Source organism: Sphaerodactylus townsendi, linkage group LG11 (assembly GCF_021028975.2).
Source record: "Sphaerodactylus townsendi isolate TG3544 linkage group LG11, MPM_Stown_v2.3, whole genome shotgun sequence".
In the NCBI taxonomy this organism is placed as follows: domain Eukaryota; kingdom Metazoa; phylum Chordata; class Lepidosauria; order Squamata; family Sphaerodactylidae; genus Sphaerodactylus; species Sphaerodactylus townsendi.
The window spans coordinates 71702776-71989094 of NC_059435.1; the positions used below are offsets into that span (position 1 = coordinate 71702776).

Here is a 286319-nt window from a genome sequence, read left to right on the forward strand (position 1 = left end):
ATGGCAGGGGATTGGACTTGATGGCCCTTGCTTGGGGCCTCTTCCAACCCTTTGATTCTATAAATCCTTTTACGGGGCCCAAAGCAGCTGCAGGGAGTGGCTTTTTTACAAGTACAGGTGAACCCAAATGGGCTTCAAATGCTGCCTCAGGGGGAGAAAAAGGGTTGCCAAACACCTTTTGCCAAAAAGGGTTGCCAAACACCTGTGGGTTGTGAACCACCTGGAGATTTCAGGGCCTGAGGAGGGCAGGTTTTGGGGAGGAGGGACTTCAGTGGGGTATAATTGCCATAGATCAGTGGTGGCGAACCTATGGCACGGGTGCCAGAGGTGGCACTCAGAGCCCTCTCTGTGAGCACGCGCAAACAGAGTTGCCCCTCCCCCCATCTAGGCTGGCCTGGGCCGGTGGGCTCAATTATTAGCATTAAATCTAAGACCTAGTTTTGGGGAAGCAGTATAGGTAACCTTGTTAAGCGCTGTTAAACTCCACTGATTTTCATGCGAAGAATGAAAGCACGATCCTTTACCTGGGAGTAAGCTCAGTTGCTGGCAATGGGGCTTGCTTCTGAGTAAACCCTCCTAGGGTCATGATTCACCTGTTTGAAGAGTTGCATGGTTGCTTCAAAGCGAAGCCACCGACTACCACTAAGCTTACTCCTGAGTAACGCAAGCCTCAGAGCCAACCATTTTTTCTAAACTAAAACCTCAGTATTCAGATTAAATTGCCGTGTTGGCACTTTGTGATAAATAAGTGGGTTTGGGGTGGCAATTTGGGCACTCGGTCTCAAAAAGGTTCGCCACCACTGCCATAGCTCTTACTGTAACATGCCTCTAAAGATGACAGCTGTAGATGCAGGCAAAACATTAGGGGCAAACCCTACCAGACCGCAGCCACACGGCCCAGAAAACCCACAACGCTCACGTAGATTGGCCTTAAGGGCCACCTTCCGTTCTATAGTCTCACCTGTAATCACAAGTGAAAAATTATTTGAGAGAGCAGAGGAATGCATTCTTCTGCCCTGAAGTCTTCAGACGAGCTCAGCAGGAAGAAGGCTGTGCTTTCGGACAGGAAGTCCAGACTAAGAGACAGCACGTAAGTCCTTCATGAAAACAATATGGATCAATACGTTTTTATGAAAGCCATACATTTAAACACAGACACTCACACAGAGTTAAAACAAAACCTGTGCAAAAGAAGGCTTTTGTTTGTCTTTGGCTTTCTTGATTCAAGCTAGATCCATCTTTGGGTCGCGATTTTTTCGTAGGACCCCAACTTCTTTTAAAAAATTTCCAGTCTATGTATACTTGTAATTCTTCAAAGTTCAGAACAACAGACACTTGCTTTAGAGCACAGCAGGAAATGGGACGTGTAAAGTCACAGTGAACCTATTTGGGTGTGACGGAAATCTTCAGTTCTTTAATGGCTTGAATGCACACTGAAATGATGTGGAGTAATTTCTCAACACTTGTGGAGACAAAAGGCAGCAGGGAGAGGCAGAGGGGTCCCTTGAACCGTGACAAGGCGATACGCCATATGCAGGAAAAGCCCTGTGAGTCAGGGAATACTTTTATAGAGATGGTAAGCTGGCGTCGTGTGCCAATAAAATCCTCAAGCAACCTCTCGAAAATCCCTTAACACATATGCAAGTTCAGCCACTGCTTCTGCTTAAAGCTTATTTCCTTATTTTAAATTTTTATCTTTTCTTCTCTTTTAAGTTATTGGAAAAAAACATACCCACAAGCCAGTCCAAAGTCCCATGGCAGGGTGCTAGACAGGCTGAGAGTTCTGGCACTTGCACAATGTACCAGTCTACCCCCTATGTCCCACATAGGCCGCTGCATTCAGCGGCGGCAGAACTGCTGGAGACCCCTGGCCCTGCGACGATGCGGCTCTGGCCCCTGCCTGGTGGAATGCTCTACCTCCAGCTGTCCGGGCCCTGCGGGACCTTGGGGAGTTCCGCAGAGCCTGTAAAACCGAGCTGTTCCACCGGGCTTTTGGGGGGGCTAGCTGCGGCTCTACCGCCCCCCATTGAGGCTGCCTGTTTTCCATCTTGGCTGGGCCTGTTTCCCATCTCGGGCCCTGCCTTTCCCCCTCTCTCTCTGGCCTTTGGATCGGGCGCTTGTTTTTAACAACTTTTGTTGTTTTAATTTCTGTTCATTTAAAGTAATTGCTGCTATTAGATTTTAATGGGGTTAAGTTATATTTTGTCTTTGTATTTATTTGCTGTCATTGTGAACAGCCATATTGTGAGCCGCCTTGAGCCCTTTGGGGGTGAGGCGACCTATAAATCGAATAAATAAATAAATAAACAGACAGACAGACAGACAGACAGACAGACAGACAGACAGACAGACAGACAGACAGACAGACAGACAGACAGACAGACAGACAGACAGACAGACAGACAGACAGACAGACAGACAGACAGATAGATAGATAGATAGATAGATAGATAGATAGATAGATAGATAGATAGATAGATAGATAGATAGATAGATAGTCATGACCCTCTAATGTATTAGCCCGGGTCCTGCCATATTTCTTTCTACAGGGAGCTTAATGCTGAAGCAGCCTTGAGAATTGTTTTGCTTTCTATGTCTCCCTGTACCAGTCTGCCCTTATGTAGTTCTGCAGCTGCAGTGGGTGGAGTTGGGAAACTCCAGAGGAAGACAATGGCAAACCACCTCTGCTGGTCCCTTGCCTGGAATATCCCATGGATGAAGTCCCCAGGAGTCGGTCACAACTTGATGCCACATTCTTCTTCTTTACAATGTTAAAATTAAATCTTTTCAAGACAAGCCATTTGAGATAAACAGTGGGCCTTACCCCACTCACCGTTTGCTGCGTGCTACTCTTGCCAAGTAGCGCGGGGTCCAGCGGCACTCCCCACTACAGGGGCGGTGACAACGCAGCCGCCCCGACTCTGCCGCTCTGGCGCCCCCTCAGTGTGTGTCATTTCTGGCGCTGCTGAAAATGGTGGCTTTTGATGACTCCACGCAGAGCGCGGGGCAGTGGGGAAGCCGGGGAACACAATCCCCACACTGAAAAGGTCCACGCCGGATGAAACCGACGTCATTTTTAAAAGTGGGGAAACAGCCAGTGAAAAAACTATGCATAAAACAGAAGCATTAAATATAAACATTTAATGTATGGGGGGGGGCATTTATTGCCAGTGCTGCTGCACTGAAAAAAGGGCCTCCCCTTTTTGTGGAATGGTTTGCCTGTTGTGAAAAGAGTGGTGTATAGTTTCAGTAATGTTTGGGGATCCCTAGGAACAGGGGCAAAAATGTCCCCCTGCTTTGAAGGGCCACCTGTGATTTGCAAGGAGGCCATGGCGGCTGTGCTGTGCGCTGTGTGATCTTCCCCAGAGTGCCTTGGCAGGTTGCCCCTGTTCCTCCCTTGGCAAGCGCTTGGCGGAGAGAAGGGGACGGTCTGATGATTTTGCAGTGGAAGGCAATTTCTCCCAAGGGAAGTAGAGCTTTCTAGAAGAAAGCTTCACCCTTACTTTGTCTCAAGTTGCTTTTTGCTGTGAAAAATAATCTCCCCAAACTCTAGACCATCCTGGGCACTTACAGCAAGAGGTGGGATCCAGCAGGTTCTCACCAGTTCCCGAGAGGGGGTTACTAATTGGGTCTGCTTTTCCGTTAGAAATCCCACTAGGTCCAAAAATCATAAAGTCCTGTTGTTTCCCATGTGGCTGGTTAGCGAAGGTAGAAAATGGGATAATTCTCCCTGTTGGGCTGTTTTAAAAACATGTTTTAGAAATATGGTACAGTTCCCTGTTTAAGGAAAGTATCCTTCTTTTGATTTCTAGAAACAAAATTAAGTATTTGAAAGTATGAAGTATTTGACAGGCAGTCAATTAGAGGAGAAGTCGTTGTTTCTGTTGGCAGTAGACGATAGGACTTGCTATAATGAGTTTAAATGATGGACAGAAAGATACCAGCTGGAAATTAGGAACTTTTTTTTACAGTAAGAGTTTTTTACAGTAAGTGAGAAATTATTAATGCCCCGCCCCCGGAATGCCCGGCCACGCCCCCATCATGCCCCGCCCAGCCCCATTGCGCTACGCCACTGTTTGAATCCCACCACCATGGGAACCTGTTACTAAAAATTTTGGATCTCACCACTGCTTACAGCCCAATGGATGAACAGAAGTCTTCAGCACTCTGGCTATTAGATGCCGTCTACAGCATGGGCTCCTGACAGGCTGGCCCCTTCCGCACACACAAAATAATGCCTTTTCAAACCACTTTCACAACTGTTTGCAAGTGGATTCTGCTATTCCGCACAGCTTCAAAGAGCACTGAAAGCAGTTTGAAAGGGCATTATTCGGCATGTGCGGAATGAGCCGCTGTCTCTTTGGCTTGTACAACTTCCAACACACATTCCTGGGAGTGTCTCACTGATATCAGGAGTGTTGGTTGTCCAAAGTCCTATGCCCTTAAAATGGCTACTGCAAAAGGTTTGTGATAGGAGACTCATCTGGTCGATGGCAGAATTTCTGCACTAAAAGCTACAATTTCAGTGGCCACCCAAGATATCTTTGTTCCGTTCGGCATACTTTCAATATTAGAAGGACAGTCTCCTTCCGTGTTTCCCAGGCACCAACTATGGTCATCAGGTTGACATTTTTTGTCCACACACTGGACCCATCTGGTTTTCCATCATGGCCCTGGCTCTGTGGAAAGCAGTGGCGTAGGAGGTTAAGAGCTCGTGTATCTAATCTAATCCCGATTTTTGGAAGGCTGCCGCACTGCCTTCTGAGGCGCTCCCCTTTTCCCGCCCTGTGACAGGGCGGGAAACAGGGGAGTGTCCCAGAAGGCAGTGCGGCAGCCTCCCGTGCATGTGGCCGCAGGAGCACACTGCCTTTTTGGGCGCTCCCCAGAAACAGGGGAGCGCCCCAGAAGGCAGATGAGCATTGCAGCCTCTCTTGCCGCACGTGCGGGCCACAGGAGGCGCTTACTGCCTTTGGGGCGCTCCCGGTTTCCTCGCTCCTGTCACGGAGGTGCACTCCTGTGGCGCAAGAGTGGCGTCCCAGCCCACCCTGGTCTCGGTTTAAAAAGGTGACAATCTGGTCACCTTAGCCTTGGGCCAGTCACAGTTCTCTCAGCCCATGCAGAGGCAGATAATGGCAAACCACCTCTGAATGTTTCTTGCCTCATAGAGTCACCATAAGTCAGCTATGACTTGATGGCACTTCCCTCCCCCGCAATAGTCCTCCTACCTGGTTTGGGTGTTAGGTGCGTTTATATGTTTTCCATTGGATTATTCTATTTGGACTTTATTTTAAATGTTGTTTCAATGTTGAATTTTTTTTGATGTTCATCACCTTGGGGAGCCTGTTCGGGTGGAACGGCAGCAGAGAAATGTTTTAAATAAATAATAGTAAATAGCTGCAGCAGCACATTTAGCTCTTGGTGATTCAGTTGGTCCCGTGGGGTGCAGGGAGTGGGGAGAATATTAGCTTCCAAGCCGGAACGAAAGGACTCAAGGCTAAACTAAACACAACAGTGAACTAGCGGGCACCATGAGTATGCCGTTGCCATTTCAAAGTGATTTTAAAATGCTGCGAGGACCAATCAGGAGCTCCCCTTTTTCCAGGTGCCGAAACAAGGTAGAAATAAGTAAAAAGAAAACAGAATGAAAGAATGAAACTGAAGGACTAAGTATGTAGCAGTAAATATCATTTTGAGCCAGCAAGGAACACTCAGAGGTGGTTTGTCATTGCCTGCCTCTGCGTGGACTGAGAGAACTTCCCGTTGTTTTATTTTAAGTGGAAGAACACAAGATGGAGGGGGGAGATTATTACTGGGCATGCCCCCCCCCCAATACGAAAAGAAGGGGCAGCAAGACAATAATAGGAGCAGTTCAAGTCCCCTGCTTGAGCAGATGGGAGAGGTAATACATAAAGAATACCCTCCATTCAGAGGTGGGATCCAGCAGGTTCTCACAGGTTCCTGAGAGTAGGTTACTAATTATTTGTGTGTGCCGAGAGGGGGTTACTAATAGGTGATTTTGCCACGTGATTTTTGCCTTAGTTACGCCCCTCCTCCGCTCCTCAGCAGTAGCGCGCAGAACTTGAAGCAGTCTAGCAGGAGGTGCGTGGCAGCCTGCGCCTTCGTGCATTTGTTTCCCACCCAAGGACCGGCGCAGCGGCTGCGTCCTTGCCACAGCCCTGCCCAGCAATGCCCTGCCCCCGGAATGCCTGGCCACGCCCCCATCGTGCCCCGCCCAGCCCCATTGGCGCTACGCTACTGTTTGAATCCCACCACCATGGGAACCTGTTACTAAAATTTTTGGATCCCACCACTGCCTCCATTGCTGTTGGAGAAAGGAAGTGCAAACTAGGACTTGACATGAGGGAATAGGATTTGGACTGGGGCCCAGGATGCTCTCTCCTAGACCCTCATTTGACATGTAGTACTGAGGTAGCGGCATGTTAGGTTAAACTGGAAAGTATACTCCCCCCAAAGAATACAAAACAAAATTCCATCCATAACAGTTGTCTTTAACTGCAGCAGGATAGCCTAATGCCTTAACAGTCCAGGTGCTCGGGAGCAACAGCCGCAGAAGGCCATTGCTTTCACATCCTGCATGTGAGCTCCCAAAGGCACCTGGTGGGCCACTGCGAGTAGCAGAGAGCTGGACTAGATGGACTCTGGTCTGATCCAGCTGGCTTGTTCTTATGTTCTTATGTTCTTAATTTGCTATGCATAATTGGTGTCCTAAACAGAACAGGAGGGATGGGATATTTTCCTGTTGCATTTTCTGAAATGTGTGTTGCAGGGGCGCATCTACAGAAAACTGCACCCAAGACAAGCTGCCAAATTGTGCCCCTCCCCCCCCTCTTCTCGCAGACACCCTCCAGACTCAGCCACGGCCCTAATGAGGAAGCCCTCATTTGGTAGACACCACACCCCATGTAGCTGGGCATTATGCAGCAGCTGCAGGGGTATGGCAAGGCCCTGCAGCAAGAGCACGCCACCTGCAAACATATGCAGGCCATGGCACCTGCCAGCCCTGCATTCTGTGGCAGGCGGCATTGGTGCATCACACATGAAAGGCGGAAAGGGGGCGGGTGGCCAAATGCGCTCCATGTGACCGGGGTGAATGGCACCAGGATGGTGAGACCCCCTGTTCCCCCCCCCCAAAGATACACCCATGGTGTGCTGTGAATGTCACTATTTCATAGAAGTCCAGGTACTTTTGACCTTGGGGGGAGCATTAGGCTACCTGCTACCTCCCTCTACACCGCACCCCCCCCGAAGACCAGGAAGGTGAGCCTGCTGCCACTGCTGGTCCACATGCAGAGAGGCAGGAAGTAAGAAGTTCTCCCCTTGCTGTCACCACTGTCAGAGCCTCTGGTGGCTTTCAAGCTTGAATACCTAACATTTCTTCACAGTTCCATTTCCCGGCTAGCCATTATCAAGGTTAAATGGCTGTTGAATATAAGATGCCCCCTCTTTTGCAAGATTCTTTCTCTCCCAGAGCATCTTTGAAGAGCTGAACTATTTACAGGGCATGTTCACTGCTGACACTGTTGATGTAGACAACGGAGCATCACAAACTAAGAGGATCCAAAGTTGCCTCGGTAGGATTTGTGAACAATTGGAACAGAGGCTAAACTGGGGACCCAGCAAGAACCTTAAAGCTTTTCTCAGTCCTAAGTCTCCCCATGTTTTCTACCTTTGGAGATAATGCAACGATTGGCTGGGAAGAGCCCAGAATGGCGAGTGGAATGATTTCTGGGGCAGGACTTTAGTTTCTGAGAGTTTCCAAATTTTCCTAGTGATATGTGTAGACTTCTATTATAATCAACAGTGGAGAGAAACTCCGCACAGGCTACGGCAGTAAATAAGGAATCTGATGCTTCATACATTCTGTAGGAGAGCATCACACCTAAAGAGCTGCGCAAATGTCTATGTAAGGCAGATGTGCAGGAGATGCTCTCACATATTTTATTATATCGAGACATGTGTGCAGAAGATAGGAGCCGTATAATTTTTCCCCTGTCACGTCGGTTCAGACCCTTCATGCAATCTGCTACTATCAAGATCTCTCTGGTTAAGTTTTTATTAGAATAAGCCGGCCATTTCATATGCCGTAGCAAAATTCTGTTTCATAGCTTGCAGTAGGCGGGATGCTTGGATGAATAAGGGCCCAGCCTCTTAAATGCAATCCAGGACATGAGCAAAGGGATATTTGCTATTTTTTGTCTTCGCACTGTCCGCATACCATGAGTTGTATGTTGGATGCTGAAATACTGTTTATACTTACAATGTTTTATTGTTCTTTTATGCTGGTCCATGATGGTAACAATAAACTGAACTGCAGGAGAACATGAAGAACATTACAAGCCCATAATGTTGCAAGAAGACACCACCACCTAAAGGTGCTTGACTTTTGCACACTTTCATCAGTGTTTACTTCCCCCCCACCCCCGCCCCCAATCTACTAATCAATTTTGAGATGCAGGAAAAAGAATATAGCCATACAAACTGGAGCAGCAGTGGCGTAGGAGGTTAAGAGCTCATGTTCTGGAGGAACCGGGTTTGATTCCCAGCTCTGCCGCCTGAGCTGTGGAGGCTTCTCTGGGGAATTCAGATTGGCCTGTGCACTCCCACACACGCCAGCTGGGTGACCTTGGGCTAGTCACAGCTTTTCGGAGCTCTCTCAGCCCCACCTACCTCATAGGGTGTTTGTTGTGAGGGGGGAAGGGCAAGGAGATTGTCAGCCCCTTTGAGTCTCCTGCAGGAGAGAAAGGGGGGATATAAATCCAAACTCTTTGGAGCTCTCTCAGCCCCACCCACCTCACAGGGTGTTTGTTGTGAGGGGGGAAGGGCAAGGAGATTGTAAGCCCCTTTGAGTCTCCTGGAGAGAAAAGGGTGATATAAATCCAAACTCCTCCTCCTCCTCCTCCTCCTCCTCTTCTTCTTCTTCTTTTTCTTCTTCTTCTTCTCCTCCTCCTCCTCCTCCTCCTCCTCCTCCTCCTCCTTCTCTTCTTCTTCTACCCATATTCAGGCGTATCAGGCAGCAACCAAACACATATAGATACATAAAGCCGCCCCATCTACCCCGATCCAAGTGCCAAACCACTGTGTGCCGTCGATGTTGGGCTCTAAGGATTGCCTGGGACTCTGCAAAGCAGAGAGACTATTCTTGCCAGTGGAGCTCAGTGTCTGAATGCATTTACTCCACCAGACTAGCTAAGGGAGGAGGATTAGAAACGGTAGAAATGAATGGGGGCATGATGCCACGGTGTGTGAGAGAGTGCCACTCAAGAAGTACCATATTCCACAGTTTCCACTGGTGGGTTCCTCTGTCAAACCAAAGCAAGGTAGATTTGAAGGTACCAATATGGATCTTTTGGCTTGGAGACCATAAAACCAATTGCTGTTATGTCATTTCCCCTCTTGCACCTCTTCTAGACGCAGTTTAAGAAGCAGTGCTTCAGTACCTTATGATTGGGCACAGACCTTATTGCAAAGTCCCCATCCCATTGAGAATATAATCACAACAACAACAATCTGAAAATCCAATTATTTTATTTAAGTGCTGAAGCTTGTGAACGACCATCCTTATACACGAAGCAGATATCTGTGTTTGCTTAGGTAAATATTGGTGCATGTGTACGATGTTGATCCAAGTAATCCCATTTCTTGTATTAAAACCATTAAGTGAATTCAGCAATCAGCCTCTTATAGGTAGATACAAGTGGTAATCTGCACGGACTTGTATGTGGGGGGGAATCTCATTTCCCCTTCACCCACTTTTTCCCTCCCCTCAAAGCCCTCTCAGGCTCTCCACATTTCCCGCTTCCTTCTCTCCTCCCCACCAAACAGCAGACCTAACTAGCTTCAGCTTTCTTTCTCCCCCAGGCAAACTGTATCTAGGAAAACTATGGCACAGTTGTGTTGTGCCAGCCATCTTGGCCAGGCCTCCTTGCATGGCAGGAAAACCCCAGGGAAAGTGATTGATGTATTGTCGAAAGCTTTCACGGCCAGAATCACAGGGGTGCTGTGTGGTTTCCGGGCTGCATGGCCGTGCTCTAGCAGCATTCTCTCCTGACGTTTCGCCTGCATCTGTGGCTGGCATCTTCAGAGGATCTGATGTTGGGAAACCAAGTGGAGTATATATACCTGTTGGAGTGTCCAGGGTGGGTGAAGAAACATTGTCTGTGAGTAACAAAGAAGACAGCCAGGCCAATAGGTGAGGGCATCTGAATAGAAGTATGAGTAACAATGAAGTCTATAGCATGGGAGTAACAATGGAGATAGCAAGGTCAATAGGTGGGAGCATCTGAATAGAAGTATCCTGGCCTTTGTTTCCTTTGTCTATAGTCATCCTATGTTCGTGTGGAGCTGGTTAGACACTGTCTTGACTCTAATATTTTTCAACACTGGCAGCCAAATTCTGTTCATTTTCATGGTTTCTTCCTTTCTGTTAAAATCGTCCATGTGCTTGTGGATTTCAATGGCTTCTCTGTGTAGTCTGACGTAGTGGTTGTCAGAGTGGTCCAGAATTTGATTGATATGGTCCAGAAAGTGATTGATGTGGTCCAGAAAGTGATTGATGCTGATGAGTCATCTCTCAGAGGCTGAAACAGCCCTGGAAAGAACCCTGCCCCCTCTCCCTACTCTTTACTCACTGATACCAAGCCTTGAAATGCTGCAGTTGCCTAGAAACTGCCACTGAGGGAATCTGTTTTTAAAGCTACAGGTGCTTCTTTTATCATTGTGGGGTTTGTTAAGCCCACAATGAAGAAAAAAATCAGATTTTTCTGCAAATGTGGGGAATTGTTCAGGTTTGTATAAAGATCTGTCCTGTTCATTCACAATCATAATGACGAGATTTGGCCGACTTCACTATTAGAATATAAGCTATTGTTTTACAGCAGTTATTTATGCCACACAGTATAAGTGGTGTGTTATATAAAGATCACTTGCACACATGGTTATTTTAAACATTCATACTCTGCAAGGGGCAGCCCTGATCCATATGCTACAAAACTGCATTTGAATTTAGAGGAAGGCATCTCTCCCCTTATCAGATTGGCCTCCCATGTCTTCCCTTGCTACTGACCTTCCTTATGCCAGAATTGGATCTCATACCACAACAAATCTTGAAACAGCGACCTGAGAGACTTCAGGCAATGATTCAATTCCCACCCCATTCGACCCTCAAGCTCTGCCCCAAGGAAGGAAGCCACCAGTGTTACTTTCTGGCCTTTATTTTTGTAAAAACCTCTTCCAAGTTAGGTTTGTTAGCAGGTCTGAGCTACTAGGAGAGCTACTTTTTTTTCACTACAGACCACCTTTGTCCTGCTATAAATTGTATAAAAGCTTCCAAATTCTTGTTCCAAGTGGAAGCCTCATGCCTCAAGGGTGAGGTGACCAGATTGTCACCTTTTTAAACCGGGACCAGGGTGGGCGCGCGTGTGCGCGTGCGTGCGGCCGCAGGAGCGCACTGCCTTTTGGGGCGCTCCCCGGTTTCCCACCCTGTGACACGGCGGGAAACGGGAGTGCCCCAGAAGGCAGTGCAGCAGCGCGGGAGGCTGCCGCACTGCCTTCTGGGGCGCTCCCCTGTTTCTTGCCCTGTGACAGGGCGGGAAAAGGGGAGCACCCCAGAAGGCAGTGCAGCAGCCTTCCAAAAACTGGGACAGTAAAAAAACCCGCGGGACGCGGGACAAATTGGTTTAAGGCGGGACTGTCCCGCCAAAAGCGGGACGTCTGGTCACCTTGCTCAAGGACAGGTTTTTTTGAGTGGCTTGTAGGTAGACATCCAGAAGATAGCTTTCAATAAATATGGGGTTACCTAAGGGTCACCTGGTAAGAAATGTAGGGTGATTCTGGGAAGCAATATGGACAAACCCAATTTTTCATCTTGCAACACCCTTCCAGCATTAATAAATACAAGCTGCCTTAACTAGTATGCTAAAAACTCTACCAGTCAATAGAGGAAAAACTATAAACCTTTTCCCTTCAAATGTTTTTGGAAACCCGTTATTTGCAATTTGTACTTCAGAGGTGATATCAGCAGAAAAGTTGTGCAGGAAAGGTGTCTAAATGACAGAAGTGTTATCACATTATTACATTCCCTGGGAAATTATATTGGGCCAAAAGAGACAGTGATGTGTAAATCACTTGTGATCACTGCTATCTGTGTCCTTCATCTGAGGAATGCCCTCAACGGTGCATGTGACATGACTGTAAGAGGGAGGAATAGACACAGAAGATGGGCTCTGACATGCATCTAACAGACTGCCTTCACTGGTGTCTGGCCTGAACACATAGACATCTTCCCCTGCAATGTCTTCCAAGGGGATACTCACACAAGACTCATTGTTGGCTTTCTGTAGCACATGCAGTCGATAGATCCGGAAAGCCCTCTGGATAATGACGGCACATTCCTCCTCCTTCCTCCTGGGAGTCGTTATGATGGGTTCGTAGCTTATCTTCTTCGGATTAGCTTTGATGTACTTGGCCTCTATTTGGGACTCCAGAGGGCCCATTTCCCCAGACTGCCCCAACACCCTTTTGGTAAAGCCAAGCAAAATATCCAGGCAGTGGATTTTATTTCCATTCACCATGGGAAGGTCCATAGCAAGCAGCTGTTGGTTGTTTGGTTTGGGGATGCGTAAAGGTTCTTCCAAAGAATCGGCGAAATCCGAAAGTGCCGAGTAAGTAATAAACTGAGTTGCGTTTGGATCAAATTTTGCCCAAGTCTCATAAAAAACCTCAAAATCGTAATCGCTGAGAGGCTCTGTGCTTTCCTCGGTGGCGACGTTAAAATTCTCTATGATGACAGCGACATACATGTTAACTACAATGAGAAATGATATAATGATGTAGCTTATAAAATATGTGATTGCCACAACTGAGTTTACACAGGTGGTATTGCGTATGTGTAAATTGGGAGCACAGGTGTTGTTCTCATCGTTCTCGAGCATCGGGGCGAGAAGGCTATCCCAGCCGGCAGATGTGGTAATTTGGAAGAGGCAAAGCATGCTACTGCCAAAGGTCTGGAAGTTGAAAGTGTCATCGATCCCATATTTCCAATTCGCACAGGCAAAGTTAGTCATCCCAAAAATAGCATAGATGAACATGACCAGGAAAAGGAGGAGCCCAATGTTGGCAAGAGCAGGAAGTGACATCAGTAGTGCAAAAAGGAGTGTTTGGAGCCCTCTGGCCCCTCTCACGAGTCTCAACAGTCTGCTGATCCGGATCAACCGAATGACTCTCAGGAGAGTAGGAGGGAACAATTCTGCCAGTGCCCGAGATGTGGCGGCTGAACCTGTTCCAAAGGAAAACATGTCATTTGAAAAAACCATCAACAATGACATTTAACTTCCAGTTTAGGCGAAAATGAAATTAAACATTTAACTCTGTCCTAAGGATCTGCTAAAATCATTGGTATTTTCAATGCCCGTCTACAGTCTCTGGCAAAATGCAAATATTGACTTAACCTTTGGAATTAGTATTCAGATTATGGTGCCTAACCAGGCAAAGGTGAGGGTTGTGAATGGAAATCGACACACCCTTGTTATGTGTAAGGTTTTTTTTTTTAAAAAAAAGTAGCGAGATGAATGCACATACATTTGCAGGTTGGGAAGGAACAGGGGTCAGATCCATTCTGCTATCACCCCCTTCTTTTGTACTTGCATTCTTCCCCCCCTCCCTTTAATTCCAAGAATAGTATGGTGTCTGCAACATCTGGTCCATAATCTTGAATGGCAGGGATATTGACAACGAACCCACATCACTATGTAGTGCTGTGCTAAGATCTGGGAGACCCAGGTTCTAATCTTCACTCTAGCATGAAAGCTCCACCTTGGGTTGGTCACTCTCGCTTAACCTAGCCTACTGAACAGGTTGGTTGAGGAGGTAAAATGGACTTGGGTGAGTGATGTTGCAAACTGATTTTGGTCCCCGTTCAAAGAAGGATGGAGTATAAGGTTCTAAATAAATAAATATTATTCAAATAGCAGATATAACCAAGATCCAAAAATTGCTAGTGACTTCAGTGTTCTTTATTGAACTATTTGGATATCGTTTCTCCCTTATTTCTATGCACAGCGAGATTGTGAATTTCTGGCTTGCAGGCTTTATTTTATTTTATTTATATCCAGTGGTGGGATCCAAAAATTTTATTAACAGGTTCCCATGGTGGTGGGATTCAAACTGTGGCGTAGTGCCAATGGGGCTGGGCGGGGCATGATGGGGGTGTGGCTGGGCATTCCGGGGGCGGGGCTGTGGCAAGGACGCAGCCACTGTGCCGGTCCTTGAGCGGGAAACAAATGCACGCAGGCGCAGGCTGCCACGCATGCTGGTGCACCTCCTGCTAGACTGCTTCAAGTTCTGCGCGCTACTGCTGAGAGGAGGGGCGTAACTAAGGCAAAAATCACGCGGCAAAATCACCAATTAGTAACCCCCTCTCGGCACACACAAATAATTAGTAACCTACTCTCGGGAACCTGTGAGAACCTGCTGGATCCCACCTCTGTTTATATCCCATCCTATCCATGAAGGGCTCTTCTATTAAAATTCCTCTCGCTGAACCCCTCATCCTAATCCCCAGCCTTGCGCTGATGTGAACACACAGCATCCCTTGGCCCTAAATACTGTACAAGATTTTCGATATCTAGGGTCAGGGAAGATCCCACATTCCCAAAAGCATAGAATCTCCAGGAGAGCCAGGCCCCTTCCGCACATGCCAAATAATGCACTTTCAATCCACTTTGCAGCTGGATTTTACTGTGCAGAAGAGCAAAATCCACTTGCAAACAATGGGGAAAGTGCATTGAAAGTGCATTACTCTGCAGGCGCGGAAAGGGCCTCAGTGAGGTGTAGTGGTTAAGAGCAGCAGGCTCTAATCTGAAGGAATGGGTTTGATTCCCCACTCCCCCACTTGAAGCCTATGGGTTGACATTGGGCTAGTCACAGTTCTGTCAGAACTCTCTCAGCCTATGTGGAGGCAGGCAATGGCAAACCACCTCTGAGCATCTCTTCCCTTGAAAACCCTAAGAGGTTGCCATAAGTCAGCTGTGGCTAAACAGCACACACACACACACACACACACACACACACACACACACACACACAGAGAGAGAGAGAAATCTCCTAGTCCCTTCCATGTGCTATGAAGGATAGGGAGCAAAAGTAGAAGGGAAGCATACAGGCCTGAGAATCCCTTCTGATCTTAACTTGTGTAAAGGTGAGGGGAACTATGAATCATCTAGGTAGCTAAAGGAGGAACAGGTGCATAACTTTATTCCAGAAACATTTTTATAACGGGACATACTTGTAACTTGTGTGTAAATTTACAATGATGCCCTGGTTTGATGGGTTATCCAAAAAAACTAGTCTTGCATCTGAATAAATACAGTCTCAGTTTTATATGAAACAGTAACTAAGGAGAGGGAGGTTTTTAACTTACTAGTTATTGAAAGAATCACAATGACAAAATCAAATATGTTCCAACTGTCTCTGAAGTAGTAGTGCCGCAAAGCAAACATTTTCATTAGACACTCTCCAGTAAAGATAGTAACAAAGACAACGTTTATTTTTGAAAGAAGTTTCTCGGTTTCCTCTCCTTGGCCTTCGTGTTCCACTGCCATGACTACCACATTTAAGAAAATGAGGCTTAAAATGAAAATATCAAATGCCTTCTTGCTTATGATATCAAAAAGAAGTCCTTGGCAGTAGTTCTGTAATGAATGAATGAACAAAACAAGCATGTCCGTTACTGGGGGGTGCCAAAGCAATACAAAAGTAACAATCCAGTTATATACCAGTGATGGCGAACCTTTTCGAGACCGAGTGCCCAAATTGCATCCCCAAATCCGCTCATTTATTGCAACGTGCCAACATGGCAATTTAACCTGAATACTGAGGTTTTAGTTTAGAAAAAACGGTTGGCTCCGAGGCGTGCGTTACTCAGGAGGAAGCTTGGTGGTAGTCGGTGGGGTTGCTTTGAAGCTACCATGCAACTCTTCCAACGGGTGAATCATGACCCAAGGAGGGTTTACTCAGGAGCAAGTTGCATTGCCAACAAATGAGCTTACTCCCAGGTAAAGGATTGCACTTTAGTTCTTCGCATGAAAATCAGTGGGGTTTAACAGCGCTTAACAGGGTTACCTATACTGCTTCCCCAAAACTACCGGTAGGTCTTAGGTTTAATGCTAATAATTGAGCCCAGTGGCCCAGGCCAGCCTAGATGTGGGGGGGGGGGGGCACTCTGTTTGCGTGTGCCCACAGAGAGGGTTCTGAGTGCCACCTCTGGCACCCGTGCCATAGGTTTGCCACCACTGTTACCTACTCTTTTAATTATTTTTCTCTGAGGCATCTGGGATTACCATAAATAACTGAGGCCCCTTCCACACAGCAGTGACCAGAGCCTGCAGACACAATGAGGGTTGCTGTCAAGCCTTTGCACAGAGGCGTGGTTTTTTAAATTTTCCTTTACCTCCTTCGCTGCGTTGCCTTGCAGGCATCTTCACTACTAATCTGGACATATTCACAAATTCCACATAATCTTAAACAAAAATCCTATTATAATAAACAACTTTGAATTTCCAAGGGAAGGACAAATCTATTTTACGTTAAGTAATTTGGCTTCAGAAAGGTCTCTTTGAGAAGTAATAAAGGAAATGCTATTTTGTTTGCGAAGGCCTTACTTGTGGCCGTGGAACAGGCTTCTGTAGTTTCTTGTTACCCAGTTTTTTCAACGCATTGTAATATTTCTTCTGATCCTCTGACAAAAAAATGAGTTCTCCGCCTAGGTATAAGGAAATAACACTTCTATAACATTTAGATGCACCTTTCTGCCTAAAGAAACCAAGATATGCTTTCAGATGCTGCAATATAAACAATGATTTGATTACATTCTGTATTAAGACTTTTGGGGGGAAATTCTCAAAATACGGGAACCGGTTTCAGATAGTCTCTCCAATTGGCCAAGCTTCCCCAGAGCTTTTCATGGGCAGACAGCAGTTTGCATGTACACACATCCCCCCTTCGCACATACCACCCCCCCCCAGCAGATTTTGCATGTCCCCTGTATCTTTGTACAAAGGAAAGACTGTTGTAACTCATATGCTACTTATCTTTTTCCTTTGTTGGTTAAAATTGTCAATAACAACTCCAATGAAGAGGTTCAGCATGAAGAAAGATCCAAATATGATAAAGGCCACAAAGAAGAGGTAGGCATACTTATTTCTTTCACAGCATGGCGGTTTCCCATCCTGAAATGAGGCAGAAAGGAAAGAACCAAGTGTTTAAATGGAAAGAGAGGGAAATACATAACTTCCGTCAGTTTGTAATAAATGTACAAGGAAATCATAAAAAACAACAATATAAAAATTAGGGATATTGAAAGCAAGTAATAAAAAACAAGCCAGTTGCCCAAGAACGCATAATAACATCCATCAGCCTAAATCATATCCATTGTGGCTGGAAGCAAACCACAAAAACAGCTTTGACAGGTAGAACCTCCTCAGTTAAAGGCCTTAGACATTTTGGCCTTGCATCTAAAGGTAAAGGTAAGGCAGGTGCCAGACAAACATCAAGGATCAGGACATTCCAAAAAAAGCCCTGTCTCTGATAAGCAAAAGAGAAATCTAGTTAAAGACTAACAACATTTATCCCATCATAAGCTGTCATGAGACAGAGTTCATTTCCTCAGATGGAATGAAAAGGAACATAAAACCCACCCCCCACATTTTACACAGGAAATTACATAAGGGGAGTCTTGGGATCATTTATGACCGAACAGCGTAACAGGTGTATTGTCGAAGGCTTTCATGGCCAGAATCAACAGGCTGTTGAGGCCATGGTCTGGTAGCTCTAGCTTTTGGCATCTCCAGAGGCATGTCACAATAAGATGTGTTTCTCCACACGATGCCAGGGAGAGAAACGCATCTTACCATGAGGTGCCTCTGAAGATGCCAGTCATAGATGCAGGCAAAACGCTAGGAGCTTCACCTTTGGCAAATGGGATGACAGCAGTGGTGGGATCCAAACATTTTAGTAACAGGTTCCCATGGTGGTGGGATTCAAACTGTGGCGTAGCGCCAATGGGGCTGGGCGGGGCATGACGGGGCGTGGCCGGGCATTCCTGGGGCGGGGCATTCCTGGGCAGTGCTGTGGCAAGGACGCAGCCGCTGCGCCGGTCCTTGGGCGGGAAACGAATGCACGCAGGCGCAGGCTGCCACGCACGCCGGTGCACCTCCTGCTAGACAGCTTCAAGTTCTGCCGCTACTGCTGAGAGGAGGGGCGTAACTAAGGCCAAAATCACATGGCAAAATCACCAATTAGTAACCCCCTCTCGGCACACGCAAATAATTAGTAACCTACTCTCGGGAACCTGTGAGAACCTGCTGGATCCCACCTCTGGATGGCAGGGCAGGAATCAGGAGCAGTTTTGCCTTTGCCCATCTACTGGTGACCCATGAGGTGGTGGGCTATAGCCTCTTCCATGAGGTGTGCCTCAAAAAACCTTGGAAGCTTTTTTGGGAGGTGGAATGCGATAGGGCGAGGGCTTTGAAGGACATCACATGATCTAAATCTTCAGATTTCCTAACTCTGTTCACTCTAAGGGTTTGTTTGTTTAGGAATGGGCAGGAGGCTGGAATGAGGGATCAAGAAAGAAGAAGAAACTATAACAGACGTTTGGGTGGGGATGGAGAATAAGGTAACAGAAAGAGGGTTGTTGGGGAATTGTTTCCCTATTTGGGTAATAAGCAGAGGAAAGACCAGGAGACTTTTGCTGTGATTATAAAAGAAACTTTACTTAACTAAATCAGGGTAGGGTATACATGGAATAAACACAATAAATCCTTACTAAATCCTCACCGCCCTGAGCCCTCCGGGGGAGGGCGGTATAAAAATGCAATAATAAAAAATAAAAAATATTCTAGTACAAACTTAGTTGCAGAACTTAGGCACATGTGAGCCCACATGTGGCCTAGGCATTCACCTATTAAGGTGAATCCATCTTACAGGTACAAAGAAAAACCTCGTGTGTGAGCATTGTGCTCAGTGTCTGGCCCTTTCCGCACGGGCCATATACGGCGCCCAGGGAGCTGTTCGCACAGGCGGCACTGCTAAAATGCAGCAGCGCAGACCTGGCTCCCCTTCACCACCACCAGGGCGGCGTCAGGCCGCCTTTAAAAACCTCCCTCCTGGAGGGAGGTTTTTGGAAAACAGCACATTCCCGCCGGCGCGGTGCGAACAGCACTGCCGGGAACACGCTGTTTTCCCCGTCCCTCTCCCACTCACCTCGTCGTCCTGCGTTGCTCTACTGGACTGCTGAGACCCTCCATCGCTGTCCTCCGACCCCTGGAGGTCGGAGGGCAGCGTGGGCGGGTCTTAGGAGTCCAGCAGGGCGACGAAGGCAACGAGGTGGGGGGGGACGGGGAAGAGGCGGCTCTGTGCGGAGCTGCCTCTCCCCCGCCGGCCTCTGCGGGGGCCGCTCGCACGCTCCCGTGTGAATGGCCCCCACCCCTCCACCGGCAGAATTCCTGCTGGTGCAGGGCGCCCTTTCTGCTCTGTGTGAGTCTGAGTCTGTGTGAGACAAAGAAACATAGTTAACTTTATAACCTCTGACCTATCTGCCTCACATAAGCAATGTCAAATTAACTGCCCAATGACTAATCAATGAACTGATAGCAAGACACTGACCTCACTATCTAATTAACATGCACACAGTTAACCCCTTGTTATCAGGATTGTGACAGACACTTGCAAATCCTAACAAGGGTGCTAGTCCATCAGGAAAGAAGGGAAAAAACCTAGTTGCAGAGCAGACAAGACAGGAACTGGGATGTCATCCTCTTGCTGGCTGATCAGCACAATCCTGCGTATGGAGCAAGTGGGAGGAGCAATCAAAAATAGCTTCCCTCCTCCACTGGCAGAAAAATACAATAATGTAATGCCTTACCTTAGATGCATCTACTGCAGCATACATAATGTCTGTCCAACCTTTGAATGTTGCCTACAAAAAACATTAACAAACCAAGTTATTATTTCCTTTATCTGGATATTTAAGAAAGTTAGAACATCAGTTGAGCCCTGCTGGATCAGCCCAGTGGTCCATCTAGTCCAGCATCCCGTCTCACACAGGGGCCAAACCAGCTCCTCTGGAGGTTCAACAACAGGGCAAAGAGGCTGAGGTCTTTTCTGATGCTGCTCCTGGCACTGGCCTTCAGAGGTTAACTGCCTCTGAATACGGAGGCTCCCTTAATCACTAAGAGAGAGTTTCGAAGAACTGTGACTAGCCCAGGGTCACCCAGCAGGAATGTAGGAGTGTGGAAACACATCTGGTTCACCAGATTAGCCTCCACCACTCAAATAGATCCATCAATTGCTACTAGCCATGGTGAGTAACGGGAACCTCCATATATAGAGGCAGCAAACCTCTGGATTGCAGACCGAGAAGGCAGCATCGGGGGAAGACCTTGGCCTCTGGCTCTGTGTCCTGTTTGTTTGGCCCTCTAGATCACGCAGATGAATTACAGAATTCAAACAGATTTACTTTAATCCTCATCAGGCTGGTCCTCTGCAGCTCTTTCAAACAGAACTTAGACAAGCATCTTCTAAATCTAGTTTATTTAGTTAAATTTGCATTCTGATTACATTTGTTCAGGATTCTTAATAATAGATGCTATTTAATTTACATGGGTAAAGAAATCAAGTGGAATTTGACAGTGTTGTTTTACATACACTGTTGCCTCAAAACTCACAAAAAAAGACTTAATAATTAGGCTTTTTAAAAAAGATACCTCAAAACTAAATCCTAAATATAACTTAAAAGCCAGCATGGTATAGTGGTTAAGAATGGCAGACTCTAATCTGGAGAACTGGGTTTGATTCCCCACTCCTCCACCTGAATGGCGGAGGCTTATCTGGTGAACCAGATGTGTTTCCGCACTCCTACATTCCTGCTGGGTGACCTTCAGCTAGCCACAGTTCTCTCCCAACTCTCTCTGCCCCACCTACTTCACAAGGTTTCTGTTGTGGGGAGAGGAAGGGAAAGGAGCTTGTAAGCCACCTTGAGTCTCCTTACAGGAGAGAAAAACGGGGTATAAATCCAAACTCATCTTCTTCCTAATCCAAACTCTTTTTCTTTCTTAGTAAAATATTCCTGTTATTGATAAGAATAGCCACTCTTGGCTGAACATACATGTAGGACATTTGTATGACTCAACATACCACCTGGAGGAGAGCCAGATATCCATTCCCAACATTGTTAAAGTTGACGGTGTTATTGACCCAGGTGTAGTTTTTGCTGTCGCAGTCTGGACCAGCTTTATCATGCACAGATTTCCCTCCATATAGAGTTACTCCTAGGATGTTAAACGGGAGCCAGAGAACAACACAGACAAGCAGCACGTTTCCAATGGAAGGGATAGCACCTATGAGGGCATTCACCACAACCTTCAAGGCAAATGAAAGATACAATCAGAAATTCAATGTACAGGATAGCTCTATTACAGCCAGTAACCATGAGAACTAACCATGTTTTAAGCAATCTCTTTCCGACTACAGATGTGTGGGGGGATAAATTGAAGGGGGGGAGGTTACCTTCATACCCTGTTTGTAAACTTCCCAAAGGCATGCAGCTGCTTGCAGCAGGGTTCCTTTATATCAGTGGTGGCGAACCTATGGCACGGGTGCCAGAGGTGGCACTCAGAGCCCTCTCTGTGGGCACTCGCGCACAGAGTTCATCATGTGGGAGAGGGGTGGAAAATCACCCCCCCATACACACACATCTAGGCTGGCCTGGGCATGATCTGGAAGTAAGCTCGGTTGCTGGCAATGGGTCTTGCTTCTGAGTAAACCCTCCTAGGATCGTGATTCACCTATTTGAAGCATTGCATGGTTGCTTCACTAAGCTTACTCCTGAGTAATGCATGCCTCGGAGCCAACTGTTTTTCTAAACTGAAACTTCAGTATTCAAGTTAAATTGCCGTGTTGGCACTTTGCGATAAATAAGTGGGTTTGGGGTTGCAGTTTGGGCACTCGGTCTCAAAAAGGTTCGCCATCACTGCTTTATATGCTTGGGTTTTTTTAAAAAAATCATGTATATATCCTCCTTCCTTTTGTGCATACTTCCTCAAAGTCTACTTCTTCTACACAATGTTTCTGGAATAGTATATACTGTGTTTTTCTGCAACATGTCTTCTGTCGCTTCTATCTGATACTCTATTCTCAGAGTTCCTTTACTGATATCTGTTCTCCTCCATCACCATACGTCTTAGGACAGCAGAGCATGTTACAGGTGCTGTGGGGAAGCTCCAAAACCTTTCTCATCCTGGTTGTTACAACTGTGAGTTGTCATGATGTGAATCACCCCATGGAACCGCTGTGATGGTGATGGGTCAGGCCAATCGCAAGGTGATGGAGTGACTCATAAGGATAGCATTTGCAAATGTTATGACCTGGAATCACTTACACCATAGAAATGCCTTATCAGAAGCCTCTAAGCCAACAGTGGTTGTGGCATCTATTCTAGCTCTTACACTCAAAGCATGATGCTAAATGTGTCTGTTCAAGGCTTTGAAAGCTGAAGATGATAGTCATATCAAATACTAGAGATGAGAAAGGAAAAAGAACAGAAGTACAGAAGCTGAAATAAGACGGTAGATTAATGGAAGCCTCATCAGATAAAGAACATAAGAAGGATCCTGCTGGACCAGAAGTCCAGTCAAATCCACCCTCCTGTCTCGTGCAGTGGCAAGCCAATTACTATGGAAGGGCAACAACCAGCTGACTAAAAAAGACACTAATTTATGGAGAAGTCAATTTCCTGGCTTCAATGCTACCTGGCCAAAGATCAATGGCCCTCACTGTTTGCTGCGCGCTACTCTCACCAAGTAGCGCAGGGTCCAACTGCCCTCCCCATTACAGGGGCGGCTACAACGCAGCTGCCCCGACTCTGCTGCTCTTGCGCCCCCTCAGCGCGGGTCATTCTGGCGCTGCTCAAAACAGCGCCTTTTGATGACCCGCACAGGGCGCGGGGCAGTGGGGAAGACGACCCTCGTGCTAAAAAGGTCCAGGACCAGATGAAACGGACGTCATTTTAAAAGTGGGGAAACGGCCAATAACATTTTAAAAACCCTAAATTCAGGTTTGTTTGTTTGTTTGTTTTGCTTATTCATATGAGAAACTCAGGGAGGCGACGGCAGAAATACCTTAATCCCTTTAAATCTGGATAACGCTCGAAGTGGTCTCAAGGCCCTCAGAGTTCTGAGGGATTTTATGGAGATCTGGTTGTCACACATATTCTCCCCAGTTGATTTAGCTTCTGCCAGAAGAGAGGCCAATGAAACCTGTAACCACGGAAGAAAAAGACAGCTAGTTTCCCAAACATTTCAACTTTAGATAATAATTTTTGTGCCAACATCAATGGTTTTCTTTGGCCCCTTCCGCACACGCAAAATAATGTGTTTTCAAACCACTTTCACAACTGCTTGCAAGTGGATTTTGCTATTCTGCACAGCTTCAAAGAGCACTGAAAGCAGTTTGAAAGTGCATTATTCGGCATGGGCGGAATGAGCCTTTGTTTAGTTGTAAGCTGCCTTAAGAAAGTTTCTGAAGGGTGGTGTGTATATGTTTGAAACAAATAAACAAAGATTTGCCCAGAAACCTCTCCCTGACTGCCCTTGACCCACTGAGAAATGACCAAGAATCTTGTCCTGCTCACCCTTCCCTTTCTCTCCCTCCCCTCTTTCAATTGCCCCTCAGCCCCACTTATCTCACTAGGTGTCTGTTGTGGGGAGGGGAAGGGAAAGCAGTTTGTAAACCACTTTGAGACTCCGTAAAGATTGAGAAAAGATGGATACAAAAACCAACTCTTCTTCTATGTCAGAGGTTAAACTGCAAGTTCTTCAAAGCTAAGAAATGCTTTCTGGTTGTACATTTATTATGATGCTTGATATTAGTAATAAAACAAGGGGATAAGTATTGTTATTAATTCTGGGGCATGTTCTAGGATGCACAGTAGGTTTGATATGGAGTGCTAGAAGACTTGTTGAGCATTGTTATTATTCTGCATAAACTGGAAAGGTATGGTAGAGAAAACATGATACGTGGTGGTGGAAAATGCCATCAAGTAACAGCTGATTATGGCAACCTGGTAGGGTTTCCAAGACAAGAGGCATTTGGTGGGCTCTGAGAGTTCTGAGAGAACTGTCATTGGCCCAAGGTCACCCAGTGGGTGTCAGATTAAGGAGAGGGTTTGAAAATGGTCTTCCCCAACATAAAATTCTTCCAAATTGAGAGCCAGCACACAAAGTAGGAGAGCATGATTGAAGAAGTGGTGTGAGCTACACTGAATCTATGTGGGAAACCCCACAATGTCTCTTATCCTGCAAGTGATTTGGGGCATTAGGGCCAGCTTCTCTGAGCTGAAAGATGGCAAGGCTTAGATTAGAGGTATTGACATGCTCCATGCATTTCCTCCGTTTCTGCATTCTGATATTGAGGCAGAAGTGCAATACGGAGCAGATCCCACAGAGATCTGACCATTGTGTGGTTGGAAGAGACTCCATGGGGCCATCAAGTCCAGCTCCTTGCAACACAGGAACACACAATGAAAGCACTCCTGACAGATGGCCATCCAGCCTCTCTTTAAAAACCTCCAAAGAAGGAGACTCCACCACTCTCCACTCCGAGGTAGTGCACTACTTGTTGTTGCTGCTGTCAATGAGAAATCGGATTGTCGCTCTTTTAGTGCCCAATGATTTTATTTCAAGCATCTTGACAATGGGCTGCATCCAGTGGTGGGATCCAAAAATTTTAGTAACAGGTTCCCATGGTGGTGGGATTCAAACAGTGGTGTAGCGCCAATGGGGCTGAGCCGGGCACGACGGGGGTGTGGCCAGGCATTCCAGGGGCAGGGCATTGATAATTTCTCTGTTACTGTAAAAAACTCTTACTGTAAAAAAAAAGTTCCTAATTTCCAGCTGGTATCTTTCTGTCCATAATTTAAACTCATTATAGCAAGTCCTATCGTCTACTGCCAACAGAAACAACTACTTCTTCTCTAATTGGCTGCCTGTCAAATACTTAATACTTTCAAATACATAATTTTGTTTCTAGAAATCAAAAAAGGATACTTTCCTTAAACAAGGAACTTTACCATATTTCTAAAACATGTTTTTAAAACAGCCCAACAGGGAGAATTATCCCGTTTTCTACCTTCGCCAACCAGCCACATAGGAAACAACAGGACTTTATAATTTTTGGACCTAATGGAATTTCTAACGGAAAAGCAGACCCAATTAGTAACCCCCTCTTGGCACACACAAATAATTAGTAACCCACTCTCGGGAACTGGTGAGAACCTGCTGGATCCCACCTCTGGCTGCATCCAAGTATCCATGGATATTTCCACTATTAATATGTTACAGCAATCACTGGAAACAGGATTTTGCAGTGCAGCCAAGCCAAATTAGTTGTAAATGTTCGCTATAGTGCAGAAGCAGTCTAGCCAATCTCTTTGCATTGGTGAAATACACAAAACGCAAAAGAACATGTGTGATACTTACACATACAATAAAAAAATCAAGCCAACACCAGGCATCAGTAAAATACTTCTTGAAACCATAGGCCACCCATTTCAGAAGCATCTCCAGAAAGAAGATGTAGAGGAAAAACATATCCGCACAGCCCAGTATGTTTTTAATGGTTTCTCTTTCCCGGAGGTAAATGTCTTCCAAAGTCTAGGATTTCAGAAATCAGATGTCATTTAGAATTCTGTAGCGGGATATGTTCAAAATTTTGCCAGATGATGTTCAAAATTTGCCAGATGAGAGTAGGCTGCAGCCTACTCTCATGGCATTCACTGACGACTTATTCCAGTTCTCTAAGTATACAATCTATACATTTAACCTAAGGTTCAATTTATTAATCCAGTCCCAGTTCTCAAAAAATATGTGTGGCTTAATGGATGGATTTTGCTATGTGTTCATCTACTAGTGGTCCCTGGCCCTTCGGCGATGTGGCTGGCCTCCACGCAGGCCAGGGCCTTTTCGGCCCTAGCCCCGGCCTGGTGGAACACTCTTCCTCCAACTGTCCATGCCCTGCGGGACCTTGGCGAGTTCTGCAGGGCTTGTAAGATGGAGCTGTTCCGCCGGGCCTTTGGAGGAACCGGCCGCTGATGGTGCCCCCCCACCTTTGGCCCCTGATATCTGGGCCATTTGTCACCCAATGAAACTCGCCATTCCTCCCTTTTGGGGGGAGGGAACTTTAAAAAATAGAATGCTGGACGCCGTCCTAATTATTAGAATTAGTTCTTATGGTTTTTATCGCTGCTTTTAAATGTTTTAGCTATCTTATATTGTTATTTCTATATGTTGTACACCGCCCGGAGCCCCCTGGGGATAGGGCGGTATAAAAGTCTAAATAAATAAATGAATCAAAGGATGAACACATAGCAAAATCCATCCATTAAACCACACATATTTTTCACAGGATTAATGAGATTTTATTGTATTTGGGAAAAAAAGAGAGTGTTGGAATTCAATATGAATGTTTTTTTCTTGTTGGTGAAAGTAAATAATCCAAATCATATTATTTAATTAATTAATTAATTAATTAATTAAATTTAATATACCGCCCTATCCCCGAAGGGCTCAGGGCGTTGAACAACAGAGAATTATATATAAAACATACAATTTAAAACAGTTACATTCTAAAACAGTAGCCCATAAACCTATATACACCCTCTCCAGATAGGAAATGGGTCCCCATGATGTTAGGGGACCTTATGAGTAGTGGGGGGGGGGGGCGGTGGCACTATCAGCGGCTGGACTCTCCAAAGGCCCGGTGGAACAGCTCGGTCTTACAGGCCCTGCGGAACTCTCCAAGGTCCTGCAGGGCCCGGACAGCTGGTGGTAGCGTGTTCCACCAGGCCGGAGCCAGAGCCGTAAAGGCCCTGGCCCGTGTGGAGGCCAGCCGCGTCATCGAGGGGCCAGGGATCTCCAGTAGATTTGCCTCTGCTGAGCGCAGAGGGCAGGCCAGGACATATGGGGTAATGCGGTCCCGAAGGTACGAGGGTCCCAGGCCGCGTAAGGCCTTAAAGGTCAACACCCACACCTTGAACATGATTCGGAATTCAACCGGTAACCAGTGCAGGCGGCACAACACAGGGTGAATATGTTCCCGAAAGGCGCCCCCTGTGAGCAGCCGGGCCGCCGCATGTTGGACCAGTTTCAGTTTCCGGATCAGGCGCATTACTACCTGCATTCACTCTTTAGGCAGGATTGTGCTAATTAGCCAAGTCTTTGCCAATGGGAGGAGCAATAGTGAACATGTAGAACTCAATGGGCCAAGAAACATTTGGCATCTCCCCAAAAGAAGGTCAAAGGCAACAGCTAAAAATAAATCCAAAACCAAAACCCATTTAATGTCTTTCATTAACATCAGACAAAATTATAAGCTAAAACAAGGAAACTGGGTATTTGCAGACAGGGATGGGAACAAGATAAACTGTGAAAACCCCTCAATAGAAGACAGACTGTGGTTAATCTTTAAGGATGGTGATATCCAATTACTCCACGTGGGGATTCTCTCCATCCACTGACAAGAACCCTCGATGTCAGTTTTCAGCGTTTGTTCTCTGTCAGAGGAGGAGGATACCCAGGCTGGGATGCTGAATCACTGTATGTACCTCTTGGGAGGGTCACTGAATCATTGTGACTTTGCACAAAACACACAGGCCTCTGCTTATGCACAGAGCACCCAGCTCTGATATCCTGTGCATGGGTGTGACTGTGGTCAGGAAAATAACCTTTATGGCCAGAATCTTAATGGAAATTCCCTGACAGGTTCAAATGGAGGTTGAGTCAGAACCACATTAAGGTAACAGGAGGGAAAAACACATTAAGGAGCCGCAGTGGCGTAGGAGGTTAAGAGCTCGTGTATCTAATCTGGAGGAACCGGGTTTGATTCCCAGCTCTGCCGCCTGAGCTGTGGAGGCTTATCTGGGGAATTCAGATTAGCCTGTGCACTCCCACACACGCCAGCTGGGTGACCTTGGGCTAGTCACAGCTTCTCGGAGCTCTCTCAGCCCCACCTACCTCACAGGGGGTTTGTTGTGAGAGGGGAAGGGCAAGGAGATTGTAACCCCCTTTGAGTCTCCTACAGGAGAGAAAGGGGGGATATAAATCCAAACTCTTCTTCTTCTTCTTAAGGTAACAGGAGGGAAAACGATGAATGACAGCGAAGGCACAACAGCAACCTGGATTGTTTCTGTGGGCACCCATTGCTGCCTGCGCAGGTGTGCGTTAATGCGAAAACAGGAACCTGCAAACTGTTAAAAATTTGCCGTGCAGAAGGGGCCTAAGTTAATAATGTATTCCGGATTTAAGTATCCAGGTTGAGAATTAGATATATTGACCATGTTGAGAATTAGATATACTGGTGATAATCTATCACACTTTTGGACACATTCCTGCAGAAAATCAGAGCTGACTATAAGCCATAAGAAAGTTATACTATTTTATTTTGGGAAGATATAATAAGGAACTTACCAGAGTGAAACTGCTCAGCAATATCATGAATATGATAAAATATTCAAACCAATTGTGTTTGACAATTCTGAAGCAAAATTTTCTAAACCTCCACCAAATGCTACCCGGAAAGGTATCAGATTTTACTACACAACCTGGGAAGATCTTTACACAACCTGGAGAAAATAAATAGACAAGGTATCACTGTTCTGAAATAGAAACAATGGAATATTTGTACCTGCCAGTGTCTTTTTTGGAGAAGGAACATACTTTTTCTTCTGTCCCCTAGATCAGTGATGGCGAACCTATGGCACGGGTGCCAGAGGTGGCACTCAGAGCCCTCTCTGTGGGCACGCGCAAACAGAGTCGCCTTCCCCCCCACATTAAGGCTGGCCTGGGCCGCTGAGCTCGATTATTAGCATTAAACCTTCGACCCAGTTTTGGGGAAGTAGTGTAGGTAACCCTGTTAAGTGCCGTTAAACCCCACTGATTTTCATGTGAAGAACTAAAGCATGATCCTTTACCTGGGAGTAAGCTCGGTTGCTGGCAATGTGGCTTGCTTCTGAGTAAACCCTCCTAGGGTTGTGATTCACCCGTTGGAAGATTCGCCCGTTGGAAGAGTTGCACGGTTGCTTCAAAGCAAAGTCATCAACTACCACCCAGCTTACTCCCGAGTAACGCACGCCTCGGAGCCAACCGTTTTTTCTAAACTAAAACCTCAGTATTTAGGTTGAATTGCCGTGTTGGCACTTTGCGATAAATAAGTGGGTTTTGGGTTGCAATTTGGGCACTCGGTCTCGAAAAGGTTCGCCATCACTGGGCTAGTTGATTCTGATGCTGTCCTTTGCAGGTACATAGCATGAACTTATGGGGGCAGAAGAGGAGTTGCTCATGATACCAGGCTGCTCAAGGTGTCACTCATGAGATGATCATGAGATGAATACTAAACCTTTTTGCATCAAGCAGATCTGCTGCCAACCATCACTGGGAGTTCTTTTTTAGGATTACCGTATATACTCATGTATAAGTCGAATTTTCCAGCACATTTTTAATGCTGAAAAAGCTCCCCTCGACTTATACGCGGGTCATTAAATTTTTGTGTGTGTTTTTACTTTGCCGGCCAGCAGGGGGCGCAGTTTTTATGCTAGAGGCACCAGAATTTCAGGGTACCCTCAGAAGACTCTCCTGATGATACCAGCCAAGTTTGGTAAAGTTTGGTTCAAGGGGTCCAAAGTTATGGACCCCCAAAGGAGGTGCCCCCATTCCCCATTGTTTTCAATGGGAGCTATTAGTAGATGGGGCTACCCTTTTGAGGGTCCATAACTTTGGACCCTCTGAACCAAACTTCACCAAACCTGGCTGATCTCATCAGGAGAGTCTCTTTATGATATCCACCAGGTTTGGTGAAGTTTGGGTCAGGGGATCCAAAGTTACTGACCCCCAAAGGGGATGCCTCATCCCCCATTGTTTAAAATGGAAGCTAATATTAGATTTTTCATTTCTGATAATATCCCTCTTAAAATCTAAGTTGGGTTACATTTGGACACACAGATGATGATGAGGAATCCACTTTTGAAGGATTTTAACTCTTGTGTTTTAGGTTGGTTGCTGGTTGAGCTAAGGTTTTTGTACTTTTAAAGTTATTGTTGATACCATATTGTTCTTGTTGACCCTCTTTTCCACTTACAGAGCCAGTTTACTGTTTTTCTTTGAAATAAATATTCAAAAACATTTAACCTACTGATGCCTCAATTGATGCTGCATTTCCCACCCTCGACTTATACGCGAGTCAATAATTTTTCCCAGTTTTTTGTGGTAAAATTAGGTGCCTCGACTTATATGCGGGTCGACTTATACACGAGTATATACGGGGTATGTTATCATTTCTAATACATTTGCCTCTTTTTTTTTTGGTAAGTCACATTCTACTATAACACTAGGCGCATTAACTTGCCCAGATGAGTTTACAAAAAATGTTGCTTTCACATATTTGCACATAATCACGATTTCCAGGGATAGAAGGGATTTCCAGGCACACAGTGTGATTTTCTCACCTTCCTGGGTGACAGAAAACCTTCCGGAACAGCATGAGTAGGGAATAAGAGGAGAGGATCGGCAAAATTGCCCCTCCTTTTATCTGCAGCAATCTTCTGGTAGATACAAGCCAGTTTCTTGTTAGTCTCCAAGTTACTTGTGCTGGTGTTCTTTGGAAAATTTCATTTTATTCTTTTCCTGTGTCCCCACATTGTTCCAGTACCGCTGCTTGTTCCTTTTCAGCACGCGCACACGCACGGGCACACACAACACACTGTATTGTTCAGTACACACACATATACATATACATACGCCACACCAGCCAGCGTGGTGTAGTGGTTAAGAGCAGGTGGATTCTAATCTGGAAAACTGGGTTTGATTCCCCACTCCTCCACCTGAGTGGCGGAGGCTTATCTGGTGAACCAGATTGTTTTGTTTGGCCTCTGGAAGCATTACCAGAAGTTTACACACCATGTCATTCACAAGAAAGAAAGAAAAATATTTTAAAAAATATTTCTTGTTTCAATATTATATCTCTTAGTTTTATATGTAACAGATTTGTGTGTGTGTGTGTGTGTGTGTGTGTGTGTGTGTGTGTAATATGCAATCACTGATCGATGGCATCAATTTTATTATGTACAAGAATGCCTCTAGCTTAAGGTGAAGAGATGGTCACCTTTGTGAACCGGGACGGGGTAGGCGGCCGCGCGCATGTGCAGCCGCAGGAGCACACTGCCTTCTGGGGTTTGCCGTTTCCCGCCCTGTGACAGGGCGGGAAACGGCAAGCCCCAGAAGGCAGTGCGCTCCTGCGGCCGTGCGCGGGGGAGGCTGTCGCACTGCCTTGCGCCCCAGAAGGCAGTGTGGCAGCCTCCCAAAAATCGGGACAAATTAAAGAACCCGTGGGACTCAGGACAAATCGTTTGAAGGCGGGACTGTCCCGCCAAAAGCGGGACGTCTGGTCAGCCTACTCTAGCTCCAGGAACATTCCCTGGTAATCAAAGAATGCCTCTCTAGCCCCAGGAACATTCCCTGGTGATCAAAATAGACCCCAAAGATGCTGCTGGTCATCTGTAGTTCATGCCATGACTGGCCAGCCTGCAAGACAGTAGCCACAAGTGGCACAGGCACCATGGGGCTGAAGCACTCCTGAACAGTGGGGCCTAGGTACATGGCACAGACCTTGGCACTCTTGTCTGCCTTGCTGGTATGTAATGGAGCGTGTACAAGAGTGGCGCTCTCTCTCTCATCCTTGCTAAAAAAAATTGAACACATCTGATAAACACGCAAATTCCGTGCCAAGAAAAGCCGGTCTTTTACCTTTTGGAAAGCAGTCTTCCGGCTCTTTCCGCTTTTCAAGTGGGAGGCAGACGACAGGGGTTTGCTCTACTGAGCTGACCTCAGAGCTGCTGCTGTCAAGATCAGACCTCTGGACATGAAAACAAAACAAGGAATAGCAGTATCCTCTTAAAGCAGCCGGTGACCAATTCAGTCCTAAAGAGTTACACCTTTAAAAGTCCATTGAAGTAAATGGGCTTAGAAGCATCTAATTCTCCTCAGGACTGCACTGTAACACAGTTACGGTCTCTTGCCACACAGAAGTGTATCTTCACTTTGGCCACCAAACTGCATCTCTTATTTTCAAGCATCCGCATCATCCTGTGTTGCGACTGGGCTCCAACTATCCTTTCCCCATTCCTGACACACGCTTTTCCAAATCAGCTTTCCTCTCATCTTTTTGGGAAAAGTGCAGCCTAGGCATGTTATCTGGTGGTTTGGATGGGAAGGTTTGCATTATCAGCAGCCCCAGTTACACATCATTTTTCTTCCTTCAGGCTCCCAAGCAGCTATTTTCTCCAACATGGATGTTTATGAGCTTTCAATCCCCCACCCCCAAACCCCGTACCCAGTAATTGTTAACTTGTAATAATGTATTGACATGATATACTAGCTCATGTGAATTCCTAGTTTTCTTTCTTTTTTAAAAAGTAAGACTCTGGCCCTTTTCATTGTGTAGATAACAATTTGTTCCTGAGTCACAAAAATTCAGGAATGCAAGGTTCAGTTATTCCTCCTTATAGTTAAAGGCAGACCAGGCTGCCTCAGTTTTGACTTGTTATGGAAACTACCAGTGGGGGGATCCAAAAATTTTAGTAACAGGTTCCCATGGTGGTGGGATTCAAACTGTGGCGTAGTGCCAATGGGGCTGGGCGGGGCACGACGGGGGTGTGGCCGGGCATTCCGGGGCAGGGCATTCCTGGGCGAGGCTGTGGCAAGGACGCAGCCGCTGCGCCGGTCCTTGGGCGGGAAACGAATGCACGCAGGCGCAGGCTGCCACGCACGCCGGTGCACCTCCTGCTAGACTGGTTCAAGTTCTGCATGCTACCGCTGAGAGGAGGGGCGTAACTAAGGCCAAAATCACGTGGCAAAATCACCCATTAGTCACCCCCTCTCGGCACACGCAAATAATTAGTAACCGACTCTTGGGAACCTGTGAGAACCTGCTGGATCCCACCTCTGGAAACTACAGTGCAAAAGGAAAACAGAGAGAGAGAGAGAGAGAGAGAGAGAGAGAGAGACCTCTACGTCATTAAAGTGGAATAGCGCACAGCAGAAGCACGAACTCATTTTTGAACAAATGATAAAGCTGATAAACCATTTTTGTTTACCTTGGGGATATCCAAAGACAAAGGACTAGTAACGTCAGAAATCTGAGAAGACTGTCTTCTTGACTTTCTGTACTGTTCTCTCCTATGTCGTAGCTGCCTCCCCCAGAAAAAAAATTCCAACAAATAATGAATTTTCTATGATGCAATATTTTGTTCCTAAACTTTGCACACAGACCATTCAATAGGCTAATAATTCTCAAACCTGCCATTTAGAAAAATAAACTGAATAGGAAAGGAAACTGAATCCCTTCATACAATAATTATAAAAAATAAAAACTAAAGCAATACATAGCATCCTGCAGTCAATATGGAGACATGTAAACAGGGAATTGGAATGTGCCTTGCTGACACCTGTTTTTCTTGCTGACACCTGTTTTTACTGTTGCAGTTTGTGTTATCTCTAAGGTGACCAGGCGGTCACCTTTGTGAACCGGACGGGCGGCCGCGTGTGCACATGCGTGCACAGCCGCAGGAGCGCACTGCCTTCTGGGGCGCTCCCGTGAAGGCCGTGCTCCTGCGGCCGTGCGCGGGAGGCTGCTGCACTGCCTTGCGCCCCAGAAGGCAGTGCGGCAGCCTTCCAAAAACCGGGACACTTGAGAAAACCCACGGGACGCGGGACAAGTTGTTTTAAGGCGGGACTGTCCCGTCAAAAGCAGGACGTCTGGTCAGCCTAGTTATCTCTTGCTTGGCGCTATTCCCAGACTGGTCTAGCCTTGTGTGAGAAAGTATCTTAAAAAGGTGGACCCAAAAGTTCTCTTCATGTCTTACTGTACTTTTGAAGTTTTGTTCTCTCAAGGATCATGTCTCCTCTAGCCACATTAAAGATCTTTCTGCTTTCATGAAGATTCTGTTGTGAGACAAGGTGCCACATTCTGAACCAACTATATTTTATAAGTTATTTTCTGTGACAGGCCTAAATAGAAAAAAATTGCAAAAAACTAATCTTGAGGTTACAGAGTATAGTCAAATCAGCAGAACCCAAGAAGAGGGAGATCTTTTTTGAAACAAATGAAGATGAAAAAGGCATTTCTATTCTTCTGCAAGTCCAAAAGAACAAGTATTGTCTCAACAGTTAGCCAATCACAAGCAAACTCCATCTAAAGAATAAAGGACAAGGCTTCCATCTAACCTCCAGTAGTAGTATTACCTTATCTGGATTTGGTTCAATTTCTGAGAGAGAGCCACATGGTTAGTGGTTAAGAGCAAGTGGATTCTAATCTGCAGAACTGGGTTTGATTCCCCTCTCCTGCACATGATTGGCAGAGGCTTATCTGGGGAACCAGATGTGTTTCCGCACTCCTACATTCTTGCTGGGTCACCTTGGGCTAGTCGCAGTTCTTTGGAGCCTGCTCTCTCAGCCCCACCTACCTCACAAGGTGTCTGTTGTGGGGAGAGAAAGGGAAATGAGCTTGTAAGCCACCTTGAGTATCCTTACAGGAGAGAAAGGTGGGGTATAAATCCAAACTCCTCCTCTTCTTTCTTCTGTCTCAACCTTGCCAATGGGTTCTAAGCATTGGCTGAAGGAGCAGCCTGGTGGGGCCAGGAAGAGGGGCGGCCCGAGACAGGCTCCTGTTGGCTAAGTTAAGTGTGGTGTGGGGCACAGGGAGTGGGGGGTGGAGAGGGCAGTGGGGGGCACCTGGAACAGGTGTTCCCCCGGGCGCCATTTCCCCTCCTATGTCTCTATATACCAGTGATGGCGAACCTATGGCACGGGTGCCAGAGGTGGCACTCGGAGCCCTCTCTGTGGGCACGCACATACGGAGTTTGTCATGTGGGGGGGCGGAAAATCACACACACCTAGGCTGGCCTGGGCCACTGAGCATGACGTGCGCACACTGTGGTGAGCAGGGAGGATTCGGCTGGTGGGCCTGGTGCCTGTGCTCCAGGTGGCTGCTGCCCGAGGGGGGGGGCGTAGAAGAGGCAGAGATGCTAGAGAGGCACAGAGCGATGCGTGCGGGACTTGCTGGAGGCTAGAGAAGGCTGGCCCCTGCTCGAGCGGGTGGGGCGGAGGAAGAGGGAGCCAACCGTTTTTTTCTAAACTAAAACCTCAGCATTCAGGTTAAATTGCCGTGTTGGCACTTGGCGATAAATAAGTGGGGTTTGGGTTGCAATTTGGGCACTCGGTCTCAAAAAGGTTCGCCATCACTGCTATATACAGACTAGTCCAGGGGTAGGGAACCTGCGGCTCTCCAGATGTTCAGGAACTACAAATCCCATCAGCCCCTACCAGCCCCTGACAGAGGCTGATGGGAATTGTAGTTCCTGAACATCTGGAGAGCCGCAGGTTCCCTACCCCTGGACTAGTCTTACTGTGCACAAATAATTGCTTGCTTGGTATACTAGCATTCCAGCAGATTTTCTTTAAAGCCTTGGTTTCCTACCTGGTTCCTGTAATCTATTTTCGTGATGGTGCTTTCTTCCCCATCACTTAGAAGCTCTTCTTCAGCAAGGGGGACACAGACACATTTATTAGAGCTTGGCATAAAATCCTCCTGTTTTCCATCGATGGCTGGCTTATCCCAATATCGGAAGATCTCGTCGTCCACGCCGTTTTCTTGAACCTCCTTCATCTCAATGACACACTTCTTCTGGCTGGCATTGTGGATAGCAATCGTCACCGTCTTCTGTTTCCTGGCTGCCTTCAGCTTTTGCATGGGTCCACTGCAACACCGATCCCACAGCCAGCGTTGGGCACGTTGCAATCCGCTGCGAATATGAGCAAAGGCCAACTGCAGGTGAGGGTCCTTTCCATATTCCTCAGCTTCTGCAGCACTGCTACTGAAGGAACTCAGCAGCAAAGCGATAAAGAGGTTGAGGACCTGAGTAAAAAGCAACGGTTTTGGAAACAAGGAAATAATTGCATTGGTAATGTCAATATGTTTAACATTGGATCACATTTTATACTATTGTCCAAAATACAACGCACAGAGAGAAGCCCTATTACCATTGTTAAGGGGTAAAAAACCGTCCAAAATATCAATGGTAAAATCACTAAATAGTAATGATCCTGAGATGCTTGGGAGATTAGCCAGCTACTTGTTAAAGATCATGTACCTAAGAGATGTGTAACTGTATGAATGCAACTTTTTGCTTTGAAATTCAAAATGATAATTTTTCAGCCAAAGATACTGAATGCAAAGTTGAATGAAATCAATATCATGCAAATATAAACTATATATAATTGAGTAATATTCTCCAGCCATGGCACCTCGGGTTATTATAAAATGCATATGTATAGGCTCAATGTTATTTATTTACTTATTTTAATATTAGGAAAATTTAATTGTCCTGTTGTTTTAATTAGTAATTCTCCAGAGCCTGAGGAGTGGATATTTAGCAATTCTCCAGAGCCTGAGGAGTGGATTTAGCAAATAGAACTAAATCGGGAAGTGCCAGATATTTCCTGGCGTTGGATCTTAAATATAGTCAAATGGTATCTGTTTTACAAATTTGTCTTTGCACTGAATGGCTAAACCCTTTTAATCCATTTTATATTTTTACTAATGAACTGTCAAGTTGGAAAGCAAAATCCATAGATGTAACATATGATTTTAAATCTAATAATTTAATAATAGTGTATAACCACTGTCTGATACCTGATGCCAATAAAGGTTATTGTGATTGTAATGTCAATATGTTTACACTGTCTTTCTTTGATAGGCAGGTTCCGCGCTAAGAAAGCATTTTCTTTACACACAACAGTGTGTGGCATTTATTTTTCGCTAATGAAATTAAATTAAAAGGTGATGAGGGAAAAATTCCACAAAATGACTATTCTCTGCCAAGTGACAATCAGATGAAAAACGAAGAAAAAATATTAATGATATGCCAGTAAGAACACTTGTTTGATTCTGAGTTACCGGTCTTTGAATAGCGAATGCAAGCGTCACAGTGTTATTAGCGGCTCTAAATATTTGTTTGGAAGAGCAAGGTATGCTGAAGGCTCTGGTTTCCTGTAAGGCAGTGGTGGCAAACCTTTGGCACTCCCGATGTTATGGACTACAATTCCTCCAGATGTTATGGACTACAATTGGACTACAGCCCAATTGGCCATGCTGGCAGGGGCTGATGGGAATTGTAGTCCATAACATCGGGAGTGCCAAAGGTTTGCCACCACGGTTGTAAGGAATTCTAGGCACAGCAGTTTGGGGTGATTTGGGGAATTCTGTGTTAACCGTAAAGCTGTGCTTTTGGGTCAAAGAAATATGGGCCATGGTTTGGTGATCAGCAAGGATCATGTTATGTTATCTCTTTATCTTTGCACTGTACCACTCCAGGCTGATAACAGTAATGATGTTAATGGTAACAGGCAGGGGAATGACAAGGACCCCAATCAGTCCGCAGTGGTGGACCAGCCCACCTGAAGGTCCTCATCCTTTAACATGGATGGGAGGATGAAGAATTAAAATAGATGACATTTAATTTTGGGGGGAAAAAACTAGGAAAGGAGGTTTCACTACCATATTAAGAATTAAGAAAAATGTTAATTGTTCCCAGTATGAGGGTCCAGGAAACAACGTTATGAATTATCCCAGGAACAATCCAGTAGGGGGATAACACAGCAGCATCCAGATCTGCTGCTATCAAAAGCTAGTTCCACTTTTTCCAGTTTTGGAACCAGACCAATCCTGTCCAGTTTGAGTGTAGACATAAATCACTACCGCAGGGAGCCTCCATGTCTCTCAGAACAGATTGCTGAAAGACCACTGAAAGGATTGCTGAAAGACCACTGCTTTTGTAGGAACTTTCCTAATTATTAAGATCTTCACTGGAGGATTTGTTATGCCCCCCCCCCCCAATAATAAAGTGGCCTGACTCAGTAGAAGGCAGATTTGTGTGCATGTTCATATGAGTATCCCGCTGCATAAAATGCTTCTGAAACAGGACCTCTACAGCCCCCAGAAGTATGAATTTTTTTGGAAACTCACCACTAGGTTTCCAACCACCAAGACTGTCATGAACAGAATGATACACCATCCTTCTTTTTGGGTGATTCTCATGCAGTCCCACATGGTATTAATCCACTCTCCGCACAGAATCCGGAATATAATAAGAAATGAATGAAAGAAGTCGTTCATGTGCCAACGCAGCGCGCACATTTCGCCCCCACTTGGACAGAGGGGACTGGGTGCCGGTCCACAGCACTTGTTCCCAGTCGTATTGTAATAGGTCCCAAAACCCTGCATGCCAACTAAAGCAAAAATAAAGACGGTGAAAATCAGCACAAGAGTGAGGTTGCCCAGCGGGCCCACCGATTTTAGCATAATCTTCATGAGTTTGTCCAAAGCGGGCCAAAATTTGGATAACTTGAAAATTCTCAGCTGTTAAAAAAAGAGAGAGAGAAATAGCAACAGAAAAGAGTTAGATGCAACCTTTCCAATATTGAGTTTATAAATTTAAAAACTGTGAGAAACTGGTCAGCAGATAAAACAGCTCTAGGGCAAAATTACAGCAGGGTGTGAATACATAGTAAGTTGAAAGATGGTGGCTGTTGGAAGTGAAGGACTTTACGCTGTTTCCTGCCTCAACCTACAGAGGGGGAGGGGTTTACTAGAGAGCTAGTGGCTAGATAGGGACCTAGGGATTTGACACCTTTACTCTATCATGCTGGTTCTATCCCTTTGATGTTAGATACTCTCAGGGACTTCCTTCCTTCCGGCTTCTTCCTCGACCCCTTCTCACCACTTCTTCCTACCATCCCTAGAGAGAGGATGGATGCTACTCGCATCCATCTCCATCCAGCTAGATTAGGATAGCATAGTGACTCTGTCTACCTACCTTTCTATCCAGAATGGAGTTCACTAATAAATACTCTTTTTATTAGATTAGAAACTACAACTGACTCCGACTTTCTTTTGTGTAAGCTTGCCGCACATTGGGATCCATCACGCACACGCACGCACACGAGGTAAGGCTTCTGCTGTGTTCTAGCCACCCGTGCCGCTCTGCTAACTACGATAAGGGATAATCTTCAACTACCAGGAGCACTTATCCCAACAGTGGCAAAGTTTGGAACTAACAATAATAACTGGTTGTGGGTTTTCCAGGCTGTGTGGCCATGGCCTGGTAGATCTTGTTCCTAATGTTTCGCCTGCATCTGTGGCTGGCATCTTCAGAGGTGTATCACTTCTCTCTGTGATACAGCAGTCATATACAAATTGAAGTACCAAATGTGTCAAGTAATTTGATGATCACCAATTCATTTTTGCCACAAACGCAAGGTTCACTCAAACAAAATTAACTCCAGGGAAAGTAGGTTCAAAAAATTTCTCACAGAATATTTATATTTAGTATAATAAAAGTACTCATTACCAGTCTGAAAAATGATAGGGGCATCCTGGCTAGCCAGCTTGCGATGCTTATGACAATGATTAAGAAGTCAAAAATGTTCCATGCCCTCTGAAAATAGTGGTATGGATCAAGGGCAATGATTTTGAGGATCATCTCTATGATAAAAATGCCCGTGAAAACCTATGTGAGAGAAACAAAGTTGGAACAGAACCAAGAATGTCGGAGACAGTAGAAGCAGAAGAAGAAGAGTTTGGATTTATATCCCCCCTTTCTCTCCTGCAGGAGACTCAAAGGGGCTTACAATCTCCTTGCCCTTCCCCCCTCACAACAAACACCCTGTGAGGTGGGTGGGGCTGAGAGAGCTCCAAGAAGCTGTGACTAGCCCAAGGTCACCCAGCTGGCATGTGTGGGAGTGCACAGGCTAATCTGAATTCCCCAGACAAGCCTCCACAACTCAAGCGGCAGAGCTGAGAATCAAACCCAGTTCCTCCAGATCAGAGTGCACCTGTTTTTAGCCACTGCTCTTAGCCACTACGCCACAGTGATCCATGCAACGGTCACCTCCAGGCTGGACTATTGTAACTCGCTGTACGTCGGCCTTCCCTTGCGTTTGATTCGGAAGTTAAAACTGGTCCAACATGCGGCAGCATGCCTGCTCACAGGAGGCGCCTTCAGAGAACACATCCAGCCTGTGTTGCGGCAGCTGCATTGGCTTCCGGTTGAATCTCGGAATCACGCTTCAAGGTGTGCGGTTTTGACAACTTTAAGGCTTCTTGTGACTGCCTGGGGCCCTCGTGATCTTCGGGACCGGCGATCACTACCCATATGTTCCAAATCGGCTCATGCTCTGCAGTAGAGTGCTTCGCCAATCTGCTGGTGGTCCCCGGCCCCTCTATGATGATCGGCTGGCCTTCCACGCTGGCCATTGCCAGGGCCTTTACGGCACTGGCCCCGGCCTGGTGGAACACCCTTCCTCCAGCTGTCCGGGCCCTGGCCGGGACCTGCGGTGAGTACGCAGGGCCTGTAAGACCGTGTTGTTCCACCGGGCCTTTGGAGTGTCCAGCTGCTAATATGGTGCCCCCTCACCGCTCTATGCCTGGGGCGGTTACATCAGGGTCTCCTCACATGAGGAGCTCCCACCCGGTAACCCTCAGGGGAGGTGTACCGGTTTTAAATTGGGCCAGGACAGCCTTCTATTTATTTATATTTTATTACTTATTATATGTATTCCGCTGTTTTATGAGTTTTAAGTCATTTTATGATGGGGCCTATGTATTTATAATTGTATGATTGCTCCTGTTGTTCACCGCCCGGAGCCCCCCGGGGATCGGGCGGTATATAAATTGAAAAAATAAATAAATAAATAAATAAAATAAAGAGCACTGATAAATGACTTCTATTATACCTTTCTAAAAAATTTATCGCAACATAAAAGTTGTATGGACATATTATTATCATTTTTTAAAATGTAATTAATCATTTGTCTGTTTTCATTTAAAACCCCTTCAGTCTAATATCTAATATATCATTGAAGTTAATGATAATTTAGACAGACAGACAGACCTTTAATTTTACTGGAGAAGAGAGTGAGTGAGTTTTGGATTTATATCCCCCCTTTCTCTCCTGCAGGAGACTCAAAGGGGCTTACAATCTCCTTGCCCCTCCCCCCTCACAACAAACACCCTGTGAAGTAGGTGGGGCTGAGAGAGCTCCAAGAAGCTGTGACTAGCCCAAGGTCACCCAGCTGGCATTTGTGGGAGTGTACAGGCTAATCTGAATTCCTCAGATAAGCCTCCACAACTCAAGCGGCAGAGCTGGGAATCAAACCCGGTTCCTCCAGATCAGAGTGCACCTGCTCTTAGCCACTGCTCTTAGTCACTACGCCACTGCTGCTCCCACCATTTTACCAAGTAAATGAGAAATCTGCCAGTAATGTCATGTGAATTAGAACCCTGGCCTTCTTGTCAATTTTCATTTGAAACTTTTCTTTTTTTTTAACCTGATAGTCACTTTGCTATGTGGATGTTTGATTTCAAGTAGGATTGTGGGTAAAATCTCTTGGTACAAAACACACTTTAAAAGCATTAAAATCATCCCAAATGGTAAACACAGTAAATTTGGGCATAATGTTAAGTACGATGATGACTTACAGAGTTTGCATAGCTAACTTGTTCTGGACATAAAACTGTACGCTCTAATGCCAATATGATGGTATTTATTATAATACACAGTGTGATAAACATTTCAGTGAATGTATTCATTATTATTTTCTTCACCATATCCTTCATTTGCAACCAGAGCGGGCAACATTGCCAAATTAGATACTTTTGGGCAGCACGCTTCAGTCCTGGAGGGAATTCAAGCTTTGATTCTTCCCATTCTAAACAACAACAACAGGAACACAATTATAGATATATTTGTTAGGTTAGGTAATAATTTAAACACTGGTATTTCTAATGCATATACGCACACGTGGCTTGAAAGTACCTGCCACAATTTCCCAGGGAAATTCTTCAACATATATTCCAAGTGTAGTCAGGAGTAAGTCTGTGTAGGTTTGCGGTTTCTTACCTGACACATAGAATTTTTCATAACAGAAAGCACAGTCATTTGAAAACAAATGGACTTAAGCATTCTTAACTCTGTGCTGAACTACTATTATTAGCTAACACCAAAAATGATTATGTGTTGAGTGTGCCTTGACAAAAGGAAGTTTCTTCTGACTCTGAAATCTGCATGAAAATATGATACAAACATATGCTGAAAACTCTGAAATAATGCAATAACAAAAAGCCACTTTAAAGGCCATATTCCGATTCCTTTGGCTAATGGTTGATTCCAGATAGTTTCTGCAGGTGCAACATCTTCCACTCAGGGAGTGTTTCCTTCCATCTCTCTTCTGCAGCCCCCCAAATGGGGAGAGATGATTCCCCACACCCCCAAAAAAGGATTGGGGGCATTTTGGGCTGCCATGAAAGGGGAAGGCAGAAAAATTATGTTTTGCAAGTAGAATTTCTTGCATCCATGAAAATGTTAGTCTGGACCCAATCCAAAGATTTTGGAGGGCCTAAATTGAGGCTTTCCAGATGTGCCAGTTATACTCATATACAACATCAATTTTTAAAAGAATGCCAATCTGGATAATTTCCCTTTTACAACCCAACTAAACAAATGGAGGCACTTACCCATACTTTTGCTGAGGACATTCGCTGCGCTTGTTAACTTTTGCCTTTGAAATGGATCGTTTACCATCTCAGCTGATATGTTATAAGACATTAATAGTTCCTTCTTTTTAGTAAAAAAAAAAACCAAGTTAAAAGTGAATGTTTGAAGTGACACTACAAAATCTCAATTTATTTACATAATCCCTATGAATGAATATCGGAACAGAGATAAAAGAAGCCCCCTATAGAGATCTAACAAGAAAATGGGTTAATGCCACAAACCATATTTTACAAATAACTAGCAGCAGCATTCAGGCCATTTCAGTGTATTTCAGATACAGCAGAACTACTAAGAGACAGAACATGGGTCCCAAGATCTGCTTGCAAGAAACTGCATTTACAAATGCTGGCCTTTATACAAATGCTACAATATCATTTAATCAACTATGTAATAAATCTTTAAACAAGTAATAGAAACAGACCAATGGAATTCTGGTAACATTTAGATGTAGAAGAAGAAGAAGAGTTTGGATTTATATCCCCCCTTTCTCTCCTGCAGGAGACTCAAAGGGACTTCCAGTCTCCTTGCTCTTTCCCCCTCACAACAAACACCCTGTAAGGTAGGTGGGACTGAGAGAGCTCCAAGAAGCTGTGACTAGCTCAAGGTCACCCAGCTGGTGTGTGTGGGAGTGTACAGGCTAATCTGAATTCCCCAGATAAGCCTCCACAGCTCAGGCGGCAGAGCTGGGAATCAAACCCGGTTCCTCCAGATTAGATACACGAGCTCTTAACCTCCTACGCCACTGCTGCTCCTAGAAAAATCTTTTTTGTGAAATTCTGATAACTTCTGAATTTTTAATTTTTGGACCTCTAAAAATAGAAATCCAGTACAATTGTAGCCTATTCAACATTTTCTATATACAGCTTGGCCATTAGATAATCTTTAGTGAACAATACTGATCAATTTTGCTCTTCCGTCTAAATGTTGCATTTAAAGCTGAGCGCCTCCTGAAACTTACCAGCTCCTTTTGGGTTTTATCAGGTGTTGAATAAAATGTAGTTTCATCTTCCCCAAATGTTTTGGGCTTCTTTTTTAATTTCTTCTTCCGCTTGCTTTTTCTTTCCTTTTTATTGGATTCTACGCGTGGCATTTCCATGTTTTCACCCAAGGATAACACATGCCTTCGGGCAGCTGATTCCTGAAACAAATACTCTATGTGTAAGGAGGATGAAGAAATCTTGTTCTCACCTTATGAATGCTTGTTCTCCACTATAAGAGTGCAGACAGAATTGAGAGAGACAGTTTTCGAGGCTCAGCCTACCAGTTTTGCCTGAATTACACGGCATATTTCCAGCCATTACAAACAATTGGCTATTATACATTTATATAAAAATGTGAATCTTACTAAGCAGCATTTCACTTTTTAAGCTACAGGGTACCCCAAAGAATCCCCAAAGCGCCTCTGGTTCCCTTTTGAAGTATATGAATCCTGATAGGATGGAGATGGTATTGGTTGACAAAGCTGCACTGACTACCACTTAAAGCCTTTTGTGCCTCAAACAAAATCTTATTTAAAGGACACACCATGGCCCTGATCTGGATAACCCAGGTTAGCCTGATCTCATAAGATTTCAGAAGCTCTCACTGCATGTGTGATATAAAATCCTCGTGCTGTTCCCCACCAAAACAAAGGTCTTGTAATGTGCAGATGAGCCCTACAGAGAACTGGGTCAGCTGACACTGGGCCAGTCCTTGGCCATCAAGCATCACAAGCCTTAGCACTGGCTCCCCAGTCTGTGAAACTGGTCCCTTGATGTTCTTCACTGCTCCCCTTATTGAGTGGCCTCTTGGTTCCTCTTGGTTCCTTGACCGCTTGTGTAACCCCCATGCCCAGAATGGGTTGGCCCAGAATGGGTTGACCCAGTAAGGGGGTGGAGACTCAGAGCAGCAGAAAGGCTGCAAGAGCTCTTCGCAGAAGACAAGGGTACCAGACTCGGACCTTGATTTCTATAAGCCCTTAACACCTTGTTAAGGGTTTCTTTTGTGGTTGTAATGGGTGAGAGTTCTCCTGGAGACCTTCATCATGTTGCAACCTGTTCATCAAGCCCTTGGAGTCTTCAGGAGCCAGCCAACTTGCAAAGAAGAATTGGACTTGGCAATATCAGTAGACTGTAAATAGAAGGACTTGAAATGCAACCTGAACAGAACCTTGAATTGTAAATGTTAAATGTTTTTAAAGTGTTATTTGTAAAGAGAAGTAAACTGTTTTGTTTAAATTTGCTTCTTTGCAAACTCATTCCAAGTACTGCCCCACAGAACCCACAAGCTGAGGTTACACTTGCTTTCTTGTGACTCTGACCTTGCTGGAGTGCCAGATAAGGCTCTTGGGGCTCTGACCTCTTAAGAGGCCTGATGCTAACCTCTCACTTCTATCAGAATCCTAACTTTAGAATATAGTTCTGAACGAAGATGAGAATTATCATTCATTTTTATGTGCTGCCTTTATTTTGTGCATTACTGAACATGGTACTTTGATATAAGAGCGTTTGCAGTTCATTGAATGACTGCCACCAAACTTTCAAATGGATGGAGGGAGCAGGGCTAGGTAGGTACTAGGACAGTGGTGGCGAACCTTTGGCACTCCAGATGTTATGGACTACAATTCCCATCAGCCCCTGCCAGCATGGCCAATTTGGAGTGCCAAAGGTTCGCCACCACGGTACTAGGACCCAGGCAGAGCATTCCACAACAAAGAAGGCCGGGCATGTCGGGTTCTATGATGAAGGAACATACAACCCTACTAACACCTTTTTCTGAGACAGACTACAGCATACGTAATAAGATTTTTACAAACCTGTTCTTTCCTTAGTATTTCTTTTGCTTCCTGGAGTAATAATTCCCTTGCTTTTGTATATGCAGCCGTTACTTTATTTTGTTCCTCATATGCCATGATCACAACAGCCAAGATTAAATTGAAGAGGTAAAAGGAGCACATAAAGATGACGATCACGAAAAAAAAGCTGAAGCTTTTCCCTGAAGACCGGATAACCTGTAGGAACAAACAACTGAGTTGCGCAGATTCTTGTAGGCTTAGTTTATTTATTGATCGATCTATATTTTGAACATTTTGAAATGGCATCCTCTCCTCTGTTCTCTCGGTTTACAATAAGACATTCCGCAATAAACACATATAAGCACGTAAGGCACCTCTAAACATAACAATAGCACTAATACCAATAAAAGACTCTTAAAACGTTAATGCGTATGCAGAGTAAAAGAGGCAATCGATCCATTGATGGGTGAAAGTGGAGAAATTCTGACAGAGGACTGAGAGAAAGCGGAAAGGCTCAATATCTATTTTGCCTCTGTTTTTCCCCTGAAGAAGAGACCAGGCTCATCAGGGGATGGAAGTAGGCAAGGCACATTGTCTGGGCTGCTGATTGACATGGGAAGGGCGGGGGATTGAGAAACACTTGGCTGCACTGGCTGAGTACAAAGCCCCCAGGCCAGATCATATGCACCCGAGAGTGCTAAAATAACTATTTAGAGAGCTTTCAGAGCCTTGGGTGGTTTCTGCATGGCAAAATTATACCTGTGTACCACCTTGGTTTTTTAACCCGGGTCTATTTTATCCCGGTTTCTCCCTCCGCACAGCTGCCCATTTCTTTCCAGGAGCCAAGTTAGGACGGGGAGGTAATACTCCAGTTTGTTCCACACGAGTCCGGGTCTTTTGTATTTACACCGCAAGTATATCCCTGCATGCACAAACCTCTTCGTTGGTCTACCCAGTGCAGCGAGGTAAGAAAAATAAACCAGTTCTGCTCCCGTGGTGTTTGAACGGCAGTAGGGTCACTCTGGGATATTTGAAAAGAATCAGCAGTGGAATCAGCTACATAGGGAGGTGGTGAGCTCCCCCTCACTGGCAGTCTTTAGCAGTGGTGGGGGACAAACATTTTTTCTGGGATGCTCTAGGCTGAAACTGCATTGAACAGGAGATTGGACTAGATGGCCTATAGGGATCTCTCAGAGTCCACTAGCACCACACTCCCAAGCTCTTTACAACAGCCAATGCTAGTCAGTTGTCAAGATAGAATCCATTTGATCACATATCTTTTGTGTATTATGGGAAAGAACCTTAAGATTATGTAGTCCTAAAGCAGCAGATTTGTTTTTCAAAGATGCCATATAACAGACTGTGGGTCCTTGGAATGGGGAATCAAAGGCCGTTTCCGCACGGCCAATTAACGACGGCCTGGGGGCGGTAAAAACGCCGCCCCCAGGCTGCCGTTCACACAGGCGCCGCTGCTGCAATGCAGCAGCGGCGACCTGAATGCGCTTCCCTCCCCCCAGGGCGGCGTCAAGCCACCCTAAACAACGACCCTTTAAAGGGTTGTTGTTGGGGAGGGAGCGTCTTCCCTGCGGCGCGGTGCAAACCGCGCCGCCGGGAAGACGCTGTTCCCCCTCCTCCCTCCCACTTACGGTGTCCTCCTCGTCGCCTGCGGGGTGTCGCAGCCCCGCCCACACTGTCCTCCGACCTCCAGGGGTCGGAGGGCAGCGTGGGCGGGGCTGCGATGCCCCGCAGGCGACGAGGAGGACACCGTAAGTGGGAGGGAGGAGGGGGAACAGGCGGCTCCGTGCGGAGCCGCCTGCCGTCTGCCGGCCTCCGCTTCTCCCGTTCGCATGCTTGCATGCGAACGGGCTTGCGCCCCCACGCCGCCCGCACTCTTGGCAGCGTGGGGGCGCAAGGAGGCCGTGCGGAAACGGCCAAAGGTTCTGCTTACAGGATGCAGAAGGTTGTGACCTTTGAGAGTCTGGCCCTTTCCGCACAGGCCATAAACAGCGCCGTCCCCAAAAACGCCGTCCCCAGGGAGCTGTTCGCACAGGGGGTGCAGCTGCTGTGCAGCTGCGCAGCCCTCACGCCTCCCGAGCAGCGCGAAGCCACCGTTTTTTGACCTCGCTTCCCCAGCGAGGTTTACGGAAAATGCCGGCTTTGAGCCGCTGCCATGCAAACGGCAGCAGCTCGGAGGTGCCATCCCTCCCCCCTCTGACTGATCGACCTACTGTCTTTGTGGCTGTCCGGCGCGTTGCCGAGGCCTGGGGACACGCCCCCCTGCCCTGTGACGCCGGAGTGGTCGCGCAGCGCAGGGGGGGCATGTCCCCAGGCCTCGGCAATGCGCCGGACGGCCGCAGAGATGGTAGGTCGACCGGGCGACGGCGCTCAGCGGCGCCGTCTTCCCGGTGGTTTCTGGGACCGTTCATGCGAATGGTCCCAGGGGGGTTGGGTCGGCATCGTGTACGCCGACCCAACCCCCATCGTGGCCGTGTGGAAACGGCCTCTGACTTTTTAGATAATGACTCCCTAATGATTGAAAAACGGAATTGTCAAACAGGAGTAATGAAGTAAATACTGAGATTTTACAGACTGCCAGACATATTAAATTATTGATGGTACAAAATGCATCACAGGATATTAAGGAAATATGAAACACATTTTCACTATCACAGCTTTAAAAAGTTGGCACCAAAGAGCAGAGGATTGCTGAGACAAAACAAAAATCTCATGTTTTACCTGGCGATACAGGACTTCCCAGCTATCTTGTGTCATCAGTCGGAACAAAGACAGAAAAGCCCATCCAAAATGATCGAAACTTGTGTATCCATAGTTTGGATTTTCTCCAGTTTTTTGGCAGAAGTAGGATTCTGGACACGTGCTTTTACTAACAATAAATCAGACAGTATTTCACTGATAGCTTTCAAGGAAAAGAGATTTCCGTGGCTGCTTACCTCACACCCAAATTATAGAGAATTTGAACATTCATAGCCCTCTGAAGCATATTTTAAACTGCTAAATTTTGTTCCTATTTGAACAGAAAAACATTCTTAATAAAATAGATTAATAAATAGATTAAAATACCACATCGAATACTGTCCACATCAAATATTACTCTGGCTTCTTTCATACTGAGCTGAATTGTCAGTACACTTAATAAGTCATCCTGAGCCCATTAAGGGAAAGGAAGGGCAGCCTAGAAATCAAATTATAAATAAAATATAAATTTTGAGTTATGTGGGTTTTAGCCTGTGAAAGGCTAAAAGGTCAGCATCAGCATCCTGAACTGAACTTGGAAAAAAAATCTCCAAAACTACAGGGCTACAAATGCTGCTACGAGAGTCTTCCGTTTAACGTACTTACAACTTTTATTGAACCAACTTTACTGATACAGATGTTTTTGATTGACACAGTATTCCACCAAGCATATTAGACTTCTATTTAACTGCACTTCACATTTTATCCTGTGAAGTAAATACCAGGCAGTTTGTGGCTGGGTAGAAATTTGAACCTAGGTTTCTACATCCAACAGTCTATCCAGGAAGTGGAAGGGGGGCGGCAATTCAGGGGTAAAATCCCCTTGAGGCTTCTTGTTATAAGATTGTAAGGTCCTTTATTCTGTGTCAATCTGTGTCAATACTGTGTCAATCAAAAACATCTGTGGCCCCTTCCGCACTTGCAGAATAATGCACTTTCAATCCACTTTCACAACTGTTTGAAAGTGGATTTTGCTATTCCGCACAGTAAAATCTAGCTTCAAAGTGCATTGAAAGTGGCTTGAAAGTGCATTATTCTGCATGTGCGGAAGGAGCCTGAATCAGTAAAGTTGGTTCAATAAAAGTTGTTAAGTACATTTAAAGGAAGTCTTTTATTCTTAAGTAACTCTATAGGAGGATAAAAAAGAAAGGAGGAGAGGCTAGGATGGAAAGAGATTGTACAGAGCACATCTTGCTTTCATGAAGTTTATACAGAGAAGCAGGAACAGAGGGAATGAGTTGGAAGGAAGTCCCTAAGAGAAGCCATTTGCGTAAACAAAGGAACAGACAGCAGCAGAGCAGACAAGAGGAAGGACGCACAAGAAATTGACTTAACTAGCTGGCTAGCTCTACTTGTCCCCCTGATGTATTGGGGTGCCCAGTACAAAGAGATATGAAGACAACCCAACTGCAAAGTAGACTGGGCTGGATCTGGTTCATTACTCTCCATGTTAGCTAGATAAAGACTCAGCTAATTAGCATAGTTCTTCCTGCAGATTAAGCGGGAGAAGTCATTTGACCTTGAATCCCTCCTCCACTGGCAGAAAGAGGAAACAGAGCAGTGTGCAGAACAAGAAATAACAACTGCTCACCAAGATCCTTACAATACTGCTGATCACACTTACTTATTTGGGAGGTTATAACACAACAGTGGTTCACAAGTGTAATTCATGCAGTAGTATGACAAGTTTTCTGGAAAAAAAATAAGAAAAAGTGAACTTCAAATAATTCAATAAGTCACAATTATTAACCAGACGCACCTTTAGGGGGAAGGGTCCAAAATTTACCTGCATCACAGTTGTCATTCTTTAGAACACAGTTGTTATCTTTCTGTTCAGTATTATTTAGGCGGACACATTTATTTTTTAAGTTGCCCATGAAGAGTTGGAGGCCAACCAAGGCAAAGATACTCAAGCAGAAAACTGTCAGGAGCATCACGTTTGCCAGTTTCTTGATAGACTGAAACAATGAATCTACAATAACTTTCAGCCCTACAAAGAGAAAAATAATTATGCAGAATGCTACTGGGAGAAAAATTCAACAGCCTGTTCTAATTACTTATCTCACTATCTTTGTAAAAATGTTCTGCACTGTTCAGAAGACAATCCAAAAACCTGACAACTGTAATTAGTTCTGAGGAGAGGGCTGCTTTTCCAGGGTGCAGCTGGGACAGAACACAATGGCTTGCTTTCTCACAGGCCAGATAAACAGCCTTCTTTTGGGTGGGCTGAGTGGTTTATTTCCCTAGGTTAGTCAAAACAGGCTTACAAATCATGGGCCCTTTCCGCACGGGCCAAATACAGCGCCCTGGGGACGGCAAAAACGCCGTCCCCAGGGAGCTGTTCGTATGAGGGTTGCATCTCCTTCGCAGCCACGCCGCCCTTGCTCCTCCCCAGCGGCACAAAGCCGCTGTTTCCCAACCTTGCTCCCCGAGCGAGGTTTTTGGGAAACAGCGGCTTCCAACTGCGCTGGAAGGCGCCATCCCTCCCCCCTTTCCCAATCGACTTACCTTCCCTGCGACTGTCCGGTGCGTCGCCAAGGCCTGGGGACACGCCCCCCCGCCCTGCGACTCCAGAGCGGTCGCGCAAGGCAGGGGGTGTGTCCCCTGGCCTCGGCGACGCGCCGGACAGTCGCAGGGAAGGTAAGTCGATCGAGTGACGGCGCCGTGCAGCGCCGTCTTCCTGGTAGTTTCCGGGACCATTCGTGCGAACGGTCCCAGGGGGGTTGGGTCGGCGTCATGTACACCGACCCAATCCCCAGCGTGGCCGTGCGGAAACTCTAATGGTGTTTGTAAATGAAGGGATTCAGATTTGAACAAAGGGAATAAAAAGATTTGATCTGAGAAGGAGTTCCAGATACTTGCTAGTGGCAACAAATAAGCAAAATAGACAGACAACAAGAAGCAGTTCCTCACCCGGCATTACAGAAACAGCTTTGAAAGTTCTCAGGACCTTAAAAACGCGAAGAGCTGAAATGCTACCGTGTGCCGTATCCCACAAAGTTACGTATCTGAAAATGAGGGGGAAAACAAGATTCAGCACAGAACTAGAATGCTAAAACATTTTAAGACTAATTACAGCTAATATTCCATTTGAGCACAGAAGCTATTGCCTGCTCTGGAAAATTCCTGCTTCCCAAAGAAAGTGAGAAGCTTAACTCAGATAATTTTGCCACGTGGATTTATTTCTGACAGACTGCTTATCTAACACCATTATGTAAAATTTTTGGTTTGTAAAATTTTTGGTTTGATTCATGGGGAGATAAACATGGACAGGGTATTTCCAAGCAGTTGAGAACGGCTGATAAAAACTAAAAAAATGTTGCAACATTAGGCTTCCTGAATTCTAGACAAGTCTGAGGCCCTTTCCACACGGGCGGAATACGGCGCCCTGGGGACGGCAAAAACGCCGTCCCCAGGGAGCCGTTCGCACAGGGGGCACAGCTGCTTCGTGACCTACCTGCCCTGCAGCCCTCCGGCGCGTCGCCGAGGCCTGGGGACACTCCCCCTCTGCCCTGTGACTCCGGAGCGGGCGCGCAGGGCAGGGGGGGGTGTCCCCTGGCCTCGGCTACGTGCCGGAGGGCCTCAGGACAGGTAGGTCGACCTGACGACGGCGCAGCTCTGCGCTGTCATCCCGGGAGGTTCTGGGACTGTTCATGCAAACGGTCCCAGAGGGGTCGGGCCGGCGTCATCTACGCCGACCCAACCCCTTCCGTCGCTATGCAGAAACGGCCTAAGATAGCCCAAATTTTACACCATTCTTCCAAAAGGCATGACATGAAGGGAGAAGTGTCCTCGGGATTTCAGCTAAAGTTTCTGTCATGGCAGCTAGTACTCTACAATAAGAGAAAGCCTTTTATGGAAGGTATGAGGCAACTTATTTATTAAATGCTCAACAGGTCAGATGTTCTCTGCGCTCTAGCCTACCTTTCTACTTCAAGGGTGACTCTAACATGCAATGAAAAAAACATTGAAACGTACGTCATGATTAAAACAAAAAGATCCAGGCAGTTCCACGGATCTCGAAGGAAGGTGAATTCATCCCAAACAAATCCTCTTGCTACCACTTTTATTGCAAATTCAACAGTGTAAGTGCCTGCAAAAATATACCTAAAAACAAAGTGTCAAGGGGAAAAGAAGCTATTAGGAAGGTATAAATAACAAACCTGCTTCCTTTTCAAACAAAAGCCAAGGAAAACCAAGGAGTCTTATGGGGTGAGATGGGAGAGAGGTATCTTTTATATTATTATTTATCTAATACTGAGTCAGATGTCAAGCCATGCCTGTGCAATTAGTGATCCAGCAAGCCAAATGCTACTTTGGCATATTGGACTTAACAAGCCCACCCCCACCCCCCAAGGTTTGCAAACCAGAGTAGACAGCACTTACAGAGTAGACAGCAACAGGTGAAAAGGCCATTCGAGAAAGTGAGTCACTGATTTTATGAAGATACCTTTTTGCTTTCAGTAGTTAAACAGGCAGCTTGTATCTATAGGGGCACTCAAATCAAACTTTAGGGAGAATATAAGTGGGGACGGGATGGAATTTCGTGAGTCCTGCACAGCCATTGGCTGGGGGTTTGTTGTTGGAATTCCATCCCTTACACAATTATGGAGAAGAAGAGTTTGGATTTATATCCCCCCTTTCTCTCCTGTAAGGAGACTCAAAGGGGCTTACAATCTTCTTTCCCTTCTCCCCTCCCCCCCCCCAACAAATGCCCTGTGAGGTGGGCAGGGCTGAGAGAGCTCCTAAGAACTGTGACTAGCCCAAGGTCACCCAGCTGGCATGTGTTGGAGTGCGCAACCTAATCTGGTTCACCAGATAAGCCTCCACAGCTCAGGTGGCAGAGCAGGGAATCAAACCTGGTTCTCCAGATTAGAATGTGAATGCTCTTAACCACGACGTCACGCTGTATAAGGATATACCATCCAGTTGCCACTGACTTATGGCAACCCCAGCAAGGGCCTTTCTAGGCAAGAGAGAAGTGGAGGCGGTTTACCTTTGCCTGCCTCTGCAGAGTCTTCCTTGGTGGTCTCCCATCCAAGTGCCAACCCTGCTTAGCTTTTAATATCTGATAAGATCGGGCCACTTCTCCATGCCAGCTTCCTTCACTGCACCAATTCAACCCACTACAGAGCCAAATAAACACCGTTATACCCTTCTACGTCCATTGACATTCGTGAACTTTAAAAAGTGTAACTCCGTTTAGGACTGCACTGTTCGATCAGCATGCTGCAGCTGGAGGAGAGTGTATAAAAAGTGCAGTGATACTTACTCAAACTGCTGAGCATTTTTTAAATCTTGCACTGCCATAAGCACTGAGTTGACAAGAACGACACACGTTATGAACCCAATGAACCAGGTGAATAATTAGTTAAGGAAATGGCACCCTATTGAGAAAAGAAAAAAAGAACTAACACGCACAACGTTTCTTGATTTATGCATTAAGCAACGAATAACCAATCATTAGCCTGATTAAAAAAATACAAGGAGTTTGATTTATACCTCACTTTTCTCTTCTGTAAGGAGTCTCAAAGCAGCTTTCAAGCTCCTTCCTTCCTTTCCCCACAACAGACACCTTGTGAGGTATGGGTGGCTGAGAGAGTTCTGAGAGAACTGTGACTAATCCAAGGTTACCCAACAGGCTCCACGTGGAGGAGCAGGAAAACTAACCTGGTTCTCCAGATGAGAGTCCACTGCTCCTAACCACTATACCACACTGGCTACTTAGTTCTCTGTTTTAAAGTTAAAAGACATTTCTAACAACTACACATGTCTAGTCAGCACCAAGGCCAGCAACTTCCAGATGTACTTTTATTTTCAGGCCTCTAAGTGGTTCTGAATAACCACACCCAGGCCTGGAAGCTAAACGAGCACCACTAGCCCATGAAAATTTGTGCTGGAATAAAATCGGTAGTCTTTAAAGGCACCAGCAGAGTGCTATTAATTTTAGAAAAGCAGTGACTGCCTCTGTAACTCATGCCCAAATATCGGCTAGATCTCTCAGCGCCTAATCCGATGTCCACACAAGATATTGTGTCCAGTGACAGAATACGACAAGGCTTTTATTAAAGGACAGGATTAGAATGCGATGAAGGGGAAAAGTTTCTCAACAAGACAAAAGTCGAGCAATTTCTATCCGATGACTGCATTCTTAGGAACTGTTTGGATCATTCCTCTCCACAAGTGACAGAATCGGCTTCCCTTTAATCATTTCCCTTACCCTTGCTAGGATCTTTTAGTAAAAACGTAACAGCTATTCCCAGTGGTGGGATCCAAACATTTTAATAACAGGTTCCCATGGTGGTGGGATTCAAACTGTGGCGTAGCACCAATGGGGCTGGGCAGGACACGACGGGGGCGTGGCCAGGCATTCCGGGGGCGGGGAATTCCTGGGCAGGGCTGTGGCAAGGACGCAGCCGCTGCGCCGGTCCTTGGGCGGGAAATGAATGCACGCAGGCGCAGGCTGCCACACACACCAGTGCACCTCCTGCTAGACTGCTTCAAGTTCTGCGCGCTACTGCTGAGAGGAGGGGCGTAACTAAGGCAAAAATCACGTGGCAAAATCACCAATTAGTAACCCCCTCTCAGCACATACAAATAATTAGTAACCAACTCTCGGGAACCTGTGAGAACCTGCTGGATCCCACCTCTGGTTCTTTCCCATAATACACAAAATATATTCCTAAGTAATTACAAGGTTTCTCCTGTAAGAAACAAACAGTGAAAGTAGTTTGATCCTCTGAGTCCATATCATAGGCATATACTACAGAATGCAAATGGTCTGTTTTGCAAAAATATCTGCTCCAGATCATTGTGACTCAGCCTGTCTGGCCCTGTCTGCATCCTGTCCCATGTCCTGTCCATCCCAAGCAATACATTTTCTCTTTATGAACTTCTGAAATTCTATGTTAAGAGTGGTTAAATTCATACCACAGACTCAAAGGCCTCACCCCTCACCTTAAGACATCGAGGATCCTTGTCCGTGAATCTACTCCCGTGAAGGTCACTCAGCATAATTCAAATTAGAAATGTGCCAGAAGCACAGGGCAAAAGAGAATAAAGTACACTGTGCCAAAGGTCGCTATTTCAAATTAATCAAATCTATGAATCATACCAAATATTGCAGAAAGAAGGGGAAATATTGTAGAGAGAAAAATGCATTTTCATTTTTAAACAGGGTATTCAGTATGGACTGAATATGAACACAAACAGTCACCAAATCTAGTCCCCAAGGATGTGTTTATACAGAGGCGTAGCTCCAAGGGGACGAGGCGTGTGCAATGCACCGGGAGCGCGCCCCTTTGGGGGTGTGGCAAGGGTGTTCTGGGGGCGTTCCAGGGTGGGATAGAGGCGTTCTGGGATGGGACGGGGGTGGAGAATGCACCGGTGCACCGGGCGCTTTCCCCCCTTGCTATGCCTCTGTTAGTATACATCTCTTCAGCTAATATCCTCTCTCTTGTTGTTGTTGTTGTTGTTGTTGTTATTAAAATTTAAATTTAATAGACCGCCCTACCCCCGAAGGGCTCTGGAATTCCTTGGTGCCTCGGTCATTTTTAGTAGGAAACTGGTTCAGTAACGACATATTATAAATACCAGTTTTCATGAATTCAGTATAAAGCAGACTGAGGGAGACCCACTAAAAGGATATGTGTGTGTTGAAATTCTAATGGCTAGCCTTCTTACTGGATTGAAAGGGCTAAATAAAAACAAGGCATCGTTGGCAGTAAACCGAAAGATTCTCCTCCTGGATGTTAGTACCATAAACGTCTGCAAAATACATATTAAAAGGTATTAAATATCATACACCAAACAGAAAGAAAATGTTAGAAATTAAGAATATACATGATTTCACTACTGTCTAAAGGTTCACCTTCAAAATAAATCAAATTTTAATAAACAGTATGCAAACTTTTGCAAATTTTATAGCATTTATCACTTTAGTGTATTTTACTGTTGTTTTGGAAAGCACTGGTCCTGATATTTTCCATTAAGTAAATAAATGAAATAACACATTAATATCTGATAAATTCACAAATTGGGAGGGCAGTAAAAACCAATCTACATCTTCCCATACTTCATAAGAGGAGTTGTCTTTGTTGTCATAATGGCAATAATTATGGGATCTCCATACAAGTCTTAGTGTGATTAAAAACATGTTTCAAGAAAGACGGTGTTAGAGATGTTCCATGAAAATAATTTCTATCAACTAATTGACAGAAGCTCTTGCACTGAAAACTATGTCTTGCCTGGTCAACCGGCAGCAATCGGGCTCAAATGGACTGGCTGTAGCTGCCACCAGCATTAATAGGATTTGGAAGTTTCATAACTGTGCATGTTTACAATCTTGGTAGCTTGAAAAAAAATCACATCGAAAATATCGGCCCTGGCCCTCAGATCTGCAAGATGTACCTACTGAACTGATGAACCAGAGTAACAGCTCAAGATATTTTCAGAAAGGGAGCCATGTTGGTCTGGAGCAAAACAGCTAGGTTTGAGTTCAGTAGCACCTTACAGACATCTTACAGTAGCACCTTACAGACACAAGACATCTGACAAGAGGAGAACTTTGACTCTCAAAAGCTTACACGGCCAAAATTTTGTTGGTTTCTACGGCGCTACTGGACTCAATTCTAGTTGCTGAAGGTAACTGTTTAGTATCGGTCAATACTACATTGTTTTCAAGTTGAAACCCACAAACTGATTAAGGATGTGAGCAAACTGATGTCTGATTGGTTAACCTTGGTATGAAGGACATGGTTCAGAGCCTGAAAGCGATGAAAATTCCGCTTTGGCTTCCACAATAAGATGCAGCCGCATTTCAGTTTCAGCCTCGCAGCATTATTCTACATCAAAAAAATCTAGTAATTTGTTCCCCAAAAGCAAAGTAATTAACCTCGTGAGTTTTGTAATAGGGGTCCAGATCCTCCAGCGGGTCCCCAATGAGCCATGGAGGAAGTTTCCCATAAAGAGCAGGCAACTTTTTGCAAACTTGTAGATCAAGCTGTGGTCGAATAATTTCCTCTTCAATCTGTTCACCAGATTCCTGTTTTTCTTTCTTCTCAGCAAGCCTCTTTCTAATACCATCTAAGGTTTCAGGGGTGAAACGGAGGAAATTACTAGCGGTTGAAAATGAAAATGGCATCTTTTCCACTATGTCTGCAAATAAGAACAACAACAACAACAAAGATTCTGTTTATAGCAAGGAAAAGGTGATAGTGAAAACTGTATAATTCTGATGCACCCAGGATGTTTGCCCATCAGCTAAACACATATTTGGCTAAGAGTATTTAATAGGTCCCTGAGAATACTGCAGATATGTACATTTCATAGAACATTGCATAACAACCTAAACTGGCCGAACTGGGCCGCTTCAGATGTTGGATGAAAAACACCAGAACTTAACATTTGTGAGATTTGTGACAGGTAACCTAGTTAAAGAGAAAGAGCTAAGTCCCCACCCTGCTTTTTTCAATTCCTTCTAGCTTTCAAGCTGAAAAAAAGAGGTCTTAAAACCAGCAGTAGGGCAATTCACACAACCTGAAGGGGCTACTTTTAGGACAGAATATGAAGAAACGGAATGGTTTCCCATTGGTGTTAGGCAAGGATGTATATTATCTCCCTGTCTCTTCAATCTGCATGCGGAATAAATCATAAGAGAAACTGGATTCGGTTTTGGTGAAGGTGGAGTGAAAACTGGGGGGAAGGAATATCAACAGTTCCCTTGGAGAAAAGGGCTGCTTCGGAGGGTAGAATCTATGGAGCTGCATGCTCCCTGAGCTCCCCCAACTCCCCAAAGTCTTCCCTCCCCAAGCTCTGCCCCCAAATCTCCAGGAATTTTGCAAGCCAGAGTTGGCAACCCTAGGTGCATACTGACAGCAAGGCAATGCTGATACAGTTGTTTTTCAAACCTAATGGCAGTGTGTTTTCTCAAAACAATTTCAAAAGAATTAAATCTGTCCAATTTTGTCTGAATTCTAATATCAAAATACTGACACTGCAATACGTAATACCACAATACGTAATCACAACGTGTTCAACAAACGGTTGTCCTTCTGCCCCAACAACCTATGGATCATTCTTGGAAGATACACAGTGAATCGGTAACTTCATATCAACTTAGAGTTCACAAATGGACTCACAAATGGACTCATTCGTACTGCCTTATTTGTACTGATCAGTGACATTATTGAACTTATATAATAATTGCACATATTATTTATTTATTACATTACATTTCATTTATACCCCGCCTTTTTCTGGAAAACTATTTGCAATCACCCGCATGCCAGCTTGAAAAGAAATGAACCCACATTTCCCCTATTTCAGTGGTGGCGAACCTTTGGCACTCCAGATGTTATGGACTACAATTCCCATCAGCCCCTGCCAGCACGGCCAATTGGCCGTGCTGGCAGGGGCTGATGGGAATTGTAGTCCATAACATCTGGAGTGCCAAAGGTTCGCCACCACGGCCCTATTTCCTACCACATAGTTTTCTACCACTCCGGAAAAACTTACATGATTCTCGGTGAAAGCCTCCAAATTCACATCATTTCAGCAGCATGTAGAGCATTTCCCCTCCCAATCAAGCTGTTCCAAGATGGCAAAAACAAGGGAAATCACTCCTTTGGCCAGAATTGCACATTTTTCTTAGGGGGTGCTGGCCTTCATCACTGCAGCCTGCTGTAGAAAATGCAACAGGATGGGAGGTGGAGAAGAGGGAGGGGTCCGTTCCTAGCTTTAAAGTAATCGTGAAGATTCCTGGAGGTATTACAGGAAACAAAACAATATGAGTAAATGGGGTTGGGTGATCGTTCCACATTATCAACTTTCAAATAGGGGCAAATTAGTTCATCGCTGCAAAAAACACTGAGGAGCTAATAACGCAAAAAGGTTTCTCTCATCGAAACCAAGGGAGAGGAACAATTAGATAATATTCTGTTTTGCAGACTTTTACATGTGCACTCAGAGAGCCAACTCTATTATATGGTGTTCATTTTCAGTGCCAGTACAACTAATTTGCTTCCTTTCTTTTTAGCACCTCTTTGGTGCTCACAAGATGATTTTGAGGTAATGTAACACGGTTTTAAAATATGGACAAGATCCATCCCCTCTTGAGAGCAGTACTGCATGTTTGTCAGGAGATCCCCATAGGAATCTGTAGAGCTCTTCTCACTGTGGGCTGGATGCAGTGAGCTTGACCATACCCAGGGCAAGAGATTTTTCCACACCTCACACAGATGTATTCCCCAAGCATTCTTTAGGTCCACAGCATGCAGTGAACTGCACATAAATCCTGATTTCAACTGGAAGGCTTGAAATCTTTTATTATCCTCACATGAAGGTCCGGATTCATGGAAGTGCCTTGAGCAGATCATACTCAACAAAATAATTTCCCATACACTATACTTAAACTGTAAGAACTGAGCGTACTGAACATAAACAACAGTAATTAATTACCATAGAACATTTCACAGCAAGTGAATGCACTGCTCTTTAATGTATAGATAACAAACCATCCTTTATGATTATTGGATAGCCTGTTGTCTATGGTAACAAAAACCAGAATTTTCTGTTTCTGTTTTGCTATGTATTTCCATTACTTGCTTCCTGTAACTGGTTACTCTTGATTCAAAGAATAATTGTTATTGCACAGATCAGCTGCCACCCGTTAGCAGCCCTTTCTGCTTGGCAAAAGCATAGTTATGTGACATATTTGGTAGCTATCCGTCAATCTATTTGTGAGAATTATATTGTTCTGTCAAGCTTAAACACAACTGGGAGAGGAAAAACACAGTAGTAAGCAGAAAAATGATGTAACAAAAGTAAAGAACAAGAAGAAGAAGAAGAAGGAGGAGGAGGAGGAGGAGTAGTTTGGATTTATATCCCCCCCTTTCTCTCTTGCAGGAGACTCAAAGGGGCTTACAATCTCCTTGCCCTTCCCCCCTCACAACAAACACCCTGGGAGGTAGGTGGGGCTGAGAGAGCTCCAAAGAACTGTGACTAGCCCAAGGTCACCCAGCTGGCGTGTGTGGGAGTGCACAGGCTAATCTGAATTCCCCAGACAAGCCTCCACAGCTCAGGCGGCAGAGCTGGGAATCAAACCCGGTTCCTCCAGATTAGATACACGAGCTCTTAACCTCCTACGCCACTGCTGCTCCAGGTGGGGAAGGGCTGCCAAAATAATGGCATAAAACCACTTAATAGTTCAAAGCAAACAAGTAGCACAATATTAATGAAATTACTTATGCCAGTTATATTCTTATAAAAAAACAACATTCTATAGGACTTTACTTATTTTAAAGAACAGATAAATTGGAACAGAAACTAAGATTTTATCTGACCTGAAAAATCTTCTTCTCTCTTCACAGAATGTTGGGAATTTGTCCTTTTTTCCCACAAGAGGGAGATTACAGCTACATTTGTTGTTCTGATTGCTTCCCCTTAGCCAATAAATTGATGGAGAAGCGGGGGCAGTGTAGCATGTTATGATGGCATTAATGGGAAGTTTTCACATTTTTGGTACAGCATGCTATTATTGCAGTAAATTGTCCTATTAGCTTCTTCCAGTCATGATTTCAAAATGAGTTTCAGTATGTCTTCTGCCTTGGACATACAGGAAATTATTTGCTATCAACAGGAAGATGAAGAATTAATCTTGAGAAACACATCTGGAATAAAGGCTGCTTCTTGTACACTGGGGATTCTTTTCCTGAACAGTTTTTTGCTGCAAAGTTGGGACCAAGAAAGTGACTAAGGATTTCCCAAGTACACGGAAGGTATTCTTCTGGCTTGATCTACATTTTTATCGGAAGAAGCAGTTATTTTTTCCTCCCTTTCAAAGTAGGTTCCTGTTTCCTTCCATTATATCATAGAACTACATAGACGTTGTCCTTTAAAACCTTTTTAACAGCTTTTAAGAGCAGAATACATTAAAACCATTCAGTGGAGTTGTGGGGGGGATGGGCTTAGGGAGCCAACTCCTGCAGGCTTAAGGAACAATTATGTCAACACAGGACCCCAACCCCAGTGGTGGGATTTAAATAATTTAACAACTGGTTGTTTACAAGCACCATTTTAACAACCGGTTCTGCCGAAGTGGCGCAAACCGGCTGAATCCCACCACTGCCCAACCCCACTGTGCCTGTCTTGGGAGCTGCCTGTTGGTGCAACTAAGATGCAGGCCCTTACACCAGAGTGGTTGTTGGCGGTTTGTGAGGTGTGACTGGCTCCCTAAGCCCTTTCAGCCTGGGAACATCCCCTGACAAAGAAGATCAGATTCTTTATTCAGTCATTTGACCAGCAGAGAGGTGCAAAACCACAGCATAGCCCTAAGGTGCCCATTGAACAGAAAAAGCAAGTGCTTCTCCACTGGCGGAGCCACCCCCATGAGCCACAAAGCAGCTAAGAACGCTGACTACAGGTGCAACCAATCGTCTTCATCCCCACTCCCCTCCCTGGCACCCAATCACACCCAACCCCAGCCATATAAAAATCCCAGCCAGAATGCTCCATAACTCATGAAGTAGGGCAAGTGACAGTTCACTGCCATGCGGACATAGACCAAACAGCGAGGCACCCCGGTGGCAGAAAACACACGAGAGGGCACTTAGCACTACCGGGTGATCACTTTGTGCCAACACCCACAGAGGAGAGCAAAGTTCACACTCTGAGGCTGACCTCTCCCAGTTCTGAACCCAAACAGGTACCCCAACAGATGAGGCAGACTCCAAAGGGGCAGCTGTGCACTTACTGGCAAGCAGGGGCAGTGGCGGGATTCAAATAATTTAACAACTGTTTGTTTACAAGCACCATTTTAACAACAGTGGCATAGGAGGTTAAGAGCTCGTGTATCTAATCTGGAGGAACTGGGTTTGATTCTCCGCTCTGCCACCTGAGCTGTGGAGGCTTATCTAGGGAATTCAGATTAGCCTGTGCACTCCCACAAACGCCAGCTGGGTGACCTTGGACTAGTCACAGCTTCTCGGAGCTCTCTCAGTCCCACCTACCTTACAGGGTGTTTGTTGTGAGGGGGGAAGGGCAAGAAAATTGTAAGCCCCTTTGAGTCTCCTGCAGGAGAGAAAAGGGGGACATAGATCCAAACTCTTCTTCTCTTCTTCTTCAAAGTGGTGCGAACCTGCTGAATCCCACTACTGAGCAGGGGCCTGTTAAATAAACCTCCTTCCCTGTTCCCACCGCTGCCACCATGGACCCTTGTGCCTGTCCTAGGATGCTGCCAGGGAAGGCGGCCCAGGTGTATGGTTTTGCTGTGGGGTCACTGCTCATTCAGTGGCCAGCTTCCCTCTTAGACAGGGCATTCAGGAGGTGGGGGGTGCCAGTGTGGTGTAATGGCTAAGAATAAGTGAACTATAATCTGGGCAGAACTGGTGTTGATGCTCCACCCCTTCACATTAGCGATGGTGGTGAACTGGATGTCATGGGCTCAGGTTTAGCCAGCTAGGGATCTTCAGACGAGGAGTACTGGCAGAATGACCCTGCCTCGCCAGAGCCCCAGTTGACTGAAGCTCAAGAGCACCCAGAAGCCTCACGGGAGAGAGATGGAGCTGACCCACAAGCCAAGAGCAGGAGGTCAGAATACTTGAAGAAGCAGCTCCAGCCACCGAGGCCAGAACTTATAGGGTGTTTCCCCGCGCTATCTGCTGGGCGCGCCGCTACCTCAGCTGCGGCGGCATTCCTGGCGCCACGCACGCACCCTCGCTACACTTCCGCGCGGGGTCATCGTAAAAGTCAGCCAAGCCGTGAGAGCCAGAGATGTCCGCTGGCGGCTGAGGGGGGGCTGAGCTGCAGCTGCCGGGTGGTTGTGTTGTCACCCCCTGTAGTGGGCTGACCCCGGCAGACTACTTGAGAGTAGCACGGGGCTTAAGGTAAGGGGGGGAAGGGCCATAGTCCACCCAGCTCACCTGACCCAGTGAGACAGCTCAGAATCTGTGCCTGCAAGAACTGCTCCCTAAAAGTGTGCAAAGTGGCACCAAGTCACAGCTGACTTATGGCAACCCCTCAAACGGCTTTCAATGCAACAGTTGTTCAGAGCTCATTGCCTGCCTCCATGTAGAAACTTTGGATTTCCTTGGTGATCTCCCATTCAAGTACTAACCAGGGCTGATCCTGCTTAAGAATCTGAGAAGATCTGGCCAGCCTAGGCCATCCAGGTCAAGGTACAAGAGGTGCAGAGGTGGCCTGCCATTGCATGCCTCTGCGTAGCAACCCTGAACTTCCTTGGTGGTTTCCTATCCAAGCACTAACCAAGATCAACATTGCTTAATTTCCACCAGCTGAGGAGATCAGGCTACCCTGATCAGGATACAGTTCAGAAACGTTAGAGATCATATCTTGCCAGTGTTGCGTCATCTGCATTGGCTCCCAGTTGAGTTCCGAATCGTCTTCAAGGTGTTGGTGCTAACCTTTAAGGCCTTACGAAGCCTGGGACCCTCGTATCTTCAGGACCGTCTGACCCTGCATGTCCCAGTTCAGCCTCTGCGCTCAGCGGAGGCCAATCTGCTGGTATTCCCTGGTCCTTCAATGATGCGGTTGGCCTCCACTCAGGCCAGGGCCTTTACAGCCCTGGCCCTTCAGGGAACGCTCTTCCTCCAACTGTCCGGGCCCTGCAGGACCTTGGAGAGTTCCACAGGGCCTGTAAGACCGAGCTGTTCCACCGGGCCTTAGAAGAAGCCGGCTGCTGATGGTGCCCCCTCCTTCCCTTTTTTATCATCTGCGGCCTTTTACATCGTGGGCCTTTCAGTTCCCCTCAGAGGGACTTTTAGACTGCCAGATGCGATGTTTTGTGTGCTGTTTTAAACGGTTTTAATGTGAGATTTAGAGCCCTAATTTTATTATATTGTATCTATTTATTGAATGTGCTCTTCCTGTTATTTTAGATTATATTAATTTTGTTGCACACCTGTACCTCCAGGTGTATGTATAAAAGTCGAAGAAATAAATAAAATAAATAAAAATGTGTCATGCCGTTTCCATTCTTTAAAATAATCTTTAAAATAAATGAAGAAGGAAAGGCTAAAGTGCCACATTTGGGGGTGGATTTCAGCATCACAGCAGCCACCCATGGGAGGGGGGCGCAAACCTCAGGTTTTGCACCAGGCTCCATTTTCCCTAGCTACCCCTCTACCTAGAGGGGAGGAAGAAGGGATTCCACCTGCCAGCTGGGAGCCCAGCTGGGAGCAGGGCGTGGCAGGGCAGGGGAGTCTCCCATCTCTGGCCTGGGAGAGCGGTTTTTATAAGCATTGAGGCCGGGGGCGGGGCTTGGGGAGGTGTGGCCACGCTCCCAGGGGCAGGTGGGGGCGTGGCCTTCCCCAACCCCCCCCCCATAAAAATCTATACCTACATCACTGTTAGTCACAGTTCTCTGAGAACTCTCTCAGCCCCACCTGCCTCACCAGGTGTCTGTTGTGGGGGGAGAAAGGGAAAGGAGCTTGTAAGTCACCTTGAGTCTCCTCGCAGGAGAGGAAGGTGAGATATAAATTCAAACTCTTCTTCTTAATATTAGTTCAACTTCTAGCAGAGGCTGTTATTTTAAATTGATAGTGCTCTTTAAGGCAGGGAAACATGGAGGCTCCTCATGCAGGCATCATGGCCCTCACAGCACATCTGGAGGAAATCTTATCTACTGTATTGTTTACTGGTCCCTCTGCTGGAGTCCCATCCAGTTTAAATACTCGATGTTATAGTGAAAAGAGGGACCTGTGCATGATGGACTAATTGCCTCAAGAAATATTTAAAATTATTTTTGTAGTTTACATCTTTTAACTTTGTATTTTAAATTGTAGGTATTAAATTATTTATAATGTATATTGTTTTAACGGAGAGTGGAGCCTGAAGCGCCTGAAAAGGGAAGGGCGCTATAGAAATCTCCTCAATCAATCCATAGAAGAGCGAGGGTGAGAAATCCTGGTGGAAGCGTCACAAACTAGGTGCGCATGCGCGAGCGCTCCTTTCTGCCGGTTGGAGCAGCGCGCGCAGTTTAGCTTCCAACCGCCGAAACGGTCACCTTTCCCCGTCTCTTTAGTTATCCCCGCCCTTTTCGCGCGTGTTCTCGCGAGAAAACCGGCCCTTTTCCCGCGTTATCGTTGTCGCGGCACCGCCTTGCGCAATAGTCGCGGCCATGGCAACCGTGCAAGCCACGCCTCCACTTGCTCTCAACCGGCCCGCCTCCCATCTCTACCCATACCGCGCTCGCCGGCTTGAGTTGGAAAGCGGGCGGGACTTCCGGGCCGGTTGAAGCCCTTTCCTCGGACATGACGACATAGTGTCAACATGCAAGATGGCGGCGCATCACCGACAGAACACGGCGGGGCGGCGGAAAGTGCAGGTGAGAGGCGTGTGAGGGGGCCGGCGGAAGAGGGCTGAGGGAAGGGGAGGGTGGGAGGGCGCTGACGCGTGGCTGGGGAGGCGCGGAAGGAAGAGGAAGCCCGAGGCGGACAGGAGAAGTGAACCATGAGAGTGAAGGCGGGGGCGCCTTGGGTAAGGAGGCGGACTGGAAGGGCAGCGGGGGGGCGCCGGGCGGGCTGGTCCGAGTGTTTCTAGGCGACAGGTAAATCTCCAAGGAAATGTTTGCCTTCCCTTTAAAATACCCCCCTCCCCGACGACTCTTGGGATTCCGGAAACCCCCATGAGAAGGAAGGGACGTTCCATGACAAGGAAGGTCGGGCTTGATCAGAGTAGCGGTTCATTTCGTCCAGGATCCTGTTCCACGCTATTGCAAGCGAAATGGTTCTGCGTGTGCAGGACACGAAGGGCAGGCCCGGATTGTTAATGGGTGATGGGGGGGGGGCCATCATGGCTGCGCCTCGAATGGAAGGCCCCCTTGTGACGTTCTTGTGGTTGTGGTCACAATTGAGTGACGTAGTGGTTAAGAGTGGTGGATTCTAATGTATTGAACCAGGTTCAATCCCCTGCTCCACCACATGAAGCCTGCTGGGTGACCTTGGATCAGTCACAGTTCTCTCAGAACTCTCTGTGCCCCACCGAACTCACAAGGTGCTTCTTATGGGGAAGGGAAGGAGTTTGTGAGCTGCCTCAAGACTTCTTGTGGTTGTGAAAAGCAGGGTATAAATCCAAACTGTTCGTGTTCCAGTGTGGAACGAGTGGTAACATTCTGTACAGCTGAAGCTTCATAGAGGTGCCTGTCTAGGTTCACATGCCTACCCTTCCATGAAGCTTGTTATGTGACCTTGAGTTAGCTCTATGTTTGTGCTGTTTTCCTCTCTCTCACTTCGCCTCTCCCACTTCATAGGATCACTGTAGAGTCCCTTGGAGGAAAGTTGTGATAATTGGGAAGGGAATGGTGGGAATTCTTGAATGTTTTTCTTTTGGTGGTATTATTATTATTTTATTATTATTATTATTATTTATTAAACTTGATATAATTTGGTCTACCGCCTCCTATCCCCCTCGGAGAGGGTCTCAGAGTGCTGCGAAACAACATAAAGTCATACAAAAAACATAAAAATCTTAAAACAGGTAAATAAATGAAAGGGAGCAACCGGATAATCTCTTCCTGGTCTGTAGAATAATGTGGCTCATCACATGAATTAAAAAAGTAATTTACGTAGGGAAGTGTTGAAATATATTTATCTTTTCTCTCTCTTCCACTTTGGAGCATTGCTGTCCAGAATTTTAGCCCTCTATACCTCCTCATTTTATGTAGTATATATAGGTGTCAGGAACCCAGGTATGTGTTTCATTTGTCATGTTCTGCCTGTTGGTTCTGCTGTCAACAGGCACAAAAAAGCTCTAAATAGAAACCTTATACAACAGTGAGAGAGAAGTCACTGCTGTCCTTCTCTATTTGACTCAACTAACTGGTTACTTAGTTATTCAGTAGAGAAGTTAAGAAAGAAAGCGATGAGTGTTATTCTTTTCTTTTACCCAAAATATTGAGGCATACTGAATGAGAGTGACTTCAGAATTAAGTCACTTTTGTGTATCTTTCTTTCCTCAAATTTACTATTCTTTGGCAAGAACAGGGGGGGAATGGTGGTTTTGATAAGACGTCTGGCAGCCAAGGAAAGAGTTATGCAGCACAGCAACTTTCCAAGATCAAGAGAGGGGGAGTTGCACAGTTATACATAGTTCCCTCGTAACACTTAACCTATTCACAGACATTCATGCATGCAAGGTTCCAGTAAGCATGCAAATCTTGCTACAGGTTGTAGAGTAAAAGAGAACACAATACAAGTTGTCCCTCCTGGTTAAGCATGGTGACTGTTGAGATGGTCAGTCACACTGCACAGTGGGATATCTGTTGTAAGTAAAATATTTGTATGTAGAGGTCTCCTGCTAGGTCCTTTTGTCAGCAAAGATTTCCAATGGCTTTTGTACCTGCTCTCATCCAGTCTTTCCTATAGAGCTGTGGCTCGGTGGCAGAGCCAGTAGGATTCAGTACAAGGAGTTTTGTTCCTATCTTGCTTCCAGAAATGCAATCCCAATAGCATCCAATTCTTAGTCCTCTGTTGGCAGTAAGCAGGTGTGCAATCACTTGAAATGGTCTTCTCTATTACATTGTCCTATCCTGTAGTAGCTACTTAATTTGATGGCTGTCAGGGCTATTTAGCTTTCACTGATCTGTTCAAAGGCAATGCTGTCTACTGATATAAGACTTGTTCATTTCACAATGCAGATTTTCTGTTTAAGAAATTCATATACACACAGTCTGTGCTGTACTTCTGTAGCTAACACACAGAACATTTGCAGATATTTTATAGATAACCAGATGTGACCAAGACAGTGGTTTGGTGGATTGTGACTTCATCAGTTTTTTGTACAATTCTTATTTGTATTTATATTTTCCTTTCAGGGAATTAGAAATTGTTGGTAGAATTGTGCATGAGAGTGCATTACTTTTCTCAGACAATTCCATAGTTGTAGGACTGAACCTTTGGCATATCTCCAGATAAGCTAGTGGGATCATACCTCTTATCAGTCTTCCTACCAGCATGGCCAATTGGCCATGCTGGCAGGGGCTGATGGGAATTGTAGTCCATAACATCTGGAGTGCCAAAGGTTCGCCACCACTGACTGGTTCTAATCAATGGCCAAGACCAATACATTTTGTGCTTGCCCAAAGAGTGGATGATTCACCTCCATTTTTCATGGGATGCTGTTGAAAAATGGAAAGAAGGCATCAATGCCAGTTCCCAGGTTAACAAATAATTGGAGGCTCTTCAAGAGGTGCTGGAAAACTTTCACTTATGTTTTCTTAAAAGTGAAGCAAAACCCATATTTGCTGGGCAACTGGTGGCCATTGAGTTTGAATGCGTGTAATCAAATCCTGAGGGCTTAAAATAATATGGAGTGCCTGCACTTGTACAAATGAATCACATTTTTTCCTGGCTCCTTTTTGATGTTTGCCACTTTGGGAGTTGGAAAACTCCTGTGGATGTTACAGAACACCATGCGTAGCAGAGCACTTTGGGTCCTGGCCAAAAATATAAATGCTTTGTGTTTACAAAGATGTTGGATATATTTGGAGTAAGAGAAGAAGAGTTTGGATTTATATCTCCCCCCTTTCTTTCCTGTAGGAGACTCAAAGGAGCTTACAATCTCCTTTCCCTTCCCCCCTCACAACAAGCACCCTGTGAGGTGGGTGGGTCTGAGGGAGCTGCGAAGAACTGTGACTAGCCCAAGGTCACGCAGCTGGTGTGTGTGGGAGCGCACAGGCTAATCCGAATCCCCCAGATAAGCCTCCACAGCTCAGGCGGCAGAGCGGGGAATCAAACCCAGTTCCTCCAGATTAGAATGCACCTGCTCTTAACCACTATGCCACTGCTGCTCTCTGTCAGTGATAATTCTTTTTCCAAGAACAAATCAAGGAAATCCGTTCTTGTGCTTTACTTCTGCTGCATTCATGAAACATCCTGAAGAGAAACTGAACAGGGTGATGTATAGCTTGTCTAAATTGATATTGACAGTGCAGTCCACCAGGGGAGAGCAGTTCCATGGAGCGGCCAGGCCACCTCTTTAGAGATTTCAGGTAGCAATGGGAGCTTTGAAAACTGAAGAACTTCCCAGCTGACCAGGAAACCCTTATTGCCGCCTAAGGGGTATGACACACTAAAATGTGGCATAGGTTACCAGGCAGTGTAGGGGATGTTCTCAGGCTGAAAATCCTGTGGAAGTCTACTAAAGTCAACACCACCCTTGGACTACTTCCATGGGTGCTGGCTCCTGAAGCCAAAGAGTGTTGCTGTGTGCACATGGTTTCCAGGCTTGGTTGCTTCATTTGTCTCTCGACCCGCAAAGTGGGAACCCGCATTTGCATTGCTTCGTGCCCCTCCCAAGATTCCATTTGGCTCCTCCCCTCATGGATTGTAGTGCTGGAGTTCTAGTCAACACTGCTTATAGTATTAGAGTGGTAAATGTTGACAGCTTTGCTGTATTCTAAAGGAGTAGTTTTGGATGAATACTTATTTCATGTAATACGCAGAATCTTTAGATCAACAGTCTATGCTCTTTTCAGACTCAGAAGTCTTCTTTACCCAATACTCCAACAAAAGCCCTCCCCTTAAGACCGTGGTGGCAAACCTTTGGCACTCCAGATGTTATGGACTATAATTCCCATCAGCCTTTACCAGCATGGCCAATTCACCATGCTGGCAGGGGCTGATGGGAATTGTAGTCCATAACATCTGGAGTGCCAAAGGTTCGCCACCACTGCCTTAAGATAAATGAGGTGTGCAGTTTTTCTCATGCTACCCCAGGCAACCCCTGTTAATCTTTTGCACGCTTCTTCTCCTATGTAAATGAAAATGATGACATTGCCACTGAACTTCACCTGAGCCAACAGTTAATGGCCAGTGTTTAGTTTGAATCAAAAGACTTTATTAGGCATTTCAGTGGTTTAGTTTAAAGATCAGCAACTGGAGATCCCTGTGGCTAATCTCGTTTCTCTCCCTGATGATGCTTATCCAGAGGCCAAAGAAGGGGATGGGAGCTACAGAAGGGGAATACTAACTGGTGCCCCCCCCCCCCACCCCACGCCTTCTGAATCGGGCCTTTCTAGCAGAAATAGTTCCTGTGTAGGACTTCTAGCAAGGAGCTACATGGCACAGAGTAGTAAGCTGCAGTATTGCAGTTCAACTTCTGCTCATGTCCTATCCCAGCGGAAGTCAGTTTCAGGCAGCTGGCTCAAGGTTGACTCTGCCTTCCAAGTACCCCTCTTGCTGGGGTAAAGTATAGGCGACTGGGGAAGGCAATGACAAACCACCCCATAAACCAATGATGGAGAACCTTTTCGAGACAGAATGCCCAAATTGCAACCCAAAGCCCATTTATTTATCGCAAAGTGCCAATGCAGCAATTTAACCTGAATAACACCCTCAAGCAGGGGCCAGCCTGCTGTAGCCTCCAGCAAGTCCCACATGCGCCACTATGTGCCTCTCTAGCATCTCTGCTGCCTCTTTCCTCCCCCCATAGGGCAGCAGCCACCTGGAGCACAGGCACCAGGCCTCCAGCTAAGTCCTGCCTGCTCACTGAGGTGCACGCACATCAAGTCCAGCGGCCCAGGCCAGCCTAGATGTGTGTGTGAGGGGGAGCAATTTACCCCCACTTGACGTACTCTGTGCGTGTGAGCCCACAGAGAGGGCTCTGAGTGCCACCTCTGGCACCCGTGCTATAGGTTCGTCACCACTGTCATAAACATAGTCTGCCTAGTAAATGTCATGATGTGACATCACCCCATGGGTCAGTAATGACCTGGTGTTTTGCCTTTTGTGACTTATAACTAATACAGGAATGTATTTTGGGCATTTGATACATTGCATCGTATAATGTTTCAAGTCTTCAAAATGTTTACACAGGTTATCTTGTAATCTTTACAGGTAGGCCAGTGTTGTTATTCAGTAAAGTGAGGCTGGGAGAGAAACTTGTCTGATGCTTACCTAGTGATTTTGTAGCAAGAGGTTTGAACCAGGGTCTTCCTAAACCGTAGCTCATTCTCTTCGCCAGTATGCCATGCCCACTGTACTAATAATGCCTAAATGAGCATGTGACGTTGGGTCTCTAGGGTCTTCTCACTAATAGGAAAATTGCAGATTGTGGTCATTAGCTGGCAATTGATTGCAGTTCTCAGACATTTATGGTGGAGTAAATGGGACTAATGGTCTCTCTGCCTATTATGCAATGCACTGTTGCCCTTGGAATTTTATCCGTCTAGTGAAATGACCAAACCCATCAGCAGATTTTACAGGGTTTAGGAAATCCTGTGAAACTTCCTTATCTGCATCCGCCATCTCAGACCTATGGGTGCCCTGGCGCCTGCTTGCTGCTCTGCTTGCTGTCCCCTTCCGTATCCCCTTTTCTTTGATCTTGTTTGCTGCTCTTTCCTCTGCCACATTCCACGGCCCTCCCTTCCCCCTTCTCAGATCCTTTCCTGAACCTCTTTAACCCTTAGCCAGTGATATGTAGTGCTTAGAGCACTATAACATAGCATGATGCTGGCAGGGGATGATGGGAACTTTAATCCATAACATCTGGAGGGCTGCAAGTTTGACACCTATGGCTTAGAGTGTTGAACTCGAATCATGCTAGGCGACCTTGGGCCAGTCACACACTGTTAGTGTGTGGCCCAGTCACACACCTCAAAAGAGTTAGACTCGACTCCAGGGATTGACAAGATTGTCAGAGTATGAGCTTTTTAATAGTCAAAGTTTCCTTCATCAGATACAAATAGGGGTGGAAATGGTTGTACCAGTAATATATATAAAAGCCCTTGTATTCCTGGTAAGGAAATCGGAGAGGTGTTGCGAAAAGGGACTCAGCAGGAGAAAAGGCCACTAACATTGATCGCTGCGTTTTAAATTGTTTTAATGTATTTAAGGGTTATTGTATATATGTGATTTATGTTGTTCACTGCCCAGAGCCCTTTGGGGGTAGGGCGGTATACAAAACCCAATAATAAATAAATAAATAAACAAACATTGCCATGGAAGCTGATCTACAAATATGTCTTGCAGCCGAAGGTCAAGATGTCCCAATAGATTTCAAGTGAAAAAAGCACTCTTCTTCTGTTCTTGGAGGAAGAAGAAGAGTTTGGATTTATACCCCGCTTTTCTCAACCATAAAGAATCTTAAAGTGGCTTACAGACCCCTTCCCTTCCTCTCCCCACAACAGGTGCCTGTGGGGTAGGTGAGGCTTGAGATAGTTCTGAGAGAACTATGACTGGCCCCAGGTCATCCAGCGTGCTTCAAGTACAGGAAGGGGGAAACAAACCCAGTTCCCCAGATAAGAGTTCGCCCCCACTTTTTTGGTGTCACCCCAAAAGAAGCCCTGTGCTATATTGCCACCCCATCACCCATCATAAATCACATGGCAAAGTACTACGAAGCCACACTTTTAGGGAGGATTCATTGAGTCATTTGCTGAAGCTGAAGGATGAGAGATTGAAAACAGACAAAGGGAAGTATTTCTTCACACAGTGCATAGGAAACTCCCTGCCCCAGGATGTGAGTAGTAGCTGCCAACTGGAAAGGCTTTAAGAGGGGAATAGATCTGTTTGTAGAGGATAGGGCTATCCGTGGCTACTAGTCAAAATGGCTGCCAGCCACGATGCATATGTATTCTCTCCAGTATCAGAAGAGCATGCCTATTATATTTGACGCTGCAGAACACAGTCAGAATAGTGCTGCTGCAGTTGTCTTGTTTGTGGGCTTCCTAGAGGCACCTGGCTGGCCACTGTGTGTGAACAGACTGCTGGACTGCCGGGCCTTGGTCTGATCCAGCAGGGTTTTTCTTTTATGTACTGTTGTGTTTGCTGGAAGCCGCCCTGATCCTGACTTGTTGGGGAAGGGCGGGGCATAAATCCCTCAACCAAACAAATAGAACTGTTCTTATTGTAATATGCATTTGTGTGTTTCCACGAACCCAGCCACAAATCTGTCCTTCTACATTCTGATGCACAAGTACTAACACCTGAAGCAAGAGATGAGTTTAGTGATCTGGGGAGGGGGGGGGGATCCTTTCCAGGTTTTTGATGCTGGTGGCTGATTTACAAGCTGCGATTATCGTGTGGGTGACCGAAAAGAGGGTAAATCATATTCTCAGCCACAGCTGCTGGTTTTGAAGGGTGTGAGAAATACTGTACTGTTATTGAATGAGCATTAGGAGCTGCCAGCTACAGCTAGTATGAAATCACTGCTTCAAAGGATGTCTGCCGTGCTCTAGTGGTGAACCCTTTTGAAAATCAAACCACCACCCCAGATTATAGCTTGGCAGGCAGACAGAAATTATGTTGTCTCTGGTGTTTTTTCTCTAAGAGGTAAATAGGTGTCATGCAGGAAGAAAGTCAGTAACATTCCCCTTTTCTGTCCAGAGCAAGCATTCATGTTTGTGCATATGGAGGAGGGGAGATAGATGGGAAAAGGTGCTGATGCAGTCCTGGGCATATGTTCCTCCTCCTTTGCGCAAGTTGCTAGACTCACACAAGGAAATTTCACCAGTAGCAGAGTCTTCAAACAAATTCCCCACTCCTCCACCTGAGTAGCAGAGGCTTATCTGGTGAACCAGATGTGTTTCCGCACTCCTGCATTCCTGCCGGGTGACCTTGGGCTAGTCCCAGTTCTCTCAGAACTCTCTCAGCCCCACCTACCTCACAAGGTGTCTGTTGTGGGGAGAGGAAGGGAAAGGAGTTTGTAAGCCACCTTGAGTCTTCTTACAGGAGAGAAAGGTGGGTATAGATCCAAATTCTTCTTCTTAATCTGTAGACAACTACTGTAAGCAACTCCTGAGGCTTCCCTTCCATAAAGGACTGTGGGTCATATTCTCCCAAAACATTTAGAATTTGTTAGATTCCAAAATGAGCATGGTTTTTGCTCCATTTAACATTCCTGTAAATAATAGAAATTACTATATATATATAGTATATATATATATTTTTTTTTAAAATCTATCTACATTTCATAGATCCCACCCATTCCTTTGGAAAAGTTATACAGTATTCTGTTTGTATATGTTACCAAGTACAGAAGTGAAAGACTGCTTCCTCTGCTTGAGGTATTTTAGTGATTTGATATTGAGGTTTTACTCTCTTCTCAATTATTGTTTTAATTTAATGTGAGGCATATGTCTCTTACAGGCATTCATGACTTTAAAAAAAAGGATAATGGAAGCATTGTTGAAAATGAGCGGCTCGAGTGAAGTGCCCTCATCTGTAGGTTCTTAATGCTTTAACTGGAAACGTGTCAACACATTTTAGGTCTCCTATGTAATTAGAGATGAAGTGGAGAAGTACAATCGGAACGGCGTAAATGCACTGCAGCTGGATCCAGCATTAAACAGACTCTTTACAGCAGGCCGTGACTCCATTATCAGGATATGGAGTGTCAACCAGCACAAGGTAAAGCAAACATACAAATTAATGGCTTGTTTTTAAAAGATGTGCTTGGAAGGTTGGCAACCGGCCAACCAGCCAATGTAATTTCTGTAAGTTTTGAAGATCTTGTTTTTTGCTGCGTTGTCAGCCGTTGGAAAGGTGTCTGTCATGTCTGGCTACAGTTTAGCTTGGCCTCTTCCATGATTTTAAGTCCTTAGCTGATGAAAATGAATGGCAGGCTTACAGCAATAAGCTCACTGTCATTTATGTAACTGGGAATGAAACTAAATACAACTTGCACGTATAACTTTTTAGTAATTATGATAGTGTAATGAGAGTTAGGTTCTGGCTTCTTTATTCAACTTGCTGAGGGAAATTAATTGAATCATTTTGGCTGTGAAGTATAATTGTGTTGAACCACAGCCAAAATTGTCAGAGATCACAAATGACCTTCAGAGGTTTCTCAAAGAACCCGGTTACAAGATCTCATAATACAATTTTTAATTTCAGCAAGACCCTTATATAGCATCTATGGAACATCACACAGACTGGGTGAATGACATTGTACTCTGCTGCAATGGCAAAACTTGTAAGTACCTTCTTTTTCCTTTTTTGATGGTACAAGACTTATTAGGATATTAGGGTTGAGAGCGGGACGGTAATAAGTATGCTGTGATTTTCTTAGGTTCTTAAAGCACTTTACAAATCTTGCAGTAATGCCATAAAGCAGGCCACTTTCTTTTTCTGGAGAGGCAAAGCTAGGGATCCCACATATATGCAGAGAGCAGTTTGCACAATATTGTACAACTCCTTTGCACTAAGCTTGATCCAGTAACTTTTTTCTGTGAAGACTTTGTCTCAAGAGAGACTTTCTCCATTGGAGGAAGATATAAAGGGGTCCAAGTCTTTAAAATCCCAGCATGAAAGAGCAGGCCATGATAAACTGGCGCTATCAGCAAAATCTTAAGACAGGAAATGAACACCACAAATGTTTCTATCTGGCACTGGAAGCTATAAAGTAGTGGTCCTCTCCCAGAGCTGGGAATACAGAGCTGAAGTTCCATTTCAGAAAAGGCCCTGTTTCCAAGCGGACCTGGGTGTATTTTCCCATGACGAGAGAATTCCCGGATCAGTTCATATTAGAGACGGTGCTCCCTAAATTGTGGGATACCTAGAGCCATTTACTGTGTATTGTGAGTAATCAGCACCTTGGAATATGCTGGAAGGCACTTAGTATGATATAGTCATTATGGCATGAACTGAGGTATGCATTCATCATAACCTGCAGTTTCTGAATAATTTTCAAGGAGGAGCTCAAACGGAACCCATCTTGGAGAAAACACTCTTTGCCCTCTAAAAAGGGAATGTCCCACCTTCAACAACATGCTGATCAGCACTACACTACTCAGTAAGCCTGAATGTTGCCATTCAGTGTTCCCAGTTTGTGGAAGAATGAAGGTTTTAAGATCCCAAAGTTAAAGACTGTGGCTCGGATAGAGAACCGCAGCAGGAGGAACAGGCAGCAGTAGTGAAGCATAGGTGGCTAGCAGTCCCATTCCTCTGGCTCATGTATCTTTTTTTTGCCTACTTTCCAAAGTAATATCCATCAGTAAACAATTATTTCCAATTAAACAGAATGCGCCAAGACTTCTACTTTTGAAAAGAAACATTGACCGTGTGTCTTACTATAGAGAAATAACCTATTGCAACCTTTTTCCTTCTAGTAATATCTGCTTCTTCCGACACTACTGTTAAAGTATGGAATGCACACAAGGGATTTTGCATGTCCACACTAAGGACGCATAAGGTAATATCAAGAAGTATTTAAAAATGCCATTAGAAGTAAAAACTGTGGTAGTGAAATCGGCCGTGCCACATGCTAGGCACATGTGCTTTTTAGTTCCATGTTGTCACACTGGTTTGTGTTCTCTGCTTCAGGATTATGTGAAAGCCTTGGCATACGCAAAAGATAAAGAGCTGGTTGCGTCTGCTGGCCTGGACAGACAGATATTCCTCTGGGATGTAAATACGCTAACAGCACTGACTGCCTCAAATAACACTGTCACAAGTAAGTGTCCGAGGGGAGCGAAGCACTCGATAATCTATGCAAGATACTTTTTTTGCTAGGATGAAAATGGTCTGTTTTCAGCTTCTTATCTGTCCTCCCCCCTTCTGTCTGTTAATCAGCTAGGCGGCAGCTATCCTGCTGAGATAATGTGACGGTAGCTCTTTACTTAGTCGCTGTAGCACCCTGATAAAACAAAAGAGATATGACCGTAACAAGATTAAAGAGAGAGTGTTGGGGCAGTTCTGAAAACGACAGCCAACCAAGTCTACTCAGACTAGAAAAACGCTTATCACGAAAGCAGGCGAGGGTGGGGTATCTTTATTCTAAGAACGGTGTCCGAGATGGGATGAGAGTTTTTGCATGCGAATGCGTTGTCCTCATGGGGTTCATACTGAACCATAAGGGGAACAGATTTTCCTCCTGTTTGAAGCACCGTCTTTCATTTAGGTAGGAAATAACGGTGAATACCTTTTGGGTTGTAGTCTAAGAACGCCACCTGATGGAAGCTACACATTTCCAGCCTTAACTTCCCACCTTTAGTTCTACCTGTACATATTTTAATTTATTCATACAGTTTATTCAACTAGTTGAATAAATGCTAATATGAGCAGACTGGATTTTTGTTTAAAATTTAGCTGTTCGCACTGGACATCACATTCTCGGCGTCTGCTGTGTTCATGACAACGACTAGTAATGGCATTGAAGCTGATAAAGGGATATGTAATCTCCAACACCTTGAAGAGTCTTTTCTTTCTGATTCCCTAAATTCTGTGTTCATTACAGAATCAGTCATTTTAAGTACTTGGTTTGAAGCTGTTTGAAATACTTGATGCAAAATGCCGCTGTATTGTTTTCAATAGCTTCGTCTCTCAGTGGGAACAAAGATTCTATCTACAGCCTTGCCATGAATCAGATGGGAACAGTAATCGTATCAGGGTCCACTGAAAAGGTAAGCAAGACTCTTTCCCCTCAGCTCAAGCCTTGCCAAAAACAAGTGTAGGTGTGAATTCATTTTGAAGTTATTAACATGCTTGTTTGGGCAAATTGGAATGTTGGCTTCAAAAATTCCTATCTTGACTATTTTAATGAAAAATTTATAAAGTGCTGGCAAGTTGCAGATGATTTACGGCAACCCCAAATGGGTTTTTCAGGGCAGGAGATGAATAGAGGTGGTTTGCCATTGCCTGCCATTGTTGAGTAAAACTAGACTTCATTGGTGATCTCCATCCAAGTGCGAATGTAACCTCAACTTGTGGGTTCTGTGGGGCAGAACTTGGAATGAGTGTGCTGCAACAAATTTTAAAAACAAAATGGTCTACTTTCTTAACATATAACATCAAACATCAACATTTACATCACACTTCAAAGTCCTGTTCAGGTTGCATTTTCAAGTCCTTATATTTACAGTCTACTGATACTGCCAAGTCCAATTCTTCTTTGCAAGTGGGTTGGCTCCTGAAGACTCCAAGGGCTTGATGAACAGGATCCAACATGATGAAGGTTTCCAGGAGAACTCTCACCCATTACAAACATTAAAAAAAACCCTGAAACAATAAACTCCAACATTTACAACATAGCAAAAACAAACAACTATCTTCCCACTAGTTCCCAACAACATTGCAGTTGCCTTAACAAGGTGTTAAGGGCTTGTACAAATCAAGGTCTGAGTCTGGTAGCCTTGTCTCCTCCAAACTACATGAGCTCTGCAGCTTTGAGTCTCCACCCCTTTCTGGGTCAACCCATTCTGAGCATGGGGGTCACACTAACAGTGGCAAAACATGCTTACCTTCCGAGCTGTGAGTTCATGCTAGTCTGGGCTAAGCATCCCTATAATTTGGAGAGGTTTCATTTGTTCTGATCCAAAAAAGTTCTCACTGGAACTGCACAGGCTTTGTGACGTAGTTATATCCTTCTTAGCTGCTGGAACCGGGTGTGCCATACATCAATTCTGTAGTATCTGCACTTGGTTTCTTTCTGCGGGGAAACCTACCACCAAGGTAGAAGGAGCCGAGGGACAGGAGTTTCACCACAGTAGACTCACTTTTGCTGTGCGTTTATTCTTGCCTCATGTTGGCACTCTCAATTTCCAACCCCAGAAGAGTTCCAATGGCGAGTTGGCGGGGGTGGGAAACTGCTTGTACATAATGTGGGATGGCATTGCTTGAAAACAATTCAGAGCTCAGCAGTCCATCTGCTGGTATCTTTGCTGCATCCAGAGCAGGTGCTCAGGTACTTCCTGAATTGTCTTCTCCTCAGGTAGGCATTCCTTAGTGCAGGGATGTCCAGCCTTGGCCCTCCAGATGTTCATGGACTACAAGTCCCATCAGCCCCTGCTAGCAGTGCAGGCAGGGGCTGATGGGACTTGTAGTCCATGGATATCTGGAAGGCCAAGGTTGGACACCCCTGCCTTTGTGTGTTTGGGAATGAGGAGAATATTTGTTCAAAGGTATATCTACTCTTAAATGAGAACGGCTGTGGCATGAAAGGCTTACAAATATGTTTCTTCAAGGAAATGATCTTGGTTTCAAAAGTGAGATTGATTTCAGGAGAATTTTTTCCCCTCTGCAGGTTTTAAGGGTTTGGGATCCCAGAACCTGTGCGAAGCTTATGAAACTTAAAGGGCACACAGACAACGTTAAAGCTTTGCTGTTGAATAGAGATGGCACGCAGGTATGCATTCGACACTTCCTTTAGACAAGGCCTAACTAGTTGTACATCCTCTCTTTCCTGGTGAAATATTATACTCTATGCTTCTGACTCCAAAACATTTCTTTCTTATATTGCGCTTATACAAATTGCTTATACAATAACTTTAGAGTTGTACATTCACTTAGTTCTGTTGTATATATTTATCGCGGTGTTAAACGGATCTATTGTTTCTGTCACAGTGTCTTTCTGGCAGTTCTGACGGGACCATTAGGCTCTGGTCTCTTGGTCAGCAGAGGTGCATAGCTACCTACAGAGTCCATGACGAAGGGGTTTGGGCCCTGCAGGTCAACGAAGCCTTCACTCATGTTTATTCGGGTGGAAGAGACCGAAAGATATATTGTACAGATTTACGGAATCCTGATAACCGGGTGTTGATCTGTGAAGAAAAGGCACCAGTTCTTAAGGTAACGTGCTAGCTTTTGCTATATATCTTGATCAAATTATCTTTTATTCTTCCTTGCTTCTATCAGCTGTTCTGCATGACCATTTTAGAAGTATCGTATAGAACTAGAGGTATTATGTTTGCAGAGCATGTGCAATAAAGCATCTACCTAACTATTTGTTGAATTCTTTCTATAAGAAAGTAAGTCTCTCGTAATTCAACAGTTGGAACTCTTCGTCAGTCCAATATTTTTGCTTGCTAATGGAGAAAGAAATGGTTGAAAAGTTGCTTTTTTGTTTGCCCAGTAACACATTACAGTTGTCGTCACTGGGATATTCTTTTTCTGACAGATAGTGTTTGTTTAATTTAATCTGTAATTTTTGATGTGTTGACTCCTGAGGTATTAATAACAAATTAATACTGGTTGTTGTGTGTTTTCCGAGCTGTGTGGCCGTGGTCTGGTAGATCTTGTTTCTAACGTTTCGCCTGCATCTGTGGCTGGCATCTTCAGAGGTGTATCTGAAGATCTACCAGACCACAGCCACACACCCCAGAAAACCCACAACAACCAGTTGAATCTGGCTGTGAAAGCCTTCGACAATACAATAAATTAATAAATAATGATAATTAGAATCAATAGGACAATCCTTGTATCTGTTCCACCAAACTTTATGTTTATTTTTTTACAATTAAAAGGGACCAAAGATGTGCATAAAAAGCAAAAATATTTAATGTAGAGTCAGTGAAATTCTAATTGAATCCTAAGTATCTTAGATAGTAATTAGAGATATTTTAAAAACATATAAGGAATTTGGTTGTGTGTAAGTGCCATCAAGTTGGGTGCTGTGTGGTTTCCGGGCTGTATGGCTGTGTTCTAGCAGCATTCTCTCCTGACGTTTTGCCTGCATCTGTGGCTGGCATCTTCAGAGGATCATCGGAGCGAAACGTCAGGAGAGAATGCTGCTAGAACACGGCCATACAGCCCGGAAACCACACAGCACCCAAGTGATTCCGGCCGTGAAAGCCTTCGACAATACATTGCCATCAAGTTGCTTCTGACTTATGGCGACTTATGGTGAATTATGGTGAATTATTAACCTCCAAACATATATCATTAAAAAGCCTTGCTCAGGTCACACACACTGAGGGCCACGGCTTCTGCTATTGAGTCAACCCATTTCATGTTAGGTCTTCTGTCTTCCTACTGCCTTCAGTTTTTCCTAAGTGTGAACGGAAAACTTTATAACAGTGCAGTGTGTTCTGATGATCCAGTGTACCAATCTAGTTCAAGCACTTGTAATATTTACGACTTGGTCCTTTTAGCGTGGGAAACAAACTTTACGGGAACGGTCATTTTGCTTTAACTGGTATTCCCCACTGCCTTATAACGGAGTTCTGTGCCAAGTAAACACGTTTCGATGTCTTAATCAGATGGAACTCGATCGATCAGCAGATCCTCCTCCAGCGCTTTGGGTTGCCACGACTAAATCGTCCGTGAACAAATGGGTAAGAATTGCTTTGCACTTGAATATCGCTTGACTGTTGTACTGGCGTGCCTTGGGAAGGGAGGAAGTGGCTTTTGTGCATCACTGCATTGTAGGGAGAGGGGTGTGATGGACAGCTAACTGAAGATGCCTTATACTGGTCTGAGAACTCTGATTGACAGGGTGTCTATTTAAAAAAAAAAGAATTCCACTGTTGGCATGGGAGAGGCGCAGTTGAGAGTGGCAGTTAGAGGCTGGTAGCCAGAGTGGAAGAAGGAGAGTCCTGAACAGTTGAAGGACACGAAGCCAGTAAACCTTCGCTGAGGGAAAGAACTCAAAGGAAAAGGGTGTGGCCCCATCAAGTGTTGTAAAAGGAAAAATGGAAACCTGTGTGTCATCAACCTGTGCCATCAAGTCCAACCAAAATGGTCAAAGGTCTGGAATCCATGCCCTACAAAGAGAGACTTAGGGAGCTGGGGATGTTTAGTCTGGAGAAGCGAAAGTTATGGGGGGACATGATAGCTATGTTTAAATATTTGAAGGGATATGCTATGTTGAAGAAGGAGCAAACTTGTTTTCTGCTGCCTCAGAGACTAGGATATAGAGCAGTGTTTACCAGCCTTTTCGATGTCACAGTACCCTTGACCTCACTCTTCATATCTCATGGTACCCCTGCCATCCCCCCCACCTTCCCCTCCCAATGCCCCTGCTTGCACCACCCCCCACCTTCCCCTCCCAGGGTGAAGGGAAGAACTGGGGGGGGGGGGCAGGAAGTGGCTGCTGACCTTGTGGCAGGCCCTGCCCTGAGCCAGCTCCATGTCCTTGCTGGCGCCGGCAGGAGACACCACAAAAGTGAGGGGGGGGGGGTTAGCATTGCCACGGTACCCCTGGGACATGCTCACGGTACCCCAGGGTATCACAGAACCCTGGTTGAAAATCACTGATATAGAGTAATGGATTCAGGGTTCAGGAAATAAGGGGTGGGGGAGAGAGGAAAACCAAGGAAGGCCAGCTCTGATGGCACACCAGTGTGGTATAGTGGTTAAAAGCAGGTGCACTCTAATCTGTAGAACTTCTAACCACGTTCATGTCACTTTTCTTCTCAGACTTTGAAGGGAATTCACAACTTCAGGGCTTCCGGGGACTATGACAACGACTGCACGAATCCAATTACACCCCTCTGCACACAGCCTGACCAAGTCATTAAAGGTAACCAGTAATATTGGGGCAAATTCCTTCAGTACTGGCAGAGAGGCAGCGATGGCCAGGGGCATACTGCCCATAGGAACATGGGGTAACCCATGTCTCCGAGCGCACACTTTTCGGTCACTTGGGGGGCACTGAGTGGGTCCCCACACCCGGCCTGTCCTGTTGCGTGGCAATCCAGCTGGCACCCAGCTGCTCCCCCTGTGCTGGGGCCTGAGGTGGGCCCAGCTATGTGGCAGGGAGGCAGCCACCAGCTAAGGTAACTGGGGCGGGGGAGAGACGCCCAGAGCAGGTGTTGCCCCCTGGTGCCATTTTCCCCGGTACAGCTCTGGCGACGACTGACAAATAATGCAAGAGCTCAGTTTAGTCTCTGTGTTATCGTTGATGGACGAGTGGTCTGCTAGCTAAATTAGAGTCTCTACCTCTTTCTTTTTTCTTCCCCCTCTCTTTCCAGGGGGGGCTAGCATTATTCAGTGCCACATTCTCAATGACAAGAGACACATATTAACCAAAGATACGAATAACAATGTGGCATACTGGGATGTGTTGAAGGTGAGTGGGGCGATTGATGCTCTTGTTGGGTTGCTTGTCCTCGGGTGGTTCCCCTTACACAGGAGCTGAATGTTGTAGTGGAAAGGGTCATCCGTTTGTAGCCAACTTACGGGGACCTCCTTGGGCAGAGGTGTTGGAGATAAAATTGCTCTATACTTGTTCATAATGCAGAGGCCACCTTTGGAAAAACCTCCCGCCTATCAAGTACCTAATCAATAGTACAAAGCGTATGGGACAGTTAAGGGTGCCAGTATGTGTTTTCAGCACCCTGTTTTACTTATCTCTTTTGAGCTGCCTCGAGGCATTTAGTTTGAGCAAGCACAAGAGCATCCAACAGTCAGCGTGGCCTCTGTTCACGGCATTTCTTTATGGAGTAACTGTTGTATATTTGTCGTTCACCAACACAGGCTTGTAAAGTAGAAGACCTTGGGAAAGTGGACTTTGAGGAAGAGATTAAAAAAAGGTTTAAAATGGTGTACGTGCCAAACTGGTTTTCCGTAGACCTGAAAACCGGGGTAAGTTGTTCCTTTTAATTGTTTTCCATAATGGACAGTTACGATAGCTGACTCTCTTGCAACTGGGGAAAAGCATTTTATTAGTTTGATACCAGGAATCACACCCCTAGTTAAAATACAGCTGCCAACAAAATCCAGTTCCTTTGGCAGTAGTTCCATTGCCATTTTTGCAGGATTGAAAAAGGTTTTAGGAATGATCTATAGCAGGGGTAGGGAACCTGCGGCTCTCCAGATGTTCAGGAACTACAATTCCCATCAGCCTCTGTCAGCCTGGCCACTTGGCCATGCTGGTAGGGGCTGCTGGGAATTGTAGTTCCTGAACATCTGGAGAGCCGCAGGTTCCCTACCCCTGATCTATAGTGAAGAGGAAAGAATGTTCAGTGTGTTTTCATCTGTTCCAGTGTACACATGGCTCCTCCCTTCTCTGTTTTCCTTCCCACAGTCCTGTGAATAGAGTGGGTTAGACAGAGAAAGGGACTGGCTCAGGATCATCTGTTAAGTGAGGATTTGCAAGCAAGGTTTCTTCAGTCCTAGGCCCTTTCTGCACGGGCCAATAACAGCGCCCTAGGGATGGCAAAAATGCTGTCCCCAGGGAGCTGTTCGCATGGGGGGGGGGCGCAGCTGCATCGCAGCCGCACCGCCCTCGCTCCCCCCCAGCAGTGCGAAGCCGCTGTTTCCCAACCTCGCTCCCCGAGCGAGGTTTTTGGGAAACAGCGGCTTCCAACCGCTGCCATGCGAACGGCAGCGGCTGGAAGGCGCCATTCCCCTCCCCCTTTCCCAAACACCTTACTGTGTCCTCCGGCCTCCGGCGCATCGCACAGGCCAGGGGACACCCCCCCCCCCTGCCCTGCGACTTCCGAGCTGTCATGCAGGGCAGGAGGGGCATGTCCCCTGGCCTGTGCGACGCGCCGGAGACCAGAGGACACAGTAAGGCGTTTGGGGGACGGCGCAGCCTGCTCGGAGGCTGCGCCGTCTTCCCCACTGCAACCGGGACCGTTTGTGCGAACGTTCCTGGGGGGGTTGGGTCAGCGTCATGTACGCCAACCCAACCCCCGGCATGGCGGTGCAGAAACGGCCCTAGTTTCAGAGGGTAGCCGTGTTGACCTGCACAGAACAGCTAGATTCGAGTCCAGTAGTACCTTGGAGACCAACGGGAGTTTCTGGGGCATACACACTGATATTGATTGTATTTTAAATGATGTAAGTTACCCATAGCCCATAAGGGGAAGGGTGGCCTATAAATTAAATACATAAAGGTGCAGTTGGGCTGGAATGTAGCAGATCCCAAGCACTAATCAGCAGGGATAATCTCTGGGATCTATAATGACCCCCTTTTAACTCCCATGAGGTCTCTCAGCCTCTCGATATACATTTTTGTCAGCTGAAAACCTCTTAAGGATTATTGATTGATTGATCATTTAATTTACCTTCTCCGGACAGCCTGTTCAAATACAGTTCAAACGCAAAAAAAAACACACTTCCCAACACAGTATCCCCATGGCATCTTAGCCAATTCTAAATAAGGGATGGGGGAGAGGGGGAAACCAAGGAAGGCCAGCTCCGATGGCATGCCAGTGTGGTGTAGTGGAGGCAGGTGCACTCTAATCTGGAGAACAGGGTTTGTTTCCCCACTCTGCCACTTGATCTGTGGGCGCTTATCTGGTGAACCAGATTAGCTTGTGCACTCCAGCACACGTCAGCTGGGTGACCTTGGGCTAGCCACAGTTCTTCGGAGCTCTCTCAGCCCCATCCTCCTCACAGAGTGTTTGTTGGGGGGGGGAAGGGAAAGGAGTTTGTAAGCCCCTTTGAGTCTCCTTACAGGAGAGAAAGGGGGGATATAAATCCAAACTCCTCTTCTTCTTCTACATCTGTGAAAGCAAATGCACAGATACTAAATGCAGTGTCAAGATGTCCGGTGGTCTTCTGTGCCTCGTGTAATCATGTGCTTTGTGCTGCCTTCCTCCGGATGGTCTTTTCTTTTCACAGATGTTGACGATTACTTTAGACGAGAGCGACTGCTTTGCAGCTTGGGTCTCAGCAAAGGATGCTGGGTTCAGCTGTCCGGATGGATCTGATCCTAAATGTGAGTATGAATCTAAATGGGATCCTAAATGTGAGTACTTTACCAAGCAGCAGAAATCCTCTTGCTTACATTCATAAACTTCTGGAAGGTGGAGATGTTACGTGCTGCTCCTTTACCAATTCTTTCGTGTGCTTGAGGTGACAATTCTCAGTTGAAGTTCATCTCCCACTGCAATCTGCCTTGATTGAGCCCCAGTGAAAAAGGAAGACTACCAATGAAACTTAACTATCATCTGGTGCCGGCTTTCTTTTTCCTTTGGGCGATGCACCTCCCTCCCTCCAATATCATATCACAAATCTGCTTTTGAAAGACTTGCCAGTTTCAAAAGATGTTTGCTATTACAAGAGAAGGAGGTTAACTGTTAGCAGCAGTGGCGTAGGAGGTTAAGAGCTTGTGTATCTAATCTGGAGGAACTGGGTTTGATTCCCAGCTCTGCCACCTGAGCTGTGGAGGCTTATCTGGGGAATTCAGATTAGCCTGTACACTCCCACACACGCCAGCTGGGTGACCTTGGGCTAGTCACAGCTTCTCGGAGCTCTCTCAGCCCCACCTACCTCACAGGGTGTTTGTTGTGAGGGGGGATGGGCAAGGAGATTGTAAGCCCCTTTGAGTCTCCTGCAGGAGAGAATGGGGGAATATAAATCCAAACTTTTCTTCTTCTTTCCTTGGATCCACATCTCTGACTGACGTTAGTGGCGTCCTGAATAAAATAAAATAATTTCAACGTGCCAACATGTCAGGTCTTGGACCCGTAGTCAATAAACGGACTCTGGATCCAGGATCAGTAGTGTTTATTGAGTTGGCATCAAGTACCCAGCTTTAGGAAACCAGTTCTATTGAACCCTGGCTTCCACAGTTACATCTATCCCCCTTTGCGTTCCCCTGATTTCCTCCCCCCTCCCATTTTCCCAAAGGGGTGAAAGAATTTGTTTTGAATCTAAGCGGCCCAAGGCCGGGTCAGAGATAGCCTCCTGCTAGACTGCCCCAGAGGGCTCCAGTGCTTCCTTCTCCCCCGGGGTGCCAAGCAGGGTTGCCCTAGTTATCTACACATGTAAACGTATAGAAACAGATCAAACATATCACAGGTTCTGTTACATTGAAGGACACAGCACTGCCCCGCCAGGTGTCATTCCTAGCACCTTGTTCCCTGCCTTTGTCTGACGCTAGGAAAGAGCAGGCGCCATCCCTGACAAAACGTAAGCATCCTTTTTCCCGCTCTTCTCTTCTCTCTGTGTTATAAAATGCAGTGAACCTGGGAGGGCTTTTGCTGCAGGCGCTCTTGGAATATTGGCCCAGAACACACATCAATCCGATGGATGAAGAAGAAAACGAAATGAACCACGGTGAGCTCTATTCAGTACACTGTGGGAACATCAGCAACGTTGGCCAATCCTTTCCACTTGTGCATTAAGCTTTGGTATTTGTAATCCCCTTTGATCAATTCCTGGTCCTCCAAAGCTTCAATGGCTAGGTCAGTGGTGGGATCCAAAAATTTTAGTAACAGGTTCCCGTGGTGGTGGGATTCAAACTGTGGCATAGCGCCAGTGGGGCTGGGCGGGGCACGACGGGGGTGTGGCTGGGCATTCCAGGGGCAGGGCATTCCTAGGCGGGGCTGTGGCAAGGACGCAGCCGCTGCGCCAGTCCTTGGGCAGGAAACGAATGCACGCAGGCGCAGGCTGCCACGCACGCCGGTGCACCTCCTGCTAGACTGCTTCAAGTTCTGCGCGCTACTGCTGAGAAAAGGGGGGAAACTAAGGCAAAAATCACGTAGCAAAATCACCAATTAGTAACCCCCTCTCGGCACACACAAATAATTAGTAACCTACTCTCGGGAACCTGTGAGAACCTGCTGGATCCCACCTCTGGGCTAGGTGCATGACAGAGGGATAAAACGATTTGATATTATCCACGTAAACGGAATTAAAGCCACTCGCTTTGCTGAAAACAGAACGGATGTGTTTGAATTAGACCACTGGATGCCCATAATGTAAGGTCTTAATGCGGTGTTTTATTTTCCTCTTTTCAAAAAATCCAACCAGTGAACGGCGAGCAGGAGAACAGAGTGCAGAAAGGGAATGGATACTTCCAAGTGCCACCCCACACCCCTGTTATCTTTGGTGAAGCTGGAGGGCGCACTTTGTTCAGGTACGGCAGTCCCCGGAAAGGAATGCCAGAGGGAACCTAGGGTTCGGTTGAGACCTTGTTAAGCAAGGCAGTGGCCTTTATAGATATTAAGCATCAAGGCATTTGTGTCTTTTGTAACTGCTGCAAGTCTGAACTGTGAATGCGGGAGATTCTTGGTGTCAGTGTTGGTTCTGTGAAGAACTCCACTGAGGGCCTTAGTCTCCTAGCTTTACCTCCCTAATCTGCAGTGAAGGAATATAACAGGGCTCATTCAGCGATTACTGATGGAATGTACACAGAAGACGTAGCACACTCAAAGGCAGTTTCACGATAGCCTTTAAACACGCAAGTCAAATGGTGCACTCCAGTCGCTGGTATAGCCTGTGAAGGGGCCGAGCGGAATGCTTTCTTGAACTGCACAGCCGCTCCTTTAAGAGACTTCTTGAAGACTGTGGCTGGCATCTCAAAGTCACTCTTCTCATCCGCCAAAGAAAGGCAGCTAAGAGCATAGCAGCTCCTGGGTCTCTACCAGGAGATGAGGAATGATTCCACTGCCGCACAGATTAACCCTTCCTGGTAGGAAAGTGGGCCTTTTACAGCTTTTGGGGTAAAGTGTTTTCTGCTTTATCTTTTGCTACAAACCGCACTAAATGCTTTTAGGTCTTTGTACGTCAGAAAGGCCCTGCAGCTTCCCCTCTCTGACTATGTAGTGGGAGGGGCCAGAAGGATGCTCACCTCCCCTTAATACTAGTAATAAGCTCACTGATGGAGCGGTGAAATACATGCTGATGTCTGCAGTCCCCTGAACTGTTCCTTTGCCCTGTGAGGATGTGTGCCCCCAACCCATGTTTTAACTTCAAATAGTATCCTTATGGGCATGTTAACAGTGTCAAGTTTCATAAACACTAGGAAGCTGGAGTCAATGGGGGGGGGGTCCTCCTGATTCTAAACCCATTTCACCCGTTCTTGCTTAAACTTCTACCCATGAGAAATAAGGGAAGTCCACGGCAAAGACTCATTTTGTGTTCATTCTTTAACTTGGTATCCACTCCATGTTGCTGCTAAGATGGTCAGTCGCCTTGGGCTAGCTTTTGGACTACGGGTGATTCCACACATGAGTAAAATAGGTTCGACCCAGTTCCCTGAGAAGGGTACTAACCTAGGTCGAAGCCATTGTTGTTCCCCACTGCAACCAGCTTGATCCCAGCTCGGAGGGTGGAATCATCCTGTGCCTCTTCGCCGCTCCATTCTGATTGGCTACTGTTCTACGGCCATGTTCCGTCTATCCCCACACACGTTATAAAAAAAACTGCCACAGGAATGGAGGGACGAAGGTGGTGTTTTTTGATTGGCCAGCTGTACGCATGCCCGAAACACTCAGCTGTGATTGGCGGAATGGGGGACTCCTGGCACCAGAGATTCCACACTTTACTGGAATCGAGCTGAGTTCGAGCGTGGTTCCCTGAAAAAGTAGTTGTTCCCAACTGGAGTCGGAAATTTGACCGTTACACAGGGCGAAGCTGGTACAAAACCACGTTGATCCCAGTGGTTGTGCGGAGCACTTAGGTCGAACGCAGCTCGAACTTAGGTCGATAACGCAAGTGTGGAATCGACCCACATGTATTTTAAGAGTGTGGACGTGTCACTTAATGGAGGGCAGCAGAAGATTGGATGCAATAGTGGGTTTAAATTATGGGTGAAAGGTACTGGCTGGGTATTGGGAAGAGAATGTATAGTAAAGGTCGCTCAGCAGTGGAATCGGCTGCCTGGTGAGGTGGTGAACTCCGCCTCTCTGGCATTCTTCAAGCAGCAGCTGTACACTTGTCAGGAATGCTTTAGGCTGATCCGTCATTGAGAAGGGGGTTGGACTAGATGGCCTCTCTTGGACCCTTCCAACTCTTTGATTTATGTCTTTGTTTCAGCTGTTTCTGAGAGTACTGCCAGAACCACAGTGCTGGATGGAAATACAAAATACATTCTAAGATGTCTTAAATGCATTAGCCTCTAAGGCTGGCAGAATGTGATGCCTCACTGTTTCTTATCTCATTTTTCTTGTTTGCATATTTTAATTCCACGTTTTTGTGAGTGCAGTAATGAACAGAGACTTTTCCTTCAGTCTTTGGCTGGACCACTCACAGAAACAATTCCTTTCCACTCAGGTTATTATGTCGGGACTCCGGAGGTGAAACAGAATCCATGCTCCTTAATGAAACCGTGCCACAATGGGTAATTGACATCACTGTGGATGTAAGTGTCCCACTGTACTTGGAAAAACAAGAAAGTCTAAAGATCTTTTCTGGGGGGTTTTGTGTGTGGATTGGAGACCTTTAATGCTAAAGGGTATTTGAAATATGTATTGTCGAAGGCTTTCACGGCCAGAATCACTTGGGTGCTGTGTGGTTTCACTGTATGGGAGAAGCTAGTAGTGCATTTTCCTCCTGATTTTTTGCATGTTTCAGAGCCTGTATTGCATCTTCAGAGGATCCTCTGAAGATGCCAGCCACAGATGCAGGCGAAACGTCAGGAGAGAATGCTGCTAGAACACGGCCATACAGCCCGGAAACCACACAGCACCCAAGGTATTTGAAATACTTTATTCAAGGCAGCTGCTAACAATTCAAATCCCATTTCACAATAAATTAGAGGAACAACTTTCCCAATAAAGAACAATAATAATTCAGCTTTCCAGTAGAATTCAGATTGTGTTATGCAGCCAATTGCTAAGGGGTAAGAGGGTGGACCAGACAGTGAATGGAATGATGGGTGAAGCCAGAATGGTAAACTGTAGCTGCATCCACCATATTCCTGGTGGAACTGCTCTGTCTTTCAGGCCCTGAAGAACTCTGTAAGATCCTACAACAGTGATGGCGAACCTATGGCACGGGTGCCAGAGGTGGCACTCAGAGTCCTCTCTGTGGGCACGCGCAAACAGAGTTTGTTGTGGGGGGGGGATTGCCCCCCCCCCCCACACACACATCTAGGCTGGCCTGGGCTGCTGGGCTCGATTATTAGCATTAAACCTAATTTTAGGGAAGCAGTATAGGTAACCCTGTTAAGCACTGTTAAACCCCACTGATTTTCATGCAAAGAAATAAAGTGCGATCCTTTACCTGGGAGTAAGCTCAGTTGCTGGCAATGGGGCTTGCTTCTGAGTAAACCCTCCTAGGGTCGTGATTCACCCATTCGAAGAGTTGCATGGTTGCTTCAAAGCCAAGCCAACGACTACCACCAAGCTTACTCCTGAGTAACACATGCCTCAGAGCCAACCATTTTTCTAAACTAAAACCTCAGTATTCAGGTTAAATTGCCATGTTGGCACTTGGCGATAAATAAGTGGGTTTTGGGTTACAGTTTGGGCACTCGGTCTCAAAAAGGTTCGCCATCACTGTCCTACAAGGACCTGGCCTCACTAGATAGAGCGTTCCACCAGGTTAGAGCCAGGGCTGAGAAAACCCTGATCCTGGTCAAGGCTAGTTGGACATTTCTTGGGCCAGGGATCACCAGAAGATTTTCACTCACTGAACGGATAACTCAAAGCACTGTTCTTCGTTGGCCATGCCTGCTTGTTGAAATAGTATTTCCTCTTACAAACTACTAGTGGCAAAGCCAATTGCGGGAGGGATGCAATGAGTCCTAGCAAAGGGTGGAAGAGGAAGCATCTCCCCTTCCGGTGGGCTTTACTGGGGCTGTAGCAGGGCCACCCCCAGCTCCTGACACGACGCTTGCCCCCTACCTGGTTCTGAGTCTGTGGCTTAGGGGTGGGAGACGTTGGACAGGTGTGGGTTGGGGTAGTTGGAGGGTGGAGAGGAAAGAGTTGCTTGGCATGGGGAAGGGCAACAAGGTGAGGCTCGGGGTGGGGGAGGATGGAACTTAGTGGCTTGGGGTAGCAAGAGGGTTGAGGGGTGAGGCTTGGGATGGTGGGAGTGTCGGAAGGTGAGATTTGGCGTGTGGAAGGGTGGAATGGGAAGACTTGGGGTGGGAGGGAGGGTTTGAAGGGAAGGAGTTTGTAAGCTGCTTTGAGACTCCATACAGTTGAGGAAAGTGAGGTATACATTCAAACTCCTCCTCTTCAAGTTTTGACTATCTCTTTGGCTTTGTTTTTATTTTTACTTTCCTTGTAGAAAAATATGCCAAAATTCAATAAGATTCCCTTCTACCTCCAACCTCACTCATCCTCCGGGGCAAAAACTTTAAAGAAGTAAGTGTACACCTATTTTTTTAACTCTGCCCACACACCTCCTTTAAAAACAACAACACAACAACTCCTCTTGGCTTCAAGGCTCATGAACAGATGAGGCAAGACTGTCCAAGTCCCTCAGCGTCTCAACTTCCCGTTGCTTCCTTTCCGCAGGGATCGACTGTCGGCCAGTGACATGTTGCAAGTCAGGAAGGTGATGGAGCACGTCTACGAAAAAATAATCAACCTGGACAATGAATCGCAGACCACCAGTTCTTCCAACAACGAAAAAGCCGGGGAACAAGAGAAAGAAGAGGACATTGCGGTTTTAGCCGAAGAGAAGATTGAACTCTTGTGTCAGGACCAGGTACGCTCCACACCCCGTCACGCTTTTTCTGGAGAACTCGGGTTGATTCCTTGCCCCTCCATATGAGTGCTAGACTCTAATCTGGCGAACTGGGTTTGATTCCTCCTCCATATGCGTGCTAGAGTGCAACCTGGAGAACTGGGTTTGATTCCCCACTCCACAAGTTTTGCCAGGTAACCTTAGGCCAGTCACAGTGCTCTCCGAAGTGTGGGCCATAAAACGCCACTCTTCTTTATTCACCAGGCTTAGAAGCCAGCGATAGACCTAGCCTTCATGAATTGGTCTAGTCCCTTTTAAATCTGTCCATGCCTGCAGCCAACACCACATCCTCTGGCAGTGAATTCCGCATTTTAATCAGTCTCTGTAAAGAACTAGTTCCTTTTGACCTTCCCTTGTTCATTGGATAGACACACATAAAATACACACATTGGATAGACACACATAAAAGAGGACACACAACCTTTGTCAGCTGTTGGAAAATCGATGCTAAAGTTCTGCAGGGCCTGCAAGACGGAGCTATTCTACCAGGCCTTTGAAGGGGCCGGCTGCGGTCCTATCGCCCCCCATTGACATTGAGGCTGCCATTTTCCATCTTGGCTGGACCCTGACTCCATCCTGGGCCCTGCCCACTCCCTCCCCTTTTTTTGGCCTTTAGATTGGGCACCTGTTTTTAAACAACTTTTGTTGTTTTAACTTATTTAATGTTAATAATTGCTGCTTAAGTTTTAATGGATCTAAGTTTTATGTTGTGTTGGTTTGCTGTCTTGGAGAACAGCCATGTTGTGAGCCGCCTCGATCCCTTTGGGGGTGAGGCGGTCTATAAATTTGATTGATAAATAAATAAATAAATAAAAATAAAGGGCAGGGGGGAACATGTGGATGTTTGTGGGAAGCGCACACAGATGAACATCAAGTTTGGAACCCCTTCTTAGATAGGGTGTCTTAAATTGTGGGGGAATTACAACTTGCTCGTGTGCCTCCTCCTGTTATAAGCCTACTTTTTAACGTTCTGCCGCAGGTTTTGGATCCAAACATGGACCTTCGAACCGTCAAGCACTTCATATGGAAGAGCGGCGGCGACTTGACCCTTCACTACCGCCAGAAGTCAACGTGAGGGCCGAGCAGCAGGCCCAGCTGGCGGTCAGCCTCCCAGACCTTCCCGTTCCAGTTGCAGCTGTAGTGCTCTAAGCAGCCCACTGAAACCCCTAAGGTAGATCTGACACTTCTAATTGCCTCAGTGCGGACAGAGTCTACGTTGAACTGAAGTGACTAATAAATCTGTAATATAGACGAATCTCTGTGACCTAAACTAAAATTCTGTCCCGATCAAGGTGCAAGTGAGAGTGTCTGGCGAAAGCCCGTAAGTGGTTCGTGTTATGAGGTGTACAGAGACCAGGCGATCCAGTGCAGACGTTTGCTTCCATCTTCTGTGGGGCTTTTGACTTCTCTTTTTTATTTCCAAGCTCCACCCCTTCGTCCGCTCCAGCTTGATATGAGAAAAACGCTGTCCTGCCCCTGCTCGTCATCTGTTCCCAATATAAACCCCTGCATGTGCTGGACCTCATCCATACATTCCATGTACACTGAATATCCTCCTCCTCGAAGCAATCCGGGCCCTTTTCTCTAGGCGAAAGATCCGTTGTCCAGGGGAGCACAACCGCCTTCGCCCGGCAAGCTAAAGGCTACTTACAGAGGCCCTTTAGCCTTGTCGATACTGTGAGCTTGTAAGAAACTCGTCTGCTGTTCAAAGTTGATCAAAGTAGTTGGTGTGATGACAGGGTCCGTGCAATGGTGCGGCGCATCATGGTGGAAGATTTCGACACCTTTAATCAGATTTTTTTAAAAGCAAGCGTGGCTTCAGTAACTGTCCATTTTCCCCCCCTTCAAGGTGTCTTTGCTAGTCACAATTCTAAGTAATTGGGCTCTGTTTTTTATATTTTTTTCTGGATTTTTTTTTTTGTAGGCTGTATACGACTTAGCTTTTTTTTTCCCACTGCTTCTAAGGCATTTTACAGCTTTTTCCCCCCACACTCTCAGGATAGATAATTTAACTTATTTGGAGGCCGGGGAGGGGCTAGTTCCTTGTTTGGGCAAGAAACCATAAATTGCAGTAGGAAAAAAAGGTTTGACTGGAACACAGATATCCCGATGACAAAATTTTAAGGAATTGGTCCGTGTTGGATACAGAAGCACAAGTGCCTTTCAGGGGCAAGAAAGGGAGGCAGCCTAAGATGAGTATTCTTCCCTTTCTTGTATTGGGGCACCCAGGATGTAAGCAGTGGCCCCAGGTACATCTTAATTCCTGTAGGAATGAAGTGAGTGTTTGGAGGGTAGCAAGGGTCCAGACAAAAATGTTAGCTTTGTGGAACGGGAGCAACCTGGCACTGGGTTGATGGAAGGGCGTGGTCATTTGCACGGGCCTTTGCCCTGCCCTACAAGCTGGCAGTGCCAGTGTGTGTGTCCAGAAATGGGAGCCACTCCAAATCATGAGAAAAGGACGCATCCCGAAGTTCGTAGGAGGCTAGAGATCGTTCCAAAAACAACAGAGGCCTTTGCATCTTTCTGCTTTTATCATTCAAATATGTTTTTCTCTTTTGTGGGGGAAAGAGTTGGTTCTCTCCCCATTCTGAATAAACTACAGGCCCCCTGCCCTGGCCCGGAGAGCAACCATATCGCCGCCTACCCTCCTCATGCTTACTTGCGTTTCCAGAGGATATCAAAGCGGCGGCTGTGCTGTTGAAGACACAGCACGGATTTGCCCTCCCTCATTAACAAGTTTTCAAAATCTGGGGATTGGAAGGAGGCTAGAATGCATCTTTTCCATCTTGTACCTAATTCCACTAGTAAATCCTATTTGTGTATAGAAGAACCTCAGTCACACTTAAACCAAGTGTGTGATTTCATTGGCTTAACCCACCTGTACATCTTTCTCGGTTGTCTTTATCAATGGAGGGGAAGGGACATTTGTGCTTTGTTCTTATAGATACCAGATCAGGATTTCTTGCTGTCCTTACATATTCATTGAAAGTAACTCTCCTGCTTTTCCTCTTACCCCCCCCCCCCCCCCCCCCCCGCCCCATCTCCTCCCGTTTTGGTTTTAAAAATCAGCCAAGGTTCTGAACTTGTTTCTACAATCCCAGCTGTGTAGTTTCTGGAAAGATTGACAGAGGATCTGTAATGCCAAAAGGATGAATATGTATTTCACAATTGTATAGAATAAAAAAAAATCTTTAGCTAACATTTCTAACCGGCTTCAGTCATTTCTCAGGTCTTGAGCGTCGCTCCACCAGCAAGTGTGTTTCTCAGACCGCATGTGCACAGCTACGCTGGCATCTCTCTGTTGCACAGTACAAACGTGGTTTCGATCAAAGCAGATCTTTCTTTGTTGTCATTCAGAATGCAAAGTGTTCCAGTCCTGGGACTGGTATGTGGAGCTGAAAACCTGAAGGAGGGGTTTGTAGTAGTAATTTCCTGCCACTTGGTGCAGTGGTGCCAACCTCATGCCTTGGCAGTGATCAAAGGTCAACTGTACTATCTTGACATAACTCATTCCTATTATTCCCAAGAACTAGTAGGCCTTGTTTCGTTATTTCATTGATAGGGCTCCCTTTCCCCTTGTGGGCTAAGGGTAGCTTCCAACACACAAAAATACATGAAGGTAGGTCAATATAGGAACTGCTGGCAATAGTGTTGCGTTACAGAACACAGTCCTTTTAGAACACGTGGTCTTTTTAGTGTTGCCCCCTTTGATCAGAATTGGCATTGAGGCTAAAGCCCTCCCTGAATGTTACCTCCTAGCACTAGGATTTCAAAGTTTCCGTAGCTACTAATTGACCTGTTCTCCATTAATTTAAATTAGCAGCCATAACTATATTCAGCAGCAGCAGCAGCATCTGGAACTTAACTACTTGTATAGATTCCTTTTGCTTGTCTTCAGTCTACTCTCCATCAATGTTAGAAGCCACTAAGTACTATTCTAGAAGAATGTTGTATATATTTATAAGTCATCCCCAAGAAGATCCTTGAGCAGCAGTGGCGTAGTGGCTAAGAGCAGGTGCACTCTGATCTGGAGGAACCAGGTTTGATTCCCAGCTCTGCCGCTTTTGTTGTGGAGGCTTATCTGGGGAATTCAGATTAGCCTGTGCACTCCCATACACGCCAGCTGGGTGACCTTGGGCTAGTCACAGCTTCTCGGAGCTCTCTCAGCCCCATCCACCTCACAGGGTGTTTGTTGTGAGGGGGGAAGGGCAAGGAGATTGTAAGCCCCTTTGAGTCTCCTCGCAGGAGAGAAAGGGGGGATATAAATCCTTCTTCCTTCTACTGTCTCAAAAGAATGCTGAATAGCTATGGGTCAATTCCTGCCATATAGCTCAGTTTCATCAATACATATTTGCACGTGCCAAGTTGTAGAAATATGAACATGATGGCACCTCAGCTTAAAAACATTCTATAAAAGTAACTTTTCAAAAGGTTTATTTCCAGTGTTCAAGAAATGTACCAGAAAAATAAAACCATTCATAGAAATTATTTCAAGAGATACCACAGCACTAGCAGCTGTCCCGGTCATTTCCATAATTCACACTGAAGTTGCGCAGGGCTGAATTTTTCAGTAGCTGAGGGACTTGGAGGGCAATCCAGATGGGGATGCATTTGGGGAGGCAGCCAGAGTTAGCGCTGCACCGACTCCAAAGAGGTTCTGGGTGGCGCAGAAGGGAGGGAAAACAAAACACACCCCCGCCACCTTAACTGCCCCGTTGCTGAAACACGCTCACCGCCCTGGGGTGGCATTTCTGGGCTGGAACATATGGGAATGCCCCCACACCAGCATTCGATGGGGGTACCAGCACTGCTCTGCGGTGCCCCAGACATCTGGGGTTTGCTGCCAGAAAACTGAGTGGCAGCCAGCTGGGATTACCCTTCCACTGGTGGGGGGGGGGGGGGGCGGGAATTGTTAGCATCCACCAGTTCCATTGTCCCCTGCATCCAGATTGGGCTGTAAGTCCCAGAGGCAGACTACCTCCGTTTACAAGTATGGCCCTGCTAGATGTCAGCGGCTAACTTGCCCTCAAATTCCGGTTTTGTTTAAAAGCAAGGTAATTTTATCTTAACAGTACATGCGATTTAGTCCCAACCTTAAATGTTTGTAGTGATCTAGGATTTGCCAAAATCTAATCCTGATTAAAAAGACAGGTATAGTATAGAACACTAATTTTTACCTCTGTACTGTACTTCCAAGAACGTTCCCCGCAGCGACAAAGGAGAACGTCATTTCTAGTTGAAGGGGAGAACAGCCAATGAGCTTTAAAAACGGGAGTCTACCTGAGGGCTTGATTCAGTCAGTTGTTGCCTCAAAACTACATAACCAAGCATAAATACAGTCAACAATTCAGACAAGGTCTACTGAAAATTCACCTCTGTTTAACATGTGTGTTAGCCTTCCTTTTGCTGAGGCGTAAGTTGAGTGACTTGTGCTAAGGAAGGCTATAGGAAGATGACTGGGCCCTGCAGAAGTCACTCCATATACAGGCACATGCAGCGGCAGACTGGATCTTAACGCTAGAATCTTCAAATGTAATTAAAGTAGCGTGTTTATTATATTTCTGCCATCCCTCAGAAGATATTTGGACAGCCCTGATTCTTCAAGAGTCGTTTAAGTTATTCCTTATCTCTTTGAAAAAAAAATGAAATATCTGTGGCACTATTAATTTCCTTTTAGGAGAAAAGGGAAACGAGCAATTAAGCTGGCAGCTACAATAGATGGCTGGCGAGTTCTGCCCTCTGAAGTCCGCTATCTGTGCTTGCTCTGTATGCAGCGAATGGTGGGCTTTCTGAAAAGCTGGCAACGGGAAGAAGTTGTGAATAAGTTGCCTTGTATTACCACAGAGGAGTGGCTCTGCAGATGTTCAGGCTTCCTGGCCAACCACAGACAGACCCAATGAGTGTGGGAAACGTTGCTCGAATTCCTGTGATGAGCAACAATGATCGTCTCTGAGAATCAAAGCACGGCGCAGGCTGTGAAGCCACGGGAAGGAGGCGTCCCTTCATGGAGCTGAGAGTTCCTCGTCCTTTTCATCCTCTGCCAGTAATTCTGTGGAGCCCTCCGTTTCACCTGAACGCAAAGCAGTTTCTTGAGAATCAGAATCCTCCAAGGATGTCACCGTTGCAGGACTATCCGTAGGGAGAGATGGCAAGGGAGACAGCGAAGGCGTTTGTTTATCCAACTCCGGCTGAGGACACGAGCTCTCTGGAGAAAGCAGTGGGTCTTCTGGGACTGGAAGAGGTGCTTGGTCTGAAACAAACAAAAAAGATCTGCTTAGTACGGAGGGCGATGCCTGCTTACAATATCAACGTTGGGATCATGTAATGAGGACTTCAAAGAAAGTAACAACTGAAGAAACTATAGTCCTGGTTAATTCAATAACAGCCAACCTTTATTGGCATACCAACTAGAACCATGGTGGCGAACCTTTGGCACTCCAGATGTTATGGACTACAATTCCCATCAGCCCCTGCCAGTTGGCCATGCTGGGAGGGGCTGATGGGAATTGTAGTCCATAACATCTGGAGTGCCAAAGGTTCGCCACCACTGCACTAGAAGTTAGAAAGAGTTTGGATTTATACTCCCCCACTTTTCTCTCCTGTAAGGAGACTTAGAAGCTCCTTTCCCGTCTTCTCCCCACAATAGACGCCTTGTGAGGTAGACTAGGCTGAGAGAGTTCTGAGAGAACTGTGACTAGCCCGTGGTCACCTAGCAGGCTTCAGGTGTCCAAGCAGGGAAACAAACCTAGCTCGCCAGATTGGAGCCCATCACGGATGTGCAGGAGGGGGGAATCCAACCCCATTCCTCAGCTAGATGGGGAAATGAATGGATGTGAGAATATCACCTTGCATGTGTATCCCAATTATGGCTGACGAATTTAAAGCATGATCAGAAGAAGAGTGAATCGAAAACAGCTAAAATAGCGCAATCCGTTCATTTTCTTAATTGGATTTGGCTCAGACCGGTCAGCGTGTCGACCAGACATTCCACAAGTCAGTTTGACGGAATACAGGCCATGCAGCATATTGAAGCCTGCTGGTAGTCTTTGAGAACACGATTTTGTCCCGTTCTAAATCATGAACATGGACTGAAACTATAAGAGGACCTTCTGAAGACGACAACCAAAAGCTGCATTTGTAATTTATGTGCTGTATCGTATGGAATTGTATAGGAGTGTTTTGCACAGAACTGTGACTAGCCCGTGGTCACCTAGCAGGCTTCAGGTGTCCAAGAAGGGAAACAAACCTGGCTCACCAGATTGGAGCCCATCACTGATGTGCAGGAGGGGGGAATCCAACCCCATTCCTCAGATCAGAGGCCCCTGCCCCATGCTGTTTCTCAGCTAGCTGGGCAGACTGCAAAGCACACCCATGATTTCAAATCTGCTTACTGAAGAATGATTCAGCTACACTGCTTGTTAGCAAGTCTTCGTTCGTTTCTGCAGAGGCAGTTGATGTATTGAAAGAAACAGAGGAAGGCACATTGACTGTTTTCACCAAGTCGATTAATTCAGGAAAGGAAGCTCCGGACATATCTATAAAATCTGAAAGAGCAGGAAAGGGAGATGGAATGGTTGAGAACTTGCACAACAAATGATCCTGATTGATTTAAGAGAGCTGAAACGACGACTTTGGCCCCACATCCTTTTCAAGTTACTTGTAAATTAAAGAGCGTTATCAAAAAAGTGAATACCTGGCCTTCAAGTGTTTGTGGCACAAGAGACTCCAGGGGAGTTAAGGGCAGAGTCTTGAGAGCTGCTGAAATCACTGCAGAACAAGATTATTGTCTGGCAGAACAGGTGCAAACTGCTCAATCTGCAGAACCTACAATGGACGCAGAATGCACCACCCTGCAGCCTGCCCATGAAGGAGGAGTGGGGAGTTTGGATTTATATCCCCCCTTTCTCTCTTGCAGGAGACTCAAAGGGGCTTACAATCTCCTTGCCCTTCCCCCCTCACAACAAACACCCTGTGAGGTAGGTGGGGCTGAGAGAGCTCTGAGAAGCTGTGACTAGCCCAAGGTCACCCAGTGTACAGGCTAATCTGGGAGTGTACAGGCTAATCTGAATTCCCCAGATAAGCCTCCACAGCTCAGGCGGCAGAGCGGGGAATCAAACCCAGTTCCTTCAGATTAGATACATGAGCTCTTAACCTCCTACGCCACTGCATTACATGAACAGCCAACCGCATGCCCTAAAGGACAACAGGTGAACTCATTACCTGGATCCATGACTCTTTGGACAGGAGGAGGCGGGTGAAGAGAGTTTTCTACTGAATACAGATGCCCACTTTCATCTGTGCTGCAAGACAGACTTGCAGGGTCTTCACTCAGGGAGGCAGGTGCCAGCAGCGGCGTCTGCAATAAATACAACCAGTTTAGAAGGGGGGGCGGTTAACATGTTTTAGAAGATTTGTGTGGAAAGGGCCAGTTTCAAGAGTGTGGCCATCTTGGGTTGCAACAGGGCTCAGGGAATTCCATTCTGACTTGTATCTGGCAAAGAGAACTTTGACATGGGTATTGTGTGGTTTCCGGCTGTAGAGTTGTGCTCTGTAAAGCCTTCCGGACGCCTGCATCTGTGGCTGGCATCTTCAGAGGATGAAGATGATTCTCTGAAGATGCTAGCCACACATGCAGGCGAAACGTCAGGAGAAAATGCTACTAGAACACGGCCACACAGTCCAGAAACCACACAACACACCAGTTTTTCTGGCTGTGAAAGTCTTCGGCTGTTTCTGCACAGCCAAGGGAGAGAGCCTGCATCAGCATGCTGATGCAGGCTCTGGGGTCGTTCGCACAAACGGCCTGATAGATGCGCAGCTGTTGGAGCAAGTCTAATAATAAAGTTGCGATTCCTCCTTTTTCGCTTCGAACGCTCTACTTCACAGTTGTCACTTTCAATACACTCAGAGGAGTGGGACATGCCCCGGCATGGCCAGAGCCGCACGGCCAGCGACCGAGGCTGGGTGTCCCCCTTCCCCGTAGAGCGCATGACAGAGCAACGGCTGCCAGCAGAAGGGAAGGAGGCGTTTGGGGCTGGGGAAGGGAAGGGAAGGGAAGGGAAGGGAAGGGAAGGGAAAATGCAGGCTTCCACCTGCTGCCGTTCACATGGCAGCGGATGGAAGCCGGCGTTTGAAGGAAAACTGTCTCCCTGCTTGCTTTGAAAAAACACCGTTTTGGCGGGCACAGAGCGCTGCTGCATCATGTCACCCCTTAACCTTCTCTTCTCCAGACTAAACATATCCAGCTCCCTAAGCCGCTCCCGATAGGGCACGGAATCCAGACCTTTTACTATTTTGGTCACCCTCCTCTGGACCCATTCCAGCTATCGGTACAGGTTAAACTACACCTTTCAAACCCAGGAACCATCTTTGGTTTTGAAATGCCTACCTCTGTGTAGCCGTTAGTAGGTGGCTCAGGAGGCATATCTCCGGATGGCAAAGGAGAAAGGGCACTGGTTTCGGATTTTTTTGTGGGCACAGCAGGCTGCGTCGGAATCCTGTGTAGGTAGCCATATCCAATGCCACATCCTAAACTGTACAAGCGACAAGTAAATTTTGAGATACCTTCAACAACAAGAAATGCTTTCACCATTTTCACACTTTCACATAAGAACTAGCCTGCTGGATCAGACCAGAGTCCATCTAGTCCAGCACTCTGCTACTCGCAGTGGCCCACCAGGTGCCTTTGGGAGCTCACATGCAGGATGTGAAAGCAATGGCCTTCTGCGGCTGTTGCTCCCGAGCACCTGGACTGTTAAGGCAGATCAAAGAGGATCAAGATTGGTAGCCATAAATTGACTTCTCCTCCATAAATCTGTCCAAGCCCCTTTAAAAGCTATTTATCACCATTTCACACAGCCCGGAAAGCCCACCAGAACCAGCTTTCACCATTGTTTTTGGCCAAAAATTTCAAGAAGTTGCTAAACTGAAGCCCTCAATGACCTAAAGGAAGACACTGACCGCTAGAGTTGTGATTCAGTAATAAGGCTGAGCCTCTATGTCAGGGTGTGCCAGCAGGGGCTGATGGAACTTGTAGTCCATGACCATCTGGAGGGCCAAGGTTGGACATTCCTGCTTTATGGCTATTTAGATTTTACGCGAGGAAACCATGGTGCCTCACATGTGCCAGCTTCTCCAAGCCAGAGTGGGTGGTTAAGGGAGGGGAAGGTCTCCACCATCTGTTCCACAATGTACAAGGGATGTCAAACCCATCAGGCGTCTCCTTCTGGGTCCTGAAATCCAGCTCTGGCTAAATCCACACCTGTACTTTCCCTTTGTCTCTCTACCCTCTGTTTCCCTGAATATAAGACATCCCCTTCTGGAAAATAAGACGTAGTAGAGGTTTTGGCTGAAGTGCTGTGCGAAATGTAAGGCATCCCCTAAAGCAAGAGGGTAGCAAAGTGTTTCCGTTTGGAAGCCATGCCCTCGACAAACAAGAACACAGAAAAATAAAGACATCCCCCTTGAAAATAAGACATTACAGCGATCATCTTTAGGGAGCAAAAAATTAATATAAGACACTGTCTTTATTTTCTCGGGAAACATGGTAGCCTCCTTGGAGCCATGATGGGGAATACCTTGGAGAAGAAGGCCTTCCCTTGCTGCTGAAGGGACTGTTGCGGGACAGGGGCTATAATAAAGAGGGGAACTGAGAAAGATGGAGTGAAAAAGCTGGCTGGATTCATCGTAGACCAGTAGAGGTTCAGTTCATGGGTTCTCCAGATAGCTCATTATGGATCATAATTCCCATCAGCCTCTGCCAGCATGGCTGCCAAGTGGCAGGGCTGATGGGAATTGTAGTTCCTGAACATCTGGAGGGCCATAGTTTGAAGACCCCCGCACTACAGGCACCAAAGAACTGTTACACAACAGTAACGCAGTAGCCAGAAACTGGAACGGTTTGAAGATAGTATCTCGGACTAAACCTCCATCTCAGCACCTTCACCAGAAAGCAAAGGTTTGAACCAACCCACCTCCATCACCTTGACCCTTTCCACCCTTATTCTAGTCCTGTAGCTTCTCCAGGCGCGTATTATGCTCAATTAATAATAACAGCCTTCCATTACGCGCGGCAAGCTGAGAATGAACCCGACTTTTTCTACAGAGCGCATCCTGTCGCTCCCAGATCCATACCTTCCTTCTCCACCCCAGGCTCCGTTGGGGGTCACGTAAACCTCTCGACAGCAATCCATCTCCATGTTATAAACCATCAGCTTCAAAGGCTTCCCCTCGTGGGATTCAATCAGCGAGAAGAAATCTTCCGACTAAGACAGACGTTTGTGTAAGGGTCAGAAGTGCTGAAGTTCACCTGTCAGAGAAGTACACTCCTGCTTCTTCACCCTCCCAAACAAGAGACCCAACAGCACCGCATTATGCTAGCCATTTAGGGACTGCTATTTTGCAGCGCAGTGAGGAACATGACTTCTCATCTGAAGGTAGCAAGAAACACAGATAACAAGCTCCCTGGGGAGGAAAAAAAGAAGATCCTCGTGTTGGCCCAGTTCAATGTTCTTCCCTCAAGGGTATTGACTGGAAGATACCACAGGGCCCCACTGCAGGAGAGAACATGTTTGGGCCAGGCCAGGGGAGGAAAGGCAGTGGGGGAGGAGAATACAGGCCGGAGGGGGGGGGGGGGGGGGCGACAAAACATTGAAACCGGCTAGGGTTTAGCTCCCCTTCGCGGTCAATAATGCCACCGCTGACCCCCTAGAGCCCATATTCTGCCTCCTGGAGTATCTGGTCGATCCAACAATGTAGTCCCGCGGTAAGCGGCTGCAGGCCAGCGAGAGCTGCTGGAGAAGCTGGTTCCACATCCTGGAGAGACATTTGTCACGTTACCAACGGGCAGGCAACAAATCAAGCAGCCAAAACCTGGACTTCCTGAGAAGCTCACCAGAGATTCCGCAACACAGTGAGCACAACAGACCAGGCTCAGACAGACAGAGACAGAGAGAGGGAGAGAGGGAGAGAGGGAGGGCGAGAGAGAGGGGAGAGACGGGAAAGAGACAGAGAGAGGAAGAGGGAGAGAGGGAGGGCGAGAGAGAGGGGAGAGACGGGAGAGAGAGGGAGGGAGGGAGGGCGAGAGAGAGGGGAGAGACGGGAGAGAGAGAGGGAGGGAGGGCGAGAGAGAGGGGAGAGACGGGAGAGAGACAGAGGGGGAGGGAGGGAGGGAGGGCGAGAGAGAGGGGAGAGACGGGAGAGAGAGGGAGAGAGAGGGAGAGAGAAGAGAGAGAGAGCTGACTTACTGAAATGCTGCTCAACAGAAGCTTGGCTGGCTGCTTGGTTTGCATAAGGACACTAGCATGACCCAATCAGTACTGTGCATGACCTGAGGGCACGTGAGAATGGCGAGGAATGCCCTGAGGTTCCATGGAGGATAACTGTTAGGTCTCGTAACCTTAAGCCAATAAACGGACTCTGAAGTATTGATCAGCAGAGTTTACTGAAGAGGTATCGAAGTACCTCACTTGGCAAAGCCGCCAGTTCTGACGAAACTGGCACTCACAGTACCCTTTATTCCCTGCTGGAAGCCCCCCTCCTGTTTTCCCAAGAATTTCTGAAAAACAGTCTTTGAAGCTGAGGCGCCCCAAGGTCGGCAGCAGATTGTAAGAGAGCCACTTGGCTTCCTGCACTCACAAGATAATGGACGCAATTCTTTTCTCATGGGACTCAGGTATTAGGGTATGCCTAGTTGTCTACAAAACATACGAAGCCATAAAGATCAAGGAAATAATGCACAGATGGCAGTGGTTACATATATCTCTAAAGCAGCATTGATTTGGTTGTTGTGGGTTTTCCGGGCTGTGTGGCCGTGGTCTGGTAGATCTTGTTCCTAAGGTTTCGCCTGCATCTGTGGCTGGCATCTTCAGAGGTGTATCACAGAGAGAAGTGTGTTACACATTGTGTTCAGTAAGAAGGGAATGTTTAGTGGGGTATGTATTGTCCATGTCCCAGGGTGGGCAATATATACCCCACTAAACATTCCTGCCTCACTGGACACAGTGTGTAACACACTTCTCTCTGTGATACACCTCCGAAGATGCCAGCCACAGATGCAGGCAAAACGTTAGGAACAAGATCTACCAGACCACGGCCACACAAGCCCGGAAAGCCCACAACAACCTGTTGAGTCTGTCCGTGAAAACCTTCAACAATACAGCATCAATTTGTTTATCTTAAGTGGTTACACAGAATTGGGACTGCATCTCAACCACATAGATAACATCCCCCTGACAATAAGGTAATATGGAAACTGTTTGGAGGTTACTGCCTCGCTTTGAGGAAGCAATGCAAGGCAAGATCACTGTCTCGGGGGTTCTTATGCAAGGAGACAGCGGGTCAAACCTAAAGCCAAGGCGATGTCACACAGCTACAGCGACCCACGGTTTCCCTCACTCACCAGAACATGCCACACGTGTTCATTGGCTCCTTGGAAACTGCAGAACCTCACGCTGGCTCCCAGGAGTCCCTGCCCACCCCACATATTGCTGGGGGTCACTTCCACCTCGCGCACTTTCATTGTTTTGATGTTGTAGACCTCCAACTTCACGGCCTTCTCCATGTTGGCTTTCAGGAGATCTTTCAGAGTGTCGCCTTCTTTATTCTGAAGAGGAAGAGAGGAAACTGGTCACCCTTTTTTCCGGAAAACAGCAGAAAGCAGTCTGCGACAGGGTCTCTAATAGTATAGCTTGTTCTCTCTGGCTTGAATTCTTCCTTTTATCCCTAGCTGGGATTGACTGATGCTACTCGGGATCTATAGGTCAGAGGAGTAGATCGGCAAGGGGAAGGGAAGGCAGAGAAAGAAAATGAAAGTGGCAGTGCAAAACATCACGAGCCACAACAGAAAGGCTAGTAATGAACAGAAGTCAGTGCACCTGCCATAACAGACACATTCATGAAGAACAGATGTGCCAAGAGCAATTAGTGAATGAGATCACCTCCATATACAAAGGCAGTATGCCTGATTTGAACACCTGCTTCTCAGCACCAGTAACAGGGAGTTGTTACCTTCATGTTCTACTTATACTCTTCCCAGAAACACCTGATTAACTACTACTGGAACTAGGGATAAAGATTCAGGTTGTTCAACTCCGCGGCTTCTTCAGATAGTTTCATGACCACTTTCATCAGCCCCTGTCAACATGGCCAATTGACCATGCTGGCAGGGGCTGATGGGAATTGTAGTTCATGAACATCTTGAGAGCCGCGAGAGTTGCAGACCCTGGACTCAGGGCTGTAACCCCCCAGCCAGATCTCAGAAGGGCTTTAGGTCAGTGGAGAGGTGAATTTTCCACTTCCAGATGATACAGGGACTACATCTTGATCAGTCTTCCTTCCGCCAGCATGGCCAATTGACCATGCTGGCAGGGGCTGATGGGAATTGTAGTCCATAACATCTGGAGTGCCAAAGGTTCGCCACCACAGTTCTAGGTTCTTGAGCCATAAACCATGCACACCTGTCTAGACCAGGGGTGTCAAACATGCAGCACACAGGCTGGATTTGGCCCACTGAGAGGTCATATCAGGCCCATGAGCCAGCTGAGGCAATCTCTCAGCTCCCAATCAGGCCTGGAGAGCCCCCTGCAGGGTTACCAATCCAGTTAGCCACCTCCCCTCGCTCTCAATCTGACCTGGCAAGCCACCCACCCCCGCAGTACCAATTTGGATTGCTGAGCTGAGCTGTGGCAGCCACCTCCCCCAGTGCTGATCTGGGCTGGTGGCCCTGGTGGGGGTCAACCAGTCACCAAGTCCCATTTATGTCATATCCAGCCCTTGTAACGAATGAGCGTCACTAACTTGCTCAGTGCTGCATCACTAACTTGCTCAGTGCTGTTCCACCCATCCACGCCCTTGCTTTGGAATGTTGTTCTTCTGACCTCTACCCCTATGCTGGTCTATGACTGTAATAAAGCCTGAAGTTGAACTGACCTGTACTGTCCAGGTTTATTTTATAGCGACTGTTTTCCAGAAGCATTATTATTTATTTTTTTAAAACAAAGTTTAACCCCATCAGAGGAGTCCTGGAACTGCAAACTGGAAGGCTTTTACCTTAGCAACTGTCATTAAACAGAATGACATGCCTCTCTGCTAAGTTCTGCCGTGTCATCTTCACTCACTCGACCAGAGCCTCCTGACGGGGCTCCCCTACAAATGGATAAAGGCAGCGCCCTTAAACAGAAATAGTCAGGTGGGCATTCAGGGAAAAGAGCTGTACTATAACAGAATGGTTCAGAAAGATGCTGTTATTAATCTATTGCATGCATGATCTTACTTTGTTTTTTGCACAGTTTATGGTGCTGGATGTCTTTGAATGGGGAGGGCGGGATATACATTGAATAAAATAATAAATAGATCTGTCTGTATGCACTGTGTGTTGTCTAATTTTTGTACTGCTAGTCCTACTGCATTGTTCACTGGCTGTATTATACTACCGTGTTTCCCCGAAAATAAGACAGTGTCGTATATTAATTTTTGCTCCCAAAGATGCGCTATGTCTTATTTTCAGGGGATGTCTTATTTTTCTGTGTTCTGTTCGTCGGGCATGCTTCCAAACAAACACTTTGCTACATCTTACTTTCGGGGGATGCCTTACATTTCGCACTTCAGCAAAACCTCTACTACGTCTTATTTTCAGAGAATGTCTTATATTCGGGAAACAGGGTAGAAGCAAGGGGGAAAGTGCAGATGTGGATTTAGCCAGAGCTGGATTTCAGGACCCAGAAGGAGACACCTGATGGGTTTGAAATCCCTTGTACGTCGTGGAACAGATGGTGGAGACTTTCCCCTTCCTTAACCACCCACACTGGCTTGGGCTTCAGCATGTGAGGCACCATGGTTTCTAACATAAATCTAAATAGCCATAAAGCAGGAATGTCCAACCTTGGCCCTCCAGATGGTCATGGACTACAAGTCCCATCCGCCCCTGCCGGCGCACCCTGACATAGAGGCTCAGCCTTATTACTGAAGGCTTATGCCTTATATGCCTTATATTTGCCTTATATTTTGCACTTCAGCAAAACCTCTACTACGTCTTATTTTCAGGGGATGTCTTATATTCGGGGAAACAGGGTACCTCAATGCATTGTTTTCATACTTTACTTTCTACCTTAGCAACAAGAGTGGACCATAAATAAAATAAAAACAATTTATAAAAATTTGACTTCAGGGTTACTCTTCAGCCATTCACCCACTGTCCATTTGCTGTTTCCCTCCACCATTTTCCTTCCTACTCTTGTTGTTATGAGCTACGGATTAATGGCAGATCACAAGGTTTAACTCCTGACAAGTCTACTCACAGGTATAGTCAGAAGGGGAAAGGTCAAGAGCAGCCATTATCCATGTGAGTAGAAAGTACTGGGTGAGATGCAAGATCTCAAAACTTTGTAAGTTTTCTGTCATTTTCATCCTGCCTTTCGTCCTATCAGCTCAGATTCTCTCCTCCTTGGTTTTAACTTTAACCTATCTCACAGTAACTTTGTGAGGCAGATTCGGCCGAAAGAGAGCAAGGGGGCAAAGATCGCAAAGTGGGCTTCAGCACCGAATGGAGATTTGAAACTGGGCATCCGTGCCCGCGTCTGACATGCGAAACCCCAGCAAGCTCATTTTATTTACTTAAAATATTAACACAGATAGAGAATCATTACTGAGGAATTTTAAGAATGGCACTACAAATCCAATTTGTCCCGAGGAACTCTTTTCAGCGGCAGGCTCTGTAAAAATCTGGAACAACCAGTAAAATGAAAAAAGGGTATCCAATATGCAATTGTATGGAGATGAAGAAATTCTAACAGCAGTGTGTGTTACCAGAAGCCTAGAGGGAGAATTAAAAGATGTGTTGAGTTGATTTGCGTTTTTGATTTCTCTGTTTCAATCCTTGCTTTCAGGATTCTAGTTCTTGGGATTAGTCACATTATGGCTCATTCCACACATGCAGAATAATGCACTTTCAAACTGCTTTCAATGCTCTTTGAAGCTGTGCGGAATGGCAAAATCCACTTGCAAACAGTTGTGAAAGTGGTTTGAAAACGCATTGTTTTGCGTGTGCGGAAGGGGCCTTAGATTTGTCTGATAAAGGCCGTGGGGAGAAGAAAGTGCTCTTCGCTATTGCTTGGCATCCTCAAAAGCCCCCCTTTTTTTTCAATAACAGAAATATACAGTCAACAATATGACTAAAAGGAATCTGCACTTTATGAAGGCTGGTTCACGCGCCCAGAACAACGCACTGAATTTGATGACTGGTTTCCCATGATTTCAACCTAAACGGATGAGAAAACAGAGCCTTTCATATCTGCAATTCCCATAAAAGAAAAATGCTGCTGGCCCTAATGTACGTGAATCAGTCTCATTGCAGCTACCAAACTGTTAATTATTGACAGGGTCATATTTGAACTAGTTCACTGAAAACAGTATCATGGTGAACGCCCTCTCCTGCCTGCACAGTTCTTCCAGCTATGCCATGGAAAATACTGCCAAGTCACATCCTATAGGGTTTTCAAAGGAAGGTGTCTTTCCCAGCCCCACCCAGTTATGTCCATAACCAAAAAGGCAGAAATAAGCTGGCATGTCTTCGGGGTGCAACCCTGCAGGGATAGGCAGGATATAAATCAAATCAATAAACAGGTGATCAAGAATCTATATCAGAGTCTCAAGTCGTAAGGCAAGCAAAAGCTGCAGATCTCACAAAGTGATCTCACTGAAGTGATTACAGAGTGAGTCCATGGGATCCTTTCAGTCCCAAAGCCATGATCAGGAAAGATGCTCTTGGGAGCTCAGGTTTGGGCCACTTTGGACAAAGGCCAGATTTGGCCAAGAAAGTCCTATTAACTGATCCTGCCACCATCAAAATTATAATGAGAGTGGGACAGGTTCAGGGGTGGGATGCAGCCTATTCGCACCTGTTCGGTAGAACCAGTTACTAAAATTTTCTCAGTTCGGAGAACCAGTTATTAATGATTAACTCCACTAGGGAAAAAGGGGTAATCTCTGTCTCTGGGTACAACAAATCTCGTCAAGCGGGGAATGCCAAATCGCCCCCCATGGCACCCCCCCCCCCCGCCCACGTGCGTATGAACTGTATGAAATAATACAATATATAGTAATTCTAATTTTTTTTGGTCATTGGTATAAAGGTTGGGAAAGTATTATAGGTAAAGATTTTTCATTTTCTTTTTTCCCCTTAAAATTTGTATTGGAAAGAGAGGAGTTTAAATTCCTCTTTTAGATTAAGGATTTTGGATCTCTCCCTCTGTTAGTTTTCTTTCAAGTGGAATAGATAAAGTAGTCATAGGAATCTGAAGGGGAAGGAGAAAGTAGGGAGGGAGGGAAACATGGGGAGGCAATATAAGCTGTTTTAGTGGGGGGGCGGTTGAGAGAGATAGACAATTAGATATGTTTGTAATATGTTAACAATTGTAAACAGTTTTTGGTTTCTCTCCTTACTTATTTTATTATTTAAAAATCAATCAATATAATTATATAAAAAACAAATAATACATGACCTTTCGGTATATTGCTTTTTAAATACTTTAAACAGTCATTGTTTTAATTTAGAGGCGGGGCGAAGGGGAACTGCACCTGGGGCATGAGCACCCTGCGTTCTTGCCACAGCCCCGCCCAGGAATGCCTGGCCACGCCCCCATCGTGCCCCGCCCAGCTCCATTGGCGCTACGCCACTGTTTGAATCCCACCACCATCGGAACCTGTTACTAAAAATGTTTGAATCCCACCACTGGACAGGTTGCTCAAGGATTAGCAATCCAAGCAAGCACCTGTATGGCTAATGGTACTGTCGGGCCAGTATTAGAGATACTGATAGGACAATACCGTTAGCCATACAGACGCCTGCTTGGTTTGCTAACCACCCAAATGATAGCAGAGAAGCCAGCAACAACGCATCAGAAAAAGAATATTGTATCTCTATTGACTCACCAGTCTAGTGTGTCCTATTGTGAGGATGAAATCAAAGAACGGCTCCAATCCAGCCTGATGAGCAGGAGAGTTTTCCTGAACCTGCAAAATGGCAGCATTTACACATATACACTGAAAAGATCATTTGTATGCATGTTCTAAAATGAGCTGAAACAAATTCACACCACGGGTGCTTATGGGCCAGGTGCGGGAAGAGGCCATTCTGGCCTAAGGCAAAAACACCATTAGCACCGCCCTTGACAAACAAAAGAGATGCATTCCTCAGTATCTCCCTCTTCCCCTATCCAGGTCGAATCTCTGCCTTCCCCAGTTAAAAAAAAGAGCAGGTAGCAGGTGATGTGAAAGACCCGAGAGCCCATAGAAGAACTTCTGTACAGGGCTAGATAGGTCAATGGTTTAGACCAGAGGTGTCCAACTCTGGCGCTTCAGATGTTCATGAACTACAATTCCCATCAGCCCCTGCCGGCATGGCCAATTGGCCATGCCGGCAGGGGCTGATGGCAGAGGTGGGATCCAGCAGGTTCTCACAGGTTCCCGAGAGTAGGTTACTAATTATTTGTGTGTGCCGAGAGGGGGTTACTAATTGGTGATTTTGCCATGTGATTTTTGCCTTCGTTACGCCCCTCCTCTCAGCAGTAGCACGCAGAACTTGAAGCAGTCTAGCAGGAGGTACACCGGCGTGTGTGGCAGCCTGCGCCTATATGCATTCGTTTCCTGCTCAAGGACCGGCGCAGTGGCTGCGTCCTTGCCACAGCCCCGCCCCGGAATGCCCGGCCATGCCCCCGCCGTGCCCTGCCCAGCCCCATTGGCGCTATGCCACAGTTTGAATCCCACCACCATGGGAACCTGTTACTAAAATGTTTGGATCCCACCACTGGCTGATGGGAATTGTAGTCCATGAACATCTGAAGCGCCAGAGTTGGACACCGCTGGTTTAGACAGTAGAAAACACAGTAACACCTGGTGGAGTCAGTACGCTGAGCATACGGTGCACATGGGAGTGTTAAGCTCAAGAGCTCAGAGATGTGGCTTACAAAGCACCAGCTCGCAAATGCTCCCTTGATCAGCTTTGAAGTAGTGTAGGCAAAGTAGGAACCGCCACACATCTACTGACATCCACAAGAGAACAGAAATCCTTTCAGGTGCCAAACGGGATAAGCAACGTGGTGCAGCCTTTCATCCAGGCTGTAAAATCCTACCGCGACATCTGGGATGCCTGTCTCCTGACCCTGTTTCTAGCATCCTGCTCTTCCCTGAGGAAGCCTGGGTCCCCTTCCACCTGGTCAAGCAGCTTCCTATCCAGGTACTGATCAGGCGAAAACCCACTTAGCATTATTCATATCCCCTGAAGCCAGTCTCTGGGTGCCTAAAGTCAGCAGAGCTGCGTTACAAAAGGCGCACACAACTGTATACATCAGTGATGGCGAACCTTTTTGAGACCGAGTGCCCAAATTGCAACCCAAAACCCACTTATTTATCGCAAAGTGCCAACACGGCAATTTAACCTGAATACTGAGGTTTTAGTTTAGAAAAAACAGTTGGCTCCGAGGCGTGCGTTGCTCAGGAGTAAGCTTGGTGGTAGTTGGTAGCTTAATTTGAAGCAACCATGCAACTCTTCCAACGGGTGAATCACGACCCTAGGAGGGTTTACTCAGAAGCAAGCCCCATTGCCAGCAACCAAGCTTACTCCCAGGTAAAGAATCGCGCTTTAGTTCTTCGCATGAAAATCAGTGGGGTTTAACAGCGCTTAACAGGGTTACCTACACTGCTTCCCCAAAACTAGGTCTTAGGTTTAATGCTAATAATCGAGCCCAGCAGCCGGGGGGGGGGGGGGGGGGGGGGGGGGGGGGGGGGGGGGTGACTCTGCGCGTGCCCACAGAGAGGGCTCTGAGTGCCACCTCTGGCACCCGTGCCATAGGTTCACCACCACTGGTATACATGTTCGGTGCAAACCACAGCAGGTTCCGCTTCACTTCAACCCAAATTCCATGAGGACATTCTGACTAATTTATTCTACTCCAACAATTCTGGTTATGAAAGAAACTGGATATTTGCTGGCAGAAACAGAAAGCAGGAATGGCACAGAAGCCGGAGTTGGGCAAACAACATGCTTATGGAGTCAGGAAGAGGAAAAAAAGGAACTATGAATAAAGTACTGGGGGTTTGGCAAGAAAATTTGCGCTCCACCACACAACCAGTGGCAGTTTTTTCCTGTACTGAACAAACGTCTGAGCTGTTTTAACACCAAACCTGCATTTTCAAAGTTTTCTTCATGACCACAAGGGACAGGGACTTCGTTTTAAAATGTCAAATGCTAGACTTCATATCACTATCAGATTCCAAACCAAGAGCACCCACACAGTCTCAAGAAAGGCATTTCCTGTAGAGTCGGTTTTAAAAGCAGGCACTTAATACAACCTTATTTCTGCCATCCTGATCCACAGCTTCCGCACAACAGACGAATCCCCACACAAAAAAAATGCATAACAGCCATAAGAAAAGCAGTAAAAACAGCATTAAAATTTACTCTGGGGTTGATGAAAACCTGACTTCTTGTCTGGAGTTAAGAAGACCACATTCCAGAACTTTGCAATTCTCACCCGTACACGATGAGCAACTGATAGAAGAGGAAAGTAGTAATAGAAGAGAAATGCAGTGTAGTAAGTGCACCTCCCTACTCTATTTCATATCTGTATTTATACACAAGCAGAGGAAGCAGGTCTCCCCCCATCCACCCAACAAAAAGAATAGCCTCTTCCATAAGTATCTTACTCCTTTACATTTACCCGATCTCCCCGATCTAATTAGATTACACTACTTGTTGGACAATCCTGATCCTTCTCTCTGTATGATAGTGGCAGACTTTCTCCTGGAAATTACTAAACGCCAGTAGATTTCCTTCGACCTAACATTTATTTCCTGTATTGTATATGCTTTTTAATCTGTTTTTTCTATTATTGTTGGACTGTTGTCTAAGCCAATAAAGGCTTGCTAATTAAACTCTTCCATAAGTAAGAATCTATGGAATGGATCTCTTTCAGCTTTCAGTCCAGATTTTTAGGCCCAGTTTCACTTTGGACTATTTAAATATTACGGATGGAACTGAGTGACATGCTTGAATATCCAAGAAAACAACACTGAATATTTAGGAGCTTCTGATTCATCTTTACAACACGTCTTCCTGGTTCACTTCAAGGGCCTATTTTGTTTATTTGGTTATATTTAAGTATGCTACGTGTTTCTTCCTTTCTTGAACTTATTTATTTATTTATTTTTGAAACTTTTATACCGCCCCATCCCCGAAGGATTCCTCTTACAAGGAATCCCCCCATACCCACCCCAGTTCTCCTTTCAAGGCAGGCACAGCAGCCCTTCAGACATGCTTAATTGCCTCGAGGTTACTAGGGTGCTTTCCAGCCGTACTTTTCAGGCCCAAAAATGGTCAAGCCGGCGCCTCTGGGAATTTCACACCCAAGCTAATGGCAGCTCTTCCCCTGCCTAGAGAAGTGTATATGATTTGGGAATTATTCCACATTTCAGTTTGTATACACAGTTGGTTATCTTTGGCTACCTGTCCCCGGCAAAAGATTCGCCCTCCTTCCCTGGACCTAAGACAGTGATGGCGAATCTTTTGAGCTCGGCATATCAAACATTCAGAAAACACCTAACTTGTTACCTCCACTCCCCCCACAAAGGAGAAACAATTCTTTACAAATTCATTTATTTTTTAAAAGAAAAAGACAGTCCAACCATGCGTAAGCACTGCATATTATAGTTACAAGTACATCAACTAGTTACAAAAGTTTATTTATTGACTGTATATTTATTTCCCACCCATCATCAATGCCCCAGGGCAGGGTGCAATCATAAAACGCCACCAAAATAATAAACTGTCCTAAGATCTCTTTCAAACAACTGTCCCCATCTCCCTAAAGATACACGGACCTCCAACCCATATAGTGCCCAACCCGGAAAAATTTCAGAATTTGATCTGGGGCTGAACCAAGAGAGAGCTGGTACTGGCAAGAGCAAGTACCAGGATAAAAGTGAGTATGAGGAGGAGAGGATAGTTGTGGCAGGGGGTTGGCGAACACGACTGCGCCCCATGCAACGTAGCGGCGTGTCCCCTTTGACACACGAGCCTTGTTGAGCTAAATGAAATAGGCACTGACATATTCAGATCTAGATCAGCAGCTGTCTGCCATCACTGAACCTAAGTAGAGGAGCCGTTTGCTGATGTGGCTGATTGGGGGCAGACTGCTCCTATCCATGGAGGCTCCACTTTGACAGCCACTGACAGCAGCCTATCACGAACGGGCCAGATCCTTACCCCGTGCACATGATAGCCCTCGGAGCCCCCCTCGGAAACCTCGGAGCTAGAGCCCAGCCCCATGGCTGCAGGGCCGAGACGGGAGGGAGGGAAGGAGGAAGGAGGCGACCGCCTCAGGAGCACCAAAGCGCCACCGCCGCCCGCGACATCCCCTCAGCCGACTAGCCAAGCTCCAACGTTGCAGTATGCACCGAGCATGCGCGCGCGGCGAGCTTCCATTGGCCGAGGGGGGCGAGACGCGCCGTCGGCGAGCGGCCCTCTCCGGGAAGAGGCGGTTGCTTGGCAACTGGAGGGAAGCCCGCGAGGTCTCTTCCGTGGGCGGGTGTCCGAGCGGCCTCTTAGCCAACGGGGTAGGGGAGAGGGCGTGGCCTCACGGGCAGCGGCCTGCGATTGGCTGCCCGGTGCGTGGCTCTCGAGGCGAGGTGGCGTGTTCTTCGGCCGTTAGGCCGTTGGCCGTTCGAACCCGCCTCCTCCCAAATAGAGCCAGGCTGCGGTAGATTTAGGAGCGGCATGGCGGAGGCCGACCCTCAGCTCTTGGTACTGGGGACAAGGATTTGCTTTTTTTCTGGTGGATTTTCATTTATCTGACAGAAAGTACAGGTAGTTTATGTAGGGTTGCCAACCTCCAGGTGGGGCCTGGAGATCTCCCGGAATTACAGCTGATCTCCTGGTTACAGAGATCAGCTCCCCTGGAGAAAATGGACGCTTCGGAGGGTGGACTCTGTGGCATTGTACCCTGCTGAAGCTGCTCCACAAAATCTCTAGGAATGTTCCAACCTGGAGTTGGCAATGCTAGCATAACCACGTGGGTTTAGGGATGCTTCCAGTTGGGACCTGGGATTCCAGGCTGACTATAAAGGCCAGAAGTCATTATGATGGCCAGATCAGATGAATCAGCTGATTTAACTTGCTTCTCCAGCAACTGAGTAACCTGTAGGCTCTTACCAGTCAACAAGAGCAACGGGACCCCGTCAAATCTGGGAAACACAATATCCTCAGGAATCGCACCTCAGTTCTTATGGACAAGCATGGACTCTTCATCAGAGGAAGAGGCCAAGAACTTAAAAGAGAAGTCAACTAGGTCCCTAACATGGCCCCAGAATGTATAACCCGTTGAAGAATTCAGGAAAGAATCCCGATACAGAGTTAAATTATACTTGGGTTCATTGGGGGGCATCTTCCTTATTTGCCGAGTTATTTATTTATTTATTGGTTATATTTCTATACCGCCCTCCCCCGAAGGGCTCAGGGCGGTGAACAAAAACAGAAATAGAGCACATAAAACAAAAGCTAAAATCCATTAAATATTAGTTAATTTTTGGCTCTATATAAAATAACCCCATCCCATTAAAACGCGGCATTATTAAAATCAACATAATAGATGGCGCCTACTATCAAGTCCCCTAAAACAAAAGGGGGAGGGGGACGGCAGGATCCACTGATGTTCTAAAGGGGGGGGCATCAGCAGCCAGCCACCCCAAAGGCCCGGCGGAACAGCTCGGTCTTACAGGCCCAGCGGAACTCGTTAAGATCCCGCAGGGCCCTGACAGCTGGAGGGAGAGCGTTCCACCAGGCCGGGGCCAGAGCTGTAAAGGCTCTGGCCTGGGTGGAGGCTAGCCGCATCATTGAGGGGCCAGGGATCACCAATAAGTTGGCCTCTGCCGAGTGCAGAGACCAATTCGGGACATATGGGGTAAGAGTTGTCAAAAGACCAGCCCAAATAAACAAGTTTGGTTGGCTCTGACACCATTAACGAAAATTTATTTTGCAGAAATCGGTAGATGAAGCTTTTAATGACAAAAGCCAATAAACATTCATGGCTATGTGCATATTAAGCTGCAATAGGGTCTGACTGAAAAAAATTATTTACCATTTTCCTACTTACAGAAAGCTGTTATGTCAGTTGAACTGAACGAAACTGAGCATTTTCTTTTTATCTTGTTTCACTCTGCCCAGGCTAAAATTGTCTACTATGCTCAAGAGAAATATTTCAACCACATTGTCCATTTGACAAATATAGAACTGTCAAAGCATACTTATGATCCAGTGCTGCTGTTCTTCAAGGCGGTTGGAACCTTATTTCTTGGTAAACCATAGAAACAACCTCTTCTAATACATCTTTTGGACATGAACTGTGGAATGCTGTGCTGTATAGATTGCCTACCCTACCTATAACTCCAAAAAAATCTACTAGATATACTATATATATATATATATATACACACACACTAGATTATATATATATATAATGAATAAACGTCTAAATCTGACAATTTTGTAAAGTATAGGTAAAGTTTCCCCTTCAGTCATGTCTGACCCTGGGGTACCACTGCGAGCAGTGATTTCATAGGCAAGCCTTTTTTGTGGGGTAGTTTGCCATTGCTTTTCCCAGCTATTCTTTACCCCCTCCTAGCTTTGAACTAGGTACTCATTTACCGACCAAGAAATGGATGGATGGCTGAGTTGACCATGAGCTGTTTTAAGAGCAGGTGCACTCTAATCTGGAGAACCGGGTTTGATTCCCTGCTCTGTCATCTGAGCTGTGGATGTTCATCTGGGGAACCAAATTAGCTTGTGCACTCTAACACATGCCAGCTGGGTGACCTTGGGCTAGTCACAGTTCTTTGGAGCTCTCTCAGCGCCACCCACCTCATGGGATGTCTCTTGTGGAGGGGGGAAGGGAAAGGAGATTATAAGCCCCCTTGAGTCTCCTTACAGGAGAGAAAGGGTGGGGGGTAGAATCCAAACTCTTCCTCTTGTGGGTGGAAGCTTCGGATTTCCCAACCCACCCCACAGCCTTTTCTCCTGTCCCCACAGTAGACGTTTCCTTTTGTTGCCACAAATAAGTATCATTATACCTCTATTATAACAAGTATGCACCATGTTCTCCAAATTGCCAGCTTTCATTAAAAAAAACCCCGGCCTCTGATTCTTGGCTTGTATCCTCTGGAACATTTGTGTGAATGGGAGGGGGATGATTCTCTCTCCCACTGCAGGTCTCCAACTTCCTCCTCCTGGTATTCCTAGGGATCCCTTGTCCCTCTGGAGCAGCATTTAAGGGGGTGTTTTGGACTGTGGAAGGAGGGGGAGCCAGGAAGGGCTATTCTGCTGGCAGAAATACCGGTACCTTGATTCCGAGGAAATTGCTAGTGGGGCCAAGCCATTGTGCAGAAGTGACATGTGAAGTTCTGCAGGCACCTTAGTGATATTTTTTGGCAGCGTCTGAATATTTCCTGGAAAGGTGGTGTGTAACATGTTGAAGAAAGAAACATAACGTTCTGTTATGAGTTAAATATTCAGGTTTTTAAGCCCCAGAGGGTTGTGACCAAAGTGCCTGTCTCTAGTCTCTGCTTACTTGGAGTCTGGACAAGAACGGCTACAGGAGGCACAGAGTGGAAGGAGAACCTAAAACGTAGAGTTTGTGGAACAACAGCCACAGCTGTCCCACATCTCTTCCTTGACAGATAACATCCAAAACATGTTTGATCAAAGGTAAGCACTACTGAGTCTGCAAGCTTACACCTTTGGCAGTTCTGCACAGCCTGTCACAACTACTCGCTGCGAAGTTGAGCTCAGCGTACCTTATTTCTGAACAAACATGCGTAGGCTTGCGCTGCGGTTTTTCTGTAACCGTAACTGTTTTGCAGCTGTGGCTAATTTTCACTTGGGTAATGGGCTCCTTTGTTTAGCAAGCCTAGTATTGTAGCCAGGGGCGCCCCTGAGTCTCTAATAGAAAATAAATGAAACTAATAAGCAGTATTGACCACTGCTTGCTGGTGATTGCAAGAAACTAATCAATCCATCGTTTGTGTAATATTGCATCTGTACAGGCCGGATCCAAGAAGGTATCTCTCTACTCGAGAATGCGCAGAAACGCCATGTCGACGTTTCGTTATGCTGTGTCCTGGGTCTCATTCACGCACACAAGAAATGTGAAATTGTTGGTGAGTTGAACAAACCAGACGAGAAGTAAAGTTTTCAAAAAAAAATTAAAGCTGTGGAGAAAAAAAAAAATCTGCCCTCCCCCCAGGACAAAAAATGGACATTTTGGGGGGAAACTGAAATATATGACACACTGACTTTCCTACCAGACCCAAATCTATTTGGTTGCTTTATAAAGGTAAAGCGCATGATTTATAATTTAGTCAGCCTATAGCACTGTATTGGTTAGTATTACTTAATTGTATTAATATTTATTATGTTTAATAATATGATACTTTCATTTTCCACAAGTAAACTTGCAAAATACACCCAGTGCTAAGCCGAGAGAGCTGCTCCCTGTTGCACCCTGTGCTATCATAAGCTTATTTCACTCAGCAGTGTGAGTGGCGTAGTGGCTAAGAGCAGCAGTGGTGTAGTGGCTAAGAGCAGTGACTAAGAGCAGGTGCACTCTGATCTGGAGGAACCGGGTTTGATTCCCTGCTCTGCCGCTTGAGCTGTGGAGGCTTATCTGGGGAATTCAGATTAGCCTGTATACTCCCACACACGCCAGCTGGGTGACCTTGGGCTAGTCACAGCTTCTCGGAGCTCTCTCAGCCCCACCCACCTCACAGGGTGTTTGTTGTGAGGGGGGAAGGGCAAGGAGATTATAAACCCCTTTGAGTCTCCTACAGGAGAGAAAGGGGGGATATAAATCCAAACTCTTCTTCTTCTTCATCCCAGATTTCCCGATTTTTCTAACGTGCAGATTGAAAAAAGTTCTCAGACTTTTCCATGCTGTATTGATCCAGGTCAAGACATTGGCATTACTGAAGAGTTATCCCAGCTTTTGTATTACAATTTCCTGATGTGTTAACACAGTTCTATCCATAACATTGTTCTGTATTACGGGCATCATCATAACAGTTCCTCCCAACTATTCCAAGGGTGAACTCTGCATCAGGAGTTTATTTTGAAGAAATACATTTTAGGTATGCATAAAGGAAACAAAGTTTGGTGAAAAGGCTGGTACAAAGGTGGGGGGGGGGGAATGTCACTGCTAGATCCCAACTGACGCAGATTCCCACCCCCCTTCAAACGTTCTCACCAGGTATCCACCCACCTGCCTTCTAGCTACACTTTCGCATAACTCAAAACCAGTCTTGGGAACTTCCTTGTCCAAATGGTTTCTGAATTATGTAAATAGGACCAGCGAGAGAAAAAAACACCCCATAATGTATATTACCGCCTCCCTCTCTGCTTTCAGATTCCACTGCTGTTTTGGAGTTACAGAACAAATTAAAGGACCTGTGGAAAACTGCCGGCAGCAACGCCTTGTATTACGCCGGGGTCTTCCTGTGGCTAATAAATCAGCACGACAAAGCCAAAGAGTACATCGACAAAATGCTGCAAATATCGAATGGGACAAGAGAGGTAGAGTCAATCCACCTGTTCGCACTGAGAAACCTCCTCCTGAACTTTGAACTGTCCTTTAAACTTGAACTGTCTCTTTGACTCTGTAAGTAACAATGACATAGAGGCCAACAGAGCACCGTCACTGTGGATGTGTTAGCACTTCAGGGTGTGCTTGCTGTGATCCTGGCATGTGGACACCTTCGCCAAACAGATGACCAACACTGTAAATTCCAGATAGTACTAATGTGTTTGTTTATGGAAAGGGACTGATTCCAGGCAGATCTTTTTACCCCTGCCTCTGCAACAACTGTTTGGTGTTACCAAAGCTGAGTATACCAGCTGAGAATGTTCCATTGTGGAGCTACTTATGTCTAGAAGAAGAAGAAGAAGTGTTTGGATTTATATCCCCCCTTTCTCTCCTGCAGGAGACTCAAAGGAGCTTACAATCTCCTTGCCCTTCCCTCCCCCACAACAAACACCCTGTGAGGTGGGTGGGGCTGAGAGAGCTCCAAGAAGCTGTGACTAGCCCAAGGTCACCCAGCTGGCGTGTGTGAGAGTGTACAGGCTAATCTGAATTCCCCAGAAAAGCCTCCACAGCTCAGGCGGCAGAGCTGGGAATCAAACCCGGTTCCTCCAGATTAGAAACATGAGCTCTTAACCTCCTACGCCACTGCTGCTCCTGTCTAGAGAAGAAAGCATGTGTGTGTGGGCCCAGCCTTCTAAAGTGACACCCATGTATTGTTCTCCATAATCTCTTTTCTGCACAGCGTGACATGAGACCACTGGCTTTATGTCCTCAGTTTTTCTTCCAGTCTTACTCTCCTGCTCAAAAGTCAGTCCCTAAAGCAGTACTCTTAAACATACTTACTAGGAAGTATGTACCAGCATGGGTATAATAGTCGAAGAGCTGCAGACTCTAATCAGGTGAACTAGATTACATTCCCTGCTCCTCCACATGAAGCTGGGTGGCCTTGGGCCAGTCACAGTTCTCTCAGAACTCTCTCAGCCCCACCTAGGTCACAAGGTGTCTGTTAGGGGGAGAAGAAAAGGGCAGCCCCATCCAAGAGGCCAAATGGCTGGCCGCAGCAACACGGCACCACTGCTCCCATAAGGGCTTTCCAGTGGCATGGGCAGGCTGGCAAAGCAAAAGAGCCTTCCTGCCACGGAGAATCCCCTATGGGCTTAATAGATTTATGCCACCTTTTTAGGTATCAAATATAACAGTGGTGGCGAACCTATGGCACGGGTGCCAGAGGTGGCACTCAGAGCCTTCTCTGTGGGCACGCGCGCGTTCATCATGTGGGCGGGGCAGAAAATCACCCCCCCACACACACATCTATGCTGGCCTGGGCACAATCCTTTACCTGGGAGTAAGCTCGGTTGCTGGCAATGGGGCTTGCTTTTGAGTAAACCCTCCTAGGGTCATGATTCACCCATTTGAAGCGTTGCATGGTTGCTTCACCAAGCTTACTCCTGAGTAACATGCACCTTGGAGCCAACCGTTTTTTCTAAACTAAAACCTCAGTATTCAGGTTAAATTGCCGTGTTGGCACTTTGCGATAAATAAGTGGGTTTTGGGTTGCAATTTGGGCACTCGGTCTCAAAAAGGTTCGCCATCACTGAAATATAAAGTCCTGGCTGCTGGCATAAGGCAGTAAATGGCCAGGGGAAAGCCAACTATTATTGGCTTCTCTCCCAGCCTGCCCGCACTGCATTCCAGCACTGGAGAGGGCAGCGGCAGCTGCACACCAGCAGAATTGCTTCTCCACTGGGGCAAATGTCCCAGGAAGGGCAAATCTGCCAGGGCAGCTGTGCACTCCTACCACGGGTAGATTGCCCTCCCCCCCCCACCTTTGTATGAAGCTTCATAGGTCTCTTTGAGACTTCTTAAAGATACAGAAAAACGGGGTCGATTTTAACTCTTCTTCTTAGATTTCAAATGACTAGAGTCTCTTAAGTTCTAACTGCACTTAACTTGTGTATATCTACAACAAAGGAATGTGAAACTAACTTTGCTCCACACTCTAATGTTGCCAACCTCCAGGTGGTATCTGGAGATCTCCCACTATTCCAGTTGCTTCCCAGACAACCAAAACCAGTTCTGGAAAAAAATGGCAGCTTCAGAGGGTGGGCTCTGTAGCATTCGACCCTGCTGAGGTGCCTCCCATCCCCAAACCCCGCCCTCCCTAGGCTCCACCCCTGAATCTCCAGGTATTTCCCAACTCAGAGCTGACAACCCTGATGGTGACTTTGAAATGACTTGGTACAAAAAAATCGTTCTTTGGTTGTAGTGGGGGAGGGTGGTCTTTGATCATGGGGGGGAGGACGGCTGCCCATACGGGGGAGGGGGGCCCCAAGACTCAGAGTTTTGCCCCGGGCTCCATTTTCCCTAGCTACGCCTCTTGCTTCCACATGCTCCTACTGTCCTTACAATTTCATTGGGTTGCCCATGTGCTGGATTTGTTCTTTTTTAAATCCCTGAAGGGCCTCATTTTGAAAGGATGGATGTACGTAACTTCGGACAAACAGCATTCTGTGAAGAAGTCTATCAAATACTTGGATGAAGGGATTCAAGACCATGCAGATATATTTGGGATGATGGGAAAGGTAGACTGATTCCTTTCTTTTTGGTTTCCTTAGTAGATTGTGGCGTTCTTTATATTCATTCTAGAGACATGATGATGCCCAGTTTTTAGGACTGAAGGCAGAGGTGTAGGGCTTTTGCCGTTCACAGCCTGAGCATTCCATGGCGATCCTCTAAGGACTTAGGCTTAGGGTCACTGGAGCCCAGTGAAATAAAATAAGCATATATATCTCCAATTCTGTGTACGATTTCGCTATCTACATCCAAAATATCTAAACCTAGCAGATACAGAGATGTATTTATTTATTCAGTTTAATATGCCACCCCTCTCCTTCCAGGCTTAGAAATGTTTTAAGACATTTGATTATTTTCTCAAAGAATAAAATTTAGTTATTTGGAAATATCAGAAGTCAAAGCAGCAATGGGGGTTTGTACCCTCTATGCTAAAATAAAAATGAAATTTCTGTTCCCAAGCCAGCTGTATTCTGTACCCAGCAAATTCTGTAGCCGCCCTATTCAGCAAATTTCCATAACATCTATTTTATTTCGATGTTTATTATTTACATCTGGAATTTACCCTGCTAATTTGCTAATCCTGGGGGAAGGCAAAGCGCTATGAAGAATAGTCTTGCTTGGGGCTGTCTCAGTTGTTTCTAGTTGAATGTGAGACCGCTCCATTACAGATAAACGGGGGAACCATCCAAGCTATCTTGGGCTGGACTTCTGTTTAATTCGGACTTGTCCTGCACATTCATGTTTCTTTTCTTGAAGAACTGGTTGCCCACTGCGTGAGACAGAATGCAGGATGAGATGGACCACTTGTCAGATTTCGCAGGGTTCTTCTGATCTTACAAAGACCATGGCCTCTATGCCTGGTTGTTGACCTTCCAGGTGAACTGGTTGGCCACTGTGTAAGATGGGATGCTGGACTAGATGAACCATTAGTCTGATCCAGAAGGGCTCTTCTTCTGTTGATGGTTTCCATAGATGCAGATGTGATAGGCCCGTGGCGGCGAACCTTTGGCACTCCAGATGTTATGGACTACAATTCCCATCAGCCCCTTCCAGTATGGCCAATTGGCCATGCTGGCAGGGGCTGATGGGAATTGTAGTCCATAACATCTGGAGTGCCAAAAGTTTGCCACCACTGATAGGCCATATAAATCAGGACATGGCCGTACAGACGTCTTACACAAAAGCCACAATCATATTTCTTCCCTTCTTCCCTCTCCCTGCTTTCTCCATAGGCAAAATATTTCATAGTACAACAAAATTATCCAGGTGCTCTGGAAATAATTAGTCAACTTGTGGTTACTTTTCCTTTCTTTACACCTGCCCTTGTCACCAAGATGAGGTTACATTTAGCCTTGCAAGACTGGGAGCAAAGTATCGAAGAAAGTAAAAGGTAGGGATGATTTTATTTATAGAATGAAAAATGTCACGTCCCTAAGAAGTGGTTACTTCAGCTGTAACAGCGATCTGGAAATCTTGCCCTGCTACCTCAAATGCTTTCCCTCCCGGACTTTCTATTCTAGGGTTCCCAAGGCCAGCCTGGCAACCGTCAGGAGACTGGGCGGGGGCATCAGGGGCATTCATCGATGACAGTGTGACATCACTTCTAGGGAAAGCCTGGAAGTGATGATGTACCTCTCTAGGAATGGCTGAAATTCTCTGGTAAAACCAGAGTTTCCGTTGATTCCTAGTGTGAACTGACATCACTTCCGGGCGAAAACTGGTGCCATATCCAGATTTTACCATAGAATTTCCAGAGATTGCTAGACTGCCATTGTATCATATCTGAGTTTTCCCCAGACATGATGTCAGGGGTGTAATACTCATTGGGCAAGGTGGGCAGCTGCCCAGGGCACCACCTTGTGGGGGGCATCAAAATGCAGGGTTCGTTTTTGGGTATTTTAGTGGTTTTCCATTTTTGGCCTGCAGGGGGCGCAGTTGTTAGGCTAGCGGCACCAAAATTTCAGCGTATCATCAGGAGGCTGTCCTTATGCTACCCCCCAAGTTTGGTGAGGTTTGGTTCAGGGAGTCCAAAGTTATGGACTCCCAAAGGGGGTGCCCCCATCCCCCATTGTTTCCAATGGGAGCTAATAGGAGATGGGGGCTACAGTTTTGAGGGCCCATAACTTTGGACTCCTTGAACCAAACCTCACCAAACCTGGGGGGTAGTATAAGGACAGTCTTCTGATAATACGCTGAAATTTTGGTGCTGATATTTCTAAAAATGCACCCCCTGCAGGCACCAATGTCCTGGTGCAAAAAAAAAATTTGGTCGTGGTGGAGTGGCCTGGCTCAGGTTTTGCCCAGGGCTACAGTTTGCCTCGTTATGCCCCTGCATGATGTCATGTTGATCGCCTTTCCCCCACCCCCTTCCACTGCTGTGAGTGACTCTGTGAAAGAGGAGTTGGAGGAATTTTGACAGACACTCATCCAGACTCAACATCCCATTCCTTCTGGAGATATTTAGTTCCCATCCAGCTACTTCGGGAAGGTTTGCTTCTTCAGTTTCGGTTCATTTACATATTTTTTTTTCTGCTTAGCTGAGGAATCCCGTATGTTAAAAAATGAACTTGTCTGAGGATGACCCTGTTTCGTAACTATTAGCATCTGCAGAAGAGTCACCCACTTTTCTATTTTTAGATATGGTGATTATTACCGTTTAAGAACTCCTTCCCTTCAGTGAGCCATACATGGTCTATCTCAGTGATGGCGAACCTATGGCACGGGTGCCAGAGGTGGCACTCGGAGACCTCTCTGTGGGCACACACACAGAGAGTTCATCATGTGGGTGGGGGCGAAAAATCACTCCCCCCATACACACATCTAGGCTGGCCTGGGCTACTGAGCACAATGTGCGCACACCGCGGTGAGCAGGGAGGACTCGGCTGGTGGGCCTGGTGCCTGTGCTCTGGATGACTGCTGCCCGAGGGTGGGGGGGGTGCAGAGGAGGCAGAGATGCTAGAGAGTCACAGAGCAGTGCGCGCAGGACTTGCTAGAGACTAGAGCAGGCTGGCCCCTGCTCGAGCGGGTGGGGCGTAGGAAGAGGGAGCCAACCAGTTTTTTCTAAACTAAAACCTCAGCATTCAGGTTAAATTGCCGGGTTGGCACTTTGCGATAAATAAGTGGGGTTTGGGTTGGAATTTGGACACTCGGTCTCAAAAAGGTTCGCCATCACTGGTCTATCTCCACCCCTTCCTCCTATTTCATACTCACAGTAAACCTGTGAGTTAGGTTAAGCAGAGAGACAATGATTCGCCCAAGGCCATCCAGAGAGTTTTGGCGTACTACCCAAGTAACCCTGGTCCTGGGCTGCCACCGTAACTGCTACATCACACTCTCATTAAAGACCTAGGCCAGGGGTTAATTACTTGTGTTGTGACTCATTTTGCGCTGTAATATTTTGTACAATATTGTTGAAGGATCCTAGCCAAAGATGCCAACGATATTGATGCGCTCCAGTATACTGTGGTATATCATCTTGCTATGACCGGGAATATGGAGTTGGTGAGTATTAACATGTTTTCCCCAAAATAAGACAGTGTCTTATATTAATTTTTGCTCCCCAAGATGTGCTATGTCTTATTTTCAGGGGATGTCTTATTTTTCCGCTCCACAGCTGCATGCTCTGGTGTTCTGTTCGACGGGCATGCTTCCAAACAAAAACTTTGCTACGTCTTACTTTCGGGGGATGCTTTATATTTAGCACTTCAGCAAAACCTCTACTACGTCTTATTTTCGGGAAAACAGGGTAGTAGATTTGTTAACATTCTTGCTGGCCATCAGATCTCTTGAAATGCTTGTTCTGTGCATCAGAATATTCCAGGCTGGATCCAACCAGTTTTAATTGATGTTATTTTTAATTTTTATTTTATTCAACTTAATATCTCGCCCTCTCCAGCCAAGGCTGGCTCAGGACCGGCTAACACAAATGTTTAAAAACACAGTCTTAAAATTCAGCATTAATAAGTTAGACTTTTAAAACAATCTGATATACAATAATTTCTCAGATGGCCATTAAACTATGAAATGTCCACATATCAATCCCAGCTCTCACCCTGATTTTATAAAGTCTTATGGGTGAGAGAGGAGGGTGTCTAGGCTCAGGGGCCAGAATGATCCTTTGTTAGAACATCTTAATCGTAAGCCAGGTGAAACATTCTGGTTCTACAGGCCCTGTGGAATTGATTCATATCCCGCAGGGTCCAGGAGTGAATTCTACCAAGTAGGAGCCAGGGCTAAAAAGGCTCAGGTGGAACTCAACTGAATGTCCTTGGGGCCGGAGATTACCAGCAAGTTACTGTCAGAGGATCGGAGGGATCTCTGTGGGGAGATGCGATCCTGAAGAAAGAAGGTAGAATGGCCCCTTTTGATCACCAGATGGGCTGTGCAGGGAACTGTGGGCAGAGGCCATGTGAGAAACAGGCAGCATTGGCAGGGGTGGGGGTTGGGACTAAACCAGGGGTCTGCAACCTGCGGCTCTCCAGATGTTCATGGACTACAATTCCCATCAGCCCCTGCCAGCATGGCCAATTGGCCAATTTTCTGCTTAATCGCATCTAGTCCCAGAGGCCAGCATGCATCTAGTCCCAGAGGCCAGCATGCTCATCTAGTCCCTCATCTAGTCCCAGAGCCTCATCTAGTCCCAGAGGCCAATTGGCCATGCTGGCAGGGGCTGATGGGATTTGTAGTCCATGAACATCTGGAGAGCCGCAGGTGGCAGACCCCTGGACTAGACAAAGGTGTAGCAAGGGGGGAAAGTGCCCAGTGCACTGGTGTGTCCTCTGCCCCTGTCCCGCCCCGGAACGCCCTCGCCACACCCCCATAGGGGCACGTGCCCGGTGTGTCGTACCCCTCCTTCCCCCTTGGAGCTACGCCTCTGGGACTAGATGAGATTAAGCAGAAAAGCTGGTTATAATCAACCTGCATTGGGTCATGAAGAAGTTGCAACCTGGTTCAGAACTAATCATTTTGCGTGTCAGATTTCAGAAGAAAAATGTAGAAGGAAAACCCGGAAAGCCCACAACAGCTAGTTAGAAGGAAAGCTTTAAGCTTTGCTCAGAGAACAAGGGTACTTGCTAGAGTAGGTGTCAGATAGACTCCGAAGCACGGCAGCAGAGATGGCATTAAATATGCCAGGAGTTGCCAAGGGGGCAAAAAGTCCCAGTCCTTTATTAAGTATTTTCCTTTGTCAGTAAGGAACAGTAAGGAAGCAAAGACCTCATGAAGAAAAACAGAAGAAAATGAAGAAAATACAATAGCATTTCCCCCCTGCCTTTCAGCAGGGCTGGGGTCAAAATGATCCCCACCCCTTCCAGATACATGCTGCAATTTACTACAAATTACAAGAGAGGCAAACAAGAAACACCACGGGGCAAATGACTTAGGCTGAGGAATGCAGTTAAAGCAAATTGCAGTGTCTCCTCCCCCCCCCCCCTTTCCTGGGTTGATTTGATATGCTGTTCAAAGGAATCAGATCTATGAAACAGGAGCCTTTCCGAGCCTGGAGTAACATTCATGTTTTGAACGCAGGCCTTGCAACAACTGAAAGAGCTGATGAGCGCTTTGGAGATGAAAGAACCTCAAAGATCAGAACTTCACCTTAAAAAAATCCTTGTGGTCAGTAGACTGGTAAGAGCAGGTGAATCTTAGTCGTTCATACCGCCCCTCTTTACAAATTGCTGTTTGCTCTTCTTTAAATCCTTGACGCCCTCTCGAGATGAAGCTTTGTTCTGCCTGCACCCATAAGAAATTTGTTCGTTTCAATCCATGAGGGAATATGTCTGATTTTCAAGCTAATCCCCATAAGCATTATTGTTAGTTTGTTGTTGATTTTTTAAGTACATGTCTGAGATTTATAGCCTACTTTGTGACCTGAATACACGTCTCAAACACGTGCCTTACCGGTGCATTTCTTTAAACTGTGTTTCCTTCAGTCTGGGAAGAATCAAGAAATCCTGCAGGAAACGTATGCATTTGTTAAAAACTCCTATAGCAGAAAACCGCACGTGGATGCCCAGTTTGTGAATGAACTAGGATATCAGTTGAGCCTTCAGGGGAAATGGAAGGAAGCATCCGGGTGGTACAGACAAGCTGCAGAGTTGGATGAAAACACGACAGAATCACTGACAGGTAGGTTTTGAAGAATCTCCTCCTTTAGAGAAGAAGAAGAGTTTGGATTTATATCCCCCTTTTCTCTCCTGCAGGAGACTCAAAGGGGCTTACAATCTCCTTGCCCTTCCCCCCTCACAACAAACACCCTGTGATGTGGGTGGAGCTGAGAGAGCACCGAGAAGCTGTGACTAGCCCAAGGTCACCCAGCTGGTCTGTGTGGGAGTGTACAGGCTAATCTGAATTCCCCAGATAAGCCTCCACAGCTCAGGCGGCAGAGCTGGGAATCAAACCTGGTTCCTCCAGATTAGATACACGAGCTCTTAACCTCCTACGTCACTGCTGCTCCTTTAAACCAGTTCTTCTCTCTGGCTGTTTAACCATCCTCAAGTCAGTTTCAAGCTAGGTTCACACTGCTCTATGGCTCATCTCAGTACGCTGCGGTTTGGTATGCACTTTCATCATAGAGTTGGCAGGAGTAATACAGGCCAACTGCTAAACAGGATCAGCCTGGAGCAAGGGTCTCCAAGCTATGGCCATCCAGGTGTTCATAGACTACGATTCCCATCAGCCCCTGTCAGCATGGCCAGTTGGCAGAGCTGATAGGAACTGTAGTCTGTGAACATCTGGAGGGCCATAGCTTGGAGACGTCTAGCCTAAAGCATCCCTGAGAAGTATTCCTCCAGCCTCTGCTTGAAGACTGCCACAGAGGGGAAGCTCACCCCCTCCCTAGCCAGCCCTGCTGAGTTACTCTTACTGGAAAAAAATGTCTATCCGGTACCTTTCCACCCGTAAACATAACACATACCTTAAACATATGATTTGGGCATGTGCAGTCATTCAGTTTTTCTGGAAAGATGTTCCTTCTATCTTGCATAGAAAATAACATCTGATGGGAGAGTTCCGTGCAACTATCTGTGCAACTAAGTCGAAGGCTTTCACTGCCAGAATCACTGGGGTGTTGTATGGTTTCTGGGCTGTATGGCCGTATTCCAGTAGCATTTTCTCCTGACATTTCGCCTGCATCTGTGACTGGCAGTTCCTCTGAAGATGCCAGCCACAGATGCAGACAAAACGTCAGGAGAAAATGCTCCTGGAACACGGCCACACAACCCAAAAAACCCCACAACACCCAACTAAGGTATTATTCACTGTTTCCAAAATTAATGAGCTCCTCTCCAAAGAACCGCTCGACGTAGCTGACAAAGTCAAACGTTACAATAAAATCTAAACGGCAACAACCATAAAAAGGATAAATATTTAAAGAAGCCATAAAAACAACCTAAGGGTCTGCCACAGGGCATAACTAGAGGATAGAAACAACATGCAGCAGCCTCAAGTAATATCCACAAGACAGCTCTCAGTCGATTCATAAAAAGAGCTTAAAAAGATGGAACTGTTCACTTAAAAGCCTTGACAAGCAGAAATAGTTTGGACAGTCCAGGGCAGGGGTAGGGAACCTGCGGCTCTCCAGATGTTCAGGAACTACAATTCCCATCAGCCCCTACCAGCATGGCCAATTGGCCATGCTGACAGAGGCTGATGGGAATTGTAGTTCCTGAACATCTGGAGAGCCGCAGGTTCCCTACCCCTGGTCCAGGGGATCTCAGGGCTGGTTTGGCTTCATTTTTTTAAAAAAAAAATATTGTATAGAATATATGTACATTTGTTACATTCAATATCTTTGTTCCTTCTATACATATTTCCTTTTTCTCCCCCCTCCCCCTCTTTTCTATTGGTTATTTCATGCAAGCAGCAGGAGGTTCATTCTTCTTATTCTCTTATTCCATGGTTCTTCGTTAAATCCGGCTTCTTCCATCCATTTTTCATATATTGTCCATAGCTTCATAATATCTTCTATTTTTTCTTGCCATGGTATATTTTTTGTCAGTCTCAAAAATCTCTAACTGTATTTGCTCCCAAATATATTCCAACCATTTTGAAACTGTCCATTTTTTGTTATCTTTCCAGCCCAACGCCAACACTGCGTGTGCTGCTCTGATCATTATTTTATACATTGGTTCCAAACTTCTGTTCACTCTTATATCATCTATTATCCCCACAATTAGTAAATCATTATTTACATCAATTTTCACTTTTACTAACTGTTCTACATATTTCAAAATATTCTCCCAAAACTTTTTCACCATTTTACATTTTATCCACATATAAGTATAACATGCTCCTTTTTCACCACAATGCCATGGTTTGGCTTCAGTGGCTTGATTTGTAAGATTGTTTCCTTTTTCTTAATGAGGAAAAACTGCACCTGTCACCCCTTCCTTGTGCATGTGGGAGACCTTCTATCAGATATTATGCAGGGCACATTCTTAGTGGAGAAGGAAGGGATAGCTTACACCCACGTTGTAAAGAAGAGTCGTAACTAGTTGGTTTTGCGTTCAAAGCAGTATTGTGTTCCCTTTGCTTTCATTGCAGTTAGTTTGGTTAAAAGGTGAATGCATAAATAGCAAGAGTAATAACAAGAGGTTTTTAGTCAAGAAGTACTTTTCTGCACCCCTTAGCTTTGTGTGCTCACTCGTCTTGTCCTTGATGCTACTTGATGCAAGGAGAACCCATAGCTCAGGAAAGTATATTTTCTTTACATTCAGAGTTGGAAAAGACCATCAGGGCCATTTATTCCAACACGGGGACTACAACTATAATATCCCCCACAATTAAGAATCCAATCGATACTTTAAGCCAAGAAAACGTGTTCCCCCCTGTATTTTTCTCTCCCATTTGAACGGGGCCACTTGGCACACTACCTGTATTGCTTAATAAACCCCGTTCAAAGGAGAGCCATAATGCTCGCCAGGTTTAATGTTATGCCTTCTGCCTTGTTGCATGGCAGATTTAATAAGCAAGAAAAGGCTAAAAGATTGTGCCCATGTAACGATGGCTCAGTTGAATCTCTGGCCCACCAATTACTACACTGTCTCAGATTCAAGGAAATCAGATCCAAGTATGTGAATCTTACTCCTTTACATTTACCTGATCTCCCCGATTTAATTAGATTACACTACTTGTTGGACAACCCTGATCCTTCTCTCTGTATGATAGTGGCAGACTTTCTCCTGGAAATTACCAAACGCCAGTAGATTTCCTTCGACCTAACATTTATTTCCTGTTTTGTATATGCTTTTTAATCCGTTTTTTATTATTGTTGTACTGTTGTCTATGCCAATAAAGGCTTGCTTCTCTCAATCGATACTTTAAAACCTCCAACAACAAAGAATTGACTATCTCATGAGAAAAGACTGTTTTCATGTAAGGCATACTTCAAGGGAAGTAGACATTCTTGTTAGAAACTATTATCTCTGCAAAAACTTCTCCTTTGATAAACTGAAGAAAAGCAGAAAGATCAGAATAGGATTTCTTGATGGACTCAAAATTAGGTTTCGTCAATACAAAGGTAAAATTCGGATTTGGATTTATTCAGGCATAAAATTATCTGTATGCCTGAATAAGACAAATAACATATTCGGATATAACAGAATATTCGGGTATACCCGAATAATTCGGGTCCATCTGATAGTTTTTGGCGTTTTTGGCGTTTTTTGGCGTTTTTAAAGCTAGCAGCACCAAAATTTCAGGGTATCATCTGGATAATGTCCTGATGATACCACCCAAGTTTGGTGAAGTTTGGTTCAGGGGGGCAAAGGTATGGACCCCCAAAGGGGGTGCCCCAACCCCCATTGTTTCCAATGGGAGCTAGCAGGAGATGGGGGCTACCCTTTTGAGAGTCCATAACTTTGGCCTCCCTGAACCAAACTTCACCAAACTTGGGTGATGTCATCAGAACAGTCTCTGGGTGATAACCTGACATTTTGGGGTCACTAGCTTTAAAAATGCACCTTTGACAAGCACCCCAAGAAATTTGGCCAGATTCTCTTATCTGCAGTGGCTTGGCTCCACTGTAGCCAGTGGGGAATTTCTGAGTATGTAAGCAGGCTGCACATTTTTGAAGATAGAGGCACCTGACTTTCAAGGTGGCTCCAGAAGGCCCTCCTGGTAATAGCATCCAGGCTTGGTGAACTTTGCTTCTGGGGGTTCAATTTTATGGGCCCCCAAAAGGCTTATTTTGTTTCCCCGTTCCTGCATGTGAAGCCTGCTGTCTGAGTTCTCTCAGAACTCTCTCAACCCACCCACCCCCACCTCCAGAAGCAAAGTAATAAAATAGTAAGATCAATCAATAGCACATCCCAATCAATATCAAGGCAAGAGGCTAAAACAACAGCAAAGCTCTGAATTATAAGCATAACCTCCTTTAAAACCAGAAGCCATTTATATACCACCTGTAGTCACACAGGACTCATCAGCAAAATTGTTATTGAGTTGTATTTTATTGGAAGTGGCAGTTTTTGTGAGAAGTTGGACAACCCTGTTGTGAGCCACTACAGTTGAAGTGCGTTTCTATCTACACAAGGGGGGGGGGGGTCCTCTGTTTGCTTCTTTAATCTGTGGTAACTTTTCATCTCAGAGCCGATCAAATAGGTGGTTGTCAGTCAAAATATGTTTTACTGCAAAATACGTTTGACCTTATTTTTGAAAACTATTGCCTCACAGGTGTTATTTGGTGCCTGGTGCTGGAAGGGAAGCTGGAAGAAGCAGAGCAGCAGTTGGAGTTTCTACGGGAAGTTCAGCAATCAACCGGAAAATCTGCCGTGAGATTTCTTTTATTCCCCCCCCCTCGACTTATTAGGAATTTAACACCAGAGATGCAACTGAATGCCCCCCAGTTCCAGGCCCCTGCGTGTTTCTTCAGGGGGCTGCCAGTTTTGCTCTTTCCACCAGTCATTTCCAAACTAACGATGCTTGCTGGGATCTGAAGCCTTTCGAAAAGGCAGACTCGGCAGCAAATCCAGCTAAGAAGCCACCAGGCTTGCTAGTCCCTGGCCGCTTCCGGTCACTTGGTGTTTTAAGATGGCTCCACGTGGCAGGTGGCTGGGGCAGTGAGCAAGACGGAGGCCCGCGGGGACAGCGTCCCCATGACCAGTGACTGTGTGCCTTGCTGCCATCTCCCACCCTATCCCTCAGCGGCACAGGCGCAAAAGAATCAGTGAAAAGGATTGCGGCCCAACCCCAGAGGTGGGATCCAGCAGGTTCTCACCAGTTCCCGAGAGTGGGTTACTAATTATTTGTGTGTGCCGAGAGGGGGTTACTAATTGGGTCTGCTTTTCCATTAGAAATTCCATTAGGTCCAAAAATCATCAAGTCCTGTTGTTTCCTATGTGGCTGGTTAGCGAAGGTGGAAAATGGGTTAATTCTCCCTGTTGGGCTGTTTTAAAAACATGTTTTAGAAATATGGTAAAGTTCCTTGTTTAAGGAAAGTATCCTTCTTTTGATTTCTAGAAACAAAATTAAGTATTTGAAAGTATTAAGAATTTGACAGGCAGTCAATTAGAGGAGAAGTAGTTGTTTCCGTTGGCAGTAGACGGTAGGACTTGCTGTAATGAGTTTAAAATTATGGACAGAAAGATACCAGCTGGAAATTAGGAACCTTTTTTTTAACAGTAAGGTTTTTTTTACAGTAACAGAGAAATTATTAATGCCCCACCCCCGGAATGCCCAGCCACGCCCCCGTCGTGTCCCACCCAGTCCCACTGGCACTATGCCACTGTTTGAATCCCACCACCAAGGGAACCTGTTACTAAAATTTTTGGATCCCACCACTGCCCAACCCCCACAGCCTGACAACTCCCTCTTCCCTCTTTCACAGCTTCACTCACAGCCACCCCACAGTTACATTTTTGGAGATAAATCAGGTGCACAAGAAATCTGATAATTACATTCCATTTGCAGCTGAAAATCAGATAAGAGCTGCAGAAGCGTGTGAAAAAAATATTCCCCATCAATTCCACCAGCTTCTGCTGCCCCACCTGATCAGATGCTTCTGAAACTGAGAGGACAAGATTTTCCATCAATTATGCATCTTTTTGGTCTCCCATTGTCATTTCCACCTGAGGCTCTGGAGAGCCACTGCCAGTCAGCTTGATGGGCCAGTAGCGTCGTATGTTCAAGTGCATGTATTGCATGATCACATGTCAGAAAGCATTCATCCCTGCCATATAGATCTCTTTCTTTCTTTCTTTCTTTCTTTCTTTCTTTCTTTCTTTCTTTCTTTCTTTCTTTCTTTCTTTCTTTCTTTCTTTCTTCTTTCTTCCTTCCTTCCTTCCTTCCTTCCTTCCTTCCTTCCTTCCTTCCTTCCTTCCTTCCTTCCTTCCTTCCTTCCTTCCTTCCTTCCTTCCTTCCTTCCTTCATCATTCAAATTTCTAAACCGCCCACCCCCAAAACAACAATACACAGGCCAAAACAACAATACACAGAATAACATAAATTAAATCAGGTTAAAACAATTTACAAAAATCATAAAACTAGCAGCATCAATACAGAGCCAATACGATACAACAAGATTATAACAAAATTATAAAAGTGTGTGGCGCCCGAACCCAAGGCCGGGCGGGGGTAGCATGAATACATCACGTATGAATATGCAGACATAAATAAACAAGGTCACGAGGAGTAGCCTCCAAAAATACTGGTTTCTACTCGTAGGAAACATATTAAGCATTACCGGTATGTGCATCCAGTACCGTACTCTGTCTCAGAAAAACATGTTAGTACAGTCAGTTGAGGTGCAGTGATTGAGAAAATTGCATGCTTCCTCATCAGAATATAGTCCTGAACGAATATGAGAATCATTGTCCATTTTTACGCGCTGCCTTTGTCAAAACCATTGTTTCATGCATTATTGATCGTGGTAGTTTGATACAAGAGCATTTATGTTCGTTGAACGATTATCACCAATACTTGCCTTTTGCAAACCGCGTAATACTTTTTCTCGGCAAAATGGCTGATGGAGCAGACGTGTCTTCTCTCCTCACTGTTATTTTAAATCCAGTCACAAAGGCCAGCTGGGAGTAAAGGTGTGTGCCTGAGATGGGTGCCAATGTTGTAGGATGTCCTATAATTAAACTGAATGCAAAAACTTATTTTTCCTTTCAAACAGATGGGGGAAGCAGCGCTAGGTAGGCACTAGGACCTAGGCCAGTGGTGGCGAACCTTTGACACTCCAGATGTTATGGACTACAATTCCCATCAGCCCCTACAATTGGCCATGTTGGCAGGGGATGATGGGAATTGTAGTCCATAACATCTGGAGTGCCAAAGGTTCGCCACCACGGACCTAGGCAGAGCATTCCATAAGAAAGAAGGTCCGGCATGTTGAGTTCTGTGGCGGAGGAATACAGAACCCTCCTAATATCTTTTTTCTGGGACAGACTATAAAATGAAGCTAGGGAACTCATTTGCAGGATCACCCTTAAAACAGGTGCTGCTGGACTCAAATCTAGCCATTAAAACCAGTTTCTCAAAGTATGTTTCAAGGTTCACTTCTTTGTGGCCTCTGGGCATCACACTAACGGGCATTATAGGTGTGCAGAACAGCGGTTTGGAAACTTCTAGGGCTAGGTTTTTTGGTGGGAAATTACCTCTCAGAAAGCGCAGCCTTGGATTGGGCAGGGAGGAATCATCGCTTTCTTACTCAGTTTCCTTTTGCCTTCTGCACCAGCAAATACATTTGGAATTGTGCATTCTTTCTCTCAAAACCTTGGTCAGTTTGTACACGTGCAGTGGACTGCAGTAATTTTGCTCCAAAGGGCAAATATTTTGTTGGCTGGAACATTTTTTTTTAATGATATTTTATTGCGTTAAAAAAAAAAGAGGCGGAAGTCTCTTATACAGAAGCACAATATAGTACAGAAATCTATACATAATTGTTTGTTTCTTCACATTATATATACTTGTGGGTAATTATTCCAAATAAATTTCTTGTACCAACAGTTTGGTCTAACTTAAAATTTAAAGTTGCCCACAACACTTCCCCTCTTATCCCTTCCCATTACTACCCCCCCCTCGCCCATTGCTACTTCCCCCTTCACCCTCCCTTTGGCTTCCACTCCAACTATCATATTTCCAAATAGCGAACGGTGGATTTCCTCTAGTCCACTTACATACTGTAGAGATAATATTGTTACAATATCTAGATTTAGAAAAAAGAATGATGAGTTATCTTGTGTGACTTAAAAAAGAAAACTTTTAATTTTGCTCCTGCTACTTGATGTTTAAGTAGCAGAAACGTAGTCTGACCATGGCTGCCATATTTGTTGATAGAATTCTGGTGACCGATTATTTATGAGAAAGGAGAGTTTGTCCATTTTCTGTAATTGCCGCATCTTGATTATCCAATCGTCTATCTTTGGGATCGCTGCTGACTTCCAATACCTCGCTAAAACGATTCGCGCTGCCGAAATCGTATGAAATAAAATAAAATGCAGTGGGCTGCAGTCATTTTGCTCCAAAGGGCAACTATTTTGTTGGCTGGAACATTTATTAAAATGTATTTTAAAAAAAATATTTCCGTCCCCTTAGTCCCTTTAGTACAGAGTTGAGGCTCGAGCTGATCCTTAAAGACGTCTCCAGTCGCGTCACAGGCAGCGTTCTCTGTCTTCCAGGTCTTGGCTTACCTCCAGGCTGTGATCGTTTCGAGGCAACACAAGAACGAACAGGCGGCTACTACCCTGCTCAACGAAGCTGCAGACCTCCATTTCTGTGCTTTGCAGGGTCTTCCTCTGAGCATCGAATACTATGAAAAACTCAGTCCTATGTTTGTGACTGAAATTATGAAGGAGTATTTGGTCTTTTGTCCCAAGCAGGTAGGGAATGCCACTTCACTCTCCTGGCCTGTTCAGAGGGCAGAAATTATTCACAGGGTCACTTTGCTTGCATGTGGAGAATCCCAGGCTGCTTCCACACAGAATGAATTTTTTGCGTAGCTCTCACTGCAGCTGAGTGTGTAGGCATTTGCACTAGCAATCGAGCACCCATACAGCAATTTTCCATTTATTTTCCTTGCCTCAGCCCTCTATGGTTGCCATTCCTTGTCCAGCCACTTTTTTGAAGTACTAGAATATCGTAATCATGTATTAGCCCCCCAGCTTTCATTGTTTTAAATATATAAGCTCCTAGCCCTTCCAGTTGCAGAGTTATAAGGGGAAATGTTCAGCTGGTACCTTTCCCCTCATAACTCTGCAACCAAAAAGGCTTCCGGTCTAATTAAAAAGAAAAGAAAAGAATGAAAGCCAGGTACTAGTACATTGTTGCTGTTGATCATTATAATGTTATAGCACTATAGCGATATAGCTATTACCAGTCTCCAACAGAAAGCTCTCCACTGGGAAGTGGAAATGACTGCTGCAGGGAATGCAGTAAAGAAAATAGTGTTGGTGTGAGCAGAACCTGAAATATGCGGACCTTTCGCCCCATGTCCGAAATTGCTTTTACTGTGATCTCTTGAAAAAGGTGGTCTCTAGCCCGATTTGGGAGGGCTCACAGCCAAGCATGGGAAAGAACACAGAGGTCGATAACGCAAGTGCGGAAGTTCGAGCTGTGTTCAACCTAAGTGCTCCGCACAACCACTGGGATCGACATGGTTTTGTACCAGCTTCGCCCCGTGTAACGGTCAAATTTCCGACTCCAGTTGGGAACTACTACTTTTTCAGGGAACCACGCTCGAACTCAGCTCGATTCCAGTAAAGTGCGGAATCTCTGGTGCCAGGGATTCAGCCAATCACAGCTGAGTGTTTCGGGCATGCGTACAGCTGGCCAATCAAAAAACGCCACCTTCGTCCCTCCATTCCTGTGGCAGTTTTTTTTATAACGTGTGTGGGGATAGACGGAGCATTGCCATAGAACAGTAGCCAATCGGAACGGAGCGGCGAAGAGGCACAGGATGATTCCGCCCTCCGAGCTGGGATCAAGCTGGTTGCAGTGGGGAACAACAATGGCTTCGACCTATATCAGTACCCTTCTCAGGGAACTGGGTTGAACCTATTTTACTCGTGTGCGGAATCACCCAGAAACAGAAGAAATCAATGGCAGTGTCATGTGAAGGCTCCTGAAAACACTGCTGTAGCGAGGAAGCCAAGTTGGAGCAAAACATGCCTGCGGGAAAACGCTTTGAAGACAGACATTGTTTTGTGATACCTTTTGTTTTATATACAAACGTTCATCAATCCTGTAGAAGCCAGTAAGCACCTAAATGAAATGTATTTGCATCTGTTCTCTTGAGAAGCTGGCAACACTCAGATCCCAGCTGCTGCTTCTGTCCATCTCCAAGAATGCAATCCTAAATGGTTGTTACTTCTTAGGAATATAACAGTAATAAACTAGAGCCGGCAGTTCCTTGTTTGTAGACAGCCGGAACACTTTCAAATATGTCACCAATTGCTGTCAACAGTTGTTCTCAATTTGTATTTACCAAATCCATGACACATGAATGTCATGTTCTGAAAGATTTGAAATACATTCATCTTTGGAGCAGCAGTGGCGTAGGAGGTTAAGAGCTCATGTATCTAATCTGGAGGAACCGGGTTTGATTCCCAGCTCTGCTGCCTGAGCTGTGGAGGCTTATCTGGGGAATTCAGATTAGCCTGTACACTCCCACACACGCCAGCTGGGTGACCTTGGGCTAGTCACAGCTTCTCAGAGCTCTCTCAGCCCCACCTACCTCACAGGGTGTTTGTTGTGAGGGGGGGCAAGGAGATTGTAAGCCCCTTTGAGTCTCCTGCAGGAGAGAAAGGGGGGATATAAATCCAAACTCTTCTTCTTCTTCTTCTTTGTTTTTCATAGCCTAGATTACCTGGTCAGGTTTTATCATCTGTTCTTAAACAATCAACTATAATTTTGAATCCAGTCGTGAAAGCCGTTCCTGGGATGATAGAGCCTCTTTATCTAATGGCACAGGTTAAATATTTATCAGGTGAGTAGATCGTCGATCACTGGGAGAGCCAGCGTGATCAGTGGTGGGATTCAGCAAGTTCGCACCACCTCGGCAGAACCGGTTGTTAAAATGGTGCTTGTAAACAACCAATTGTTAACATTATTTGAATCCCACCACCGGAACCGGTTGTTAAATTATTTGAATCCCACCAGTGAGCGTGATGTAGTGATTACGAACAGTAGATTCTAATCCGGTGAACTGGATTTATTTCCCTACTCCTCCACATGATGCCTCCTGGGTGACCTAGGGCTAGTCACAGTTCTCTCAGAACTCTCTCAGCCCCACCTCCCTTACAAAGTGTGGGGAGAGGAAGGGAAAAGGAGTTTGTAAGCCTCTTTGATACTACTTATAGAAGAGAAAGGGCGGTTTAAATGCAAACTTTCCTTCTCCTTGATCCCTTGCTCCTACTCATGAAGCCTGCTGGATGACCTTGGACTGGTCGCAGTTCTCTTAGAATTCTGTCAGCCCGACCCACTTCACAAGGTGCCTGTTCTGGGGAAATAAAGGAAAGGACTTGTAAGCCTCTTTGAGGCTCATTCCGCACATGCAGAATAATGCACTTTCAAACTGCTTTCAGTGCTCTTTGAAGCTGTGCGGAATAGCAAAATCCACTTGCAAACAGTTGTGAAAGTGGTTTGAAAACACATTATTTTGCGTGTGCGGAAGGGGCCTGAGACTCCTTAAAGGTAGACAAAAAAGCAGGGCATAAAAGCCAACTCTTCTTTGAAAGCAAAACAGTAATGCTTGTGGATTTTAATTCATTCAAACTGCATAGGTGTGTGTTGGGAGGGGAAGGTGATTGTAAGCCACCTTGATACCCCTTAATGGTAAAGAAGGGTAAAAAAAACTGCTATTAACCAAACCCCTGTTGTGCCGGCAACTGGGGCTTTGCTGCACCTTTTTGGTGACATAAGTCCATTGGGGGCTTTCTGGCACCTGGGAGGCTTTTTCCTATTTCCCCCATGCCGCTAGGAAACCTCCTTGGAGACGGTGTGGCTGTGGTGCTGGGCAGGCTATTGAAGCCGGCCTCTTGGATGGGGGTCTCCATTTTGCTCCTCTCTTGGCCTCAGAACAGCTTCTGCCTTTGGGGAAGCCTTTGGTCAGCTGATGCCTTCCCGTTAACACGACATTTGTGGGATCTACTGCCGTCATTCCTCCCCTCTTTTAGTGCATTAGTTATTAGGTCGCCTCCTTTTGTATTATTATTTATTGTATTTGATATTAATACGCTGCTTTTAATGGGGTTTTAATGATTCAAAGAGTATAGAGCCATTTTATTATGATTTATTTAATTATTTGAGATTTATTGATTTTATTTTGTGCTCTATTTGTATATTCATGTTCACCGCCCTGAGCCCTTTGGGGGAGGGCGGTATATAAATATAATTAATTAATTAATTAATTAATTAATTAATTAATTAATTAATAAAAACCATACATATCTCTGTTGAAGGTGTTGCAGGACTCTTGACTATTGCCAACTGTTGTGGCTCTGGACATGGGTTTTTTAAAAAAGAACTTGTGTTTGGGCCCCTCTGTCAATTGCAACAGGAGAGAAATGGTGCTCAGTGGCTGTTTGAACCTCAGTTCCATGCATTTCCATCGGGGTAGGCTTTTGCCCAGTTAAAAATCAAACCCGTGCTGCCAGCATTCAGAACCATTTTTTCCAGAGCTCCTACCGAGAGAGGAAAAGGTCTGTCCAAAACGAATACCACGAGGGAATTTCTGCAATTCCGGAAATGCTACATCTGTCTTCAGGTTAACCCAACTGAGGCATAGGCAGGGAGCAGCATACCATGCTCTTTAGTAAACTCCTGTGCTTGTGGAAGGTCACCAGATGGTTCAACGTCTGCTGAACATTCCTTTAAGGATACAGAAGATCAAGAAGATAGGTTTGACATGCCAGGCTGTTTTGCAGGAGAAATTGAAACTGCCCAGGGCACCCTGCAGCGTTGCCTGGAGTTGGACCCCACGTCGACCGATGCCAATCTTCTCATGGCCCAGATCCACCTGTTTCAGAGAAACATTAAAGAATGTGCCCATTCGCTGGAAACAGGGGTCAGCCATAATTTCCAGGTAAGGCCAGGCTCCAAGTGAAGGGCTGCCCACCCCCCCCACCCCTTTTATCTGTTCACTGGCAGATCCTCTTGAGAGGAAACAGGTGAACGCTTATTATTATTTATTTATTTAATTTAATATACTGCCCTATCCCCGAAGGGCTCAGGGCAGTGTACAGTATAACATGTCACACATAAAAACATACATACGGTTTAAAACAATTAAATCCGAAAGCAGATTATGTCCCAAAACAGTGTCCCACAAACCCTTACACCATCCTCCCACAGTAAATGGGTCCCGATGCTGTTAGGGACCCATATAGAGCGGGGAGGGGGGGGGCTGGAGCACCCTCAGCGGCTGGTCTCTCCAAAGGCCCGGTGGAACAACTCGGTCTTACAGGCCCTGTGGAATTCTCCAAGGTCCCGCAGGACTCGGACAGCTGGTGGGAGAGTGTTCCACCAGGCCGGTGCCAGAGCCGTAAAGGGTCTGGCCCAAGTGGAGGCCAGCCGCGTCATTGAGGGGCCAGGGACCTCCAGTAAGTTGGCCTCTGCGGAACGCAAAGGTCGAGCCGGGACATATGGGGTAATGCCCCCTTAGATATTTTTATTTTGTTTAGTATTCTTATGCTGTTTGGTGTGTTTACTAAGTATAATGATATATAGAGGGATAGTGCTGGAATACGGGAGAGAGATCTGTATTCTTGTTTTTGTTTGTTTGTAGATATTTTGGAGTCTTTGTAATACATCTGGTCATTGACTGTAAATAAAGTCTTCTTCTTCTTCTTCTATGGGGTAATGCGGTCCCGAAGGTACGAGGGTCCCAGGCTGTGTAAGGCCTTAAAGGTCAATACCCACACCTTGAAGATGATTCGGAATTCAACTGGTAACCAATGCAGGCAGCGCAGCTTACAAGAATTCCCCTTTGGTTCCTTGTGATGCAGCGTGTACATGTAGAAAGAGCAGAGCTAACAAAAATAACCGTAAGAGAGTATGTCTCTCCTGCATACAACTGCACACTTCCTTGAAGCCTTTGCAAGTGTTAGGAGTACCACAGGCAGTGGGACTAGACTAGAGGGAAACACCTGGAAACGTTTCTGCTGTGCAACAGGTTCTGCACATCAGCTTTCCATATAATCACACCTGTCTCATGTTAATAGGCCTTTTGTTTCTATGCGCTTAGTCATGTAGAGAACTAGGCTGACCCTGCTGGTGTCCCGGATGGGAGGGGGAGCTATGGAGGCCGTGGACGCAACCCAGCAGGAGGCTATCGCTTTGGCCTTGGGACACTTGACTCGGGAAACAAAGTCTTTCACACCTCATTTTTCTCGCATTCTCTGGGAAGTTGGGAGGGGGAATTCAGGGGAGACACGGAGGAATCAATATGGCTGTAAAAGCCAGGATCGCCAGAAGTGACTTTCTGACGCCTGAGTCCTTGATGCCAACTCAATAAAGACTACTGATCTTGTATCTAGAGTCCGCTTATTGATTATTGATCCAAGACCTAACAAGTGTGCTATTTTCAGAAGGAGCCTGTAATCTGTGTGCCTGAATTGCATCCTGTTCGATATTTTTGCCAGCTTCGAGATCATCCCATGTACCACTTCATCAGAGCCCGAGCACTGAACAAATCTGGGGACTATCCTGAATCCATTAAAGTCTTGAAAATGCTTCTCAGCTTACGTCAGCTGAAAGGGGAACCTAAAAGGGGCCCGGGACCTCTAATAACCATAGGTGAACAGGTTTCCATATACCTGGAACTCGCTGAAGCTCTTCGACTCAACGGGGAATTGGTAAGAAGTTCCCGATATAATCTCTATCTGTATATAATCTTTATTTACAGAATCGTAGAATTGGAAGGGGCCATAGAGGCCATCTAGTCCAACATCCTGCTCAATGCAGGATCAGCCAAAAGTATTCCTGACAAGCGTTTGCCAGCCACTGCTTGAAGACAGCCAGAGAGGGGGAGTAAACTACCTCCCTAGAGAGCCAGCGTAGTGTAGTGGTTAAGAGCAGGTACACTCTAATCTGGAGAACCGAGTTTGATTCCCCGCTCTGCCACTTGAGCTGTGGAGGCTTATCTGGTGAACCAGATTAGCTTGTGCACTCCAACACAGGCCAGCTGGGTGACCTTGAGCTAGTCACAGTTCTTTGGAGCTCTCTCAGCCCCACCCACCTCACAGGGTGTTTGTTGTGGGGGGGGGGAGGGAAGGGGGTTGTCAGCCCCTTTGAGTCTCCTTACAGGAGAGAAAGGGGGATATAAATCCAACTCTTCTTCGTTCTTCTTCTTCGGCCTCCACATTCCTCTCCCTGGAATGAGTGCTGGACAGAGCATCTTGGCATAGCCAGGCTAGGTTTGCCTTAGATATCAGCACCTCGACTTAGGACTGCAGTTCAAACTGACATTTTTATTGTCCTACAGTCTGGGAAGATCCTTGAGGTAGACAGTCAATTCCAACTGCTGAACAATCCTCTTACATTAAACATAGGTAAATAACTGTGTTTCTCCAGATGTTATGGATTCATAGTCTCCCATCACCCCCTGCCAACATGATGCTGGCAGGAGATGATGGGAATTGTAGTCCATAACATCTGGAGGGCCGCGAGTTTGACACCTGTGCTGTAAAACATTTTTGTTTCCTAATATCCAGCTGGCACCTTCCTGCCTGTAATTTACACCCATTATTGTGAGTCCTTTCCTCTGCTATCAACAGGAACAGCTCCCTGCCCTCCTCTAAGTGTCAGCTGTTTAAATCCTTCAAGAGAGCAACCATGTTCCCCCTCGACTTTCTCTTCTCCTGACCAAACATTCCCAAGTCCCTCAGCCTTTCCTTGTGGGGCATATAGCCTCTGGGACCCTGATAATTTCTAAATAAAATGTTGACCGATGATTGAATCTCCAGCCGATACTAGAACTACATTCCTTATCAGTTTCTACTCAGCATGGCCAATTGGCCATGCTGACAGAGGTTGATGGGAATTGTAGTTCTGAACATCTGAGAGCCGCGAGGTTCTACCCCCCCGGGATTTAGAAGAAGCAAGAGTTTGGGCTTGGATTTTATATCCCCTTTCTCTCCCCCCTGCAGGAGACTCAAAAGGGCTGACAATCTCCTTGCCCCTCCCCCCTCACAACAAACACCCTGTGAGGTGGGTGGGGCTGAGAGAGCTCCGAGAAGCTGTGACTAGCCCAAGGTCACCCAGCTGGCGTGTATGGGAGTGCACAGGCTAATCTGAATTCCCCAGATAAGCCTCCACAGCTCAGGTGGCAGAGCGGGGAATCAAACCCGGTTCCTCCAGATTAGATACACGAGCTCTTAACCTCTTATGCCACTGCTGCTCCTTTAGAAAGGGCACAAAGCGCTGGTGGCTGGTGTTGACGAGCAACGTGTCATATGTTGTATTTTTTTACATCTCAGCATGAAGCGACTAAGATTATGCAAGATACCATCAATGAATTTGGCGGGACCCCGGAGAAAATCCGTATCACTGTTGCCAATGCAGATTTGGCTCTCAGCAAAGGGGAAGTGGATTTAGCGTTAATGATGCTGAGGAATATCACGCCGAACCAGCCATTCTACATTGAGGTGAAGGAAAAGATGGCTCAGATATACCTTCACATTCGAAAGGATAAGAGACTGTACATTGGATGCTATTGGTAATGCGGCTTTAAAGTTCACTTTGCTTTTTGCCAATGCTCATTATTTGTATACTGCTTTTGGACGGAGGAATCAAGAAAAGGATAATGTATTGTCGAAGGCTTTCACGGCCAGATTCGACTGGTTCTGGTGGGTTTTCCGGTCTGTGTGGCCGTGGTCTGGTGGATCTTGTTCCTAACGTTTCGCCTGCATCTGTGGCTGGCATCTTCAGAGGTGTATCACAGAGAGAAGTGTGTTACACACTGTGCCCACAGTTACACACTGTGACCACAGCCACACAGCCTGGAAAGCCCACAATAACCAGTTGAGTCCGGCTGTGAAAGCCTTTGGCAATACTTTGAAGGGGAAATGATTGACTTTGGAATTCAGCATCCAAGTCAGACTATAGTGGTGGAGGACGCCTAGATAACATATCTCCCATCAGCCCCTGCAAATTGGCCATACTGTCAGGGGCTGATGGGAATTGTAGTCCATAACATCTGGAGTGCCAAAGGTTCGCCACCACGGGATTAGGCTAATCTGCCCTTGCTGGGGTTCTTGCTTGGAAGTGCTCCGGATTGTCTTTTCTGCTCACCATTACATTAACATAATTGTAGGAACCATAGCCTTGAAGGCGTGGATTTAAAACAGTTGCCTTTCCTTTATTTTTGAGTAATTGGTCAAGTTGTAAAGATGTGTGATTTATGCTGGGCTTTGTTTCTTGTTGTGTTTTTAAATGACGTTCCTCTTTTGGTTTAGTGAGCTGTGTGAAAATTTGCCAAGCCCGCATACAAGCCTTCTCTTAGGCGATGCTTACATGAACATTCAAGAGGTTAGTGTAGAAAGATCCTTTTTAAAAAATGAAACTGGAGTAATTTTAGATCAAATGCAACATTTAGTAAAATATTAAATTTAAAGCCAGTTTTTAGATGAACTATTATTATCATCATCAATCAATTAATTAATTAAACTTATATACCGCCCTCCCCTGGAGTACTTGGAATTGCTATATGAATGTTTATTATCACTATTATTATTACTATTACATAGTGCAGGAGCTAGATTTAAGTCTGTCATTCAGGCATGGAGATCCCTGAACCTTATAGTCCAGTCCCACCTTCTTACTGGAATATTTGTTTACAGTTTGCTTGTCTCTCAGGGACTCAATGCAGGTTACACAGAGTGAGTAACCCCTCAACAAAATGAGGCATTAAGTGAACAATGCAGTAGGATTTGGGTTGTAGATCTATCCAAAGACTAAGGCTGATTATACACTGATGCTCTGTCCCACAGTGAGGCAGAGTTTTGATTGCAGGCCCTTTCCCCACTTACCTTTGTCCAAGGGTTGCTGCGCGCAATTCCCAGCGCGCGCAATTCCTGGCGCGCGCCCCGGCTTCCCCACGAACCTGCACTCTGCACGGGGTCATCAAAAGGCGCCAGGAATTATGTGCGCTGAGGGGGCACAAGAGAGGCAGCGCGGCGGCTGCGTTCTCGCCGCCCCTGAAGTGGGGAGTGCAGCTGGACCCCGCACTACTTAAGGAGAGTAGCGCGGGGCTTAAGGTAAGTGGGGAAAGGGCCTCAAATGCCTGCAGACTTATGGCCCAGCAGATTCCAGAAGCCCCGCGGTTCCTGAGAGTGGGCAAACTCTGTTGTTTTCCCTGGCTTTGGGGCTTCCTCTCCTTCCAGTCACTCCCCCCCCCTTTGCATTCCTCACAGGCATTTCTGGGGGGTCAACGGCTGGCTTATTTAAAAATCAATCGCTTTGATTTTAGAACTGTCTACCTGACAATCCTCCCCACATTCTAAATCCGCTTCCCCAGAACAAAATTCAATAGAGAGGACTTGCAGTGCCATTCTAAGCAAGATGACACTCTTCTAAGCCCATTTAGCTTCAACATACTTTGAAAAGTATGTTTTGAATGGCACTGTAAATCATAAACAGCAAGCAAAACCCGCAAAACCGAAGTCGTAAGACCTTACATAAAAATATAACGGCCATCATTCTGTCACTTATTTTAGCCTGAAAAAGCTTTGGAAGTTTATGAAGCAGCGCAGAAGAAAAATCCCTTGGACGCAGCTGTGGCGCGGAAAATCGGACAGGCCTACGTGCACACCCATCAGTACAACAAGGTGAAGAAACAGAACTTTTTTACCACTGAGTATTCTGGTTTTTCTGCATTCTTGTTTTGCTCACTCCCAAGTTCTTGCTTCTTTGGGGAAAGGGATTCTGTTCTGTATATATTTTGCACCCTGTACTGGCGGATTCAATATTACACCAGTTGATGTCCAGCATGTAACCTTCATATTTAATTTGCAGGTTTTTACACTGGTCGAAAATCAAAACAGGGACACTATACTATTGGCTACAGAGAAATAATTATATCCTTGCAAAATATATGCTAAACGTGCAAAAATTTAATACACAGTGCAGCAAGCAACCAAGCGAGAATCCAAGCAGTGTAACGTTTTTCAAAATGTTTCCACTTGCTATGCGTATGTCTTTATAACATTTCCCACGCCCAGTGTTGGGATCCAAAAATTTTAGTAACAGGTTCCCATGGTGGTGGGATTCAAACTGTGGCGTAGGGCCAGTGGGGCTGGGCAGGGCACGACGGGAGCGTGACCGGGCATTCCGGGGGTGGGGCATTCCTGGGCGGGGCTGTGGCAAGGAAACGAATGCACGCAGGCGCAGGCTGCCACGCACGCTGGTGCACCTCCTGCTAGATTGCTTCCAGTTCTGCGCGCTACTTCTGAGAGGAGGGGCGTAACTAAGGCCAAAATCACGTGGCAAAATCACCAACGAGTAACCCCCTCTCGGCACACACAAATAATTAGTAACCTACTCTCGGGAACCTGTGAGAACCTGCTGGATCCCACCTCTGCCCACGCCACTCTGTTGTCCCTGTGCTTCCTCTTCAGTGCTATTTTCTGAGCTTGCTTTGTCATCTCACCTGTTTACTTTTGTCAGGTTGGGGGGTGTTGATATCTTCGAAGCTACAAAGACCGACGCAAGGAGAATCGCAGCACGAAGCTCTGAAGCATCAAAGCTCTGAATCCACACCAAAGTAAAAATAAAATGAGAGAATCACAAAATCGCTAAAATCCAGGATGCATGAAAAATGTGTTGAGGCTGCAAGTAAAATGCGTTGGGCTACAAACCATGCGGAACTCGTCAAAGGAAATTTTTTCTTTCCTGCCTCAAAACATTTTATTTGGGTGGTGCAGAAAGGACCAATATCTCAAAAGCAGATTTTTTTTCCCTTGGTGAATTAATCTGCTGAAACGTCTCGCTTTGTCACAGGCTATCAACTACTATGACGTCGCTCTCAAAATGAGCGAGCAGGACTTCTTGTGTCACGATCTGGCTAATCTCCTCTTAAAGCTGAAGAAGTTTGGCAAGGCCGAGAAGGTCCTAAACCAAGCACTGGATCATGACCCTGGTAACATTTCTGGTTTCTTGGATTCTTTATGGGGAATGTTCATTTTGTCCTAAGGCAGAAGAATGCTAAATAACCAACTTGCAGGGTAGGCCTAGACCCAACACTGGTACATATGGCAATTCTGTCTAGCTGCTGTTTATGACTAGATATTTAATAACTCTTCTCCTTAGAAGAAGAAAAGTTTTGGATTTATATCCCCCTTTCTCTCCTGCAGGAGACTCAAAGGGGCTTACAATCTCCTTGCCCTTTCCCCCTCACAACAAACACCCTGTGAGGTAGGTGGGCTTTGAAGAACTGTGGCTAGCCCAAGGTCACCCAGCTGGCGTGTGTGGGAGTGTACAGGCTAATCTGAATTCCCCAGATAAGCCTCCACAGTTCAGGCGGCAGAGCTGGGAATCAAACCCGGTTCCTCCAGATTAGATACACGAGCTCTTAACCTCCTAGCCACTGCTTCTGGCTCTGGTGTGGGAAATACCTGGAGATTTGGTGAGAGGAGCCTGGAAGAAGAAGAAAAGTTGGATTTATATCCCCTCCCTTTGTCTCCTGTAAGGAGACTCAAAGGGGCTTACAAACTCCTTTCCCTTCCCCCTCACAACAAACACCCTGTGAGGTAGATGAGGCTGAGAGAACTCCAAAGAACTGTGACTAGCCCAAAGTCATCCAGCTGGTGTGTGTTGGAGTGCACAAGCTAATTTGGTTTGCCAGATAAGCCTCCCAAAGCTCAAGTGGCAGAGCGGGGAATCAAACCCAGTTCTCCAGATTAGAGTGCACCTGCTCTTAATCACTACACCTCACTAGAGAGAGTGGAGTTTAAGGAAAGGAGGGACCTCAGCAGGGTATTATCCATAGAGTCTACCTTCCAAAATAGCTGTTTTCTCCCGGGGAACTGATCTTGGTCACCCAGAGGTCAATGTTATTAGTGCGAGATCTCCAGGTGGCACCTGGAGGTTGGAAACACTGCCGAGCATTTTTCTATAAGGATTGTAAGAAGCTGAGTTAATTTGCAGTTTTTATAGCAGCGTAGGATCAGCTCTAATATCACAAAAGACTGAGCAAGCAGTTTAAAAAAACGTAAGGTAGAGAACAGGATGATGTTACTTTGCACAGTAGAAAGGCTGTAGGTCCATGTTTTCATTCATTCATTCATTCATTCATTCATTCATTCATTCATGCATTCATTCATTCATTCATTCATTCATTCATTCATTCATTCAATTTTAGATTTATACCCCGCCCATCCCCTTAGGGCTCAGGGCGGCGAACAACATAATATAACAGTATACGTTAAATAGAATACAAACTCGTAAAACAACATACATAAAACTGTAAAATGAAAACGTTTCAGATGGCGACTTCACACATCAAACCTAGCACTAGTCAGTTACAATAACAGCAGCACCGTATCAATACATTAACAATTCAATATATTAGCAATATATCAAAACATTTACAATACAGCAACAATACAGCAGTATCTCAGCACAGTAACATTATATTAGCAATATGTATCGATACATGAACGCTATAACAATACACTAACAATAAAGCTACAAACTACTCTACACTACACTACAATTGCTGTAAAGAAAATAATCTAACAATACTACCCGATTTTCTCCAAAAGAGCTGGCTACACCTATCTAACTTACCCTCCCTAATAATATACTAAGGAGGAAACTAACTACCCCAACCTTCGCTCCTATAAATTACTAACTAAAACGACACAAAAAGAAAATTGGCGCAAAGCCCGAATTGAAAGGACCATTGCCCAGTCCCAAAGGCCATTTATGTATGTGTGGTCTCCTCCGCAGTTAGCCTTGATTTCATAAGAACATAAGAACTAGCCTGCTGGATCAGACCAGAGTCCATCTAGTCCAGCACTCTGCTACTCGCAGTGGCCCACCAGGTGCCTTTGGGAGCTCACATGCAGGAGGTGAAAGCAATGGCCTTCTGCTGCTGCTGCTCCTGAGCACCTGGTCTGCTAAGGCATTTGCAATTTCCTTCAAGGAAATCTCCTAATATCGCACAGATTTTCCCCTCCCCCACACTCACTCAAAGGACTGAAGCTCTGCAGCTTTGAAATGCTGGGAAAGCTTGAATTCTCATCTAGGTTGGCCATAGATTGGCTGCAGCAGCTGGCCGTCCGTCACACTGTGAAGATCCTTGTGCTGTAGTGGCGGCTGCCGCCAAAGCAATGTATTTTTTAAAATCTGCGCAGCCAATTCAATCTCCAGCGGCCAATCAAAAGCCTTGATGGGCATATGACCCACGCGATTGGTGGACACTTGCCAAGGTCACGGAGGTCACCATGGCCCCCACAGGCATCACATTGAAGAAGAAGAAGAGTTTGGATTTATATCCTCCCTTTCTCTCCTGCAGGAGACTCAAAGGGGCTTACAATCTCCTTGCCCTTCCCCCCTCACAACAAACACCCTGTGAGGTGGGTGGGGCTGAGAGAGCTCCGAAGAACTGTGACTAGCCCAAGGTCACCCAGCTGGCGTGTGTGGGAGTGCACAAGCTAATCTGAATTCCCCAGATAAGCCTCCACAGCTCAGGCGGCAGAGCGGGGAATCAAACCCGGTTCCTCCAGATCAGAGTGCACCTGCTCTTAACCTCCTATGCCACTGCTGCTCCATATTGGAAATCCTTTGTCTGCACTCACTGTTTTGCATAATGACATTCGTTTTGATCTTCCAGTTGATGATGTGCCTTCCATGATGAAGGATGTCAAGAACCTGATGCTGTTAACCAAGGTCTACATGGCATCGAAGAAAGGAGAAAAAGTTCTGGAAACTTTGAACAAGGTAAACAGTATCCCATGCCTATGAGGTCCTGCATGCCGAAATCAATACAGGCCATCATGGGCCAAATGTAAGTTTGACAGCTAATGGTTGTTCCCTCCCTGTCAGAAAAGATTAACTTAATAAAGGGTTTTTTTTTTAAATATCCAGTGAGGCTGAAATGCCCACCCACAAGATTTCTGATGTCAGATTTATGTCCATTCATTGGTTTCGAGCCATCTTGGGGCCGGGTGCTTGCAAGGGACCCCCAGAGGATGACTGAAGGCAGCACAGTGGGTTGAAATGCAGTTGTAAGACCCATGGATGTAAGAGGTGATTTTTTTTTTCATCTGGTGCTATATGGCTAGCCCAGTCTCATCTGATCTTGGAGACTAGGTAGGGTCGACCCTGGTTAGCACATGGCCAAGAGACCACCAAGGAAGTCCAGGATCACCATGCAGAAGCAGACAATAGCAGCCCCCCTCTGAAGGTCCTCTGCCTTGAAATACCTATGGGGAAGCCATAGAATCATAGAGTTGGAAGAGAAGGGCCATCAAGAGGGGCCATCAAGTCCAACCCCTGCAATGCAGGAACACATAATCAAAGCACTCCTGACAGATGGCCATCCAGCCTCTCTTTAAAAACCTCCAAAGAAGGAGACTCCACCACCGAGGTGGTGCTTAGGTAGAATCTCTTTTCCTTCACCTTGAACCCATGACTCCTGGTCCTAGTCTCTGGAGCAGCAGAAAACAAGCTTGCTCCCTCACCAACATGACATCCCTTCAAATATCTAAACAGGGCTATCATGTCACCATGAGTTGGTTGCAACTTGATGGAACTTCCCACCATCACCAACTTTGCTGCTGGTGTCAGATGTATTGCCATAGCTGACGGCTTGATTCAGCCGTGTTATGTTGTGCTGTGTTTCACCACTAAGTAGCCGTCTCAGGATCGTTCTCTGGCATGGGTGTACCTAACACCACCCTGTCTTTTTCGGGGGTTTTAAGGCATCAGACACGCAGCAAAGAGTCCTCAAGCGGATCCAGGTCGAACAGCCTGAACTGATCCCTTCTCAAAAGCAAGTGGGGTTGGCAATCCACATTCAGTATGCTGAATTCTACCAAGCTGCGAAGAGATATGCAGAAGCCGTGAAGTACTATATCAGTGCCCTGTCCTTCGTGCCCACTGACAGTAAGGTGAGCATAATCTCAAATCGCTGGGTCCGAACACTTGCTAAGGGCGCCACTGCTAGGCTAGGCAGAAGGTAGGCTGCAGTCCAAAAGTCAGCGTGGTGTAGTCGTTAAGAGCAGTAGACTCTAATCTGGAGACCCTAGTTCAGTGATGGCGAACCTATGGCACGGGTGCCAGAGGTGGCACTCGGTGCCCTCTCTGTGGGCACACACACACAGAGTTTGTCATGTGGTGGCAGAAAATCACCCCCCGCACACACACATATCTAGGCTGGCCTGGGCCACTGAGCACGACGTGCACGCACTGCGGTGAGCAGGGAGGACTTGGCTGGCAGGCCTGGTGCCTGTGCTCCGGATGGCTGCTGCCAGATTTGGGGGGGGGGGGCGCAGAGGAGGCAGAGATGCTAGAGAGGCACAGAACAGTGCACGCGGGACTTGCTGGAGGCTAGAGCAGGCTGGCCCCTTCTCAAGCGGGTGGGGCGGAGGAAGAGGGAGCCAACCATTTTTTTCTAAACTAAAACCTCAGTATTCAGGTTAAATTGCCAGGTTGGCACTTTGTGATAAGTAAGTGGGGTTTGGGTTGCAATTTGGGCACTCATTTTCAAAAAGGTTCGCCATCACTGCCCTAGTTTGATTCCCTGCTCTTCCACGCAGGCAGCAAACTCTTATCTGGTGAACTGGGTTTGATTCCACGCTCCTCCACAGGATTGGCTGACTCTAATCTGGGGAAACTGATTTTGAGTGGTAAAACCTGCGCCAGTATCCAATCGCTAACCAAATTATGCTTCCATTTGCAGGTAGTGCTCGAATTAGCTCGCCTGCATTTGATACAAGGAGAGACAGAGCAGTGTGAGCATTATTGTTCTCTTCTGCTTCAAGATGACAGCAACAGCGAAATTGGAACAATGGTATGACTGTTCTTTTGTCGTCATCATCATCATCATCATCCTCATATTATTATTATTATTATTATTATTATTATTATTATTATTATTATTATTATTATTATTATTATTATTATTATTATTATTATTATTATCACATCTTTTAGCGTTGGGGACTTATTGCTAAGTGATCATCTTCCACTCAATGTAACTTTTTCATTTGAGGTAAAGACTAATACAGAGGACCCCACCAACTTTAGGCATCAGAAAATAACATGGTCACCTCAGGTGGCAGCTGCTACAGAAACACTACTTAGCTCTTTTACATTTAATAAATTAAAAGAGAATATATTACAGGCTGACACACCAGAACGTGGAATACATCACTTTGAACAACTAGTTTCAAATTTAGCAGGGGAACTTCAAGCCGTCTCCTCGACCAAATCTAAGGCTGTAAACGGTCATAGAGAATGGTTTGATCGCTACTGTATTGAATTTAACAACTTAATACGATCATTATATAGAAGTTACCGCAGCACAGGTGAGGAAAAGCTACTCAGCAATATAACCCAACTGAAAAAGGATTTTCAAATTATGGTACAATGGAAACGAAAAAATCGATTCGAACAGCAGTGGGAAACAACTATATCAAGCCACTCTTTAACAAATAACATTAAGCAATTCTGGCAGATCATAAATAGAAGGGCCCAAACGCAGTATCCAGTTGCCCCATATTTCACTAGGACCGATGGTTCAGTTATTTTTCTAATCTGATGAATGCTATCCTAACTGGATACCCTTATTCCACTTCAATACCAGAGGAGCTACCAGATTGGCCTGAGGTTAATCCTCAAGAAGTGAGTAAACTAATCAGTGGTTTGAAAAGCGGTAAGGCCCCAGGTCCTGATGCAATAATACCAGAAATACTTAAATCCTCACCCGAGTGGTGGGCTACAACTCTGGCTTCCTTATTTACCCATGTAAATAACACGGGCCGCATCCCAAAGATGTGGCTGGCGTCTATAGTTGTCCCAATCTACAAAAGGGTGATATTACAAATCCTTCAAACTATCGGTCCTATAAGCCTATTATCTGTAATTGGCAAACTATATGCAAAACTACTCCCTTAGGAGAGTGGAAGATTGGGTCAAGCAAGCAGAAGTAATAGGACCGAGCAAATCGAATTCACTAAAATAAATCAACACTGGATCATGTAACAGTTTTAGCACACTTAGCTAACAAAAGTATAACTCATAATAACCGTAAACTGTTTGCAGCCTTCCTGGATTTAAAAGGGGCATTTGACTCCATATCTAGAGCCCTACTGTGGAGAAAATTGACGGCAAGTTACATGGACCCCAGACTACTGTTTCTTATAAAACAGCTACACACTTGCACTAGCTGCAGAATAAGAGCCGCAACAAAAGGACCGCTCACAGAAAAAATATCATCACAACCAGAGGGTCAAACAAGGCTGTACATTGGCCCCCACTTTGTTCAATATATTCCTTAGTGATCTAGTGCCAACCCTCCAGAAGGCCAATGGGCATGTTCCCAAACTAAGCACTAAACACGTGCCCGCGTTACTGTATGCTGACGACACCGCTTTTTCTTTCCCACACTAAAGTTGGTCTCACTGCCTCTCTTAAATTGCTGCGCTGAATATTGTAAGAGGAACGAACTGGTAATTAACTATGAAAAAACCAAAATAATGGTCTTCGCTAGAAGACCCCCTAGTCATACATGGACCATCAATAACAGACCCATAGAACAAGTTAACCAGTTCAAATATTTGGGCATAACTCTTACTAGCAACCTTAATTGGGCAGTACATAGGAAATTAGCACTCGCTGCAGCCAACAACAGTGCCCTAGCAATTCAGCGTTTCTTTTTCACTGTGGGCCACCAGTATATACCATCCGCATTGAAGGTGTTCAATGCTAAATGCGGCTCTCAGCTCCTCTATGGAGCACCTATTTGGATCGGAGCTATAAACAAAAATATAAACACAGCCCAGTCCCGTTTCTTCCACAAAATTATGGGCTTACCAAATTGTGCTTCATATGCAGCCCTATGTTTAGAACTCGGGCAAATATCATATGCCACGATGGCCTGGCTGAGAACTGTCAGATACTGGCTACGTATCCACTATTTACAGGATCACTCCAGTTTGTTACACCTCATGCTTTCCGACTATGCAAATTCTAGGTGGCTGAAACTAGTTGAGGGAAAAATCAACACTCTTGGCTTTTCATTAGAGTCGTTAGTCCCTCTTTCCCTATCAGAAGCATATAGCTGCTTGAAAACTAAGCTATTAGAACAAGAGTATCAGGATATGATAACAGCTGCGAGGAAAACGTGTTCCCCCCTGACCCTGCTTATTCCAATTGAACAAGGACACATGGCCAATTATTTACAGTGGATCACCAACCCTAAATTAAGAAGAGCTTTAACACTGGCCAGACTCAATCTAATGCCTTCTATGCTGCTCTATGGCAGATATCAACAAATTGATAAACAGAGGAGGCTATGTCCATGCAATATGGGTCAGGTGGAGACACTCGATCATACCCTCTTTCATTGTGTAAGGTTTGCAAAAATCAGAATGTCACAATCTGCACTTATCCCATTTCTGTATAACAATCTAACTGATGCTCTTAAGATACCTATGCTTTTGAACAACATGGATCCCACAGTGTGTGAGAATGTAGCAAAATTTCTGCTAACAATAATAGACATAAGTCTAGATGAATACCAACCAATGTCTATGTATTATGACCGCATATAGCCAGCAGTGATTTTGCTGGCTTCTGTCAGTGTCCGATGACGTTTGGGTGGGTTAACTTAGCTGAAGGAATGTCCTGTAGTTACAGAAGGACCATGTATATATTTTAGTATTTAGTATTTTAGTACCAGTGTCTATAATTGTGAGCAATAATGGGCAAATTTTGTATGCTGATTTTGTATGTTTATTTTATGCCAATAAAGGCTTGTGACTGACTGATTATTATTATTATTATTTATACTTGTATACCGCCCTCCCCCAGAGGGCTCAGGGCGGTGAACAACAAGATATACAGATAGAGCACAAAATAAAATCAATGATACCAAAGTTAATTAAATAAGTAATTATGGCTCTATACACATTAAAACCAGCCCTATTAAAATGCAGCTTCCAAATACCAAACATAACAGATGGCGATCTACTATCAATCCCCTAAAAGTCCCCTAAAAGAGTGGGGGGGGGGGCTAATTTTAATTTTGTAACAGATCACTGCTCTTATTTACGAAGGATTTTCCTTAATTTTCGTTTTCCTCACTTCTATGTTCCTGTTTCTTTGGGGGAGGGTCAGTTCCGCACGTATTTTACTCCCTCTGGTGGTCGATTCGATATCACCTGGGTTCAAGTCCAACATGTTTCCCTGCAGATTAAAGGGAGAAAAACACTTGTGGAACTGAAGATCACTTTTCTCCCCAATGAAACAGAAACTTTGACGTGAGGAAAGTCAGAATGTGGAAAAACCGTTGTTCTTTACAAGCCACCACAAGGGAAGCAACACGAAAAGCTCAGTGGCTTCCACACTTCCTTGCAACTGAACTGAACACGAAGAGTCAATCAATTTATTATTACAGTCAAAGACCAGCAAATTACAGTCAGGGACCGACAAATTCTATACAGCAAATTATAGTCAAGGATCAACAAATTCTATACACACTCTCAACCTTGTAATTCCCGGTGTAATTGTAATATATAGAAATACCCCAAAATCAACATTGAGGCCTAATTTGTTTCACTTGTCCCATACATACGGTAACTTAGCGTTAAAATACATCCAGTCCATAACTTAGCATTAAAAAATCCAATCCATAACTTAGCGTTAAAATAAATCCGATCTATAACTTAGCGTTAGAATGAATCCGATCCATAACTTAGCGTTAAAATGAGTCACTCCAGTTAAAATTATTCGTATACATGCATGGGCTTGCCTACTTATTGTCTTTCGGCCTGTCTGCACTTCCATTTGTTCAATCCTAGGTTAAAATAATAATAGTAATAATATTAATAATTAATAATGATTGTGAGCCATATATTCATATATCTGTATCTTTAATACAATATCAGTTGCCTGCTCACTGGTCTGCGTTTCTTTATAACAAATGTACAAAATTTGGCAACCAGTCTAGACCAGTTTGGATTTTTGTCTTCCAGGAGCTTCCTTATACATACATTTTCTGGATAACCCCTGAAGTTATTTAATATTGGGTTTAGTATTTTGGCTCTTATTTCTCTGAAGTGAGGGCAGTGAAGGAGGATGTGGCCTGTAGAACACGAAGAGTGGAGAGCAGGAGACGCATGACAGTCCTGATATGCATAGTTGGTTTTTTTTCCACAAAGGGACAGGCTTGGATAGATTCCCTGTTGTTGGTTGGTGTAGCTATCAAGGCAATATAGCAGCAACGGGGCTTTCAAATGGCAGTTCTTTGCAAAGCATTGAGTTTTGTTGCGCTGAATATGAAATGTTTGCTCTTTTGCTAGATGATGGCAGATCTTCTGTTTAGAAAAGAGAAGTATGACCAAGCCGTCCATCTGTATCGAAACATTCTGCAGAAAATGCCAGGTATTGGTAATTAAAGGCCAGATGCATGTGTACATGGACTGGGGCCAAAAGATTTTTTAAAAATTCAGCCGACAGCACTCCATCTGTGATACTGCAGTCACACCGTTAAGGTCTGTTCTTCCGTACATTTGCATGTTGTTTCCAAAGACCTGAACGTATTAAAGTGTTCTTTATGCGGTTTCAGATAATTTCTTAGTCATGGAGAGCTTGATTGATTTGCTGAGGAGAAGCGGTAAACTTGATGAAGCGACACCCTTTTTTGAAATGGCAGAGCGCAAATCAACCCGAATACCTTTGGAGCCCGGCTATAACTACTGCAAGGGATTGTATTGCTGGTAAGTTGCAGAGAGCAGTATGAACAAAAGGGACATGCTCTGTGAAATAGTAGCAGGAAAGCCAATTGAGGAAATATATAGTGGCCTTGATCAGTGTATCATTTTAGTCCTCTTCCTGTGCATAGCAACCCCAGCTTTCCTTGGGCCCCTTCCGCACATGCAGAATAATGCACTTTCAATCTACTTTCAATGCACTTTGCAGCTGTATTTTACTGTGCAGAATAGCAAAATCCACTTGCAAAGAATTATGAAAGTGGATTGAACGTGCATTATTCTGCATATGTCTCTGGAACCAGCAGAGAGGAGTAGCAGTGGAGAAGAAGACTGGGCCAGGAAGAGCAGAGTGAGCTCTGGTGGGCCACTGCGAGTAGCAGAGAGCTGGACTAGATGAACTCTGGTCTGATCCAGCTGGCTTGTTCTTATGTTCTTATATGCAGAAGGGACTTTAGTGATTTCCCAGCGAAGTACTAACCCTGACCAATGCTCCTAAACTTCCAAGATGTGGCCGGCTAATCTGAGCTATTCTGGCTGCTTGACGTGCTTTTATGCCCGACCTTTATTGGTGGTTTTAATTGCCTTTTTAAATTACTTGGGTTATTTTACTGATGTATTTTATTGGAAGTATAAATCCAAGCTCTCTTCTTCTACTCCCTCTAGTGGTTGATTCGATATAGCGGGAGATTAAATCCAGTTTATTTCCCTGCTGGTTTAAGCGGCCGCTTCATAAAAACAGGTGTGATATGGAATCAACCGCTGGAGGAAGCAAAACACACATGGGACTTTTAAAAGACGCCGAAGAAACAGGAAGTTTGAGATAAAGAAAAAGAGAATGCACTTTGAAGATTCAAGGGCTCAGTTTGGTCCATGTGCAGTTGCAAGGTTATGTGAATAGCTTCTCACTAGGTGCATGTTTAGGCTCATGAAAAAGGCTGTCAGGGAGCAAAAGGCTCCTTGTGTATCCCTTCTAAATAAATGTATATTTTAGCTCTGGGCCTCTCTTCCTCTTCACCAACAGGCACATGGGGAAGCCGAATGAAGCCCTGAAGTTCTTCAATAAAGCCCGTAAGGATAATGACTGGGGCCAGAAAGCCCTTAATAAAATGATTCAGATCTGCCTAAATCCTGACGACGAGATAATCGGCGGAGAAGCTTTTGAGAACCAAAATGGGGATGCGAGGTAAACAAGCCACAGTACTTCAGTGGTGCAACGTGAAGACCTCTGCTTGGTTGACTTCAGGAAAAGTGTCAGTTGGCGCCATGGATAAGGTGACCAGATGGTCACCTTATTAGAACTGGGTGAACCGGGACTGCTTGGCACATGCAGTACGCACAGCCATTGCAGGAAGCGCCATGGCCTTCTGGGAGGCTGCCGCACTGCCTTACGCCCCAGAAGGCAGTGCGGCAGCCTCCCAAAAATCGGGACAATTTAAATAATCCACGGGCCGCGGGACAAATTGTTTGAAGGCAGGACTGTTCTGCCTAAAGCGGGACGTCTGGTCAGTCTGGCCATGGAGCCCACAGACCCCACACTGGACTGGAAAATATCAAAACTCTTTTCTTCTCAACAGTATCCTAAAGGAAAAGAGGGAATCTGAGCAGCACGGGATCCGCACAGCAGAGAAGCTCCTCAAGGAGTTTTACGCCCACTCCCAAGAGGGTCACAAACAAGAGGAGATGTTGCGCAACTACTGTTTAATGGCTACCAAAGAGAAGCATAATGTAGACAAGGCCTTAGATGCATTTACAATTTTGGCACAGAAGCAGGTAAGACCTTCAGAGAGCCAGCGTGGTGCAGTGGTTAAGAGCAGGTGCATTCTAATCTGGAGGACCGGGTTTGATTCCCTGCTCTGCCACTTGAAATGTGGAGGCTTATCCGGTAAACCATCTTAGCTTGTGTGCGCCAACACACGCCAGCTGGGTGACCTTGGGCTAGTCATAATTCTTCGGAGCTCTCTCGCCCCACCCACCTCACAAGGTGTCTGTTGTGAGGGGGGAAGGGCAAGGAGATTGTAAGCCTCTTTGAGTCTCCTTGCAGGAGAGAAAGGGGGGATATAAATCCAATTCTTCGTCGTCATCTTCTTCAAAACTGAAAGGGGCTACAGTCGGGGATGAAACAGCAATAGAAACGTTAGGGGTGGCACAGGAGTGCCGCCATCATATGGAAATGTCCTTTGCAGTGCTCAAAAAAGTTGATTGCAGTCAAATTCAGGACACACACACCCCCTTTACACCCTGCCTATTCTGGACATGTTTTTTTCTAGATGGAAAATGTGTCGGCGATACTGGCCATGGCTCAAGCAAACCTGATTCTCAAGCAGACGGCCAAAGCCAAGACCCAGCTGAAGCGGCTGAGCAAGGCTGCTTGGTCTTTGACGGATGCCGAAGAGCTGGAGAAGGGTTGGATTTTGTTGGCCGACATCCATTGCACAAATGGCAAATACGACCTCGCCACGGAACTGTTAGACCGCTGCTTACGGTACAATAAGGTGAGAGAATGCGTGTGGCAGTTGCTTTGGCTGGAAAACCTCTTGATGCGTCGATTCCTGCCTCTGGGATCACCTTTGCCACTATACCTCCAAAGCAGTGGTGGGATTCTAAAATCCAACCACCGGGTCCCCGTCCCCCCATCGCCCCCCCCTTTCCGATGTTGAGCAGGAGGGAGGCAAGAAAAGGTGGCGGCTGCTGCGGAGGACCGACTGCGGGGGGCCGGCAATCGGACCACGCTCCTCTGGGCCAGCGGCATGGCTGCCCTGGTGGGATTCCAGCTAGTTAGCTACCGGTGCAAACCGGCTGAATCCCACCTCTGTCCCAAAGGCTGTTATGCTCCAAGGGAAACAACCTTCTGGTACCCTGTTTCCCCGAATATAAGACATCCCCTGAAAATAAGACATAGTAGAAGTTTTGCTGAAGTGTGAAATATAAGACATCTCCCGAAAGTAAGACGTAGCAAAGTTTTTGTTTGGAAGCATGCCCGACGAACAGAACACAGAAAAATAAGACATCCCCTGAAAATAAGACATAGTGCATCTTTGGGAGCAAAAATTAATATAAGACACTGTCTTATTTTCGGGGAAATACGGTAGTTCCTGTCCTCATGGGTATTTTGCTGTCCTCTTCCAAGGGCCGGACTTTTTTGGCTTTGGCCCCAACCTGCTGGAACTCACAGGCCCTTTCTGCAGGGAGTGGTTACCCCAAGATCTGTGAGGGTCACTGGGAAAGATGGGTAATAATGGTGAATTTCTGCAGGGGGTTGGAATAGAAGACCCTGCAGGTCATTTCCAGCCCTGCATTTCAGTGTTGCTTAAAGGAGGCTGTGTGTGTGCATTGTCTTCTTTCTCTGCAGTCGTGCTCTAAAGCATATGAATGCTTGGGATTTATCGCAGAAAAGGAAAAGGCCTACAGAGAGGCGGCGGCCAACTATGAGTTCGCTTGGAAATACAGCAACCAATCAAATCCTGCTGTTGGCAAGTAGAGGGGTTTATTTATTTATTTATATTTATTATTTAAATTTATAGATCGCCCAATCCCCAAGGGGCTCTGGGCGGTGCACAACACTAATCTATATACAATATAAAACAAGGGTCACAATAATGACCATATACACTAAAATCCATTAAAACCATTTAAACCGCGGTCAAAAACAATAACAATAGTAGTAATGGCGTCCCGTAACCCAATTCCTTTAAAACCACCCCAAAAAGAAGGGAGCAGCCGGACTCCTCCCTGAAATTAACAGTAAATATGCAGAAATAAATTATAAAAGATAGGGAGCAAAAGGGCCAAGGAGCAAAGCAAGGAAGTGGGGGCTGGGGGCGCACCTCAGCGACTGGACACTCCAAAGGCCCGGGGGAACAACTCAGTCTTGCAGGCCCTGCGGAACTCACCAAGGTCCCGCAGGGCCCGGACAGCTGGAGGAAGAGTGTTCCACCAGGCCGGGGCCAGGGCCGTAAAGGTCCTGGCCCGTGTGGAGGCCAGCCATATCATTGAGGGGCCAGGAACCACCAGCAAATTGGCCTCTGCCGAGCACAGAGGCCGTGTAGGGACATATGAGGTAATGTGGTCTCTATTGTGGCCCTGTTTGCTGGATGCTCTGTGTTTCCAAAGCTTCCTTTGGAGCAAGCAGTCATAACTGTGAGTTCATGAAGGTATGAATATCCGCTAGATAAAAAAGTAAACCTGTCAAGCAATGGTAGCTGCCAGCCAGATTGGCTCAGGCACCGACGCCAAAGCAGAATCCTGGGGTCTAGAGAACTCGGGCACACCAAGCCGCTTCTGCCAAGCTTGTTTCCTGTATACACGGCGGCCAGTTCAAAGCGACTAGGCTGTTTCCTGATCCTAAAGCTGCAGACCATTTTGGAACCTTCCATGGGGCCAAATCAGTCAAAAGATGTTTGGAGATGCTAGCTGTGAAATGCCTGATTTAATTGAGTGACTCACACAAGCTGTACATTACACTAAGGCCCCTTCTGCACATGCAGAATAATGCATTTTCAGAAGAACATAAGAACTAGCCTGCTGGATCAGACCAGAGTCCATCTAGTCCAGCACTCTGCTACTCGCAGTGGCCCACCAGGTGCCTTTGGGAGCTCACGTGCAGGATGTGAAAGCAATGGCCTTCTGCTGCTGCTGCTTTCAATCCACTTTCAAAATTCACTTTTCAATCCACTTTCAATCCACTTTCACAATTGTTTGCAAGTGGATTTTGCTATTCAGCTTCTAAGTGCATTGAAAGTGGATTGAAAGTACATTATTCTGCATGTGCGGAAGGGGCCATAGATTGGTTTCCCTAGCCTAGATGCTTTTGGAAAGCCGGTCTTTCCCTCCTTCCGCTCAGAATCAGCGGACTTTTGCCCACATCCGGTCTTTTCTGCAGCCTTTCACAAATCTGGCTGCACTGTGTTGGGAAAGATCCAACAGCGCTAGGGAGCCTCCCATTGGATAAGAAAGTCCAGATCTTCCTGGTCTTGCCCCATTGGTGCTATTTTTCCTGACCAAGTCCCCATGCATTCCTCTCTCTGCCACCAGGGGGAAGTCTTTATTTCAATCCATGATTGATTTGGTCATTACCACAATGCCTCCGTCAGGCGTTCGGAATTCCCCTCTTTCTTTTAAAAAGCTCTCTAACTCCTTTCCTTGAGGAGAAGTTGTTGAAGCAGCGGATTTACTCGGAGTAGACCACCTTGCAGGACGCAATGTAGACAAGAACTGACGGACACACAGTCACCAGTGCAGTTCTATTTATTGCTATCTACTGACAAAGTGCTTCCTCAGACCACAGGTGTTTTCAGGCACACATCCCTCTGCTGTCTGTGCTAACTATATACAAAAGTGGTACCAATCAGGTGCCCTCACCTTATCAGGTTTTGCACACGGTACAAGCTGTGCACTTAGTCCTAATCTGCACACGGCACCTGCTGGAAGGAGGCTCCAGCTGTCATTTAGATTTTGCTCATCTAAACACATGTTCTGACAGAAGTACCTTTCCCCTTATATCTCCACAGGGTGGAGATCTTTGCTTTCGGTTGATTTACAAAGGCCTATTTCTCTGCATGCCTGGGTGCCCCCGTATCATCTCTTGTGGACCTCCCAGTAAATAGACTCAGTGGATACGAAATCAGTTTATTGATTGGAGTTCAAAGAGGTTACACTTTGCCGAAATGAAAGCTTTCATACCCGACTGTCCGCTTAGTTCCCACATCGCACCAACTCCCTTCTCTCTGTTGCTACGCAGTTCACCCCCTTTTATCTCCCACTACTAAGCCTGCTCTTCTCCAAGGCTGCACTCGGTTCGCCCCGGCCTAGGAAAGTTGTTCCAATTAAACCTAGTCATTCCTACATAGCATAGTTCTACTGAAACTTCAAGCAGTAACAGCCTGGATGCCACAAGCTCCCGTCCTCCCCTGGAGACAAGGCAAGAGCAAGGTTTTCAGGATCTCGACACCTTGTCTGTGGGTAGCTCAGTTGGGCTAGCTGTAGTGGTTAAGAGCAGGTGGATTCTAATCTGGAGAGCCGGGTTGGATTCCCCACTCCTCCACCTCAGTGGCAGAGGCTAATCTGGTGAACCAGATGTGTTCCCGCACTCCTACATTCCTGCTGGGTGACCTTGGGCTAGTCACAGTTCTCTGAGAACTCTCTCAGTCCCACCTACCTCACAAGGTGTCTGTTGTGGAGACAGGAAGGGAAAGGAGCTTGTAAGCCACCTTGAGTCTCCTTATTGAGCAGCAGTGGCGTAGGAGGTTAAGAGCTCGTGTATCTAATCTGGAGGAACCGGGTTTGATTCCCAGCTCTGCCACCTGAGCTGTGGAGGCTTATCTGGGGAATTCAGATTAGCCTATGCGCTCCCACACACGCCAGCTGGGTGACCTTGGGCTAGTCACAGCTTCTCGGAGCTCTCTCATCCCCACCTACCTCACAGGGTGTTTGTTGTGAGGGGGGAAGGGCAAGGAGATTGTCAGCCCCTTTGAGTCTCCTGCAGGAGAGAAAGGGGGGATATAAATCTAAACTCTTCAAGGTGTCTGTTGTGGAGAGAGGAAGGGAAAGGAGCCACCTTGAGTCTCCTTATTGGGGAGAAAGGTGGGGTATAAATCCAAACTCCTCTTCTTCTTCTTCATTATCCACACAGGAGCAAGCAATAATTTAGCTTTACATAGTATACTCAACAGAACCCTAACCTTCCCTCCTTTTTTTCTCCCTCCCCTAGGATTTAAACTTGCCTTCAATTATCTAAAAGATAAGAGATACGTGGAAGCGATAGACGTCTGCCATGTTGTAAGTTCTCCAGACCACAGTTCACTCACTGTGATGCTCTACAGCAGTGATGGTGAACCTTTTCGAGACCGAGTGCCCAAATTGCCACTCAAAACCCACTTATTTATCGCAAAGTGCCAACACGGCAATTTAACCTGAATGCTGAGGTTTTTGTTTAGAAAAAAACGGTTGGCTCCCTCTTCCTCCGCTCCACCCGCTTGAACAGGGGCCAGCCTGCTCTAGCCTCCAGCAAGTCCTATGTACACCGCTCTGTGCCTCTTTAGCATCTCTGCCTCCTCTGCCCACACACACACCCCTTGGGCAGAAGCCACCGGGAGCACAGGCACCAGGCCCGCCAGCCGAGTCCTCCCTACTCACCTCGGTGCGCGCTTATCATGCTCAGTGGCCCAGACCAGCCTAGATGTGTGTGTGTGGGGGGGGTGATTTTCTGTCCCCCACATGACAAACTCTGTGTGTGCGTGCCCACAGAGAGGGCTCAAAGTCCCACCTCTGGCACCCATGCCATAGGTTCGCCATCACTGATCTAGAGGATCTAGATCAGTCCCTAACCCTTTCGAGCCCGTGGGCACATTTGGAATTCTGACGTGGCGTGGTGGGTGCAGCAACAAAATGGCTGCTTTTGCCTTGACCTGGACAGCCCAGACTAACCTGATCTCATCAGATCCAAAGCTAAGCGGGATCAGTCTTGGCTAGAACTTGGATGGGAGACCACAGAGGAAGTGGTTGCTGTCCAGAGGCAGCCAATGGCAACCTGCGTGTGAACATCTCTGGCCTTGAAAATCCCGTGGTGTTACTATCAGCTGCAACTCGACAGCACTTTCCAGCACTCCTGTAACTCAATTAGTAAGCAATTGCTGTAGATTGTGGCTGCTTTATGCCTAATCGTGAATGTCTTCTTTGCAACAGGTGCTGAAGTTATGCCCAGACTATCCAAAAATTCGAGAAGAAATTTTGGAAAAGGCCCAGACGGCTCTCAGACCTTAGAACTTGTGATTGCATCTTCTCCCGCACAGCCTAAAAATCTGTCAGCGGCATTTGAACATAAGCATGTTTTTAAATAAAACCAAACCTATGCATTTGTGAAACTCCCTAGTTCAGCAATAGCGAACCTTTTTGAGACTGAGTGCCCAAATTGCAACCCCAAACCCACGTATTTATCGCAAAGTGCCAACGCGGCAATTTAACCTGAATACTGAGGTTTTCGTTTAGAAAAAACCAGTCAGGTTTAACAGTGCTTAACAGGGTTACCTACACTGCTTCCCCCAAAACTAGGTTTTAGGATTAATGCTAATAATTGAGCCCAGCGGCCCAGGCCAGCCTAGATGTGTGGGGGTGGGGGGACTCTGTTTGCGCGTGCCCACAGAGAGGGCTCTGAGTGCCACCTTTGGCACCCGTGCCATAGGTTCGCCACCACTGCCCTAGTTGGTGGTGTTAAAAGCAGCTGTGATTCTGTGCTGGTGCTTCACCTTGAAAAGGCTGTGAATCCAATCCAGTGTAGTCCTGGTAGTGGGGACACGGGTACCCCATGTCCCCGGGTGCATGCCGTTTGGTCTCATGGGGAGGCGCTGGGCGCAAGGACTCAGCCGGCACCCAGCGGTTCTCTCTGTGCTGGGCAATCACAGGCCAGCTGCTTTCCTCCCCGGCCACCCTGTCAGCAGGGAAGCTAGGGACGGCAGGAGCTTCTGGGCCACCCAGCCCCGCCCCCGGCAGAAGCTGCCGGGCCAGCTCCCCCACCTCCATTGAGCAGGGGCCAGGCGAGGGAGGCAGGGCGCCCAGAACAGGTGTTACCACCAGGCACCATTTCCCCCCAATACGCCTCTGGTCCAATCTATGCTTATAGGTACTTCACACCCAATGGAGATTTTGGTTTAGGCTGAGATCCCTTCCTCCCCATACCTAAGGTGACCAGACGTCCCGCTTTGGGCGGGACAGTCCCGCCTTACACTAATCTGTCCTGCGTCCCGCGGGGTTTTGTACCTGTCCCGATTTTGCCTTCTGGGGTGCTCCCGGTTCCCACCCTGTCACAGGGTGGGAAACAGGGTAGCACCCCAGAAGGCAGTGCGGCAGCCTCCCGCCTCCCGCCCTACCCTGCCCAGCGCTTCTCTCCTCCTCCCTGCCGGGCGCGGGGCGTCATGGAGCCGCCTCTTCTGCCAGCGAGGTCTGCCAAAGAGGAGGCCAGGACGCGGGTAGCCGGAGAGGAGGAGGAGAAGGAGGAGGCTCTTCCAGGCAGGCCAGCCGCAGCTCTCGGGCTCCCTTCCCTCGGCTTCCTCCGCCACTGCTGCTCCTGCGGGACCGGGCGGGTGCCTCTCGCAGCTTGTCGGGGGCAGGTGCTAGTGCTGCTGGTGGTGATGTGATCGGCGGCGCGTCTTCCCCGCCGGGAGTCACAGCAAGACGGAGCGAGCGGCGGAGCACCGGGCCAAGGGCCGCACCCCTGAGAAGGAGGCAGCGGCAGGCAGGGAGCGGGGCAAGCCGGCCACCTACACCGGGGACAAGAAGGCGCACATGGCGGCCAAGACCAACAAGAAGTGGGTGCGCCTGGCCATCGTTCTGGCCTACGTCCTCTCCAGCTCGCCGGCTGCCATCGTCCTGGCCGTCTACTACAGCCTCATCTAGCAGCCTGTGCGCGGCGGCGTCCAGCAGCACGCCCACCCCCACCCCGTCCCGGTTTTAAAAGGTGACAATCTGGTCACCTTACCTATGCCTCCCCCACCCACACCATTTAGCAAGACATGAAAAGTGAAGATAGTTCCCTATGTAAGCTCAGGGTCATTACTGACCTATGGGTTGATATCACATTATGACATTTACTAGGCAAACTGTGTTTTCGGAGTGGTTTGCCATGGCCTTCCCCAATCGTCTACACTTCACCCCCAGCAAGCTGGGTACTGATTTTACTGACCTCTGGAAGATGGAAGGTTGAGTCAACCCTGAGCCGGCTGCCTGAAACTGACTTCCCTTGAGATCGAACTCAGGTCGTGAGCAGATCTTTGACTGCAGTCCTTCAACTTATCACTCTGCACCACAGGCTTTTTCAGCAGGACGTTAGTACAAGTTTAGTATTTGCCTCTGCCTGGGAATCCAGAGCTTGCCTTGAGTAACAAGAAAAGTTGGACTGGGCAGCCGTCACAGCAAGAGGCAGGATTCATGGGAGATCTCTTTCATACCACATCCACTCCCAAGTGCCATTCTCATGACTTAGGAGGCTTTTTGAGCCAAGGGGAACCGGGCCTGGAAATCAAATCTGCCCTTTAGCACTTGGTTTCTATCATAAGCCATTGTTGAGTGATTCCCTGGACTCTGGCGCACCAGAGGCCGCTGGTGATTCTCACTTCACTGGCACTTTTTAACCCCTAGCCTTCCCCCAAAAGAAGATCTTTAATAACATAAAAAGAGAAAAAGCCTGCTGAATCAGACCAGAGTCCATCTAGTCTAAGGTGACCAGATTTTCACCTTTTTTAAGTGGGGCGGACGCCACCTGCGCATGCTTGGCGACGCCGGAGCACGCATCACTCGCTCTTTCTGGAGCGCTCCCCTGTTTCCCGCCCTGTGACAGGGTAGGAAAAGGGGAGCGCCCCAGAAGGCAGTGCGGCAGCCTTCCAAAAATCAGGACATTTAAAAAACCCTGTGGGACACGGGACAAATTGGTTAAAAGCGGGACTGTCCTGCCAAAAGCGGGATGTCTGGTCACACTAATCTAGTCCAGCACTCTGCTACTCGCAGTGGCCCACCAGATGCCTTTGGGAGCTCACATGCAGGATATGAAAGCAATGGCCTGCTGCTTCTGCTCCCGAGCACCTGATCTGCTAAGGCATTTGCAATCTCAGATCAAGGAGGATCAAGATTGGAAGCCAGAGATCGACTTCTCCTCCATAAATCTGTCCAAGCCCCTTTTAAAGCTATCCAGGTTAGTGGCCATCACCACCTCCTGTGGCAGCATTTCTGTGCCCTTGGGCTGCTTCCGCGCAGTGTGGATTGCCTGTGCCGCTATCACGGTGCTGGGAACTTCCACACGGAACTTCGACATGGAGTTTCCTACACATTTTCCTCCATTTTTAAAAAACACTTCTCCCTTCCTTGCCAGTGACTCTGTGTGTCTCTCATGACGGATGTGGCGATTTTTTCTTTTATTTTTGTTATCTTTCTTTTTTCCTTGGGGTTTTTTTTTTAGCTTCACACTAGTGCTGTAGCTTTTCCTTTCTCTGCTAATTCATTGCAATACAACAACTATGCCGTAATACTGGCATGCAAGAAGGGTTGGGAATGAGGCTAAGCCCTGGGGCGGGAGGGAAGCAGCACCACATGAGATATTGCTGCAACATACTGTGTTTCCCCAAAAATAAGACAGTGTCTTATATTTTATATTGGCATATAAAACAGGACAAAATTTTAAAACAAAACAAGGTTAAGAAATACAGTTAAAATTACTAATTTCCAGTATAAAATTTGCAACAGCTTCACAAAAGTTTCACAAAACAGTTGTGACAATTTGCAACAGTTTCACAAAATCAGAGCTGTTCGGAAGATTGGGTATCTTATAACACTCATGCCACTGAGAACATTGCAAGAAAATGGAATGCATGTATTTCATGCGTATCTTATTGTATCTTATTGGCATAGAAACAAAGAATGGTCAAGTGTTTCAACCGTAGTCCTATCACATGAACAAACTCTTTTAGAACGTTCCATATTCTTAAACCTTCCCTCCAGCAGAGCTGATGGCAGCACATTACATCTTGCAGTAGCCAAGGCTCTCTTCTGGGTGGGATTAATCAGCAGACGAAGATATGCTGCCATAATTCCTCGCTCGCATGGGATTAATAATGTAGTCGGAGAACAGGTTGTCTTGGCAGCACGAGTCAAATTATGAAAATCAAGATCCAAGAGCCTATTCTTAACTAGTCTGAAGGCTTCCACCTCTGTGAGCATAAGGAGAGATTCCCAGTGTCTTATATTAATTTTTGCTCCCCAGGATGCGCTATGTCTTATTTTCAGGGGATGTCTTATTTTTCCGCTCCACAGCTGCATGCTCTGGTGTTCTGTTCAGCGGGCATGCTTCCAAACAAAAACTTTGCTACGTCTAACTTTCGGGGGATGCTTTATATTTAGCACTTCAGCAAAACCTCCACTACGTCTTATTCTCAGGGGATGTCTTATTTTCGGGGAAATGGTACCACTAACTAGCACCCATTCTTAAAGGCGCACTAAGTATCTACACAAAATCTAGGAGCTAGCCATCTAGCTGTAGCCCAAAGGTCAGCACAGCCACTACTTCAGCATGGCGTAGTGGTTAAGAGCAGGTGGATTCTAATCTGGAGAACCGGGTTTGATTCCCCACTCCTCCACCTGAGTGGCAGAGGCTTATCTGGTGAACTAGATGTGTTTCCGCACTCCTACATTCCTGCCGGGTGAACTTCGGCTAGTCACAGTTCTCTCTGAACTCTCTCAGCCCCACATACCTCACAAGGTGCCTGTTGTGGGGAGAGGAAGGGAAAGGAGCTTGTAAGCCACCTGGAGTCTCCTACGGGAAAGAAAAGTGGGGTATAAATCCAAACTCCTCTTTTATGGGAAAAGCCCAGAGGTGGGATCCAGCAGGTTCTCACAGGTTCCCGAGAGCAGGTTACTAATTATTTGTGTGTGCCGAGAGGGGGTTACTAATTGGTGATTTTGCCCCGTGATTTTGGCCTCAGTTATGCCCCTCCTCTCAGCAGTAGCGCGCAGAACTTGAAGCAGTCTAGCAGGAGGTGCACCGGCGTGCGTGCATTTGTTTCCTGCCCAAGGACCGATGCAGCAGCTGCGTCCTTGCCACAGCCCCGCCCAGGAATGCCCCGCCCCCATCGTGCCTGACCACGCCCCCATCGTGCCCCACTACGCCACAGTTTGAATCCCACCACCATGAGAACCTGTTACTACAATTTTTGGATCCCACCACTGGAAAAGCCCGTCTGCATGAATGTTCCATAGCACCTTGACTCAAGGCCTTCTCGTGTTGGCAACCCTATCTCCGCATAACCCCAAGTGCCTGGACCAGTTTCCAAACAGAACACTTTGACAACCAGCAGTCAAGAGCGGGCCCTCATGTGATCACTCCGGCCAGATCTCCAGCAGGGTGCCAACAAAACCACATGTCACAAAAGCCTGCTGGCTGTGCCTTTCCCACACTTGAATGAGCCTCGAGGCAAATCCCCAGAGCCCCGGCCAGGAATGCGCATCTATCTCGCACAACGCCAGCTTCGTTTAACCATGACATCTATGAAATGCCACCCAGATGTCGGGATCTGGGCTCGAGGAGGCCAAAAGCTGCCGTCCCCCTTGCGATGAGAACAAACCAGGCACGTGAAGCAAAAATAAAAACAATTTTTTTTAAAAAAAAGAAAAGCTAGTTTGCATAATGTATTCTGTGCACTGAGTGGCGGGCTTTCTCGTGTGGATTTTAGATTGAAAGGAGCAGGAGGAACCGCAACGTGCGTGCAGCTGCTATTCACGACACACGCACAAGAAGCGTGGCACGGCCTTCTTTGAACATGCGAGTTCATCTGGAGAGACCATTTCAAGCCAGGCTAGGCTAGACAGCCCCGGAAAGAGGAATAGACTTGCAGCTCCGTTCTGCCGGGCTGCGTCTTTCTTTTCAGGAGCTCTAACGTAGCTGTAGAACAGTGTTTCCCAACCTTTTCGAGGTCAGGGTACCCTTGACTTCACTCTTCATATCTCCCGGTACCCCTGCCGTCACCCTCCACCTTCCCCTCCCAGTTCCCCTGCTTGCCACTCCCCACCTTCCCCTCCCAGGGTGAAGGGAAGCACGGGGCGGGGGGGGGGGGGGGCTGCTGACCTTGTGGCAGGCCCTGCCCCATGGGCCAGCCCCATGTCCTCGCTGGTGCCGGTGGGAGACACCACAAAAAGGAGGGGGGCGGTAGTGTCGCCGCGGTACCCCTGGGACATGCTCACAGGAAACCCTGGTTGAGAATGGCTGCTGTAGAATATTAATAACAAGGTCCTTCCCTCGAATCAATCTGGACAGATTGAGCCTTTTCTACCTTTTGTGGAAGATCCCAATTATTTCCCCCCCTCCCCGCTCGAAGATACAAGTTGTATTACTGGGAAGGGTTGCCAATCTCTGGACTTGCCCCCGACCCCCCAAATCACAACTGATTTCCGGACAACAGAAATCAGACCCCCCTGGAGAAAGCGGCTGCTTTAAAAGTTGGGCTTCCCAGCATTGCATTCCTGATGAACTCCCTCTGTCCTCCAAATTCGGCCTTCCCGGACTTCCATCCACGAATGCTCAGGAATTTCCCAGCCCAGAGCCGGCCACCCTACTGGGACGATCTTTTCTTTTTGGCAAGTGGCAGGCGTGAACTTTCGTTCACACCGTCTTCCACCAGCCTCTCACTGCTAACTGCGCACGATCAATCTACAGAGCCCAGAACGCTGCTTTTGGTGAATTGCCGTGGGCGCCAGGGTGCTTTGTGCTTTTAAAAGGAAGGAAAGGGGCGGGGGGGGGGGGAGAGAGAGAGAGAGAGAGCTTTGTATGTTTACAGTAATGCTGGTTCGTAGAGACTTGGCCACCCAGAAACAGTTTCAGCTGCTGGCTGGATTTCAAGAAGGGCTGTCCTCCCAGTCGGAGCAGGCCACGGAGGAACCTAACAGGATTCGATCCCTTCACTGCCTGGCCAAAACAAACCCGTAAAAGAACCACAGAACCCCTCTATACTTTGGGATCACACCCCCGAAATCTAGCCCTGCTGTATACTTAGAACAGCTTGTTAATTATAAGTGCAGATGGGTCATGACAAGAGCAAGGTGCAACTTATTCCCCTCTGTCTATCTTCAAGGAGCAGCAGTGGCGTAGGAGGTTAAGAGCTCATGTATCTCATCTGGAGGAACCGGGTTTGATTCCCAGCTCTGCCGCCTGAGCTGTGGAGGCTCATCTGGGGAATTCAGATTAGCCTGGGCACTCCCACACACGCCAGCTGGGTGACCTTGGGCTAGTCACAGCTTCTCGGAGCTCTCTCAGCCTCACCCACCTCACAGGGGGTTTGTTGTGAGGGGGGAAGGGCAAGGAGATTGTCAGCCCCTTTGAGTCTCCTGCAGGAGAGAAAGGGGGAATATAAATCCAAACTCTTCTTCTTCTTCTTCAAGGTCGTTTCCTTAACATCCCACAAAGTGAGTGTTGCTGTCGGTACTGTCCCAACGCTATGGACTCCATCCCTCATATCCTGCTTTACTGTTCGAGGTATAATGATATTAGAACCGATCTGGGAGCTTTACTACCTCTAGGATTTATGTTTCTCTCAGTCAAACTAAAAACGTCTAAGCTATTGAACAGCCCTCATGTAGAAATTTCTGAAGCAGTTGCTACATTTTTAATCCATGTTCTATATAATATGTAACAATGATCCTGTTTTTGTATTTGGAATGTATGGGACTTATGGTTTATGCCTAATAAAGGTTTTTGGATTGGATTGGAACCACAGAGTAGCCAGGCCCCTGAGGGCCTAAACATGCCTAGTTTCATGCAAATAAAAAGTCCAGGGGAGCCTGTAGTCTGTTTCCACCACAGGCATGTGAAATGCGTCTCAAAGCTCATGAAGAGGGGCCCCAACATAGAGCCCCCAAACACCTTTTCCGGACCCCGAGTGCTTTGAGGAAGTGGGTGGGGCCAGGTAGGTCTTTCACCCAGCAAGGATTCTGATTGGCTGTGCAGGTTTTTTTTTAATGTCGATTTGGCAACAGCTGCCACCACAGCACAAGGATCAGCACAAAGTCGCCTTCGCCTCCTGCAGCCGTCATTTTGTCGCTGCGGCTGCGCCCTCCACGCCATGCCCAAATTCCAAATCCTTTAAAGTTTTGTCACTGCATGGGGCAGTTTCACGCCTGTTACCCCCATGTCCCTTTCCCTTCCTGCGTCCCTCTCGTGATCAGCCTAAGTTCACAGAATCGACATTGCTGTCAGTGGGCTATCTAGAGCCAAATTTTACTTCCAGATCGGCTTCTTGAAACTCTGTGTTGTTTCAGTGGGATTTAACCAGGAGTGACAAAAAACACCCTAGTTTCTGGAGCCAGCGTGGTGTAGTGCTTAAGAGCAGGTGCGCTCTAATCTGGAGAACAGGGTTTGGTTCCTGGCTCTGCCACTTGAGCTGCAGAGGCTTATCTGGTGAACTAGATTAGCTTGTGCACTCCAACACATGCCAGTTGGGTGACCTGGGGCTAGTTGCAGTTCTTCGGCGCTCTCTCAGCCCCACCTACCTCACAGGGTGTTTGTTGTGGGGATAGGGGAGGGAAAGGAGATTGTAAGCCCCTTTGAGTTTCCTTACAGGAAGAAGAAGAGTATGGATTTATATCCCCCCTTTCTCTCCTGTAGGAGACTCAAAGGGGCTTACAATCTCCTTTCCCTTCCCCCCTTACAACAAACCCCCTGTGAGGTGGGTGAGGCTGAGAGAGCTCCGAGAAGTTGTGACTAGCCCAAGGTCACCCAGCTGGCGTGTGTGGGAGTGAACAGGCTAATCTGAATTCCCCAGATAAGCCTCCACAGCTCAGGCGGCAGAGCTGGGAATCAAACCCGGTTCCTCCAGATTAGACATACGAGCTCGTAACCTCCTACGCCACTGCTGGAAGGAAGGCAGGAAGGCAGGAAGGCAGGAAAGGGGATATAAATCCAACTCTTCCTCTCCTTCCTTCCTTCCTTCCTTCCTTCCTTCCTTCCTTCCTTCCTTCCTTCCTTCCTTCCTTCCTTCCTTCCTTCCTTCCTTCTCCTCAGAATTCCCTAACTGCTTTAGCCAAGTAAGAACTTTGATAATTCAGGAGTGACTCTAGCTCTGCTGACCAGACGAAGCAAAATCAAGCAGAGACGACCGTGGAGGGATAATTCATCGTGACCTTTCCTGACTGCAGGGAAATCTACTTGAAACTGCAACGCTCAGCAAAAGCAGGCAACGCGCGTGGATACAGGCTCAGCCATTTTTCATGTCGCGCAAAGGTTGTCGCGTCTCAGTTTTGTTAACACAAAGCCTGAAGTCCACACAGCCTTGGTTAGAGTAGGAAGGTCAGGGTTGCTGCTTTCTGGATGTTCCGCGTGTGCTTGGAAGACAGTGAAGACGAATCGTGTCCTCCCCCTTACACAAAGGAAAGCCTTCATGGCTTGCCAGAAGCTGTGATAGTTAAAGCCCAAACAAGAAGTTTTTGTGTCTGGCCACAGTGGTATGATAAAGAGCAGCCCAAGCGATGGAGGGTTTGAAGCGCCTTCCTGATACAGGACTTTGTGACTTTACAGTTTTGGTTTTTTTAAATTACCACAGAGGGAGGTGAAATTCTGACTTGGCGCTGAGGAAACGGAGGGTGAAACTTTTCTAATTACTCAAATGCCGAGTCAGCCAACGACGTTGCTAGCTGGGAGATTCGGGACAGACCAAAGGACTTCTTCACCCTACACATTCACTACCACGGGTTGTAGCGGCGGCCACAAAGGTTTTAAAAGGGATTAGATCAAGTTGGGGAGAGGTCTTTCTCAAGGGAGCCTCCATATCCAGGAGCAGTCTACCTAGGAACACTGCGAGGAGATAACACCAGAACAAGACCCGGGTCTCAATGCTAGCGTAGTGTAGTGGTTAAGAGCAGGTGGATTCTAATCTGGAAAACCCAGGGTTTGATTCCCCATTCCTACATTTGAGCAGCGGACGCTGAAACCAGATGTGTCTCCGCACTCCTACATTCCTGCTGGGTGATCTTGGGCTAGTCGCAGTTCTCTCCGAACTCTCTCAGCCCCACCTGCCTCACAAGGGGTCTGTTGTGGGGAGAGGAAGGGAAAGGAGCTTGAAAGCCCCTCTGAGTCTCTTTACAGGAGAGAAAGGTGGGATATAAATCCAAACTATTCTTCTCTTTTCTCTACGCCTTGGTTGCTGGCCCTGCAGGACAAACTGGTGGACTGCTTTGGGAGTCAGGATGCTGGACCACACAGACCACTGAGTCGATCCAGCCAGGCTCTTCCCTGTGTCCCGAAGGGGCTCTGCCTTTGATAGGGGGATATGATTGAAGTCTATAAAATTATGCATGGGGTAGAAAATATCGACAGAGAGAAATTTTTCTCTCTTTCTTTCTCACAATACTAGAACCAGGGGGCATCCATTGAAAATGCTGGGGGGAAGAATTAGGACTAAGAAAAGGAAACACTTCTTCACACAACGTGTGCTTGGTGTTTGGAATATGCTACCACAGGAGGTGGTGATGGCCACTAACCTGGATAGCTTTAAAAGGGGCTTGGACAGATTTATGGAGGAGAAGTCGATCGATGGCTACCAATCTTGATCCTCCTTGATCTGATTGCAAATGCCTTAGCAGACCAGGTGCTTGGGAGCAGCAGCAGCAGAAGGCCATTGCTTTCGCATCCTGCATGTGAGCTCCCTCCAAAGGCACCTGGTGGGCCACTGCGAGTAGCAGAGAGCTGGACTAGATGGCCTCTGGTCTGATCCAGCTGGCTTGTTCTTATGTTCTTATGATAGCCAGGCTGAACTTGGAAACGGAAAGGGACAGCCAACGATGTGCTCAGCCTGGTGTTCCCTCGGATGTCTGAATTTTTCAAGGGCAGTCTGCCCAGTGGCCCAAGAATGAACCTTTCCTCCCCAGCCAAGATTCACGCCGCTCGCAGCTGCTGGAAGGCACGTACCAAGTTTGTGGCAAACTGTGAATAAGCAAAAGGATATTTTGCTCACCTGACGGTTCTCCATAGCAACCCTTACTAAGTCTTGGGACGAGGGGAAAACCTTTGCATTGGCATCAGTGAGGGTCTTACCAGCACCCCGTCCGGCCCCACCCATTCTGAGAAGGAACAAACCCAGGGACGTATTCCAAACAAAGTTGTTTTATTGAAAGTGTAACGAAATTTTCTTCATATTGCTTGGATGAAATGCGAGACAGCAGCTTGTAGACATTTCTCTTTTTTTGTTTGTTTTTACTACAAATGGAAAAATGGAAAAAGGTAAAAATAAAAGCATTTTTAAACGTGTACCTTTAAGCAACGTAAGCACAATATATACAAAGAGAAGCTAAAATAAAGCTGTTGAAATCGAAGTTTCAATCAATACGATAATTACAGGCTGTGTCAATAAATAGCCAGTTTTTTTTCCTTTAAAAAACTGTTTAGACAGGCAACATTTTACACATGATACAGAGGGGTATATATTTACAAATCAGTGCACCCTTGGGGGGTGTGGGGGGGGGAAGATTGGCACCAACGCAAAATAAAAGGAATAAGTTAGCAGGGGGGAATTGTGAATGGCAGGGAGCTTCCTCCCGGCCAATCTCCCGACATTCATTTTAAAATAACATATATAACATATGCAGAGAAACATAGGAATGTTCTGGAAAAAGCAACTGCTTTAGTGCCAAAGAATATTAATCAGTACCAAAAAAGTGACCTCACTGGACGACTGCTGAATTAAAAAAGCTCTCCTAATTAAATAAAAAGTAGGATTAAAAAAAAGTTAAATAAACCATTTTCCATTGGCCCAAGACACCGACCACGCTGAGCGACTCCCTGGTTGGAAAGTCACCCTTTTGCACTGGATTTCGCGTCACAACGCCCAACTCTGGCCGTCCACGTGTTCGTGGACCATGCTTCCCATCAGCAAGGGTTCATGGGAATTGTAGTCCATGAACACCCAGAGGGCCAGATTTGGACAGCCCTGCTGTAGACAATTTTGATAGCTATCTTAGTTTCACTTCAAAAATAAAAGACTTTGCATAGACAGCCGGGCTGGACCCCTTCCCCTAAGGCAGGGGTGGCCAACCTATGGCGCTCCAGATGTTCATGGACTACAATTCCCATTAGCCCAGCTGCCATGCTGGCAGGGGCTGCTGGGAATTGTAGTCCATGAACATCTGGAGCGCCATAGGTTGGCCACCCCTGCCTAAGGGTTCCAGTGTGAAAGGAATTCTGGGCATTTTGTCAGTCCCCAGAGGTCAAAGGACAAAGCTGCTGACCTCTAAGGGGCAAAAAAGCCAACTTGGTAACTTAATGAAGCAACCCTTCTCCTATTCCCAGTGGTCCCTAACAATTCCCAAATTAGAGTGGCGACTAGCAACCGCGTCATGGAGCTCTGTCGATCCAGCAAAGTGGCGCCATATTTGCTCTCCTGGAATAAGGACATTCCACAGGAGATGGTAAAGCGCCCGCAGGAGAAATGGTTGGGTCAAATCAGTATTTGCGAGAAAACCTGATAGGTTTCTGCCTCAACTGGCAAAACCATGGAGAAGAAAAACGCACTTCCGTATGTGCTAAAGAACTGCATTTTATGGGGCAAAGATGTCAATTCGGCACGACGCCCCCAAACCTAAATTTGATAACCCAGTTATATTTTCAGATCCTGTTTGGCCGCCGCTCAGTGACAGCCTCGTGCGAAAGAGACTTCCTTCCCAGATTTCTTTTTTAAGCTGCTCGATTTCCCTGGCAATCTCTGAAACAAACAATATGCACAGTCACATGGCTGGTATAGGTGCCCGTGCATATTAAATACCGGGCTGCGTTTCGAATGCAATAAATTATACGGAAATGGCCAAGCAGCGCCACACATTCTGAAGCAGGCATTTAGCTGTTTTAAAAGGTTCCTGGACAGAAGGAGGGGCACCATACGCCTTGGTGGATATTCTCTGGCCAGCGATATCCAATTCAAAGCTATCCTCAGTGAACGCCGAGAAGTTCCAGCCTTGGTGGGACAAGACTCTGTGGCGGACACCACGCTTTGGGCAGAACTTGTAAGAAAGTGGCAGCCGCTGGTAGAAGTTTTTAAAAAACAAAACGGCCATCACTGAAGAATCTACACCCCCTTCCTCCCCCCCATCCCCCCCGCCCGGATCTTCTCCCTTCTATTAAGAGTCTTGTTCTAAACAAGCCAAATCATTTCGGTTCGAATTGCTCCCTTTCACTTGAGTGGTTTGCACAGAAGTCAACTTGGCCAGCTGGGATCAGGTTCCCCGGGAAAGCGAGGAGCATAGGAATGCAGTGGCCAGCAGGGTGCAATACTTATACAGATACTTGGGGGTTCTCTCTAACCTCCCGCCCATTAGCACTGTGTGTGGTGCTACTATTCAGACGCCTGGTTTCACATTGGGTTGGTGGTCCCACAAGCAGCCAACTCAACCCCTAAGCCTGTGAGAACAACGTATATGGCAGTGGTGGCGAACCTTTGGCACTCCAGATGTTATGGACTACAATTCCCATCAGCCCCTGCCAGCACGGTCAATTGGCCATACTGGCAGGGGCTGATGGGAATTGTAGTTCATAACATCTGGAGTGCCAAAGGTTCGCCACCTCGGGTATATGGGATATAAAGTTTCGGTTGCTTGACCCACTCCAAAGGGCCGCCTTAGCTGCAAAGCACGGCTCCTCCATGCAGTCGGGCTCCGTTAACAGATCAGCTCAGCGCAGATCTCATGGCCAAATCCTTAAGGAAATTAAATAAATTAGAAAATAATTTACAAGAGGAATTGGTTCCCCGCTCCTTTAAATTGTTCATATTATCCCGCCCCCTTTAATAGACAGGTGTCAAACTCTGCAGCCCTCCGGATGTTATGGACTACAGTTCCCATCATCCCCTGCCAGCATGGTGCTGGCAGGGGGTGATGGGAACTGTAGTCCATAACATCTGGAGGGCCGCGAGTTTAACACCTTATTTGTCTGCAGCAAAATTATGGGTATCCCACTTTTCTACCATTTTATCTTGTACCCATCGAGACGACTTTTTTCCCCTTCTTTAAATAATAGTGAAACCCCCCCTTATCGCCTTCTACAGAAGACGTGGGGGCTGCCCCCTTTCAGTTTCGCCCCCTTTGATCGTCCTGCACTTGCTACCCTTTGGGGGCATGTGGTGCCCCAAGGCTTGAAGACCCCACTGTGACCCGGAGACCCCTTCCGGGGGGCCCAACAGGCCTGCTTTCATCCCCTCATTATATGGTCCAACGTGCGCGAGAAATCCTCCAGCAGACCAGCGCACAGTGTGGTCACTACGAGAAAATGAATCACGGCAAGCTGGAAAAATTAAAACTGGTTTTAAAGCAATTTCGCCGCTTCTCCCCAAGAACTCACCGAGAGGGGGAACGGGAATCTCTTAAAAAGCCTCCTCACCCCCCCCCCCCATCTTAAAGTTACAACTCTTCCCTTGAAGAAGTCACAACGGTGAAAACATGATTAAGTGTGTAGTGCTGGTTGAGGCCATGGAAAAGTTATTCAAAGCCAGAGAACGCGTTCTGAGCACTTTCCTGCAGTTTCACCCCAAAGAAAAACCACCCATCACAAACACGCCTTTGGGGGCCTGTGCTACTAAGCACCCATTTTCCACCTTCCAGCCCTTGAGAAACCCCTTGCGTGAAAGCGTCGACAAATAAATAAATACAGATATATTATGCAAAAAAACAAACAAATATGATTGTACACATAATACATCTGAGGTATTACCAATTTAAATAAAGATTTCATGCTCTGTTCAAGCTTCTGTGGCTATTAAAAATTGGAGGAAATTTGCAATAAATAGGAAGGAAAGAATGGCTATGTATATAATAGCGTATGGGTGGTTGTTGTTTTTTCTGTAAACGTTTTCCCGTTTAAGTGAGAGCTAGCTCTCAAGCAAATCGTTTGCACAATAAATATATAGATATAAATCCCAAAGTAACTTGAGAAATTGCCCGCCAACATCGTCAATGTTGTCAGAAGGTGCTCTGTGGTTGGCCCACAATGTTAAACGTAAGGAACTTCTAAACATAATTTCTATAAAGGACTCCCCTGCCCCCGTATACAAAATGCAGGTAAATTCCGATAGTTTTGCAAACGCTATCTTCTGCCCCCCACCCACCCCCTGTCCCCACCCCACGAACGCCATGAAAAGGCGAAGGGTTTTTGCACAAAACAGTAAGAAAACTGATTGTAACTGCAGGAATTCAAAGTGTTCGGGGGAAAAAAATAACAAACAAACAAACGTTTGCTTGCTCCAAAAGCTCTCGGGAACATGTCCTTCTCTGGCAGGAAGGCCTGCTTATTTAATTAAGCACTTAAAAAGTTTCCACAGGGGAGGCCCCCTCCCACGGTCAAATTTAGACCTTTACAGTCTCCATCAGCGATGATTTCATGGCATCTTCCAAAAGCTGATTGTCTGTAAAAGGCGCTGGGGTTTCTGGGACAGATTCAGACAAGCCAATCAAAGACTCTAAAAAGCAGGCGCCCTGGTCCCCTACCTGCGGCATGTTGGGGAAATTCGGCAACTGGAGATGCAAGGCCGAAAAGTTGTCAAGGTTTTCGTACTCCTTCAAGGAATTATAAAGAGGTCCCAAGTTGTAATCTGAAAACGACTGGAAGAAATCCAGGGAGTCTGAGGAGAGACTCAAGTCCATGTAGTTCCGGGAGCACTGCTCCGCCGAGGATGGCGGGCAGCACAAGGTGCCCCCACACAGCGCCCCGGCGGCAGCGTCCTCCAAAAAGCAGCTGGCGCCCTGGTTGGCGTTTTCATCCAAACATTCGGTGATGTTGGGCAAATGGCTGAAAGCGCTCCCGGGGCCGAGCTTCTCGGGGGCTCCCGCGACAGGGTGGCCAACGACATCCGCACTGAAGAAGTCTGTCGGGTGGAACGAGCTCAGGTTATCTTGGACGCTGCTTCGGGCCCCGCTTTCCTCTTCCGCGTCGGAATCGTTGAAGTGGAGTATCCGGGCCAGGCCGTCGTCGTCGACGTCCGACTGCGACTTCTCCGACGGGACGGCCTCGTACAGCTCTTCCAGATCCTCGCTCTGACTGGACGATGCCGAAGAGTCTGTCATGTCGCTGCTGCAGCTGTTCTCGCCGAGCGCCTCCAAGTCCATGTTGAACTGGAAGGCGGGCGCCAGGGGAGGAGTCCGCTCCTCGAACGCCCCCTTGCCTACCGGACACCCGAAGGGGTGGAGCCTGTCTGGGAAGGGCGGCTCCGGCTCCGCGTTTCTCTCGCTGCTCTGCTGGTTCTTCTCCAGCTCCAGCTTCATGATGGTGTGGATGAAGTGCGTCTGCACTCGGGCCTGGTTGAACTCTATGCGCCCTTCCGTGTTCCCGCAGCCGTCTTTTGTGCAGCCGCAAGGAAACGATGTGTGGTCCATCTGTCACAAAAAAAGAAAGACCCGGAACGTTAGCCAAGCACAGGAGGAGAAACAGGGATGTTACTGAGCCGTTTTCTTTTTCAGCTGAGTGTCTCTTGGGGCTGGTTCACATGTGCGCATCATGGAGCTCCCTCAACGCCACCTGAGACTCTAACAGAATGGGAGGACGATATGTCCAGGGGAGGATATTTGAACTGACATCAGGCAGTGTGAATGCCCCCTTTCTTTGCCATCAAGACACAGCCAACTTTGCAGTGTTTTCAAGACAAGAAATGCTCAGAGGCAGTTTGCTGTGGTCTGCCTCGGTGTAGTGATTCTGGGACTCCCTGAAGCTTAGCTTCTGAGATCTGATGAGATCAGGCTAGCCTGGGTTATCCAGGTCAAGGCGGAGATGCGGGTGAAAAATTAGGAGCAAAAGCTACCAGACTCCATCCACGCAGCCCAGAAAATGCTCAACAACCGTGAGGAATACTCTTCAAAATACGACACAAAGCATCACATGACCAGATTAGAGTATTAATGTCAATGTGTTTGATCACTGGTCGACGTCACATACAACCGGAAACACTGGTAACTAACTTCCAGATTTAAGTTTGACACCAGTTTCACCAGTGAAAGAGCCACGGTTTGTGATAATAGTTTTGCAGGAGTCACCGTGTCAAGAAGGGCAAGGCCAATTAGAAGAGGAGTTTGGATTTATATCCCCCCTGAAGGAGACTCAAAAGGGCTTACACTCTCCTCTCGCTTTCTCCCCCCATCTCCCACAACAAACACCCTGTGAGGTGGGTGGGGCTGAGAGAACGGCGAAGAACTGTCACTAGCTCAAGATCACCCAGCTGGCATGTGTGGGAGCGCACAAGCTAATCTGGTTCACCAGATAAGAACATAAGAACAAGCCAGCTGGATCAGACCAAAGTCCATCTAGTCCAGCTCTCTGCTACTCGCAGTGGCCCACCAGGTGCCTTTGGGTGCTCACATGTAGGATGTGAACGCAATGGCCTTCTGCGGCTGTTGCTCCCGAGCACCTGGTCTGTTAAGGCTCCACAAGTGGCAGAGCAAGGAATCAAACCCGGTTCTCCAGATTAGAGTGTACCTGCTCTGAACCACTACGCCACGCTGTCAAAGCTGCCCTCCAGCAAAACCCAGGATTCTCACAGACCATGAAATTCATTCTGCTCAGGAAAGCGCAGCAGTGGTATAGGAAGTTAAGAGCTCATGTATCTAATCTGGAGGAACCGGGTTTGATTCCCAGCTCTGCCGCCTGAGCTGTGGTGGCTTATCTGGGGAATTCAGATTAGCCTGTGCACTCCCACACACGCCAGCTGGGTGACCTTGGGCTAGTCACAGCTTCTTGGAGCTCTCTTAGCCCCACCCACCTCACAGGGTGTTTGTTGTGAGGGGGGAAGGGCAAGGAGATTGTAAGCTCCTTTGAGTCTCCTGCAGGAGGGAAAGGGGGGATATAAATCCAAACTCTTCTTCCTCTTCATCTCAACACTTCCATTCACTCCATGCTGAGCCTTTAAACCCTTCCTGACCATGTTTCTGACCACGTTCTGTTCTTGTTCGTGTCCCTCCCTGAGACGCACCAACAAACGTCGCTCACCTGGCACTTGATTCCCACCAAGCTGCAGCTGCATGTTTCCGGGTCGCAGAACTCCTGGCAGTTGCAGCCGCAGTCTTCCCGGGAGAGGCGGATGCTGTGCAGTTCCCGCTTCTCCTCCTTGTCGACCTTCTTGACGCCCAGGGCCTTGAGCAGGGCCCGCCTCTTCTTGGCCGCGTAGGGCTGGAGGAAGAAGCCGTCCTCCGGCTCTACGCTGCCGAGCTCGATGTCGTCGTCGGAGATGTCTTCCGTCGTCAGCTGGTTGGCCTCCTCCGACTCTTTCGTACCGTTCATAGTCAGCTGTTTGGGACAGGGAGAAGACAACCCGGGGGTTAAAAACAACAAGGAAGCAAAAACACCAGCAAGGCCGGTTTCAAGCACGGTAGCACCAAGAAGAGATGAAGGGTTTGGATTTATACCCTGCTTTTCTCAACTGTGAGGTGTCTCAAAGGGGTTTACAAATTCTTTTCCCTTCCTCTCCCCACAACACACAGGCTGTTGTGAGGTAGGTGGGGCTGAGAGGTAGATGGGGCTGAGAGAGTTCTATTTTTTTTTTGAATTTTAAATGCTTTATTATAGAAAAGAAAATTGAAAATAATACAAGAAAAGGAAAATTAAAGAACAATATGCAAAAATTGATACATTATTATATCACACAAGTTAGTAACTAATAACAGATAGTCAAACAACAGAGAAAAAAACACATTAAGTATAATTTAACAATTCTATCCATTACTCTTTAATTGTACTTCCTTCTGTGCGTACTCTATTTTTAATTTAGTAACCTTTACTTAAATACTTTGCTTTGGATATGGTATTTCTTGTTTATATACATTTTCCATTGTTCCCATTGATTTTTAGTATTATAATTCTCTTCCAACACTTCCTGTCCTGGCAATTGCGAGATCTTAATCACTTCTAACATCTTCATGTTCCAATCAAGTATAGATGGAATAATTGGACTTTTCCAATTTTTAGCCAAAACTATTCTAGCGGGCTGAGAGAGTTCTGAGAGAACTGTGACTGGCCCAAGGTCACCCAGCAGGAATGTAGGCGTGTGGAAACACATCTGGTTCACCAGATAAGCCTCTGCCACTCAGGTGGCGGAGTGGGGAATCAAACCCCGTTCTCCAGCTGGCTCTAAATAAGGCACCATACGGAGGAACGATACAGTTATCTCTTCCACATCACAACTTTCCCTGTGCGCGGTTTTGCTACATCACGGGTCGGCATCAGAAATTAAATGGGAAGAAGACATGAAGAAGAGAGAGAATATATGGACACCTCTAAAGTTTTTCTTTTAAAAAAAAGATGGAATCGAGATAGTAAAATTTATTATTTAATGTTATAAAGTTAATAGTATATTGTCATTCAAGTGAAGCTCTGTATGTTAATTTTTTCCGTAAATACGTTTATAGGATAGGTAGGGTATTTAGGAAGAGGAGCCTTATTTAATTATTCGGCAATTATGTACTCCCATTTAGGGAGAATTAAAACTAAAAGGTATAAAAAGTATGCCGATTGCAAGAAAGATGTACAACGCAGACAATTTTTTAAAATCTATGTACAACATATATGACCTATTGTTGTAATACATTTTAATTCATTTAATAAAGTGATAATTAAAAAAAAAGAAAAAAAAAGAAATTAAATGGGAATGTGGGGGAGGTTCTGTAGAAGCCGCAGACAACATGCAAAGGCCGGCAGACGACACAGGAAAGGTTTAGAAAATAATTTCTTTTTTAAAGTTGAAAGGAAAAAAAAATCAATTTCTTCTCAGGCATGAAAGGAGGGCCCAAAAAATTTACGTGGATTTTCAGGTTGCCCGGGGGGGGGGGGGGGGCGGAGTGTTGCCACATCCCTAACCCCAGCAATGTGGAAAGGAAAACTGCACTGAATAAGCTCCAGTGGACTCAAACTCACGTTATCAGATGCACGAACACTAACAGAAACCTAGCTTCCTTTTGCTTTCCACCAAGCCCCACCACTGAGCGGCACTCCCGCCAGCCCACTTACTTTCCACTTGAGGGCTTCCAGCTTCTCCTCTTTCAACCGCTCCTTCAGCTTCTCCCGCCGGACGGCCTCCTGCTCGGCGGAGAACTCCGCCAGGGTGAACTCCCTGGAGAAGCTGTGCCGGTTGACCATGCCCAGGGTGCAGCCGCCGCGACTGGGCACGCTGGTGAAGCCCTGGCAGCGCGGGAAGTAGAAGACGGTGACGCGGTCAAACTCCACGGTGTTCCTCTTGAGGCGCTTGCTCTTCTTCAGGATAGACGTCGCTGGGGAGAGGGAAAGGAAGCTGCGTAAGCATCGAGACCACTCCATCATTTGCAAGGTTTTTAGAAGAAGAAGAAGAAGAAGAAGAAGAAGAAGAAGAAGAAGAAGAAGAAGAAGAAGAAGAAGAAGAAGAAGAAGAAGTAGAAGTAGAAGAAGAAGAGGAGGAGGAGGAGGAGTTTGGATTTATATCCCCCCTTTCTCTCCTGTAGGAGACTCAAAGACCCTTTTACTCACTTATTTTTACTATTCCATCTTTGTTTACATCTTTGTTACCCTCCTTAAGAGGAGTCCAGCCATCCCTTCTTTTGGGGAAGGCTTTTAAGGAATTGGGTTATGGGACGCCTGTTAGTATTGTTTTGACCGCTGTTTTAATGGATTTTAGTAAATGTAGCAATTGTTTATGTGGTCACTATTGTGATCCTTTGTTATACATTGTATATATGCTGACGCTGTTGTGCACCGCCCAGAGCCCTTTGGTGATGGGGCGCTCTACAAATCCAAATCCAAATCCATCCATCCATCAATCAATAAATAAAATAAAGGGGCTTAAAATCTCCTTGCCCTTCCCCCCTCACAACAAACACCCTGTGAGGTAGGTGGGGCTGAGAGAGCTCCAAGAAGCTGTGACTAGCCCAAGGTCACCCAGCTGGCGTGTGTGGGAGTGCACAGGCTAATCTGAATTCCCCAGAGAAGCCTCCACAGCTCAGGCGGCAGAGCTGGGAATCAAACCCGGTTCCTCCAGATTAGATACACGAGCTCTTAACCTCCTACGCCACTGCTGCTCCTTATCTGCATGTTGTCAGCCTGACAACTTGGAGACGGGAGGCCCAGAACATTTTTTTTTTTGGGGGGGGGGGGGGGGGGCAGAACATTTTGTTTAAAAAGGGGAATGCAGGCAGACAGCCAAACTGGGTTTGTGGGTTGGGGGGTTCAGGGGGCGAAGCTTGTAGGAGGACAAGGAAACACAAGATCATCAAAACAGCTGCTCGATGGACACTTCCTCCGCTGCCCTCTGGGAGAAGCTGCAAATCTGCAGCCTATTCTCCGGGGGCTCATTTGAGAACAGCTGCAAAGCAGTTAATCTTCAGGCAGGTGATCCCGGCCGCAAACACACCTCAGCTCGAGTGTGCCTGCCGCACGTTTGGCGCTTGTGGGAAACTTTAAAGGTTAACCTGAGCGGGCTCGCTTCCCCCCTTTCGGCTAGCAAGGATTTAAATATAAGCCAGAAGAGTGGTTGAAAATAAAAAGGGGGGCGCTGGGAAACGATGGCGATTCCAATAGTACCTACGAGAAAGGTGGAGATGATGAAAACCGCTTTTGTGCGACAGAAAGTCTTACAGAACCGAACATGGAGGTAGTAAAAGGTAAAGTTCGGCAGAGGCCAATTTACTGGTCCCTCAATGACATGGCTGGCCTCCACCCGGGCCAGGGCTTTTACGGCCCTGGCCCCTGCCTGGTGGAACACCCTTCCTCCAACTGTCCGGGCCCTGCGGGATCTTGGAGAGTTCCGCAGGGCCTGTAAGACCGAGTTGTTCCACCGGGCTTTTGGGGAGGCCAGCCGCTGAAGGTGAGCGCCCTCTCTGTCTCTCCCTTTTTAACATCTTGGGAGCTGTGACACCTAGATCTACCGCCCCCTCTCTGGGAGGGGTTTTTATTGATAGTTTTAATACTGGACGCCAAGTGGAACGCTGTAATTTTATGTTTTAATGATGCTATATATCAGTGGTGGAAAACCTATGGCACGGGTGCCAGAGATGGCACTCAGAGCCCTCTCTGTGGGCACTCGCGCACAGAGTTCATCATGTGGGAGGGGGGTGGAAAATCACCCTCCACACACACACATCTAGGCTGGCCTGGGCATGATCCTTTACCTGGGAGTAAGCTCGGTTGCTAGCAATGGGGCTTGCTTCTGAGTAAACCCTCCTAGGATCGTGATTCACCCATTTGAAGCATTGCACAGTTGCTTCACCAAGCTTACTCCTGAGTAACGCGTGCCTCGGTGCCAACCATTTTTTCTAATACTAAAACCTCAGTATTCAGGTTAAATTGCCGGGTAGGCACTTTGCGATAAATAAGTGGGTTTTGGGTTGCAATTTGGGCACTCGGTCTTGAAAAGGTTCGCCATCACTGCTATATATTTATATTGATTATTTATTGTCATTATTGTTGATGTAACATTATTTTGTTGTTCACCGCCCAGAGCCCTCAGGGGATGGGGCGGTATATAAATGTGATAATTAATAAAGAAAGAAAGAAAGAAAGAAAGAAAGAAAGAAAGAAAGAAAGAAAGAAAGAAAGAAAGAAAGAAAGAAAGAAAGAAAGAAAGAAAGAAAGAAAGAAAGAAAGAAAGAAAGAAAGAAAGAAAGAAAGAAAGAAAGAAAGAAAGGTAGTCCCCCGTGCATGCACTGGGTCATTGCTGACCCATGGAACGATACCACGACACAACATTTATTAGGCAGTGTGTATTTACGGGGTGGTTTGCTACTGACTTCCCCGGTCATCTACACTTTACCTCCAACAAGATGGGTACTCATTGGACCGATCTCCGAAGGATGAAAGCCTGGGTCAACCTTGCATTGGCTACCTGGAACAGACTTCCCTCGGGATTGAACTCCAGTCAAGAGCTTGGACGGGGGGGGGGGGGGGGGTATTGCAGCTGACCACTCTGTGCCGCGGGGCAGCAAGACCTACGCAACGCAACCCAGGACGTCATGAGTTCAAACGTGCGTGACATAATCAAAGATGTCACCTTATCCCCGGCCTGCAGGCTCTCTCAGCCTAACCCAGATCCACAACACAGCACGTGCTTGCATAAAACAGGGATTATGAACCAAGGAAGCAGTCTGGGGCATCGGCCTCCCAGTCATATTTCTATCCCCGGATTTGTTGAAAAAGGCTGAGGAATACAGATAATTTCAGAGGAGTAAGGGGGGAAAAAAACAAAAATAGCTGTGGGATTCAAGAGCAGACAGAACCACTTGACACCGCTTTTAGAGTCCAACACTGATGCAAGATTTGAACCCAGTGCTCAAGTTCATGTCCCTGTATCATACCAGTATACATGGTGTTACAGGGAAGATCAAGATAAGAACATAAGAACAAGCCAGCTGGATCAGACCAGAGTCCATCTAGTCCAGCTCTCTGCTACTCGCAGTGGCCCACCAGGTGCCTTTGGGAGTTCATGTGCAGGAGGTGAACGCAATGGCCTTCTGGTTCTAGGATGGAGTTGAGTGGAAGGCAAGATCCAGGAAGTTCAACACACTTACTCTGGGTGTATGTGTGTATGAACCATTAACTTCTGGCTTCTGGTTATGAGCCATTAACTTCTGGCTTCTGTAGAAGCTACGCAATGACTTGCTTGTCAAATTTATTCTGTGCCAGTTTATTATGGGGGCCCACGGTCATCCCTGTCCCCATTTGGTCTCAAATTTGATCTAACGGCAGATTTGAAACACACAGACATTCTTCATAGTCATCCTGGTGAGAACCGTGTAGATTTTGCAGTGTTGAAGGCTTTCACGGCCGGAATCACTAGGGCCACGGTGGCGAACCTTTGGCACTCCAGATGTTATGGACTACAATTCCCATCAGCCCCTTCCAGCATGGCCAATTGGCCATGGTGGCAGGGGCTGATGGGAATTGTAGTCCATAACATCTGGAGTGCCAAAGCTTCGCCATCACTGCACTAGGGTGTTGTGGGGTTTCTGGTTGCATGGCCGTGTTCCAGTAGCGTTTTCGCTGACGTTTCGCCTGCATCTGTGGCTGGCATCTTCAGAGGATCTGAGCCTCTGATGCAGGCAAAACGTCAGCAGAAAACGCTACTGGAACACGGCCATACAACCTGGAAAACCCACAACTCCCTTGTGTAGATTTTGCTTCTTAAAGCAGAAAGCATTCAAGGGTGTCGCAACCCGCCTGGCTCCCAAAATGCTCGCAGGCCTGGCCATAGGTTCCCAAACCAGACAGCCGAGTCCCCTGCCTCGCCCGGGGTCACAGTTCTATGCATTCGGATCCCTGAATTCCAAAACAAACCCTTGCAAAACAAACCCAGCATGTCCACCAGCTGCAGCTCAGACACCTGCTGTGGTTATGCAAATGGCATGCAAATGAACCCGAGCGCACACCGCCAAAATATGCAGATTGCCCGCGGACACCGCAACTTACAAGATGTTGTTACAGAGGCCTCGGTTCGGAGCGATTCGTTTCAATTACACAAAAACAACCCCAAAAAGAAGAAACAAAACGGTGTGCTGTGGCGAAAATCTGAGGCTGTGTTACTTCAGCGTCAGACCTGGGAAGCGAGACTGTTTTTACCGTAAGAGGACAATTGCTCTCTCTGGCTCTGCCGCACGCACACGTTCCAGATAATGGTGTCTACTTAGCTTACAGACGTTTAGCTTAAGTTGGCAATTTACTGAATTCAATTAAACGGAGACACGCGAGGGTCAAACCAATCTAAGTGCATCTGTGACATGCGTTTGCGCCGGTTTCCCCAGATCAATCAGGAATCCATTTACTTAAAATTGGCACAACTCTTCCTTATATTAAATAATGAGGCCTACGCCTCCCCGGGGACAGCAGCGCAGCTCAACAGCTGCTAAGGAGTCTGGGAGTCGGGGATTAGAAATGCAGTATCTATAGTGACCGGCTTCCAGCGCCTACCAGGCTTCCCAAATCTTTTGCACAAAGGGTGTTTTGCTGAGGCCAGATAGCAAGCCTCATCGTTTTTAAGATGCCGTAACCTTGAACTTGCAAAAATCAGCCTTCAGCAATACTAACAAAAGAAAACCCAGCTTATATGCAATTCTTGCACGATTTTATTCGCAATGTTAACTTAATCCAAATAAGCCTTTTTTTGCAACTTCTATCTAATGGAAGATTTTTTTAAAAACTAGGGTTATTTCAAAGAGGTCCTTAGAAACTGCAGCAAACTACCCCAAATATCCAAAAAGGGGGCTTTAAAATGAAGGAGAAGGAGGAGGAGAAGAAGGAGGAGGAGGAGGAGTTTGGATTTATATCCCACCTTTCTCTCCTGTAAGGAGATACAAGGTGGCTTACAAGTTCCTTTCCCTTCCTCTCCCCACAACAGACACCTTGTGAGGTAGGTGGGGCTGAGAGAGTTCTGAGAGAACTATGACTGGCCCAAGATCATCCAGCAGGAATGTAGGAGTGCAGAAACGCATCTGGTTCACCAGATAAGCCTCTGCCACTCAGGTGGAGGAGTGGGGAATCAAACCCGGTTCTCCAGATTAGAATCCACCCGCTCTTAACCATGACACCACTCTAGCTCTCAATGACCTGGTAGGTGTTGTGGTCCAGAAATGTAGGAAGGGTTGTGTGCCTAAGTCTTTGCATTTAAGCTTCTCACACACTGCATGCTAACAAAAAGTGTGGGGCAAAATCTGGGCAGAAAGGGAGCTCTGCCCCACAGATGCCTATAGTGGTTGCCAAACCCAGTGACTGCTTAGAAGCATCCTCAGTCCTCTGCCCTGGAATCCCGATGCTCAAGATACCCCTGATTTCTGCCATCCAGTCAAAAGGGGTGCGACAGTCATGTCAAAACAAATATTTCACACTGAGCCGGGGAAAGAATGGCTGTAACAGGGACCCGTTATCCACTAGCACTTTAATATTCTGCTTTAGCTTTTACAGTCTCTGCTCAAATTGTTTGTAACCCTCCCCCCCCCCCTTCCCAAATGAGGCAGGGAAGACAGAAAGTTCATTGTTGCCACACAAAAGCCAGAAAACAAAAAGAAAGCCTCCTTTGTTGCTGCGAAGTTTTCCGAGGCATTCGAAGACGGGAGCACGTTTGCCGGTGGCTGCTAAGCGGACCGTAGGAGCAAACTATTCTCAGAGGTCCGGCCCGGGATTGCATGATTGAAATAAATTGTCCTTTGTGGCGAGGGTGGTGAAAAACTTGCATCTGCACAGTGTTTAAGTGTCATCTGCGTAGGACTCCGGGGAGAAGTCCAAAACGACGAGTCGCCAAGAAAACAAGACGTTCTCCGCTTAGGCCAGTGGTGGCGAACCTTTGGCACTCCAGATGTTATGGACTACAATTCCCATCAGCCCCTGCCAGCATGGCCAATTGGCAGAGGCTGATGGGAATTCTAGTCCATAACATCTGGAGTGCCAAAGGTTCGCCATCACGGGCTTAGGCCAAGAGCAGCTCAAACACATCAAGTAAATTTACTAGCCGCATCGCTTGGGAAAGTGGTCGGTCTGTAACTAGATCGTCGCTTGGTATCTGATATGGACTTTCAAAACTTGATACCCTGACAAAAAGGGGTTACTGGATTCAAATCTAGATCCCCACTCGTGTTCAACCAACCTGTTAGTTTCCGTATGTGAACATACAGCTACTGTGCCAACTGAACGCATAATGGGGCCTGGAATACTGATTTCTATGTAGTGTTGAAGGCTTTCACAGCCGGAATCGCTAGGGTGTTGTGGGTTTTCCGGGTTGTATGGCCGTGTTCCAGTAGCATTTTCTCCTGATGTTTCACCTGCATCTGTGGCTTGCATCTTCAGAGGGTCTGGTGGTACCACCAGACCCTCTGAAGATGCCAGCCACAGATGCAGGCGAAAACGTCAGAGGAGAAAATGCTACTGGAACACGGCCAGACAACCCGGAAAACCCACAACATCCTAATACCGATTTCCCTAGCTCAGTCTTGCCTACTGTGATTGACAGCAATTCTCCCGGGCTTCAAGTAAAAGCCTTTGAAATCTTTTATTTATTTGCCTTGTTTGCATATTTCTAAAGCACCACCAAGTCATGTCTGACTTATGGCGATCCTGTAGGATTTTCAAGGCAAGAGGTGGTTTGCCATTGGCTGCCTCTGCTTAGCGATCCTGGAGCTCCTTGGTAGTCTCCCATTCAAGTACTAACTAGGACCGGCCCTGCTTATAACCCCCCACCCCTTTTACCCCTAATGGGGACCCAAACAGTTTGCACCATTCTTCTCTCTTCAATTTTACCTGCACAACAATCCTCCAAGACATGTTAAGGCTAAGAGAGTATGAGCGGCCCAAAGCCAGGAAGTGTGATAAGGCAGCAAAGAAAGCCAATGCCATTTGGGCTGCATCAATAGGAGCATAGTGTCTAGATTGAAGGATGTAACAGGACCACTCTATTCTGCACTGTGACCGCCTGTGCTACAATTAAATTGAACATGTCATTCCCAACGTTTCCAGCCTAATTTAAATTCTGCATACGACTCCACGCCACAGGCTTCCATGGTGCTGGCCAGGTCAGCTTGCCCGACATCTGATACTCACCCAGCCATCATACTTACGAGTGAAGTTGGCATTCAGGGCCGGGCCGGGCTTGATGTCTCCTCGGGCGTTTTCGTCATCCGATTCCCAGCCTGAAGAAGCCGAGGAGGAAGAGAAAGGGGAGGAGGAGGAAGAGGAGGAGGAATAGGGGGCGTCGTCTTCCAGCTCGTCATATTTCCGTTTCAATACTCCGCTCATGGTGAGGAACTGAAAAATAAACGCAAAGAACCTGTTACTCAAGACAGCCCTCAGCAGCAGCCGGTCCTGAAGATATCGCCCGGTCATTTTAGTTTTTATTTATTTTTCTTCATTTCTACCCCACCTTTCCCAGAGCAGCTTATATCAAAACAAGCTCCTCTCTTCTATTGTTCCCCTTCACAACAAATAACCCTGTGAGACAGAATTTGAATCACCCAGATCCACCGAGTCCATCACTCTAGCCATTATACCACACCGCCCTATTGCTCAGCTCCAGAAAATCTTGGGTTCCCTCAATCAGACCTGTAATTGGAGTGGGAAGACAAGTTTCTGGACCATCACCCAGCCTTCAGAAGACCCCACCCCCATTCTGCATCCATGCAAGGAAACAGCTAGGCCGAGCCAGCATCAACTAAACATGCCTTGGAGTCTACAATGACCACAGGATCTCAGGAACACAAGTTCAAGGTAGAAGGGGTTCCTCTAGAGCAGGGGTGTCCAACTCTGGTGCCCCAGATGTTCATGGACTACGATTCCCATCAGTCCATGCCAGCATGGCCAAAGCCCTAGAACAGGGCTAGAACAGCCCTAGAACAGCATGGCCAACAGACCTAGAACTCCTGCCCTAGAACAGGGGCATCCAACTCTGGTGCCCCAGATGTTCATGGACTACGGTTCCCATCAGCCCCTGCCAGCATGGCCAAAGCAGGGGCTGATGGGAACTGTAGTCCATGAACATCTGGGGCACCAGAGTTGGACGCCCCTGTTCTAGAGCAGGAGTTGCCAACTGTTTCGTGCCTCTGACACCAGGGAGTGGGCACAATCACAAAATGGCTGCCTACGGCGGAACGGTCAACCACAATATTTCAGGGAGGAAGGTCTACATAACTAAGCAATTGGTGGGCACCGGGAAAAGTGTCAGTGGTTGCTATGGGGCCCACGGGCACCATGTTGAGGACCAGCATGTAGAAGCCACTCAAGTACAGGACCAAAGACGACCACCCTGCCTAATGATTGAGAGCTCCTCAGCATCGCCTCGCAGGTGCAAAACGCATCCAGTGATGCATCATGACTTACTGCTATTAAAAGACACCTTCTCGGTGCCTCTGGGATTATGGCAGAAGCCATGGCAACAGGCAGCAGACGGCTCCGGCAGAGCCCGCAGACCGACCGAAAGAAGCCAAACCAGTTCAAATCCCACCTCGCCGTCGTTTTGAATTATTGCACAAGCGCTCGAGCACAGACAAGGCACTTCGCAACCAGTTTTCCGTCACACCTCGCGGCTGCCTCAAATGAGCTAGGTCCTTGCTGTACCCATTTCGTAGATGAAGATAACCAAGGCTGAGAAGCAGAGACCAATTCCGGACTGCACAAGCCGTCCACACGCCCGGGGGACGCTCAAGAGGCTACACTTTGGAACTTAACTAACTGCTTTCTACAAGGACAGACCTTTGCTGCAACGAAGACCAGAACCAGAACTTCAGGATTTCGGGCCAAAAAACAGACAGGGACGGAATATTATTTAGTGTCACTTGCTCTGCAGGGTTAAACTGAGACGATTCGAAAGCGTCACCTCTTGTAATACTGCAATTACTGAGGAGACGTTAAAACAGGTGTCCAATAGCAGTGCCCCAGATGTCCATGGACTACGATTCCCATCAGTCCCTGCCAGAAAGGGCCAATTGGGAGCTGATGGGAATTGTACTCCGTGAACATCTGGGGCACCAGAGTTGGACACCCCTGTGTTAAAACATGTCAAAGGTTTTTAGATTGCATTAAAAATTGTTCGACGCTGCCCTGGGCTCAAGTGGGGAAGGGGTGGACGATCAAATAATAAATAAAATAAAATATCAAATATGCTTTTCATCCCCTTGAAAAGGAGCAGCAGTGGCGCAATGGTTAAGAGCAGGTGCACTCTGATCTGGAGGAACCGGGTTTGATTCCCCGCTCTGCCGCTTGAGTTGTGGAGGTTTATCTGGGGAATTCAGATTAGCCTGTACACTCCCACACACACCAGCTGGGTGACCTTGGGCTAGTCGCAGCTTCTCAGAGCTCTCTCAGCCCCACCTACCTCACAGGGTGTTTGTTGTGAGGGGGGAAGGGCAAGGAGATTGTAAGCCCCTTTGAGTCTCCTGCAGGAGAGAAAGGGGGGGATATAAATCCAAACTACTACTACTACCCCCCCTCCTCCCCCTCCCCCGGATGCGCCGGAGATGAAACCCGAGGTCTCCTCCATGAAAAACCAATGCTCTGCCCTCAAGCTGCAAACCACCCACAAGCAAGCAACCAGGGCAGTGCCGAGAACAGCTGACTTAGGGAGGGGCTGTGGTTCAGCGGGAGAGGTTCTGCTCGGCCCGCGGAAGGTCCCAAGTTCGATCCCTGCCATCGCCAGCAAAGACAATCAGGTTAGCGGTGATGCGAAAGGTTTCAGCCTGTGATCGCGGAGAGCGGCTGCCAGTCTGAACAGACGGCACTCACCTGGACGGGCCAAAGTCCTGACTCGGGAGAGGCAGCTTCGTGAACGTTTACTGCTCCGCTCCACGACGCCTCTGAGGACAACCTACTCAGGATGAGGCAAGATTGGGCAATCCTACACAATCCCTCTAGCCTAATTCCACTGACCTCAATGAGCTTACAGCGGAGAAACTCCGCACGGGACTGCGCTGAGAATCCAGCTCCCAAGACACCTTCTTAGGGCAACCAGCGTGGTGTCCTGGTTAAGAACGGGTGCACTCTAATCTGGAGAACCGGGTTCGATTCCCCGCTCTGCCGCTTGAGCTGTGGAGGCTTATCTGGCGGACCAGATTAGCTTGTGCACTCCCACACACGCCAGCTGGGTGACCTTGGGCGAGTCACAGTTCTTCGGAGCTCTCTCAGCCCCACCCACCTCACAGGGTGTTTGCTGTGGGAGCGGGAGAGGGCAAGGAGATTGTAAGCCCCTTTGAGTCTCCTTACTGGAGAGGAAAGGGGGGTATACATCCAAACTCTTTCAACCCACAGGCCATAGGAAACCCCAGCTGTTCCTGACCTCTACGCCGACAACCTCTGCACATGCTCAGGAAATCTTTTCGCTCCTCGGCTTTGGGCTGCTGGCCTCGAGAGCCCAAACCAATTTGGAGCCGCCTTGCAGCGAGCGCGGCAGCAGGGAGGGATGGGGTTCGAGAAACGCGAGTGCCGGGCCTGGCGCTCGGCGCTTCCTGGCCTAGAGTTCTTCTTTCCACTTGCTTCACAGGTTGGATTTTTTTGCATAACCTGACGTTCTCCTTGCAAAAGACAGGAGGAGGAGGAGGAGGACAGAAGAACACGATCTGGCGCAACACGGCGTCACCCCTGTCTTACGGGCGCCTCTAGGTCAATCCCCTTGTACACGGCGGCCGTGTTGGCTAAGTAACAAAACAACTCTGTGCAAACAACCCCGTGCAACCCTGTGGGGAAACGCAGCCCCTTGCGGCCGAAAAACAGAGCATGGGGACGAACACCCCCCCCCCCAAAATGCAGGCAAACCTGCCTCCCGTCTCTCCCCGCTGATCGCTACCCGCTGGAGCAACCACGCTAACGAAACCGTATCCAGCCCTCCACGAGACTGCTGCATTCCCGTCATTCTTTCTCAATTGCCCAAGCAAACAAACACAGAAAAGCCCTGCAGCCTTTCGAAAACAGCTCTCTCCGCTTCCAGGGAGCAGGGCTTGGGAACAGAAGACGGCGCGTTCCCATGTAAATATGGGAACGAGGCCTCGGACTGGAATGCGGCCGAGGCGTGGCCAATACCCAACATCTGTAACTGGTTCCTCCGTCCTGCCCCCCCCCCCTCACCACCACCTATTTCACAGTTCCCAAAGTCCTGTTCCTGCTTTTGCCAACCTTTGGCCCAGGTGCGATGTTCACAGGACGGGACGGAGCTGGGGCACTCGGGCCAGGGGGCATGGGCCCACAATTCTGAGGGGCAGTAACCTCTCGATGCAAAGGCCAAAGAGTATTAATACTGTAAAGCTGGGGTGTCTAACTCTGGTGCTTCAGACGTTCATGGACTACCATTCCCATCAGCCCCTGCTGGCATGGCCAATTGGGGGGCTGGTGGGAATTGTAGTCCATGAACATCTGATGCGCCAGAGTTGGACACCCCTGCTGTAAAGAGAAGGGGGGATCCTTTAGCAAAAAAAAATGATCTTTTAAAGAAGGTGCCTATTAATAAAAGATGAAGACAGACAAAATAGAGATAAATACATGCAGATAACTGAAATCATCCCCCACCCCCACCCCCGGGATCAGTTTAGGGCAGAGGTCTGCAACCTGCGGCTCTCCAGATGTTCATGGACTACGACTGCCATCAGCCCCAGCCAGCATGGCCAATTGGCTGATGGGAATTGTAGTCCATGAACATCTGGAGAGCGGCAGGTTGCAGACCCCTGATTTAGGGGGACTAAATGAGCAGTTTGAAATGGAGCCTACATTTCCCATCTGGGCTGGGCCTATTCCCAGCTGTGAACAAGCTTTTCTCCCCATTCCTCCACATGAAGCCTGCTGAGTGACGTTGGGTCAGTCACAGTTCTCTCAGAACTCTCTCAGCCCCACCTACCTCACAAGGTGCCTGTTGTGGGCAGGAAGGAAGGGAAGGCAATTGTAAGCAGCTTTGAGACTACTTTGAAGGCTAAGAAAAGCAGAGTATAAATCCAAACTCTTCAACTCTTCTTCAATTGGCCATGCTGGCAGGGGCTGATGGGATTTGTAGTCCATGAACATCTGGAGAGCCGCAGGTTGCAGACCCCTGTTCTAACACCTGTAACTATCCCAAGTCTCAAATTGACCCTCCTCATTTTCACTGTAAGATACCATGTAATGTCTGATATTGACTGTATTGATTTTATGTGAATTCAGTTGTTGCAAGCTGCTCCAAGCCTGTTGCAATGGGGAGAGCGGTCCAGAAATGTAATAAACTTAATAAATAATATCATTATTCTTCCAAGTCAGCTCAAACTGGGCTTCTGACTCCAGTTCTTCCTTGGATTTCATAAGATCTGCTCTCTCCCACTGACCCGAATGAGATCGTCCATCTCTAACACGGCGCCCGTTCCGCCTAAAGAGACTCAAAAAGCCAACCCGTGCCAACTGCCCTAATTTCCCAACCCCTCCGTCGAGTCGTTCTTGAAAAACCTTCGCTGCGACGTTGCATAACGCGAAGCCAGTGCCTTCTTGGACGGCACACAGCTGCGACTCTTCCGCCCAGTATCGCGCAAGAGAAGTTAAATATTCACTAGAGGCCAGGACTGCCCTTTGCAATTTTGCTGATCGCGGAAGATGGTTCACTGAATTGTCCTTTGGTGAACAAAGTGAAAGGGGGAGGATGGTGGGAGGAGCAGTGGCGTAGGAGGTTAAGAGCTCGTGTATCTAATCTGGAGGAACCGGGTTTGATTCCCCGTTCTGCCACCTGAGCTGTGGAGGCTTATCTGGGGAATTCAGATTAGCCTGTACACTCCCACACACGCCGGCTGGGTGACCTTGGGCTAGTCACAGCTTCTCTGAGCTCTCAGCCCCACCTACCTCACAGGGTGTTTGTTGTGAGGGGGGCAGGGCAAGGAGATTGTAAGCCCCTTTGAGTCTCCTCCAGGAGAGAAAGGGGGGATATAAATCCAAACTCTTCTTCTTCTATATAAAGTCTGTGTTTCTTAATCCATCTGCCCCCCCGACCCAAAGTTACTCAATCTGGTCCCTCCCTTTAGCTCAGGGGTCTGCAACCTGCGGCTCTCCCAATGTTCGTGGACTACAATCGGCCATGCTGGCAGGGGCTGATGGGAACTGTAGTCCACAAACATCTGGAGAGCCGCAGGTGGCAGACCTCCGCTTTAGCTGGAATTAGCTGCTCCCCGAGCAAAAGTCTGAAAAACCCTAGCCAAGAACATGGGAAGCTGCCTGTTACCGTGTCTGTGCCCAGGGATACGGGACCGGGTCAAGAAATCTTTAAGGGATGATGAAATGAGACCCCTCCTAAAACCATCCATGTGGAAACCGTGTTACAACACAGCAACAAGCTCAGCTCCCTTTGCCCACCAAATCGGAGGGGAAACGGTTGCCACGGCCTGTAAAACTCCTGGAGATTTGGAGACGACGCCTGTGGAAAGGGAAAAACCGGGGAGAGGTTTCAGCTGGAATCTATGGCACCTGCCCTCCGAAGTCATTATTTTCTCCAGGGGACCTGATGTATGTAACGTGGAGATCGGGGCAATTCCAGCACTGCAGGCCCTTGAAGGGTAAAGCCCGTGGGATCAGGGAGGCGTCTCAATTCCCCCCTCCAGTTCTCAGCACGGCCGACACAACACCTGCGCTTGACCTTCGTGCTGGTTTTCTCGCATATCACGTCTGGTGCTGGACCGCTGGTTTTTGCAGGTAGAACAGGCCGTCTCGAACTGGAGCAAATGCAGGACACCAGAAAGAGAGAGACGACATTCTACGGAAGTGACCGATTCTCCCTGCCCAGCCTCAAGCAAACTTTCCCCAGCTTAATGTATTGTCGAAGGCTTTCACGGCCGGAATCACTTGGGTGCTGTGTGGTTTCCGGGCTGTATGGCCATGTTCTAGCAACATTCTCTCCTGACGTTTCGCCTGCATCTGTGGCTGGCATCTTCAGAGGATCTGAAGATGCCAGCCACAGATGCAGGCGAAACGTCAGGAGAGAATGCTGCTAGAACACAGCCATGTTTCCCCAGCTTATCCCATTGCTTCTGTGCTGATATAACTGTCTTGTGTCAAGGAGAGGGAGCCGAGACGACGGGTCGGCCAGCCCAGGATGGCTTTTTGGCCATCATCTGGACCAGAGAGACGCTGCCGCACACAGAGATACCTTCCCCTGGTTGTCTGGGACATGTTCTGCCCCGCACCTGGCTGAATGCTTTGGAAGCATGCCGTTCAGCCACAGAGATGCACTAGCAAGGACTCAGGGACCGTGTGGAACATCCCTCCATGCAAGCAGCATCGAAGAAGAAGAAGAAGAAGAAGAAGAAGAAGAAGAAGAAGAAGAAGAAGAAGAAGAAGAAGAAGAAGAAGAAGAAGAAGAAGAAGAAGAAGAAGAAGAAGAAGAAGAAGAAGAAGAAGAAGAAGAAGAAGAAGAAGAAGAAGAAGAAGAAGAAGAAGAAGAAGAAGAAGAAGAAGAAGAAGAAGAAGAAGAGGAGGAGGAGGAGGAGGAGGAGGAGGAGGAGGAGGAGGAGGAGGAGGAGGAGGAAAAGGAGGAGGAGGTTGGATTTATATCCCCCCTTTCTGTCCTGCAAGGAGACTCAAAGGGGCTTACAATCTCCTTGCCCTTCCCCCCTCACAACAAACACCCTGTGAGGTAGGTGGGGCTGAGAGAGCTCTGAGAAGCTGTGACTAGCCCAAGGTCACCCAGCTGGCGTGTGTGGGAGTGCACAGGCTAATCTGAATTCCCCAGATAAGCCTCCACAGCTCAGGCGGCAGAGCGGGGAATCAAACCCGGTTCCTCCAGATTAGATACACGAGCTCTTAACCTCCTACGCCACGACAATGGCGCCCATCCTGCCCTTTAAAACTCTGCTTCCTTCTCAGCACCCTTATTCTCTGGCGGGCAAGCATGTTTGCCCTTGCCGCCACGCAAAAACCTGATCCGGGCTGTAATCCAGAGACACGCACAAGTCCCCTGCCTGCCCAGAAGGACTTTGGACTGCTTTCCCGAGCCCGAAGGGGCCTGTGCCGGAGCCAACAGCCTTCCAAACGGGCTAAGCTCACTGCCAGATGCTCAATCCCCAGATTTTCTGCTGGCGGCGACCAACGGCAGAGCTCTCCCTCCTGCCAGGGGGGAAAAAAAATATCTGGCACCTTTGTTGGTAAGGAGGGGCTGTTCTATACTGGTGATTCTGCAAGGCCCCAAAAAGCTCGGTGCACAAAGGCCAAGCTGGAAAGGAGTCACAAAGTTTCGAGCAAGGCCTTCCGGGGGGCAGGTAGGTCCCTACGGCAAAAACTGGCTTGCCAAAGCCATCTTGCCTCTGGAGCACAGCTGAGCTGAACGGTTTTGCCGCAGCCGCGAATCTTCGGCAACAACACAAGACGTCCCAGGTGTACCCCCCCCCCCCCCGGCCCCTGGAGCTGCCGGGACGCCTCCGCAATTGAAGCCCGCCTGCTTAATTATGTTCTAAATTAAGACGAGATCCCACCGGGGTAGGCAAAAAAAACAAAACAACCACCACTTTACGAACGTAGAATTTAAACAATTAAAAATAATAATGAGGAGAGGGGGCTATGATGTTTTTACTTGCGTTATCTTCGTATCGACACAAATCTCATGTGTAAAAACCCATTTTCACAGTGTCACCCGGGGGTCCCCAACATGGTGGCCATGGGCACCGTGGAGCCCGCTGATACCACAACCAGAAAACCCACAACACCCTAGTGCAGTGATGGCGAACCTTTGGCACTCCAGATGCTATGGACTACAATTCCCATCAGCCCCTTCCAGCATGGCCAATTGGCCATGCTGGCAGGGGCTGATGGGAATTGTAGTCCATGAACATCTGGAGAGCCGCAGGTTGCAGACCCCTGGTCTAATTTGTTACAAGGCATAATCATGGGTTCACACATATCCCAAAATCACAAATCACAGACACGGAGGGCACTCAGTGGTGAACCAAAGGCATTTTGCACATGGTCAGAAATGGTTAGTTCCTCTATCTGCACCAGGCTTAAACCACCCTTTCAAGCAACATATCAGGGGATGGGTTCTGGGGCACGTTAAGGGAGAGAGGAGAAGGAGGAAGCAGCTTGAATTATTTCTCTCTATCAGAGAGAGAGAGAGATGCAAAAAGGTACCACTTAAGAAGGGAAAGAATGTCCATTGTTTTACTGCATCATCAATAGGCTACGGCCCAGAATCAAGCAATACTTTATTCTTAATTAATGTGAGAAAGCTTTTAGTGCGATTTCTCCCCGGCTCACCCCGATGGCATCAATCCTGTTGTCTTCTCCAGCCCTTGGCTTGATTGTTGAAAACTGGAAAGCCGCCCAGTTTAGATTTCCAAAGGCCACCTCGGGAGAGCCTCGGTAAGAAATTCGACTGTTCTCCCTGCCCCCCCTTCTGAATTGGTGGGCAAGAGGGGCACGGCATAGCCCACCACCCAGCACCTAAAACTTTGCCTTGTCTATGGCCCCTTCAGCACATGCAGAATAATGCACTTTCCAACCACTTTCACAACTGTTTGCCAATAGATTTTGCTATTCTGCACAGCTGCAAAGTGGATTGAAAGTGCATTAGTCTGCATGTGCGGAAGGGGCCAATGTATTTGCTAGGTGGTCTTAAGGAAGCCCAGCTTATCTTAGCAGCAGTGGCGTAGGAGGTGAAGAGCTCGTGTATCTAATCCGGAGGAACCGGGTTTGATTCCCAGCTCTGCCGCCTGAGCTGTGGAGGCTTATCTGGGGAATTCAGATTAGCCTGGGCACTCCCACACACGCCAGCTGGGTGACCTTGGGCTAGTCACAGCTTCTCGGAGCTCTCTCAGCCCCACCTACCTCACAGGGTGTTTGTTGTGAGGGGGGAAGGGCAAGGAGACTGTCAGCCCCTTTGCGTCTCCTGCAGGAGAGAAAGGGGGGATATAAATCCAAACTCTTCTTAGCCATATTCCGTAAATGAATAACACAACTGGCCTCCTTTACAGGGCTGTTATAAAGAATGCAGGGATGGCATTTGAAAAAAGTATGATGAAGTAGCATTAAGAAGGATAACACCATTGCAGAGACCCAGCCAAACGTCCCGCTTCCAGAGGGGAGGCCCAGGACAGTAACTCATGCAGAGACACACAAGCACTCTCATGAAGGGCTACTTCTAAAGCAGGGGTGCCCAGCATTTCTGAGAGCTGGCAGCGCCTTTGGAATTCTAATACAGTCCAATTCTGAGGTGTCCATAAAACGCACACATCAGAATCAGACTGTGTCAGAATTCCAATGCAGATGCACAGGTGATCAAAAGCCTTGCTGGGCCATCAACTTTCTAAAATGACTTGGTGGGCAGCAAGAAAGGTGTCGGCGGGCGCCCCTGGGCACCGTGTCGGGGCCCCCTGCAACAAGAACCCATAACCTTCCTGTGTAATTTTAAAAGAACACGCCACAGCTATTAAAATTCTGGGAAACCCTCGTCGAAGCGAAAGAGAGCAGGGAAGAGAGACCGTCTTTAAAGAGGCGAATCTCACCCCCTTTCGTAAACTTCCGAGAGAGACATTTTGTTCCGGGCTTTGGGCTTCTTACTCATCTGCTTGACGGGGAACAGCATTCTCGAACAAAAGTACACCATGGAGCCGATTGAGCCGCCAGCAGGAATTCCTCTCTGGCACGGCCGACTCCAGCTATCTTGGGAATACTTTCTAACAAATATTTAGCCCAGATGTGCGTTCCACTCTTATTTGAACAGCCAACCTTCAGAGGCGGGGGGTGGGCGGTTGCAGCAAAGAGGGAAGGGAGATTCTCAAGGGCCGACCTCAAACCTGATGTTTTGTAGCAAGACCGGAGGAGGGAAGGGATTTAAACCCTAAGCAAGAAGGGACACAGGGCCTTTCGATGACTGAAGCCACCCTCCTCTCCAGAGATACCCACAGCAAATATTTTGGTGCCAGTTACCCCAGGCTTCCTGCGGGATCAGCTATCCCAAAGGAGAAAGCAACTCCCTGAATAAATTACACACATGTCTGGGCCATGGGGTTTGCAAAGCAGAAATGATAGGCTCCAGATACCAGTAGATTAAGTAGATGTGTGAGGATTTGAGGATTTTAGAGAAAGGCAAAGAACTCGGCCAGTGCCCAGCCTGCACTGCAGGAAATAGCCACAAGGGGGGGTTACAGCTCTGCCCCTTAGATAAACCCCCTTTCGGAACACTGCCTTCGACACTCAGGAAATGCTCGCTGCCTCCAATCTGCTTGAACGCCACGGAAACATTTGTGGAACGTGCAAAGTAAATAATGCTAAGACGACGAGAAGAACTGTTTGGATTTATACCCTGCTTTTCTCAGCAGCAAGGAGTCTTCAAGCAGCTTACAAAACCTTCCCTTTTCTCTCCCCACCCTGTGTGGCAGGTGGAGCCAAGAGAGTTTGGAGAGAGCTCAAAACTGTCACTCAGGAGGCTTCATGTGGAGGAGGAGGCGGAAGAAGAAGAAGAAGAAGAAGAAGAAGAAGAAGAAGAAGAAGAAGAAGAAGAAGAAGAAGAAGAAGAAGAAGAAGAAGAAGAAGAAGAAGAGGAGGAGGAGGAGGAGGAGGAGGAGGAGGAGGAGGAGTTTGGATTTATATCCCCCCTTTCTCTCCTGCAGGAGACTCAAAGGGGCTTACAATCTCCTTGCCCTTCCCCCCTCACAACAAACACCCTGTGAGGTAGGTGAGGCTGAGAGAGCTCTGAGAAGCTGTGACTAGCCCAAGGTCACCCAGCTGGCGTGTGTGGGAGTGCACAGGCTAATCTGAATTCCCCAGGGAAGCCTCCACAGCTCAGGCAGCAGAGCAGGGAATCAAACCCGGCTCCTTCAGATTAGATACACAAGCTCTTAACCTCCTACGCCACTGCTGCGTAGGGGAATCAAACCAGGTTCTCCAGGGAATCAAACCAGGTTCTACAGATTGGAGAACACCATGACGTGTTTCTGGGCATGTGCAGAGTGCCTTTCCACGTTGCCACTGAATAACCACAGCCTGACCCCCCGCCCACCCCCCAAATCAGAGGCATCACATTTCCTAGGATGGTGGCTTTTTTAAAATAATAAAACAGTAAAAGAGCCACCAACCACATCGCTGTCGAAATGTCCAAGCCACCGTTCGCAAAAGTGAAACTGAGGACATCTGGCCACAGGGTTCTTTGGCCCCCTGACGCCAGGCCGGGCTTGAGCAATTGTAAACAGAACTCTGCAAGCCAGCCTTGGCCACGTGAATACAGAGCTGGCCGCGGCCTTTGGCAAAAGCTGGGCTTTCCGCCTGGGGAGGCCGGTGCCAGCCGTGTGGGCACTGGCATTGGGCAAGAGATGATTTACAGCCGAGAAAACAAGCCCTCCTAATCTATGGTCCCATAATACATGCCCGCGCATTACCAGTGTTCAGGCTGTTAACACCCACCCACGCTGCAGTTATTTTCAGACGCCAGGGCTGTAAATAACAGCTACCCTGTTTCCTGGAGAAATGCAACAATCTCGAAGAAAAATGTTCGGCATAAGAAGAACTTTCTCCCCCTCACGATTCCCCTTCAGGGTGGGCATGCCCATAAGTTCACCCACACACGCAAAATCAAGAATGCCATCATATTTGGGACCTAGGCGGAACTGTCCCTGGGGCAGATGGGCTGCAGAAATAGATTAGGACCGTGGTGGCGAACCTTTGGCACTCCAGATGTTATGGACTACAATTTCCATCAGCCTCTGCCAGCCTGGCCAATTGGCCAGGGGCTGATGGGAATTGTAGTCCATAACATCGGGAGTGCCAAAGGTTCGCCACCACTGGATTAGGATATGCCCTTAGCCCAAACCTAGCACACAAAGGTGCCCTCTGTAACTATGATATTTACAAGCAGGAGTCAGCCCTCCTCTGAAAACTAGATGTCCATCAAGATGCTGCAACGCTGCCCGAAAACTCTTTGTGCCAATTCAGCACCAAGACCACAAGCGGCCAGCCCAAGGGAAGGAGGGATGGCTTCGTTCCTTGCCCGCTCGCACCAATCCATGTGCAAAACAACATTTTCTTTCCGGGTTGCCTGGAGACAATTCCCGCTTGCCCCAGCCGACTGAGGGGAGGCTATTTTGCAAGCATGAATTGTGCTTACCTGTGAAAGCTTGGCACCTTCATATAACAATAACTCCTCTTTGCTTTATATATATATATATATCAGTGATGGCGAACCTTTTTGAGACCGAGTGCCCAAATTGCAACCCACAACCCACTTATTTATCGCAAAGTGCCAACACAGCAATTTAACCAGAATACTGAGGTTTTAGTTTAGAAAAAACGGTTGGCTCCAAGGCGCGCGTTACTCGGGAGTAAGCTTGGTGAAGCAACTGGGCGACGCTGCAAATGGGTGAATCACAATCCTAGGAGGGTTTACTCAGAAGCAAGCCCCATACCAACAACTGAGCTTACTCCCAGGTAAAGGATCATGTCCAGGCCAGCCTAGATGTATGTGTGTGTGGGGGGGATATTCCACCCCCCTCCCACATGATGAACTCTGTGCGCGAGTGCCCACAAAGAGGGCTCTGAGTGCCACCTCTGGCACCCGTTTGCCAACACTGATATCTATGCTTGGATGCCTAGACCTTGTACATGTGTATTCTTCCACAGAATCATAGCCGGGAAGGGCGGGGTATCAATGTGAATATGAAATGCAATAAATAGAGTTGGAAGAGATCCTAAAGGCCATCCAGTCCAACCCCTAAAATACAGGATCATGCAATCAAAGCTCTCCTGACAGATGGCCATCCAGCCTCTGTTTAAAAACCTCCAAAGAAGGAGACTCCACCACACTCCTAGGTAGTGGATTGAAATATATACAACTGAAAATGATGAGAAATTTGACTGCCCTTGAACTGGGACGGTATTTATAAGTAATTCAAGCCACCAATTCAGGATTAATTGTTATGAACTTGTATTACAGTCACAACGGATGACATTGACGCAATATTTACAAGATTACGGACATTGTTGGTTGAACAAATACAGGATTATGGACTTGAGAGAAGGTTGTCTTGTAATAAATTGTTGCATGAATTGGATTTAAAGTGGAGATATATGTGTGTTATAGAGATAGAATAGTTTGATAAGTCTAATAGCCAACAATTTGGCATACTTTACAAGTAACTAACAGGTAATATAAATTGCTTGAGCCAGCACCTGTGTTCCACGCGAGTTTGTGGATCTTATATTGGAATCTCTTTCCCTTCACCTTGAACCCATTCCTCCTGGTCCTAGTCTCTGGAGCAGCAGAAAACAAGCTTGCTCCCTCACCAACATGACATCCCTTCGAACATCTAAACATGACTATCATGTCACCTCTTAACCTTCTCTTCACCAAACTAAACATCCCCATAGCTCCCTAAACCTCTCCTCGTAGGGCACAGATTCCAGACCTTTGACCATTTTGGTTGCCCTCCTCTGGACCCGTTCCAGTTTGTCAATGTCCTTCCTGAATTACGGTGCCCAGAACTGTACACAATATTCCAGGTGAGGCTGAACCAATGCAGAGTAGCATCTTCCAGGCCAAGCTGCTAGCACCCTGCATTTCCCATGAAAAGTGCCTCCACTCGGGCCAAGGCCTTCTCTGCCTTGGCCCCTGCATGGTGGAACACTCTTCCTCCAGCTGTCCGGCCCCTGCGGGACATTGGTGAATTCCGCAGGGCCTGTAAGACTGAGTTGTTCCACCGGGCTTTTGGAGTGTCCAGCCGCTGATGAGGTGCCCCTTCCATTCCTCCGGTTTCGGAGCCCCTTGTCATCTAGGGGACCCACTTTTTCCTCTGTTTCCCCCTCTTCGGGAGGGTTTAATTGGGGTATTGCTGACGCCATTTTATTGACTTTACCGCTGTGTTTTAAATGTTTTAAAATTTAAAATTTTAACTTTATATTTACATTTATTAATTAATGGGATTTGCTTGTACATGTTATATGAAGTTTATGTTGTACACCGCCCAGAGCCCTTCGGGGGTTGGGCGGTATAAAAATCTCAAAAATAAGTTAATAAATAAAAATAAAATCTGTTGCTGGTTCACGTGTTTGCGTTCTTCGTTTTTGCAGCATCAAAATAAGGGCGATATCCCCTTGGATCTGACCCCCCTGACAGACGTCTCTAATTCCTTGTGTCGTCTAAAAATCAGTCCTTCTCAACGGAGCTAATTTACATATTTCATTGACGGGCCCAAACGCACACACTGATTCAAGGGAAATGCAGCAATGTGCGCTTGTATGAACCTCGGCATTTTGGCATCTTCCCATCAAATGCCGAACGCTTCCCCCAAACAGCCCAATTACATCTCCCCCAACCCTGCTGCTTAACCTGGCCATTATCCCTGCAGACGCCCCCCCACCCCCATAACCAACGGGCTAATGTCATAAAATTCTCTCACCCAGAAAGAAGGGTTAACCAGATTCTCCAGCTCAGTTTCAAGGAACAGCTTCTCGTTCCTTTGAGCGCATTTTTTTTTTAAACCTGGCTAGTTCTAAGGTTTCATAACCCAGCTGTAGCTAAAAATAGCTGCTGGGCTAGCCTGCTACTGGACAGCGATGGAAAAGGAAAAAAGAAAAAGAAGAAACCCCATTTCACGTCCCAGAATAAAATAATGAAATCGGTTGCAAACAGGAATCCTCGCCCCATGCCAGATATCGGTGGGGCAATTGTAGGCCTCCATTGTCTAATACAGTGGTGGTGAACCTGTGGCACGGGTGCCAGAGGTGGCACTCAGAGCCCATTCTGTGGGCACGCGCAAACAGAGTGCCCCCCCCCCCACATCTAGGCTGGTCCGGGCCGCTGGGCTCGATTAGCATTAAACCTAAGACCTAGTTTTGGGGAATCAGTGTAAGTAACCCTGTTAAGCGCTGTTAAACCCCACTGATTTTCATGGGAAGAACTAAAGTGCGATCCTTTACCTGGGAGTAAGCTCAGTTGCTGGCAATGGGGCTTGCTTCTGAGTAAATCCTCCTAGGGTTGTGATTCACCCATTGGAAGAGTTGCATGGTTGCTTCAAAGCAAAGACACCGACTACCACCAAGCTTACTTCTGAGTAGTGCACGCCTCTGAGCCAACTTTTTTTTCTAAACTAAAACCTCAGTATTCAGGTTAAATTGCCGTGTTGGCACTTTGCGATAAATAAGTGGGTTTGGGGTTGCAGTTTGGGCACTCGGTCTCGAAAAAGTTCGCCATCACTGGTCTAATATAATGTGTGGAGCGCACTAGAAAGCTCTCACACTACGAGGGGGCTAGTGAGCCAGTTCTAGAGAGACTCTCCCATGCAAAGGTCTGGATAAAAAGGAAGCACGCAAAGACCATGGGGTCTCCTCCCCCTTGTCACAAGCATCAAAAGCTCCAACTCTCAGAAGAATCTCCGGGGACTTTCAGGGCTACGACAGGTCCCATAAGTGGAACCACGGAGTTTCTGGGTTCTGATCTCAGAGTCGACCTCTCAGGGATCTTGGTGTTCACCTTAAAAGAAAAAGTAAGTTTCTAGTCCAGTGGTGGCGAACCTTTGGCACTCCAGATGTTATGGACTACAATTCCCATCAGCCCCCACCAGCATGGCCAATTGGCCATGCTGGCAGGGGCTGACGGGAATTGTAGTCCATGAACATCTGGAGTGCCAAAGGTTCGCCACCACGGTTCTAGTCCACAGGGCTAGAAAGATAAGATGCACTTGTCGAAACTGCGGAAGGAAAGAAAAGCAGCATTCCCAACAGATGGGACACCTTGCCTGCTGTTCCAACAGCGGGCGAAAAATAAGCTTTGCGCAAGAGACGTGTCATTTTGCTTCTGTTTGCCGAAGCGATAACAGGTCACGGAATCTACATCGGGGGTCTGCAACCTGCGGCTCTCCAGATGTCCATGGACTACGATCCCCATCAGCCCCTGCCAGCATGGCCCATTGGCAGAGGCTGATGGGAATTGTAGTCCATGAACATCTGGAGAGCCACAGGTTGCAGACCCCTGATCTACATGTTCTCAGTTTTGGAAGTTGACTTTCAACCAAGAAATAACGCAAGCGCATATTCAGGCGCCCCTATGTATTCACCTATAGTTCTGGAGCAGCAGTGGCGTAGGAGGTTAAGAGCTCATGCATCTAATCTGGAGGAACCGGGTTTGATTCCCAGCTCTGCCGCCTGAGCTGTGGAGGCTTATCTGGGGAATTCAGATTAGCCTGGGCACTCCCACACACGCCAGCTGGGTGACCTTGGGCTAGTCACAGCTTCTCGAGCTCTCTCAGCCCCACCTACCTCACAGGGTGTTTGTTGTGAGGGGGGAAGGGCAAGGAGATTGTAAGCCCCTTTGAGTCTCCTGCAGGAGAGAAAGGGGGGATATAAATCCAAACTCTTCTTCTTCTTCTTCTAAGTACACAAGGCTGAACAATGTGTGTGCTGCGCACCCCAAGAATCCCATACAATCGCCTGGTTCTTCTAATTCAGGGGTGTCCAACTCTGGCACTTCAGATGTTCATAGACTACAATTCCCATCAGCCTCTACTGCCATGGCCAATTACTACAATTTCCATCAGCCCCTGCTGGCATGGCCAATTGGCAGGGGCTGATGGGAATTGTAGTCCACGAACACCTGAAACGTCAGAGCTGGACACCTCTGCTCTAATTTTTCACCCGATTTGCACTGGAACATCAAACCAGGCCTCAAACACAAAGATCTTTGGACACGTTTTGCAATTACCCCATTTTAGCAGTGTGGGTCTCCACAGGGGTCTGAACAAATGGAAGCCTCCGGTTGCCTGTAGCATCTCCCAGCTCCAAAGTCTGCTGCAGCCCTCCAGACGGCGCCTTCCCTACCTTTTCAGACTCCTCATCACACTCGCTGCTACCATGTGCAATGCAGCGATCCGAGTGGAAGTCCAGGGGCAAATTCCTTGAGCCAAGGTGGTGTAGTGGTTAAGAGCAGGTGCGCTCTAATCTGGAGAACCGGGTTTGATTCCCCGCTCTGCCACTTGAGCTGCGGAGGCTTATCTGGTGAACCAGATTAGCTTGTGCACTCCAACACACGCCAGCTGGGTGACCTTGGGCTAGTCACAGCTCTTTGGAGCTCTCTCAGCCCCACCCACCTCACAGGGTGTTTGTTGTGAAGGGGTGTAGGAGGGGGTGTAGGAGGTTAAGAGCTCGTGTATCTAATCTGGAGGAACCGGGTTTGATTCCCCGCTCTGCCGCCTGAGCTGTGGAGGCTTATCTGGGGAATTCAGATTAGCCTGTGCTCTTCCACACACGCCAGCTGGGTGACCTTGGGCTAGTCACAGCTCTTTGGAGCTCTCTCAGCCCCACCCACCTCACAGGGTGTTTGTTGTGAGGGGGAAGGAAAAGGAGATTGTAAGCCTGTGAGTCTCCTACAGGAGAGAAAGGGGGGATATAAATCCAAACTCTTCTTCTTTTCTTCTTCTTTTCCTTCTTCTTTTCCTTCTCCTTCTTCTTTTCCTTCTCCTCCTTCTTTTCCTTCTTCTTCTTCTTTTCCTTCTCCTCCTCCTCCTCCTCCTCCTTCTTGTCTCCCGTGAAACTCACCAAACGACCCTGGGCCAGTCTCTCTCAGCCTAACTTGCCTCAAAGGGCTGTTAGAAGGATAAGGAGAGGAAAGAGAACCACGGCGGCCACAATAAGCCCCTTGGAGGAAGGGAAGGATAAAAGTGTACTAAATAAATAAATACTGCTGGGCTCTTTGCCTGCAGGGGAGTTTTCCAGGCCAACCCTTAGCAACCGTCAGGGCCAACAGCTGCTACAGGCAGCTGGAGGCTCCTGCGAGCGCAAGTGCCAACGGAGCTCAGATCGCTGCAAAAGGTGCACAATGAAAACCAGCGCGCTGCCAGGCAAATACGCGCCTCGGCTGCTTTTATTTAATATTGACTCTGATGGAAATCTTCACCTAGTAAAAAGCGAGAACGGCCTTTGATCTCTACGCGAGTTACCCACTCTTGGCGATAAACCGCTACAGCGCTCCCCCCCCCCCCCCATGTTCTGCTTGGTGGGTTCGCACGGTGAGGTTTTCCCTTTATATATATATAGGCACGCATGCCTCCCTTCTCTCTAAATAATGCAAGAGACCAGCCAAGCAACTAGAGAGCGTATCTAAGTAAGAAGGCGCAGAGTGTGCCAGAATTAAGCACAGCTCGGACGGGTGGTTTTCCCTTACAATTGTCTAGTTGCCGCAAAAGAACAAGGGGGGGGGGGGGGAAGGCAGAGAGAGAACAGGAGGAGGAGCTATATCATAAATCCATGCAATTAATCACTGCATGCCCAGTTTCACAATGCATCCCCTCTCCCCGAAGCGCATACTGCAACAGACAATATAGCAACAGCGCAGGAACAAACACGGCTAACCGCTGGAAGGCACGGAGCCTCTGGTTCAACGCTTACCCCTGCTACCAACTTTCGTCATCCTTAAAACAAGCCGTTTCCAGCCACCCCACGATGGGCGATGATTATACTGGCCTACCTTACAAGACTGTCGGGACAGTCGCCACAATTATTTAAAGATGCTTCCGACGCGCTCTCTAAACCGCTGCTATTTTAGCAGATGCTCTTTTACTGCACAGAGAACATGCATGCCGCTCGAAGCCAGCAAATGATACAATAAAGATTTCTTTAAAATATAGGTTTGGGGAGAGAGGATCGCTATACAAACAGCCTGCAGCTGCAGTAAACATTGAATTTCTGCCTAAAAGCATTTAAGCAAAGCACATCTGGCTCCACAGGACACTCAGACGAATGGTACCATATAAACACCACAAATCCTAAGAAAACTTTATTGGAAGAAAGCTTCTTTGGGCTTGCTTAGGATATGTCCCTAAATCTTCACAAGTACTAGGGAAGACCACCAAAGATTTCTCTTCCTAAGTACTCCATGTGCCTCAAGAAACTTTCAATGCTAGAGCTATTAACCAGCCTTCCCTTTATTACCTTCTTCCACGGGAAAGGAAGATGAAAATACTTCAGGGATTTCTCCATATGAAAAATTCTTCCAGGGACGAGAGACATTCATACATTCAGACCAAAGTCTCACCCCTATCCACTAGTACAGAGGTTTGCCACCTGCAGCTCTCCAGATGTTCATGGACTACAAATCCCATCAGCCCCTGCCAGAATGGCCAATTGAACTTGAAAGGGTGGTACAGATTAGGTATAGGTGGGGGGAAATGGAATTTCTGTCCGGTTTGTACATAAGGAGAGCCCAGCGGAACCCATCTAGTCCAGCATCCTGTATCTCACGGTGGCCACCTGGAAGGCCCCATACAAAAAAGCAAACGGCCAATCTCCCAGGCGGTTGCCCCCAGCAACAAGTATTCAGAGATATACTGCATCTGAACACGGAGGCTTCACTTAGCCATGGCACACCCATTGCTGCCGAACAGTGTCTTCCCCCCTGAAATGAAAACCGAGCCGTTCCTTTTCTTCAAGGAACAAGAACCACAAGCAGCCAACGGCCGCCTGCCAAACCTGAAACTTTCACAATGCTGATGAGACTTGAGCTTCTTTGCTTTTTAAATCCTGTCGGCGCTGATGCAGATATTCGGTATTGAGGGATCCCAAATGTGATTAAAAACAGAACTGGAAGCGTCCTAGGGAACGCCCGTCGCCTGCATTCACACTTCCAGGTCTGGCCGCTCCCTTCTCCCCTAATTAAAAAGAAACCTTTCCTGCGGTCTTGCAATATGCAAGGGAATTAGCACTTCCTGTATAATGTGCGTGCTAAATGCCACCAAGGCGCTCGCTGTGACCAAAGGCAGAGTGAAGGTCTCCGGTTTCAAGGGGTTTAGGCGGGCCTAGCTCTGCATAAGGGATTTACTCATGGGGGCACCCCCTAACACTTAAAAAAAGGGGGGAACCCTTCAATTGATCTAAAGTTCTGATTTCTGGAGCAGCAATGGCGTAGGAGGTTAAGAGCTCGTGTATCTAATCTGGAGGAACCGGGTTTGATTCCCAGCTCTGCCGCCTGAGCTGTGGAGGCTTATCTGGGGAATTCAGATTAGCCTGGGCACTCCCACACACGCCAGCTGGGTGACCTTGGGCTAGTCACAGCTTCTGGGAGCTCTCCCAGCCCCACCCACCTCACAGGGTGTTTGTTGTGAGGGGGGAAGGGCAAGGAGATTGTCAGCCCCTTTGAGTCTCCTGCAGGAGAGAAAGGGGGGATATAAATCCAAACTCTTCTTCTAAAGTTCTGATTTCATTTTTTTAAACCCAAACAAGTTGAGAATGAGAGAACAGTTGCTCTAGAGCACAGCTGCACAGCATCCCGTTCACTTTTAAAATACAGACTCCCCTAAAGGTAGATCACAAAAGCCTCTGCTCTTAAGAGGTGGAGTAAAGGACAACAGGATCCGTGCCTCTTTCCTGTCTTGGGGTGCCATGGCCTGTCACACACAGCCAGTTCGGCAAACAAAGGTGTTGCAAACCAGTTTCCTTTTATGCCAGTAGGTGTTGCTGTCGCTACAAGAAAAAAGGGGGAAAGACAGCCAGCGCTGTTCTTACAATGCCCCTTGGAATGAGAGTGCTTTGTTGGGCTTGGAGAATAAGAAACAGAAACCAGAGAGAAGGGATTCTCCTGCACTACGGAGGCACACAAGCTTCCAGGTTACACAGGGTTCTTCGGCAGGCAGCCAACTCAGCCTATCTTGAAATCTGCAGAAGGATGCATGCAGATGTAAAAAGTGGATGATTTTGCTTATCAGAGAGATTAGAGCTCTTTTTGTAAAAAGGCTATTTAAGGGGGACCTCGAACTAAGATTTTTCCCTTCCCCATCTGAGGACAGGCTGCTTTCCCACTGCACTCAATCCACAATGCTGTGAAGATCAAAAGTCACCAACATACAGGAACTCTCTAACAGGAATCTTTAACCATGACCCAGTAATTCCCAAACGACCCTCTAATGCTTCTGGAGGCATGCCCGTTTTGTGCTGTGAGAAATAAAGGAGAGGTGCTAGACGCACTGATCCATAGAGGCTGCCTGTCGCATCTCTGTGCGATTCAGAATTCTAGCCTCACCTGCCTCCAGACACAGTCTGGCCCTACCCCTGCCTTGTGTATTTACACACCATTCAATCGCTCCCCAATCCAGAGGCATGACGGATTACGCACTGTCAGAAGCAGCTGCCTACCGCATCTCTGCATGAGTCACCGAGTTTCCCAGTGTAATCAGGAGGTTCGTTCAGGACAGTGACTCAGTCTCGTGCAGCAACACAGCGTGAGCAAGCCTCATTGTGTGTGTGTGTGGGGGGGGGAAATCTTGATTTCGAACACTCTAGCTTTGACCGGGGTGGGGTGGGGGGAGAGGGCATTTCGGGTGCCTGAAGTTTGGGAACAACTAAAGTGACATCAGCAGTTGTGAATTCCACTGACATTGTTCAGTCCCCTCTACGGGAAAACTCCAGGGAGGCCACCCGAGCAGCTCTGACGTTTCGAAAAAACCCGACAAACCCCCGTCGATTTCCCGTGACTCACGTCGCAAGCAACTTTGACGTTTCAAAGAAAACCCGACAAACCTCTGTTGATTTCCCCGTGACTCACGTCGCTGGCATCAAACTCCAGCTGAGCACAATATTTTCCCCGACGTAACTATGTTACAGAAACACAGTGGCAGGGCGGTGGGAGGGGGCAGATATACATTAAAGGTAAAAGACAGACAATCCCAGCGGGAGAAGAAAATTGAGGGGGGGGGGGCCACACACTTCAGCTCCACTTTTATTCCCAGGAAAAGGTGGGTTGAACCGGTGCCCTGCCTGGCGCCTCGCTTGAGGTCCAAGCAAGAGAACAAGCTCTTTTTAAAAAATCAGATTTTCTTCTCCAGAGAAACGCCGCTGGTTCCTTCAAAAGACGACATGGGAAACCCTCCAGAGATGTTTCCGTGGCGGACTGGGGTGGCCTTTCTGGGCTGCGCCAACGTGGTCCGGTCGCCTGCAGATACCAGACCACAACCACCCAGCCCAGCGCCCGTCCCCATGACAGCTGATCCAAAAGAGAGTTCCCCCAATGTAAGCCCATCCACGCCAATAGGTTTCAACCAGAGTGACTCTCTTCCTACTCCGCCTGGGGTCAGGACTTTGGCGACTCAATTAACCCTTTCCGAACTGTGTTACTGCTTACTGCTCCAGGATCCCGACTTGGGGGGAGCGCCTACCCCCAGGGAAGGAAGGCAAAGCCCCCTCCCCCACAACACCTATCCCCTCCCCCTCCCAAAGGTAACAGAAACAGTAGTCAAGTTCTGATCGCCTAGCTCCAAACTGGGGAGGGGGCTGCCTCGACGGGACCACCCCCCCCGTCCCGGGGGTGTCCTTTTATTGCTACAAATGTAACCCCCCCACACACACACTCCAAACTGCCAGCTCCCACCACGCGTTACACGGGAGACACCCCCCTCAACTGCGCCCCCTTCCGACGGTCAGATCGGCGCCCCGCTTTTGCCACCCGGCTCCAGAGCTCCCCCTGCTGGCGGGACATCGTCTATCCCGACGCGCCTTTCCAAAAATCGCCCGGCCGTTCATCCCATGGGGGGAGTCTCTCGCCTCCCCCTGCCTGGGCTTCATTTCAAACACAACTTCGCTCTCCCCCCCCCCACATCTGCCTTCAAGCCCACGAACCCAACCCCCCTTTCCTGACCCTCTCCCCCCAACAGGTCTTCCCCGACCCTCGACGGCGCGACTCAGCGCCCCCCACCCCGAAATCGACCCTTCTCCCCCCATTCTCTGAAACGCCCCCTGCCGGGCGTATGCATGCCCGTCCCTTCCCCCCCCCTTCCCAGATTTTAACACTCCCCCCATCCAGGCACGCACCCCCCCTCCTCCCTCCACCGCGCCCCTTCCCCCTTTTCTAAACGCGACCCCCCGTTCAGGGACTCAGACAGAGGGACGGCACCCCCGGATGGGGTCTCCCGCCGCGGGGGAATCGTTCCCCCCGGGTGGCTCGCCCCGACGCCAGACTCACCTGCGCCGCTCGCGAGGGGGGGGGGGCTCCTGGCGCCTAAGGGGGGAGCTGGGCGGGGGACTCAGGCTCGCATCGCCCGCCAGGCAGACAGCAGCGGCGGCGCGTCTGGAGCTGCTGCTGCTGCTGCGTCGGAGGCTGCGGCGCGACTGGCCCTCCTCCTCCCTGCCCGCCTGCCTGAGCCCGGCTCCTCCTCCTCCTCCTCGCCTCCTCCTCCTCCTCCTCCTCAGCTGCTGCGCGGCCCGCCTTCGTCAGTGGAAAACTCCGCGGCTTCTGACGCAGGCGCCGCCGCCGCCGCCGCTGCTGCTTCCTGCCCGGCTGGGGAGGCGGAGGAGCGCCGCTGCTCGCCCGCCCTGGAAACGCCCGCCCGCGCGCCCATTGGCCCAGGCGCGGGAGGGACGGGTTCACACGTGAACCAGGCTGCAGGGGGAGGGGGGCAGCACACACGGGACGGGCTGTGCCTGCCGGAGAGGGACACGTGCGCCCCGGGAGCAGGCGGGGGGTGGGAGGGGGTGCAGCTTTCTTCCCCAGCGGCCTTCGGGATTGCAAAACTGTCGATCCTCTTTTAAAGAAAGAAAGAAAGAAAGAAAATCAATAAAAATGCAGCCCCACAATATTTTTTTAAAAATTAAACAGCCCGGTCCCGCAATCTTTTTTTTAATGAAAAAAGGCAATTGCTGCAATGGCAAAAATGTTGATTTTACTTAAAGAATTTAAAAGGCAGCCTTGCAAGATTTTTAAAGTTAAAAATGCGGGCAACGATTAGAAAACTATTTTTTTTTTAAATTTAAAACAATGTGATCGTGCAATATTAAAATGGAAAATGTACTACAATGCAAAAATATTGCTTAAAAATTAAAATGCAGCCTTACACTATTTTAAATTGAAAAATGCGGTACTACCGTTTCCCCGAATATAAGACGTCCCCTGAAAATAAGACGTAGTAGAGGTTTTGCTGAAGTGCGAAATATAAGGCATCCCCCCAAAGTAAGACGTAGCAAAGTTTTTGTTTGGAAGCATGCCCGACGAACAGAACACAGAAAAATAAGACATCCCCTGAAAATAAAACATAGCACATCTTTGGGAGCAAAAATTAATATAAGACACTATCTTATATTCGGGGAATATAAGAAAATAAGACATAGCACATCTTTGGGAGCAAAAATTAATATAAGACACTGTCTTATATTCGGGGAAACACGGTATTATCACAAAAGTATAGACTTTTTAACAAAAAAAATTAAAATGCAGACCTACAATATTTTTAAAATTACAAACGCAGTCCTACAATTACAAAAAAAGTTTCAAAATATTTTAACATTAAAAATGAAGCACTTTAGTACTAAAAACAGAAACAAACAGTGCTTTTATTTGTGTTTATTTTATTCTATCGATACGCCACCCTTCGCCTTGCAGGTTCAGGGCAGATGCCAACATTTCAAATACAATCAAAACGTAAAACCACAGATGGCAACAATTAAAACCCAGGTGGCAAACAGAATCGTATTCCATTAAAATTCACAATTTAAAACTCCCCTCCCCAAATAAACAATAGGAAGGAAAAGGCTGTTTGGGTGGTTGCTTCAGCACTTTTAGAAAATCCCATCTTTGCTCCATGTGGCTCACAAATGTCGAATCATCACAACATCCCTGCAAGGTAGGCGAGATAGACACAATGGTTCAGCGAATGACAGCAGGAGGTTTAGCAGGAACCTGGGGTTTGAACCCAGGGCTAGCCACTTCCCCTGACAAATAATGATTAAAAAATTTGTTAAGCCATTAAACCCCTTCTGAAAATAAACCTTGGATTCCAGAGAGTTCTCTTGGGATATGGTGGCCCCGCGTCTATGAGCTTTATTCCCCCTAGTGCTTTACTTCCCCAAGCACTAGTTTCAGGCCAGTCAGCGAGTTGCTCTGCAATAGAAAAGTATGATTGGAGTCCAGCAGCACCTTAAAAGCCTGTAAGATTCCCAGAGTCTAAGCTTTTGAGAGTCTTGGTCCCTTCCGCACATGCAGAATAATTAAGGTGACCAGATTTTTACTCCTGTAACGCGGGGGGCGCGTGCGCACCTGCGCGGCCACAGGAGCACACTGCCTTTTGCGGCGCTCCCCAGTCAGGAAACAGGGAAGCGCCCCAGAAGGCAGTGTGGCAGCGCAGGAGGCGCACGCGGGAAACAGGGAAGCGCCCCAGAAGGCAATGCGGCAGCGCAGGAGGCGCACGCGGCCGCAGGAGCGCATTGCCTAATTGGGACAATTTTAAAACCCCGCGGGACGCGGGACACATTGCGGAAAAGCGTGAGTGTCCCGCCAAAAGCGGGACGGCTGGTCACCTTAAGAATAATGCACTTTCAATCCATTTTCCCAATTGTTTGCAAGTGGATTTTGCTATTCCGCACAGTTAAAACCAGCTGCAAAGTGCATTGAAAGTGCATTTATTCTGCATGTCCGGAAGGGGCCGAAGTTCCCATTTTTAGTGAAGGGATCTTTACGCCGAGGAAATCTTCTTGCTCTTTTTGGTTCTGTGGCATGATTTCCTGCTTATATGTGAAAAGGATCAGGAATAGAGAGGTTTATACCGCTTCTTAATCTGGGCTTACCTGATTTGCAGCAAGAAATGGAAGATTTCTCCCCCTATATATCCTGTGCTGCTCTGAAGTGTGGCCCAGTTCTCGGCAGCCTGGATGAGTCATTATCCACATTTGCATTTCTGGGTTTATTCCACATAGTTCCTTCTGCGGGAAAACACTTCTTGGACTTTGTACCCCTTGTCACCTAGGGTGTTCTTCGACACCTATCTCCCCTGGGCTTCTAAGATTTCTTGCTAGCTTTGCATTTTCAGGATTGCTCCCTGGAGTTGAAAACCTTGGCGCGTGCATCCCAGACCGATTGCTCTGTAGGCAGGGCTGGCTCTGCACCCCAGTGACCAGAGCGTTGGCATGCCATTGGTAGTGTGCGATGAACATGCAGGCAGGGCAAATGCCTCTTGTTCATTCACAGACTCAAATTGCTGTCAGCCGGGTCCCTTCCGCACATGCAGAATAATTAAGGTGACCAGATGTCCCACTTTTGGCGGGACAGTCCCGCCTTAAACCAATTTGTCCCACGTCCCACGGTTTTTTTGAACTGTCCTGATTTTTGGAAGGCTGCCGTACTGCCTTCTGGGGCGCTCCCCTTTTCCTGCCCTGTCACAGGGCGGGAAACAGGGGAGCGCCCCAGAAGGCAGCGCGGCAGCCTCCTGGGGTAGATAGCGGCTCCCGCTTTTTCCTGCCCTGTCACAGGAAACAGGGGCGCCAAGCTGGCCGCTACTCAGGCGGCGTTAAAAAAAAGGGCCGAGGAATCTTGCGCTCCTCGCGGCCGTAATCATTAACAGCGCGCGCCCGGGTCCTGGTTTACAGAGGTGACAATCTGGTCACCTTAAGAATAATGCACTTTCAATGCACTTTGCAGCTGGATTTTACTGCACGGAATAGCAAAATCCACTTGCAAACAATTGTGAAAGTGGGTTGAAAGCGCATTATTCTGCATATGTGGAAGGGGCCCTAGTTTATCTCCATCTCTTCGCTTGCCACTTGGCATCCGTCTGGGAAAACCCTCAGCCCTCAGGCCAAAAAACATTGCCCAGTGGCACCACTTTCTCCCCCAACTCCAGCCATTGACCAGTGGTGCCAACCCAGACGCACTCCTTTCAAGTGTCATGTGGGGGGCGCATTCGGCCGGTCCTCCCTCCCCACTCTCCCCACATATGAGGATGGCTTCTAGGTTAGAAACTTGGGATGTATCCAGTGGTGGGATCCAAAAAATTTAGTAACAGGTTCCCCTGGGGGTGGGATTCAAACTGTGGCGTAGTGCCAATGGGGCTGGGCGGGGCACAACGGGGGCGTGGCCGGGCATTCCGGGGGTGGGGCATTCCTGGGCGGGGCTGTGGCAAGGACGCAGCCACTGCGCCGGTCCTTGGGCGGGAAACGAATGCACGCAGGCACAGGCTGCCACGCACGCCGGTGCACCTCCTGCTAGACTGCTTCAAGTTCTGCGTGCTACTGCTGAGAGGAGGGGCGTAACTAAGGCAAAAATCACGTGGCAAAATCACCCATTAGTAACCCCCTCTCGGCACACACAAATAATTAGTAACCTCTTCTCTCGATGAAGTCGACCCACGTGGTCAGCGCAAGAACGAGACGAGACGCGGAGATAACATCTGGTGGAGATCGCCAGCAGCGGGAGCGCAGAGGTCCGTGTTCCTAGCGAGTCTCCCGCGTGCTGGTTCCTGGCACCTTTTATTGTGATTCTATCGGGGGCGTGTAGAAGGGAGGAACGGAGGGAGTTCCGGGAGAGCGGGAGGTCGGGAGATCATCATGTGATGCATGCTCTCACCTGGCTACGTGCGGAGAGGAGCGTAAGCGTCTGAGCCTAATCCTCACCTGGGGGCAAGACCATTGTCCCTGCTCCCGGTGACTGAGCCAGACAGTTCCACGCACCCGTGACTCATACGGGGATGAGGAGTGGGGCTGCCGGGCCACCAGAAGGCCGTAGGCGCGTAGGTGTTCCAGCGCTTCGACCCACGGTGCTGCTGGGTCACGTGCATTACGTACATCTCCTCCTTTTACGGTATTTGTTACTAGAAGGAGGCCGAAATGCTGGAGGGGGGCGATTTAAGGGGACGCTTGTCTCTCCTCCAGCTGTTTGGTCGAGTTGACCCGAGCTGCTTGTGCAACATTAGAACTTGGTTGCGCGGGCAGGGGAAAGTCGCAGGAAGGCTTCTTACACACGTTACAGGCAACGTATTAGATACTACATTGAAATCCGAAACAAGACCCGAATGATGAGGCATACAATTCAAACCAATGCAGAGCTGTACGATAGCACTTTAACCATCCTCCCGGCAGCCAGCTCCAGAGGGCTACGACCACCAATGGGGCAATACATCATACTTTAGACTGGATACAACCTTTTGCAATTCACGCACTTTCTGCTATGAATCAATTGGGGAAGTTATCAGAGATTAAAACAACACATATTATGTACATTCTCACAACCTTGGTGATGTAATAACAACAAGTAATCAATAGCGACACGCATTATCTAGAGATTAAACGGCCAGTGATCTAAGTTCCTGTTGCTCGAGGCTAAGGGCATCCAGAGCTGCGGAGGTAGAATTCGATGGACTTCAAGATGGGCACAGGCCAACCCGGCCAATAGTCTTTAGCATTGTAAGAAGCGAGTCCGGGGACTCCCACTAGAAGTTGCGAGGGAGACGAACTCCGCTTCGGAGGAGGGCAAACCCGCATCGCTCCGGCAAGAGGGGTCGAGGGGGCAGGAAGTGGAAGCTGGCGACGGCGGCGCCCGGGCTCCTAGGAGGTGGAGCGATTACAGAATGGCAGGGGAACGCATGGTGAGAGCGCTTACTAAAGGCAACAGAGGGGAGTCCCGGCAGAGAGCCGAGCAGGGATGTAGCTGAAAGTTCTCTCCCCGCAAGATCCAGGAAACCAACCCTTCGGGAGCAAGATGTTCTCGCACACGGGGGGAACAGTCCTCTGTCGCGGCGTGCAGTTCCAGTTGACCGAACCGGTGAATGGGCCCGGGCCGGTTCCTAAATCTCGTCAGCTAGCGCCCGGAGATGCGGGCGCAGGTGTTCGGACTACGTGATTAGCGACAGTCTTGGTGACAAGGGAGAGAGCGCCGGCCGGAAGGGAGGTTTGGACGACGGGTCCCCAGTCGAAAGCGCTCATAAGAGTACTTGATGGGATGAAAACGCATTCATAAAGGGGCTTAAAGCCAGACTCCGCTAGGAAGTCTCCAGGGCTTTTGCAAACGGGGAGCAGGCAGGAGCTTAGCAGGCTCCCCACTCCCAGGTACTGGCCCAGGCAGAAAGATGAGACGCTGGCAGCGGCAGCAAACTGCTCCTAGATGCTGCCCAGGTGAAAGCTCGCCAGGGGGTGGCCGATTACATCGGCATGAGTGGCAGAGCAGGCAAAGGATGCTGTGGTCCGCCCGAGTTGGCCCGGTGATGATCGCAAAGAGAGCGGCACAGAGGTTCACCGGTGTCTCGGGGTGGCCTTGCTTACGAAGCAGCGAGCTCTTGAGCTTGGCTGGCTGATTTGCTTTGACGTTTCCCCAGGTCATCCTCGTCTTTAGCGGACCGCTCTGGGCGTCAAGGCCGTCGGCGTTCTCGTTGAGGCCGCTGGGCGGGATCCTTCAGAGAGATGTTCCATCTCTGGGATGGGGTTGGTTTCCTCCTGGCGCCATTCCATGGGCTGGCCCGTCATGGCGAGTCGGCGGAATCGCCCAGCAGGAGCCTGTAGGAATAAGTGACTAGAAACACACCCCTTCCCCAGCAGGTTATAGGAGGGGCCGGGTCCCCGCCCATGAGCTCGGTTCTAGAGCCGAGGTGGCGGGGAGATCAAGATCGAAGCTTTTTATTCGAGTTAGAGTTTAATGTGTGAGGCTATTTTGCAGACTGCGTGTAGTTGAAGGTTGCTTTTAATGCTGTGAATTCTGCTGGGGAGCTTCTATCCCTCTTTCTTAAAAATTATTATTTGACAGGAGTGGCAGGGGTGGGCGGACCCTGGGAATTGGTCAGGGTATGCATGCTTTAATCAGTGATGAGTACGAAAGGGGCTTTTGGAGCTCTTTTGAGGGGATGTAAGTGCTGTCAGGGGAACAAGGCATTCCAGGCTAAAGTTAGAAGGCAGAGGACTCCACATGCAGAGGGGGGGGTTTTCCTTACATAAGGAGATGTACTTACCGTGACTCTTGGTGGCCCACGCAGGGGGGCTGGATGGTGCTAAAAAATTCCTTTGTGATCGAATTATCTTTGGGGAGATAGCCACCAAACGAAACCACTCCTTAAAGGGCTGCGGTTTATTGCCGCGTCTTAGAAGTGATGATGGTGCTATAATACCACTTGACCACTGGAGGCTTCAAACTGGTTTAATGAGTGAATTTGGTGCGTGAGCCTCCTTTTTTAAACTGGGGGGCCTGTCCTGGCGGTGAAAAAAAAAGGCGTATCAGGGCCGATCGGCTCCAGATTTTTAATCCAGGAGGGGCCAGTCAGCCAATTGGCCCTCCCGCCTCTGCTGGTTGAAAGATAGAGGGAAAAGAAAAGAGAGAAAGGGGGTAGTTTCCTCTGCGGAAGTTTAGAAGGCAATTCGGAGGTGCCAATCCGGGATTAGTGATCTGCGTGATGGATTTAGTCCATCCCAGACTAAAGGTCGTTTCCTTTGACCTGGCTCATGAGGTCTCTTCCCCAGAGATTAACATGGATGTCCAAGACGATGGGCGTACCGTGAGCTGTGCAAAGCTCCAGTCCTGGGCGCTTTAGGACCGTGAGCGGGCCCGGATGCTCCGCTCTCGCGGTTTGTTTCCACTCCCCAGATGTGCGGGCAAAGTTCGGCCTGACCACTGGTCAGGCCACTTTCGGCTGTCCTGATGACAGTCACATCAGCGCCGGTGTCACTACCAGGCCCTTAAACATGCATCCCCTCTATAGCAAGCTCCAGGTATGCGGCATGGGAGCGCTTCCGATGGAGTGTTTCCACCGGGCCAGCGATGGTGGTGCTGGCTGCTTATGTTGGCTGCCGGGGCTTGTAATGCGCCTTTATTAGGGTCGGGCAGCGGGCAGCCCGATGGGGCAGGAGGATCAGCTGTCGCGCCAGCGCTGGTTCCGGTGGGCAACTCCTGCGGGATGTTCATCCAGATCTGGAGATGGATGGGTCCCTGAATAGCGTGGAGTCGATTACTCGGGGAATGATGAACACTCCCCTGCTCAGCTGGCGGAGGCCTTTGTGCGGCAGCACCAGCCCAATAGTCCCGGTAGGGATAGAAGGGCATCAGCATACTGGGTTGGGGCGACAAGGACCTGATCGTGGGGGAACTTGAAGCGAGATATGGGCTGGTGCACGTTAGGAGCGGTAGATGCCCTGCTGCCGAGTGGGGGGGGGCGGTTTGGGCGTGGGCAATTGGTGTCTGGGGTCTGTTCTAATAATTTCTCCTCCTTGGTCCTGGGCTGGGGAGACGCCCGGGCGCTGAAGTTTTGACCGACGGACAGTCGCTTCGCAATGGAAGCCTCTCTGGCATCGTGGGCACCGGGTCTTGGGCGGCCTTCTCCTTCTTGGGGGAGGACCCTCCTCCATCGGGGTTGCATAGGCCCCACCGGGCTGCCTACATATCTCGGAAGTGTATCCGGTTCTGCCGCAGAGAAGTTAAAGCAATCATCCTGAGGAAGGCTGTCCCCTGGCGGTGGAGAGTGCACGCAGCCCGAGAGGAAGGCTAAGCTTGGTGGGCGGGAAGATCCGATGTCCTGGCAAGCCTTAAGCATGTCAGCCAGTTCAGGGTCTTTACTTGCCCAGGCCCGTGATTGCTCTGCGGCGGCACTCCGTGGAGGCGCTTCTCCTTAGCCGAAAGCATGAGGGAAGCTCGTTTTGGGCCCTTCGCCATATCTACCTGCCTCTTGAGCGCTTCCTGGAGCCTGTTCTAGCAAACTCGGCATAGGGCTCTTGGGGCATGGGCCGTATGCATGAGAAGCTCTGTGTGGGCTGGCCAGAATTGGGGACCTTGACAAACGCTTCTGTAGTAAAAGGCGCACTCCAGAGGCGACCGTAAAGGTGGCCTCAGGCAGGACAATCTGATTGTTAGGGTTACTGGAAGGCATCCGGCCGTAAAGTTGCGCGGGCGGTGTAGGCGCCGCCGAGGCTGACTGCCCTGCTAAAGCATTGCTGGCGGAACTTCAAGCTTCCCAGATCTACAAATTGGTGCGAGGAGCTCAGGAGCATGCGGAAGGTGGTCTTCCAGTCGTCCGGAACCATTAGAGAGATTCACTCGCGATTGCCTCTAGCATGCCTCTCACGTAGGGGCTAAGTGGATTTCTACGATCCCGCATCGCCATGCGAAGCTTCCAGTGAGGATGTTATTACCGAAAGCTTAAGGGGCGGTGCACTCGACAACTCGCCGTAACAATGCCATCCCTCCCCCTCGGTATCTGTGAAGTGGGACGCAAGGCACAATGCGAGAATATCGGCATCGTCTTCCGTCAGGGTTTCTTTCTTTTGCAGATCGTGGCTATCCTGCGGCTTCTGCGAGAGTTTTGAACCCCGCGCCATTACGTGGCGCTGACGGAAGTGCGCGGTGGCTTCGGAAAATGAAGCGGAGCAAGGGGAGGGGCGGCTGAGCCGCGGGAGAATTTGAAATGGGCGTAAGGAGCAAGGGGGGCAGAAGGAGGACAGAGCGTCCAATTTAGCCGGATAGAGAAAATTCGGGTTGAAATTGAAGGTGAAAGATCGAAAGGAGGCGGCTCTACCACAGCAAAGGGAGCCATAGGTCTGCAGGCTGGATGGCGACATAACATTGTCTCTCCACCGTCAGTAGCCCAGTGACATCGTGCTGCGTGAGGCTCACTGTGCGAAGAGTGCGCCCGATGTTTTCCCAGTCCTTAAGATTCAATGTCCCCTTCTGGGTACCAATGGACATTGAGCTTCAATCTCCTCAACCAATTTCGCGCAGCTCCCTCTCTTCTACGGAGACCCTGCCGCATTTCGCTAGCAGCTTTCAGTTCTCGTTAACGTGCTTGTCATAAGTTCCCTGCTTTTGCAAGCTCCCACATACTCACCGGTGTTCCGTCGAACGAGAGAGTGTCCTAGGACGCTGAGTCTCTGGATGCGCCGATCCAGAGGATTGAGGCGATACCGAAACAGTGGTCCCTGGATCGCGCCGATCCAGCCCGGACTTCGGTACCGCGGCCCTTTCCCAGGCGGCGGTGAGCAGGGGCGGGAGGTTCGAGGATTCCCGGGTTTAGGCACCAGCTTGAAAGTCGCACTCCACGTGGTCGAAGCGCAAGAAGCGGAGACGGAAGACGCTGGAGATAAATATGGCATCTGGTGGAGATCGCCAGCGAAGCGTGAAGCTGTGAGGAGGGTCCGCGGCGGTTCCTAAGCGAGTCTCCCGCGTGCTGGTTCCTGGCACCTTTTATTGTGATTCTACTTCGGGGCGTGTAGAAGGGAGGAACGGAGGGAGTTCCGGGAGAGCAGGAGGTCGGGAGATCATGTGATGCATGATCTCCACCTGGCTACGTCGCGGAGAGGAGCGTAAAGCTGTCTGAGCCTAATCCTCACCTGGGGGCAAGACCATTGTCCCTGGCGCCTCGATGACTGAGCCTGGTGACAGTCTGACGCACCCGTGACTCATAGGGGGATGAGGAGTGGGGGTGCGGTGCGACCAGAAGGCCGTAGGAGCGTAGGTGTTCCAGCGCTCGACCACGGTGCTGCTGGGTCAGCGGTGCATTACTACATCTCGAACCTGTGAGAACCTGCTGGATCCCACCTCTGGATGTATCTCTTTTTCCTCCCAATGAATGGCAAAATTCTCAGGAGGCTGAATCCGCCATCTTCTTTTTGGTTTACCGATTTGACGGAATAAAAACAGAGGTGAAAATGTTGCACAACTCTGGCCTAGGCTAGGGAAATGAGATTTTCGTGTGTGTTTATTTTATTTGTGCATGAATCTTGGGGAAGTAAGGTGCCATTAAGTACATTGCGGACAAAGAACCAAGTAGAAGATGTACTTTATTTATAGCAGGGAGTTACTCGGTGGCAGAGTTGGTCATGACATGGAGGCAGGCAATTGGAAACTACCTCTGTCCATCTGTTGCCTGGAAAACCATTCGGAATCGCCGTAAGTCAGCTGCGACTTAGCGTCATTTCCCACCACCTTCACCGTTTTTTTGACCAGCCAACTTAATATTCTGGCAAGAATATATTGTACACTTTGGACTGTTTTGTTTGGGTTGTGACCTTTTAAAACGGTTATCTAAGGGTCAGTCATTCAGGATTTGGAATGAATACAGGGAATATTGTTAGGGAGATCATTTGGGGTGGGTGGGAATTGAAGGCAAGAGGTATGTGAGCGTACTTGGAGGGAATTTTAAATACGTGAATTCCCCCTCGGTCAGTGGAAATCCCTGCGCTGCGTGGATAGATGCAAGATCGCTTCAAAGACAGGCCGAAGGAAGTTCTCTTCCTGGCCGATGTTTAATTAACCATTGGAATTTATTGCCACAGGATGTTGTGATGGACGTGTCTTTTTAAAAGGATTAAAATGAATTCAAGGAGGTGAGCGTGGCCATTATGCCTTAGGGGGAAGTCGCACGTCATCGGAGATGACAGAGCGGAGACAGCAGCCTTCCAGGTGGGCTGTAGCTCTTCTAGAGGCTTATATTGTTTTTATCCACCTTTCACTGTCCAAAGAAACCTGGGAGTTGTAGTTTGGCCCAGGTGCAAAAGATCCTCCGTTCCCTTTTATAACTTGCCCTGCTCCGCTGCTTTTTAACAGCCACCTGGCACGCCAGGTTAATCTTTCCCCATCACTCATTCCAGGAAAAGCTTTCTCCTAGAATAATTCAGGAAGTCTCTGCGGGGTATCTTTACTGTACTCTCCTAAGCAGATCGCCACCCTCCTAGGCCAGCTGACTTCGGTGGGCTTTGGAGAGGGCACCTTGGCACAGTATCACACAGTTGGTCTTTCTCTACTTACTACAATTCCCAGCATTCTCTGGGAAGACAGCATGACTTGTTAAATCGGATTAAGCTAGGGGTGGGATGTGCTCACAACATTGGAAAGGGCTATAATTAAGAGGCAGGGTTGTCTGTGGTGTTTTTGGCAGGGCTCCTCTGCCCCAAAGGCTGTGAAACAGGCAGAAATTTAACAGGTTTAGCTTTTCCACAGTAAGGGGGAAAGCACAGCTCTACCCATTTCTGCTTGTCTTGTGGCCAGCCAAGCTGCGCCCGCCCTGGCTAGAACAAACCATTAACCCTTATTCCAGTGGTGGTGAACCTTTGGCACTCCAGATGTTATGGACTCCAATTCCCATCAGCCCCTGCCAGCATGGCCAATTGGAGAACTTGTAGCAAAACGTGGCCAATTGGCCATACTGGCAGGGGCTGAAGGGAATTGTAGTCCATAACATCTGGAGTGCCAAAGGTTCGCCACCACGGCCTTATTCGGACCCTTGTACAGCTCCCATGTAAGGGATCCTTAGGCATGCTTCCAACCCTAAAGCCTACACTGAACCCAAAACCACACACCACACACTTATCAGTGTTCTCTTCAGTGCAGTAGCTGCCAGAAAAGAACCTGGTGGAGCATGCCCATCTGGTAGGGCAGGGCAAGCTGTTTTGATTTCCTGCCCCGGCCCCTGGATTATCCTCTTGAGTCAGTACTGCCTTTGATTCTGCAACTGCAGTCCAGACGATATACGATGCTGAAGTTGCATGATTCGAACTCCAGACATGTCATTTGTCCCTAGAAAATACACACACACACACACACACACACACACACACACACACACACACACACACACACACACACACACACACACACACACACCCCGGGTGGGGAATGGAGGGTGGGGGGAAGGCCATACAGAGCAAGCCACAGCACAGACATGGGGGGAGGGGGAGGGGTGTTTTCCCAGTCAGACATGTTCTTTAAAATATTTTGCATTGCTTCCTTCTAGTCAGGTCAAATTACACGAAGAATTAAATAGTAACATCCAGTCCGTCGCAGAATTAACAAGCTAAAATAGTGAGCAACAGAATGAATAGACAGTCACAAAAGAGTAAATTAGATCGCACTAACAGTGCTGTCCCAAGGAAACTAACTTCACTCATCCCATTCATTTCAGTGGGCTTAGATTGGAATAACTCTGCATAGGGTTGCACTGTAAAGTACCCTGTTTCCCCGAATATAAGACGTCCCCTGAAAATAAGACGTAGTAGAGGTTTTGCTGAAGTGCGAAATATAAGGCATCCCCCAAAAGAAAGACGTAGCAAAGTTTTTGTTTGGAAGCATGCCCGACGAAAAAAACACAGAAATATAAGACATCCCCTGAAAATAAGACATAGCGCATCTTTGGGAGCAAAAATTAATATAAGACACTGTCTTATTTTTGGGGAAACACGGTAGCAGCAGCCCCCCCCATCCGAAACAATCTTTAAAACCCCACGATCTTTAAAAACAAGCATATTAAAACTAATAAAAGCAGGAGAAATGAAACAAACTAAAATGTCAACTACAAATTGCAGCAGACTTTTTAAAGGCCGGGTGGGGTAAAAAGACAGACACAGCTCTGTGATCAGTCTTTTTCCCTCCTGAAAGATCAAACCCTCAGAGGGGGTATCATTTCCAAAGGAAGGGGAAAAGTTAAACTCTCTCCTTCCCCCAGGACCTTGGCTTCAATCCAAAAGCCCCTTCGACTTCAAGTGCCTAGTTCAGGGCTAAAGCCTTCAGGTCGCTTTCTTGGGAGTAAGTCCCGTTAAATAATACGAGGCTTACTTCTGAGTAGATCTGCTCCTATATAATTTGCCTCTGGACAACCACTGTTTCTTTCTCATTAACTTTTTTACTTCCAGCATCTATCGATTACCAGAGAACAGATTTCTAAACAGAGACAAAAGAGTTTGGAAGAGGGTGGGCAAGAGACAGGGGGCGGGGGGGGGGGGGGGAGAGAGAAGAGGAGGAGGAGTTTTGGATTTATATATTATATAATATATTACAAGCTCCTTTCCCTTCCTCTCCCCACAACAGACACCTTGTGAGGTAGGTGGGGCTGAGAGAGTTCGGAGACAACTGTGACTAGCCCAAGGTCACCCAGCAGGAATGCAGGAGTGCGGAAACACATCTGGTTCACCAGATAAGCCTCTGCCACTCAGGTGGAGGAGTGGGGAATCCAACCCGGTTCTCCAGATTAGGAAGGGTATGTCTTTGGTTGGTGACATCTTTGCCAGTATCGCTTGGCTGGCTTACCCTGCTCAAATCACTCACGATACTTGTTAGCACAAAAACCAAGCACTGATGGCACAATCATGACCAGAGTTATCCTCTTCTAACCTTACTGGCTTAGAAGGGTTGCATCTATGTTTAGGACAGGCGTGTTCGCATCTAGGATGCGTTGTGAAATCTTCCCTGCCTTCTTGACCTGGTTGGCCCAAGCTAACCCAATCTCGTCAGATCTCGGGAACGGAGCAGGGTCGGGAGTGGTTAGTGGTTGGATGGAAAAGGTAAAGGTAATGGGGTAATGGCACATCACTGCTTCAATAGGCAGACTGTGCGTATGATGTGGTCTGCCATCGCTTTCTCCGGTTGTCTACCGTTTACCTCCAGCAAGCTGGGTACTCATTTTACTGACCACAGAAGGATGGAAGGCGGAGGCGACATTGAGCTGGCCACCTGAACCTGACTTCTGTCGGGACCGAACTCAGGCCACGGGCAGATCTTGAACTGCCGAACGAACGGCAGCTTATGTCTCAGTGCCACGGGGTGCCTATTTGAATAGGAAACCACTAAGGAATACCAGGGTCACTACACAGAGGCAGGCACCTCTGTCCATGTCTTGCCTTGACCTGGATAGGCCAGGCTAGCCCAGCGGTCTGCAACCTGCAGCTCTCCAGATGTTCATGGACTACATGGGCTGGTGGGAATTGTAGTCCATGAACATCTGGAGAGCCGCAGGTTGCAGACCCCTGGGCTAGCCCAATCTGGTCAGATCTCAGAAGCTAAGCTATAAATCTAAATGATGATGATGATGATGATGATGATGATGATGATGATGATGATGATGATGATGATGATGATGATGATGATGATGATGATGATGAAAGGCCCACCAAGGAAGCCTAGGGTTGTTACGCAGAGGCAGGCAACGACAAACCACTTCTGTCCATCTCTTGCCTTGACCTGAATGGTCCAGACTAGTCCAATCCCATCAGATCTCAGAAGCGAAGCAGGCTAGTCCTGGCTAGTCCTTGGATGGGAGACCACCAGGGAATCCCAGGTCACGGTGCAGAGGAAAGCAGTGGCAAACCACCTCTGCGAGCATCTTGCCTTGAAAATCCTGCTGGGTTGCCATAAGTCGGCCGCAACTGGACGGCCGTTTGCACACAGAAGCTGGTCTGCTGCTTGCACGTTTGCTGGACTTGTGCCAAGGCAGGGCCTCTCTTCCCCCTGTACATGCTCAACTCACTCGGAAAACAAGATCCGCCACGGCGCTGCTTCCTTGGAAAACAGCCGGCGAGGTGATTCATCCGGAAGCCATCCGGGGGTGCAACACATTCTGGCACAGCCTGGGCTGAAACACACCTTTAATTCAAGCCAGGAAGGGGCTCAGGTAAGACAGGTGTTGGCCTTTAGCCACCCTAGTGCTGTTGAGTGCCACCTGAGACGGTTTTTGTGTTACAGGAAAGCAAAAGGCAAAGGTGTAAACATCACGAAGAAAGTAGAAGAAGAAGAAGAAGAGTTTGGATTTATATCCCCCCTTTCTCTCCTGCAGGAGACTCAAAGGGGCTTACAATCTCCTTGCCCTTCCCTCCTCCCAACAAACACCCTGTGAGGTGGGTGGGGCTGAGAGAGCTCCGAGAAGCTGTGACAAGCCCAAGGTGGGAGTGCACAGGCTAATCTGAATTCCCCAGATAAGCCTCCACAGCTCAGGTGGCAGAGCTGGGAATCAAACCCGGTTCCTCCAGATTAGATACACGAGCTCTTAACCTCCTACACCACCACAGTAGCATGTAAAGCCGCCATCAAAGGAACGCTGCAGAGTAGAATGGCTGGGTATAGGGTGGCCAGCTCTGGGCTGGAATATACCTGGATGTTTGTGGGGTGGAAGTTGGGGAAGGCCGGGTTTGGGGGGTTGAAGGACCTCAGCAGGTGTAACGCCACGGAATCTGCCCTCCGAAACAGCCATTTTCTCCAAAGGCCCTGAACTTGGCCCTCTGGAGAGCAATTATAATAATTGGAGGTCTACAAGTGTCTTTTTTCAATGCTCTTTCCAGCCAAGGTAAGGGGAATGTATGAGAATCTTCAAAGACGCAACCTTAAGTACCCACCTTGATCCATTTTGGAGAGCCAGCACGATGTAGTGGTTAAGAGCAGGCGGATTCCAATCTGGAGAACCAGGTTTGATTCCCCACTCCTCCACCTGAGTGGCAGAGGCTTACCTAGTGAACCAGATGTGTTTCTGCACTCCTACATTCCTGTTGGGTGACCTTGGGCTAGTCACTGAACACTCTCTGCCCCACCTGCTTCACAAGGTGTCTGTTGTGGGGAGAAGAGGGGAAAGGAGCTTATAAGCCAACTTGAGTTTTCAGGAGAGAAAGGTGGGATATAACTCCTCCTCTTCCTCCTCCTTTATTTTACTGAAGGTAGATCCAGAAAAATGTTTCAGGTTTTTGGTCATAGAAATTGTTTATTTTATTTATTTTTATTTATTTGTTAGATTTATAGGCCGCCTCACTCCTGAAGGGCTCGAGGCGGCTCACAATATGGCTGTTCACAATGATAGCAAATAAATACAAAAATATAACTTAACCCCATTAAAATCTAGTAGCAGCAATTACTTTAAATGAATAGAAATTAAAACAAAAAAAGTTGTTAAAAAACAGGCGCCCAATCCAAAGGCCACAGAGGGAGGGGGAAAGGGAGGGGCCGAGATGGAATCAGGCCCAGCCAAGGTGGAAGATAGGCAGCCTCAGTGGGGGGCGGTAGAGCCCCCCCCCCAAAAGCCCGTTTATTGTTTTCTGTTCATTGTACATGTTTGTATGAATGGGAATTTTGGTTTCAAGGATTGTAGCAGATCCCTTAGTTGGACTTCTGGTCAAAGCAGCTGTAGCGACTTTCCTGGACCTTGTATTAATTTCTGAATAAGGATTTTCCTATATTTAAAAAGCATGTTTACATGTTTCTGCTGAAACACCACTAGCAAAAGAGGGGCTGGCAGAAAGCATGGTGAAGGGAGTTTCCCCAAGAAGGGTGGGGAAAGGCCTTTCTTCTTATTTCTCCTTTCCTGACAAGCAAAAGGGCTCTCTTTCTGCCTGGGGGGGGAAGGGTGGGCCAAGAAAGGAACTTTCTGGCCCTTTTCTCATGATGTTGGCCCAGACAAGAGAGGCCATGCAAAGGAAGATGGGCCAAAGGGTTTGCCAGAAAGAGGGAGTGTTGTGTGTGTGTCGTTGCTTAAACAGAGTTGAAAGTAGTCTACCTAGTGGCTTCCCTTTGCAGGGTTCACGTGCATCTTTCCTTTTGTCCTACACCTCGCCAAACAGGTTTTTCAGGACCACATCTCTCCAGCACAGCAAGAGACTAGCCTGAAGGCCCTTAGGGTGTAATTCAATCTCTGAATAAGTTTCTAGACCTCATGGCTGGGTGGGGAGAAACAATCTTTGGAATGGACAACGTGTGCCACTTTTAAAGGACACAACAGTTGCAGGTGGGACGGTCTGTGGCCGACCACACCTGGGATACCAGCTGTTACATAATTCAGATCGCCGTCTCCATTGTCCTTAGCCAGCCTTTCCGTTTTCAGCCTTCACAAACACAGGAAGCTACTTGGGTGCTGTGTGGTTTCCGGGCTTTATGGCCGTGTTCTAGCAGCATTCTCTCCTGACGTTTCGCCTGCATCTGTGGCTGGCATCTTCAGAGGATCTGAATCCTCTGAAGATGCCAGCCACAGATCCTCTGAAGATGCCAGCCACAGACGCAGGCGAAACGTCAGGAGAGAATGCAGCTAGGACACGGCCATACAGCCCGGAAACCACACGGCACCCCAGTGATTCCGGCAGTGAAAGTCTTCAACAATACAGGAAGCTACCTTGTTCCGAATCAAATGGTCATTCCCGCAAGTTCAATATTGGGCTTTCCCTCACCATTCGTTTAAAATGTTTGGAGGCAGGAAGAAAATGGTTTCCTCCAGAGTTTGGGAAGGGGAAGAGCCGCAGCAGGGAATAATGCCATACAATCCAACCTCCGAAGCAGCCATTCTCTCCAGGCGAACAGATCTCTGTTGTCTGGAGACCGGTTATAACTCCAGGAAATCTCCAGCCGCCCCCTGGAGGTTGGCACTCCCAGCCGAGGTGCTCAAGGACGGACATGTTAAATGCCAGGCCTTACATAAGAAAAGGGGGTGCAAAAGTAAGTATTAATAATAATAGAACTACCACTACTGTTGCACTCTGGCTATAACTAATATTTCAAATGCGTATATCTATATACATGAATTTATATCATTGTTCATATTTATTTGTTTGTTTGTTTGTTTGTTTGTTTATTAGGCTTGTATACCACCCAATCCCCAAAGGGCTCTGGGCGGTATACAATCACTTCTAAATACAAATCACTTCTAAATACAATCACTTGTAAATACACTTATAAATACAATCACTTCTTGTCGGCTACATCCAACAGGTCAGTTCGACTTATTTTTAACAACTGTAACAAATAGATTCAGGGTCATCCGTATTAATTCAGGTAAGTATTTAGTTCATACTCTCCCATCAGTTCAACATCCTTAAGGTAAGTATTCAATCAATGCGAAAACATGTATATACATAAATATATCCAGTTCATCCACATTTTAGATGAATCCACCCAGGTAAGTATTCTGTACGTATTCAATGATAAGTCCAAAATTGTGCACGGGCATAAGTCCAAATTCTTTTAAACATGAGGAGGAAAACGCCAGGCCTTGCCAAAGATAATTTATTTAGCGCCTTTCATGCCGGTGTCTGTCTCTTGAGCTGGCCTTACAGAGAAAGAGGCTTCTTTCTCTGTAGAAAGAGGAGCAGCAGTGGCGTAGGAGGTTAAGAGCTCGTGTATCTAATCTGGAGGAACCGGGTTTGATTCCCAGCTCTGCCACCTGAGCTGTGGAGGCTTATCTGGGGAATTCAGATTAGCCTGCACACTCCCACACACGCCAGCTGGGTGATCTTGGGCTGGTCACAGCTTCTCAGAGCTCTCTCAGCCGAACCTACCTCACAGGGTGTTTGTTGTGAGGGGGGAAGGGCAAGGAGATTGTCAGCCCCTTTGAGTCTCCTGCAGGAGAGAAAGGGGGGATATAAATCCAAACTCCTCCTCCTCCTCCTCCTCCTCCTCTTCTTCTTCTTCTTCTTCTTCTTCTTCTTCTTCTTCTTCTTCTTCTTCTTCTTCTTCTTCTTCTTCTTCGTGAAGCCAGAGGGAGTGGGTTAGCGGGCGGCAGGGGGGGGGGGTGTCCCAGAAATATGGTAATTATTCCAGTGCCTCCCTTTCCATGCCCTGACTCCAGTTCAAGGTTTGTAATTGATGTGACTGGCAAGGAGCCAGGCCCTGTGAGGGGTCCCTGTTGAAAGGACAAAAACCCTCATTACTCCGTACGCTCAGAATTCTCCTAAGGTGCTCTGGGGGGTCTCTCGTGAGGTAATAGGAATTGCCAGACCTATTTGTCTGAAAGCGGCCCTTGTAAAAAACGGAGAGAGAGGGAAAAAAAACCCCAAACAGCTCCCACCAGGAGAATGGCCATCGAACCAAACGCAACAGAAATGGCTTTTTAATTACAGCTAAAATCAAAATTCAACAATGGGGCATTTGATAGGAAAGTGCGCGAATGAGTTCCTACACACACACACACACACACACCCGGACTGTTATGCATGTTTTCCTTGGCCTAAAGTCCCGGGAAGAAGTGTGGCCGAAGAAGTCTGGGGTCCAGTTGGAGACGAAGAGGCCGTTTTACCTGGAGTTTGCGGTGCTGAATAGGAACGGGTTTTGGCATAGGAACATCAGTACGATTTGGTCATCTTCGTTCTACAAAGTCAAAAAAAAGGCCCAGAGGCAGAGTTTTGGTCCTTGGAACTGGGCTCGCAGGGGTGGGATTCAGCATAGGTGTCAAACTCGCGGCCCTCCAGATGTTATGGACTACAGTTCCCATCATCCCCTGCTGGCACCTTGTGCCACCTGTGAAAATAATTTAACAGCTGAATCTGGTTGTTGGGAAGTCAAATAATTTAACAACTGGTTGTTTACAAGCACCATTTGAACAACCGGTTCTCCCGAAGCGGTGCGAACCGGCTGAATCCCACCATTGAACTGGGGACTTCCAACACCAGCTTCAGCCGAGAGTCGATCCTGACCAAGGCAGTAGAACTGGGGGAGTGGAATTTTTCATCTATCCCATTTCTCTGATCAAAAATGTTTTTCCCCCCCCCTCCAACACCCGGGTTTCTCCTTGGTCATAAAGATGCCAACCTCCAGCCTGGATCTGGGGATCCACCAGAATTGCAGCTCTTCTCCAGAGCACAGAGATCAGGTTCCCCTGGAGAAAATGGTTGCTTTGGAGGGTGGGCTCTGTGGCTTTATAACTCTCCGAGGCCCCTTCCACACACGCAGAATAATGCATTTTCAAACCACTTTCACAACTGTTTGCAAGTGGATTTTGCTATTCCGCACAGCTTCAAAGAGCATTGAAAGCAGTTTGAAAGTGCCTTATTCTGCATGTGCGGAAGGAGCCAAAGGTACCTGACCTGCCCAGAATCAGTCCCCAGATTTCCAGGAGCTTCCCAATCTGGATTGGGCAACTTTGTCCCCTCGTCCCCTGTCAGTGGCCAGGTGGGATCTGTGGAAGCCCCTCCCCAAGCCCCATCCTTCTTAATCGCCACCCCGAAATGCCTAGGAATTTCCAGTCCTCAAGAGAGCAAACCTAGTTATGATAGTGCCCTGAGGCTGTGGTTGGCTTGCCCTGGGTTGGGAAATATGTGGAGATTTGAGGTGTGGGGCTTGAAGAGGTCTCCCCTCTCCCCTCCCTCCCCTTCCCCCCAGGGTGGGTGAGCTGTGACCCGCTGACAGCCCCCTTCCCCTCAACATGGTGGTCCAATTTATTTATTTATTTAATTTATTTATTATTGAACTTATACACCGCCCTCCCGCAGAGGGCTCGGCGGTTTACAACAGAATAAAAGCACACATCATACAGTGGCGATGGTGTACATTAAAATACAGCGTCCAATCATAAAATATATCAATAACAGCAGCAACAGTAACAATAGATGGCGTCCAATATTTCAACTTCCCTGGGAGGGAACAGTAAGGCCCCCAGTTGTTAAATAGGAGGGGGGAGAAGAGGAGGGGAGGGGGCGTCAGCGGCTGGTCTCCCCAGAAGCCCGGCGGAATAGCTCGGTCTTACAGGCCCTGCGAAACTCATTAAGGTCCCGCAGGGCCCGGACAGCTGGAGGGAGAGCATTCCACCAGGCAGGAGCCAGCCAACGTTATACCGTCCCTGTTCCACCCTCTAAAGCAGCTATTTTCTCCAGGGAAATGGTTTATTTTGTCTGAAGATTAAACGTAAAAGCGGGAGATCTCCAGGCCACACCAGGAGGCTGGCAACCCTATCTTAGGCACCTCTTGTGACCATCAGCTTTCCCCTGCAAATGGCTGCTATTTCAATGCCTTCTCCTATTACTCCCGTATAGCCCATTCCTACAGATTTTCTCTCGGAAGGAAACCCTGCTGTGTTCAATGGAATTAAATCCCAAGTAAAATAGGCCTTAGAAGAAGAAGAAGAAGGAGGAGGAGGAGGAGGAGGAGGAGGAGGAGGAGGAGGAGTTTGGATTTATATCCCCCCCTTTCTCTCCTGTAGGAGACTCAAAGGGGCTTACAATCTCCTTTCCCTTCCCCCCTCACAACAAACACCCTGTGAGGTAGGTGGGGCTGTGAGAGCTCCGAGAAGCTGTGACTAGCCCAAGGTCACCCAGCTGGCGTGTGTGGGAGTGCACAGGCTAATCTGAATTCCCCAGAGAAGCCTCCACAGCTCAGGCGGCAGAGCTGGGAATCAAACCCGGTTCCTCCAGATTAGATACACGAGCTCTTAACCTCCTACGCCACTGTAGTCCTAAACTTCCTGGCAGGCGTAAGCCCTGTGGGTCTCATTTTGGTCGTGAAGAAATGCCTGAAATCCAGAAAAAGAGAGACCCAGAACAGGAAGAAAGCTGAGCCCCTTACAAATAAAAGTCCAGCCTTACAGAATGGTACCAGTTGACCTCCACACAACAAGGCCGAGGGCTTTTTAAAATTTACACAACTGCCTCTTTCGAGATAACACGGGCTTGACTTGATAACAGTTTAGGACAGGGGTGTCCAACTCTGGCGCTTCAGATGTTCGTGGACTGCAATTCCCATCATCAATTGGCCACGCTGGCAGGGGCTGATGGGAATGGTAGTCCATGAACATCTGGGGCGCCAGAGTTGGACACCCTTGCCCTAAAGGAAATGATCTCTTTCTTCGATTCTGCCTTAGTTAGATTTCACCTGGAATATTGTGTACAGTTCTGGGCACTGCGATTCAAGAAGCATAATGACAAGCTGGAACGGGTCCAGAGGAGGGCAACCAAAATGGTCAAAGGTCTGGAATCCGTGCCCTACGAGGAGAGACTTAGGGAGCTGGGGATGTTTAGTTTGGTGATAGCCCTGTTTAGATATTTGAAGGGATGTCATGTTGGTGAGGGAGCAAGCTTGTTTTCTGCTGCTCCAGAGACTAGGACCAGTCATGGGTTCAAGGTGAAGGGAAAAGGTGGGTTCAAGGTGAAGGGAAAGTTCAAGGTGAAGGGAAAAGGTGGGTTCAATGTGAAGGGAAAGAGATTCCACCTAAACATCAGGAAAAACGTCCTGACAATCAGGGCTGTTCGACAGTGGAATGCACTGTGGAATGGAGTGTGGTGGAGTCTCCTCCTTTGGAGGTTTCTAAAGAGAGGCTGGATGGCCATCTGACAGGGGTGCTTTGATTGTGTGTTCCTGCATGGCAGGGGGGTTGGACTTGATGGCCCTTGCTTGGGGCCTCTTCCAGCTCTATGATTCTACAGATCAACTGTAATTCCAAGAGGTCTCTAGGTACCAATCGGAAGCTGGCATCTCTAGGTCACTGAGGAAATCTGCATAGATTATTCAGCCATTGGCTGTGAAAGCAACTCTCTTCCCCGAGCTTGGTTCTCTGGCCAAGCAACCCAAGCGAAGTAAATGGCATATTGCAGGGGTTTGGGTCACTCCCAGCTACTTGGACCCGTACTGCCGCAGGTCAGTGCAAGGACCCAGCTGGGGGCACAGGTGATGTCTTACCTTGCTGAGAGCAACAAAATACCCTGGACGGGCTCTATCTCCGCTGTTTTACACGGGACGGAGTGAGCTTGCAACCCCGCTGTTATTGTAACCTCAGCTTGTGGGCTCCGTGAGGCAGCATTTGCCATGAATCTTGCAAACCAATTTCAAACTGCTTCTGGTGGGTTTTCCGGGACGTGGTCTGGTGGAACTTGTTCCGAACGTTTCGCCTGCACCTGTGGCTGGCATCTTCAGAGGTGCATCACAGAGGGAAGTCTGTTACACACTGTGTAACAGTGAACGAGATCCACCAAACCACGGCCACGCATTCCGGAAAACCCGCCAGAACCTGTTGAATCCGGCCGTGAAAGCCTTCGACAACACAATTTCAAACCAATTTTCTTTTTTTTTACTTTTCACTTAATATATACCAGCATAGAACTTAATAATACAACATAAGACCATAAGAACATAAGAACAAGCCAGCTGGATCAGACCAGAGTCCATCTAGTCCAGCTCTTTGCTTCTCGCAGTGGCCCACCAGGTGCCTTTGGGAGCTCACATGCAGGATGTGAAAGCAATGGCCTTCTGCGGCTGTTGCTCCCGAGCACCTGGTCTGCTAAGGCATTTGCAATCTCAGATCAAAGAGGATCAAGATTGGTAGCCATAGATTGACTTCTCCTCCATAAATCTGTCCAACCCCCTTTTAAAGCTATCCAGGTTAGTGGCCATCACCACCTCCTGTGGCAGCATATTCCAAACACCAATCACACGTTGCGTGAAGAAGTGTTTCCTTTTATTAGTCCTAATTCTTCCCCCCAGCATTTTCAATGAATGCCCCCTGGTTCTAGTATTGTGAGAAAGAGAGAAAAATTTCTCTCTGTCAACATGTTCTACCCCATGCATAATTTTGTAGACTTCAATCTATATAGACATATAAACATATTCAAGTTTAACAGTTCACTTATGCCCCTTTTTGTAGCTCGCCAGCCCTGAGTCTGTTTCTTTCTTCTTGTAGATGACCCAGGAAGGCTCCAGGTGAGTCCTTGGCATTCTGGCTTCGAGAAAGATGAAAGTCTTGGGAGGGATTCCCGCCAAACGAGCGCAGCCCTGAAACAATAAGTTTCTAATTCAGAACAGAAGTCTCCCTCCCTTACTAGTTCCCATACAAACATCACAGTTACCTTAAACAAGGTGTTAATAGCCTGTAATTAAATTTCAGGCTCCCAGCCGGGCAGCCGGGCTTTCCTTTCCATACAGTCTGCACCTTTCTGCCTCTAAAGACTCCGCCCTCCATTCGTATTTAAGGGTTACATTATCACACCAAAGATCATTTCCTGAGCAACCCTCTATCCCCCCTTCCCATTGCAAATTGCTGAAGTTTCTTCTCCTAAAGTTCAGCTCTCTTTCTTTTGCAATCGTCTGCCCTGCATTTGTTCAAAACAAACAAGGTGTTTGGTCTGGTGGGTTGTAATGGAGAACGCCCCGGGGGTGCAGGGGCCAGGCCCTTTGGCAAGGGGAGCTAAGAAGAAGAAGAAGAAGAGTTTGGATTTTTATCCCCCCTTTCTCTCCTGCAGCAGACTCAAAGGGGCTGACAATCTCCTTGCCCTTCCCCCCTCACAACAAACACCCTGTGAGGTAGGTGGGGCTGAGAGAGCTCCCAGAAGCTGTGACTAGCCCAAGGTCACCCAGCTGGTGTGTGTGGGAGTGCCCAGGCTAATCTGAATTCCCCAGCTAAGCCTCCACAGCTCAGGCGGCAGAGCTGGGAATCAAACCCGGTTCCTCCAGATTAGAGACACGAGCTCTTAACCTCCTACGCCACTGCTGCTCCAAGGTACTGTGATACAAGAGCATTTATGCCAAAGCGTGTTTTTACCTTTAAAACCGATGCAGGGGGCGGGGCTAGGTAGGCACAAGACCCAGGCGGAGGATTTTACAACAGCAAAGGTCCCGCATGCTTTGTTCTGGGGCCGAGGAATTTACAACCCTACTATCATCTTTCTGTGGAGCAGACTATAACAAGATTTTCAGGGTGTGAGCTTTCCAGAGTCAAAGCGAAACTACCTAAGGGCTGAACAGAAGGGTCAGGCTTGCACGGGCTGTTTGGACTGAAGCGTGTGGTCAGATACTGGGAAGACTGGGCACAGCTGGTTAGGTAGGGTGGGGTGTCAAGTACCAGATCATTACCCATTGACTGACGCCACATCACAGTGCTTACCAGGCAGACTGTGTGTTATCGGGTGGTTTGCCTTTCCCAGTGGTCTGCACGTACGCTTTACCCCCTGCAAGGTGGATACTCATTTTATTGACTTCGAAAAGATGGAAGGCTCAATCAACGTTGAAATGGCTACCTGAAACCGACTCAGAGGCGTATCACCTATAGCCGTGGTGGCGAACCTTTGGCACTCCAGATGTTATGGACTACAATTTGTTGTGAGGCGGGAAGGGAAAGGAGATTGTAAGCCCCTTGGAGTCTCCTTACAGGAGAAATAAATCCAACTCTTCTTTAAGCTGGCAGGCTTCATGCAGAAGAGTGGGGAATCGAACCCACTTTTCCAGAGTCCGCTGCTCTCTCTAATGCTCTCTCTAATGCGCTCTCTCTCTCTCTCTCTCTCTCTCTCTCTCTCTCTTTTTTACAAGGATCAATTTTATGGCTGAGCCTGAACTATTTACCCATCCTTGGGAGTTCTTGGCACCAGAAGAAGAAAAAGAAGAAGAGGAAGAGGAAGAAGAGGAAGAGGAGGAGGAGGAGGAGGAAGAGTTGGATTGATATCCCCCCTTTCTCTCCTGCAGGAGACTCAAAGGGGCTGACAATCTCCTTGCCCTTCCCCCCTCACAACAAACACCCTGTGAGGTAGGTGGGGCTGAGAGAGCTCCGAGAAGCTGTGACTAGCCCAAGGTCACCCAGCTGGCGTGTGTGGGAATGCCCAGGCTCATCTGAATTCCCCAGAGAAGCCTCCACAGCTCAGGCGGCAGAGCGGAGAATCAAACCCGGTTCCTCCAGATGAGATACACGAGCTCTTAACCCCCTACGCCACTGCTGCTCAGAAGAACTGGAGCCAGGACCCCCCCCCACACACACACACACCAAAAAAACCTGTATGCAAAATGCGGCTGTTAAGAGTTCAAGAGTTAATTCCTGAAAGGGAGGGAACAGAAGGCAATAAGGTCAGGGTCTCATGACCTGCAGACATGCCTGGGGGCTATCAGAGAGATCTTTGCAAAGCAAAGGCACGCAGCAAATCAGTTTCCTACACTCCTCCAGTAACCTGCCTTACCTAGAACATAAGGCTGCAGCTTTGCAGAAACAAAACAGAGTTGGTAGGGTGTTGTTGTGGGTTTTCCGGGTTGTATGGCCGTGTCCCAGTAGCATTGTCTCCTGTCGCTTCGCCTGCATCAGATGCAGGCGAAGCGTCAGAAGAAAACGCTACTGGAACATGGCCATACAACCCGGAAAACCCACAACACCCTAGGGATTCCGGCCGTGAAAGCCTTCGACAGTATACAAATTCAACACAAACAATACAACAATACACAACAGTACACAGTTGGCTCTGGTGAGTTTCCATGTCAGGACATCCTTGAAGAGCCCTGAAATCTTGGGGCAAGAAATTTCTTCCATATTTCAGTCCATCTGGCGAAGGCGGGGGAGGGGAGAGTGGATTTCCTTTGTTATGCAGCCCATTAAATGAGATTTCTTGCATCCCCGCCATTCGCCACCACTTTTTATGGGATTTAACTGTCAGCAACAGGTGATGAATCCCAGATGTTCAAATATGAGTATTGCTCATAAGGGGAAGTTTATTATGCAGCACTTGCATTTAAAAAACAAAACGCAGCCCCCACGTTGCAAACTTAGAGAAAGGAAACAGGTGAGGGTTTTTTCTTTCTTTCAGGGACTGGCTTGCTCATTTCAGAAGAGGAAGGAGGAGGAGGAGTTAGGATTTATACCCCACCTTTCTCTTCTGTAAGGAGACTCAAGGTGGCTTACAAGCTCCTTTCCTCTCCCCACAACAGACACCTTGTGAGGTAGGTGGGGCTGAGAGAACTGGGGCTGACCCAAGGTCACCAAGCAGGAATGTAGGAGTGCGGAAACACATCTGCTTGAAGAGATGTGGAGGCTTATCTGGAGAATCAGATTAGTTTGTGCACTCCAACACACACCAGCTGGGTGACCTTGGGCTAGTCACAGTTCTTTGGAACTCTCTCAGCCCCACCGACCTCACAGGGGGTTTGTTGGGGAGGGTGGGGGGAAGGGCAAGGAGATTTTAAGTCCCTTTGAGTCTCCTCACAGGAGAGAAAGGGGAGATAGAAGTCCATGGTGGTGAACCTTTGGCACTCCAGATGTTAAGGACTACAATTCCCATCAGCCCCTGCCAGCATGGCCAATTGGCTGATGGGATTGTAGTCCATAACATCTGATGGGAATTGTAGTCCATAGCATCTGAGTGCCAAAGGTTCGCCACCACTGATATAAGTTCAAACTCTTCGTCTTCGTCGTCGTCGTCTTCTTCTTCTTCTTCAGATGTAGCCCCTGCCACTCGTTCTGTCCTGCTGTCCCTTAAAAACACTTAGAGCAGTTTGCACAGCGTTCCCGCGGGGAATCCGAACAGTTCCAAACCTGCCGATGTTCCGCCGCTCCTTGGCATCAGGTGTTCTCTGCCTCTCCGCCAGCCCTTCGGGGGGAAAGCCCAGCATCGGTGCACAGATGCGTGTAATGATGCCCCAGCAGATTTCTTTGATGAAGAAAAGCTGGGAGAGGCTGCAGCTTTTTGAATTGGAAAAAAACTAGGAGGGATGGGTGGACGATTAACCCTTTCTCTACCCACTTAAAACAACAACAACAACACATTTCCACCAGCTAGAGGTGTACCTAGGGAAAATGTAGCCTGGTGTAAAATCTGAATTGTACCCCCCCATGAGAGGCCGCCCTCCCCCACCACAACCAAACAGCTTTTTTTGCACGAGGAGGAAGGAGGAGGGGAAAATGGGGGGGGGGGCGGAGGAGGGGCGTGGGGGCCCCCAAGCATGACTAAATGGCTGCAGCCCGTGGACATTTGACTCCATATGTCCCCCTGCGAAGTATGCCCCTGCCACCAGCTATTTTTCTTGCTGCTTGCAGGGTTGTAGATGGGCACATATTCCGACCTGGATGCCCCAAGCTAGCCAGAGCTCTTTGGATCTTGGAAGATCCTGGCCCTGGTCAGTATTTGGATCAGAGGCTGCTCATTTCTTGCCTGAAAACCCTACAGCAGGGGTGTCAAACTCATTTGTTACGAGGGCTGGATACGATAGAAATGTGACTTGTTCAGGCCAGGGCAGATTGTGCATATGGCTACTCCGAGGGGCTTACAATCTCCTTTCCCTTACCCCCCACCAAACAACAAACACCCGGTCAGGTGGGTAGGGCTGAGAGAGCTCCAAAGAACTGTGACTAGCCCAAGGTCACCCAGCTGGCATGTGCTGGAGTACACAAGCTAACCTGGTTCACCAGATAAGCCTCCACAGCTCAAGTGGCAGAGCGGGGAATTAAACCCGGTTCTCCAGATCAGAGTGCACCTGCTCTTCACCACTGCACCGTGCTGGCTCAGTTTGCCAGGATAGAACAGCAGCGGGCTCGCCAGGATAGATTGGGGCCCAGGCGGGGGTTGCCTCAGCTGGCTCGTGGGCCTGAAAAGACCTCTCAAGGGCCTGAATTCAACCCCCGGGTCACATGTTTGGCACCCCTGCCCTGCAGGGTGTTGAAGGAAGTAGGACTTGAGCGCGCTTTCCAGCACCCGATGGGCACATGCTTCTGGAAACAGAGAGCTGTCGAATGCACGTGTAACCCCCATGCCCAGAATGGGTTGGCCCAGAATGGGTTGACCCAGTTCTTCTTCTTCTTCTTCCCTCTGACCAGTCTCTCCTAACAACCACCTGATTGCATTGTCATTTGTCTTATCAGCCACATTCCCCCTTTTCAGGAACTCCTAAACTTGGCCCATCAAGCTAATGCCTCAGCCCATTAGATTAATGGCCCAACTTATAGGCTGATGACTCTCCTGTCTTTCCCCATTGTTCTCACATTCTCATGGGAGAGACAGGAGAGGAGGAAATGTTTTCCGGGTTGTATGGCCGTGTCCCAGTAGCATTGTCTCCTGTCGTTTCGCCTGCATCAGATGCAGGTGAAGCGTCAGAAGAAAATGCTACTGGAACACGGCCCTACAACCCGGAAAACCCACAACACCCTAGTGCAGTGGTGGCGAACCTTTGGCACTCCAGATGTTATGGACTACAATTGCCATTGCTTTCACCTCCTGCAGGTGAGCTCCCAAAGGCACCTGGTGGGCCACTGCGAGTAGCAGAGAGCTGGACTAGATGGACTCTGGTCTGATCCAGCTGGCTTGTTCTTATGTTCTTATGTTCTTAATTCCCATCAGATGTTATGGACTACAATCCCGTCAGCCAATTGGCCATGCTGGCAGGGGCTGATGGGAATTGTAGTCCTTAACAACTGGAGGGCCAAAGGTTCGCCACCATGGCCCTAGTGATTCCGGCCGTGAAAGCCTTCAACAATACACAAATTCAGCAACAATACACAACAGTACACAGTTGGCTCTGGTGAGTTTCCATGTCAGGGCATCCTTGAAGAGTTCTCCTGAAATCTTGTGGCAAGAAACTTCTTCTTCCATATTTCAGTCCATCTGGCGAAGGCGGGGGAGGGGAGAGTAGATTTCCTTTGTTATGCAGCCCATTAAATGAGATTTCTTGCATCCCCGCCATTCGCCACCACTTTTTATGGGATTTAACTGTCAGCAACAGGTGATGAATCCCAGATGTTCAAATATGAGTATTGCTCATAAGGGGAGGTTTATTATGCAGCACTTGCGTTTAAAAAAAACAAAACGCAGCCCTTACGTTGCAAACTTAGTGAAAGGAAACAGGTGAGGGTTCTTTCTTTCTTTCAGGGACTGGTTTGCTCATTTCAGAAGGAGGAGGAAGAGGAGGAGGTGTTTGGATTTGTACCCCACCTTTCTCTCCTGTAAGGAGACTCAAGGTGGCTTACAAGCTCCTTTCCCTTCCTCTCCCCACAACAGACATCTTGCGAGGTAGGTGGGGCTGAGAGAACTGGGGCTGACCCAAGGTCACCAAGCAGGAATGTAGGAGTGCGGAAACACATCTGCTTGATGAGCTGTGGAGGCTCATCTGGTGAACTAGATTAGCTTGTGCACTCCCACACACACCAGCTGGGTGACCTTGGGCTAGCCACAGCTCTTTGGAGCCCTCTCAGCCCCACCCACCTCACAGGGGGTTTGTTGGGGAGGGTGGGGGGAAGGGAAAGAAAATTGTAAGCCCCTTTGAGTCTCCTCACAGGAGAGAAAGGGGGAATATAAGTCCATGGTGGTGAACCTTTGGCACTCCAGCTGTTAAGGACTACAATTCCCATCAGCCCCTGCCAGCATGGCCAATTGGCTGATGGGATTGTAGTCCATAACATCTGATGGGAATTGTAGTCCATAGCATCTGAGTGCCAAAGGTTCGCCACCACTGATATAAGTTCAAACTCTTCTTCTTCTTCTTCTTCTTCTTCTTCTTCTTCTTCTTCTTCTTCTTCTTCTTCTTCTTCTTCTTCTTCTTCTTCTTCTTCTTCTTCTTCTTCTTCTTCTTCTTCTTCTTCTTCTTCTTCTGATGTAGCCCCTGCCACTCGTTCTGTCCTGCTGTCCCTTAAAAACACTTAGAGCAGTTTGCGCAGTGTTCCCGCGGGGAATCCGAACAGTTCCAGACCTGCCGATGTTCCGCCGTTCCTTGGCATCAGGTGTTCTCTGCCTCTCCGCCAGCCCTTCGGGGGGGGGGAAAGCCCAGCATCGGTGCACAGATGCGTGTAATGATGCCCCAGCAGATTTCTTTGATGAAAAAAAGCTGGGAGAGGCTGCAGCATTTTGAATTGGAAAAAAACTAGGAGGGATGGGTGGACGATTAACCCTTTCTCTACCCACTTAAAAAAACAACACATTTCCACCAGCTAGAGGTGTACCTAGGGCAGTGGTAGCGAACCTATGGCACAGGTACCAGAGGTGGCACTCAGAGCCCTCTCTGTGGGCACGCACAAACAGAGTGCCCTCCCCCACACATCTAGGCTGGCCTGGGCTGCTGGGCTTGATTTTTAGCATTAAACCTAAGATCTAGTTTTGGGGAAACAGTGTAGGTAACCCTGTTAAGTACTGTAAACCCCACTGATTTTCATGCGAAGAACTAAAGTGTGATCCTTTACCTGAGAGTAAGCTCGGTTGCTGGCAATGGGGCTTGCTTCTCCTAGGGTCATGATTCACCCGTTGGAAGAGTTGCATCGTTGCTTCAAAGCAAAGCCACCGACTACCACCAAGCTTACTCCCGAGTAACGCACGCCTAATTTAACAACTGGCTGTTTACAAGCACCATTTTAACAACCGGTTCTGCCGAAGTGGTGCGAACCGGCTGAATCCCACCACTGCAGCAGGGGTGTCAAACTCATTTGTTAAATTAACAAATTAGGCTATTCTTTGGATTATGTGGCCATGCTACCATCTAAAGAGACTTTTCAACTTCTGAGGAGAAGGCTGTTTGACCAGGAACATCAGATCCTACTCGAAAAGGCTTCCAGGACTTGTTCTCCTTTAGCTCTAGGTATCACCTACATTGGTAATAAGGGGGCTGAATACCTGCACCAGATAACCGTGCCCAGGCTCCGTAGAGCAATGATGTTGGCCCGTTGCAATGCCCTTCCATCAGCCGTATCAACAGGGAGATTCACTAAAACCCCTTACCGCCAAAGGCTATGCATATGCAACAGGAATTGTGTTGACTCTATAGACCATATTTTACTTTATTGTCCACTTTACACAGTACCCAGAGTCAAATACCTGTCACCTCTGCTACTCAAAAAAGAGTATGCATCTGACTTGCAAAAGATTACATTTCGGTTGGACAGCCCCAGTAGTGATGCAAACGATGCAGTCACCAAATTTTTGGATTTGTATATAAAACAGCGCTTTAGGAGCAAATCCTGAACATCAGCCTCTCTACCTGTACATTTATTTTGGCTTCCCTCTACTTGGTTAAGTGGATCTGTGTATATAATGTTGTTATGCCAATAAAGGTTCTTTGTTGTTGTTAAACTCATTTGTTACGAGGGCTGGACACGATAGAAATGTGACTTGTTCAGGCCAGGGCAGATTGTGCATATGGCTACTCCGAGGGGCTTGCAATCTCCTTTCCCTTACCCCCCACCAAACAACAAACACCCGGTCAGGTGAGTAAGGCTGAGAGAGCTCCAAAGAACTGTGACTAGCCCAAGGTTACCCAGCTGGCGTGTGTTGGGGTACACAAGCTAATCTGGTTCACCAGATAAGCCTCCACAGCTCAAGTGGCAGAGCGGGGAATTAAACCCGGTTCTCCAGATTAGAGTGCACCTGCTCTTAACCACTGCACCGTGCTGGCTCAGTTTGCCAGGATAGAACAGCAGCGGGCTCGCCAGGATAGATTGGGGCCAAGGCGGGGATTGCCTCAGCTGGCTCGTGGGCCTGAAAAGACCTCTCAAGGGCTGAATTCAACCCCTGGGCCACATGTTTGGCACCCCTGCCCTGCAGGATGTTGAAGGAAGTAGGACTTGAGAGCACTTTCCAGCACCAGATGGGCACATGCTTCTGGAAACAGAGAGCTGTTGAATGCACGCATTCTCCGCTTCTTCTCTGTGCAAAATTGCAACTTCCTTTATTTTATTTTTTAAAAGCCCCCTGGGACGTTGTTAGACTCGTTTGCCTGTAACAGAGAATTGTGATTAATCCGAAATGTCAGAGTGCAACTGTTGAGACCTAAATATCAGGTAAGAGTGGAATCTAAATAAATCAATTTAATTGCATTTTAGTAACGATCAGGCTGGAGGGATGCATATCTTCAAAGCGACTCCCATTTGCGTTGAAGGATTTTATCCGTTCAACCCCGCCACGCCACTGGATCGGATCCAATCTGTAGTGTTCTCATTGTAAGGGAACACTGCCAGATGCCTTGGGCTGTTTGCAAGCAAAACAGAGCATGCAAGTAATATAGGCCCTATTTTTCTCCCCACCTAAGGTAGATGGCTCCTGGACATGGAGGCTCCATTCAGCTATCATGGCTTACAGGGTATCACGGCTTACTGGGATTCACTGGCCAATCTTACGTGGATTTATCTGTTCTGGCCAAACCAGTTTGACCCGACCCGTGCGGTGCCTCCAGGAAAATGCTGGCTATGAAATACGACTTTTAATTTTCCAAAAACCTTCCCTCCGCAAGCTGCGTGCCAGATCTGGTAGCGCCTTAGGTGGTGTGAGTGCCGGATCCTCCACCCGGCGAGCCCCCACCCTCTGCCGTGCTCCCGGTTTCGGGGATCAGGTTGTTGGTAAACACAAAACTTTGGAAGACCGTCTGCTCTTTAATTTCTGAGTAATTTTCTGTAATTGAGCACTTGGAGCCAGAGAAGTCCTGCCGCTGGGAGAGAGGGCGAAGGCAGCTATCCTGAGGTGTTGGGAAGCGAAATGAGCAAGAGGCGCGGGTGACTCACAGACGGAGCTGTGCCGCCGATCGTGTGCCAAAAAAGCAACAGCTAGTACAATTTATTCGCTTTTAATAAGATTTGGATAAACCTGTTCGGCAATTACGCCTCGTTCGAACGCGACGGGCTGGCGTTCCCTGCTGTGGTCTCCTCTGGGATCTTCACAACCCCAAGTTCTTGCAACAGGCCTTGAACACGGCCTAGTTGTTTAAAAGGGACTGGAAGAGGCAAGGGCAGGGGAACATGAGGTATCATACGTCCCCAGGCGCATGCCCAGTGGTGGGATCCAAAAATTTTAGTAACAGGTTCCCATGGTGGTGGGATTCAAACTGTGGCGTAGCACCAATGGGGCTGGGTGGGGCACGACGGGGCGGGGGCGGGCATTCTGGGGGCGGGGCATTCCTGGGCGGAGCTGTGGCAAGGACGCAGCCGCTGCGCCGGTCCTTGAGCGGGAAACGAATGCACGCAGGCGCAGGCTGCCACACGTGCCGGTGCACCTCCTGCTAGACTGCTTCAAGTTCTGCGCGCTACTGCTGAGAGGAGGGGCGCAAAAATCACGTGGCAAAATCACCAATTAGAAACCCCCTCTCAGCACACACAAATAATTAGTAACCTACTCTCAGGAACCTGTGAGAACCTGCTGGATCCCACCTCTGTCAGCATGCCACTTGGTCACGTGTGGGTGTTGCCCGCTGCTGGGGCAACACTCGATGAGTTTATTTTAATGAATTCGATAGACCGCAACAAACCGGTCCGACAAGCAGGGTTTTCTTAATGAACATTTTTCCTGCAAAATCAAAGAATCCCCAACCCAGGGCTCCTCTTCGAGAAACGCCCATTTTCAAGTCCCTTCCTTTATCTGCCTCTTCTTCAGCTGGCTGGATGGAAGGTTTATGTTGTGGTCGGTCACTTCCTCGTGAGCCTCTCTCGCTCTCACGCGCTCAGTGTGTTGCTCCCACACGCTGGCAGGCAGTCACTTGGACCCAAGGTCAAACCTATTCTCAGGAAAACCCTTGAGGTTTGTTTCCATTCCCGCCTCTGCCCCCGCCCCCCCTTCAAGTTCCTCCAACTTCCCTTTTACACGGTGCCTGAATCACAGTTATGTTGTCCAGGGTACTTCCTTCCGGTGTAGTTCTGTCGAAAAGTTTTGCATGTTTTGTAAGAAACAGGTTGTTGGGTTTCTTGGGAATACTTCGTACGTGGGGGGTGGGGAAAGGACGGGAATCACCTAGATTTCCACTTCAAGGGAAGAGAGCTATAGGGGCTTTTGGCGTGCAGATAGGGACTCCCGGACACAGTCTGCTCAGAATTCCCCAAAACTGGAACCAGCCTCGCCCCACCTGCCTTTCTACTTTGGCCTTTTTGAGAGGCAAGCTGCAGTATTGCAGTCAAAGTTCTGCTCACAACCTGAGTTCGATCCCGACGGAAGTCAGTTCAGAGGTTATCTGCGGGAAATGGGGCCCGGGGAAAACACCTTCTCTGGGCAGCCCCTGCCCCCCCTGCACTTGGGGGCGTGGCTTGGGGACACCGAGCCCCCCACTCAGTGGTGGGATCCAAACATTTTAATAACAGGTTCCGATGGTGGTGGGATTCAAACAGTGGCGCCGCCGCACACACACACCTCCAGTCCCTATTGGGCAGGGAGGTTGCTTATGGGGCATACAGTGAAAATGCTGGGGGGAAGAATTAGGACTAATAAAAGGAAACACTTCTTCACGCAACGTGTGATTGGTGTCTGGAATAAGCTGCCACAGGAGGTGGTGATGGCCACTAACCTGGATAGCTTTAAAAGGGGCTTGGACAGATTTATGGAGGAGAAGTCGATTCATGGCTACCAATCTTGATCCTCTTTGATCTGAGGTTGCAAATGTCTTAACAGTCCAGGTGCTCGGGAGCAACAGCCGCAGAAGGCCATTGCTTTCACCTCCTGCACGTGAGCTCCCAAAGGCACCTGGTGGGCCACTGCGAGTAGCAGAGAGGTGGACTAGATGGACTCTGGTCTGATCCAGCTGGCTTGTTCTTATGTTCTTATGCTTTAGTAACCCCTTCTCGGCACTCAGAAAAAATTAGTAACCACTTCTAGAGAAGTGGTGAGAACTGGTTGGATCCCACCTCTGCCCCCACCCCCCTGCAGTCTGGCTCCTGCCATCCCCAGGGCCTGGGGAGGGCAAAAGTCAGCCTGCATGGAGGCCAGGGAGTGGGGCTCGGGGGCAGGACCACACACCCCGAGCTCTGGTCACTGCCTCCCTGCAGGCTGGCATTTGCCCTCCCCAGGCCCTGGGGATGGTAGGAGCCCAGGGCCTGGGGTGGTGAGGAGGTGGCTCAAACGGGCGCCATGGCAGCAGGCCGGCTCCTGGTCATGTGGCTGGGCCCGGCCTTGGGCACCACCAAGTGGTACCCCGGCACAGGGTGTGTGTGAGCCGTTGGGCATTGGCCAGGCAACAGTGCCCCCCACATGACGAAAAGGTGTGCACCTGGGGACATGGGTGACCCCATGTCCCTATAGGTCATAGGTGTCAAACTCACAGCCGTCCAGATGTTATGGACTACAGTTCCCATCATCCCCTGCCAGCATAATGAACTATAGTCCATAACATCTGGAGGACCGTGAGTTTGACACCTATGCTATAGGTCAGTGGTGGCGAACCTTTGGCACTCCAGATGTTATGGACTACAATTCCCATCAGCCCCTGCCAGCATGGCCAATTGGCTGAGAGTGGGGCTGAGAGAGCTCCAAAGAACTGTGACTAGCCCAAGCTGGCATGTGTTGGCGTGCACAAGCTAATCTGGTTCCTCAGATAAACCTTTACAACTCAAGTGGCAGAGCGGGGAATCAAACCCGGTTCTCCAGATGAGAGTGCGCATGCTCTTAACCACTACACCACGCTGGCTCTCTATTTCAGCCCATCGAGGCAGGTGATAGAAAACTATCTCTGAACATCTCCTGCCTCAAAAACCCTGTGAGAGGGCCCTAAATTAATCAGGCGTGACTCGACCGGACACACAAACACAGGTGCCTGATTTTTTGAAAATCCTTCAAACTAAAAAAGATGCTCCCTGAAGAAGGCAAGAGTGGGAAAATGGCTTGAATTGGATTGCAGTTCAAATCCTAGTGCTGGCGGAGACCCTGGAAGGTCTAAGGACTAGCCTGATCCTTATCATAGCCTTCAGTTGATGAGCGTCTCGTTTTATCTGTTTTTCAAATGGTGTTTTGCAGACACCCAAAATTCTTTGAGGACATACTGATGGAGGAAAGGTCAGCCCAAAGCTATTAGCCAGGATGACTCAATGAAAACCCCATGAGCAGGGGCAGTGAACTTTTGAAAACCGGTTGGGGGATGGGAGAGAAGAAGAAGAAGAAGAGTTTGGATTTATATCCCCCCTTCCTCTCCTGCAGGAGACTCAAAAGGGCTGACAATCTCCTTGCCCTTCCCCCTCACAACAAACACCCTGTGAGGTAGGTGGGGCTGAGAGAGCTCCGAGAAGCTGTGACTAGCCCAAGGTCACCCAGCTGGCGTGTGTGGGAGTGTACAGGCTAATCTGAATTCCCCAGAGAAGCCTCCACAGCTCAGGCGGCAGAGCTGGGAGTCAAACCCGGTTCCTCCAGATCAGAGTGCCCCTGCTCTTAGCCACTACGCCACTGCTGCTCCTACTGCTACGCCACTGCTGCAGAGTTCTGCTCAGCTATGGAAGCTTGCCGCCGAGTGCAATAAAATCAGTCCTTCCAAGAAGCGTTCGGTCCTCCGCTTGGAGGCTTCTGGGGGGCTCCTTGCTGGTAGACTTGACGGCAACTGGAGAACCGTATTGCCAGCCAGCAGGAAGGACAGTCGGATCCAAATGAATCAAACAAATGTTTTGTTGCGTCCAATGCCTGCTCTCTGGGCCAAAGGCTGTGCCATAAGACCAGAGTTTCTAATGGGACGCTGCCGGCCTGATCCACAGGTCCTCAAGCTCGTCAGTACTGCGCAGGTAGCTTTATCCTGCTAAGCGACGGTCGCGGGGGAACCAGGCCGTCAGATCTGTGAGTGCAAATGGCCTATTTGCAGGGGAGAAGGACATCCGTTTCATTGAAGCAGCGCTGGCTGGTTAATCATTAGAGAACTTGGATGTACTTCCAATCCAGCACAGGTTACTATCCAAGTAGCCTTTGGCACTTGATATATACATCCCGCTACACACACACACACACTCACATACCCAGCAGCTTTTTGCATGGCTGGGAGGGTGACGGGCATGTGAAAACCTCCTGCCACGTTCACGCCCAGGCAGTGCTGGCCACGGGAACATCCCCCCCCCCTTGCCTTGAGGATCACCGAGTACGCAAGCGACAATTACAACGTGATCACACAGTTACGCCAATGGAGTGACTTTCAATGAAATGTAGGAGCCTGAATTACGTAGAGAATTTGCCTTCCCTTTCTGACGCTTCCAAAGGCCCTTCTCCCCCAGTACAAACATCTGTCTGTGGGCCTGTTTAGGATCTGGGCGAGTAGCCTCCCCCACACACATCTGTCGCAGCTGAATCTGTTCGACTGGTGTTATTCCTCTTGGTGAAGATTTATTTTCAGTTTCTTCTTCAGGATCAGCACCAGCACTTCTGGGAATTTTACCACAGTCTTGCTATTCCTGGAAGAAGCGCAGTTGCTTCCGGGAAGGCGAGGAGAAGAAAGCAGAGTGTTCAACCCGTGCCCCCCGAGTACCAGCAGTATATCAGGAGGCCTCTTTGCCGAGCGTCGTAATAAACGCCGGGCTCAGAGCTTTTCTCGGTTCAGCTCTCTGGGGCAGGAGAGCAACGTTTTCACAGAGGCGGTTCTTGCGCTAAAAGCTGAGAATGCCATTCGAGTCATATCTTTTATTCGGGCTGTCTAGGGATGCCAGCGTGGAGATCCGACCGGGGGATCCCCTGGGATTACTGCTGTGCGAAGAAGAAGAAGAAGAAGAAGAAGAAGAAGAAGAAGAAGAAGAAGAAGAAGAAGAAGAAGAAGAAGAAGAAGAAGAAGAAGAAGAAGAAGAAGAAGAAGAAGGGGGAGGGGGAGTTTGGATGTATACCCCACCTTTCTCTCCTGTAAGAAGACTCAAGGTGGCTTACAAGTCCCTTTCCCTTCCTTTCCCCACAACAGACCCCTTGTCGGGTTGTTGGGGCTGAGAGAGTTCAGAGAGAACTGTGACTAGCCAAAGGTCACCCAGCAGGAATGTAGGAGTGTGAAAACACATCTGGTTCACCAGATAAGCCTCTGCCACTCAGCTGGAGGAGTGGGGAATCAAACCTGGTTCTCCAGATTAGAATCCACCTGCTCTTAACCACTACATCACGCTGGCTGTCCACGCTGACTTTGGAGGGTGGGCTCTATGACATTGTGCCCCACCCTCCCCAAGCTCCACCCTCGAATCTCCATGAGTTTCTTAAACATGGAGGACTCTTATCTGGTGGACTGGGTTTCTTTCCCCGCTCCTCCACATGAAGCCTTCTGGGTGAACCCGGGTCAAGAAAAATGTATGATTCCGCCCTGGACTATAGTCCCAAATGAATGAGAATTATCGTTCATTTTTACACACTGCCTTTATCAACACCATTATTTGGTGCATTATTGAACCCCAGCCGCAATAAAGCCCGTCATACCCACAGTTTCGCTACGACGAATACACAGTTCTCTCAGAACTCTGTCAGCTCCACCAACCTCACAAGGTGTCTGTTGAGGGGAAAGGCAGGAAAAGGAGTTTGTAAGCCCCTTTGAGTGTCCTTACAGGAGAGAAAGGTGGAGTATAAATCCAACCTCCCCCCTTCTCCTCCGCATCTTCCTCCCCCCTTCCTTTTTCCTTCTTCTTGGACATAGCATTTCTCTGCATGCCAAGAAGTGAAAAATCACTCCCTCTGCTATCAGTAAACTGACAAGATTTCCTGAGCATAAGCGGCGGAGAGTCAAAGTCCCTTTGTCAGACACATGTAGGAATGGAGATCCCCTGAGCTCTTAAATCTCTGGGGAGATTACAAAGCAAGATGGCTGGATTTGACTTCATTCACAGATTTAGCGCAGTGGTGCCCCCCAGGGCCGAATAGGAATGCAGGATTCTCAGCTCACAACAAATGCTAATCTTCTGAATTTCCCACCCCAAGCATTTCTCCTCTGCTCTCGTCAAGGTGGCTGCATTTTGCAGGGCACCCTCCCACCCTGGAGTCCTTCCTCACAAACCCTCTGCCACCCACCTTCCAACTGGGATATAAGAGTTCAGGGGCTGCTGGGCCGACTTTTAGTCTGACAAAGAGAGTTGTGAATATCGAAAGCTTATACCCAGAGGTGGGATCCAGCTTGTTCTCACAGGTTCCCGAGAGTAGGTTACTAATTATTTGTGTGTGCCGAGAGGGGGTTACTAATGGGGGATTTTGCCACGTGATTTTGGCCTTAGTTACGCCCCTCCTCTCAGCAGTAGCGCGCAGAGCTTGAAGCAGTCTAGCAGGAGGTGCACCGGCATGCATGGCAGCCTGCGCCTGCGTGCATTTGTTTCCCGCCCAAGGACCGGCGCAGCGGCTGCGTCCTTGCCACAGCCCCGCCCAGGAATGCCCCGCCCCCGTAATGCCCGGCCACGCCCCCGTCGTGCCCCGCCCAGCCCCACTGACGCTACGCCACAATTTGAATCCCACCACCATGGGAACCTGATACTAAAATTTTTGGATCCCACCACTGCTTATACCCCAGAAATCTTATTGGCCTGCTGAAACCGCTGTCGGTTGACAGTACTCTGGAAGGAAAGGTTTTAGGAGCTGGGGGGTTTTCAGGCCCCTTCTGCACAGGCAGAGTAAAACACTTTCAATCCACTTTCACAATTGTTTGCAAGTGGATTTTGCTATCCCGCATAGTAAAATCCAGTTGCAAAGTGCACTGAAAGTGGATTGAAAATGCGTTATTTCGCATGTACGGAAGGGGCCTCATTCTTGCTTCTCTGTTCCTGAAATTTCTCATTGGCCTGCAGTTTGTAACTTCCCAAAATGTTTATTCTTTTATTACAGAAGTGCTAAAACACAGATATATTCAGAGACATTTATTAGGACGAGAGGGACAGTGGTGGGATCCAAAAATTTCAGTAACAGGTTCTCATGGTGGTGGGATTCAAACTGTGGCGTAGCACCAGTGGGGCTGGGCAGGGCATGACGGGGGCATGGCTAGATAAATTTAGGGGCAAAGTCTTCCTGGGTAGAACAACAAAAGATGTCTCATATAGCGCAGCTATTGTAGTCTTGAAATGAAATGCAAGCTTCTGCTATGAGCACCGAACTTCTACTGCGCATACTGTTCTGCCTCCTGCTCAGACTGACTGAAGCTTCAAAAGTTCTGCGCAGCATACTGCTGAGAGGAGGGGCGTAACGGAGGCAAAAATCCCATGGTAAAATCACCAATTAGTAACCCCCTCTTGGCACACACAAATAATTAGTAACCTATTCTCGGGAACCTGTGAGAACCTGCTGGATCCCACCTCTGGAGAGGGGGTTAGGGTACAATGCTTAAGGGAGCTTCCCCCAACATGTCCAAATAGTCTAAAAGGCAATATGGGCACAGGGCATGGAAAACAGAGGCTGCCCTAGAGAATTAGTGTAGCAGGTGGGAATTATTTTAGCAGTTCCCCTTCATGTCGCGGAATCTCTTTGCCAAGAACATAGACATCCAACAGGTGAAGCATTCTCTTTTGTTTCACCATCACCAGTAGCAAAGCTTCATCTGGAGTTTCAGGCAGTGGCGTAGCGCCAATGGGACAGGGGGCGTGATGCCCCGGGCGGCGCTGCAGTAGGGGCGAGGCAGAGCCGCGGTGCTGGTTTGGCTGCGCGTAGCGGGCACCGTGGCAGCAGAGGCACAGGGCATGTGCGTGCCCTGGGCACAATTCCCCCTTGCTCTGCCCCTGGTTTTTGGGCTGCCGTACAACTGTTACGCGGTTATAAAAAGCGCAAGAGGTTTGCCTAGGGTTGCCAACAGGCCTGGAGAAAAAACACGTCCCTTTATTTTAATAGAGGCTTAACATATGGAAACAGCAGGTGAACCTTTCTAGGCGTGGAGGTGAATAACATCCAATTAACTCCCATAGCTTTGTCAGAAAATAAGACACCAACTTTTCCCCTCCAAATGCAAAAAATAATACTTTATTCTTGCTAAAGACAAGGGACGACTCTGGAAAAAAGCTGGCTTTCTCAGTTGTCTCCTTGCTTTCGCATCTATAGCTCTATAAATCTGGGGCCAGTCCCTCTTGGCGGACTCTGGGTCAAAGGTCACATACCAGTCTCTATTTGCTTATTCAAGGGCCATTTATCCTTTTAGACTGTCATTTAAAAATCTAACCTGCATTTGTCTAGCTATTTAATTTTTATGCATCTCTTTCTCCGAGGAGCTTAGGGTAGCTCACATGGATATACCTTTCGTCTCACAACAACCCTGTAAGGTAGGTCTGAGTGAGTGTGGCTGGCCTGAGGCGACACAGTCATCTGCTTTGAACCACAAGGAAAGGCAAGAGATAAATGTTTTCATTGATTAATTAACTTCATAGGTGTATGGGGATTTAAACTTTGGATTCTCTGATCCTAGTCCAACACTCCTAACCATCGATGGTGTGCAGAGTTGCCAACATTCGCGTGGGAAATGCCTGGATATTTGGGGTTGGAGCCTGTGGGGAGAGTGGCTTGGGGACGGGGTGTCGCTCAGCAGGGTATAATACCATAGAGCATAGGTGTCAAATTCGCAGCCCTCCAGATGTTATGGACTACAGTTCCCATCATGATGGGAATTGTAGTCCATAACATCTGGAGGGCTGCGAGTTTGACACCTGTGCCATAGAGTCTCCCTTACAAAATGACCATTTTCTCCAAGGGAACCGGTGTTTGTCACCTGGAGAGCAGGGCTACTCCTGGGACATCTCCAGCCACCGCCTGGAGTTTGGCAACCTTACTGATGTGGTATGTCAATTTGACAGAGATGTAACAATTCCTAGACAGACTAGGTTTATGGGGTGGTTTAACACTGCCTTCCCCAGTCGTCTGCACTGGGTATTCATTTTACCGACTTTGGAAGGATGGAAGGCTGAGTCAGTCTTGAGCCGGTCCCCTGAAACTGACTTCCCTTGGGATTGAACCCAGGTTGTGAGCAGAGCTTCAGCTTCAGCACTGCAGCTTCCTACTCTGCGCCACGGGGCCCTGAACTCTGTAGCGTCAGGCTGATCGTGTCTGAAGTTGTTCCAGTCATGAGGGAAACAAACAGAGAGGTGGGCTTTCATCTCTGCCTGGGCAGCTTTTCCTGTCCCTTTCCCTCACCTCTCCTGCAGTTTACAAGTACCGTGGGTGGGCCGGGCCCTGGCTAGATTTGTACTTCCTGAGAGTTCAACATGTGGTGATGGAATGTCTGTTGGACTAGCTCATGTCTGCAGGGGGAATATTCTCAAACGTTTATTGAAGAGCAGCAGTTGTAAAACATAAATTTCCCAAAATGGCAGCTGGTCAACCCCAACACATCTGAACTTGACCCGGGTGTGTGTGTGATTTTCACAAAGGCCAGTGACTTAGTGGTGGTACGCATCTTGACAGGGATCAATGATAGGTTTAAGGAGCAGCAGTGGCGTAGGAGGTTAAGAGCTCGTGTATCTAATCTGGAGGAACCGGGTTTGATTCCCAGCTCTGCCGCCTGAGCTGTGGAGGCTTCTCTGGGGAATTCAGATTAGCCCAGGGTGGGCCCAGATACCAGGAATCCACCCCATCAAAGCCTGGTCAGCATGGCCACCACGGCTGGTAGGGGCTGATGGGACCAGTTCCCGAACATCTGGAGAGCCGCAGGTTCCCTTACCCCTGATTAAAGTTTCAGCACTCACGCCAGCTTGGCTAAAATTTGACCTTAGGCTAGTCCACCCAGCTTCTCGGAGCTCTGCTCCCAGCCCCACCCACCTCCACAGGGTATCAATTTATTTGCCAGGAGGGGGGAAGGGCAAGGAGATTGTCAGCCCCTTTGAGTCTCCTGCAGGAGCAGGCGTGATATAAATCCAAACTCTCTCTCTCTCTCTCCTCCTCCTCCTCCTCTTCTTCTTCTTCTTCTTCTTCTTCTTCTTCTTCTTCTTCTTCTTCTTCTTCTTCTTCTTCTTCTTCTTCTTCAGAAGGGAGGCGGGCCAGATGCAATAGAGCCGTGGTGGCGAACTTATGGCACTCCAGATGGCACTCCTGGGCTACAATTCCCATCAGCCCCTGCCATTGGCCATGCTGGCAGAGGCTGATGGGAATTGTAGTTTACGAACATCTAGAGTGCCATAGGTTTGCCACCACTGCAATAAAGCTTGTGGTCAGCTGTCAGTCAGGAGATAAGTCATGGTGGACCAGCATCCCCAAAAGGTCAACCACGGATGGCATGCAGTAAAAGGCCACCCAGCAGGCTTCATGTGGAGGAGTGGGGAAACAAACCCAGTTCACCAGATAAGAGTCTGCCACTCGCAGGGAAGATCCATGCGACAGTCACCCCGAGGTTGGATTACTGCAACTCGCTCTACGCGGGCCTTCCCTTGCGACTGATCCGGAAGCTGAAACTGGTCCAGAATGCGGCAGCTTGGCTTCTGACAGGTGGTGATTATTTAGATCAGGGGTAGGGAACCTTGTTTCCGAGCCGCATGTGGGGAATCTCCTGCCCTTGCACTATGGCTCCCGCGGAAGGCGAGGCGGCTGGCCCCATCTTTGCGCGCACCGCAGCGATCAGGGCAGGCGGCACCAACTACCCACAGCCGGAAGAATGCCGCAGGCTTCCCCTCTCGCCTTTACCTCTTCGCGCCCGCCGCCTGCAGGTGGCGGAAGCCGAGGCGCTTTCCGGCGACGAGGCTAAAGGCCGAGCCGCTGGCCCCATCCTTGCCCGCCCTGCAGGCAGCAGGGCGGACGCATCCATGCGCTTCTCAGAATGAGCGGAGTAAAAGATTTAAAAAACCCAATATATACAGTGTTATCTTTATTTTAAATGTCAAAAATTATTTGCGGCTCCAAGTGTTTTCTTTTCCCATGGCCAGATTTAAATGGCTCTTTGAGTGGTAAAAAAAAGGTTCCCTACCCCTGGTTGGGTCACCCATCGCACCAATGTTTCCAGCCGCGCCTGCACAACTCACGGTGGAGTTCCGGATCGTTTTCAAGGTATTGGTACTGACCTTTAAGGCTTTACGCGGCATGGGGCCTCATACCTACGGGACCTCATCACCCTTATGTCCCACATAGGCCGCTGCGTTCAGCGGCGGCAGAGCTGCTGGAGACCCCTGGCCCTGCAACGATGTGGCTGGCCTCGACCCGGGGCCGGGGCCTTTATGGCTCTGGCCCCTGCCTGGTGGAATGCTCTACCTCCAGCTGTCCGGGCCCTGCGGGACCTTGGTGAGTTCCACAGGGCCTGCAAGATGGAGCTGTTCCACCGGGTCTTTGGGGGGGGGGGGCTGGCTGTGGTCCTATCGCCCCCCACTGAGACTGAGGCTGCCTGTTTTTCCATCTTGGTTGGGCCCTGATTCCATCTTGGGCTCTGCCTACTCCCTCCCCCCTTTTGGCCTTTAGACCAGGCGCCTGTTTTTAAACCACTTCTGTTTTTAAACAACTTCTGTTATTTATTGTTAGTAACTGCTGCTTGAGTTTTAATGGGTTTAAGTTTGGTGCTGTATTGATTTGCTGTCTTAGAGAACAGTCATATTGTGAGCCGCCACAAGCCCTTCGGGGGTGAGGCGGCCTATAAATGAATGAATGAATGAATGAATGAATGAATGAATGAATGAATGAATGAATGAATGAATGAATGAGAAAGAGTGGGAAATCAAACCCAGTTCTGCAGATTAGAGGCCACCACTCTTAACCACTACACCACTTCTGATGGCCAGGAACAAGCAAAGCCAAACTGTGAAAACCCAGCTCAAGCCTCTCGGTGCTGCTCAGCTGGGAGTTGGTGTCAGCTCACCAACTGGCTCCTCTGATGAGCTAATGCCCACTGTTGACCTGCCAATGCTGAGGAAGTGCTAGCCTGGAACTGGGGTTGCCAGTTTCCAGGTGGCCCCTGGCGATCTCCAGCTAGTACAATGGATCCTTCAGGTGGCCAAGATCAATTTCCCTGGAGAAAATGGCTGCTTGGGAGGGTGGACTCTATGGCCTTACGCCCTCTCCCCAAACCCCGCCCTCCCCAGACTCCATTCTCAAAATCTCCAGGAATTTCACAACCCGTAGCTGGCAACCAGTAACTGTCCAATCAGTTTGGCCCCTTCCGCACATGCAGAATAAAGCACTTTCAATCCGCTTTCACAATAGCTTGCAAGTGGGTTTTGCTATTCTGCACAGCTGCAAAGTACATTGAAAGTGGATTGAAAGTGCATTATTCTGCATGTGTGGAAAGGGGTTTTTGATATGCTCCAGGGCTGTTTTCCTTTCCTAGGCAACTGTGGCAGAATGCATGCAGAATAAGAATAAAAGGGCAGGTCACTTAAGCTGGAAAAGGAGAAAAGAAACCCAGGAGAAAGCCCCTTAGAATCCCTGGAAGACACACTGTTTGTTGCTTAAATATCCAACTTGTGGCTGTGAAAAGACTTCTGCTTTCATATCCATGTGCGCGTGGTTGACGTGATCTTGGACGCGCACACAAAAGCAGGCCACAATTTCTCTGCTGGTCATGACTTCCTTTCCCCTCTCCCCTCCCTCGGCTCTGGCAACGGAGACGTTCCTGTAAGTTTCACTTTCCCATGCGCCACACTGACACATGTCACAAGGTTTCCCCTAACGGGCGGGATTTCTGTTTCCGGAACTCTGCACACCGAGCCTGTAATGTACGTCAGCAAGTCTTTTCTCAGCGGCTGGAGGGTCAGCGGATTCACGGCAGACAAAAACAAAAGGAACTTTCCCATTAGGCGGCAGTGAACTTCCAGAACTATTGCAGAGATGTTTTAAGATCTGGATGACTGAAGAGGGGAGTGGGTAAACACAGAATTTTGGCAGACGGCATGGTAGCTAGTGGCACCTCCTTAAACAGGCGCAGGATATCTTAGAATACCCGCTGCTAGCAGTGGATCTAGTGTTCTCTCTCAGGTTGCAAACTTTCCAGAGGCATCTTACTACCCACGGTCGGAGTGGAGCCCGTATCCCAGATCAGATGGGCTTTTGAGCTAATCTGGCAAAATGATCCCCTTGCCCTCATTGTGGGGCTTGAAAATACCATTTTAGACGGCCTCCCCAGCTGAGAGTCCCACAAAAAGAAGAAGAAGAAGAAGAAGAAGAAGAAGAAGAAGAGGAGGAGGAGGAGGAGGAGGAGGAGGAGGAGGAGGAGGAGTAGTTTGGATTTATATCCCCCCTTTCTCTCCTGTAGGAGACTCAAAGGGGCTGACAATTTCCTTGCCCTTCCCCCCTCACAACAAACACCCTGCGAGGTAGTGGGACTGAGAGAACTCCAAGAAAATATTGCTTCAAGGTCCTACAACTGTAATATGTGGGAGATAACCTGAGCTAATCTGGGCTCCCCAGATAAGCCTGCACAGCTCAGGCTGCAGAGCTGGGAATCAAACCCGGTTCCTCCAGATTAGATACATGAACTCTTAACCTCCTACGCCACTGCTGCTCCTATGTGTATTTTTACAACCTTCCTGTGTTGTCTCCTGTTACTGTAAACTAGAGTAGCTGCTGTCAAGTTGGGAAATTCCTGGGGATCGGGGGCGGAGCCTGGGGTGGGCGGGGTTAAGGGAGGAGACACCACCCTGTAGGTTCTGCTGATGGGTGCTGCTGAAAATGCGTCGATAGCCCTCCTTCATGCAGCCCTCTATGCAGGGCCTTATTCAGAGACTTAACAGAGATTGTAGCAAGGTCAGGGCCCCTAGCCTGCCAAGTTGAAACATAAAGCAGGAAGGGGTCCTCCAAGGGTCATCTAGTCCAACCTGGAAAATTCACAACTGCTTTTCCTCCCGCCCCTTTCCCAGAGTCCCCTGCTCTATGCTCAGAAGAAGGTAAAAAGCTCCCAGGATTCCTAGCCAATCTGATCAAGGGGGAAATTCCTCTCTAGCCCTAATGTGGCACTCAGTGGGCATTACCTGGGCAGGTAAGAAAAGGCAATTAACAATAAACACAGAACACCTCCAGTCCTGCTGCTTAAGAACACAAAGACTCAAACTTTGATACTTACTACTAATTTACTAAGTGAATTGAAAAGTGAAATTAAGTGCACTATTGTCTAAAACAGCTATGAACATAAATACAACAGCTATGAACATAAATACAAAAAGTTATAAAAATACAAGCCATGAACAATAGACACATACAGAAAATACAATTGTTATTTGTGCCATGCCGTGGGCGTGTTGGTGATAGCGTTGTCTGGAGCAATGTGATTGGTGTTTGGAATATGCTCACGTAAGAAAAGGGGGTGCAACAGTCAATATTAATAATAATAGAACTACCACTACTGTTTGGAATATGCTGTCACAGGAGGTGGTGATGGCCACTAACCTGGATAGCTTTTAAAAGGGCTTGGACAGATTTATGGAGGAGAAGTCGATCTAGGGCTCCCAATCTTGATCCTCCTTGATCTGAGATTGCAAATGCCTTAGCAGACCAGGTGCTCAGGAGCAGCAGCAGCAGCAGAAGGCCCTTGCTTTCACATCCTGCAGGTGAGCTCCCAAAGGCACCTGTGGGCCACTGCGAGGAGCAGAGTGCTGGACTAGATGGACTCTGGTCTGATCCAGCAGGCTAGTTCTTATGTTCTTATGATTGCTGGCTGGTTGAATCGGCAGCCCTTCGTCACCATGGGACCGTATGCGCTCAGCGGCGCACACAGTGCTCTATGCGCTCATCAACCGAGCAGATATTGTCGGTCAGGAGCTGTTGCCCTGGCCCCACTAATAGATTCCAGCTCCGGCTTTCTCCTCCTGGCTTCTAAGACTCCCTCCCCCTTAAAACAAAGAGTTCTAAAATATAATTTACTGTTCCTTTCCTCTCACCCGGCCATATTTCTAAATCAGTTCAGCCTGCCTCAAACCACTAAAGTGCTTGACTGGCTTCCAACCTGAAGTGTTAGATTTAGAAAAAAAAAGAAAGAAAGGAAGAGGAAAAGGTACTGATAGGTTTAAATCAGCCATCCTTGCAGACAGATTTAAAACCGGGGGAGAGCTTGGAGCGTCCATAAACACCGCTATTCGGGAGTTGCGCTGGGGTGTAAGAGCATGTGCTTGTCAGATTATTTGCCATGATCCGAAGCATTTGAACAGTCCTCCAGTCTTTTGAGATTTTTTTTATCCCTCTTCCTGCCATAGATGCATACCATCAATAAGACATTTGAAATGTACCAGGTGTGGAAACTCTCACAGTAGGGTTGCCAGCTTCCAGGTGAAGCCAGGAGATTCCTTGGAATAACAGTAGGCAGACCATCAGCTGTGTTGGTTCCAGGCCATATTGAGCATTGAAGGCAGAGGTGGGATCCAGCAGGTTCTCACCAGTTCCCGAGAGTGGGTTACTAATTATTTGTGTGTGCCAAAAGGGGGTTACTAATGGGGTCTGCTTTTCCATCTCCACGCCCTTGCCTCTCCGAGAGGCCTACTGCCTTTGAACGTGAAGGTTCCATATAGAAATTGTGACTAATAATGTAACTCCCTGAACTGGGTTAATCCCTTTCAGGTACTGCAATTCATTGATTCTCAGCCTTTCGTACCTTTTCTCTCACCAGTCTCTATCAAAGAACCTGTGTGTTTCACCATTGCTGTGTTCAGATTTGTGAGTTGGGGCATTTTCTATAATGTGATGAGGATTTAGAAATGACCTGGTGCAAAACAAATTGGGGGGGGGGGTTGTGGTGGGGTGGCTTCCCATGGGGGGGCATCCAACTCAGGTTTTGCCCGGGGCTCAGGTTTGCCTAGATACGCCTCTGCCCCCTTTGCTGAGGGGGAGCTGGAGAGGGAACATATTTCTAAAATTTTTGGATCCCACCACTGATTAAAGGTCTATACCAACATCTTGAATTTTACCCATAGCCAGTACAGGCAGGCCACGACTGGAGAGAAATGGTCCTACAACCTGGCGACAGCATTCTGACCAGTTCCTCAAACTAGAAACACTGGTCAGTGGTTTCAGCCTGGCCTTCCTCCTAGGTTGGCATCCACAGGGTCATGGGTTCAAATCCCAAGCCCCAGTTACTTCCTGGCCCTGCATCTGATGAAATCCTGAGGAGCTGTATGTAGTAGAAGCTAGCCTGTCCAGGGAGACCAAACCATTGCTTGGCCACGCGACTCGTTGGCCGATCTGCTGCCACTTCTTGTCAGTCCAACCTACCTTGCAGGGTTATTGGAAAGGTAAACGGGATACCCCTCACCTAGCTCCTTGGAAGGAAGAATAGAATAGAATAGAATAGAATAGAATAGAATAGAATAGAATAGAATAGAATAGAATAGAATAGAATCTTTATTGGCCAAGTGTGATTGGACACACAAGGAATTTGTCTCCGGTGCATATGCTCTCAGTGTACATAAAAGAAAAATACATTTGTCAAGAATCATAAGGTACAGCACTTAATGATTGTCATATAGGTCTAGTAAGCAATCAGGAAACAATCAATAGTAATAAAAACATAAAATGTAAAATCATAAAATAAAATGAAATGTCAGCACAGGCTATAGTCATACAGTCATAATTGGGAGATGGTACCTAAAGATGGTACCTAAAGGTAATAAATACCTGCACAAATCCAAGTACCATCTCCCTTCATCTGTTGCTGGCAGAAACTCTGTTTAATAGGCTGAGATTCTTGGATGTAACTCTGTTTCAATAGGCTCTTTGATTTAAGGGGGAGTTCCAAAATCATTCTTTCTCTCTGCCTGACAGAAATCCCCTGACAATTCAGGAAAGCTGTGGGCATTTGAAACTGTTTTAAGTGAACATGATTCAGAGGCAGGTCTGACATAGAAGAAGAAGAGTTTGGATTTCTACTCTGTAGGAGACTCAAGGGGCTGATCTCCTTGCCCAGCCCTCGCTTGAGCACCCTGTGAGGGGTAAGACCTCTGAATTCCCAGATAAAACCTCCAGCTCAGGCAGCCAGAGCTGGGAATCAGAGCTGAGTTCTCAGAGTTGTTCACGAGCCAACCTCGCCACTATCTACTGCTTAGATAGAAAGATGCCACCACTGCCCATGTACCTGGGACTTTAGTGGGGTTGAGTTTGTCAGCAAAACAAAAGGAAACACTCTGCACTTGCTCAGAGACATTCTTAGGACATCAAATGCCCTGCATTGTTTCTAAGAGAAAATAATTCAGAGAAAGGTCTGACATAGCCTAGGTAGAAGATGCCACACTTGCATGCGTGCCTGGGACTTTGATGGGATTGATTGTGTGGTAAACAAGACACTCTGCACTCGCTCAGAGACATTCTTAGGGCATCAATACCTGCATTGGTACCTAAGAGAAAATAATTAGAGTGAGTCTGGCAGCCTAGATCAGTGGTGGTGAACCCTGCAGCTCAAGATGTTGCTGAACTACCACGATTCCCTCAGCTGCACGACCCAATTAGCCCATGCCTGGCAGGAGGCGTCGAGGCTCTCCAATCCATAATTTATCTAGGTATAAATAAGTACACACCTGCAGCGTGCCTAAGGACTTTTATTGGGATTGTTGATTTGGCAGTAAACCAGGACATACACTTTCTAAAACAGAGTTCTTAGGGCATCAGAGAAATGCTTTGATCTAAATTATCATAGCCCCAAATTCCAAGTCTAGCCAACCAGACTAGACAGACTCAAAGGCTGACAGATTACAAGAGCTTGAACTCTGAGGTGCTTCCGTGTGGAAAATGAGAACAATATGCTGGCCGAGGGGGTCACCCTGGAGCCAGAAGAAAGGCGATCTCTTCCCGTTTCCTTCCTTCGGAAGCCAGCCCACCAAGCCCTGTCCGGCTCCACTGAGCTCAGCAAAACCACGCTGCGGCATCACCTCTGAACATCCAGAAAAAGTGGAGAGAGCCGGCCCCTCGGAAAGGGAAACGCGGAGCACGGCGTGTATCTGGGAACACTGTGTCATTGAGGCAACGGAGCTGAAAACACACCGCAGGGCACACGGCAGCCACCCAGAGACCGGCTGACTTGTTCGAAGAACATACAGTCCCGGCTGCCCTTTGGGATCTCCCCCAGGGCCCAGGGAAGGCATGGGGGCAGGAAAGCCGCTAAGGCTGCCCTATATCCCTTCTGGCAGGTCTGCGCTTTTCCCCACAGCCAGAAACAGCCAGACCTGCAACCAGGAAAAGAAGAAGAAGAGGAGTTTGGATTTATATCCCCCCTTTCTCTCTGGCAGGAGATTCAAAGGGGCTTACAATCTCACCACCCTTCCCCCTCCTAGCAAACGGCTTTCTTAAGTGGTGGGACTAGAGAACTCTCCAAAAGAGGCTGCTTGACTAGCCCAAAATCACCCTGCTTCAGTAATGGCAGATGCTGAAGGCTAATCTGAGATTCCCCCAAGATAAGCCTCCCACAGCTCAGCTCTGGCTGAAGCAGAGGCTGGGAATCTGACAGGTTTCTCCCAGATTAGATGCATGAGCTGCCAGCCTCATGCTGCTGCTCCCAGCTTTAGGAAAAGGGTCCCAGCTTTAGGAAAAAATGTTTCCAGTGAATCTCAGCGGTCCCTTCTGCACAGCACAAAATAAAACATAAAAGATCAGTTTAAAACAACTGCTCCACATAACACTGAACAAATAAAGAAGTGTTGAGGTGCTTAGCCCCATGCTCCAGAATGGGGTTACAGCCCAGAAAGGAATTGGAGACTCCTACAAAGCAGCAAGGCTGCAGGCTCAATGGAGATTTGGAGGAGACAAGGCTACCAGACTCGGACCTTGGTTTTGTATAAAGCCCTAACACACCTTGTTAAGGTAACTGCAATGTTGTTGGGAACTAATGGGAAGGCAGTTGTTTGTTTTTGCTATGTTGTAAATGTTGGAGTTTATTGTTTCAGGGGTTTTTTATGTTTGCCAATGGGTGAAAGTTCTCCTAGAAACCTTCATCATGGTGAGTCACCATTCATCAAGCCCTTAGAGTCTTACCAGGGAGCCAACCCGCGTGCAAAGAAGAATTGGACTTAGCAGTATAAATTTTACTGTAAATATAAGGACTTGAAAATGCAACCTGAACAGGACCTCGAAGTGTGATGTTAAATGTTGATGTTTGATGTTATATGTTAAGAGAGTAAACCATTTTTTTAATTTGTTGTTGCAAACTCATTCCAAGTTCTGCCCCACAGAACCCACAGATAGAGGTTACATTGGCAGGGGAAGTGTTTTATTTTCCCTGCCTGCCCTCCCCCCAGCTCTTACTTTCAGTTTCTACTGAGCAGCGAGTGCCCCCCATTTTCCTGCCCTCTTCAGGAGGCTCTGTGCTGTCTCCTTTTGCAGAACGTCCCTACGGAGTTCCCTCTGCTTGTAGCTCTGCTCATCCACGTTTTTTTGGGTTTTTTTAGAACAAGCCAGCTGGATCAGACCAGAGTCCATTTAGTCCAGCACTCTGCTACTCGCAGTGGCCCACCAGGTGCCTTTGGGAGCTCACCTGCAGGATGTGAAAGCAATGGCCCTTTAAAGCTGTTGCCTCCCGAAAGCACCCTGGATCAAGCTGGGTTAAGGCATTTGCAATCTCAGATCAAGGAGGATCAAGATTGGGAGCCATAGATCGACTTCTCCTCCATCAATCTGTCCAAGCCCCTTTTAAAGCTATCCAGATTAGTGGCCATCACCACCTCCTGTGGCAGCGTATTCCAAACACCAATCCCACGTTGCGTGAAGAAGTGTTTCCTTTTATTAGTCCTAATTCTTCCCCCCAGCATTTTCAATGAATGCCCCCTGGTTCTAGTCTATTGTGGGAAAAGCAGAGAAAAATTTCTCTCTGTACTGACGTGCCTCTTCACCCCATGCACAATTTTGTAGACTTCAATCATATCCCCCCTCAGACGTCTCCTCTCCAAACTAAAGAGTCCCAAACGCTGCAGCCTCTCCTCATAAGGAAGGTGCTCCAGTCCCTCAATCATCCTCGTTGCCCTTCTCTGCCCTTTTTCTATCTCCTTCTTTCAGTGTTCTTTCAGTGCATGAAGTGCATTAATAAAGTGCATTAATAAAGTTTTCTCCGGGGGAACTCATCTCCGATGCGGGGAGATCAGTTATAATTAGTGACGGGATTCAGCCGGTTCGCACTGGTTCGGCTGAACCGGTAGCTCCTTAGTTCGTCAAAGGGCTGAATCCCACCACCCCAGGGGAGGGCTAGTGAGGGGGCTCGGAAAGTCTCCCCACTCGCCCTTCCAGGCCAAGCTGCAGCCGCCACCTTCCCTCCCCTCCCCCACGGCCCAACAATCCTTCGCGGCAGCCAAGCAACTGGGGGGTGGGGGGTGAGCAGCAGGGGGCCCCCCAAACCGTTAGATAAATTAATAGAATCCCACCGCTGGTGACAATCCCAGTAGATCTCCAGTTCCCACCTGGAGGTTGGCGACTGTATGCTGTGGTACAGTCCTCTGCAGCTTGTGCAAAGAAGCCCGGTGCATTTTTTTTCACCACGAGATAATGTGCCGTTAAACGTAATTGAAAGTTAGTTTTCACGGACATTCTGCGCCGTCATTGATTTCCTCTCTTTGTTTTAAATGAGATATCTTCGAAGCAATAACATCATGATATGAGAATTGCAGCCGGTTCTCATATCGTGACCTCGTAGCTTCAAGGATACCTCCTTTAAACCAAAAAAAACGCGGAGGAGAAAATGATATATCGCGCCGTCTTGCTGGAATCATCCAAGCGGCTTTATTAATGTTTAATAATTCTCTTACTGGCATGAGAAGTTGCACCCGGCATGCCTGCACAAGCGGCAGATGGCTGTATTTGGTGACCGCACCGTTTGTTTGTTTATTATTGGGTTTTGTATACCGCCCTACCCCCGAAGGGCTCTGGGTGGTGAACAACATAAATCACATATATACAATAACCCTTAAATACATTAAAACCATTTCAAATGCAGCGATCAGTAACAAACAATGTCCCCAATAGCCATTAAAACCCTCCCAAAAGGGGGGAGAAACGGATCCCATAGGTGATAAGAGACCCAGAAGTGAAGAAGAGGAAGAGGAGGGGGCACCTATCAATGACTGGACCCTCCAAGAGCCGGAAGCGGAACAACTCCGTCTTCCGGGTCCCTCGCGGAACTTCACCCAAGATCCCACAGGGCCTGGACGGCTGCAGAGAAGACGCTGTTCCACCAGGCAGGGTGTGGGGCTGTAAAGGCCCTGGCCAGCCGCGTGGGGCTCCAGCCGCATCGTGAGGACCAAGGGATGACCACCAGCAGAGTTGGCCTCTGCACAGATGCAGAGGCCTAGTAGGGTTATATCGGTCCTGAAGAGATGCCAAGAGGCTCTAAGGTTTTAACCTCAGTTGGGAGCTGGGAGATCCACCTGGAAGTTATAACTGATCTCCATGTATTGGAGATGAGTTTCGCTGGAGAAAATGGCGTCTATGGCCTGATATCCCACCGAAGCCCCTCCCCTTCCCCAAGCCCCACCCTCCTCAGACTCCACCTCTAAAATCTCCAGCTATTTCCCAACCTGGAATTGGCAAAACTAACCATTTGAAACCCAGTTTCTTTCCTGCTAGTCAGAACAGAGAAGCGAGAAGAGTTCTCGGTAGATGGGGCAGGGAGCGAAGCCAAGTTTCAGCTCTGGATAAGTTTACAACATGCTCTCTAAGACTGAATGTCCTGGCCAAGGGAGCGGCGGAGCGTGCGAGGAAAGCAAAGGGCTGCAGGTGCGAAGGACCAAACTATATGTTGCCGCGATCTCTGCGACGGGACTTCCTCGACTGGATCTCCTGATAGCCTTTTAAAGAAAACTAAATCCAGTGACCCCTGGACATACATTGCCAGCCGTGCAGATGGTAGCAGTGATTGTGGCCGTTTAACCCTTCCTTCCTCAGGCCGTCTAAAACACCCTCCCTTTGCTGTTTTCTCCTTGAAGGAAAAAAAACACTGGAGGCTGTGCAAACAGCAGAACCAGCTCCGGGCTATATAACCGTTCCTTGAAAAAGTCCCGGGATCTAATTCCCGATGGCGATCTGACCCTGAGGCCTGATTCACTGCAGTTTTGCAGAACTGCCTCCTGATAAGGTTAAGAGGAGAACAAAACTTTGTTTACAAAGCTCAGTGCGACGGCAGCAATTGCGCAGGGCGATTCACGTGGTCCGCAGGTGACACACAGCACCTTGATAGGGATCCCAGAGGCAGGAACTGCCCAGCCGGCTGCATTTGCAATATTCAGGAGCCTCTTGATAGATCTGCTGGTCCTAGGTTGGGAAATACCTAGAGAAGAGGGGGTGGAGACTGGGGAGGGCGGGGTTTGAAAAGGGGAGGGACCTCAGTGGCGTATTATTTATTGATTTATTTTCTGTATCTTTATTACCCTGCCATCACCCCAAGCCCTGGCCAAGGTTCGAATGCCGCCATCCCAACCCTTGACAAAATGTATTGAGAAGGCCGGCGTTTTAGAAATTGTTTTATACATTGTTTTAATGGTATATTTTTGGCTGTTCACTTATGTGAGCTTGTTCTTGGGGACAGCAGTATATTAATAATCATTATTATTATAAAAAAAACAACAACAATAATAGATAGTTCATGATTATAATACTACTATTAATGATAATAACATTATTATTCAAATCAATTAGTAGTGTTACTGACGATGGTGATAATTGATAATGATAATATTATTGTTCAAATCTATTATTATTATTTATTTATTCCATTTATTATTAGTAAAGGAATTCAAGCAGCTTTCTGATCTTTGTGGCTGGTTGTTGGCCTTCCATTTCTAATTCGAGCCCTCACCCAGGGGCCTCTGAAGTTAAATATATCTCACGTAAATATTCGTCACGGATCCCAGCAGGGCTGTCTACTGAATTTGACAGATGTTAATTTCGGTTTCGGTCGAAGATGTTTCAAAGTGCTACTTGAGTGTTTTGGGATGGCGCCCAGTGTACAATTACCGCTGGAACAGCCCTCAGCTGGATTTTGTACCATAGGCGCTGAAGCCTTCGGTTTTCAAATGTTGGTATCTAGTGACCTTCTTGTATTCTCTTTTCAATGACCCTGCTGTCACCGGGGACTGCTATGTCGATGATGCTCACTTTCTTGTCCTCGATCATGGTGATGTATGGTGTATTGTGTTTCAACACTTTGTCCGTTTAGATTGAAATTCCCACAGGATCTTGACCTTCTCATTTTCCATTACTTTTTTTCTGGACGAATTATTTCCACTGGTTCTTAGCTGTTCTTATGTTGTAATTCACTGGATAGATTCCAGTGGGTCATCTTGGCCATTGCAGGTTGTAATCTCTCTTTATTACTCAGTCCAGGCAATCTTTTTGCAGCAGCTGAGGACATGATCTACAGTTTCATCAGCTTCTTTGCACAATCTGCATTTTGCATCATCTGAGGATTTTGGCCTTGATTGAATTTGTTCAAAATTGAAAATCCTCAGATGATGATGATGATGATTGTTATTATTATTATTATTTATTTATTTATTTATTTATTGTATTTGTTATGGTTGTAGTTTGTGGATTAAATTTTTGTATCCGCATCCACACTGGCTACCCGTTCGCAACTTAGCTGGCTGATGTTGGCCTTTCATTACCATGTTGTAACGTATCAGCGTGATATTTGTGAGGATCCCGGCATGTCCACCTTCTGAATTGGACCAATGTTGATTTCGTCGATTTGAAGAAGTTTCAAGTGCTGCCCTGGTGTTTTTGGAACGGCATCCAGGGTGCTGATCACCACTGGGATGACCTCAGCTGGTTTGTGCCATAGTGGCTGAATCTTGATTTTCAAATCGTTGTTGTTATTATTGTTATTGTTTAGTTTTGTTTAATATCATTATTACTATTTTGTCGATTTGAAGTTGTTTCTATTATTATCGTTGTTGTTGTTTATCATTGCTGTTGTTGCTGTTGATGATGATAATGGCAAACAGTTTCCAGAGCAGCCGTTTTCTCCAGAGGAACTGATCTCTATGATCTGTAATTCCAGGAAATCTCCAGCCCACGCAGGGAGGTTTTCGGTCCTGCACACAAAAGCAGAATTCCCTGCATCTCAAACAGACAGATTATCTAGCCAAGGAAGCCATTTCTTCTAGAAGAAGAAGAAGAGTTTGGATTTATATCCCCCCTTTCTCTCCTGCAGGAGACTCAAAGGGGCTTACAATCTCCTTGCCCTTCCTTCCCTCACAGCAAACTGCCTGTGAGAGTGGGTGGGAGCTGAGGGAGGCCTCGAAGGTGTGACTAGCCTTAAAGGTCACCCAGCTGGTGTGTGTGGGAGTGTACAGGCTAATCTGAATTCCCCAGATAAGCCTCCACAGCTCAGGCGGCAGAGCTGGGAATCAAACCCGGTTCCTCCAGATTAGATACACGAGCTCTTAACCTCCTACGCCACTGCTGCTCTCTCTGCGGATGACTTTGAGGCTTTCAGAGTAGAAATTGAAGACCAAACACAGAGAGTGGATCACAGTTGAAGCTTTCGGGAGCCAGGCAGAAAATGCCCCTCAAAGGTGGGGTTCAAACTTGTGCCAATGGACCCAGTGAGCACATAGGTTGCCAGCCTCCAGTTTAGGCCTGGAGAACTGGAATTACAACCGATCTCTACGCTCTATGTGCCAGTCCCCTTGGAGGACTGAGCAGCTTTAGAGGGTGGAGTCTATGGAATCACACACCTGCTGTCCTCTGACCCTTCTCCAAACTCTGCCTGCCCCAGGTTTCACCTCCAAATCTCCAGGAATTTTGCTAGCCAGAGTTGCCAACCGTGGTTGCCGGTGACCCTCCAAGATAGGGGCCCACAGGAACCCTCTTGATAAATTGATGAATCGAATGCCGTTGCTAAAAGGGCGGGGGGTTGGGGGGTCTACTTTTGTTTTAAAAAATGGCACCCCCTTTTTCCTAGGACGCCCCCGTCGTGTGTCCTTTGAGTCTTGACCGGTCCTCTTTTACAAATTGCCACGTTGTTTTAAGTTGTATTGTCGAAGGCTTTCACGGCCGGAATCACTGGGGTGCTGTGTGGTTTCCGGGCTGTATGGCCGTGTTCTAGCAGCATTCTCTCCTGACGTTTCGCCTGCATCTGTGGCTGAATGCATCTTCAGAGGGTTTTAAGTTGAATGGAAAACCCATTTCTGAGCAGTGGGATGGTGACAGAAAGCACGATTTCAAATTTCCCAGCTGATGAGTCATGTTTTCTTGCCTGACCAGTCAGTGTTGGATTCCTCACATCCTGTTTCGTGAGCTGGGTGCAAAGAGAAATGCGAGAAGGAGCGTTTTAAACATGCAAATTGTCAGCTGGGGGTGGGGGAAGAGGTTCACTCTGTTGCTCTTTAAAAAAAAAATTAAGGTGGCTCAACCATTCTTTTGAGACAATTTACCCTCCAGTGCTGTGACAGGGGAAATAGAAAGCAAATTTTAAAATTATTATGATGAGGGAGAAGAAGAAGAAGAAGAAGAGTTTGGATTTATATCCCCCCTTTCTCTCCTGTAGGAGACTCAAAGGGGCTTACAATCTCCTGGCCCTTCCCCCCTCACAACAAACACCCTGTGAGGTAGGTGGGGCTGAGAGAGCTCCGAGAAGCTGTGACTAGCCCAAGGTCACCCAGCTGGCGTGTGTGGGAGTGCACAGGCTAATCTGAATTCCCCAGATAAGCCTCCACAGCTCAGGCGGCAGAGCTGGGAATCAAACCCGGTTCCTCCAGATTAGATACACGAGCTCTTAACCTTCTACGCCACTGCAGGGAGGACAAACAGTCAATCACCACATATCTTTGTATAATCCTGTGGCAAATTGCATTTGGAAATCTGTAGCTGTGTCAGTTCTCTGAGAACTCTCTCAGCCCCACCTGTCTCACAAAATGTCTGTTGTGGGGAAAGGAAGGGAAAGGAGCTTGTAAGCCCCTTTGAGTCTCCTTACAGGAGAGAAAGGTGAGGTATAAATCCAAACTCCTCTTCTTCTTCTTCTTCCAGGCTGATCCTGCATTGAGCAGTGGGTTGGACTAGATGGCCTCTATGGACCCTTCCCTCTCTATGATTCTACCTAGGATTGCATACTTAAGATCTATTGTTATTATTTTTTAGATGTATAGGCTGCCCTTTCCCATCAAGACAGGCCCAGGGAAGTTCACAACATTCAATATACAGTGGTACCACAGACAAATAAAATATACAGTTTTTAAAATTTGAAATACCAGGGCCTGAGCCGAAAAAGCTCTGGCTGTGATTGTGGACAGTAAGGGACAGATTGTGGACATTTTCCAGGCACTTTGAGGATGTGGGCTACTTAGATTGTACTCTCAGTAAACGGAAGTTGACTCTGTTAAAAGTAATTGTGCATCCACTGGCATCAGGGGTGTAATTTTTTTTAAAACAGCGCCTGGGGGCTAACCCTGGGCGCCGTGCCCGCCCCCCCCCCACAGCTGCACCTCAACCACAAACTCCACATGGAGTATGGGAGTGGATCCAGCTGGCTTGCCCCACCCCCCAATCTCCACGTGGAGTTTGAGGACTGGGTGAGCCCCACTTGCTGGCATTCAGCTGACCCCTTGTCCTGAATTCCACAGAGAGTTCAGGTCCGGGGTGCAGTTTTTTGGGGGGTGGGGCACAACCCTGCAACACATCCCCAAGGAAGAGATCCCCCGGGCTCCAGCCCCCCTGCAACCCCTCGCTACACGACTGGCATCAGTTGGAATTAGGTTTGTGATCACCGTGTGCCTTTCTTCGCACCACTCCTGTGCATTCACACACGCCTTCAAATCATTTCTCTCCTCCTGTTCGTTAGCCAACTGTGCGAATGAGCTCAGCAAAAGCCCCACCGGTGATACCAAAGCGCTTTCTGTCCTGCTGTATCTCCGGAGGCCGATTCAAACACAAAATCCTCAAATGCCCAAATGTGATGTTGTTCATTAAACCTGGAAGCAGGCGCTACATTGGCCCTTTCCCCACTTACCCCGTTCCTGCTGGCGCTACTCAAAAACATGAGTGCATTTCATAAGCCTTGAACCGTGTTCCCCACTGCCCTGCTCTTCGCGAAGTTATCAAAAGGTGCCATTTTCAACAGCGCCAGAAGTAATGGCGTCGCTGAGGGGATCACCGAGAGCTGGCCGTAATCCGGGGCAGCTATAACGTTATGCGCTTCGCCTTGAACTTTCAGCAGAGTGCTCCTGGAGCCGACGTTATTTAGGGGAGAATGTAGCTGGCGCAGCAAACGATGAAAGCAAAGATGAAAGGACCATTATTCCGCCAGTTCCAAAAAAAGGAAAAGTTGAAAGCCGTTTAGCCAACTCCTAAACAAAGCAAATCGTTTGATTGGGGGGAGGGGGGGGACGGCTTGAGAAGAATGCTGACATCATGCCTCCGACATTCCCAGCATCTCTGCGCTGCTCTTCCTCAGAACAGTCTGGAGAAATTTGGAAATGGCAGAATAAACTGTTTTGGCCAAAGAGTCATCCTTCAAACATCCGCTGGGGAGGACATGATTCCACTGGGCATGCGAGCCCCTCTGGAACACCGGTAACTCCCTTTCTGGGGCCAGATGTCTGAGAAAAACCAGATTACTCACGTTAGGGTAGGGAGAAACCAGAGCTGGGAAGTTATTCTTTCTTTTTTTCTTTTAAGGTAAGATGTTTGACAAATACTTTCTGCAAGGGTGGGCGGGGCTAGACGTGTGGTTGCAAAAAAATCCTGTGCTTTCCAAAAAGAAACCCCCACCCCCAGTGAACTGGATTCGGTGTTTCGTCTGCCAGGCAACGCACAACACGCGCTGCCTCTTGGTTCTGGCATTGCAGGAAGGAAAAGAAAACTAGGGGAATGCGACGTCGTGGCTGGTGGGGCCGGGAGGAGACAAAATAGATCAACCTTTCCCACTATGGTTGGGGTTTTCTTCCTCTTGCTTCAGAATTTTTGCTCATCTCTTTCATCCCTCCACTCACTTGTCGTATATCCCTTCAACTTTACATAGCCAAAAAATGAGGCAGTGCTGTATAGTGGTTATAGCAGTGATGGCGAACCTTTTTGAGACCAAGTGCCCAAATTGCAACCCAACACCCACTTATTTATCGCAAAGTGCCAACACTGCAATTTAACCTGAATACTGAGGTTTTCCTTTAGAAAAAATGGTTGTCCCCGAGGCATACGTTACTCGTGAGTAAGCTTGGTGGTAGTCGGTGGCTTTGCTTTGAAGCAACCATGCAACTCTTCCAACGGGTGAATCACGACCCTAGGAGGGTTGACTCAGAAGCAAGCCCCATTGCCAGTAACCAAGCTTACTCCCAGGTAAAAGATCGCACTTTAGTTCTTTGCATGAAAATGAGTGGACTGTAACAGCGCTTAACATGGTTACCTACACTACTTCCCCAAAAGAAACCGGTCTTAAGGTTTAGTACTAATATTCGAGGAATGGCGGTACGCTGGCACAGATGTGGTGTGGTATTGTATTGTGTGTTTGTGTGACTCTGTTTGCGTGTGCCCACAGAGATGCCTCTGAGTGCCACCTCTGGCACCCATGCCATAGGTTTGCCACCACTGGTCTAGTGTCAGCTTCTGTCGAGCTCCTTGCAATAACCAGACTCTTCGGTGCAGAAATCGGTTTATTGACCAGGAATCACAGCGTACAGCCTCCAGGAATTATTTGCTGGAACTAAATTACGGTGCAGCTGTTCTGGCTTAATCACTCTTCCTGCCCAGCTCCCTCTCTTGGAATCCCAGCGGGATGAAGTAATAGCAGCGTTCCAAGCAAAGTGGATTCTTGAAGGCCAACCCAAAGACAATGCAGATGCTGCCCAGCTAGAGGGTGAGAAAGCATTTTCATGCCCAGCTAAAATAAAAACAAGCCAGGGATATCCCGCACCACCTTCTCCGGGCCCACTCCAAAAATCTATGTCAAGAGCAAGGGAAACATCTCTGAACGTCTCTTGCCTTGAAAACTCAACGTGGTTGCCATCAGCAACCATAATTCAGTAAACTCAACACGGTTGCCAAAATTCAGTAAATGTATACAAATGCTTGTAATACATCTTACCCTGGTCTTTGGGTTCAGTGTCCAGAGCCCTCCCATAATGCTCTTCTCTTCCTGCCATGCTACTTACTCACCTTGTCGTGAGCAGGTGTGTTACTTAATTGACCTAAAGGGTCTCCCTCTAAAATCCTTAACAGCATGTTATGGGGCTGCTCTTATGCTAGAATAAGATGAGGCCAGTGGTGGGATCCAAAAATTTTAGTAACAGGTTCCCATGGGAGTGGGATACAAACTGTGGCGTAGCGCCAATGGGACTGGGCGGGGCACGACGGGGGTGTGGCTGGGCATTCCGGGGGTGGGACTGTGGCAAGGACGAAGCTGCTGCGCCAGTCCTTGGGCAGGAAACGAATGCACGCAGGCGCAGGCTGCCACGCACGCCGGTGCACCTCCTGCTAGACTGCTTCAAGTTCTGCGTGCTACTGCTGAGAGGAGGGGCGTAACGAAGGCAAAAATCAGGTGGCAAAATCACCCATTAGTAACCCCCTCTCGGCACACACAAATAATTAGTAACCTACTCTCGGGAACCTGTGAGGACCTGCTGGATCCCACCTCTGGATGAGGTCCAGGAGGAATTGGGAGGGGGGTACAGTTCAGACCTGCTTCAGGATTCTACAAATTCCCAGGGGTTTGAGCTGGCTAATTTCCCCCTTTTCCCCCATTTAACTGGTTCTCAGCTCCTGCCACACGATGCTCCTGGAGCATGCTTAGTTCTCTACAAGCCAGTTCCAGATGCGACTTTTGGGAGGGGTGGTTGATTTCCAGGGCCATTTTTTTTGCTTCTTTGAGGAGTGCCCTGTGTGTTCTGAAATCCCCTCTGCTTAATCAGCATGGTTTTGGGCTTTTTGCACAGGGGAAAACCCACTTTGTGGCATTGATTGCTCCAGAAATGACAAAAACCCACACAGCAGCCATTCTGATATATGACTCTGCACGGAACAAAGTCCAAACTGTGGTCCATCTAGTTCAGCACTGTGAATTCCAGAGAGATCAGCGCAGCTGGAGGAAAAGGCCACTTTGGTAGGTGAGCTATATATTGAAGTTCCTCCCCTCCTCTCCCCTGTCCTCTCCTCCTCTCCCCTCCCCAAACCCCACCCTCTTCAGGCTCCACCCACAAAATCATAGAATCATAGAGTTGGAAGAGACCCCAAGGGCCATCCAGTCCAACCCCTGCAAGTCAGGAACACACAATCAAAGCACTCCTGACAGATGGCCATCCAGCCTCTCTTTAGAAACCTCCACAGAAGGAGACTCCACCGTACTCCGAGGTAGTGCATTCCACTGTTGACCATCACCACAGCCACAGGACTTTGCCCCTGTCACGCTCCCACCCGCCTGCCCCTGCCCGCCCACCCCCACCTGCCCCCACCCACCCCCACCTTGGAACACCCCTGAATTGCCCACACCATGCCCACACCCCCACACCGGTGCACACCCGGTGCAAGATGCCCCCTATCCCCCGGGTGCTACGCCACTGTCCCTTACTGTCAGGACGTTTTCCCTGATGTTTAGGTGGAATCTCTTTTCCTGCACCTTGAACCCGTTACTCCTGGTCCTGGTCTCTGGAGCAGCAGAAGACAAGCTTGCTCCCTCACCAACAGGACATTCCTTCAAATATTTAAACTTGACTGTCATGTCACCTCTTTATCTTCTCTTCACCAAACTAAACATCCCCAGCTCCCTAAGTCTCTCCTCGTAGGGCCTGGATTCCGCACCTTTGACCATTTTTACCATTTACCATTTTACCAATCTCCAAGTATTTCCTAACCTGGAGTTCGCAACGCTCGATGTACTTGGCAGTTTCTCTTTTCTACTGCACGGGGTGATTTACGGAAGGGAAGGCGGGGGCAAAGTAAACCAATCCCCCCCCACACTGTATTGGTGCACTTCTTTTCATATTGGCCTGGGTTTCGCCCTGATACGTCTGCCCTGCCCTGTTTCCCACATCCAAGAAGAAGAAGAAGAAGAAGAAGAAGAAGAAGAAGAAGAAGAAGAAGAAGAAGAAGAAGAAGAAGAAGAAGAAGAAGAAGAAGAAGAAGAAGAAGAAGAAGAAGAGGAGGAGGAGGAGGAGGAGGAGGAGGAGGAGGAGGAGGAGGAGGAGGAGGAGGAGGAGGAGTTTGGATTTATATCCCCCCTTTCTCTCCTGCAGGAGACTCAAAGGGGCTTACAATCTCCTTGCCCTTCCCCCCTCACAACAAACACCCTGTGAGGTGGGTGGAGCTGAGAGAGCTCCGAGAAGCTGTGACTAGCCCAAGGTCACTCAGCTGGCGTGTGTGGGAGTGCACAGGCTAATCTGAATTCCCCAGATAAGCCTCCACAGCTCAGGCGGCAGAGCTGGGAATCAAACCCGGTTCCTCCAGATTAGCTACACGAGCTCTTAACCTCCTACGCCGCTGCTGCTCTCAACAAGATCACTGTCAGCTTTGGGAGCAAAGCTGAAAAGCCCACCTGGCTCTGAAGGGGCCGCTCCGCCCCGGCTTCCTCCTCCAGCCAGTGCTCCATGTTATGTAAACAAGAAACACGAGAGATGTAATAACTCTGGGACAAGCTGCCTCGTTCCAGCGATGGCAGGTTGCCCGGCTAATCTGGTGTGCAGCGAGGAAAAGGAGCTGGAGCCCTTGACTTCCCCTGCAGCAAAGCCAAGATCCGGAGAGCGTGCCCTGGCCCAGGCACGCAGCAGCAGGAAGCGAGAATTTCGGCAGCAAACGGAGGGCTGGGGAGATGCTGGTGCTGCCGATAACCTCCCGGGCTTCCTGAAGGCTCCGATTGTGTCTGGGTCTGACTTACGAGGGGAGGAGGAAGATTCCTGGTTCCACAAGCTCATGCTTTTCTGCAACCTGGCTTATTTTAACTGCGAAGTGGGATTCCTTGGTTTGCCCTTAATTTATTTTATTTGTTAGATTTGGGAACCGCCGACCACCGAAGGGCTCTGAGCGGTGTACAGCAAACACAAATACAACAGTACCGAATCAGTTCAAAATTCATAATTCAATTCTATAAAAACATAGCAGCAGTGGCATAGGAGGTTAAGAGCTCGTGTATCTAATCTGGAGGAACCAGGTTTGATTCCCAGCTCTGCCGCCTGAGCTGTGAAGGCTTATCTGGGGAATTCAGATTAGCCTGTACACTCCCACACACGCCAGCTGGGCAACCTTGGGCTAGTCACAGCTTCTCGGAGCTCTCTCAGTCCCACCTACCTCACAGGGTGTTTGTTGTGGGGGGGGGGGAAGGGCAAGGAGATTGTAAGCCCCTTTGAGTCTCCTATAGGAGAGAAAGGGGGGATATAAATCCAAACTCTTCTTCTTCTTCTTCAAGACAGAATCACTTCAGAGAAGAAGAAGAAGAGTTTGGATTTATACCCCATTTTTATCTTCTGTAAGGAAACTCAGGGTGGCTTACAAGCTCCTTTCCCTTCCTCTCCCCACAACAGACACCTGGTGAGGTAGGTGGGGCTGAGAGAGTTCTGAGAGGACTGTGACTAGCCCCAGGTCACCCAGTGGGAATGTAGAAGTGCGGAAACTCATCTGGTTCACCAGAGAAGCCTCTGCCACTCGGGTGCAGGAGTGGGGAATCAAACCTGGTTCTCCAGAATAGAATCCACCTGGTCTTAACCACTACGTCATGCTGGCTTAGTAAAGTCAGCTTCCTGAACCTCTGTTTTTGCTGAGATAATGTGACATCAAGGGACTGTCTAGACTGTAGGGTCTTGCCATGGGCAACTAAGGGAGTCTGGGAGACTGTAGCACCAGTCAATTATTGCTTATGCATGTGCCCGCTTTGTGTAGAGAGCAGTAGTAACCATTTCTTTCCCTAGCCAGACAGCACCTGGCCCTTATCAGGGGCCCATTATGCATGGCACACTTACCTCAGGGCTCTTCTCTACACAGTGGGTTTGTAGTGGGTTCTCCTCTGTTTACATATGAGGAGGCACTCACTCCTGCCAAAGAGCTTTTCTGCAGAGGCCTAGTTTCCTTAACTTAACCCGACAACTAATCCTTAAAGGCACAGATCTCATTACAGATTTCAAGATGGTTGATTTAGCCTTTTAAACTGTACTTATATCGATATTACTGTTCAAAAAATAATCCCCCCCCCAATGAAAGAGGCAAAGCAGGTCCCTGGACCACACTCTGCTAAAGAAGGGGACTGTCCTGGAGCTGATATTTCCTCCCCTTCCCCCCCCCCCCCCCCCCCCCCCCCCCCCCCCCCCCCCCCCCCCCCCCCCCCCCCCCCCCCCCCCCCCCCCACCCCCCCCCCCCCCCTCCCCCCCCCCACCCCCCCCCCCCCCCCCCCCCCCCCCCCCCCCCCCCACCACCCCCCCCCCCGCCCCCCCCCGCCCCCCCGCCCCCCCCACCCCCCCACCCCCCCCCCCCCCCACCCCCCCCCCCCCCCCCCCCCCCCCCCCCCCCCCCCCCCCCCCCCCCACCCCCCCCCCCCCCCACCCCCCCCCCCCCCCACCCCCCCCCCCCCCCACCCCCCCCCCCCCCCACCCCCCCCCCCCCCCACCCCCCCCCCCCCCCACCCCCCCCCCCCCCCACCCCCCCCCCCCCCCACCCCCCCCCCCCCCCACCCCCCCCCCCCCCCACCCCCCCCCCCCCCCACCCCCCCCCCCCCCCACCCCCCCCCCCCCCCACCCCCCCCCCCCCCCACCCCCCCCCCCCCCCACCCCCCCCCCCCCCCACCCCCCCCCCCCCCCACCCCCCCCCCCCCCCACCCCCCCCCCCCCCCACCCCCCCCCCCCCCCACCCCCCCCCCCCCCCACCCCCCCCCCCCCCCACCCCCCCCCCCCCCCACCCCCCCCCCCCCCCACCCCCCCCCCCCCCCACCCCCCCCCCCCCCCACCCCCCCCCCCCCCCACCCCCCCCCCCCCCCACCCCCCCCCCCCCCCACCCCCCCCCCCCCCCACCCCCCCCCCCCCCCACCCCCCCCCCCCCCCACCCCCCCCCCCCCCCACCCCCCCCCCCCCCCACCCCCCCCCCCCCCCACCCCCCCCCCCCCCCACCCCCCCCCCCCCCCACCCCCCCCCCCCCCCACCCCCCCCCCCCCCCACCCCCCCCCCCCCCCACCCCCCCCCCCCCCCACCCCCCCCCCCCCCCACCCCCCCCCCCCCCCACCCCCCCCCCCCCCCACCCCCCCCCCCCCCCACCCCCCCCCCCCCCCACCCCCCCCCCCCCCCACCCCCCCCCCCCCCCACCCCCCCCCCCCCCCACCCCCCCCCCCCCCCACCCCCCCCCCCCCCCACCCCCCCCCCCCCCCACCCCCCCCCCCCCCCACCCCCCCCCCCCCCCACCCCCCCCCCCCCCCACCCCCCCCCCCCCCCACCCCCCCCCCCCCCCACCCCCCCCCCCCCCCACCCCCCCCCCCCCCCACCCCCCCCCCCCCCCACCCCCCCCCCCCCCCACCCCCCCCCCCCCCCACCCCCCCCCCCCCCCACCCCCCCCCCCCCCCACCCCCCCCCCCCCCCACCCCCCCCCCCCCCCACCCCCCCCCCCCCCCACCCCCCCCCCCCCCCACCCCCCCCCCCCCCCACCCCCCCCCCCCCCCACCCCCCCCCCCCCCCACCCCCCCCCCCCCCCACCCCCCCCCCCCCCCACCCCCCCCCCCCCCCACCCCCCCCCCCCCCCACCCCCCCCCCCCCCCACCCCCCCCCCCCCCCACCCCC

General features: G+C 47.9%; 5 protein-coding genes across 6 annotated transcripts; 2 read left to right on the top strand and 3 right to left on the bottom strand.

Moving 5' to 3' along the window:
- Window positions 1-12105: 12105 nt before the first annotated feature.
- On the bottom strand, window positions 12106-58904 carry LOC125440645 (sodium channel protein type 5 subunit alpha-like). The gene is made up of 25 exons (XM_048510502.1): window positions 58773-58904; window positions 57151-57413; window positions 55906-56024; window positions 53536-53616; window positions 52236-52364; window positions 51171-51265; window positions 50044-50247; window positions 49882-49948; window positions 48240-48387; window positions 45525-45719; window positions 43689-43868; window positions 39527-39685; window positions 38143-38535; window positions 35596-36033; window positions 33215-33307; window positions 31866-31974; window positions 28536-28690; window positions 25551-25724; window positions 23193-23330; window positions 21211-21435; window positions 19940-19993; window positions 17102-17243; window positions 16677-16777; window positions 15437-15707; window positions 12106-13294 (listed from the first exon to the last, which is right to left on the bottom strand). The coding sequence occupies exons 2-25, from the start codon at window positions 57397-57399 to the stop codon at window positions 12141-12143; spliced, it is 5073 nt and encodes a 1690-aa protein (XP_048366459.1). The 5' UTR covers window positions 57400-57413; window positions 58773-58904; the 3' UTR covers window positions 12106-12140.
- A 6542-nt stretch (window positions 58905-65446) lies between these two features.
- WDR48 (WD repeat domain 48) lies at window positions 65447-95501 on the top strand. Of its 2 annotated transcripts, none has more exons than XM_048511325.1 (19): window positions 65447-65598; window positions 74480-74620; window positions 75107-75185; window positions 76321-76403; window positions 76535-76664; window positions 77525-77613; window positions 79233-79334; window positions 79553-79777; window positions 81187-81261; window positions 82346-82448; window positions 82900-82997; window positions 83405-83512; window positions 85499-85595; window positions 86843-86938; window positions 87635-87740; window positions 89879-89966; window positions 91841-91917; window positions 92071-92263; window positions 93282-95501. In XM_048511325.1, the coding sequence occupies exons 1-19, from the start codon at window positions 65551-65553 to the stop codon at window positions 93375-93377; spliced, it is 2034 nt and encodes a 677-aa protein (XP_048367282.1). In that variant the 5' UTR covers window positions 65447-65550; the 3' UTR covers window positions 93378-95501. The 2 variants fall into 2 exon arrangements, with proteins under 2 accessions (XP_048367282.1, XP_048367283.1); XM_048511326.1 differs by lacking the exon at window positions 65447-65598 and adding an exon at window positions 65667-65750.
- Window positions 95502-96719: 1218 nt separating this feature from the next.
- Window positions 96720-115733, bottom strand: GORASP1 (golgi reassembly stacking protein 1). The gene is made up of 9 exons (XM_048511743.1): window positions 115560-115733; window positions 111230-111310; window positions 105702-105905; window positions 104027-104116; window positions 103436-103566; window positions 101691-101835; window positions 100523-100658; window positions 99694-99846; window positions 96720-98552 (listed from the first exon to the last, which is right to left on the bottom strand). Exons 1-9 carry the CDS (start codon window positions 115620-115622, stop codon window positions 98305-98307), a joined length of 1251 nt encoding a protein of 416 aa, XP_048367700.1. The 5' UTR covers window positions 115623-115733; the 3' UTR covers window positions 96720-98304.
- Window positions 115734-116051: 318 nt separating this feature from the next.
- Window positions 116052-167183, top strand: TTC21A (tetratricopeptide repeat domain 21A). Its single transcript, XM_048511208.1, has 29 exons — window positions 116052-116096; window positions 117516-117645; window positions 119390-119503; window positions 120745-120911; window positions 123378-123500; window positions 124725-124882; window positions 126909-126993; window positions 129019-129117; window positions 129423-129618; window positions 134164-134261; window positions 138111-138311; window positions 140287-140416; window positions 142356-142513; window positions 144072-144284; window positions 145908-146146; window positions 146886-146958; window positions 148146-148256; window positions 149428-149566; window positions 152264-152370; window positions 153354-153542; window positions 154334-154444; window positions 158958-159039; window positions 159224-159374; window positions 160390-160551; window positions 160943-161138; window positions 161636-161860; window positions 162718-162838; window positions 166075-166142; window positions 167049-167183. The coding sequence occupies exons 1-29, from the start codon at window positions 116070-116072 to the stop codon at window positions 167124-167126; spliced, it is 3951 nt and encodes a 1316-aa protein (XP_048367165.1). The 5' UTR covers window positions 116052-116069; the 3' UTR covers window positions 167127-167183.
- Window positions 167184-181283: 14100 nt separating this feature from the next.
- On the bottom strand, window positions 181284-218456 carry CSRNP1 (cysteine and serine rich nuclear protein 1). The gene is made up of 5 exons (XM_048510976.1): window positions 218201-218456; window positions 194415-194601; window positions 186859-187118; window positions 184846-185142; window positions 181284-183242 (listed from the first exon to the last, which is right to left on the bottom strand). The coding sequence occupies exons 2-5, from the start codon at window positions 194590-194592 to the stop codon at window positions 182217-182219; spliced, it is 1761 nt and encodes a 586-aa protein (XP_048366933.1). The 5' UTR covers window positions 194593-194601; window positions 218201-218456; the 3' UTR covers window positions 181284-182216.
- Between the last annotated feature and the right edge of the window lie 67863 nt (window positions 218457-286319).

Bases quoted from the DNA above. Each gene is read 5' to 3' on its own strand.
- GORASP1 (XM_048511743.1), bottom strand. From the start codon at position 115,622: ATGGGGCTGGGCTCTAGCTCCGAGGTTTCCGAGGGGGGCTCCGAGGGC. The intron at 99,847-100,522 runs GTAATGAGTTCA...CTGCTCTTTCAG, and splicing joins CCAAAGAGTCATGGATCCAG to ATTTTATAGATATGTCCGGA. The intron at 98,553-99,693 runs GTAAGCAGATTT...TGTTTGTTTCAG, and splicing joins TGTAGCTGAATCATTCTTCA to ACCAAGCACCTCTTCCAGTC.
- WDR48 (XM_048511325.1), top strand. From the start codon at position 65,551: ATGGCGGCGCATCACCGACAGAACACGGCGGGGCGGCGGAAAGTGCAG. The intron at 82,449-82,899 runs GTAACCAGTAAT...CTCTCTTTCCAG, and splicing joins GCCTGACCAAGTCATTAAAG to GGGGGGCTAGCATTATTCAG. The intron at 87,741-89,878 runs GTACGGCAGTCC...CTTTCCACTCAG, and splicing joins GGAGGGCGCACTTTGTTCAG to GTTATTATGTCGGGACTCCG.
- CSRNP1 (XM_048510976.1), bottom strand. From the start codon at position 194,592: ATGAGCGGAGTATTGAAACGGAAATATGACGAGCTGGAAGACGACGCC. The intron at 187,119-194,414 runs GTAAGTATGATG...CCCTCTCCCCAG, and splicing joins CCTGAATGCCAACTTCACTC to CGACGTCTATCCTGAAGAAG. The intron at 185,143-186,858 runs GTAAGTGGGCTG...TGTCCCAAACAG, and splicing joins TGGAAGCCCTCAAGTGGAAA to CTGACTATGAACGGTACGAA.
- LOC125440645 (XM_048510502.1), bottom strand. From the start codon at position 57,399: ATGCCATTTTCATTTTCAACCGCTAGTAATTTCCTCCGTTTCACCCCT. The intron at 53,617-55,905 runs ATATCCTTTTAG...CTAATTATTCAC, and splicing joins ATTAGAATTTCAACACACAC to CTGGTTCATTGGGTTCATAA. The intron at 49,949-50,043 runs GTAAATTTTGGA...TTTTTTTTCCAG, and splicing joins GAATGACAACTGTGATGCAG to AAAACTTGTCATACTACTGC.
- TTC21A (XM_048511208.1), top strand. From the start codon at position 116,070: ATGGCGGAGGCCGACCCTCAGCTCTTG. The intron at 123,501-124,724 runs GTAGACTGATTC...CTTTCTCCATAG, and splicing joins TATTTGGGATGATGGGAAAG to GCAAAATATTTCATAGTACA. The intron at 148,257-149,427 runs GTGAAGAAACAG...GCTTTGTCACAG, and splicing joins ACACCCATCAGTACAACAAG to GCTATCAACTACTATGACGT.